Consider the following 280,637-nt stretch of genomic DNA (forward strand, 5'->3'; position numbering starts at 1 on the left):
TCCGTGGTAGACGGGACAGTCGCGGGTCCTCAGCTGCCTGAAGCACACTCCTCGCGCCCACCTCCTCTTTGCTGCCGGAAGGCCTCACATAAGAGGCCTGAGTTTACTGGTGACGGAAGCCGTCTGGGCGTACTCGTGTGAGGCCTGCTGCTCTCGGTTCCTTGCTGGGAGCTTCAGCAGGAGCGCTCTGGAGCTCGCCGGCAGAAGAATTGTGAGCCCCCCCGGCCTCCAGTAAAAGTCCAGATTTCCCCCGTCAGTAACACCTCGGAGTGCCATAGGAGCGAAGAAGCATGCGTTCACGGAATGCCTCAACAGTGCTAGGGATTCATTTCACCAGACACTGTGCACTCACGTTCGTTGTAACAGCTGTCAGAGGGCGCTGTATGCCTTCCAACTCCTCTGCTGCGTTTGAGCCACAGGAAGTAAATGCATTCGTTTGATTAAGCTCCGTGAACGTGCAACGACGATGGCCAAGCGCCGCCCTGTTCGCTCGAAAGCTCTCGTTTGTACGGCCTGCCAACGGCCTCAGGGCACGCACTTCTAAACAGCCTTACATTCCATGCTGGTGTGCCCCCAACTGGGAATTTGGGCTCTTCTGTGAGACACCAATGTGCGTCCCAAATGAAACCGGGGGGCTCCCCCGGGACGTCTGCGTACGGCAGTCGGTTGCCAGCTGTTTACTTCCAGCCGGAGAAAGAAAAAGAGGACAGCTTTCCCGGGGACAATTCTGGACCCTTGGGACCATCCAGAATCACCAAAGCCTCAACGTTGCACGGCCTGGGGAACGCCCTTCCTCACGTCCAGCAATCCCCGCGTCAAAACCTTTCTCAGCAGAGGCAGGCACTCTCTCCCTGGTACTAGATAGCTCGGCAGAGCCTTCCGAGAAACATGCTGCGTCATTCAGCTTGAACGTGGGACGCGGAGGGGAGAGTACGCTTTCTCCCCGTTTGGAGGCGCCTTGCGCTTGGCTTCAAAGCGGCCTTGAACAGCACTAGCGGCCCGACGTCTCTGCACGGCAGGATTGTCGTTGTGGGCCGGGGCTGCGTGTTCTCTCAACGCGAAAACCGTGCTGGCAATCCCTTTCTAGGAACTCCTCCCACGGCACCCCAGGTCCAGCTCCGGCCGAACGGAAGGTGACCTCAGGCCTCAAGGTAAGTTCCAGTGTTTCACGTCGGGGGAGTTGGGTGTGCAGCGGTTTCCATGAGGCCATACTCCACCACGGAGTGCCTTAACTCTGCGACGCTCCTGGGGGCACACAGGATAGGAGCTCGTTCGCCAGTTTCGCAGGATGACTTCTCTCCGTGCCGGAACGGCGGCTCCTGGCTTCTGAGGAACCTTAGCCGAAACAGGCCCCTGGAGAAAGCTCTTCACGTTCATAGCAAGGGCAACGTACTGCTCTCTGGCTTGCCTGGGTTGAGTGCCCCAGTCGTCAAAGAGCCTCGCGAAGGCAGTGCTGCGCAGACTCCCTTTGCCAGTCGCACGGCCTCCTTGACTGAAAGAGAACTGCAGTGCCCAAAGGCACCGTGCTGGCGACTGGCTCCAGGAGGAGACTCGGGACAGCACTCTCACAGAAGCGAAAGCTAGGCTGTGGGCCCAGCCTGAGGACCAGCACGTTTTCCACACTTAACACAGCTAAGGCATGAGCCAGACGACAGCCTTGGTCACTGAGGCCTATCTAAGGTACTGCCATACTTACCCACTAGATCCCACGCAGAGGTCCCTGTGCCCAAAAGGGCCTCCACGGAAGGGCCCTGTTCCTCCCGTGTGTTTCCTTGAGGTAATCAGAAACCACCGAGGATGACTACGTGAGCTCCGCTTTGAACCTGGGCGACCCTGGGCAAACCTTACTCCCCTCCGTGGTAGACGGGACAGTCGCGGGTCCTCAGCTGCCTGAAGCACACTCCTCGCGCCCACCTCCTCTTTGCTGCCGGAAGGCCTCACATAAGAGGCCTGAGTTTACTGGTGACGGAAGCCGTCTGGGCGTACTCGTGTGAGGCCTGCTGCTCTCGGTTCCTTGCTGGGAGCTTCAGCAGGAGCGCTCTGGAGCTCGCCGGCAGAAGAATTGTGAGCCCCCCCGGCCTCCAGTAAAAGTCCAGATTTCCCCCGTCAGTAACACCTCGGAGTGCCATAGGAGCGAAGAAGCATGCGTTCACGGAATGCCTCAACAGTGCTAGGGATTCATTTCACCAGACACTGTGCACTCACGTTCGTTGTAACAGCTGTCAGAGGGCGCTGTATGCCTTCCAACTCCTCTGCTGCGTTTGAGCCACAGGAAGTAAATGCATTCGTTTGATTAAGCTCCGTGAACGTGCAACGACGATGGCCAAGCGCCGCCCTGTTCGCTCGAAAGCTCTCGTTTGTACGGCCTGCCAATGGCCTCAGGGCACGCACTTCTAAACAGCCTTACATTCCATGCTGGTGTGCCCCCAACTGGGAATTTGGGCTCTTCTGTGAGACACCAATGTGCGTCCCAAATGAAACCGGGGGGCTCCCCCGGGACGTCTGCGTACGGCAGTCGGTTGCCAGCTGTTTACTTCCAGCCGGAGAAAGAAAAAGAGGACAGCTTTCCCGGGGACAATTCTGGACCCTTGGGACCATCCAGAATCACCAAAGCCTCAACGTTGCACGGCCTGGGGAACGCCCTTCCTCACGTCCAGCAATCCCCGCGTCAAAACCTTTCTCAGCAGAGGCAGGCACTCTCTCCCTGGTACTAGATAGCTCGGCAGAGCCTTCCGAGAAACATGCTGCGTCATTCAGCTTGAACGTGGGACGCGGAGGGGAGAGTACGCTTTCTCCCCGTTTGGAGGCGCCTTGCGCTTGGCTTCAAAGCGGCCTTGAACAGCACTAGCGGCCCGACGTCTCTGCACGGCAGGATTGTCGTTGTGGGCCGAGGCTGCGTGTTCTCTCAACGCGAAAACCGTGCTGGCAATCCCTTTCTAGGAACTCCTCCCACGGCACCCCAGGTCCAGCTCCGGCCGAACGGAAGGTGACCTCAGGCCTCAAGGTAAGTTCCAGTGTTTCACGTCGGGGGAGTTGGGTGTGCAGCGGTTTCCATGAGGCCATACTCCACCACGGAGTGCCTTAACTCTGCGACGCTCCTGGGGGCACACAGGATAGGAGCTCGTTCGCCAGTTTCGCAGGATGACTTCTCTCCGTGCCGGAACGGCGGCTCCTGGCTTCTGAGGAACCTTAGCCGAAACAGGCCCCTGGAGAAAGCTCTTCACGTTCATAGCAAGGGCAACGTACTGCTCTCTGGCTTGCCTGGGTTGAGTGCCCCAGTCGTCAAAGAGCCTCGCGAAGGCAGTGCTGCGCAGACTCCCTTTGCCAGTCGCACGGCCTCCTTGACTGAAAGAGAACTGCAGTGCCCAAAGGCACCGTGCTGGCGACTGGCTCCAGGAGGAGACTCGGGACAGCACTCTCACAGAAGCGAAAGCTAGGCTGTGGGCCCAGCCTGAGGACCAGCACGTTTTCCACACTTAACACAGCTAAGGCATGAGCCAGACGACAGCCTTGGTCACTGAGGCCTATCTAAGGTACTGCCATACTTACCCACTAGATCCCACGCAGAGGTCCCTGTGCCCAAAAGGGCCTCCACGGAAGGGCCCTGTTCCTCCCGTGTGTTTCCTTGAGGTAATCAGAAACCACCGAGGATGACTACGTGAGCTCCGCTTTGAACCTGGGCGACCCTGGGCAAACCTTACTCCCCTCCGTGGTAGACGGGACAGTCGCGGGTCCTCAGCTGCCTGAAGCACACTCCTCGCGCCCACCTCCTCTTTGCTGCCGGAAGGCCTCACATAAGAGGCCTGAGTTTACTGGTGACGGAAGCCGTCTGGGCGTACTCGTGTGAGGCCTGCTGCTCTCGGTTCCTTGCTGGGAGCTTCAGCAGGAGCGCTCTGGAGCTCGCCGGCAGAAGAATTGTGAGCCCCCCCGGCCTCCAGTAAAAGTCCAGATTTCCCCCGTCAGTAACACCTCGGAGTGCCATAGGAGCGAAGAAGCATGCGTTCACGGAATGCCTCAACAGTGCTAGGGATTCATTTCACCAGACACTGTGCACTCACGTTCGTTGTAACAGCTGTCAGAGGGCGCTGTATGCCTTCCAACTCCTCTGCTGCGTTTGAGCCACAGGAAGTAAATGCATTCGTTTGATTAAGCTCCGTGAACGTGCAACGACGATGGCCAAGCGCCGCCCTGTTCGCTCGAAAGCTCTCGTTTGTACGGCCTGCCAACGGCCTCAGGGCACGCACTTCTAAACAGCCTTACATTCCATGCTGGTGTGCCCCCAACTGGGAATTTGGGCTCTTCTGTGAGACACCAATGTGCGTCCCAAATGAAACCGGGGGGCTCCCCCGGGACGTCTGCGTACGGCAGTCGGTTGCCAGCTGTTTACTTCCAGCCGGAGAAAGAAAAAGAGGACAGCTTTCCCGGGGACAATTCTGGACCCTTGGGACCATCCAGAATCACCAAAGCCTCAACGTTGCACGGCCTGGGGAACGCCCTTCCCCACGTCCAGCAATCCCCGCGTCAAAACCTTTCTCAGCAGAGGCAGGCACTCTCTCCCTGGTACTAGATAGCTCGGCAGAGCCTTCCGAGAAACATGCTGCGTCATTCAGCTTGAACGTGGGACGCGGAGGGGAGAGTACGCTTTCTCCCCGTTTGGAGGCGCCTTGCGCTTGGCTTCAAAGCGGCCTTGAACAGCACTAGCGGCCCGACGTCTCTGCACGGCAGGATTGTCGTTGTGGGCCGGGGCTGCGTGTTCTCTCAACGCGAAAACCGTGCTGGCAATCCCTTTCTAGGAACTCCTCCCACGGCACCCCAGGTCCAGCTCCGGCCGAACGGAAGGTGACCTCAGGCCTCAAGGTAAGTTCCAGTGTTTCACGTCGGGGGAGTTGGGTGTGCAGCGGTTTCCATGAGGCCATACTCCACCACGGAGTGCCTTAACTCTGCGACGCTCCTGGGGGCACACAGGATAGGAGCTCGTTCGCCAGTTTCGCAGGATGACTTCTCTCCGTGCCGGAACGGCGGCTCCTGGCTTCTGAGGAACCTTAGCCGAAACAGGCCCCTGGAGAAAGCTCTTCACGTTCATAGCAAGGGCAACGTACTGCTCTCTGGCTTGCCTGGGTTGAGTGCCCCAGTCGTCAAAGAGCCTCGCGAAGGCAGTGCTGCGCAGACTCCCTTTGCCAGTCGCACGGCCTCCTTGACTGAAAGAGAACTGCAGTGCCCAAAGGCACCGTGCTGGCGACTGGCTCCAGGAGGAGACTCGGGACAGCACTCTCACAGAAGCGAAAGCTAGGCTGTGGGCCCAGCCTGAGGACCAGCACGTTTTCCACACTTAACACAGCTAAGGCATGAGCCAGACGACAGCCTTGGTCACTGAGGCCTATCTAAGGTACTGCCATACTTACCCACTAGATCCCACGCAGAGGTCCCTGTGCCCAAAAGGGCCTCCACGGAAGGGCCCTGTTCCTCCCGTGTGTTTCCTTGAGGTAATCAGAAACCACCGAGGATGACTACGTGAGCTCCGCTTTGAACCTGGGCGACCCTGGGCAAACCTTACTCCCCTCCGTGGTAGACGGGACAGTCGCGGGTCCTCAGCTGCCTGAAGCACACTCCTCGCGCCCACCTCCTCTTTGCTGCCGGAAGGCCTCACATAAGAGGCCTGAGTTTACTGGTGACGGAAGCCGTCTGGGCGTACTCGTGTGAGGCCTGCTGCTCTCGGTTCCTTGCTGGGAGCTTCAGCAGGAGCGCTCTGGAGCTCGCCGGCAGAAGAATTGTGAGCCCCCCCGGCCTCCAGTAAAAGTCCAGATTTCCCCCGTCAGTAACACCTCGGAGTGCCATAGGAGCGAAGAAGCATGCGTTCACGGAATGCCTCAACAGTGCTAGGGATTCATTTCACCAGACACTGTGCACTCACGTTCGTTGTAACAGCTGTCAGAGGGCGCTGTATGCCTTCCAACTCCTCTGCTGCGTTTGAGCCACAGGAAGTAAATGCATTCGTTTGATTAAGCTCCGTGAACGTGCAACGACGATGGCCAAGCGCCGCCCTGTTCGCTCGAAAGCTCTCGTTTGTACGGCCTGCCAACGGCCTCAGGGCACGCACTTCTAAACAGCCTTACATTCCATGCTGGTGTGCCCCCAACTGGGAATTTGGGCTCTTCTGTGAGACACCAATGTGCGTCCCAAATGAAACCGGGGGGCTCCCCCGGGACGTCTGCGTACGGCAGTCGGTTGCCAGCTGTTTACTTCCAGCCGGAGAAAGAAAAAGAGGACAGCTTTCCCGGGGACAATTCTGGACCCTTGGGACCATCCAGAATCACCAAAGCCTCAACGTTGCACGGCCTGGGGAACGCCCTTCCCCACGTCCAGCAATCCCCGCGTCAAAACCTTTCTCAGCAGAGGCAGGCACTCTCTCCCTGGTACTAGATAGCTCGGCAGAGCCTTCCGAGAAACATGCTGCGTCATTCAGCTTGAACGTGGGACGCGGAGGGGAGAGTACGCTTTCTCCCCGTTTGGAGGCGCCTTGCGCTTGGCTTCAAAGCGGCCTTGAACAGCACTAGCGGCCCGACGTCTCTGCACGGCAGGATTGTCGTTGTGGGCCGGGGCTGCGTGTTCTCTCAACGCGAAAACCGTGCTGGCAATCCCTTTCTAGGAACTCCTCCCACGGCACCCCAGGTCCAGCTCCGGCCGAACGGAAGGTGACCTCAGGCCTCAAGGTAAGTTCCAGTGTTTCACGTCGGGGGAGTTGGGTGTGCAGCGGTTTCCATGAGGCCATACTCCACCACGGAGTGCCTTAACTCTGCGACGCTCCTGGGGGCACACAGGATAGGAGCTCGTTCGCCAGTTTCGCAGGATGACTTCTCTCCGTGCCGGAACGGCGGCTCCTGGCTTCTGAGGAACCTTAGCCGAAACAGGCCCCTGGAGAAAGCTCTTCACGTTCATAGCAAGGGCAACGTACTGCTCTCTGGCTTGCCTGGGTTGAGTGCCCCAGTCGTCAAAGAGCCTCGCGAAGGCAGTGCTGCGCAGACTCCCTTTGCCAGTCGCACGGCCTCCTTGACTGAAAGAGAACTGCAGTGCCCAAAGGCACCGTGCTGGCGACTGGCTCCAGGAGGAGACTCGGGACAGCACTCTCACAGAAGCGAAAGCTAGGCTGTGGGCCCAGCCTGAGGACCAGCACGTTTTCCACACTTAACACAGCTAAGGCATGAGCCAGACGACAGCCTTGGTCACTGAGGCCTATCTAAGGTACTGCCATACTTACCCACTAGATCCCACGCAGAGGTCCCTGTGCCCAAAAGGGCCTCCACGGAAGGGCCCTGTTCCTCCCGTGTGTTTCCTTGAGGTAATCAGAAACCACCGAGGATGACTACGTGAGCTCCGCTTTGAACCTGGGCGACCCTGGGCAAACCTTACTCCCCTCCGTGGTAGACGGGACAGTCGCGGGTCCTCAGCTGCCTGAAGCACACTCCTCGCGCCCACCTCCTCTTTGCTGCCGGAAGGCCTCACATAAGAGGCCTGAGTTTACTCGTGACGGAAGCCGTCTGGGCGTACTCGTGTGAGGCCTGCTGCTCTCGGTTCCTTGCTGGGAGCTTCAGCAGGAGCGCTCTGGAGCTCGCCGGCAGAAGAATTGTGAGCCCCCCCGGCCTCCAGTAAAAGTCCAGATTTCCCCCGTCAGTAACACCTCGGAGTGCCATAGGAGCGAAGAAGCATGCGTTCACGGAATGCCTCAACAGTGCTAGGGATTCATTTCACCAGACACTGTGCACTCACGTTCGTTGTAACAGCTGTCAGAGGGCGCTGTATGCCTTCCAACTCCTCTGCTGCGTTTGAGCCACAGGAAGTAAATGCATTCGTTTGATTAAGCTCCGTGAACGTGCAACGACGATGGCCAAGCGCCGCCCTGTTCGCTCGAAAGCTCTCGTTTGTACGGCCTGCCAACGGCCTCAGGGCACGCACTTCTAAACAGCCTTACATTCCATGCTGGTGTGCCCCCAACTGGGAATTTGGGCTCTTCTGTGAGACACCAATGTGCGTCCCAAATGAAACCGGGGGGCTCCCCCGGGACGTCTGCGTACGGCAGTCGGTTGCCAGCTGTTTACTTCCAGCCGGAGAAAGAAAAAGAGGACAGCTTTCCCGGGGACAATTCTGGACCCTTGGGACCATCCAGAATCACCAAAGCCTCAACGTTGCACGGCCTGGGGAACGCCCTTCCCCACGTCCAGCAATCCCCGCGTCAAAACCTTTCTCAGCAGAGGCAGGCACTCTCTCCCTGGTACTAGATAGCTCGGCAGAGCCTTCCGAGAAACATGCTGCGTCATTCAGCTTGAACGTGGGACGCGGAGGGGAGAGTACGCTTTCTCCCCGTTTGGAGGCGCCTTGCGCTTGGCTTCAAAGCGGCCTTGAACAGCACTAGCGGCCCGACGTCTCTGCACGGCAGGATTGTCGTTGTGGGCCGGGGCTGCGTGTTCTCTCAACGCGAAAACCGTGCTGGCAATCCCTTTCTAGGAACTCCTCCCACGGCACCCCAGGTCCAGCTCCGGCCGAACGGAAGGTGACCTCAGGCCTCAAGGTAAGTTCCAGTGTTTCACGTCGGGGGAGTTGGGTGTGCAGCGGTTTCCATGAGGCCATACTCCACCACGGAGTGCCTTAACTCTGCGACGCTCCTGGGGGCACACAGGATAGGAGCTCGTTCGCCAGTTTCGCAGGATGACTTCTCTCCGTGCCGGAACGGCGGCTCCTGGCTTCTGAGGAACCTTAGCCGAAACAGGCCCCTGGAGAAAGCTCTTCACGTTCATAGCAAGGGCAACGTACTGCTCTCTGGCTTGCCTGGGTTGAGTGCCCCAGTCGTCAAAGAGCCTCGCGAAGGCAGTGCTGCGCAGACTCCCTTTGCCAGTCGCACGGCCTCCTTGACTGAAAGAGAACTGCAGTGCCCAAAGGCACCGTGCTGGCGACTGGCTCCAGGAGGAGACTCGGGACAGCACTCTCACAGAAGCGAAAGCTAGGCTGTGGGCCCAGCCTGAGGACCAGCACGTTTTCCACACTTAACACAGCTAAGGCATGAGCCAGACGACAGCCTTGGTCACTGAGGCCTATCTAAGGTACTGCCATACTTACCCACTAGATCCCACGCAGAGGTCCCTGTGCCCAAAAGGGCCTCCACGGAAGGGCCCTGTTCCTCCCGTGTGTTTCCTTGAGGTAATCAGAAACCACCGAGGATGACTACGTGAGCTCCGCTTTGAACCTGGGCGACCCTGGGCAAACCTTACTCCCCTCCGTGGTAGACGGGACAGTCGCGGGTCCTCAGCTGCCTGAAGCACACTCCTCGCGCCCACCTCCTCTTTGCTGCCGGAAGGCCTCACATAAGAGGCCTGAGTTTACTGGTGACGGAAGCCGTCTGGGCGTACTCGTGTGAGGCCTGCTGCTCTCGGTTCCTTGCTGGGAGCTTCAGCAGGAGCGCTCTGGAGCTCGCCGGCAGAAGAATTGTGAGCCCCCCCGGCCTCCAGTAAAAGTCCAGATTTCCCCCGTCAGTAACACCTCGGAGTGCCATAGGAGCGAAGAAGCATGCGTTCACGGAATGCCTCAACAGTGCTAGGGATTCATTTCACCAGACACTGTGCACTCACGTTCGTTGTAACAGCTGTCAGAGGGCGCTGTATGCCTTCCAACTCCTCTGCTGCGTTTGAGCCACAGGAAGTAAATGCATTCGTTTGATTAAGCTCCGTGAACGTGCAACGACGATGGCCAAGCGCCGCCCTGTTCGCTCGAAAGCTCTCGTTTGTACGGCCTGCCAACGGCCTCAGGGCACGCACTTCTAAACAGCCTTACATTCCATGCTGGTGTGCCCCCAACTGGGAATTTGGGCTCTTCTGTGAGACACCAATGTGCGTCCCAAATGAAACCGGGGGGCTCCCCCGGGACGTCTGCGTACGGCAGTCGGTTGCCAGCTGTTTACTTCCAGCCGGAGAAAGAAAAAGAGGACAGCTTTCCCGGGGACAATTCTGGACCCTTGGGACCATCCAGAATCACCAAAGCCTCAACGTTGCACGGCCTGGGGAACGCCCTTCCCCACGTCCAGCAATCCCCGCGTCAAAACCTTTCTCAGCAGAGGCAGGCACTCTCTCCCTGGTACTAGATAGCTCGGCAGAGCCTTCCGAGAAACATGCTGCGTCATTCAGCTTGAACGTGGGACGCGGAGGGGAGAGTACGCTTTCTCCCCGTTTGGAGGCGCCTTGCGCTTGGCTTCAAAGCGGCCTTGAACAGCACTAGCGGCCCGACGTCTCTGCACGGCAGGATTGTCGTTGTGGGCCGGGGCTGCGTGTTCTCTCAACGCGAAAACCGTGCTGGCAATCCCTTTCTAGGAACTCCTCCCACGGCACCCCAGGTCCAGCTCCGGCCGAACGGAAGGTGACCTCAGGCCTCAAGGTAAGTTCCAGTGTTTCACGTCGGGGGAGTTGGGTGTGCAGCGGTTTCCATGAGGCCATACTCCACCACGGAGTGCCTTAACTCTGCGACGCTCCTGGGGGCACACAGGATAGGAGCTCGTTCGCCAGTTTCGCAGGATGACTTCTCTCCGTGCCGGAACGGCGGCTCCTGGCTTCTGAGGAACCTTAGCCGAAACAGGCCCCTGGAGAAAGCTCTTCACGTTCATAGCAAGGGCAACGTACTGCTCTCTGGCTTGCCTGGGTTGAGTGCCCCAGTCGTCAAAGAGCCTCGCGAAGGCAGTGCTGCGCAGACTCCCTTTGCCAGTCGCACGGCCTCCTTGACTGAAAGAGAACTGCAGTGCCCAAAGGCACCGTGCTGGCGACTGGCTCCAGGAGGAGACTCGGGACAGCACTCTCACAGAAGCGAAAGCTAGGCTGTGGGCCCAGCCTGAGGACCAGCACGTTTTCCACACTTAACACAGCTAAGGCATGAGCCAGACGACAGCCTTGGTCACTGAGGCCTATCTAAGGTACTGCCATACTTACCCACTAGATCCCACGCAGAGGTCCCTGTGCCCAAAAGGGCCTCCACGGAAGGGCCCTGTTCCTCCCGTGTGTTTCCTTGAGGTAATCAGAAACCACCGAGGATGACTACGTGAGCTCCGCTTTGAACCTGGGCGACCCTGGGCAAACCTTACTCCCCTCCGTGGTAGACGGGACAGTCGCGGGTCCTCAGCTGCCTGAAGCACACTCCTCGCGCCCACCTCCTCTTTGCTGCCGGAAGGCCTCACATAAGAGGCCTGAGTTTACTGGTGACGGAAGCCGTCTGGGCGTACTCGTGTGAGGCCTGCTGCTCTCGGTTCCTTGCTGGGAGCTTCAGCAGGAGCGCTCTGGAGCTCGCCGGCAGAAGAATTGTGAGCCCCCCCGGCCTCCAGTAAAAGTCCAGATTTCCCCCGTCAGTAACACCTCGGAGTGCCATAGGAGCGAAGAAGCATGCGTTCACGGAATGCCTCAACAGTGCTAGGGATTCATTTCACCAGACACTGTGCACTCACGTTCGTTGTAACAGCTGTCAGAGGGCGCTGTATGCCTTCCAACTCCTCTGCTGCGTTTGAGCCACAGGAAGTAAATGCATTCGTTTGATTAAGCTCCGTGAACGTGCAACGACGATGGCCAAGCGCCGCCCTGTTCGCTCGAAAGCTCTCGTTTGTACGGCCTGCCAACGGCCTCAGGGCACGCACTTCTAAACAGCCTTACATTCCATGCTGGTGTGCCCCCAACTGGGAATTTGGGCTCTTCTGTGAGACACCAATGTGCGTCCCAAATGAAACCGGGGGGCTCCCCCGGGACGTCTGCGTACGGCAGTCGGTTGCCAGCTGTTTACTTCCAGCCGGAGAAAGAAAAAGAGGACAGCTTTCCCGGGGACAATTCTGGACCCTTGGGACCATCCAGAATCACCAAAGCCTCAACGTTGCACGGCCTGGGGAACGCCCTTCCCCACGTCCAGCAATCCCCGCGTCAAAACCTTTCTCAGCAGAGGCAGGCACTCTCTCCCTGGTACTAGATAGCTCGGCAGAGCCTTCCGAGAAACATGCTGCGTCATTCAGCTTGAACGTGGGACGCGGAGGGGAGAGTACGCTTTCTCCCCGTTTGGAGGCGCCTTGCGCTTGGCTTCAAAGCGGCCTTGAACAGCACTAGCGGCCCGACGTCTCTGCACGGCAGGATTGTCGTTGTGGGCCGGGGCTGCGTGTTCTCTCAACGCGAAAACCGTGCTGGCAATCCCTTTCTAGGAACTCCTCCCACGGCACCCCAGGTCCAGCTCCGGCCGAACGGAAGGTGACCTCAGGCCTCAAGGTAAGTTCCAGTGTTTCACGTCGGGGGAGTTGGGTGTGCAGCGGTTTCCATGAGGCCATACTCCACCACGGAGTGCCTTAACTCTGCGACGCTCCTGGGGGCACACAGGATAGGAGCTCGTTCGCCAGTTTCGCAGGATGACTTCTCTCCGTGCCGGAACGGCGGCTCCTGGCTTCTGAGGAACCTTAGCCGAAACAGGCCCCTGGAGAAAGCTCTTCACGTTCATAGCAAGGGCAACGTACTGCTCTCTGGCTTGCCTGGGTTGAGTGCCCCAGTCGTCAAAGAGCCTCGCGAAGGCAGTGCTGCGCAGACTCCCTTTGCCAGTCGCACGGCCTCCTTGACTGAAAGAGAACTGCAGTGCCCAAAGGCACCGTGCTGGCGACTGGCTCCAGGAGGAGACTCGGGACAGCACTCTCACAGAAGCGAAAGCTAGGCTGTGGGCCCAGCCTGAGGACCAGCACGTTGTCCACACTTAACACAGCTAAGGCATGAGCCAGACGACAGCCTTGGTCACTGAGGCCTATCTAAGGTACTGCCATACTTACCCACTAGATCCCACGCAGAGGTCCCTGTGCCCAAAAGGGCCTCCACGGAAGGGCCCTGTTCCTCCCGTGTGTTTCCTTGAGGTAATCAGAAACCACCGAGGATGACTACGTGAGCTCCGCTTTGAACCTGGGCGACCCTGGGCAAACCTTACTCCCCTCCGTGGTAGACGGGACAGTCGCGGGTCCTCAGCTGCCTGAAGCACACTCCTCGCGCCCACCTCCTCTTTGCTGCCGGAAGGCCTCACATAAGAGGCCTGAGTTTACTGGTGACGGAAGCCGTCTGGGCGTACTCGTGTGAGGCCTGCTGCTCTCGGTTCCTTGCTGGGAGCTTCAGCAGGAGCGCTCTGGAGCTCGCCGGCAGAAGAATTGTGAGCCCCCCCGGCCTCCAGTAAAAGTCCAGATTTCCCCCGTCAGTAACACCTCGGAGTGCCATAGGAGCGAAGAAGCATGCGTTCACGGAATGCCTCAACAGTGCTAGGGATTCATTTCACCAGACACTGTGCACTCACGTTCGTTGTAACAGCTGTCAGAGGGCGCTGTATGCCTTCCAACTCCTCTGCTGCGTTTGAGCCACAGGAAGTAAATGCATTCGTTTGATTAAGCTCCGTGAACGTGCAACGACGATGGCCAAGCGCCGCCCTGTTCGCTCGAAAGCTCTCGTTTGTACGGCCTGCCAACGGCCTCAGGGCACGCACTTCTAAACAGCCTTACATTCCATGCTGGTGTGCCCCCAACTGGGAATTTGGGCTCTTCTGTGAGACACCAATGTGCGTCCCAAATGAAACCGGGGGGCTCCCCCGGGACGTCTGCGTACGGCAGTCGGTTGCCAGCTGTTTACTTCCAGCCGGAGAAAGAAAAAGAGGACAGCTTTCCCGGGGACAATTCTGGACCCTTGGGACCATCCAGAATCACCAAAGCCTCAACGTTGCACGGCCTGGGGAACGCCCTTCCCCACGTCCAGCAATCCCCGCGTCAAAACCTTTCTCAGCAGAGGCAGGCACTCTCTCCCTGGTACTAGATAGCTCGGCAGAGCCTTCCGAGAAACATGCTGCGTCATTCAGCTTGAACGTGGGACGCGGAGGGGAGAGTACGCTTTCTCCCCGTTTGGAGGCGCCTTGCGCTTGGCTTCAAAGCGGCCTTGAACAGCACTAGCGGCCCGACGTCTCTGCACGGCAGGATTGTCGTTGTGGGCCGGGGCTGCGTGTTCTCTCAACGCGAAAACCGTGCTGGCAATCCCTTTCTAGGAACTCCTCCCACGGCACCCCAGGTCCAGCTCCGGCCGAACGGAAGGTGACCTCAGGCCTCAAGGTAAGTTCCAGTGTTTCACGTCGGGGGAGTTGGGTGTGCAGCGGTTTCCATGAGGCCATACTCCACCACGGAGTGCCTTAACTCTGCGACGCTCCTGGGGGCACACAGGATAGGAGCTCGTTCGCCAGTTTCGCAGGATGACTTCTCTCCGTGCCGGAACGGCGGCTCCTGGCTTCTGAGGAACCTTAGCCGAAACAGGCCCCTGGAGAAAGCTCTTCACGTTCATAGCAAGGGCAACGTACTGCTCTCTGGCTTGCCTGGGTTGAGTGCCCCAGTCGTCAAAGAGCCTCGCGAAGGCAGTGCTGCGCAGACTCCCTTTGCCAGTCGCACGGCCTCCTTGACTGAAAGAGAACTGCAGTGCCCAAAGGCACCGTGCTGGCGACTGGCTCCAGGAGGAGACTCGGGACAGCACTCTCACAGAAGCGAAAGCTAGGCTGTGGGCCCAGCCTGAGGACCAGCACGTTGTCCACACTTAACACAGCTAAGGCATGAGCCAGACGACAGCCTTGGTCACTGAGGCCTATCTAAGGTACTGCCATACTTACCCACTAGATCCCACGCAGAGGTCCCTGTGCCCAAAAGGGCCTCCACGGAAGGGCCCTGTTCCTCCCGTGTGTTTCCTTGAGGTAATCAGAAACCACCGAGGATGACTACGTGAGCTCCGCTTTGAACCTGGGCGACCCTGGGCAAACCTTACTCCCCTCCGTGGTAGACGGGACAGTCGCGGGTCCTCAGCTGCCTGAAGCACACTCCTCGCGCCCACCTCCTCTTTGCTGCCGGAAGGCCTCACATAAGAGGCCTGAGTTTACTGGTGACGGAAGCCGTCTGGGCGTACTCGTGTGAGGCCTGCTGCTCTCGGTTCCTTGCTGGGAGCTTCAGCAGGAGCGCTCTGGAGCTCGCCGGCAGAAGAATTGTGAGCCCCCCCGGCCTCCAGTAAAAGTCCAGATTTCCCCCGTCAGTAACACCTCGGAGTGCCATAGGAGCGAAGAAGCATGCGTTCACGGAATGCCTCAACAGTGCTAGGGATTCATTTCACCAGACACTGTGCACTCACGTTCGTTGTAACAGCTGTCAGAGGGCGCTGTATGCCTTCCAACTCCTCTGCTGCGTTTGAGCCACAGGAAGTAAATGCATTCGTTTGATTAAGCTCCGTGAACGTGCAACGACGATGGCCAAGCGCCGCCCTGTTCGCTCGAAAGCTCTCGTTTGTACGGCCTGCCAACGGCCTCAGGGCACGCACTTCTAAACAGCCTTACATTCCATGCTGGTGTGCCCCCAACTGGGAATTTGGGCTCTTCTGTGAGACACCAATGTGCGTCCCAAATGAAACCGGGGGGCTCCCCCGGGACGTCTGCGTACGGCAGTCGGTTGCCAGCTGTTTACTTCCAGCCGGAGAAAGAAAAAGAGGACAGCTTTCCCGGGGACAATTCTGGACCCTTGGGACCATCCAGAATCACCAAAGCCTCAACGTTGCACGGCCTGGGGAACGCCCTTCCCCACGTCCAGCAATCCCCGCGTCAAAACCTTTCTCAGCAGAGGCAGGCACTCTCTCCCTGGTACTAGATAGCTCGGCAGAGCCTTCCGAGAAACATGCTGCGTCATTCAGCTTGAACGTGGGACGCGGAGGGGAGAGTACGCTTTCTCCCCGTTTGGAGGCGCCTTGCGCTTGGCTTCAAAGCGGCCTTGAACAGCACTAGCGGCCCGACGTCTCTGCACGGCAGGATTGTCGTTGTGGGCCGGGGCTGCGTGTTCTCTCAACGCGAAAACCGTGCTGGCAATCCCTTTCTAGGAACTCCTCCCACGGCACCCCAGGTCCAGCTCCGGCCGAACGGAAGGTGACCTCAGGCCTCAAGGTAAGTTCCAGTGTTTCACGTCGGGGGAGTTGGGTGTGCAGCGGTTTCCATGAGGCCATACTCCACCACGGAGTGCCTTAACTCTGCGACGCTCCTGGGGGCACACAGGATAGGAGCTCGTTCGCCAGTTTCGCAGGATGACTTCTCTCCGTGCCGGAACGGCGGCTCCTGGCTTCTGAGGAACCCTAGCCGAAACAGGCCCCTGGAGAAAGCTCTTCACGTTCATAGCAAGGGCAACGTACTGCTCTCTGGCTTGCCTGGGTTGAGTGCCCCAGTCGTCAAAGAGCCTCGCGAAGGCAGTGCTGCGCAGACTCCCTTTGCCAGTCGCACGGCCTCCTTGACTGAAAGAGAACTGCAGTGCCCAAAGGCACCGTGCTGGCGACTGGCTCCAGGAGGAGACTCGGGACAGCACTCTCACAGAAGCGAAAGCTAGGCTGTGGGCCCAGCCTGAGGACCAGCACGTTTTCCACACTTAACACAGCTAAGGCATGAGCCAGACGACAGCCTTGGTCACTGAGGCCTATCTAAGGTACTGCCATACTTACCCACTAGATCCCACGCAGAGGTCCCTGTGCCCAAAAGGGCCTCCACGGAAGGGCCCTGTTCCTCCCGTGTGTTTCCTTGAGGTAATCAGAAACCACCGAGGATGACTACGTGAGCTCCGCTTTGAACCTGGGCGACCCTGGGCAAACCTTACTCCCCTCCGTGGTAGACGGGACAGTCGCGGGTCCTCAGCTGCCTGAAGCACACTCCTCGCGCCCACCTCCTCTTTGCTGCCGGAAGGCCTCACATAAGAGGCCTGAGTTTACTGGTGACGGAAGCCGTCTGGGCGTACTCGTGTGAGGCCTGCTGCTCTCGGTTCCTTGCTGGGAGCTTCAGCAGGAGCGCTCTGGAGCTCGCCGGCAGAAGAATTGTGAGCCCCCCCGGCCTCCAGTAAAAGTCCAGATTTCCCCCGTCAGTAACACCTCGGAGTGCCATAGGAGCGAAGAAGCATGCGTTCACGGAATGCCTCAACAGTGCTAGGGATTCATTTCACCAGACACTGTGCACTCACGTTCGTTGTAACAGCTGTCAGAGGGCGCTGTATGCCTTCCAACTCCTCTGCTGCGTTTGAGCCACAGGAAGTAAATGCATTCGTTTGATTAAGCTCCGTGAACGTGCAACGACGATGGCCAAGCGCCGCCCTGTTCGCTCGAAAGCTCTCGTTTGTACGGCCTGCCAACGGCCTCAGGGCACGCACTTCTAAACAGCCTTACATTCCATGCTGGTGTGCCCCCAACTGGGAATTTGGGCTCTTCTGTGAGACACCAATGTGCGTCCCAAATGAAACCGGGGGGCTCCCCCGGGACGTCTGCGTACGGCAGTCGGTTGCCAGCTGTTTACTTCCAGCCGGAGAAAGAAAAAGAGGACAGCTTTCCCGGGGACAATTCTGGACCCTTGGGACCATCCAGAATCACCAAAGCCTCAACGTTGCACGGCCTGGGGAACGCCCTTCCCCACGTCCAGCAATCCCCGCGTCAAAACCTTTCTCAGCAGAGGCAGGCACTCTCTCCCTGGTACTAGATAGCTCGGCAGAGCCTTCCGAGAAACATGCTGCGTCATTCAGCTTGAACGTGGGACGCGGAGGGGAGAGTACGCTTTCTCCCCGTTTGGAGGCGCCTTGCGCTTGGCTTCAAAGCGGCCTTGAACAGCACTAGCGGCCCGACGTCTCTGCACGGCAGGATTGTCGTTGTGGGCCGGGGCTGCGTGTTCTCTCAACGCGAAAACCGTGCTGGCAATCCCTTTCTAGGAACTCCTCCCACGGCACCCCAGGTCCAGCTCCGGCCGAACGGAAGGTGACCTCAGGCCTCAAGGTAAGTTCCAGTGTTTCACGTCGGGGGAGTTGGGTGTGCAGCGGTTTCCATGAGGCCATACTCCACCACGGAGTGCCTTAACTCTGCGACGCTCCTGGGGGCACACAGGATAGGAGCTCGTTCGCCAGTTTCGCAGGATGACTTCTCTCCGTGCCGGAACGGCGGCTCCTGGCTTCTGAGGAACCTTAGCCGAAACAGGCCCCTGGAGAAAGCTCTTCACGTTCATAGCAAGGGCAACGTACTGCTCTCTGGCTTGCCTGGGTTGAGTGCCCCAGTCGTCAAAGAGCCTCGCGAAGGCAGTGCTGCGCAGACTCCCTTTGCCAGTCGCACGGCCTCCTTGACTGAAAGAGAACTGCAGTGCCCAAAGGCACCGTGCTGGCGACTGGCTCCAGGAGGAGACTCGGGACAGCACTCTCACAGAAGCGAAAGCTAGGCTGTGGGCCCAGCCTGAGGACCAGCACGTTGTCCACACTTAACACAGCTAAGGCATGAGCCAGACGACAGCCTTGGTCACTGAGGCCTATCTAAGGTACTGCCATACTTACCCACTAGATCCCACGCAGAGGTCCCTGTGCCCAAAAGGGCCTCCACGGAAGGGCCCTGTTCCTCCCGTGTGTTTCCTTGAGGTAATCAGAAACCACCGAGGATGACTACGTGAGCTCCGCTTTGAACCTGGGCGACCCTGGGCAAACCTTACTCCCCTCCGTGGTAGACGGGACAGTCGCGGGTCCTCAGCTGCCTGAAGCACACTCCTCGCGCCCACCTCCTCTTTGCTGCCGGAAGGCCTCACATAAGAGGCCTGAGTTTACTGGTGACGGAAGCCGTCTGGGCGTACTCGTGTGAGGCCTGCTGCTCTCGGTTCCTTGCTGGGAGCTTCAGCAGGAGCGCTCTGGAGCTCGCCGGCAGAAGAATTGTGAGCCCCCCCGGCCTCCAGTAAAAGTCCAGATTTCCCCCGTCAGTAACACCTCGGAGTGCCATAGGAGCGAAGAAGCATGCGTTCACGGAATGCCTCAACAGTGCTAGGGATTCATTTCACCAGACACTGTGCACTCACGTTCGTTGTAACAGCTGTCAGAGGGCGCTGTATGCCTTCCAACTCCTCTGCTGCGTTTGAGCCACAGGAAGTAAATGCATTCGTTTGATTAAGCTCCGTGAACGTGCAACGACGATGGCCAAGCGCCGCCCTGTTCGCTCGAAAGCTCTCGTTTGTACGGCCTGCCAACGGCCTCAGGGCACGCACTTCTAAACAGCCTTACATTCCATGCTGGTGTGCCCCCAACTGGGAATTTGGGCTCTTCTGTGAGACACCAATGTGCGTCCCAAATGAAACCGGGGGGCTCCCCCGGGACGTCTGCGTACGGCAGTCGGTTGCCAGCTGTTTACTTCCAGCCGGAGAAAGAAAAAGAGGACAGCTTTCCCGGGGACAATTCTGGACCCTTGGGACCATCCAGAATCACCAAAGCCTCAACGTTGCACGGCCTGGGGAACGCCCTTCCCCACGTCCAGCAATCCCCGCGTCAAAACCTTTCTCAGCAGAGGCAGGCACTCTCTCCCTGGTACTAGATAGCTCGGCAGAGCCTTCCGAGAAACATGCTGCGTCATTCAGCTTGAACGTGGGACGCGGAGGGGAGAGTACGCTTTCTCCCCGTTTGGAGGCGCCTTGCGCTTGGCTTCAAAGCGGCCTTGAACAGCACTAGCGGCCCGACGTCTCTGCACGGCAGGATTGTCGTTGTGGGCCGGGGCTGCGTGTTCTCTCAACGCGAAAACCGTGCTGGCAATCCCTTTCTAGGAACTCCTCCCACGGCACCCCAGGTCCAGCTCCGGCCGAACGGAAGGTGACCTCAGGCCTCAAGGTAAGTTCCAGTGTTTCACGTCGGGGGAGTTGGGTGTGCAGCGGTTTCCATGAGGCCATACTCCACCACGGAGTGCCTTAACTCTGCGACGCTCCTGGGGGCACACAGGATAGGAGCTCGTTCGCCAGTTTCGCAGGATGACTTCTCTCCGTGCCGGAACGGCGGCTCCTGGCTTCTGAGGAACCCTAGCCGAAACAGGCCCCTGGAGAAAGCTCTTCACGTTCATAGCAAGGGCAACGTACTGCTCTCTGGCTTGCCTGGGTTGAGTGCCCCAGTCGTCAAAGAGCCTCGCGAAGGCAGTGCTGCGCAGACTCCCTTTGCCAGTCGCACGGCCTCCTTGACTGAAAGAGAACTGCAGTGCCCAAAGGCACCGTGCTGGCGACTGGCTCCAGGAGGAGACTCGGGACAGCACTCTCACAGAAGCGAAAGCTAGGCTGTGGGCCCAGCCTGAGGACCAGCACGTTGTCCACACTTAACACAGCTAAGGCATGAGCCAGACGACAGCCTTGGTCACTGAGGCCTATCTAAGGTACTGCCATACTTACCCACTAGATCCCACGCAGAGGTCCCTGTGCCCAAAAGGGCCTCCACGGAAGGGCCCTGTTCCTCCCGTGTGTTTCCTTGAGGTAATCAGAAACCACCGAGGATGACTACGTGAGCTCCGCTTTGAACCTGGGCGACCCTGGGCAAACCTTACTCCCCTCCGTGGTAGACGGGACAGTCGCGGGTCCTCAGCTGCCTGAAGCACACTCCTCGCGCCCACCTCCTCTTTGCTGCCGGAAGGCCTCACATAAGAGGCCTGAGTTTACTGGTGACGGAAGCCGTCTGGGCGTACTCGTGTGAGGCCTGCTGCTCTCGGTTCCTTGCTGGGAGCTTCAGCAGGAGCGCTCTGGAGCTCGCCGGCAGAAGAATTGTGAGCCCCCCCGGCCTCCAGTAAAAGTCCAGATTTCCCCCGTCAGTAACACCTCGGAGTGCCATAGGAGCGAAGAAGCATGCGTTCACGGAATGCCTCAACAGTGCTAGGGATTCATTTCACCAGACACTGTGCACTCACGTTCGTTGTAACAGCTGTCAGAGGGCGCTGTATGCCTTCCAACTCCTCTGCTGCGTTTGAGCCACAGGAAGTAAATGCATTCGTTTGATTAAGCTCCGTGAACGTGCAACGACGATGGCCAAGCGCCGCCCTGTTCGCTCGAAAGCTCTCGTTTGTACGGCCTGCCAACGGCCTCAGGGCACGCACTTCTAAACAGCCTTACATTCCATGCTGGTGTGCCCCCAACTGGGAATTTGGGCTCTTCTGTGAGACACCAATGTGCGTCCCAAATGAAACCGGGGGGCTCCCCCGGGACGTCTGCGTACGGCAGTCGGTTGCCAGCTGTTTACTTCCAGCCGGAGAAAGAAAAAGAGGACAGCTTTCCCGGGGACAATTCTGGACCCTTGGGACCATCCAGAATCACCAAAGCCTCAACGTTGCACGGCCTGGGGAACGCCCTTCCCCACGTCCAGCAATCCCCGCGTCAAAACCTTTCTCAGCAGAGGCAGGCACTCTCTCCCTGGTACTAGATAGCTCGGCAGAGCCTTCCGAGAAACATGCTGCGTCATTCAGCTTGAACGTGGGACGCGGAGGGGAGAGTACGCTTTCTCCCCGTTTGGAGGCGCCTTGCGCTTGGCTTCAAAGCGGCCTTGAACAGCACTAGCGGCCCGACGTCTCTGCACGGCAGGATTGTCGTTGTGGGCCGGGGCTGCGTGTTCTCTCAACGCGAAAACCGTGCTGGCAATCCCTTTCTAGGAACTCCTCCCACGGCACCCCAGGTCCAGCTCCGGCCGAACGGAAGGTGACCTCAGGCCTCAAGGTAAGTTCCAGTGTTTCACGTCGGGGGAGTTGGGTGTGCAGCGGTTTCCATGAGGCCATACTCCACCACGGAGTGCCTTAACTCTGCGACGCTCCTGGGGGCACACAGGATAGGAGCTCGTTCGCCAGTTTCGCAGGATGACTTCTCTCCGTGCCGGAACGGCGGCTCCTGGCTTCTGAGGAACCCTAGCCGAAACAGGCCCCTGGAGAAAGCTCTTCACGTTCATAGCAAGGGCAACGTACTGCTCTCTGGCTTGCCTGGGTTGAGTGCCCCAGTCGTCAAAGAGCCTCGCGAAGGCAGTGCTGCGCAGACTCCCTTTGCCAGTCGCACGGCCTCCTTGACTGAAAGAGAACTGCAGTGCCCAAAGGCACCGTGCTGGCGACTGGCTCCAGGAGGAGACTCGGGACAGCACTCTCACAGAAGCGAAAGCTAGGCTGTGGGCCCAGCCTGAGGACCAGCACGTTTTCCACACTTAACACAGCTAAGGCATGAGCCAGACGACAGCCTTGGTCACTGAGGCCTATCTAAGGTACTGCCATACTTACCCACTAGATCCCACGCAGAGGTCCCTGTGCCCAAAAGGGCCTCCACGGAAGGGCCCTGTTCCTCCCGTGTGTTTCCTTGAGGTAATCAGAAACCACCGAGGATGACTACGTGAGCTCCGCTTTGAACCTGGGCGACCCTGGGCAAACCTTACTCCCCTCCGTGGTAGACGGGACAGTCGCGGGTCCTCAGCTGCCTGAAGCACACTCCTCGCGCCCACCTCCTCTTTGCTGCCGGAAGGCCTCACATAAGAGGCCTGAGTTTACTGGTGACGGAAGCCGTCTGGGCGTACTCGTGTGAGGCCTGCTGCTCTCGGTTCCTTGCTGGGAGCTTCAGCAGGAGCGCTCTGGAGCTCGCCGGCAGAAGAATTGTGAGCCCCCCCGGCCTCCAGTAAAAGTCCAGATTTCCCCCGTCAGTAACACCTCGGAGTGCCATAGGAGCGAAGAAGCATGCGTTCACGGAATGCCTCAACAGTGCTAGGGATTCATTTCACCAGACACTGTGCACTCACGTTCGTTGTAACAGCTGTCAGAGGGCGCTGTATGCCTTCCAACTCCTCTGCTGCGTTTGAGCCACAGGAAGTAAATGCATTCGTTTGATTAAGCTCCGTGAACGTGCAACGACGATGGCCAAGCGCCGCCCTGTTCGCTCGAAAGCTCTCGTTTGTACGGCCTGCCAACGGCCTCAGGGCACGCACTTCTAAACAGCCTTACATTCCATGCTGGTGTGCCCCCAACTGGGAATTTGGGCTCTTCTGTGAGACACCAATGTGCGTCCCAAATGAAACCGGGGGGCTCCCCCGGGACGTCTGCGTACGGCAGTCGGTTGCCAGCTGTTTACTTCCAGCCGGAGAAAGAAAAAGAGGACAGCTTTCCCGGGGACAATTCTGGACCCTTGGGACCATCCAGAATCACCAAAGCCTCAACGTTGCACGGCCTGGGGAACGCCCTTCCCCACGTCCAGCAATCCCCGCGTCAAAACCTTTCTCAGCAGAGGCAGGCACTCTCTCCCTGGTACTAGATAGCTCGGCAGAGCCTTCCGAGAAACATGCTGCGTCATTCAGCTTGAACGTGGGACGCGGAGGGGAGAGTACGCTTTCTCCCCGTTTGGAGGCGCCTTGCGCTTGGCTTCAAAGCGGCCTTGAACAGCACTAGCGGCCCGACGTCTCTGCACGGCAGGATTGTCGTTGTGGGCCGGGGCTGCGTGTTCTCTCAACGCGAAAACCGTGCTGGCAATCCCTTTCTAGGAACTCCTCCCACGGCACCCCAGGTCCAGCTCCGGCCGAACGGAAGGTGACCTCAGGCCTCAAGGTAAGTTCCAGTGTTTCACGTCGGGGGAGTTGGGTGTGCAGCGGTTTCCATGAGGCCATACTCCACCACGGAGTGCCTTAACTCTGCGACGCTCCTGGGGGCACACAGGATAGGAGCTCGTTCGCCAGTTTCGCAGGATGACTTCTCTCCGTGCCGGAACGGCGGCTCCTGGCTTCTGAGGAACCCTAGCCGAAACAGGCCCCTGGAGAAAGCTCTTCACGTTCATAGCAAGGGCAACGTACTGCTCTCTGGCTTGCCTGGGTTGAGTGCCCCAGTCGTCAAAGAGCCTCGCGAAGGCAGTGCTGCGCAGACTCCCTTTGCCAGTCGCACGGCCTCCTTGACTGAAAGAGAACTGCAGTGCCCAAAGGCACCGTGCTGGCGACTGGCTCCAGGAGGAGACTCGGGACAGCACTCTCACAGAAGCGAAAGCTAGGCTGTGGGCCCAGCCTGAGGACCAGCACGTTGTCCACACTTAACACAGCTAAGGCATGAGCCAGACGACAGCCTTGGTCACTGAGGCCTATCTAAGGTACTGCCATACTTACCCACTAGATCCCACGCAGAGGTCCCTGTGCCCAAAAGGGCCTCCACGGAAGGGCCCTGTTCCTCCCGTGTGTTTCCTTGAGGTAATCAGAAACCACCGAGGATGACTACGTGAGCTCCGCTTTGAACCTGGGCGACCCTGGGCAAACCTTACTCCCCTCCGTGGTAGACGGGACAGTCGCGGGTCCTCAGCTGCCTGAAGCACACTCCTCGCGCCCACCTCCTCTTTGCTGCCGGAAGGCCTCACATAAGAGGCCTGAGTTTACTGGTGACGGAAGCCGTCTGGGCGTACTCGTGTGAGGCCTGCTGCTCTCGGTTCCTTGCTGGGAGCTTCAGCAGGAGCGCTCTGGAGCTCGCCGGCAGAAGAATTGTGAGCCCCCCCGGCCTCCAGTAAAAGTCCAGATTTCCCCCGTCAGTAACACCTCGGAGTGCCATAGGAGCGAAGAAGCATGCGTTCACGGAATGCCTCAACAGTGCTAGGGATTCATTTCACCAGACACTGTGCACTCACGTTCGTTGTAACAGCTGTCAGAGGGCGCTGTATGCCTTCCAACTCCTCTGCTGCGTTTGAGCCACAGGAAGTAAATGCATTCGTTTGATTAAGCTCCGTGAACGTGCAACGACGATGGCCAAGCGCCGCCCTGTTCGCTCGAAAGCTCTCGTTTGTACGGCCTGCCAACGGCCTCAGGGCACGCACTTCTAAACAGCCTTACATTCCATGCTGGTGTGCCCCCAACTGGGAATTTGGGCTCTTCTGTGAGACACCAATGTGCGTCCCAAATGAAACCGGGGGGCTCCCCCGGGACGTCTGCGTACGGCAGTCGGTTGCCAGCTGTTTACTTCCAGCCGGAGAAAGAAAAAGAGGACAGCTTTCCCGGGGACAATTCTGGACCCTTGGGACCATCCAGAATCACCAAAGCCTCAACGTTGCACGGCCTGGGGAACGCCCTTCCCCACGTCCAGCAATCCCCGCGTCAAAACCTTTCTCAGCAGAGGCAGGCACTCTCTCCCTGGTACTAGATAGCTCGGCAGAGCCTTCCGAGAAACATGCTGCGTCATTCAGCTTGAACGTGGGACGCGGAGGGGAGAGTACGCTTTCTCCCCGTTTGGAGGCGCCTTGCGCTTGGCTTCAAAGCGGCCTTGAACAGCACTAGCGGCCCGACGTCTCTGCACGGCAGGATTGTCGTTGTGGGCCGGGGCTGCGTGTTCTCTCAACGCGAAAACCGTGCTGGCAATCCCTTTCTAGGAACTCCTCCCACGGCACCCCAGGTCCAGCTCCGGCCGAACGGAAGGTGACCTCAGGCCTCAAGGTAAGTTCCAGTGTTTCACGTCGGGGGAGTTGGGTGTGCAGCGGTTTCCATGAGGCCATACTCCACCACGGAGTGCCTTAACTCTGCGACGCTCCTGGGGGCACACAGGATAGGAGCTCGTTCGCCAGTTTCGCAGGATGACTTCTCTCCGTGCCGGAACGGCGGCTCCTGGCTTCTGAGGAACCCTAGCCGAAACAGGCCCCTGGAGAAAGCTCTTCACGTTCATAGCAAGGGCAACGTACTGCTCTCTGGCTTGCCTGGGTTGAGTGCCCCAGTCGTCAAAGAGCCTCGCGAAGGCAGTGCTGCGCAGACTCCCTTTGCCAGTCGCACGGCCTCCTTGACTGAAAGAGAACTGCAGTGCCCAAAGGCACCGTGCTGGCGACTGGCTCCAGGAGGAGACTCGGGACAGCACTCTCACAGAAGCGAAAGCTAGGCTGTGGGCCCAGCCTGAGGACCAGCACGTTGTCCACACTTAACACAGCTAAGGCATGAGCCAGACGACAGCCTTGGTCACTGAGGCCTATCTAAGGTACTGCCATACTTACCCACTAGATCCCACGCAGAGGTCCCTGTGCCCAAAAGGGCCTCCACGGAAGGGCCCTGTTCCTCCCGTGTGTTTCCTTGAGGTAATCAGAAACCACCGAGGATGACTACGTGAGCTCCGCTTTGAACCTGGGCGACCCTGGGCAAACCTTACTCCCCTCCGTGGTAGACGGGACAGTCGCGGGTCCTCAGGTGCCTGAAGCACACTCCTCGCGCCCACCTCCTCTTTGCTGCCGGAAGGCCTCACATAAGAGGCCTGAGTTTACTGGTGACGGAAGCCGTCTGGGCGTACTCGTGTGAGGCCTGCTGCTCTCGGTTCCTTGCTGGGAGCTTCAGCAGGAGCGCTCTGGAGCTCGCCGGCAGAAGAATTGTGAGCCCCCCCGGCCTCCAGTAAAAGTCCAGATTTCCCCCGTCAGTAACACCTCGGAGTGCCATAGGAGCGAAGAAGCATGCGTTCACGGAATGCCTCAACAGTGCTAGGGATTCATTTCACCAGACACTGTGCACTCACGTTCGTTGTAACAGCTGTCAGAGGGCGCTGTATGCCTTCCAACTCCTCTGCTGCGTTTGAGCCACAGGAAGTAAATGCATTCGTTTGATTAAGCTCCGTGAACGTGCAACGACGATGGCCAAGCGCCGCCCTGTTCGCTCGAAAGCTCTCGTTTGTACGGCCTGCCAACGGCCTCAGGGCACGCACTTCTAAACAGCCTTACATTCCATGCTGGTGTGCCCCCAACTGGGAATTTGGGCTCTTCTGTGAGACACCAATGTGCGTCCCAAATGAAACCGGGGGGCTCCCCCGGGACGTCTGCGTACGGCAGTCGGTTGCCAGCTGTTTACTTCCAGCCGGAGAAAGAAAAAGAGGACAGCTTTCCCGGGGACAATTCTGGACCCTTGGGACCATCCAGAATCACCAAAGCCTCAACGTTGCACGGCCTGGGGAACGCCCTTCCCCACGTCCAGCAATCCCCGCGTCAAAACCTTTCTCAGCAGAGGCAGGCACTCTCTCCCTGGTACTAGATGGCTCGGCAGAGCCTTCCGAGAAACATGCTGCGTCATTCAGCTTGAACGTGGGACGCGGAGGGGAGAGTACGCTTTCTCCCCGTTTGGAGGCGCCTTGCGCTTGGCTTCAAAGCGGCCTTGAACAGCACTAGCGGCCCGACGTCTCTGCACGGCAGGATTGTCGTTGTGGGCCGGGGCTGCGTGTTCTCTCAACGCGAAAACCGTGCTGGCAATCCCTTTCTAGGAACTCCTCCCACGGCACCCCAGGTCCAGCTCCGGCCGAACGGAAGGTGACCTCAGGCCTCAAGGTAAGTTCCAGTGTTTCACGTCGGGGGAGTTGGGTGTGCAGCGGTTTCCATGAGGCCATACTCCACCACGGAGTGCCTTAACTCTGCGACGCTCCTGGGGGCACACAGGATAGGAGCTCGTTCGCCAGTTTCGCAGGATGACTTCTCTCCGTGCCGGAACGGCGGCTCCTGGCTTCTGAGGAACCCTAGCCGAAACAGGCCCCTGGAGAAAGCTCTTCACGTTCATAGCAAGGGCAACGTACTGCTCTCTGGCTTGCCTGGGTTGAGTGCCCCAGTCGTCAAAGAGCCTCGCGAAGGCAGTGCTGCGCAGACTCCCTTTGCCAGTCGCACGGCCTCCTTGACTGAAAGAGAACTGCAGTGCCCAAAGGCACCGTGCTGGCGACTGGCTCCAGGAGGAGACTCGGGACAGCACTCTCACAGAAGCGAAAGCTAGGCTGTGGGCCCAGCCTGAGGACCAGCACGTTGTCCACACTTAACACAGCTAAGGCATGAGCCAGACGACAGCCTTGGTCACTGAGGCCTATCTAAGGTACTGCCATACTTACCCACTAGATCCCACGCAGAGGTCCCTGTGCCCAAAAGGGCCTCCACGGAAGGGCCCTGTTCCTCCCGTGTGTTTCCTTGAGGTAATCAGAAACCACCGAGGATGACTACGTGAGCTCCGCTTTGAACCTGGGCGACCCTGGGCAAACCTTACTCCCCTCCGTGGTAGACGGGACAGTCGCGGGTCCTCAGCTGCCTGAAGCACACTCCTCGCGCCCACCTCCTCTTTGCTGCCGGAAGGCCTCACATAAGAGGCCTGAGTTTACTGGTGACGGAAGCCGTCTGGGCGTACTCGTGTGAGGCCTGCTGCTCTCGGTTCCTTGCTGGGAGCTTCAGCAGGAGCGCTCTGGAGCTCGCCGGCAGAAGAATTGTGAGCCCCCCCGGCCTCCAGTAAAAGTCCAGATTTCCCCCGTCAGTAACACCTCGGAGTGCCATAGGAGCGAAGAAGCATGCGTTCACGGAATGCCTCAACAGTGCTAGGGATTCATTTCACCAGACACTGTGCACTCACGTTCGTTGTAACAGCTGTCAGAGGGCGCTGTATGCCTTCCAACTCCTCTGCTGCGTTTGAGCCACAGGAAGTAAATGCATTCGTTTGATTAAGCTCCGTGAACGTGCAACGACGATGGCCAAGCGCCGCCCTGTTCGCTCGAAAGCTCTCGTTTGTACGGCCTGCCAACGGCCTCAGGGCACGCACTTCTAAACAGCCTTACATTCCATGCTGGTGTGCCCCCAACTGGGAATTTGGGCTCTTCTGTGAGACACCAATGTGCGTCCCAAATGAAACCGGGGGGCTCCCCCGGGACGTCTGCGTACGGCAGTCGGTTGCCAGCTGTTTACTTCCAGCCGGAGAAAGAAAAAGAGGACAGCTTTCCCGGGGACAATTCTGGACCCTTGGGACCATCCAGAATCACCAAAGCCTCAACGTTGCACGGCCTGGGGAACGCCCTTCCCCACGTCCAGCAATCCCCGCGTCAAAACCTTTCTCAGCAGAGGCAGGCACTCTCTCCCTGGTACTAGATGGCTCGGCAGAGCCTTCCGAGAAACATGCTGCGTCATTCAGCTTGAACGTGGGACGCGGAGGGGAGAGTACGCTTTCTCCCCGTTTGGAGGCGCCTTGCGCTTGGCTTCAAAGCGGCCTTGAACAGCACTAGCGGCCCGACGTCTCTGCACGGCAGGATTGTCGTTGTGGGCCGGGGCTGCGTGTTCTCTCAACGCGAAAACCGTGCTGGCAATCCCTTTCTAGGAACTCCTCCCACGGCACCCCAGGTCCAGCTCCGGCCGAACGGAAGGTGACCTCAGGCCTCAAGGTAAGTTCCAGTGTTTCACGTCGGGGGAGTTGGGTGTGCAGCGGTTTCCATGAGGCCATACTCCACCACGGAGTGCCTTAACTCTGCGACGCTCCTGGGGGCACACAGGATAGGAGCTCGTTCGCCAGTTTCGCAGGATGACTTCTCTCCGTGCCGGAACGGCGGCTCCTGGCTTCTGAGGAACCCTAGCCGAAACAGGCCCCTGGAGAAAGCTCTTCACGTTCATAGCAAGGGCAACGTACTGCTCTCTGGCTTGCCTGGGTTGAGTGCCCCAGTCGTCAAAGAGCCTCGCGAAGGCAGTGCTGCGCAGACTCCCTTTGCCAGTCGCACGGCCTCCTTGACTGAAAGAGAACTGCAGTGCCCAAAGGCACCGTGCTGGCGACTGGCTCCAGGAGGAGACTCGGGACAGCACTCTCACAGAAGCGAAAGCTAGGCTGTGGGCCCAGCCTGAGGACCAGCACGTTGTCCACACTTAACACAGCTAAGGCATGAGCCAGACGACAGCCTTGGTCACTGAGGCCTATCTAAGGTACTGCCATACTTACCCACTAGATCCCACGCAGAGGTCCCTGTGCCCAAAAGGGCCTCCACGGAAGGGCCCTGTTCCTCCCGTGTGTTTCCTTGAGGTAATCAGAAACCACCGAGGATGACTACGTGAGCTCCGCTTTGAACCTGGGCGACCCTGGGCAAACCTTACTCCCCTCCGTGGTAGACGGGACAGTCGCGGGTCCTCAGGTGCCTGAAGCACACTCCTCGCGCCCACCTCCTCTTTGCTGCCGGAAGGCCTCACATAAGAGGCCTGAGTTTACTGGTGACGGAAGCCGTCTGGGCGTACTCGTGTGAGGCCTGCTGCTCTCGGTTCCTTGCTGGGAGCTTCAGCAGGAGCGCTCTGGAGCTCGCCGGCAGAAGAATTGTGAGCCCCCCCGGCCTCCAGTAAAAGTCCAGATTTCCCCCGTCAGTAACACCTCGGAGTGCCATAGGAGCGAAGAAGCATGCGTTCACGGAATGCCTCAACAGTGCTAGGGATTCATTTCACCAGACACTGTGCACTCACGTTCGTTGTAACAGCTGTCAGAGGGCGCTGTATGCCTTCCAACTCCTCTGCTGCGTTTGAGCCACAGGAAGTAAATGCATTCGTTTGATTAAGCTCCGTGAACGTGCAACGACGATGGCCAAGCGCCGCCCTGTTCGCTCGAAAGCTCTCGTTTGTACGGCCTGCCAACGGCCTCAGGGCACGCACTTCTAAACAGCCTTACATTCCATGCTGGTGTGCCCCCAACTGGGAATTTGGGCTCTTCTGTGAGACACCAATGTGCGTCCCAAATGAAACCGGGGGGCTCCCCCGGGACGTCTGCGTACGGCAGTCGGTTGCCAGCTGTTTACTTCCAGCCGGAGAAAGAAAAAGAGGACAGCTTTCCCGGGGACAATTCTGGACCCTTGGGACCATCCAGAATCACCAAAGCCTCAACGTTGCACGGCCTGGGGAACGCCCTTCCCCACGTCCAGCAATCCCCGCGTCAAAACCTTTCTCAGCAGAGGCAGGCACTCTCTCCCTGGTACTAGATGGCTCGGCAGAGCCTTCCGAGAAACATGCTGCGTCATTCAGCTTGAACGTGGGACGCGGAGGGGAGAGTACGCTTTCTCCCCGTTTGGAGGCGCCTTGCGCTTGGCTTCAAAGCGGCCTTGAACAGCACTAGCGGCCCGACGTCTCTGCACGGCAGGATTGTCGTTGTGGGCCGGGGCTGCGTGTTCTCTCAACGCGAAAACCGTGCTGGCAATCCCTTTCTAGGAACTCCTCCCACGGCACCCCAGGTCCAGCTCCGGCCGAACGGAAGGTGACCTCAGGCCTCAAGGTAAGTTCCAGTGTTTCACGTCGGGGGAGTTGGGTGTGCAGCGGTTTCCATGAGGCCATACTCCACCACGGAGTGCCTTAACTCTGCGACGCTCCTGGGGGCACACAGGATAGGAGCTCGTTCGCCAGTTTCGCAGGATGACTTCTCTCCGTGCCGGAACGGCGGCTCCTGGCTTCTGAGGAACCTTAGCCGAAACAGGCCCCTGGAGAAAGCTCTTCACGTTCATAGCAAGGGCAACGTACTGCTCTCTGGCTTGCCTGGGTTGAGTGCCCCAGTCGTCAAAGAGCCTCGCGAAGGCAGTGCTGCGCAGACTCCCTTTGCCAGTCGCACGGCCTCCTTGACTGAAAGAGAACTGCAGTGCCCAAAGGCACCGTGCTGGCGACTGGCTCCAGGAGGAGACTCGGGACAGCACTCTCACAGAAGCGAAAGCTAGGCTGTGGGCCCAGCCTGAGGACCAGCACGTTGTCCACACTTAACACAGCTAAGGCATGAGCCAGACGACAGCCTTGGTCACTGAGGCCTATCTAAGGTACTGCCATACTTACCCACTAGATCCCACGCAGAGGTCCCTGTGCCCAAAAGGGCCTCCACGGAAGGGCCCTGTTCCTCCCGTGTGTTTCCTTGAGGTAATCAGAAACCACCGAGGATGACTACGTGAGCTCCGCTTTGAACCTGGGCGACCCTGGGCAAACCTTACTCCCCTCCGTGGTAGACGGGACAGTCGCGGGTCCTCAGCTGCCTGAAGCACACTCCTCGCGCCCACCTCCTCTTTGCTGCCGGAAGGCCTCACATAAGAGGCCTGAGTTTACTGGTGACGGAAGCCGTCTGGGCGTACTCGTGTGAGGCCTGCTGCTCTCGGTTCCTTGCTGGGAGCTTCAGCAGGAGCGCTCTGGAGCTCGCCGGCAGAAGAATTGTGAGCCCCCCCGGCCTCCAGTAAAAGTCCAGATTTCCCCCGTCAGTAACACCTCGGAGTGCCATAGGAGCGAAGAAGCATGCGTTCACGGAATGCCTCAACAGTGCTAGGGATTCATTTCACCAGACACTGTGCACTCACGTTCGTTGTAACAGCTGTCAGAGGGCGCTGTATGCCTTCCAACTCCTCTGCTGCGTTTGAGCCACAGGAAGTAAATGCATTCGTTTGATTAAGCTCCGTGAACGTGCAACGACGATGGCCAAGCGCCGCCCTGTTCGCTCGAAAGCTCTCGTTTGTACGGCCTGCCAACGGCCTCAGGGCACGCACTTCTAAACAGCCTTACATTCCATGCTGGTGTGCCCCCAACTGGGAATTTGGGCTCTTCTGTGAGACACCAATGTGCGTCCCAAATGAAACCGGGGGGCTCCCCCGGGACGTCTGCGTACGGCAGTCGGTTGCCAGCTGTTTACTTCCAGCCGGAGAAAGAAAAAGAGGACAGCTTTCCCGGGGACAATTCTGGACCCTTGGGACCATCCAGAATCACCAAAGCCTCAACGTTGCACGGCCTGGGGAACGCCCTTCCCCACGTCCAGCAATCCCCGCGTCAAAACCTTTCTCAGCAGAGGCAGGCACTCTCTCCCTGGTACTAGATGGCTCGGCAGAGCCTTCCGAGAAACATGCTGCGTCATTCAGCTTGAACGTGGGACGCGGAGGGGAGAGTACGCTTTCTCCCCGTTTGGAGGCGCCTTGCGCTTGGCTTCAAAGCGGCCTTGAACAGCACTAGCGGCCCGACGTCTCTGCACGGCAGGATTGTCGTTGTGGGCCGGGGCTGCGTGTTCTCTCAACGCGAAAACCGTGCTGGCAATCCCTTTCTAGGAACTCCTCCCACGGCACCCCAGGTCCAGCTCCGGCCGAACGGAAGGTGACCTCAGGCCTCAAGGTAAGTTCCAGTGTTTCACGTCGGGGGAGTTGGGTGTGCAGCGGTTTCCATGAGGCCATACTCCACCACGGAGTGCCTTAACTCTGCGACGCTCCTGGGGGCACACAGGATAGGAGCTCGTTCGCCAGTTTCGCAGGATGACTTCTCTCCGTGCCGGAACGGCGGCTCCTGGCTTCTGAGGAACCTTAGCCGAAACAGGCCCCTGGAGAAAGCTCTTCACGTTCATAGCAAGGGCAACGTACTGCTCTCTGGCTTGCCTGGGTTGAGTGCCCCAGTCGTCAAAGAGCCTCGCGAAGGCAGTGCTGCGCAGACTCCCTTTGCCAGTCGCACGGCCTCCTTGACTGAAAGAGAACTGCAGTGCCCAAAGGCACCGTGCTGGCGACTGGCTCCAGGAGGAGACTCGGGACAGCACTCTCACAGAAGCGAAAGCTAGGCTGTGGGCCCAGCCTGAGGACCAGCACGTTGTCCACACTTAACACAGCTAAGGCATGAGCCAGACGACAGCCTTGGTCACTGAGGCCTATCTAAGGTACTGCCATACTTACCCACTAGATCCCACGCAGAGGTCCCTGTGCCCAAAAGGGCCTCCACGGAAGGGCCCTGTTCCTCCCGTGTGTTTCCTTGAGGTAATCAGAAACCACCGAGGATGACTACGTGAGCTCCGCTTTGAACCTGGGCGACCCTGGGCAAACCTTACTCCCCTCCGTGGTAGACGGGACAGTCGCGGGTCCTCAGCTGCCTGAAGCACACTCCTCGCGCCCACCTCCTCTTTGCTGCCGGAAGGCCTCACATAAGAGGCCTGAGTTTACTGGTGACGGAAGCCGTCTGGGCGTACTCGTGTGAGGCCTGCTGCTCTCGGTTCCTTGCTGGGAGCTTCAGCAGGAGCGCTCTGGAGCTCGCCGGCAGAAGAATTGTGAGCCCCCCCGGCCTCCAGTAAAAGTCCAGATTTCCCCCGTCAGTAACACCTCGGAGTGCCATAGGAGCGAAGAAGCATGCGTTCACGGAATGCCTCAACAGTGCTAGGGATTCATTTCACCAGACACTGTGCACTCACGTTCGTTGTAACAGCTGTCAGAGGGCGCTGTATGCCTTCCAACTCCTCTGCTGCGTTTGAGCCACAGGAAGTAAATGCATTCGTTTGATTAAGCTCCGTGAACGTGCAACGACGATGGCCAAGCGCCGCCCTGTTCGCTCGAAAGCTCTCGTTTGTACGGCCTGCCAACGGCCTCAGGGCACGCACTTCTAAACAGCCTTACATTCCATGCTGGTGTGCCCCCAACTGGGAATTTGGGCTCTTCTGTGAGACACCAATGTGCGTCCCAAATGAAACCGGGGGGCTCCCCCGGGACGTCTGCGTACGGCAGTCGGTTGCCAGCTGTTTACTTCCAGCCGGAGAAAGAAAAAGAGGACAGCTTTCCCGGGGACAATTCTGGACCCTTGGGACCATCCAGAATCACCAAAGCCTCAACGTTGCACGGCCTGGGGAACGCCCTTCCCCACGTCCAGCAATCCCCGCGTCAAAACCTTTCTCAGCAGAGGCAGGCACTCTCTCCCTGGTACTAGATGGCTCGGCAGAGCCTTCCGAGAAACATGCTGCGTCATTCAGCTTGAACGTGGGACGCGGAGGGGAGAGTACGCTTTCTCCCCGTTTGGAGGCGCCTTGCGCTTGGCTTCAAAGCGGCCTTGAACAGCACTAGCGGCCCGACGTCTCTGCACGGCAGGATTGTCGTTGTGGGCCGGGGCTGCGTGTTCTCTCAACGCGAAAACCGTGCTGGCAATCCCTTTCTAGGAACTCCTCCCACGGCACCCCAGGTCCAGCTCCGGCCGAACGGAAGGTGACCTCAGGCCTCAAGGTAAGTTCCAGTGTTTCACGTCGGGGGAGTTGGGTGTGCAGCGGTTTCCATGAGGCCATACTCCACCACGGAGTGCCTTAACTCTGCGACGCTCCTGGGGGCACACAGGATAGGAGCTCGTTCGCCAGTTTCGCAGGATGACTTCTCTCCGTGCCGGAACGGCGGCTCCTGGCTTCTGAGGAACCTTAGCCGAAACAGGCCCCTGGAGAAAGCTCTTCACGTTCATAGCAAGGGCAACGTACTGCTCTCTGGCTTGCCTGGGTTGAGTGCCCCAGTCGTCAAAGAGCCTCGCGAAGGCAGTGCTGCGCAGACTCCCTTTGCCAGTCGCACGGCCTCCTTGACTGAAAGAGAACTGCAGTGCCCAAAGGCACCGTGCTGGCGACTGGCTCCAGGAGGAGACTCGGGACAGCACTCTCACAGAAGCGAAAGCTAGGCTGTGGGCCCAGCCTGAGGACCAGCACGTTGTCCACACTTAACACAGCTAAGGCATGAGCCAGACGACAGCCTTGGTCACTGAGGCCTATCTAAGGTACTGCCATACTTACCCACTAGATCCCACGCAGAGGTCCCTGTGCCCAAAAGGGCCTCCACGGAAGGGCCCTGTTCCTCCCGTGTGTTTCCTTGAGGTAATCAGAAACCACCGAGGATGACTACGTGAGCTCCGCTTTGAACCTGGGCGACCCTGGGCAAACCTTACTCCCCTCCGTGGTAGACGGGACAGTCGCGGGTCCTCAGCTGCCTGAAGCACACTCCTCGCGCCCACCTCCTCTTTGCTGCCGGAAGGCCTCACATAAGAGGCCTGAGTTTACTGGTGACGGAAGCCGTCTGGGCGTACTCGTGTGAGGCCTGCTGCTCTCGGTTCCTTGCTGGGAGCTTCAGCAGGAGCGCTCTGGAGCTCGCCGGCAGAAGAATTGTGAGCCCCCCCGGCCTCCAGTAAAAGTCCAGATTTCCCCCGTCAGTAACACCTCGGAGTGCCATAGGAGCGAAGAAGCATGCGTTCACGGAATGCCTCAACAGTGCTAGGGATTCATTTCACCAGACACTGTGCACTCACGTTCGTTGTAACAGCTGTCAGAGGGCGCTGTATGCCTTCCAACTCCTCTGCTGCGTTTGAGCCACAGGAAGTAAATGCATTCGTTTGATTAAGCTCCGTGAACGTGCAACGACGATGGCCAAGCGCCGCCCTGTTCGCTCGAAAGCTCTCGTTTGTACGGCCTGCCAACGGCCTCAGGGCACGCACTTCTAAACAGCCTTACATTCCATGCTGGTGTGCCCCCAACTGGGAATTTGGGCTCTTCTGTGAGACACCAATGTGCGTCCCAAATGAAACCGGGGGGCTCCCCCGGGACGTCTGCGTACGGCAGTCGGTTGCCAGCTGTTTACTTCCAGCCGGAGAAAGAAAAAGAGGACAGCTTTCCCGGGGACAATTCTGGACCCTTGGGACCATCCAGAATCACCAAAGCCTCAACGTTGCACGGCCTGGGGAACGCCCTTCCCCACGTCCAGCAATCCCCGCGTCAAAACCTTTCTCAGCAGAGGCAGGCACTCTCTCCCTGGTACTAGATGGCTCGGCAGAGCCTTCCGAGAAACATGCTGCGTCATTCAGCTTGAACGTGGGACGCGGAGGGGAGAGTACGCTTTCTCCCCGTTTGGAGGCGCCTTGCGCTTGGCTTCAAAGCGGCCTTGAACAGCACTAGCGGCCCGACGTCTCTGCACGGCAGGATTGTCGTTGTGGGCCGGGGCTGCGTGTTCTCTCAACGCGAAAACCGTGCTGGCAATCCCTTTCTAGGAACTCCTCCCACGGCACCCCAGGTCCAGCTCCGGCCGAACGGAAGGTGACCTCAGGCCTCAAGGTAAGTTCCAGTGTTTCACGTCGGGGGAGTTGGGTGTGCAGCGGTTTCCATGAGGCCATACTCCACCACGGAGTGCCTTAACTCTGCGACGCTCCTGGGGGCACACAGGATAGGAGCTCGTTCGCCAGTTTCGCAGGATGACTTCTCTCCGTGCCGGAACGGCGGCTCCTGGCTTCTGAGGAACCTTAGCCGAAACAGGCCCCTGGAGAAAGCTCTTCACGTTCATAGCAAGGGCAACGTACTGCTCTCTGGCTTGCCTGGGTTGAGTGCCCCAGTCGTCAAAGAGCCTCGCGAAGGCAGTGCTGCGCAGACTCCCTTTGCCAGTCGCACGGCCTCCTTGACTGAAAGAGAACTGCAGTGCCCAAAGGCACCGTGCTGGCGACTGGCTCCAGGAGGAGACTCGGGACAGCACTCTCACAGAAGCGAAAGCTAGGCTGTGGGCCCAGCCTGAGGACCAGCACGTTGTCCACACTTAACACAGCTAAGGCATGAGCCAGACGACAGCCTTGGTCACTGAGGCCTATCTAAGGTACTGCCATACTTACCCACTAGATCCCACGCAGAGGTCCCTGTGCCCAAAAGGGCCTCCACGGAAGGGCCCTGTTCCTCCCGTGTGTTTCCTTGAGGTAATCAGAAACCACCGAGGATGACTACGTGAGCTCCGCTTTGAACCTGGGCGACCCTGGGCAAACCTTACTCCCCTCCGTGGTAGACGGGACAGTCGCGGGTCCTCAGCTGCCTGAAGCACACTCCTCGCGCCCACCTCCTCTTTGCTGCCGGAAGGCCTCACATAAGAGGCCTGAGTTTACTGGTGACGGAAGCCGTCTGGGCGTACTCGTGTGAGGCCTGCTGCTCTCGGTTCCTTGCTGGGAGCTTCAGCAGGAGCGCTCTGGAGCTCGCCGGCAGAAGAATTGTGAGCCCCCCCGGCCTCCAGTAAAAGTCCAGATTTCCCCCGTCAGTAACACCTCGGAGTGCCATAGGAGCGAAGAAGCATGCGTTCACGGAATGCCTCAACAGTGCTAGGGATTCATTTCACCAGACACTGTGCACTCACGTTCGTTGTAACAGCTGTCAGAGGGCGCTGTATGCCTTCCAACTCCTCTGCTGCGTTTGAGCCACAGGAAGTAAATGCATTCGTTTGATTAAGCTCCGTGAACGTGCAACGACGATGGCCAAGCGCCGCCCTGTTCGCTCGAAAGCTCTCGTTTGTACGGCCTGCCAACGGCCTCAGGGCACGCACTTCTAAACAGCCTTACATTCCATGCTGGTGTGCCCCCAACTGGGAATTTGGGCTCTTCTGTGAGACACCAATGTGCGTCCCAAATGAAACCGGGGGGCTCCCCCGGGACGTCTGCGTACGGCAGTCGGTTGCCAGCTGTTTACTTCCAGCCGGAGAAAGAAAAAGAGGACAGCTTTCCCGGGGACAATTCTGGACCCTTGGGACCATCCAGAATCACCAAAGCCTCAACGTTGCACGGCCTGGGGAACGCCCTTCCCCACGTCCAGCAATCCCCGCGTCAAAACCTTTCTCAGCAGAGGCAGGCACTCTCTCCCTGGTACTAGATAGCTCGGCAGAGCCTTCCGAGAAACATGCTGCGTCATTCAGCTTGAACGTGGGACGCGGAGGGGAGAGTACGCTTTCTCCCCGTTTGGAGGCGCCTTGCGCTTGGCTTCAAAGCGGCCTTGAACAGCACTAGCGGCCCGACGTCTCTGCACGGCAGGATTGTCGTTGTGGGCCGGGGCTGCGTGTTCTCTCAACGCGAAAACCGTGCTGGCAATCCCTTTCTAGGAACTCCTCCCACGGCACCCCAGGTCCAGCTCCGGCCGAACGGAAGGTGACCTCAGGCCTCAAGGTAAGTTCCAGTGTTTCACGTCGGGGGAGTTGGGTGTGCAGCGGTTTCCATGAGGCCATACTCCACCACGGAGTGCCTTAACTCTGCGACGCTCCTGGGGGCACACAGGATAGGAGCTCGTTCGCCAGTTTCGCAGGATGACTTCTCTCCGTGCCGGAACGGCGGCTCCTGGCTTCTGAGGAACCTTAGCCGAAACAGGCCCCTGGAGAAAGCTCTTCACGTTCATAGCAAGGGCAACGTACTGCTCTCTGGCTTGCCTGGGTTGAGTGCCCCAGTCGTCAAAGAGCCTCGCGAAGGCAGTGCTGCGCAGACTCCCTTTGCCAGTCGCACGGCCTCCTTGACTGAAAGAGAACTGCAGTGCCCAAAGGCACCGTGCTGGCGACTGGCTCCAGGAGGAGACTCGGGACAGCACTCTCACAGAAGCGAAAGCTAGGCTGTGGGCCCAGCCTGAGGACCAGCACGTTGTCCACACTTAACACAGCTAAGGCATGAGCCAGACGACAGCCTTGGTCACTGAGGCCTATCTAAGGTACTGCCATACTTACCCACTAGATCCCACGCAGAGGTCCCTGTGCCCAAAAGGGCCTCCACGGAAGGGCCCTGTTCCTCCCGTGTGTTTCCTTGAGGTAATCAGAAACCACCGAGGATGACTACGTGAGCTCCGCTTTGAACCTGGGCGACCCTGGGCAAACCTTACTCCCCTCCGTGGTAGACGGGACAGTCGCGGGTCCTCAGCTGCCTGAAGCACACTCCTCGCGCCCACCTCCTCTTTGCTGCCGGAAGGCCTCACATAAGAGGCCTGAGTTTACTGGTGACGGAAGCCGTCTGGGCGTACTCGTGTGAGGCCTGCTGCTCTCGGTTCCTTGCTGGGAGCTTCAGCAGGAGCGCTCTGGAGCTCGCCGGCAGAAGAATTGTGAGCCCCCCCGGCCTCCAGTAAAAGTCCAGATTTCCCCCGTCAGTAACACCTCGGAGTGCCATAGGAGCGAAGAAGCATGCGTTCACGGAATGCCTCAACAGTGCTAGGGATTCATTTCACCAGACACTGTGCACTCACGTTCGTTGTAACAGCTGTCAGAGGGCGCTGTATGCCTTCCAACTCCTCTGCTGCGTTTGAGCCACAGGAAGTAAATGCATTCGTTTGATTAAGCTCCGTGAACGTGCAACGACGATGGCCAAGCGCCGCCCTGTTCGCTCGAAAGCTCTCGTTTGTACGGCCTGCCAACGGCCTCAGGGCACGCACTTCTAAACAGCCTTACATTCCATGCTGGTGTGCCCCCAACTGGGAATTTGGGCTCTTCTGTGAGACACCAATGTGCGTCCCAAATGAAACCGGGGGGCTCCCCCGGGACGTCTGCGTACGGCAGTCGGTTGCCAGCTGTTTACTTCCAGCCGGAGAAAGAAAAAGAGGACAGCTTTCCCGGGGACAATTCTGGACCCTTGGGACCATCCAGAATCACCAAAGCCTCAACGTTGCACGGCCTGGGGAACGCCCTTCCCCACGTCCAGCAATCCCCGCGTCAAAACCTTTCTCAGCAGAGGCAGGCACTCTCTCCCTGGTACTAGATGGCTCGGCAGAGCCTTCCGAGAAACATGCTGCGTCATTCAGCTTGAACGTGGGACGCGGAGGGGAGAGTACGCTTTCTCCCCGTTTGGAGGCGCCTTGCGCTTGGCTTCAAAGCGGCCTTGAACAGCACTAGCGGCCCGACGTCTCTGCACGGCAGGATTGTCGTTGTGGGCCGGGGCTGCGTGTTCTCTCAACGCGAAAACCGTGCTGGCAATCCCTTTCTAGGAACTCCTCCCACGGCACCCCAGGTCCAGCTCCGGCCGAACGGAAGGTGACCTCAGGCCTCAAGGTAAGTTCCAGTGTTTCACGTCGGGGGAGTTGGGTGTGCAGCGGTTTCCATGAGGCCATACTCCACCACGGAGTGCCTTAACTCTGCGACGCTCCTGGGGGCACACAGGATAGGAGCTCGTTCGCCAGTTTCGCAGGATGACTTCTCTCCGTGCCGGAACGGCGGCTCCTGGCTTCTGAGGAACCTTAGCCGAAACAGGCCCCTGGAGAAAGCTCTTCACGTTCATAGCAAGGGCAACGTACTGCTCTCTGGCTTGCCTGGGTTGAGTGCCCCAGTCGTCAAAGAGCCTCGCGAAGGCAGTGCTGCGCAGACTCCCTTTGCCAGTCGCACGGCCTCCTTGACTGAAAGAGAACTGCAGTGCCCAAAGGCACCGTGCTGGCGACTGGCTCCAGGAGGAGACTCGGGACAGCACTCTCACAGAAGCGAAAGCTAGGCTGTGGGCCCAGCCTGAGGACCAGCACGTTGTCCACACTTAACACAGCTAAGGCATGAGCCAGACGACAGCCTTGGTCACTGAGGCCTATCTAAGGTACTGCCATACTTACCCACTAGATCCCACGCAGAGGTCCCTGTGCCCAAAAGGGCCTCCACGGAAGGGCCCTGTTCCTCCCGTGTGTTTCCTTGAGGTAATCAGAAACCACCGAGGATGACTACGTGAGCTCCGCTTTGAACCTGGGCGACCCTGGGCAAACCTTACTCCCCTCCGTGGTAGACGGGACAGTCGCGGGTCCTCAGCTGCCTGAAGCACACTCCTCGCGCCCACCTCCTCTTTGCTGCCGGAAGGCCTCACATAAGAGGCCTGAGTTTACTGGTGACGGAAGCCGTCTGGGCGTACTCGTGTGAGGCCTGCTGCTCTCGGTTCCTTGCTGGGAGCTTCAGCAGGAGCGCTCTGGAGCTCGCCGGCAGAAGAATTGTGAGCCCCCCCGGCCTCCAGTAAAAGTCCAGATTTCCCCCGTCAGTAACACCTCGGAGTGCCATAGGAGCGAAGAAGCATGCGTTCACGGAATGCCTCAACAGTGCTAGGGATTCATTTCACCAGACACTGTGCACTCACGTTCGTTGTAACAGCTGTCAGAGGGCGCTGTATGCCTTCCAACTCCTCTGCTGCGTTTGAGCCACAGGAAGTAAATGCATTCGTTTGATTAAGCTCCGTGAACGTGCAACGACGATGGCCAAGCGCCGCCCTGTTCGCTCGAAAGCTCTCGTTTGTACGGCCTGCCAACGGCCTCAGGGCACGCACTTCTAAACAGCCTTACATTCCATGCTGGTGTGCCCCCAACTGGGAATTTGGGCTCTTCTGTGAGACACCAATGTGCGTCCCAAATGAAACCGGGGGGCTCCCCCGGGACGTCTGCGTACGGCAGTCGGTTGCCAGCTGTTTACTTCCAGCCGGAGAAAGAAAAAGAGGACAGCTTTCCCGGGGACAATTCTGGACCCTTGGGACCATCCAGAATCACCAAAGCCTCAACGTTGCACGGCCTGGGGAACGCCCTTCCCCACGTCCAGCAATCCCCGCGTCAAAACCTTTCTCAGCAGAGGCAGGCACTCTCTCCCTGGTACTAGATAGCTCGGCAGAGCCTTCCGAGAAACATGCTGCGTCATTCAGCTTGAACGTGGGACGCGGAGGGGAGAGTACGCTTTCTCCCCGTTTGGAGGCGCCTTGCGCTTGGCTTCAAAGCGGCCTTGAACAGCACTAGCGGCCCGACGTCTCTGCACGGCAGGATTGTCGTTGTGGGCCGGGGCTGCGTGTTCTCTCAACGCGAAAACCGTGCTGGCAATCCCTTTCTAGGAACTCCTCCCACGGCACCCCAGGTCCAGCTCCGGCCGAACGGAAGGTGACCTCAGGCCTCAAGGTAAGTTCCAGTGTTTCACGTCGGGGGAGTTGGGTGTGCAGCGGTTTCCATGAGGCCATACTCCACCACGGAGTGCCTTAACTCTGCGACGCTCCTGGGGGCACACAGGATAGGAGCTCGTTCGCCAGTTTCGCAGGATGACTTCTCTCCGTGCCGGAACGGCGGCTCCTGGCTTCTGAGGAACCTTAGCCGAAACAGGCCCCTGGAGAAAGCTCTTCACGTTCATAGCAAGGGCAACGTACTGCTCTCTGGCTTGCCTGGGTTGAGTGCCCCAGTCGTCAAAGAGCCTCGCGAAGGCAGTGCTGCGCAGACTCCCTTTGCCAGTCGCACGGCCTCCTTGACTGAAAGAGAACTGCAGTGCCCAAAGGCACCGTGCTGGCGACTGGCTCCAGGAGGAGACTCGGGACAGCACTCTCACAGAAGCGAAAGCTAGGCTGTGGGCCCAGCCTGAGGACCAGCACGTTGTCCACACTTAACACAGCTAAGGCATGAGCCAGACGACAGCCTTGGTCACTGAGGCCTATCTAAGGTACTGCCATACTTACCCACTAGATCCCACGCAGAGGTCCCTGTGCCCAAAAGGGCCTCCACGGAAGGGCCCTGTTCCTCCCGTGTGTTTCCTTGAGGTAATCAGAAACCACCGAGGATGACTACGTGAGCTCCGCTTTGAACCTGGGCGACCCTGGGCAAACCTTACTCCCCTCCGTGGTAGACGGGACAGTCGCGGGTCCTCAGCTGCCTGAAGCACACTCCTCGCGCCCACCTCCTCTTTGCTGCCGGAAGGCCTCACATAAGAGGCCTGAGTTTACTGGTGACGGAAGCCGTCTGGGCGTACTCGTGTGAGGCCTGCTGCTCTCGGTTCCTTGCTGGGAGCTTCAGCAGGAGCGCTCTGGAGCTCGCCGGCAGAAGAATTGTGAGCCCCCCCGGCCTCCAGTAAAAGTCCAGATTTCCCCCGTCAGTAACACCTCGGAGTGCCATAGGAGCGAAGAAGCATGCGTTCACGGAATGCCTCAACAGTGCTAGGGATTCATTTCACCAGACACTGTGCACTCACGTTCGTTGTAACAGCTGTCAGAGGGCGCTGTATGCCTTCCAACTCCTCTGCTGCGTTTGAGCCACAGGAAGTAAATGCATTCGTTTGATTAAGCTCCGTGAACGTGCAACGACGATGGCCAAGCGCCGCCCTGTTCGCTCGAAAGCTCTCGTTTGTACGGCCTGCCAACGGCCTCAGGGCACGCACTTCTAAACAGCCTTACATTCCATGCTGGTGTGCCCCCAACTGGGAATTTGGGCTCTTCTGTGAGACACCAATGTGCGTCCCAAATGAAACCGGGGGGCTCCCCCGGGACGTCTGCGTACGGCAGTCGGTTGCCAGCTGTTTACTTCCAGCCGGAGAAAGAAAAAGAGGACAGCTTTCCCGGGGACAATTCTGGACCCTTGGGACCATCCAGAATCACCAAAGCCTCAACGTTGCACGGCCTGGGGAACGCCCTTCCCCACGTCCAGCAATCCCCGCGTCAAAACCTTTCTCAGCAGAGGCAGGCACTCTCTCCCTGGTACTAGATGGCTCGGCAGAGCCTTCCGAGAAACATGCTGCGTCATTCAGCTTGAACGTGGGACGCGGAGGGGAGAGTACGCTTTCTCCCCGTTTGGAGGCGCCTTGCGCTTGGCTTCAAAGCGGCCTTGAACAGCACTAGCGGCCCGACGTCTCTGCACGGCAGGATTGTCGTTGTGGGCCGGGGCTGCGTGTTCTCTCAACGCGAAAACCGTGCTGGCAATCCCTTTCTAGGAACTCCTCCCACGGCACCCCAGGTCCAGCTCCGGCCGAACGGAAGGTGACCTCAGGCCTCAAGGTAAGTTCCAGTGTTTCACGTCGGGGGAGTTGGGTGTGCAGCGGTTTCCATGAGGCCATACTCCACCACGGAGTGCCTTAACTCTGCGACGCTCCTGGGGGCACACAGGATAGGAGCTCGTTCGCCAGTTTCGCAGGATGACTTCTCTCCGTGCCGGAACGGCGGCTCCTGGCTTCTGAGGAACCTTAGCCGAAACAGGCCCCTGGAGAAAGCTCTTCACGTTCATAGCAAGGGCAACGTACTGCTCTCTGGCTTGCCTGGGTTGAGTGCCCCAGTCGTCAAAGAGCCTCGCGAAGGCAGTGCTGCGCAGACTCCCTTTGCCAGTCGCACGGCCTCCTTGACTGAAAGAGAACTGCAGTGCCCAAAGGCACCGTGCTGGCGACTGGCTCCAGGAGGAGACTCGGGACAGCACTCTCACAGAAGCGAAAGCTAGGCTGTGGGCCCAGCCTGAGGACCAGCACGTTGTCCACACTTAACACAGCTAAGGCATGAGCCAGACGACAGCCTTGGTCACTGAGGCCTATCTAAGGTACTGCCATACTTACCCACTAGATCCCACGCAGAGGTCCCTGTGCCCAAAAGGGCCTCCACGGAAGGGCCCTGTTCCTCCCGTGTGTTTCCTTGAGGTAATCAGAAACCACCGAGGATGACTACGTGAGCTCCGCTTTGAACCTGGGCGACCCTGGGCAAACCTTACTCCCCTCCGTGGTAGACGGGACAGTCGCGGGTCCTCAGCTGCCTGAAGCACACTCCTCGCGCCCACCTCCTCTTTGCTGCCGGAAGGCCTCACATAAGAGGCCTGAGTTTACTGGTGACGGAAGCCGTCTGGGCGTACTCGTGTGAGGCCTGCTGCTCTCGGTTCCTTGCTGGGAGCTTCAGCAGGAGCGCTCTGGAGCTCGCCGGCAGAAGAATTGTGAGCCCCCCCGGCCTCCAGTAAAAGTCCAGATTTCCCCCGTCAGTAACACCTCGGAGTGCCATAGGAGCGAAGAAGCATGCGTTCACGGAATGCCTCAACAGTGCTAGGGATTCATTTCACCAGACACTGTGCACTCACGTTCGTTGTAACAGCTGTCAGAGGGCGCTGTATGCCTTCCAACTCCTCTGCTGCGTTTGAGCCACAGGAAGTAAATGCATTCGTTTGATTAAGCTCCGTGAACGTGCAACGACGATGGCCAAGCGCCGCCCTGTTCGCTCGAAAGCTCTCGTTTGTACGGCCTGCCAACGGCCTCAGGGCACGCACTTCTAAACAGCCTTACATTCCATGCTGGTGTGCCCCCAACTGGGAATTTGGGCTCTTCTGTGAGACACCAATGTGCGTCCCAAATGAAACCGGGGGGCTCCCCCGGGACGTCTGCGTACGGCAGTCGGTTGCCAGCTGTTTACTTCCAGCCGGAGAAAGAAAAAGAGGACAGCTTTCCCGGGGACAATTCTGGACCCTTGGGACCATCCAGAATCACCAAAGCCTCAACGTTGCACGGCCTGGGGAACGCCCTTCCCCACGTCCAGCAATCCCCGCGTCAAAACCTTTCTCAGCAGAGGCAGGCACTCTCTCCCTGGTACTAGATGGCTCGGCAGAGCCTTCCGAGAAACATGCTGCGTCATTCAGCTTGAACGTGGGACGCGGAGGGGAGAGTACGCTTTCTCCCCGTTTGGAGGCGCCTTGCGCTTGGCTTCAAAGCGGCCTTGAACAGCACTAGCGGCCCGACGTCTCTGCACGGCAGGATTGTCGTTGTGGGCCGGGGCTGCGTGTTCTCTCAACGCGAAAACCGTGCTGGCAATCCCTTTCTAGGAACTCCTCCCACGGCACCCCAGGTCCAGCTCCGGCCGAACGGAAGGTGACCTCAGGCCTCAAGGTAAGTTCCAGTGTTTCACGTCGGGGGAGTTGGGTGTGCAGCGGTTTCCATGAGGCCATACTCCACCACGGAGTGCCTTAACTCTGCGACGCTCCTGGGGGCACACAGGATAGGAGCTCGTTCGCCAGTTTCGCAGGATGACTTCTCTCCGTGCCGGAACGGCGGCTCCTGGCTTCTGAGGAACCTTAGCCGAAACAGGCCCCTGGAGAAAGCTCTTCACGTTCATAGCAAGGGCAACGTACTGCTCTCTGGCTTGCCTGGGTTGAGTGCCCCAGTCGTCAAAGAGCCTCGCGAAGGCAGTGCTGCGCAGACTCCCTTTGCCAGTCGCACGGCCTCCTTGACTGAAAGAGAACTGCAGTGCCCAAAGGCACCGTGCTGGCGACTGGCTCCAGGAGGAGACTCGGGACAGCACTCTCACAGAAGCGAAAGCTAGGCTGTGGGCCCAGCCTGAGGACCAGCACGTTTTCCACACTTAACACAGCTAAGGCATGAGCCAGACGACAGCCTTGGTCACTGAGGCCTACCTAAGGTACTGCCATACTTACCCACTAGATCCCACGCAGAGGTCCCTGTGCCCAAAAGGGCCTCCACGGAAGGGCCCTGTCCCTCCCGTGTGTTTCCTTGAGGTAATCGGAAACCACTGAGGATACCGGTAGGAGCTCAGGTATGAAGCTGGGCGACCCTGGCCAAACCTGATTCCCCTCCGTGGTAGACGAGACAGTGGCGGGTCCGAAGCTGCCTGAAGCACACTCCTCGCGCGCACCTTCGCTTTGCTGCCGGAAGGCCTCACATGAGGAGTCTGAGTTTACTCGTGACAGAAGAAGTCTGAGTTGACTCGTGTGAGGCCTGCTGCTCTCAGTTCCTTGCTGGGAGCTCCAGCAGGAGCGCTCTGGAGCTCGCCGGCAGAAGAATTGTGAGTCCCCCCGCCCCACCCCGGCCTCAAGCGAAAGTCCAGATTTCCCCCGTTAGTAACACCTCGGAGTGCCAGAGGGAGCGGAGGGGCATGCGTTCACGGAATGCTTTCAACCGTGCAAGGTATTTCACGAGACACTGTGCACTCACGTTCGTTGTAACAACTGTCAAAGGGCACTCACTCTATGCCTTCCAACTCCTCGGCTGTGTTTGAGCCCCAGGAAGTAAATGCGTTCGTTCGACGAAGCTCCGTGAAGGTGCAACGGTGACGGCGAAGCGCTGCCCTGTTCGCTCGAAAGCTCTCGTTCGTGCGGCCTTCACACGGCCTCAAGGTACGCAGTTCTAAACAGCCTTACATTCCATGCTGGTGTGCCAAGCCCCCCCACCCACCCGCAGGGAGGAACTTGGGCTCTTCTGAGAAACACCAGTGTGCGCCACAAGTGAAACCAGGGCGTCTCCCCCAGGACGTCGCCGAACGGCGGTCGGATGCCAGAGGTGTACTTCCAGCCGGAAAAAGAGGGAAAAGGACAGCTTCCCCAGGGACAATTCCGGACCCTTGGGACCATCCAGAATCACCAAGGCCTCAACTTTGCACGGCCTGGGGAACGCTCTTCCGCCTGCCCAGCAATCCCCACGTCAAAACCTGTCTCAGCAGAGGCAGGCACTCTCTCCCTTGTACCAGATAGCTCGGCAGAGCCTTCCGAGAAACATGCTGCGTCATTCAGCTTGAACGTGGGACGCGGAGGGGAGAGTTCGCTCTCTCCCCGTTTGGAGGCGCCTTGCGCTTGGCTTCAAAGCTGCCTTGAACAGCACTAGCGGCCCGACGTCTCTGCACGGCAGGACTGTCGTTGTGGGCCGAGGCTGCGTGTTCTCCCAAAGCGAAAACCGTGCTGGCAATGCCTTTCTAGGAACTCCTCCCACGGCACCCCAGGTTCAGCTCCGGCCGAACGAAAGGTGACCTCAGGCCTCAAGGTAAGTTCCAGTGTTTCACGTCGGGGGAGTTGGGTGTGCAGCGGTTTCCATGAGGCCATACTCCACCACGGAGTGCCTTAACTCTGCGACGCTCCTGGGGGCACACAGGATAGGAGCTCGTTCGCCAATTTCGCAGGATGACTTCTCTCCGTGCCGGAACGGCGGCTCCTGGCTTCTGAGGAACCTTAGCCTAAACAGGCCCCTGGAGAAAGCTCTTCACGTTCATAGCAAGGGCAACGTACTGCTCTCTGGCTTGCCTGGGTTGAGTGCCCCAGTCGTCACAGAGCCTCGCGAAGGCAGTGCTGCGCAGACTCCCTTTGCCAGTCGCACGGCCTCCTTGACTGAAAGAGAACTGCAGTGCCAAAAGGCACCGTGCTGACGACTGGCTCCAGGAGGAGACTCGGGACAGCACTCTCACAGAAGCGAAAGCTAGGCTGTGGGCCCAGCCTGAGGACCAGCACGTTTTCCACACTTAACACAGCTAAGGCATGAGCCAGACGACAGCCTTGGTCACTGAGGCCTACCTAAGGTACTGCCATACTTACCCACTAGATCCCACGCAGAGGTCCCTGTGCCCAAAAGGGCCTCCACGGAAGGGCCCTGTCCCTCCCGTGTGTTTCCTTGAGGTAATCGGAAACCACTGAGGATACCGGTAGGAGCTCAGGTATGAAGCTGGGCGACCCTGGCCAAACCTGATTCCCCTCCGTGGTAGACGAGACAGTGGCGGGTCCGAAGCTGCCTGAAGCACACTCCTCGCGCGCACCTTCGCTTTGCTGCCGGAAGGCCTCACATAAGGAGTCTGAGTTTACTCGTGACAGAAGAAGTCTGAGTTGACTCGTGTGAGGCCTGCTGCTCTCAGTTCCTTGCTGGGAGCTCCAGCAGGAGCGCTCTGGAGCTCGCCGGCAGAAGAATTGTGAGTCCCCCCGCCCCACCCCGGCCTCAAGCGAAAGTCCAGATTTCCCCCGTTAGTAACACCTCGGAGTGCCAGAGGGAGCGGAGGGGCATGCGTTCACGGAATGCTTTCAACCGTGCAAGGTATTTCACGAGACACTGTGCACTCACGTTCGTTGTAACAACTGTCAAAGGGCACTCACTCTATGCCTTCCAACTCCTCGGCTGTGTTTGAGCCCCAGGAAGTAAATGCGTTCGTTCGACGAAGCTCCGTGAAGGTGCAACGGTGACGGCGAAGCGCTGCCCTGTTCGCTCGAAAGCTCTCGTTCGTGCGGCCTTCACACGGCCTCAAGGTACGCAGTTCTAAACAGCCTTACATTCCATGCTGGTGTGCCAAGCCCCCCCACCCACCCGCAGGGAGGAACTTGGGCTCTTCTGAGAAACACCAGTGTGCGCCACAAGTGAAACCAGGGCGTCTCCCCCAGGACGTCGCCGAACGGCGGTCGGATGCCAGAGGTGTACTTCCAGCCGGAAAAAGAGGGAAAAGGACAGCTTCCCCAGGGACAATTCCGGACCCTTGGGACCATCCAGAATCACCAAGGCCTCAACTTTGCACGGCCTGGGGAACGCTCTTCCGCCTGCCCAGCAATCCCCACGTCAAAACCTGTCTCAGCAGAGGCAGGCACTCTCTCCCTTGTACCAGATAGCTCGGCAGAGCCTTCCGAGAAACATGCTGCGTCATTCAGCTTGAACGTGGGACGCGGAGGGGAGAGTTCGCTCTCTCCCCGTTTGGAGGCGCCTTGCGCTTGGCTTCAAAGCTGCCTTGAACAGCACTAGCGGCCCGACGTCTCTGCACGGCAGGACTGTCGTTGTGGGCCGAGGCTGCGTGTTCTCCCAAAGCGAAAACCGTGCTGGCAATGCCTTTCTAGGAACTCCTCCCACGGCACCCCAGGTTCAGCTCCGGCCGAACGAAAGGTGACCTCAGGCCTCAAGGTAAGTTCCAGTGTTTCACGTCGGGGGAGTTGGGTGTGCAGCGGTTTCCATGAGGCCATACTCCACCACGGAGTGCCTTAACTCTGCGACGCTCCTGGGGGCACACAGGATAGGAGCTCGTTCGCCAATTTCGCAGGATGACTTCTCTCCGTGCCGGAACGGCGGCTCCTGGCTTCTGAGGAACCTTAGCCTAAACAGGCCCCTGGAGAAAGCTCTTCACGTTCATAGCAAGGGCAACGTACTGCTCTCTGGCTTGCCTGGGTTGAGTGCCCCAGTCGTCACAGAGCCTCGCGAAGGCAGTGCTGCGCAGACTCCCTTTGCCAGTCGCACGGCCTCCTTGACTGAAAGAGAACTGCAGTGCCAAAAGGCACCGTGCTGACGACTGGCTCCAGGAGGAGACTCGGGACAGCACTCTCACAGAAGCGAAAGCTAGGCTGTGGGCCCAGCCTGAGGACCAGCACGTTTTCCACACTTAACACAGCTAAGGCATGAGCCAGACGACAGCCTTGGTCACTGAGGCCTACCTAAGGTACTGCCATACTTACCCACTAGATCCCACGCAGAGGTCCCTGTGCCCAAAAGGGCCTCCACGGAAGGGCCCTGTCCCTCCCGTTGTGTTTCCTTGAGGTAATCGGAAACCACTGAGGATACCGGTAGGAGCTCAGGTATGAAGCTGGGCGACCCTGGCCAAACCTGATTCCCCTCCGTGGTAGACGAGACAGTGGCGGGTCCGAAGCTGCCTGAAGCACACTCCTCGCGCGCACCTTCGCTTTGCTGCCGGAAGGCCTCACATAAGGAGTCTGAGTTTACTCGTGACAGAAGAAGTCTGAGTTGACTCGTGTGAGGCCTGCTGCTCTCAGTTCCTTGCTGGGAGCTCCAGCAGGAGCGCTCTGGAGCTCGCCGGCAGAAGAATTGTGAGTCCCCCCGCCCCACCCCGGCCTCAAGCGAAAGTCCAGATTTCCCCCGTTAGTAACACCTCGGAGTGCCAGAGGGAGCGGAGGGGCATGCGTTCACGGAATGCTTTCAACCGTGCAAGGTATTTCACGAGACACTGTGCACTCACGTTCGTTGTAACAACTGTCAAAGGGCACTCACTCTATGCCTTCCAACTCCTCGGCTGTGTTTGAGCCCCAGGAAGTAAATGCGTTCGTTCGACGAAGCTCCGTGAAGGTGCAACGGTGACGGCGAAGCGCTGCCCTGTTCGCTCGAAAGCTCTCGTTCGTGCGGCCTTCACACGGCCTCAAGGTACGCAGTTCTAAACAGCCTTACATTCCATGCTGGTGTGCCAAGCCCCCCCACCCACCCGCAGGGAGGAACTTGGGCTCTTCTGAGAAACACCAGTGTGCGCCACAAGTGAAACCAGGGCGTCTCCCCCAGGACGTCGCCGAACGGCGGTCGGATGCCAGAGGTGTACTTCCAGCCGGAAAAAGAGGGAAAAGGACAGCTTCCCCAGGGACAATTCCGGACCCTTGGGACCATCCAGAATCACCAAGGCCTCAACTTTGCACGGCCTGGGGAACGCTCTTCCGCCTGCCCAGCAATCCCCACGTCAAAACCTGTCTCAGCAGAGGCAGGCACTCTCTCCCTTGTACCAGATAGCTCGGCAGAGCCTTCCGAGAAACATGCTGCGTCATTCAGCTTGAACGTGGGACGCGGAGGGGAGAGTTCGCTCTCTCCCCGTTTGGAGGCGCCTTGCGCTTGGCTTCAAAGCTGCCTTGAACAGCACTAGCGGCCCGACGTCTCTGCACGGCAGGACAGTCGTTGTGGGCCGAGGCTGCGTGTTCTCCCAAAGCGAAAACCGTGCTGGCAATGCCTTTCTAGGAACTCCTCCCACGGCACCCCAGGTTCAGCTCCGGCCGAACGAAAGGTGACCTCAGGCCTCAAGGTAAGTTCCAGTGTTTCACGTCGGGGGAGTTGGGTGTGCAGCGGTTTCCATGAGGCCATACTCCACCACGGAGTGCCTTAACTCTGCGACGCTCCTGGGGGCACACAGGATAGGAGCTCGTTCGCCAATTTCGCAGGATGACTTCTCTCCGTGCCGGAACGGCGGCTCCTGGCTTCTGAGGAACCTTAGCCTAAACAGGCCCCTGGAGAAAGCTCTTCACGTTCATAGCAAGGGCAACGTACTGCTCTCTGGCTTGCCTGGGTTGAGTGCCCCAGTCGTCACAGAGCCTCGCGAAGGCAGTGCTGCGCAGACTCCCTTTGCCAGTCGCACGGCCTCCTTGACTGAAAGAGAACTGCAGTGCCAAAAGGCACCGTGCTGACGACTGGCTCCAGGAGGAGACTCGGGACAGCACTCTCACAGAAGCGAAAGCTAGGCTGTGGGCCCAGCCTGAGGACCAGCACGTTTTCCACACTTAACACAGCTAAGGCATGAGCCAGACGACAGCCTTGGTCACTGAGGCCTACCTAAGGTACTGCCATACTTACCCACTAGATCCCACGCAGAGGTCCCTGTGCCCAAAAGGGCCTCCACGGAAGGGCCCTGTCCCTCCCGTTGTGTTTCCTTGAGGTAATCGGAAACCACTGAGGATACCGGTAGGAGCTCAGGTATGAAGCTGGGCGACCCTGGCCAAACCTGATTCCCCTCCGTGGTAGACGAGACAGTGGCGGGTCCGAAGCTGCCTGAAGCACACTCCTCGCGCGCACCTTCGCTTTGCTGCCGGAAGGCCTCACATAAGGAGTCTGAGTTTACTCGTGACAGAAGAAGTCTGAGTTGACTCGTGTGAGGCCTGCTGCTCTCAGTTCCTTGCTGGGAGCTCCAGCAGGAGCGCTCTGGAGCTCGCCGGCAGAAGAATTGTGAGTCCCCCCGCCCCACCCCGGCCTCAAGCGAAAGTCCAGATTTCCCCCGTTAGTAACACCTCGGAGTGCCAGAGGGAGCGGAGGGGCATGCGTTCACGGAATGCTTTCAACCGTGCAAGGTATTTCACGAGACACTGTGCACTCACGTTCGTTGTAACAACTGTCAAAGGGCACTCACTCTATGCCTTCCAACTCCTCGGCTGTGTTTGAGCCCCAGGAAGTAAATGCGTTCGTTCGACGAAGCTCCGTGAAGGTGCAACGGTGACGGCGAAGCGCTGCCCTGTTCGCTCGAAAGCTCTCGTTCGTGCGGCCTTCACACGGCCTCAAGGTACGCAGTTCTAAACAGCCTTACATTCCATGCTGGTGTGCCAAGCCCCCCCACCCACCCGCAGGGAGGAACTTGGGCTCTTCTGAGAAACACCAGTGTGCGCCACAAGTGAAACCAGGGCGTCTCCCCCAGGACGTCGCCGAACGGCGGTCGGATGCCAGAGGTGTACTTCCAGCCGGAAAAAGAGGGAAAAGGACAGCTTCCCCAGGGACAATTCCGGACCCTTGGGACCATCCAGAATCACCAAGGCCTCAACTTTGCACGGCCTGGGGAACGCTCTTCCGCCTGCCCAGCAATCCCCACGTCAAAACCTGTCTCAGCAGAGGCAGGCACTCTCTCCCTTGTACCAGATAGCTCGGCAGAGCCTTCCGAGAAACATGCTGCGTCATTCAGCTTGAACGTGGGACGCGGAGGGGAGAGTTCGCTCTCTCCCCGTTTGGAGGCGCCTTGCGCTTGGCTTCAAAGCTGCCTTGAACAGCACTAGCGGCCCGACGTCTCTGCACGGCAGGACTGTCGTTGTGGGCCGAGGCTGCGTGTTCTCCCAAAGCGAAAACCGTGCTGGCAATGCCTTTCTAGGAACTCCTCCCACGGCACCCCAGGTTCAGCTCCGGCCGAACGAAAGGTGACCTCAGGCCTCAAGGTAAGTTCCAGTGTTTCACGTCGGGGGAGTTGGGTGTGCAGCGGTTTCCATGAGGCCATACTCCACCACGGAGTGCCTTAACTCTGCGACGCTCCTGGGGGCACACAGGATAGGAGCTCGTTCGCCAATTTCGCAGGATGACTTCTCTCCGTGCCGGAACGGCGGCTCCTGGCTTCTGAGGAACCTTAGCCTAAACAGGCCCCTGGAGAAAGCTCTTCACGTTCATAGCAAGGGCAACGTACTGCTCTCTGGCTTGCCTGGGTTGAGTGCCCCAGTCGTCACAGAGCCTCGCGAAGGCAGTGCTGCGCAGACTCCCTTTGCCAGTCGCACGGCCTCCTTGACTGAAAGAGAACTGCAGTGCCAAAAGGCACCGTGCTGACGACTGGCTCCAGGAGGAGACTCGGGACAGCACTCTCACAGAAGCGAAAGCTAGGCTGTGGGCCCAGCCTGAGGACCAGCACGTTTTCCACACTTAACACAGCTAAGGCATGAGCCAGACGACAGCCTTGGTCACTGAGGCCTACCTAAGGTACTGCCATACTTACCCACTAGATCCCACGCAGAGGTCCCTGTGCCCAAAAGGGCCTCCACGGAAGGGCCCTGTCCCTCCCGTTGTGTTTCCTTGAGGTAATCGGAAACCACTGAGGATACCGGTAGGAGCTCAGGTATGAAGCTGGGCGACCCTGGCCAAACCTGATTCCCCTCCGTGGTAGACGAGACAGTGGCGGGTCCGAAGCTGCCTGAAGCACACTCCTCGCGCGCACCTTCGCTTTGCTGCCGGAAGGCCTCACATGAGGAGTCTGAGTTTACTCGTGACAGAAGAAGTCTGAGTTGACTCGTGTGAGGCCTGCTGCTCTCAGTTCCTTGCTGGGAGCTCCAGCAGGAGCGCTCTGGAGCTCGCCGGCAGAAGAATTGTGAGTCCCCCCGCCCCACCCCGGCCTCAAGCGAAAGTCCAGATTTCCCCCGTTAGTAACACCTCGGAGTGCCAGAGGGAGCGGAGGGGCATGCGTTCACGGAATGCTTTCAACCGTGCAAGGTATTTCACGAGACACTGTGCACTCACGTTCGTTGTAACAACTGTCAAAGGGCACTCACTCTATGCCTTCCAACTCCTCGGCTGTGTTTGAGCCCCAGGAAGTAAATGCGTTCGTTCGACGAAGCTCCGTGAAGGTGCAACGGTGACGGCGAAGCGCTGCCCTGTTCGCTCGAAAGCTCTCGTTCGTGCGGCCTTCACACGGCCTCAAGGTACGCAGTTCTAAACAGCCTTACATTCCATGCTGGTGTGCCAAGCCCCCCCACCCACCCGCAGGGAGGAACTTGGGCTCTTCTGAGAAACACCAGTGTGCGCCACAAGTGAAACCAGGGCGTCTCCCCCAGGACGTCGCCGAACGGCGGTCGGATGCCAGAGGTGTACTTCCAGCCGGAAAAAGAGGGAAAAGGACAGCTTCCCCAGGGACAATTCCGGACCCTTGGGACCATCCAGAATCACCAAGGCCTCAACTTTGCACGGCCTGGGGAACGCTCTTCCGCCTGCCCAGCAATCCCCACGTCAAAACCTGTCTCAGCAGAGGCAGGCACTCTCTCCCTTGTACTAGATAGCTCGGCAGAGCCTTCCGAGAAACATGCTGCGTCATTCAGCTTGAACGTGGGACGCGGAGGGGAGAGTTCGCTCTCTCCCCGTTTGGAGGCGCCTTGCGCTTGGCTTCAAAGCTGCCTTGAACAGCACTAGCGGCCCGACGTCTCTGCACGGCAGGACTGTCGTTGTGGGCCGAGGCTGCGTGTTCTCCCAAAGCGAAAACCGTGCTGGCAATGCCTTTCTAGGAACTCCTCCCACGGCACCCCAGGTTCAGCTCCGGCCGAACGAAAGGTGACCTCAGGCCTCAAGGTAAGTTCCAGTGTTTCACGTCGGGGGAGTTGGGTGTGCAGCGGTTTCCATGAGGCCATACTCCACCACGGAGTGCCTTAACTCTGCGACGCTCCTGGGGGCACACAGGATAGGAGCTCGTTCGCCAATTTCGCAGGATGACTTCTCTCCGTGCCGGAACGGCGGCTCCTGGCTTCTGAGGAACCTTAGCCGAAACAGGCCCCTGGAGAAAGCTCTTCACGTTCATAGCAAGGGCAACGTACTGCTCTCTGGCTTGCCTGGGTTGAGTGCCCCAGTCGTCACAGAGCCTCGCGAAGGCAGTGCTGCGCAGACTCCCTTTGCCAGTCGCACGGCCTCCTTGACTGAAAGAGAACTGCAGTGCCAAAAGGCACCGTGCTGACGACTGGCTCCAGGAGGAGACTCGGGACAGCACTCTCACAGAAGCGAAAGCTAGGCTGTGGGCCCAGCCTGAGGACCAGCACGTTTTCCACACTTAACACAGCTAAGGCATGAGCCAGACGACAGCCTTGGTCACTGAGGCCTACCTAAGGTACTGCCATACTTACCCACTAGATCCCACGCAGAGGTCCCTGTGCCCAAAAGGGCCTCCACGGAAGGGCCCTGTCCCTCCCGTTGTGTTTCCTTGAGGTAATCGGAAACCACTGAGGATACCGGTAGGAGCTCAGGTATGAAGCTGGGCGACCCTGGCCAAACCTGATTCCCCTCCGTGGTAGACGAGACAGTGGCGGGTCCGAAGCTGCCTGAAGCACACTCCTCGCGCGCACCTTCGCTTTGCTGCCGGAAGGCCTCACATGAGGAGTCTGAGTTTACTCGTGACAGAAGAAGTCTGAGTTGACTCGTGTGAGGCCTGCTGCTCTCAGTTCCTTGCTGGGAGCTCCAGCAGGAGCGCTCTGGAGCTCGCCGGCAGAAGAATTGTGAGTCCCCCCGCCCCACCCCGGCCTCAAGCGAAAGTCCAGATTTCCCCCGTTAGTAACACCTCGGAGTGCCAGAGGGAGCGGAGGGGCATGCGTTCACGGAATGCTTTCAACCGTGCAAGGTATTTCACGAGACACTGTGCACTCACGTTCGTTGTAACAACTGTCAAAGGGCACTCACTCTATGCCTTCCAACTCCTCGGCTGTGTTTGAGCCCCAGGAAGTAAATGCGTTCGTTCGACGAAGCTCCGTGAAGGTGCAACGGTGACGGCGAAGCGCTGCCCTGTTCGCTCGAAAGCTCTCGTTCGTGCGGCCTTCACACGGCCTCAAGGTACGCAGTTCTAAACAGCCTTACATTCCATGCTGGTGTGCCAAGCCCCCCCACCCACCCGCAGGGAGGAACTTGGGCTCTTCTGAGAAACACCAGTGTGCGCCACAAGTGAAACCAGGGCGTCTCCCCCAGGACGTCGCCGAACGGCGGTCGGATGCCAGAGGTGTACTTCCAGCCGGAAAAAGAGGGAAAAGGACAGCTTCCCCAGGGACAATTCCGGACCCTTGGGACCATCCAGAATCACCAAGGCCTCAACTTTGCACGGCCTGGGGAACGCTCTTCCGCCTGCCCAGCAATCCCCACGTCAAAACCTGTCTCAGCAGAGGCAGGCACTCTCTCCCTTGTACCAGATAGCTCGGCAGAGCCTTCCGAGAAACATGCTGCGTCATTCAGCTTGAACGTGGGACGCGGAGGGGAGAGTTCGCTCTCTCCCCGTTTGGAGGCGCCTTGCGCTTGGCTTCAAAGCTGCCTTGAACAGCACTAGCGGCCCGACGTCTCTGCACGGCAGGACTGTCGTTGTGGGCCGAGGCTGCGTGTTCTCCCAAAGCGAAAACCGTGCTGGCAATGCCTTTCTAGGAACTCCTCCCACGGCACCCCAGGTTCAGCTCCGGCCGAACGAAAGGTGACCTCAGGCCTCAAGGTAAGTTCCAGTGTTTCACGTCGGGGGAGTTGGGTGTGCAGCGGTTTCCATGAGGCCATACTCCACCACGGAGTGCCTTAACTCTGCGACGCTCCTGGGGGCACACAGGATAGGAGCTCGTTCGCCAATTTCGCAGGATGACTTCTCTCCGTGCCGGAACGGCGGCTCCTGGCTTCTGAGGAACCTTAGCCTAAACAGGCCCCTGGAGAAAGCTCTTCACGTTCATAGCAAGGGCAACGTACTGCTCTCTGGCTTGCCTGGGTTGAGTGCCCCAGTCGTCACAGAGCCTCGCGAAGGCAGTGCTGCGCAGACTCCCTTTGCCAGTCGCACGGCCTCCTTGACTGAAAGAGAACTGCAGTGCCAAAAGGCACCGTGCTGACGACTGGCTCCAGGAGGAGACTCGGGACAGCACTCTCACAGAAGCGAAAGCTAGGCTGTGGGCCCAGCCTGAGGACCAGCACGTTTTCCACACTTAACACAGCTAAGGCATGAGCCAGACGACAGCCTTGGTCACTGAGGCCTACCTAAGGTACTGCCATACTTACCCACTAGATCCCACGCAGAGGTCCCTGTGCCCAAAAGGGCCTCCACGGAAGGGCCCTGTCCCTCCCGTTGTGTTTCCTTGAGGTAATCGGAAACCACTGAGGATACCGGTAGGAGCTCAGGTATGAAGCTGGGCGACCCTGGCCAAACCTGATTCCCCTCCGTGGTAGACGAGACAGTGGCGGGTCCGAAGCTGCCTGAAGCACACTCCTCGCGCGCACCTTCGCTTTGCTGCCGGAAGGCCTCACATGAGGAGTCTGAGTTTACTCGTGACAGAAGAAGTCTGAGTTGACTCGTGTGAGGCCTGCTGCTCTCAGTTCCTTGCTGGGAGCTCCAGCAGGAGCGCTCTGGAGCTCGCCGGCAGAAGAATTGTGAGTCCCCCCGCCCCACCCCGGCCTCAAGCGAAAGTCCAGATTTCCCCCGTTAGTAACACCTCGGAGTGCCAGAGGGAGCGGAGGGGCATGCGTTCACGGAATGCTTTCAACCGTGCAAGGTATTTCACGAGACACTGTGCACTCACGTTCGTTGTAACAACTGTCAAAGGGCACTCACTCTATGCCTTCCAACTCCTCGGCTGTGTTTGAGCCCCAGGAAGTAAATGCGTTCGTTCGACGAAGCTCCGTGAAGGTGCAACGGTGACGGCGAAGCGCTGCCCTGTTCGCTCGAAAGCTCTCGTTCGTGCGGCCTTCACACGGCCTCAAGGTACGCAGTTCTAAACAGCCTTACATTCCATGCTGGTGTGCCAAGCCCCCCCACCCACCCGCAGGGAGGAACTTGGGCTCTTCTGAGAAACACCAGTGTGCGCCACAAGTGAAACCAGGGCGTCTCCCCCAGGACGTCGCCGAACGGCGGTCGGATGCCAGAGGTGTACTTCCAGCCGGAAAAAGAGGGAAAAGGACAGCTTCCCCAGGGACAATTCCGGACCCTTGGGACCATCCAGAATCACCAAGGCCTCAACTTTGCACGGCCTGGGGAACGCTCTTCCGCCTGCCCAGCAATCCCCACGTCAAAACCTGTCTCAGCAGAGGCAGGCACTCTCTCCCTTGTACTAGATAGCTCGGCAGAGCCTTCCGAGAAACATGCTGCGTCATTCAGCTTGAACGTGGGACGCGGAGGGGAGAGTTCGCTCTCTCCCCGTTTGGAGGCGCCTTGCGCTTGGCTTCAAAGCTGCCTTGAACAGCACTAGCGGCCCGACGTCTCTGCACGGCAGGACTGTCGTTGTGGGCCGAGGCTGCGTGTTCTCCCAAAGCGAAAACCGTGCTGGCAATGCCTTTCTAGGAACTCCTCCCACGGCACCCCAGGTTCAGCTCCGGCCGAACGAAAGGTGACCTCAGGCCTCAAGGTAAGTTCCAGTGTTTCACGTCGGGGGAGTTGGGTGTGCAGCGGTTTCCATGAGGCCATACTCCACCACGGAGTGCCTTAACTCTGCGACGCTCCTGGGGGCACACAGGATAGGAGCTCGTTCGCCAATTTCGCAGGATGACTTCTCTCCGTGCCGGAACGGCGGCTCCTGGCTTCTGAGGAACCTTAGCCTAAACAGGCCCCTGGAGAAAGCTCTTCACGTTCATAGCAAGGGCAACGTACTGCTCTCTGGCTTGCCTGGGTTGAGTGCCCCAGTCGTCACAGAGCCTCGCGAAGGCAGTGCTGCGCAGACTCCCTTTGCCAGTCGCACGGCCTCCTTGACTGAAAGAGAACTGCAGTGCCAAAAGGCACCGTGCTGACGACTGGCTCCAGGAGGAGACTCGGGACAGCACTCTCACAGAAGCGAAAGCTAGGCTGTGGGCCCAGCCTGAGGACCAGCACGTTTTCCACACTTAACACAGCTAAGGCATGAGCCAGACGACAGCCTTGGTCACTGAGGCCTACCTAAGGTACTGCCATACTTACCCACTAGATCCCACGCAGAGGTCCCTGTGCCCAAAAGGGCCTCCACGGAAGGGCCCTGTCCCTCCCGTTGTGTTTCCTTGAGGTAATCGGAAACCACTGAGGATACCGGTAGGAGCTCAGGTATGAAGCTGGGCGACCCTGGCCAAACCTGATTCCCCTCCGTGGTAGACGAGACAGTGGCGGGTCCGAAGCTGCCTGAAGCACACTCCTCGCGCGCACCTTCGCTTTGCTGCCGGAAGGCCTCACATGAGGAGTCTGAGTTTACTCGTGACAGAAGAAGTCTGAGTTGACTCGTGTGAGGCCTGCTGCTCTCAGTTCCTTGCTGGGAGCTCCAGCAGGAGCGCTCTGGAGCTCGCCGGCAGAAGAATTGTGAGTCCCCCCGCCCCACCCCGGCCTCAAGCGAAAGTCCAGATTTCCCCCGTTAGTAACACCTCGGAGTGCCAGAGGGAGCGGAGGGGCATGCGTTCACGGAATGCTTTCAACCGTGCAAGGTATTTCACGAGACACTGTGCACTCACGTTCGTTGTAACAACTGTCAAAGGGCACTCACTCTATGCCTTCCAACTCCTCGGCTGTGTTTGAGCCCCAGGAAGTAAATGCGTTCGTTCGACGAAGCTCCGTGAAGGTGCAACGGTGACGGCGAAGCGCTGCCCTGTTCGCTCGAAAGCTCTCGTTCGTGCGGCCTTCACACGGCCTCAAGGTACGCAGTTCTAAACAGCCTTACATTCCATGCTGGTGTGCCAAGCCCCCCCACCCACCCGCAGGGAGGAACTTGGGCTCTTCTGAGAAACACCAGTGTGCGCCACAAGTGAAACCAGGGCGTCTCCCCCAGGACGTCGCCGAACGGCGGTCGGATGCCAGAGGTGTACTTCCAGCCGGAAAAAGAGGGAAAAGGACAGCTTCCCCAGGGACAATTCCGGACCCTTGGGACCATCCAGAATCACCAAGGCCTCAACTTTGCACGGCCTGGGGAACGCTCTTCCGCCTGCCCAGCAATCCCCACGTCAAAACCTGTCTCAGCAGAGGCAGGCACTCTCTCCCTTGTACTAGATAGCTCGGCAGAGCCTTCCGAGAAACATGCTGCGTCATTCAGCTTGAACGTGGGACGCGGAGGGGAGAGTTCGCTCTCTCCCCGTTTGGAGGCGCCTTGCGCTTGGCTTCAAAGCTGCCTTGAACAGCACTAGCGGCCCGACGTCTCTGCACGGCAGGACTGTCGTTGTGGGCCGAGGCTGCGTGTTCTCCCAAAGCGAAAACCGTGCTGGCAATGCCTTTCTAGGAACTCCTCCCACGGCACCCCAGGTTCAGCTCCGGCCGAACGAAAGGTGACCTCAGGCCTCAAGGTAAGTTCCAGTGTTTCACGTCGGGGGAGTTGGGTGTGCAGCGGTTTCCATGAGGCCATACTCCACCACGGAGTGCCTTAACTCTGCGACGCTCCTGGGGGCACACAGGATAGGAGCTCGTTCGCCAATTTCGCAGGATGACTTCTCTCCGTGCCGGAACGGCGGCTCCTGGCTTCTGAGGAACCTTAGCCGAAACAGGCCCCTGGAGAAAGCTCTTCACGTTCATAGCAAGGGCAACGTACTGCTCTCTGGCTTGCCTGGGTTGAGTGCCCCAGTCGTCACAGAGCCTCGCGAAGGCAGTGCTGCGCAGACTCCCTTTGCCAGTCGCACGGCCTCCTTGACTGAAAGAGAACTGCAGTGCCAAAAGGCACCGTGCTGACGACTGGCTCCAGGAGGAGACTCGGGACAGCACTCTCACAGAAGCGAAAGCTAGGCTGTGGGCCCAGCCTGAGGACCAGCACGTTTTCCACACTTAACACAGCTAAGGCATGAGCCAGACGACAGCCTTGGTCACTGAGGCCTACCTAAGGTACTGCCATACTTACCCACTAGATCCCACGCAGAGGTCCCTGTGCCCAAAAGGGCCTCCACGGAAGGGCCCTGTCCCTCCCGTTGTGTTTCCTTGAGGTAATCGGAAACCACTGAGGATACCGGTAGGAGCTCAGGTATGAAGCTGGGCGACCCTGGCCAAACCTGATTCCCCTCCGTGGTAGACGAGACAGTGGCGGGTCCGAAGCTGCCTGAAGCACACTCCTCGCGCGCACCTTCGCTTTGCTGCCGGAAGGCCTCACATAAGGAGTCTGAGTTTACTCGTGACAGAAGAAGTCTGAGTTGACTCGTGTGAGGCCTGCTGCTCTCAGTTCCTTGCTGGGAGCTCCAGCAGGAGCGCTCTGGAGCTCGCCGGCAGAAGAATTGTGAGTCCCCCCGCCCCACCCCGGCCTCAAGCGAAAGTCCAGATTTCCCCCGTTAGTAACACCTCGGAGTGCCAGAGGGAGCGGAGGGGCATGCGTTCACGGAATGCTTTCAACCGTGCAAGGTATTTCACGAGACACTGTGCACTCACGTTCGTTGTAACAACTGTCAAAGGGCACTCACTCTATGCCTTCCAACTCCTCGGCTGTGTTTGAGCCCCAGGAAGTAAATGCGTTCGTTCGACGAAGCTCCGTGAAGGTGCAACGGTGACGGCGAAGCGCTGCCCTGTTCGCTCGAAAGCTCTCGTTCGTGCGGCCTTCACACGGCCTCAAGGTACGCAGTTCTAAACAGCCTTACATTCCATGCTGGTGTGCCAAGCCCCCCCACCCACCCGCAGGGAGGAACTTGGGCTCTTCTGAGAAACACCAGTGTGCGCCACAAGTGAAACCAGGGCGTCTCCCCCAGGACGTCGCCGAACGGCGGTCGGATGCCAGAGGTGTACTTCCAGCCGGAAAAAGAGGGAAAAGGACAGCTTCCCCAGGGACAATTCCGGACCCTTGGGACCATCCAGAATCACCAAGGCCTCAACTTTGCACGGCCTGGGGAACGCTCTTCCGCCTGCCCAGCAATCCCCACGTCAAAACCTGTCTCAGCAGAGGCAGGCACTCTCTCCCTTGTACCAGATAGCTCGGCAGAGCCTTCCGAGAAACATGCTGCGTCATTCAGCTTGAACGTGGGACGCGGAGGGGAGAGTTCGCTCTCTCCCCGTTTGGAGGCGCCTTGCGCTTGGCTTCAAAGCTGCCTTGAACAGCACTAGCGGCCCGACGTCTCTGCACGGCAGGACAGTCGTTGTGGGCCGAGGCTGCGTGTTCTCCCAAAGCGAAAACCGTGCTGGCAATGCCTTTCTAGGAACTCCTCCCACGGCACCCCAGGTTCAGCTCCGGCCGAACGAAAGGTGACCTCAGGCCTCAAGGTAAGTTCCAGTGTTTCACGTCGGGGGAGTTGGGTGTGCAGCGGTTTCCATGAGGCCATACTCCACCACGGAGTGCCTTAACTCTGCGACGCTCCTGGGGGCACACAGGATAGGAGCTCGTTCGCCAATTTCGCAGGATGACTTCTCTCCGTGCCGGAACGGCGGCTCCTGGCTTCTGAGGAACCTTAGCCTAAACAGGCCCCTGGAGAAAGCTCTTCACGTTCATAGCAAGGGCAACGTACTGCTCTCTGGCTTGCCTGGGTTGAGTGCCCCAGTCGTCACAGAGCCTCGCGAAGGCAGTGCTGCGCAGACTCCCTTTGCCAGTCGCACGGCCTCCTTGACTGAAAGAGAACTGCAGTGCCAAAAGGCACCGTGCTGACGACTGGCTCCAGGAGGAGACTCGGGACAGCACTCTCACAGAAGCGAAAGCTAGGCTGTGGGCCCAGCCTGAGGACCAGCACGTTTTCCACACTTAACACAGCTAAGGCATGAGCCAGACGACAGCCTTGGTCACTGAGGCCTACCTAAGGTACTGCCATACTTACCCACTAGATCCCACGCAGAGGTCCCTGTGCCCAAAAGGGCCTCCACGGAAGGGCCCTGTCCCTCCCGTTGTGTTTCCTTGAGGTAATCGGAAACCACTGAGGATACCGGTAGGAGCTCAGGTATGAAGCTGGGCGACCCTGGCCAAACCTGATTCCCCTCCGTGGTAGACGAGACAGTGGCGGGTCCGAAGCTGCCTGAAGCACACTCCTCGCGCGCACCTTCGCTTTGCTGCCGGAAGGCCTCACATGAGGAGTCTGAGTTTACTCGTGACAGAAGAAGTCTGAGTTGACTCGTGTGAGGCCTGCTGCTCTCAGTTCCTTGCTGGGAGCTCCAGCAGGAGCGCTCTGGAGCTCGCCGGCAGAAGAATTGTGAGTCCCCCCGCCCCACCCCGGCCTCAAGCGAAAGTCCAGATTTCCCCCGTTAGTAACACCTCGGAGTGCCAGAGGGAGCGGAGGGGCATGCGTTCACGGAATGCTTTCAACCGTGCAAGGTATTTCACGAGACACTGTGCACTCACGTTCGTTGTAACAACTGTCAAAGGGCACTCACTCTATGCCTTCCAACTCCTCGGCTGTGTTTGAGCCCCAGGAAGTAAATGCGTTCGTTCGACGAAGCTCCGTGAAGGTGCAACGGTGACGGCGAAGCGCTGCCCTGTTCGCTCGAAAGCTCTCGTTCGTGCGGCCTTCACACGGCCTCAAGGTACGCAGTTCTAAACAGCCTTACATTCCATGCTGGTGTGCCAAGCCCCCCCACCCACCCGCAGGGAGGAACTTGGGCTCTTCTGAGAAACACCAGTGTGCGCCACAAGTGAAACCAGGGCGTCTCCCCCAGGACGTCGCCGAACGGCGGTCGGATGCCAGAGGTGTACTTCCAGCCGGAAAAAGAGGGAAAAGGACAGCTTCCCCAGGGACAATTCCGGACCCTTGGGACCATCCAGAATCACCAAGGCCTCAACTTTGCACGGCCTGGGGAACGCTCTTCCGCCTGCCCAGCAATCCCCACGTCAAAACCTGTCTCAGCAGAGGCAGGCACTCTCTCCCTTGTACCAGATAGCTCGGCAGAGCCTTCCGAGAAACATGCTGCGTCATTCAGCTTGAACGTGGGACGCGGAGGGGAGAGTTCGCTCTCTCCCCGTTTGGAGGCGCCTTGCGCTTGGCTTCAAAGCTGCCTTGAACAGCACTAGCGGCCCGACGTCTCTGCACGGCAGGACAGTCGTTGTGGGCCGAGGCTGCGTGTTCTCCCAAAGCGAAAACCGTGCTGGCAATGCCTTTCTAGGAACTCCTCCCACGGCACCCCAGGTTCAGCTCCGGCCGAACGAAAGGTGACCTCAGGCCTCAAGGTAAGTTCCAGTGTTTCACGTCGGGGGAGTTGGGTGTGCAGCGGTTTCCATGAGGCCATACTCCACCACGGAGTGCCTTAACTCTGCGACGCTCCTGGGGGCACACAGGATAGGAGCTCGTTCGCCAATTTCGCAGGATGACTTCTCTCCGTGCCGGAACGGCGGCTCCTGGCTTCTGAGGAACCTTAGCCTAAACAGGCCCCTGGAGAAAGCTCTTCACGTTCATAGCAAGGGCAACGTACTGCTCTCTGGCTTGCCTGGGTTGAGTGCCCCAGTCGTCACAGAGCCTCGCGAAGGCAGTGCTGCGCAGACTCCCTTTGCCAGTCGCACGGCCTCCTTGACTGAAAGAGAACTGCAGTGCCAAAAGGCACCGTGCTGACGACTGGCTCCAGGAGGAGACTCGGGACAGCACTCTCACAGAAGCGAAAGCTAGGCTGTGGGCCCAGCCTGAGGACCAGCACGTTTTCCACACTTAACACAGCTAAGGCATGAGCCAGACGACAGCCTTGGTCACTGAGGCCTACCTAAGGTACTGCCATACTTACCCACTAGATCCCACGCAGAGGTCCCTGTGCCCAAAAGGGCCTCCACGGAAGGGCCCTGTCCCTCCCGTTGTGTTTCCTTGAGGTAATCGGAAACCACTGAGGATACCGGTAGGAGCTCAGGTATGAAGCTGGGCGACCCTGGCCAAACCTGATTCCCCTCCGTGGTAGACGAGACAGTGGCGGGTCCGAAGCTGCCTGAAGCACACTCCTCGCGCGCACCTTCGCTTTGCTGCCGGAAGGCCTCACATGAGGAGTCTGAGTTTACTCGTGACAGAAGAAGTCTGAGTTGACTCGTGTGAGGCCTGCTGCTCTCAGTTCCTTGCTGGGAGCTCCAGCAGGAGCGCTCTGGAGCTCGCCGGCAGAAGAATTGTGAGTCCCCCCGCCCCACCCCGGCCTCAAGCGAAAGTCCAGATTTCCCCCGTTAGTAACACCTCGGAGTGCCAGAGGGAGCGGAGGGGCATGCGTTCACGGAATGCTTTCAACCGTGCAAGGTATTTCACGAGACACTGTGCACTCACGTTCGTTGTAACAACTGTCAAAGGGCACTCACTCTATGCCTTCCAACTCCTCGGCTGTGTTTGAGCCCCAGGAAGTAAATGCGTTCGTTCGACGAAGCTCCGTGAAGGTGCAACGGTGACGGCGAAGCGCTGCCCTGTTCGCTCGAAAGCTCTCGTTCGTGCGGCCTTCACACGGCCTCAAGGTACGCAGTTCTAAACAGCCTTACATTCCATGCTGGTGTGCCAAGCCCCCCCACCCACCCGCAGGGAGGAACTTGGGCTCTTCTGAGAAACACCAGTGTGCGCCACAAGTGAAACCAGGGCGTCTCCCCCAGGACGTCGCCGAACGGCGGTCGGATGCCAGAGGTGTACTTCCAGCCGGAAAAAGAGGGAAAAGGACAGCTTCCCCAGGGACAATTCCGGACCCTTGGGACCATCCAGAATCACCAAGGCCTCAACTTTGCACGGCCTGGGGAACGCTCTTCCGCCTGCCCAGCAATCCCCACGTCAAAACCTGTCTCAGCAGAGGCAGGCACTCTCTCCCTTGTACCAGATAGCTCGGCAGAGCCTTCCGAGAAACATGCTGCGTCATTCAGCTTGAACGTGGGACGCGGAGGGGAGAGTTCGCTCTCTCCCCGTTTGGAGGCGCCTTGCGCTTGGCTTCAAAGCTGCCTTGAACAGCACTAGCGGCCCGACGTCTCTGCACGGCAGGACTGTCGTTGTGGGCCGAGGCTGCGTGTTCTCCCAAAGCGAAAACCGTGCTGGCAATGCCTTTCTAGGAACTCCTCCCACGGCACCCCAGGTTCAGCTCCGGCCGAACGAAAGGTGACCTCAGGCCTCAAGGTAAGTTCCAGTGTTTCACGTCGGGGGAGTTGGGTGTGCAGCGGTTTCCATGAGGCCATACTCCACCACGGAGTGCCTTAACTCTGCGACGCTCCTGGGGGCACACAGGATAGGAGCTCGTTCGCCAATTTCGCAGGATGACTTCTCTCCGTGCCGGAACGGCGGCTCCTGGCTTCTGAGGAACCTTAGCCTAAACAGGCCCCTGGAGAAAGCTCTTCACGTTCATAGCAAGGGCAACGTACTGCTCTCTGGCTTGCCTGGGTTGAGTGCCCCAGTCGTCACAGAGCCTCGCGAAGGCAGTGCTGCGCAGACTCCCTTTGCCAGTCGCACGGCCTCCTTGACTGAAAGAGAACTGCAGTGCCAAAAGGCACCGTGCTGACGACTGGCTCCAGGAGGAGACTCGGGACAGCACTCTCACAGAAGCGAAAGCTAGGCTGTGGGCCCAGCCTGAGGACCAGCACGTTTTCCACACTTAACACAGCTAAGGCATGAGCCAGACGACAGCCTTGGTCACTGAGGCCTACCTAAGGTACTGCCATACTTACCCACTAGATCCCACGCAGAGGTCCCTGTGCCCAAAAGGGCCTCCACGGAAGGGCCCTGTCCCTCCCGTTGTGTTTCCTTGAGGTAATCGGAAACCACTGAGGATACCGGTAGGAGCTCAGGTATGAAGCTGGGCGACCCTGGCCAAACCTGATTCCCCTCCGTGGTAGACGAGACAGTGGCGGGTCCGAAGCTGCCTGAAGCACACTCCTCGCGCGCACCTTCGCTTTGCTGCCGGAAGGCCTCACATAAGGAGTCTGAGTTTACTCGTGACAGAAGAAGTCTGAGTTGACTCGTGTGAGGCCTGCTGCTCTCAGTTCCTTGCTGGGAGCTCCAGCAGGAGCGCTCTGGAGCTCGCCGGCAGAAGAATTGTGAGTCCCCCCGCCCCACCCCGGCCTCAAGCGAAAGTCCAGATTTCCCCCGTTAGTAACACCTCGGAGTGCCAGAGGGAGCGGAGGGGCATGCGTTCACGGAATGCTTTCAACCGTGCAAGGTATTTCACGAGACACTGTGCACTCACGTTCGTTGTAACAACTGTCAAAGGGCACTCACTCTATGCCTTCCAACTCCTCGGCTGTGTTTGAGCCCCAGGAAGTAAATGCGTTCGTTCGACGAAGCTCCGTGAAGGTGCAACGGTGACGGCGAAGCGCTGCCCTGTTCGCTCGAAAGCTCTCGTTCGTGCGGCCTTCACACGGCCTCAAGGTACGCAGTTCTAAACAGCCTTACATTCCATGCTGGTGTGCCAAGCCCCCCCACCCACCCGCAGGGAGGAACTTGGGCTCTTCTGAGAAACACCAGTGTGCGCCACAAGTGAAACCAGGGCGTCTCCCCCAGGACGTCGCCGAACGGCGGTCGGATGCCAGAGGTGTACTTCCAGCCGGAAAAAGAGGGAAAAGGACAGCTTCCCCAGGGACAATTCCGGACCCTTGGGACCATCCAGAATCACCAAGGCCTCAACTTTGCACGGCCTGGGGAACGCTCTTCCGCCTGCCCAGCAATCCCCACGTCAAAACCTGTCTCAGCAGAGGCAGGCACTCTCTCCCTTGTACCAGATAGCTCGGCAGAGCCTTCCGAGAAACATGCTGCGTCATTCAGCTTGAACGTGGGACGCGGAGGGGAGAGTTCGCTCTCTCCCCGTTTGGAGGCGCCTTGCGCTTGGCTTCAAAGCTGCCTTGAACAGCACTAGCGGCCCGACGTCTCTGCACGGCAGGACTGTCGTTGTGGGCCGAGGCTGCGTGTTCTCCCAAAGCGAAAACCGTGCTGGCAATGCCTTTCTAGGAACTCCTCCCACGGCACCCCAGGTTCAGCTCCGGCCGAACGAAAGGTGACCTCAGGCCTCAAGGTAAGTTCCAGTGTTTCACGTCGGGGGAGTTGGGTGTGCAGCGGTTTCCATGAGGCCATACTCCACCACGGAGTGCCTTAACTCTGCGACGCTCCTGGGGGCACACAGGATAGGAGCTCGTTCGCCAATTTCGCAGGATGACTTCTCTCCGTGCCGGAACGGCGGCTCCTGGCTTCTGAGGAACCTTAGCCTAAACAGGCCCCTGGAGAAAGCTCTTCACGTTCATAGCAAGGGCAACGTACTGCTCTCTGGCTTGCCTGGGTTGAGTGCCCCAGTCGTCACAGAGCCTCGCGAAGGCAGTGCTGCGCAGACTCCCTTTGCCAGTCGCACGGCCTCCTTGACTGAAAGAGAACTGCAGTGCCAAAAGGCACCGTGCTGACGACTGGCTCCAGGAGGAGACTCGGGACAGCACTCTCACAGAAGCGAAAGCTAGGCTGTGGGCCCAGCCTGAGGACCAGCACGTTTTCCACACTTAACACAGCTAAGGCATGAGCCAGACGACAGCCTTGGTCACTGAGGCCTACCTAAGGTACTGCCATACTTACCCACTAGATCCCACGCAGAGGTCCCTGTGCCCAAAAGGGCCTCCACGGAAGGGCCCTGTCCCTCCCGTTGTGTTTCCTTGAGGTAATCGGAAACCACTGAGGATACCGGTAGGAGCTCAGGTATGAAGCTGGGCGACCCTGGCCAAACCTGATTCCCCTCCGTGGTAGACGAGACAGTGGCGGGTCCGAAGCTGCCTGAAGCACACTCCTCGCGCGCACCTTCGCTTTGCTGCCGGAAGGCCTCACATGAGGAGTCTGAGTTTACTCGTGACAGAAGAAGTCTGAGTTGACTCGTGTGAGGCCTGCTGCTCTCAGTTCCTTGCTGGGAGCTCCAGCAGGAGCGCTCTGGAGCTCGCCGGCAGAAGAATTGTGAGTCCCCCCGCCCCACCCCGGCCTCAAGCGAAAGTCCAGATTTCCCCCGTTAGTAACACCTCGGAGTGCCAGAGGGAGCGGAGGGGCATGCGTTCACGGAATGCTTTCAACCGTGCAAGGTATTTCACGAGACACTGTGCACTCACGTTCGTTGTAACAACTGTCAAAGGGCACTCACTCTATGCCTTCCAACTCCTCGGCTGTGTTTGAGCCCCAGGAAGTAAATGCGTTCGTTCGACGAAGCTCCGTGAAGGTGCAACGGTGACGGCGAAGCGCTGCCCTGTTCGCTCGAAAGCTCTCGTTCGTGCGGCCTTCACACGGCCTCAAGGTACGCAGTTCTAAACAGCCTTACATTCCATGCTGGTGTGCCAAGCCCCCCCACCCACCCGCAGGGAGGAACTTGGGCTCTTCTGAGAAACACCAGTGTGCGCCACAAGTGAAACCAGGGCGTCTCCCCCAGGACGTCGCCGAACGGCGGTCGGATGCCAGAGGTGTACTTCCAGCCGGAAAAAGAGGGAAAAGGACAGCTTCCCCAGGGACAATTCCGGACCCTTGGGACCATCCAGAATCACCAAGGCCTCAACTTTGCACGGCCTGGGGAACGCTCTTCCGCCTGCCCAGCAATCCCCACGTCAAAACCTGTCTCAGCAGAGGCAGGCACTCTCTCCCTTGTACCAGATAGCTCGGCAGAGCCTTCCGAGAAACATGCTGCGTCATTCAGCTTGAACGTGGGACGCGGAGGGGAGAGTTCGCTCTCTCCCCGTTTGGAGGCGCCTTGCGCTTGGCTTCAAAGCTGCCTTGAACAGCACTAGCGGCCCGACGTCTCTGCACGGCAGGACAGTCGTTGTGGGCCGAGGCTGCGTGTTCTCCCAAAGCGAAAACCGTGCTGGCAATGCCTTTCTAGGAACTCCTCCCACGGCACCCCAGGTTCAGCTCCGGCCGAACGAAAGGTGACCTCAGGCCTCAAGGTAAGTTCCAGTGTTTCACGTCGGGGGAGTTGGGTGTGCAGCGGTTTCCATGAGGCCATACTCCACCACGGAGTGCCTTAACTCTGCGACGCTCCTGGGGGCACACAGGATAGGAGCTCGTTCGCCAATTTCGCAGGATGACTTCTCTCCGTGCCGGAACGGCGGCTCCTGGCTTCTGAGGAACCTTAGCCTAAACAGGCCCCTGGAGAAAGCTCTTCACGTTCATAGCAAGGGCAACGTACTGCTCTCTGGCTTGCCTGGGTTGAGTGCCCCAGTCGTCACAGAGCCTCGCGAAGGCAGTGCTGCGCAGACTCCCTTTGCCAGTCGCACGGCCTCCTTGACTGAAAGAGAACTGCAGTGCCAAAAGGCACCGTGCTGACGACTGGCTCCAGGAGGAGACTCGGGACAGCACTCTCACAGAAGCGAAAGCTAGGCTGTGGGCCCAGCCTGAGGACCAGCACGTTTTCCACACTTAACACAGCTAAGGCATGAGCCAGACGACAGCCTTGGTCACTGAGGCCTACCTAAGGTACTGCCATACTTACCCACTAGATCCCACGCAGAGGTCCCTGTGCCCAAAAGGGCCTCCACGGAAGGGCCCTGTCCCTCCCGTTGTGTTTCCTTGAGGTAATCGGAAACCACTGAGGATACCGGTAGGAGCTCAGGTATGAAGCTGGGCGACCCTGGCCAAACCTGATTCCCCTCCGTGGTAGACGAGACAGTGGCGGGTCCGAAGCTGCCTGAAGCACACTCCTCGCGCGCACCTTCGCTTTGCTGCCGGAAGGCCTCACATAAGGAGTCTGAGTTTACTCGTGACAGAAGAAGTCTGAGTTGACTCGTGTGAGGCCTGCTGCTCTCAGTTCCTTGCTGGGAGCTCCAGCAGGAGCGCTCTGGAGCTCGCCGGCAGAAGAATTGTGAGTCCCCCCGCCCCACCCCGGCCTCAAGCGAAAGTCCAGATTTCCCCCGTTAGTAACACCTCGGAGTGCCAGAGGGAGCGGAGGGGCATGCGTTCACGGAATGCTTTCAACCGTGCAAGGTATTTCACGAGACACTGTGCACTCACGTTCGTTGTAACAACTGTCAAAGGGCACTCACTCTATGCCTTCCAACTCCTCGGCTGTGTTTGAGCCCCAGGAAGTAAATGCGTTCGTTCGACGAAGCTCCGTGAAGGTGCAACGGTGACGGCGAAGCGCTGCCCTGTTCGCTCGAAAGCTCTCGTTCGTGCGGCCTTCACACGGCCTCAAGGTACGCAGTTCTAAACAGCCTTACATTCCATGCTGGTGTGCCAAGCCCCCCCACCCACCCGCAGGGAGGAACTTGGGCTCTTCTGAGAAACACCAGTGTGCGCCACAAGTGAAACCAGGGCGTCTCCCCCAGGACGTCGCCGAACGGCGGTCGGATGCCAGAGGTGTACTTCCAGCCGGAAAAAGAGGGAAAAGGACAGCTTCCCCAGGGACAATTCCGGACCCTTGGGACCATCCAGAATCACCAAGGCCTCAACTTTGCACGGCCTGGGGAACGCTCTTCCGCCTGCCCAGCAATCCCCACGTCAAAACCTGTCTCAGCAGAGGCAGGCACTCTCTCCCTTGTACCAGATAGCTCGGCAGAGCCTTCCGAGAAACATGCTGCGTCATTCAGCTTGAACGTGGGACGCGGAGGGGAGAGTTCGCTCTCTCCCCGTTTGGAGGCGCCTTGCGCTTGGCTTCAAAGCTGCCTTGAACAGCACTAGCGGCCCGACGTCTCTGCACGGCAGGACTGTCGTTGTGGGCCGAGGCTGCGTGTTCTCCCAAAGCGAAAACCGTGCTGGCAATGCCTTTCTAGGAACTCCTCCCACGGCACCCCAGGTTCAGCTCCGGCCGAACGAAAGGTGACCTCAGGCCTCAAGGTAAGTTCCAGTGTTTCACGTCGGGGGAGTTGGGTGTGCAGCGGTTTCCATGAGGCCATACTCCACCACGGAGTGCCTTAACTCTGCGACGCTCCTGGGGGCACACAGGATAGGAGCTCGTTCGCCAATTTCGCAGGATGACTTCTCTCCGTGCCGGAACGGCGGCTCCTGGCTTCTGAGGAACCTTAGCCTAAACAGGCCCCTGGAGAAAGCTCTTCACGTTCATAGCAAGGGCAACGTACTGCTCTCTGGCTTGCCTGGGTTGAGTGCCCCAGTCGTCACAGAGCCTCGCGAAGGCAGTGCTGCGCAGACTCCCTTTGCCAGTCGCACGGCCTCCTTGACTGAAAGAGAACTGCAGTGCCAAAAGGCACCGTGCTGACGACTGGCTCCAGGAGGAGACTCGGGACAGCACTCTCACAGAAGCGAAAGCTAGGCTGTGGGCCCAGCCTGAGGACCAGCACGTTTTCCACACTTAACACAGCTAAGGCATGAGCCAGACGACAGCCTTGGTCACTGAGGCCTACCTAAGGTACTGCCATACTTACCCACTAGATCCCACGCAGAGGTCCCTGTGCCCAAAAGGGCCTCCACGGAAGGGCCCTGTCCCTCCCGTTGTGTTTCCTTGAGGTAATCGGAAACCACTGAGGATACCGGTAGGAGCTCAGGTATGAAGCTGGGCGACCCTGGCCAAACCTGATTCCCCTCCGTGGTAGACGAGACAGTGGCGGGTCCGAAGCTGCCTGAAGCACACTCCTCGCGCGCACCTTCGCTTTGCTGCCGGAAGGCCTCACATGAGGAGTCTGAGTTTACTCGTGACAGAAGAAGTCTGAGTTGACTCGTGTGAGGCCTGCTGCTCTCAGTTCCTTGCTGGGAGCTCCAGCAGGAGCGCTCTGGAGCTCGCCGGCAGAAGAATTGTGAGTCCCCCCGCCCCACCCCGGCCTCAAGCGAAAGTCCAGATTTCCCCCGTTAGTAACACCTCGGAGTGCCAGAGGGAGCGGAGGGGCATGCGTTCACGGAATGCTTTCAACCGTGCAAGGTATTTCACGAGACACTGTGCACTCACGTTCGTTGTAACAACTGTCAAAGGGCACTCACTCTATGCCTTCCAACTCCTCGGCTGTGTTTGAGCCCCAGGAAGTAAATGCGTTCGTTCGACGAAGCTCCGTGAAGGTGCAACGGTGACGGCGAAGCGCTGCCCTGTTCGCTCGAAAGCTCTCGTTCGTGCGGCCTTCACACGGCCTCAAGGTACGCAGTTCTAAACAGCCTTACATTCCATGCTGGTGTGCCAAGCCCCCCCACCCACCCGCAGGGAGGAACTTGGGCTCTTCTGAGAAACACCAGTGTGCGCCACAAGTGAAACCAGGGCGTCTCCCCCAGGACGTCGCCGAACGGCGGTCGGATGCCAGAGGTGTACTTCCAGCCGGAAAAAGAGGGAAAAGGACAGCTTCCCCAGGGACAATTCCGGACCCTTGGGACCATCCAGAATCACCAAGGCCTCAACTTTGCACGGCCTGGGGAACGCTCTTCCGCCTGCCCAGCAATCCCCACGTCAAAACCTGTCTCAGCAGAGGCAGGCACTCTCTCCCTTGTACCAGATAGCTCGGCAGAGCCTTCCGAGAAACATGCTGCGTCATTCAGCTTGAACGTGGGACGCGGAGGGGAGAGTTCGCTCTCTCCCCGTTTGGAGGCGCCTTGCGCTTGGCTTCAAAGCTGCCTTGAACAGCACTAGCGGCCCGACGTCTCTGCACGGCAGGACAGTCGTTGTGGGCCGAGGCTGCGTGTTCTCCCAAAGCGAAAACCGTGCTGGCAATGCCTTTCTAGGAACTCCTCCCACGGCACCCCAGGTTCAGCTCCGGCCGAACGAAAGGTGACCTCAGGCCTCAAGGTAAGTTCCAGTGTTTCACGTCGGGGGAGTTGGGTGTGCAGCGGTTTCCATGAGGCCATACTCCACCACGGAGTGCCTTAACTCTGCGACGCTCCTGGGGGCACACAGGATAGGAGCTCGTTCGCCAATTTCGCAGGATGACTTCTCTCCGTGCCGGAACGGCGGCTCCTGGCTTCTGAGGAACCTTAGCCTAAACAGGCCCCTGGAGAAAGCTCTTCACGTTCATAGCAAGGGCAACGTACTGCTCTCTGGCTTGCCTGGGTTGAGTGCCCCAGTCGTCACAGAGCCTCGCGAAGGCAGTGCTGCGCAGACTCCCTTTGCCAGTCGCACGGCCTCCTTGACTGAAAGAGAACTGCAGTGCCAAAAGGCACCGTGCTGACGACTGGCTCCAGGAGGAGACTCGGGACAGCACTCTCACAGAAGCGAAAGCTAGGCTGTGGGCCCAGCCTGAGGACCAGCACGTTTTCCACACTTAACACAGCTAAGGCATGAGCCAGACGACAGCCTTGGTCACTGAGGCCTACCTAAGGTACTGCCATACTTACCCACTAGATCCCACGCAGAGGTCCCTGTGCCCAAAAGGGCCTCCACGGAAGGGCCCTGTCCCTCCCGTTGTGTTTCCTTGAGGTAATCGGAAACCACTGAGGATACCGGTAGGAGCTCAGGTATGAAGCTGGGCGACCCTGGCCAAACCTGATTCCCCTCCGTGGTAGACGAGACAGTGGCGGGTCCGAAGCTGCCTGAAGCACACTCCTCGCGCGCACCTTCGCTTTGCTGCCGGAAGGCCTCACATAAGGAGTCTGAGTTTACTCGTGACAGAAGAAGTCTGAGTTGACTCGTGTGAGGCCTGCTGCTCTCAGTTCCTTGCTGGGAGCTCCAGCAGGAGCGCTCTGGAGCTCGCCGGCAGAAGAATTGTGAGTCCCCCCGCCCCACCCCGGCCTCAAGCGAAAGTCCAGATTTCCCCCGTTAGTAACACCTCGGAGTGCCAGAGGGAGCGGAGGGGCATGCGTTCACGGAATGCTTTCAACCGTGCAAGGTATTTCACGAGACACTGTGCACTCACGTTCGTTGTAACAACTGTCAAAGGGCACTCACTCTATGCCTTCCAACTCCTCGGCTGTGTTTGAGCCCCAGGAAGTAAATGCGTTCGTTCGACGAAGCTCCGTGAAGGTGCAACGGTGACGGCGAAGCGCTGCCCTGTTCGCTCGAAAGCTCTCGTTCGTGCGGCCTTCACACGGCCTCAAGGTACGCAGTTCTAAACAGCCTTACATTCCATGCTGGTGTGCCAAGCCCCCCCACCCACCCGCAGGGAGGAACTTGGGCTCTTCTGAGAAACACCAGTGTGCGCCACAAGTGAAACCAGGGCGTCTCCCCCAGGACGTCGCCGAACGGCGGTCGGATGCCAGAGGTGTACTTCCAGCCGGAAAAAGAGGGAAAAGGACAGCTTCCCCAGGGACAATTCCGGACCCTTGGGACCATCCAGAATCACCAAGGCCTCAACTTTGCACGGCCTGGGGAACGCTCTTCCGCCTGCCCAGCAATCCCCACGTCAAAACCTGTCTCAGCAGAGGCAGGCACTCTCTCCCTTGTACCAGATAGCTCGGCAGAGCCTTCCGAGAAACATGCTGCGTCATTCAGCTTGAACGTGGGACGCGGAGGGGAGAGTTCGCTCTCTCCCCGTTTGGAGGCGCCTTGCGCTTGGCTTCAAAGCTGCCTTGAACAGCACTAGCGGCCCGACGTCTCTGCACGGCAGGACTGTCGTTGTGGGCCGAGGCTGCGTGTTCTCCCAAAGCGAAAACCGTGCTGGCAATGCCTTTCTAGGAACTCCTCCCACGGCACCCCAGGTTCAGCTCCGGCCGAACGAAAGGTGACCTCAGGCCTCAAGGTAAGTTCCAGTGTTTCACGTCGGGGGAGTTGGGTGTGCAGCGGTTTCCATGAGGCCATACTCCACCACGGAGTGCCTTAACTCTGCGACGCTCCTGGGGGCACACAGGATAGGAGCTCGTTCGCCAATTTCGCAGGATGACTTCTCTCCGTGCCGGAACGGCGGCTCCTGGCTTCTGAGGAACCTTAGCCTAAACAGGCCCCTGGAGAAAGCTCTTCACGTTCATAGCAAGGGCAACGTACTGCTCTCTGGCTTGCCTGGGTTGAGTGCCCCAGTCGTCACAGAGCCTCGCGAAGGCAGTGCTGCGCAGACTCCCTTTGCCAGTCGCACGGCCTCCTTGACTGAAAGAGAACTGCAGTGCCAAAAGGCACCGTGCTGACGACTGGCTCCAGGAGGAGACTCGGGACAGCACTCTCACAGAAGCGAAAGCTAGGCTGTGGGCCCAGCCTGAGGACCAGCACGTTTTCCACACTTAACACAGCTAAGGCATGAGCCAGACGACAGCCTTGGTCACTGAGGCCTACCTAAGGTACTGCCATACTTACCCACTAGATCCCACGCAGAGGTCCCTGTGCCCAAAAGGGCCTCCACGGAAGGGCCCTGTCCCTCCCGTTGTGTTTCCTTGAGGTAATCGGAAACCACTGAGGATACCGGTAGGAGCTCAGGTATGAAGCTGGGCGACCCTGGCCAAACCTGATTCCCCTCCGTGGTAGACGAGACAGCGGCGGGTCCGAAGCTGCCTGAAGCACACTCCTCGCGCGCACCTTCGCTTTGCTGCCGGAAGGCCTCACATAAGGAGTCTGAGTTTACTCGTGACAGAAGAAGTCTGAGTTGACTCGTGTGAGGCCTGCTGCTCTCAGTTCCTTGCTGGGAGCTCCAGCAGGAGCGCTCTGGAGCTCGCCGGCAGAAGAACTGTGAGTCCCCCCGCCCCACCCCGGCCTCAAGCGAAAGTCCAGATTTCCCCCGTTAGTAACACCTCGGAGTGCCAGAGGGAGCGGAGGGGCATGCGTTCACGGAATGCTTTCAACCGTGCAAGGTATTTCACGAGACACTGTGCACTCACGTTCGTTGTAACAACTGTCAAAGGGCACTCACTCTATGCCTTCCAACTCCTCGGCTGTGTTTGAGCCCCAGGAAGTAAATGCGTTCGTTCGACGAAGCTCCGTGAAGGTGCAACGGTGACGGCGAAGCGCTGCCCTGTTCGCTCGAAAGCTCTCGTTCGTGCGGCCTTCACACGGCCTCAAGGTACGCAGTTCTAAACAGCCTTACATTCCATGCTGGTGTGCCAAGCCCCCCCACCCACCCGCAGGGAGGAACTTGGGCTCTTCTGAGAAACACCAGTGTGCGCCACAAGTGAAACCAGGGCGTCTCCCCCAGGACGTCGCCGAACGGCGGTCGGATGCCAGAGGTGTACTTCCAGCCGGAAAAAGAGGGAAAAGGACAGCTTCCCCAGGGACAATTCCGGACCCTTGGGACCATCCAGAATCACCAAGGCCTCAACTTTGCACGGCCTGGGGAACGCTCTTCCGCCTGCCCAGCAATCCCCACGTCAAAACCTGTCTCAGCAGAGGCAGGCACTCTCTCCCTTGTACCAGATAGCTCGGCAGAGCCTTCCGAGAAACATGCTGCGTCATTCAGCTTGAACGTGGGACGCGGAGGGGAGAGTTCGCTCTCTCCCCGTTTGGAGGCGCCTTGCGCTTGGCTTCAAAGCTGCCTTGAACAGCACTAGCGGCCCGACGTCTCTGCACGGCAGGACTGTCGTTGTGGGCCGAGGCTGCGTGTTCTCCCAAAGCGAAAACCGTGCTGGCAATGCCTTTCTAGGAACTCCTCCCACGGCACCCCAGGTTCAGCTCCGGCCGAACGAAAGGTGACCTCAGGCCTCAAGGTAAGTTCCAGTGTTTCACGTCGGGGGAGTTGGGTGTGCAGCGGTTTCCATGAGGCCATACTCCACCACGGAGTGCCTTAACTCTGCGACGCTCCTGGGGGCACACAGGATAGGAGCTCGTTCGCCAATTTCGCAGGATGACTTCTCTCCGTGCCGGAACGGCGGCTCCTGGCTTCTGAGGAACCTTAGCCTAAACAGGCCCCTGGAGAAAGCTCTTCACGTTCATAGCAAGGGCAACGTACTGCTCTCTGGCTTGCCTGGGTTGAGTGCCCCAGTCGTCACAGAGCCTCGCGAAGGCAGTGCTGCGCAGACTCCCTTTGCCAGTCGCACGGCCTCCTTGACTGAAAGAGAACTGCAGTGCCAAAAGGCACCGTGCTGACGACTGGCTCCAGGAGGAGACTCGGGACAGCACTCTCACAGAAGCGAAAGCTAGGCTGTGGGCCCAGCCTGAGGACCAGCACGTTTTCCACACTTAACACAGCTAAGGCATGAGCCAGACGACAGCCTTGGTCACTGAGGCCTACCTAAGGTACTGCCATACTTACCCACTAGATCCCACGCAGAGGTCCCTGTGCCCAAAAGGGCCTCCACGGAAGGGCCCTGTCCCTCCCGTTGTGTTTCCTTGAGGTAATCGGAAACCACTGAGGATACCGGTAGGAGCTCAGGTATGAAGCTGGGCGACCCTGGCCAAACCTGATTCCCCTCCGTGGTAGACGAGACAGTGGCGGGTCCGAAGCTGCCTGAAGCACACTCCTCGCGCGCACCTTCGCTTTGCTGCCGGAAGGCCTCACATAAGGAGTCTGAGTTTACTCGTGACAGAAGAAGTCTGAGTTGACTCGTGTGAGGCCTGCTGCTCTCAGTTCCTTGCTGGGAGCTCCAGCAGGAGCGCTCTGGAGCTCGCCGGCAGAAGAATTGTGAGTCCCCCCGCCCCACCCCGGCCTCAAGCGAAAGTCCAGATTTCCCCCGTTAGTAACACCTCGGAGTGCCAGAGGGAGCGGAGGGGCATGCGTTCACGGAATGCTTTCAACCGTGCAAGGTATTTCACGAGACACTGTGCACTCACGTTCGTTGTAACAACTGTCAAAGGGCACTCACTCTATGCCTTCCAACTCCTCGGCTGTGTTTGAGCCCCAGGAAGTAAATGCGTTCGTTCGACGAAGCTCCGTGAAGGTGCAACGGTGACGGCGAAGCGCTGCCCTGTTCGCTCGAAAGCTCTCGTTCGTGCGGCCTTCACACGGCCTCAAGGTACGCAGTTCTAAACAGCCTTACATTCCATGCTGGTGTGCCAAGCCCCCCCACCCACCCGCAGGGAGGAACTTGGGCTCTTCTGAGAAACACCAGTGTGCGCCACAAGTGAAACCAGGGCGTCTCCCCCAGGACGTCGCCGAACGGCGGTCGGATGCCAGAGGTGTACTTCCAGCCGGAAAAAGAGGGAAAAGGACAGCTTCCCCAGGGACAATTCCGGACCCTTGGGACCATCCAGAATCACCAAGGCCTCAACTTTGCACGGCCTGGGGAACGCTCTTCCGCCTGCCCAGCAATCCCCACGTCAAAACCTGTCTCAGCAGAGGCAGGCACTCTCTCCCTTGTACCAGATAGCTCGGCAGAGCCTTCCGAGAAACATGCTGCGTCATTCAGCTTGAACGTGGGACGCGGAGGGGAGAGTTCGCTCTCTCCCCGTTTGGAGGCGCCTTGCGCTTGGCTTCAAAGCTGCCTTGAACAGCACTAGCGGCCCGACGTCTCTGCACGGCAGGACTGTCGTTGTGGGCCGAGGCTGCGTGTTCTCCCAAAGCGAAAACCGTGCTGGCAATGCCTTTCTAGGAACTCCTCCCACGGCACCCCAGGTTCAGCTCCGGCCGAACGAAAGGTGACCTCAGGCCTCAAGGTAAGTTCCAGTGTTTCACGTCGGGGGAGTTGGGTGTGCAGCGGTTTCCATGAGGCCATACTCCACCACGGAGTGCCTTAACTCTGCGACGCTCCTGGGGGCACACAGGATAGGAGCTCGTTCGCCAATTTCGCAGGATGACTTCTCTCCGTGCCGGAACGGCGGCTCCTGGCTTCTGAGGAACCTTAGCCTAAACAGGCCCCTGGAGAAAGCTCTTCACGTTCATAGCAAGGGCAACGTACTGCTCTCTGGCTTGCCTGGGTTGAGTGCCCCAGTCGTCAAAGAGTCTCGCGAAGGCAGTGCTGCGCAGACTCCCTTTGCCAGTCGCACGGCCTCCTTGACTGAAAGAGAACTGCAGTGCCAAAAGGCACCGTGCTGACGACTGGCTCCAGGAGGAGACTCGGGACAGCACTCTCACAGAAGCGAAAGCTAGGCTGTGGGCCCAGCCTGAGGACCAGCACGTTTTCCACACTTAACACAGCTAAGGCATGAGCCAGACGACAGCCTTGGTCACTGAGGCCTACCTAAGGTACTGCCATACTTACCCACTAGATCCCACGCAGAGGTCCCTGTGCCCAAAAGGGCCTCCACGGAAGGGCCCTGTCCCTCCCGTTGTGTTTCCTTGAGGTAATCGGAAACCACTGAGGATACCGGTAGGAGCTCAGGTATGAAGCTGGGCGACCCTGGCCAAACCTGATTCCCCTCCGTGGTAGACGAGACAGTGGCGGGTCCGAAGCTGCCTGAAGCACACTCCTCGCGCGCACCTTCGCTTTGCTGCCGGAAGGCCTCACATAAGGAGTCTGAGTTTACTCGTGACAGAAGAAGTCTGAGTTGACTCGTGTGAGGCCTGCTGCTCTCAGTTCCTTGCTGGGAGCTCCAGCAGGAGCGCTCTGGAGCTCGCCGGCAGAAGAATTGTGAGTCCCCCCGCCCCACCCCGGCCTCAAGCGAAAGTCCAGATTTCCCCCGTTAGTAACACCTCGGAGTGCCAGAGGGAGCGGAGGGGCATGCGTTCACGGAATGCTTTCAACCGTGCAAGGTATTTCACGAGACACTGTGCACTCACGTTCGTTGTAACAACTGTCAAAGGGCACTCACTCTATGCCTTCCAACTCCTCGGCTGTGTTTGAGCCCCAGGAAGTAAATGCGTTCGTTCGACGAAGCTCCGTGAAGGTGCAACGGTGACGGCGAAGCGCTGCCCTGTTCGCTCGAAAGCTCTCGTTCGTGCGGCCTTCACACGGCCTCAAGGTACGCAGTTCTAAACAGCCTTACATTCCATGCTGGTGTGCCAAGCCCCCCCACCCACCCGCAGGGAGGAACTTGGGCTCTTCTGAGAAACACCAGTGTGCGCCACAAGTGAAACCAGGGCGTCTCCCCCAGGACGTCGCCGAACGGCGGTCGGATGCCAGAGGTGTACTTCCAGCCGGAAAAAGAGGGAAAAGGACAGCTTCCCCAGGGACAATTCCGGACCCTTGGGACCATCCAGAATCACCAAGGCCTCAACTTTGCACGGCCTGGGGAACGCTCTTCCGCCTGCCCAGCAATCCCCACGTCAAAACCTGTCTCAGCAGAGGCAGGCACTCTCTCCCTTGTACCAGATAGCTCGGCAGAGCCTTCCGAGAAACATGCTGCGTCATTCAGCTTGAACGTGGGACGCGGAGGGGAGAGTTCGCTCTCTCCCCGTTTGGAGGCGCCTTGCGCTTGGCTTCAAAGCTGCCTTGAACAGCACTAGCGGCCCGACGTCTCTGCACGGCAGGACTGTCGTTGTGGGCCGAGGCTGCGTGTTCTCCCAAAGCGAAAACCGTGCTGGCAATGCCTTTCTAGGAACTCCTCCCACGGCACCCCAGGTTCAGCTCCGGCCGAACGAAAGGTGACCTCAGGCCTCAAGGTAAGTTCCAGTGTTTCACGTCGGGGGAGTTGGGTGTGCAGCGGTTTCCATGAGGCCATACTCCACCACGGAGTGCCTTAACTCTGCGACGCTCCTGGGGGCACACAGGATAGGAGCTCGTTCGCCAATTTCGCAGGATGACTTCTCTCCGTGCCGGAACGGCGGCTCCTGGCTTCTGAGGAACCTTAGCCTAAACAGGCCCCTGGAGAAAGCTCTTCACGTTCATAGCAAGGGCAACGTACTGCTCTCTGGCTTGCCTGGGTTGAGTGCCCCAGTCGTCACAGAGCCTCGCGAAGGCAGTGCTGCGCAGACTCCCTTTGCCAGTCGCACGGCCTCCTTGACTGAAAGAGAACTGCAGTGCCAAAAGGCACCGTGCTGACGACTGGCTCCAGGAGGAGACTCGGGACAGCACTCTCACAGAAGCGAAAGCTAGGCTGTGGGCCCAGCCTGAGGACCAGCACGTTTTCCACACTTAACACAGCTAAGGCATGAGCCAGACGACAGCCTTGGTCACTGAGGCCTACCTAAGGTACTGCCATACTTACCCACTAGATCCCACGCAGAGGTCCCTGTGCCCAAAAGGGCCTCCACGGAAGGGCCCTGTCCCTCCCGTTGTGTTTCCTTGAGGTAATCGGAAACCACTGAGGATACCGGTAGGAGCTCAGGTATGAAGCTGGGCGACCCTGGCCAAACCTGATTCCCCTCCGTGGTAGACGAGACAGTGGCGGGTCCGAAGCTGCCTGAAGCACACTCCTCGCGCGCACCTTCGCTTTGCTGCCGGAAGGCCTCACATGAGGAGTCTGAGTTTACTCGTGACAGAAGAAGTCTGAGTTGACTCGTGTGAGGCCTGCTGCTCTCAGTTCCTTGCTGGGAGCTCCAGCAGGAGCGCTCTGGAGCTCGCCGGCAGAAGAATTGTGAGTCCCCCCGCCCCACCCCGGCCTCAAGCGAAAGTCCAGATTTCCCCCGTTAGTAACACCTCGGAGTGCCAGAGGGAGCGGAGGGGCATGCGTTCACGGAATGCTTTCAACCGTGCAAGGTATTTCACGAGACACTGTGCACTCACGTTCGTTGTAACAACTGTCAAAGGGCACTCACTCTATGCCTTCCAACTCCTCGGCTGTGTTTGAGCCCCAGGAAGTAAATGCGTTCGTTCGACGAAGCTCCGTGAAGGTGCAACGGTGACGGCGAAGCGCTGCCCTGTTCGCTCGAAAGCTCTCGTTCGTGCGGCCTTCACACGGCCTCAAGGTACGCAGTTCTAAACAGCCTTACATTCCATGCTGGTGTGCCAAGCCCCCCCACCCACCCGCAGGGAGGAACTTGGGCTCTTCTGAGAAACACCAGTGTGCGCCACAAGTGAAACCAGGGCGTCTCCCCCAGGACGTCGCCGAACGGCGGTCGGATGCCAGAGGTGTACTTCCAGCCGGAAAAAGAGGGAAAAGGACAGCTTCCCCAGGGACAATTCCGGACCCTTGGGACCATCCAGAATCACCAAGGCCTCAACTTTGCACGGCCTGGGGAACGCTCTTCCGCCTGCCCAGCAATCCCCACGTCAAAACCTGTCTCAGCAGAGGCAGGCACTCTCTCCCTTGTACCAGATAGCTCGGCAGAGCCTTCCGAGAAACATGCTGCGTCATTCAGCTTGAACGTGGGACGCGGAGGGGAGAGTTCGCTCTCTCCCCGTTTGGAGGCGCCTTGCGCTTGGCTTCAAAGCTGCCTTGAACAGCACTAGCGGCCCGACGTCTCTGCACGGCAGGACAGTCGTTGTGGGCCGAGGCTGCGTGTTCTCCCAAAGCGAAAACCGTGCTGGCAATGCCTTTCTAGGAACTCCTCCCACGGCACCCCAGGTTCAGCTCCGGCCGAACGAAAGGTGACCTCAGGCCTCAAGGTAAGTTCCAGTGTTTCACGTCGGGGGAGTTGGGTGTGCAGCGGTTTCCATGAGGCCATACTCCACCACGGAGTGCCTTAACTCTGCGACGCTCCTGGGGGCACACAGGATAGGAGCTCGTTCGCCAATTTCGCAGGATGACTTCTCTCCGTGCCGGAACGGCGGCTCCTGGCTTCTGAGGAACCTTAGCCTAAACAGGCCCCTGGAGAAAGCTCTTCACGTTCATAGCAAGGGCAACGTACTGCTCTCTGGCTTGCCTGGGTTGAGTGCCCCAGTCGTCACAGAGCCTCGCGAAGGCAGTGCTGCGCAGACTCCCTTTGCCAGTCGCACGGCCTCCTTGACTGAAAGAGAACTGCAGTGCCAAAAGGCACCGTGCTGACGACTGGCTCCAGGAGGAGACTCGGGACAGCACTCTCACAGAAGCGAAAGCTAGGCTGTGGGCCCAGCCTGAGGACCAGCACGTTTTCCACACTTAACACAGCTAAGGCATGAGCCAGACGACAGCCTTGGTCACTGAGGCCTACCTAAGGTACTGCCATACTTACCCACTAGATCCCACGCAGAGGTCCCTGTGCCCAAAAGGGCCTCCACGGAAGGGCCCTGTCCCTCCCGTTGTGTTTCCTTGAGGTAATCGGAAACCACTGAGGATACCGGTAGGAGCTCAGGTATGAAGCTGGGCGACCCTGGCCAAACCTGATTCCCCTCCGTGGTAGACGAGACAGTGGCGGGTCCGAAGCTGCCTGAAGCACACTCCTCGCGCGCACCTTCGCTTTGCTGCCGGAAGGCCTCACATAAGGAGTCTGAGTTTACTCGTGACAGAAGAAGTCTGAGTTGACTCGTGTGAGGCCTGCTGCTCTCAGTTCCTTGCTGGGAGCTCCAGCAGGAGCGCTCTGGAGCTCGCCGGCAGAAGAATTGTGAGTCCCCCCGCCCCACCCCGGCCTCAAGCGAAAGTCCAGATTTCCCCCGTTAGTAACACCTCGGAGTGCCAGAGGGAGCGGAGGGGCATGCGTTCACGGAATGCTTTCAACCGTGCAAGGTATTTCACGAGACACTGTGCACTCACGTTCGTTGTAACAACTGTCAAAGGGCACTCACTCTATGCCTTCCAACTCCTCGGCTGTGTTTGAGCCCCAGGAAGTAAATGCGTTCGTTCGACGAAGCTCCGTGAAGGTGCAACGGTGACGGCGAAGCGCTGCCCTGTTCGCTCGAAAGCTCTCGTTCGTGCGGCCTTCACACGGCCTCAAGGTACGCAGTTCTAAACAGCCTTACATTCCATGCTGGTGTGCCAAGCCCCCCCACCCACCCGCAGGGAGGAACTTGGGCTCTTCTGAGAAACACCAGTGTGCGCCACAAGTGAAACCAGGGCGTCTCCCCCAGGACGTCGCCGAACGGCGGTCGGATGCCAGAGGTGTACTTCCAGCCGGAAAAAGAGGGAAAAGGACAGCTTCCCCAGGGACAATTCCGGACCCTTGGGACCATCCAGAATCACCAAGGCCTCAACTTTGCACGGCCTGGGGAACGCTCTTCCGCCTGCCCAGCAATCCCCACGTCAAAACCTGTCTCAGCAGAGGCAGGCACTCTCTCCCTTGTACCAGATAGCTCGGCAGAGCCTTCCGAGAAACATGCTGCGTCATTCAGCTTGAACGTGGGACGCGGAGGGGAGAGTTCGCTCTCTCCCCGTTTGGAGGCGCCTTGCGCTTGGCTTCAAAGCTGCCTTGAACAGCACTAGCGGCCCGACGTCTCTGCACGGCAGGACTGTCGTTGTGGGCCGAGGCTGCGTGTTCTCCCAAAGCGAAAACCGTGCTGGCAATGCCTTTCTAGGAACTCCTCCCACGGCACCCCAGGTTCAGCTCCGGCCGAACGAAAGGTGACCTCAGGCCTCAAGGTAAGTTCCAGTGTTTCACGTCGGGGGAGTTGGGTGTGCAGCGGTTTCCATGAGGCCATACTCCACCACGGAGTGCCTTAACTCTGCGACGCTCCTGGGGGCACACAGGATAGGAGCTCGTTCGCCAATTTCGCAGGATGACTTCTCTCCGTGCCGGAACGGCGGCTCCTGGCTTCTGAGGAACCTTAGCCTAAACAGGCCCCTGGAGAAAGCTCTTCACGTTCATAGCAAGGGCAACGTACTGCTCTCTGGCTTGCCTGGGTTGAGTGCCCCAGTCGTCACAGAGCCTCGCGAAGGCAGTGCTGCGCAGACTCCCTTTGCCAGTCGCACGGCCTCCTTGACTGAAAGAGAACTGCAGTGCCAAAAGGCACCGTGCTGACGACTGGCTCCAGGAGGAGACTCGGGACAGCACTCTCACAGAAGCGAAAGCTAGGCTGTGGGCCCAGCCTGAGGACCAGCACGTTTTCCACACTTAACACAGCTAAGGCATGAGCCAGACGACAGCCTTGGTCACTGAGGCCTACCTAAGGTACTGCCATACTTACCCACTAGATCCCACGCAGAGGTCCCTGTGCCCAAAAGGGCCTCCACGGAAGGGCCCTGTCCCTCCCGTTGTGTTTCCTTGAGGTAATCGGAAACCACTGAGGATACCGGTAGGAGCTCAGGTATGAAGCTGGGCGACCCTGGCCAAACCTGATTCCCCTCCGTGGTAGACGAGACAGTGGCGGGTCCGAAGCTGCCTGAAGCACACTCCTCGCGCGCACCTTCGCTTTGCTGCCGGAAGGCCTCACATAAGGAGTCTGAGTTTACTCGTGACAGAAGAAGTCTGAGTTGACTCGTGTGAGGCCTGCTGCTCTCAGTTCCTTGCTGGGAGCTCCAGCAGGAGCGCTCTGGAGCTCGCCGGCAGAAGAATTGTGAGTCCCCCCGCCCCACCCCGGCCTCAAGCGAAAGTCCAGATTTCCCCCGTTAGTAACACCTCGGAGTGCCAGAGGGAGCGGAGGGGCATGCGTTCACGGAATGCTTTCAACCGTGCAAGGTATTTCACGAGACACTGTGCACTCACGTTCGTTGTAACAACTGTCAAAGGGCACTCACTCTATGCCTTCCAACTCCTCGGCTGTGTTTGAGCCCCAGGAAGTAAATGCGTTCGTTCGACGAAGCTCCGTGAAGGTGCAACGGTGACGGCGAAGCGCTGCCCTGTTCGCTCGAAAGCTCTCGTTCGTGCGGCCTTCACACGGCCTCAAGGTACGCAGTTCTAAACAGCCTTACATTCCATGCTGGTGTGCCAAGCCCCCCCACCCACCCGCAGGGAGGAACTTGGGCTCTTCTGAGAAACACCAGTGTGCGCCACAAGTGAAACCAGGGCGTCTCCCCCAGGACGTCGCCGAACGGCGGTCGGATGCCAGAGGTGTACTTCCAGCCGGAAAAAGAGGGAAAAGGACAGCTTCCCCAGGGACAATTCCGGACCCTTGGGACCATCCAGAATCACCAAGGCCTCAACTTTGCACGGCCTGGGGAACGCTCTTCCGCCTGCCCAGCAATCCCCACGTCAAAACCTGTCTCAGCAGAGGCAGGCACTCTCTCCCTTGTACCAGATAGCTCGGCAGAGCCTTCCGAGAAACATGCTGCGTCATTCAGCTTGAACGTGGGACGCGGAGGGGAGAGTTCGCTCTCTCCCCGTTTGGAGGCGCCTTGCGCTTGGCTTCAAAGCTGCCTTGAACAGCACTAGCGGCCCGACGTCTCTGCACGGCAGGACTGTCGTTGTGGGCCGAGGCTGCGTGTTCTCCCAAAGCGAAAACCGTGCTGGCAATGCCTTTCTAGGAACTCCTCCCACGGCACCCCAGGTTCAGCTCCGGCCGAACGAAAGGTGACCTCAGGCCTCAAGGTAAGTTCCAGTGTTTCACGTCGGGGGAGTTGGGTGTGCAGCGGTTTCCATGAGGCCATACTCCACCACGGAGTGCCTTAACTCTGCGACGCTCCTGGGGGCACACAGGATAGGAGCTCGTTCGCCAATTTCGCAGGATGACTTCTCTCCGTGCCGGAACGGCGGCTCCTGGCTTCTGAGGAACCTTAGCCTAAACAGGCCCCTGGAGAAAGCTCTTCACGTTCATAGCAAGGGCAACGTACTGCTCTCTGGCTTGCCTGGGTTGAGTGCCCCAGTCGTCACAGAGCCTCGCGAAGGCAGTGCTGCGCAGACTCCCTTTGCCAGTCGCACGGCCTCCTTGACTGAAAGAGAACTGCAGTGCCAAAAGGCACCGTGCTGACGACTGGCTCCAGGAGGAGACTCGGGACAGCACTCTCACAGAAGCGAAAGCTAGGCTGTGGGCCCAGCCTGAGGACCAGCACGTTTTCCACACTTAACACAGCTAAGGCATGAGCCAGACGACAGCCTTGGTCACTGAGGCCTACCTAAGGTACTGCCATACTTACCCACTAGATCCCACGCAGAGGTCCCTGTGCCCAAAAGGGCCTCCACGGAAGGGCCCTGTCCCTCCCGTTGTGTTTCCTTGAGGTAATCGGAAACCACTGAGGATACCGGTAGGAGCTCAGGTATGAAGCTGGGCGACCCTGGCCAAACCTGATTCCCCTCCGTGGTAGACGAGACAGTGGCGGGTCCGAAGCTGCCTGAAGCACACTCCTCGCGCGCACCTTCGCTTTGCTGCCGGAAGGCCTCACATAAGGAGTCTGAGTTTACTCGTGACAGAAGAAGTCTGAGTTGACTCGTGTGAGGCCTGCTGCTCTCAGTTCCTTGCTGGGAGCTCCAGCAGGAGCGCTCTGGAGCTCGCCGGCAGAAGAATTGTGAGTCCCCCCGCCCCACCCCGGCCTCAAGCGAAAGTCCAGATTTCCCCCGTTAGTAACACCTCGGAGTGCCAGAGGGAGCGGAGGGGCATGCGTTCACGGAATGCTTTCAACCGTGCAAGGTATTTCACGAGACACTGTGCACTCACGTTCGTTGTAACAACTGTCAAAGGGCACTCACTCTATGCCTTCCAACTCCTCGGCTGTGTTTGAGCCCCAGGAAGTAAATGCGTTCGTTCGACGAAGCTCCGTGAAGGTGCAACGGTGACGGCGAAGCGCTGCCCTGTTCGCTCGAAAGCTCTCGTTCGTGCGGCCTTCACACGGCCTCAAGGTACGCAGTTCTAAACAGCCTTACATTCCATGCTGGTGTGCCAAGCCCCCCCACCCACCCGCAGGGAGGAACTTGGGCTCTTCTGAGAAACACCAGTGTGCGCCACAAGTGAAACCAGGGCGTCTCCCCCAGGACGTCGCCGAACGGCGGTCGGATGCCAGAGGTGTACTTCCAGCCGGAAAAAGAGGGAAAAGGACAGCTTCCCCAGGGACAATTCCGGACCCTTGGGACCATCCAGAATCACCAAGGCCTCAACTTTGCACGGCCTGGGGAACGCTCTTCCGCCTGCCCAGCAATCCCCACGTCAAAACCTGTCTCAGCAGAGGCAGGCACTCTCTCCCTTGTACCAGATAGCTCGGCAGAGCCTTCCGAGAAACATGCTGCGTCATTCAGCTTGAACGTGGGACGCGGAGGGGAGAGTTCGCTCTCTCCCCGTTTGGAGGCGCCTTGCGCTTGGCTTCAAAGCTGCCTTGAACAGCACTAGCGGCCCGACGTCTCTGCACGGCAGGACTGTCGTTGTGGGCCGAGGCTGCGTGTTCTCCCAAAGCGAAAACCGTGCTGGCAATGCCTTTCTAGGAACTCCTCCCACGGCACCCCAGGTTCAGCTCCGGCCGAACGAAAGGTGACCTCAGGCCTCAAGGTAAGTTCCAGTGTTTCACGTCGGGGGAGTTGGGTGTGCAGCGGTTTCCATGAGGCCATACTCCACCACGGAGTGCCTTAACTCTGCGACGCTCCTGGGGGCACGCAGGATAGGAGCTCGTTCGCCAATTTCGCAGGATGACTTCTCTCCGTGCCGGAACGGCGGCTCCTGGCTTCTGAGGAACCTTAGCCTAAACAGGCCCCTGGAGAAAGCTCTTCACGTTCATAGCAAGGGCAACGTACTGCTCTCTGGCTTGCCTGGGTTGAGTGCCCCAGTCGTCAAAGAGCCTCGCGAAGGCAGTGCTGCGCAGACTCCCTTTGCCAGTCGCACGGCCTCCTTGACTGAAAGAGAACTGCAGTGCCAAAAGGCACCGTGCTGACGACTGGCTCCAGGAGGAGACTCGGGACAGCACTCTCACAGAAGCGAAAGCTAGGCTGTGGGCCCAGCCTGAGGACCAGCACGTTTTCCACACTTAACACAGCTAAGGCATGAGCCAGACGACAGCCTTGGTCACTGAGGCCTACCTAAGGTACTGCCATACTTACCCACTAGATCCCACGCAGAGGTCCCTGTGCCCAAAAGGGCCTCCACGGAAGGGCCCTGTCCCTCCCGTTGTGTTTCCTTGAGGTAATCGGAAACCACTGAGGATACCGGTAGGAGCTCAGGTATGAAGCTGGGCGACCCTGGCCAAACCTGATTCCCCTCCGTGGTAGACGAGACAGTGGCGGGTCCGAAGCTGCCTGAAGCACACTCCTCGCGCGCACCTTCGCTTTGCTGCCGGAAGGCCTCACATAAGGAGTCTGAGTTTACTCGTGACAGAAGAAGTCTGAGTTGACTCGTGTGAGGCCTGCTGCTCTCAGTTCCTTGCTGGGAGCTCCAGCAGGAGCGCTCTGGAGCTCGCCGGCAGAAGAATTGTGAGTCCCCCCGCCCCACCCCGGCCTCAAGCGAAAGTCCAGATTTCCCCCGTTAGTAACACCTCGGAGTGCCAGAGGGAGCGGAGGGGCATGCGTTCACGGAATGCTTTCAACCGTGCAAGGTATTTCACGAGACACTGTGCACTCACGTTCGTTGTAACAACTGTCAAAGGGCACTCACTCTATGCCTTCCAACTCCTCGGCTGTGTTTGAGCCCCAGGAAGTAAATGCGTTCGTTCGACGAAGCTCCGTGAAGGTGCAACGGTGACGGCGAAGCGCTGCCCTGTTCGCTCGAAAGCTCTCGTTCGTGCGGCCTTCACACGGCCTCAAGGTACGCAGTTCTAAACAGCCTTACATTCCATGCTGGTGTGCCAAGCCCCCCCACCCACCCGCAGGGAGGAACTTGGGCTCTTCTGAGAAACACCAGTGTGCGCCACAAGTGAAACCAGGGCGTCTCCCCCAGGACGTCGCCGAACGGCGGTCGGATGCCAGAGGTGTACTTCCAGCCGGAAAAAGAGGGAAAAGGACAGCTTCCCCAGGGACAATTCCGGACCCTTGGGACCATCCAGAATCACCAAGGCCTCAACTTTGCACGGCCTGGGGAACGCTCTTCCGCCTGCCCAGCAATCCCCACGTCAAAACCTGTCTCAGCAGAGGCAGGCACTCTCTCCCTTGTACCAGATAGCTCGGCAGAGCCTTCCGAGAAACATGCTGCGTCATTCAGCTTGAACGTGGGACGCGGAGGGGAGAGTTCGCTCTCTCCCCGTTTGGAGGCGCCTTGCGCTTGGCTTCAAAGCTGCCTTGAACAGCACTAGCGGCCCGACGTCTCTGCACGGCAGGACTGTCGTTGTGGGCCGAGGCTGCGTGTTCTCCCAAAGCGAAAACCGTGCTGGCAATGCCTTTCTAGGAACTCCTCCCACGGCACCCCAGGTTCAGCTCCGGCCGAACGAAAGGTGACCTCAGGCCTCAAGGTAAGTTCCAGTGTTTCACGTCGGGGGAGTTGGGTGTGCAGCGGTTTCCATGAGGCCATACTCCACCACGGAGTGCCTTAACTCTGCGACGCTCCTGGGGGCACACAGGATAGGAGCTCGTTCGCCAATTTCGCAGGATGACTTCTCTCCGTGCCGGAACGGCGGCTCCTGGCTTCTGAGGAACCTTAGCCTAAACAGGCCCCTGGAGAAAGCTCTTCACGTTCATAGCAAGGGCAACGTACTGCTCTCTGGCTTGCCTGGGTTGAGTGCCCCAGTCGTCACAGAGCCTCGCGAAGGCAGTGCTGCGCAGACTCCCTTTGCCAGTCGCACGGCCTCCTTGACTGAAAGAGAACTGCAGTGCCAAAAGGCACCGTGCTGACGACTGGCTCCAGGAGGAGACTCGGGACAGCACTCTCACAGAAGCGAAAGCTAGGCTGTGGGCCCAGCCTGAGGACCAGCACGTTTTCCACACTTAACACAGCTAAGGCATGAGCCAGACGACAGCCTTGGTCACTGAGGCCTACCTAAGGTACTGCCATACTTACCCACTAGATCCCACGCAGAGGTCCCTGTGCCCAAAAGGGCCTCCACGGAAGGGCCCTGTCCCTCCCGTTGTGTTTCCTTGAGGTAATCGGAAACCACTGAGGATACCGGTAGGAGCTCAGGTATGAAGCTGGGCGACCCTGGCCAAACCTGATTCCCCTCCGTGGTAGACGAGACAGTGGCGGGTCCGAAGCTGCCTGAAGCACACTCCTCGCGCGCACCTTCGCTTTGCTGCCGGAAGGCCTCACATAAGGAGTCTGAGTTTACTCGTGACAGAAGAAGTCTGAGTTGACTCGTGTGAGGCCTGCTGCTCTCAGTTCCTTGCTGGGAGCTCCAGCAGGAGCGCTCTGGAGCTCGCCGGCAGAAGAATTGTGAGTCCCCCCGCCCCACCCCGGCCTCAAGCGAAAGTCCAGATTTCCCCCGTTAGTAACACCTCGGAGTGCCAGAGGGAGCGGAGGGGCATGCGTTCACGGAATGCTTTCAACCGTGCAAGGTATTTCACGAGACACTGTGCACTCACGTTCGTTGTAACAACTGTCAAAGGGCACTCACTCTATGCCTTCCAACTCCTCGGCTGTGTTTGAGCCCCAGGAAGTAAATGCGTTCGTTCGACGAAGCTCCGTGAAGGTGCAACGGTGACGGCGAAGCGCTGCCCTGTTCGCTCGAAAGCTCTCGTTCGTGCGGCCTTCACACGGCCTCAAGGTACGCAGTTCTAAACAGCCTTACATTCCATGCTGGTGTGCCAAGCCCCCCCACCCACCCGCAGGGAGGAACTTGGGCTCTTCTGAGAAACACCAGTGTGCGCCACAAGTGAAACCAGGGCGTCTCCCCCAGGACGTCGCCGAACGGCGGTCGGATGCCAGAGGTGTACTTCCAGCCGGAAAAAGAGGGAAAAGGACAGCTTCCCCAGGGACAATTCCGGACCCTTGGGACCATCCAGAATCACCAAGGCCTCAACTTTGCACGGCCTGGGGAACGCTCTTCCGCCTGCCCAGCAATCCCCACGTCAAAACCTGTCTCAGCAGAGGCAGGCACTCTCTCCCTTGTACCAGATAGCTCGGCAGAGCCTTCCGAGAAACATGCTGCGTCATTCAGCTTGAACGTGGGACGCGGAGGGGAGAGTTCGCTCTCTCCCCGTTTGGAGGCGCCTTGCGCTTGGCTTCAAAGCTGCCTTGAACAGCACTAGCGGCCCGACGTCTCTGCACGGCAGGACTGTCGTTGTGGGCCGAGGCTGCGTGTTCTCCCAAAGCGAAAACCGTGCTGGCAATGCCTTTCTAGGAACTCCTCCCACGGCACCCCAGGTTCAGCTCCGGCCGAACGAAAGGTGACCTCAGGCCTCAAGGTAAGTTCCAGTGTTTCACGTCGGGGGAGTTGGGTGTGCAGCGGTTTCCATGAGGCCATACTCCACCACGGAGTGCCTTAACTCTGCGACGCTCCTGGGGGCACGCAGGATAGGAGCTCGTTCGCCAATTTCGCAGGATGACTTCTCTCCGTGCCGGAACGGCGGCTCCTGGCTTCTGAGGAACCTTAGCCTAAACAGGCCCCTGGAGAAAGCTCTTCACGTTCATAGCAAGGGCAACGTACTGCTCTCTGGCTTGCCTGGGTTGAGTGCCCCAGTCGTCACAGAGCCTCGCGAAGGCAGTGCTGCGCAGACTCCCTTTGCCAGTCGCACGGCCTCCTTGACTGAAAGAGAACTGCAGTGCCAAAAGGCACCGTGCTGACGACTGGCTCCAGGAGGAGACTCGGGACAGCACTCTCACAGAAGCGAAAGCTAGGCTGTGGGCCCAGCCTGAGGACCAGCACGTTTTCCACACTTAACACAGCTAAGGCATGAGCCAGACGACAGCCTTGGTCACTGAGGCCTACCTAAGGTACTGCCATACTTACCCACTAGATCCCACGCAGAGGTCCCTGTGCCCAAAAGGGCCTCCACGGAAGGGCCCTGTCCCTCCCGTTGTGTTTCCTTGAGGTAATCGGAAACCACTGAGGATACCGGTAGGAGCTCAGGTATGAAGCTGGGCGACCCTGGCCAAACCTGATTCCCCTCCGTGGTAGACGAGACAGTGGCGGGTCCGAAGCTGCCTGAAGCACACTCCTCGCGCGCACCTTCGCTTTGCTGCCGGAAGGCCTCACATAAGGAGTCTGAGTTTACTCGTGACAGAAGAAGTCTGAGTTGACTCGTGTGAGGCCTGCTGCTCTCAGTTCCTTGCTGGGAGCTCCAGCAGGAGCGCTCTGGAGCTCGCCGGCAGAAGAATTGTGAGTCCCCCCGCCCCACCCCGGCCTCAAGCGAAAGTCCAGATTTCCCCCGTTAGTAACACCTCGGAGTGCCAGAGGGAGCGGAGGGGCATGCGTTCACGGAATGCTTTCAACCGTGCAAGGTATTTCACGAGACACTGTGCACTCACGTTCGTTGTAACAACTGTCAAAGGGCACTCACTGTATGCCTTCCAACTCCTCGGCTGTGTTTGAGCCCCAGGAAGTAAATGCGTTCGTTCGACGAAGCTCCGTGAAGGTGCAACGGTGACGGCGAAGCGCTGCCCTGTTCGCTCGAAAGCTCTCGTTCGTGCGGCCTTCACACGGCCTCAAGGTACGCAGTTCTAAACAGCCTTACATTCCATGCTGGTGTGCCAAGCCCCCCCACCCACCCGCAGGGAGGAACTTGGGCTCTTCTGAGAAACACCAGTGTGCGCCACAAGTGAAACCAGGGCGTCTCCCCCAGGACGTCGCCGAACGGCGGTCGGATGCCAGAGGTGTACTTCCAGCCGGAAAAAGAGGGAAAAGGACAGCTTCCCCAGGGACAATTCCGGACCCTTGGGACCATCCAGAATCACCAAGGCCTCAACTTTGCACGGCCTGGGGAACGCTCTTCCGCCTGCCCAGCAATCCCCACGTCAAAACCTGTCTCAGCAGAGGCAGGCACTCTCTCCCTTGTACTAGATAGCTCGGCAGAGCCTTCCGAGAAACATGCTGCGTCATTCAGCTTGAACGTGGGACGCGGAGGGGAGAGTTCGCTCTCTCCCCGTTTGGAGGCGCCTTGCGCTTGGCTTCAAAGCTGCCTTGAACAGCACTAGCGGCCCGACGTCTCTGCACGGCAGGACTGTCGTTGTGGGCCGAGGCTGCGTGTTCTCCCAAAGCGAAAACCGTGCTGGCAATGCCTTTCTAGGAACTCCTCCCACGGCACCCCAGGTTCAGCTCCGGCCGAACGAAAGGTGACCTCAGGCCTCAAGGTAAGTTCCAGTGTTTCACGTCGGGGGAGTTGGGTGTGCAGCGGTTTCCATGAGGCCATACTCCACCACGGAGTGCCTTAACTCTGCGACGCTCCTGGGGGCACGCAGGATAGGAGCTCGTTCGCCAATTTCGCAGGATGACTTCTCTCCGTGCCGGAACGGCGGCTCCTGGCTTCTGAGGAACCTTAGCCTAAACAGGCCCCTGGAGAAAGCTCTTCACGTTCATAGCAAGGGCAACGTACTGCTCTCTGGCTTGCCTGGGTTGAGTGCCCCAGTCGTCACAGAGCCTCGCGAAGGCAGTGCTGCGCAGACTCCCTTTGCCAGTCGCACGGCCTCCTTGACTGAAAGAGAACTGCAGTGCCAAAAGGCACCGTGCTGACGACTGGCTCCAGGAGGAGACTCGGGACAGCACTCTCACAGAAGCGAAAGCTAGGCTGTGGGCCCAGCCTGAGGACCAGCACGTTTTCCACACTTAACACAGCTAAGGCATGAGCCAGACGACAGCCTTGGTCACTGAGGCCTACCTAAGGTACTGCCATACTTACCCACTAGATCCCACGCAGAGGTCCCTGTGCCCAAAAGGGCCTCCACGGAAGGGCCCTGTCCCTCCCGTTGTGTTTCCTTGAGGTAATCGGAAACCACTGAGGATACCGGTAGGAGCTCAGGTATGAAGCTGGGCGACCCTGGCCAAACCTGATTCCCCTCCGTGGTAGACGAGACAGTGGCGGGTCCGAAGCTGCCTGAAGCACACTCCTCGCGCGCACCTTCGCTTTGCTGCCGGAAGGCCTCACATAAGGAGTCTGAGTTTACTCGTGACAGAAGAAGTCTGAGTTGACTCGTGTGAGGCCTGCTGCTCTCAGTTCCTTGCTGGGAGCTCCAGCAGGAGCGCTCTGGAGCTCGCCGGCAGAAGAATTGTGAGTCCCCCCGCCCCACCCCGGCCTCAAGCGAAAGTCCAGATTTCCCCCGTTAGTAACACCTCGGAGTGCCAGAGGGAGCGGAGGGGCATGCGTTCACGGAATGCTTTCAACCGTGCAAGGTATTTCACGAGACACTGTGCACTCACGTTCGTTGTAACAACTGTCAAAGGGCACTCACTCTATGCCTTCCAACTCCTCGGCTGTGTTTGAGCCCCAGGAAGTAAATGCGTTCGTTCGACGAAGCTCCGTGAAGGTGCAACGGTGACGGCGAAGCGCTGCCCTGTTCGCTCGAAAGCTCTCGTTCGTGCGGCCTTCACACGGCCTCAAGGTACGCAGTTCTAAACAGCCTTACATTCCATGCTGGTGTGCCAAGCCCCCCCACCCACCCGCAGGGAGGAACTTGGGCTCTTCTGAGAAACACCAGTGTGCGCCACAAGTGAAACCAGGGCGTCTCCCCCAGGACGTCGCCGAACGGCGGTCGGATGCCAGAGGTGTACTTCCAGCCGGAAAAAGAGGGAAAAGGACAGCTTCCCCAGGGACAATTCCGGACCCTTGGGACCATCCAGAATCACCAAGGCCTCAACTTTGCACGGCCTGGGGAACGCTCTTCCGCCTGCCCAGCAATCCCCACGTCAAAACCTGTCTCAGCAGAGGCAGGCACTCTCTCCCTTGTACTAGATAGCTCGGCAGAGCCTTCCGAGAAACATGCTGCGTCATTCAGCTTGAACGTGGGACGCGGAGGGGAGAGTTCGCTCTCTCCCCGTTTGGAGGCGCCTTGCGCTTGGCTTCAAAGCTGCCTTGAACAGCACTAGCGGCCCGACGTCTCTGCACGGCAGGACTGTCGTTGTGGGCCGAGGCTGCGTGTTCTCCCAAAGCGAAAACCGTGCTGGCAATGCCTTTCTAGGAACTCCTCCCACGGCACCCCAGGTTCAGCTCCGGCCGAACGAAAGGTGACCTCAGGCCTCAAGGTAAGTTCCAGTGTTTCACGTCGGGGGAGTTGGGTGTGCAGCGGTTTCCATGAGGCCATACTCCACCACGGAGTGCCTTAACTCTGCGACGCTCCTGGGGGCACGCAGGATAGGAGCTCGTTCGCCAATTTCGCAGGATGACTTCTCTCCGTGCCGGAACGGCGGCTCCTGGCTTCTGAGGAACCTTAGCCTAAACAGGCCCCTGGAGAAAGCTCTTCACGTTCATAGCAAGGGCAACGTACTGCTCTCTGGCTTGCCTGGGTTGAGTGCCCCAGTCGTCACAGAGCCTCGCGAAGGCAGTGCTGCGCAGACTCCCTTTGCCAGTCGCACGGCCTCCTTGACTGAAAGAGAACTGCAGTGCCAAAAGGCACCGTGCTGACGACTGGCTCCAGGAGGAGACTCGGGACAGCACTCTCACAGAAGCGAAAGCTAGGCTGTGGGCCCAGCCTGAGGACCAGCACGTTTTCCACACTTAACACAGCTAAGGCATGAGCCAGACGACAGCCTTGGTCACTGAGGCCTACCTAAGGTACTGCCATACTTACCCACTAGATCCCACGCAGAGGTCCCTGTGCCCAAAAGGGCCTCCACGGAAGGGCCCTGTCCCTCCCGTTGTGTTTCCTTGAGGTAATCGGAAACCACTGAGGATACCGGTAGGAGCTCAGGTATGAAGCTGGGCGACCCTGGCCAAACCTGATTCCCCTCCGTGGTAGACGAGACAGTGGCGGGTCCGAAGCTGCCTGAAGCACACTCCTCGCGCGCACCTTCGCTTTGCTGCCGGAAGGCCTCACATAAGGAGTCTGAGTTTACTCGTGACAGAAGAAGTCTGAGTTGACTCGTGTGAGGCCTGCTGCTCTCAGTTCCTTGCTGGGAGCTCCAGCAGGAGCGCTCTGGAGCTCGCCGGCAGAAGAATTGTGAGTCCCCCCGCCCCACCCCGGCCTCAAGCGAAAGTCCAGATTTCCCCCGTTAGTAACACCTCGGAGTGCCAGAGGGAGCGGAGGGGCATGCGTTCACGGAATGCTTTCAACCGTGCAAGGTATTTCACGAGACACTGTGCACTCACGTTCGTTGTAACAACTGTCAAAGGGCACTCACTCTATGCCTTCCAACTCCTCGGCTGTGTTTGAGCCCCAGGAAGTAAATGCGTTCGTTCGACGAAGCTCCGTGAAGGTGCAACGGTGACGGCGAAGCGCTGCCCTGTTCGCTCGAAAGCTCTCGTTCGTGCGGCCTTCACACGGCCTCAAGGTACGCAGTTCTAAACAGCCTTACATTCCATGCTGGTGTGCCAAGCCCCCCACCCACCCGCAGGGAGGAACTTGGGCTCTTCTGAGAAACACTACTGTGCGCCACAAGTGAAACCAGGGCGTCTCCCCCAGGACGTCGCCGAACGGCGGTCGGATGCCAGAGGTGTACTTCCAGCCGGAAAAAGAGGGAAAAGGACAGCTTCCCCAGGGACAATTCCGGACCCTTGGGACCATCCAGAATCACCAAGTCTTCAACTTTGCACGGCCTGGGGAACGCTCTTCCGCCTGCCCAGCAATCCCCACGTCAAAACCTGTCTCAGCAGAGGCAGGCACTCTCTCCCTTGTACCAGATAGCTCGGCAGAGCCTTCCGAGAAACATGCTGCGTCATTCAGCTTGAACGTGGGACGCGGAGGGGAGAGTTCGCTCTCTCCCCGTTTGGAGGCGCCTTGCGCTTGGCTTCAAAGCTGCCTTGAACAGCACTAGCGGCCCGACGTCTCTGCACGGCAGGACTGTCGTTGTGGGCCGAGGCTGCGTGTTCTCCCAAAGCGAAAACCGTGCTGGCAATGCCTTTCTAGGAACTCCTCCCACGGCACCCCAGGTTCAGCTCCGGCCGAACGAAAGGTGACCTCAGGCCTCAAGGTAAGTTCCAGTGTTTCACGTCGGGGGAGTTGGGTGTGCAGCGGTTTCCATGAGGCTATACTCCACCACGGAGTGCCTTAACTCTGCGACGCTCCTGGGGGCACACAGGATAGGAGCTCGTTCGCCAATTTCGCAGGATGACTTCTCTCCGTGCCGGAACGGCGGCTCCTGGCTTCTGAGGAACCTTAGCCTAAACAGGCCCCTGGAGAAAGCTCTTCACGTTCATAGCAAGGGCAACGTACTGCTCTCTGGCTTGCCTGGGTTGAGTGCCCCAGTCGTCAAAGAGCCTCGCGAAGGCAGTGCTGCGCAGACTCCCTTTGCCAGTCGCACGGCCTCCTTGACTGAAAGAGAACTGCAGTGCCAAAAGGCACCGTGCTGACGACTGGCTCCAGGAGGAGACTCGGGACAGCACTCTCACAGAAGCGAAAGCTAGGCTGTGGGCCCAGCCTGAGGACCAGCACGTTTTCCACACTTAACACAGCTAAGGCATGAGCCAGACGACAGCCTTGGTCACTGAGGCCTACCTAAGGTACTGCCATACTTACCCACTAGATCCCACGCAGAGGTCCCTGTGCCCAAAAGGGCCTCCACGGAAGGGCCCTGTCCCTCCCGTTGTGTTTCCTTGAGGTAATCGGAAACCACTGAGGATACCGGTAGGAGCTCAGGTATGAAGCTGGGCGACCCTGGCCAAACCTGATTCCCCTCCGTGGTAGACGAGACAGTGGCGGGTCCGAAGCTGCCTGAAGCACACTCCTCGCGCGCACCTTCGCTTTGCTGCCGGAAGGCCTCACATAAGGAGTCTGAGTTTACTCGTGACAGAAGAAGTCTGAGTTGACTCGTGTGAGGCCTGCTGCTCTCAGTTCCTTGCTGGGAGCTCCAGCAGGAGCGCTCTGGAGCTCGCCGGCAGAAGAATTGTGAGTCCCCCCGCCCCACCCCGGCCTCAAGCGAAAGTCCAGATTTCCCCCGTTAGTAACACCTCGGAGTGCCAGAGGGAGCGGAGGGGCATGCGTTCACGGAATGCTTTCAACCGTGCAAGGTATTTCACGAGACACTGTGCACTCACGTTCGTTGTAACAACTGTCAAAGGGCACTCACTCTATGCCTTCCAACTCCTCGGCTGTGTTTGAGCCCCAGGAAGTAAATGCGTTCGTTCGACGAAGCTCCGTGAAGGTGCAACTGTGACGGCGAAGCGCTGCCCTGTTCGCTCGAAAGCTCTCGTTCGTGCGGCCTTCACACGGCCTCAAGGTTCGCAGTTCTAAACAGCCTTACATTCCATGCTGGTGTGCCAAGCCCCCCCACCCACCCGCAGGGAGGAACTTGGGCTCTTCTGAGAAACACCAGTGTGCGCCACAAGTGAAACCAGGGCGTCTCCCCCAGGACGTCGCCGAACGGCGGTCGGATGCCAGAGGTGTACTTCCAGCCGGAAAAAGAGGGAAAAGGACAGCTTCCCCAGGGACAATTCCGGACCCTTGGGACCATCCAGAATCACCAAGGCCTCAACTTTGCACGGCCTGGGGAACGCTCTTCCGCCTGCCCAGCAATCCCCACGTCAAAACCTGTCTCAGCAGAGGCAGGCACTCTCTCCCTTGTACCAGATAGCTCGGCAGAGCCTTCCGAGAAACATGCTGCGTCATTCAGCTTGAACGTGGGACGCGGAGGGGAGAGTTCGCTCTCTCCCCGTTTGGAGGCGCCTTGCGCTTGGCTTCAAAGCTGCCTTGAACAGCACTAGCGGCCCGACGTCTCTGCACGGCAGGACTGTCGTTGTGGGCCGAGGCTGCGTGTTCTCCCAAAGCGAAAACCGTGCTGGCAATGCCTTTCTAGGAACTCCTCCCACGGCACCCCAGGTTCAGCTCCGGCCGAACGAAAGGTGACCTCAGGCCTCAAGGTAAGTTCCAGTGTTTCACGTCGGGGGAGTTGGGTGTGCAGCGGTTTCCATGAGGCCATACTCCACCACGGAGTGCCTTAACTCTGCGACGCTCCTGGGGGCACACAGGATAGGAGCTCGTTCGCCAATTTCGCAGGATGACTTCTCTCCGTGCCGGAACGGCGGCTCCTGGCTTCTGAGGAACCTTAGCCTAAACAGGCCCCTGGAGAAAGCTCTTCACGTTCATAGCAAGGGCAACGTACTGCTCTCTGGCTTGCCTGGGTTGAGTGCCCCAGTCGTCAAAGAGCCTCGCGAAGGCAGTGCTGCGCAGACTCCCTTTGCCAGTCGCACGGCCTCCTTGACTGAAAGAGAACTGCAGTGCCAAAAGGCACCGTGCTGACGACTGGCTCCAGGAGGAGACTCGGGACAGCACTCTCACAGAAGCGAAAGCTAGGCTGTGGGCCCAGCCTGAGGACCAGCACGTTTTCCACACTTAACACAGCTAAGGCATGAGCCAGACGACAGCCTTGGTCACTGAGGCCTACCTAAGGTACTGCCATACTTACCCACTAGATCCCACGCAGAGGTCCCTGTGCCCAAAAGGGCCTCCACGGAAGGGCCCTGTCCCTCCCGTTGTGTTTCCTTGAGGTAATCGGAAACCACTGAGGATACCGGTAGGAGCTCAGGTATGAAGCTGGGCGACCCTGGCCAAACCTGATTCCCCTCCGTGGTAGACGAGACAGTGGCGGGTCCGAAGCTGCCTGAAGCACACTCCTCGCGCGCACCTTCGCTTTGCTGCCGGAAGGCCTCACATAAGGAGTCTGAGTTTACTCGTGACAGAAGAAGTCTGAGTTGACTCGTGTGAGGCCTGCTGCTCTCAGTTCCTTGCTGGGAGCTCCAGCAGGAGCGCTCTGGAGCTCGCCGGCAGGAGAATTGTGAGTCCCCCCGCCCCACCCCGGCCTCAAGCGAAAGTCCAGATTTCCCCCGTTAGTAACACCTCGGAGTGCCAGAGGGAGCGGAGGGGCATGCGTTCACGGAATGCTTTCAACCGTGCAAGGTATTTCACGAGACACTGTGCACTCACGTTCGTTGTAACAACTGTCAAAGGGCACTCACTCTATGCCTTCCAACTCCTCGGCTGTGTTTGAGCCCCAGGAAGTAAATGCGTTCGTTCGACGAAGCTCCGTGAAGGTGCAACGGTGACGGCGAAGCGCTGCCCTGTTCGCTCGAAAGCTCTCGTTCGTGCGGCCTTCACACGGCCTCAAGGTACGCAGTTCTAAACAGCCTTACATTCCATGCTGGTGTGCCAAGCCCCCCACCCACCCGCAGGGAGGAACTTGGGCTCTTCTGAGAAACACCAGTGTGCGCCACAAGTGAAACCAGGGCGTCTCCCCCAGGACGTCGCCGAACGGCGGTCGGATGCCAGAGGTGTACTTCCAGCCGGAAAAAGAGGGAAAAGGACAGCTTCCCCAGGGACAATTCCGGACCCTTGGGACCATCCAGAATCACCAAGGCCTCAACTTTGCACGGCCTGGGGAACGCTCTTCCGCCTGCCCAGCAATCCCCACGTCAAAACCTGTCTCAGCAGAGGCAGGCACTCTCTCCCTTGTACCAGATAGCTCGGCAGAGCCTTCCGAGAAACATGCTGCGTCATTCAGCTTGAACGTGGGACGCGGAGGGGAGAGTTCGCTCTCTCCCCGTTTGGAGGCGCCTTGCGCTTGGCTTCAAAGCTGCCTTGAACAGCACTAGCGGCCCGACGTCTCTGCACGGCAGGACTGTCGTTGTGGGCCGAGGCTGCGTGTTCTCCCAAAGCGAAAACCGTGCTGGCAATGCCTTTCTAGGAACTCCTCCCACGGCACCCCAGGTTCAGCTCCGGCCGAACGAAAGGTGACCTCAGGCCTCAAGGTAAGTTCCAGTGTTTCACGTCGGGGGAGTTGGGTGTGCAGCGGTTTCCATGAGGCCATACTCCACCACGGAGTGCCTTAACTCTGCGACGCTCCTGGGGGCACACAGGATAGGAGCTCGTTCGCCAATTTCGCAGGATGACTTCTCTCCGTGCCGGAACGGCGGCTCCTGGCTTCTGAGGAACCTTAGCCTAAACAGGCCCCTGGAGAAAGCTCTTCACGTTCATAGCAAGGGCAACGTACTGCTCTCTGGCTTGCCTGGGTTGAGTGCCCCAGTCGTCAAAGAGCCTCGCGAAGGCAGTGCTGCGCAGACTCCCTTTGCCAGTCGCACGGCCTCCTTGACTGAAAGAGAACTGCAGTGCCAAAAGGCACCGTGCTGACGACTGGCTCCAGGAGGAGACTCGGGACAGCACTCTCACAGAAGCGAAAGCTAGGCTGTGGGCCCAGCCTGAGGACCAGCACGTTTTCCACACTTAACACAGCTAAGGCATGAGCCAGACGACAGCCTTGGTCACTGAGGCCTACCTAAGGTACTGTCATACTTACCCACTAGATCCCACGCAGAGGTCCCTGTGCCCAAAAGGGCCTCCACGGAAGGGCCCTGTCCCTCCCGTTGTGTTTCCTTGAGGTAATCGGAAACCACTGAGGATACCGGTAGGAGCTCAGGTATGAAGCTGGGCGACCCTGGCCAAACCTGATTCCCCTCCGTGGTAGACGAGACAGTGGCGGGTCCGAAGCTGCCTGAAGCACACTCCTCGCGCGCACCTTCGCTTTGTTGCCGGAAGGCCTCACATAAGGAGTCTGAGTTTACTCGTGACAGAAGAAGTCTGAGTTGACTCGTGTGAGGCCTGCTGCTCTCAGTTCCTTGCTGGGAGCTCCAGCAGGAGCGCTCTGGAGCTCGCCGGCAGAAGAATTGTGAGTCCCCCCGCCCCACCCCGGCCTCAAGCGAAAGTCCAGATTTCCCCCGTTAGTAACACCTCGGAGTGCCAGAGGGAGCGGAGGGGCATGCGTTCACGGAATGCTTTCAACCGTGCAAGGTATTTCACGAGACACTGTGCACTCACGTTCGTTGTAACAACTGTCAAAGGGCACTCACTCTATGCCTTCCAACTCCTCGGCTGTGTTTGAGCCCCAGGAAGTAAATGCGTTCGTTCGACGAAGCTCCGTGAAGGTGCAACGGTGACGGCGAAGCGCTGCCCTGTTCGCTCGAAAGCTCTCGTTCGTGCGGCCTTCACACGGCCTCAAGGTACGCAGTTCTAAACAGCCTTACATTCCATGCTGGTGTGCCAAGCCCCCCCACCCACCCGCAGGGAGGAACTTGGGCTCTTCTGAGAAACACCAGTGTGCGCCACAAGTGAAACCAGGGCGTCTCCCCCAGGACGTCGCCGAACGGCGGTCGGATGCCAGAGGTGTACTTCCAGCCGGAAAAAGAGGGAAAAGGACAGCTTCCCCAGGGACAATTCCGGACCCTTGGGACCATCCAGAATCACCAAGGCCTCAACTTTGCACGGCCTGGGGAACGCTCTTCCGCCTGCCCAGCAATCCCCACGTCAAAACCTGTCTCAGCAGAGGCAGGCACTCTCTCCCTTGTACCAGATAGCTCGGCAGAGCCTTCCGAGAAACATGCTGCGTCATTCAGCTTGAACGTGGGACGCGGAGGGGAGAGTTCGCTCTCTCCCCGTTTGGAGGCGCCTTGCGCTTGGCTTCAAAGCTGCCTTGAACAGCACTAGCGGCCCGACGTCTCTGCACGGCAGGACTGTCGTTGTGGGCCGAGGCTGCGTGTTCTCCCAAAGCGAAAACCGTGCTGGCAATGCCTTTCTAGGAACTCCTCCCACGGCACCCCAGGTTCAGCTCCGGCCGAACGAAAGGTGACCTCAGGCCTCAAGGTAAGTTCCAGTGTTTCACGTCGGGGGAGTTGGGTGTGCAGCGGTTTCCATGAGGCCATACTCCACCACGGAGTGCCTTAACTCTGCGACGCTCCTGGGGGCACACAGGATAGGAGCTCGTTCGCCAATTTCGCAGGATGACTTCTCTCCGTGCCGGAACGGCGGCTCCTGGCTTCTGAGGAACCTTAGCCTAAACAGGCCCCTGGAGAAAGCTCTTCACGTTCATAGCAAGGGCAACGTACTGCTCTCTGGCTTGCCTGGGTTGAGTGCCCCAGTCGTCAAAGAGCCTCGCGAAGGCAGTGCTGCGCAGACTCCCTTTGCCAGTCGCACGGCCTCCTTGACTGAAAGAGAACTGCAGTGCCAAAAGGCACCGTGCTGACGACTGGCTCCAGGAGGAGACTCGGGACAGCACTCTCACAGAAGCGAAAGCTAGGCTGTGGGCCCAGCCTGAGGACCAGCACGTTTTCCACACTTAACACAGCTAAGGCATGAGCCAGACGACAGCCTTGGTCACTGAGGCCTACCTAAGGTACTGCCATACTTACCCACTAGATCCCACGCAGAGGTCCCTGTGCCCAAAAGGGCCTCCACGGAAGGGCCCTGTCCCTCCCGTTGTGTTTCCTTGAGGTAATCGGAAACCACTGAGGATACCGGTAGGAGCTCAGGTATGAAGCTGGGCGACCCTGGCCAAACCTGATTCCCCTCCGTGGTAGACGAGACAGTGGCGGGTCCGAAGCTGCCTGAAGCACACTCCTCGCGCGCACCTTCGCTTTGCTGCCGGAAGGCCTCACATAAGGAGTCTGAGTTTACTCGTGACAGAAGAAGTCTGAGTTGACTCGTGTGAGGCCTGCTGCTCTCAGTTCCTTGCTGGGAGCTCCAGCAGGAGCGCTCTGGAGCTCGCCGGCAGAAGAATTGTGAGTCCCCCCGCCCCACCCCGGCCTCAAGCGAAAGTCCAGATTTCCCCCGTTAGTAACACCTCGGAGTGCCAGAGGGAGCGGAGGGGCATGCGTTCACGGAATGCTTTCAACCGTGCAAGGTATTTCACGAGACACTGTGCACTCACGTTCGTTGTAACAACTGTCAAAGGGCACTCACTCTATGCCTTCCAACTCCTCGGCTGTGTTTGAGCCCCAGGAAGTAAATGCGTTCGTTCGACGAAGCTCCGTGAAGGTGCAACGGTGACGGCGAAGCGCTGCCCTGTTCGCTCGAAAGCTCTCGTTCGTGCGGCCTTCACACGGCCTCAAGGTACGCAGTTCTAAACAGCCTTACATTCCATGCTGGTGTGCCAAGCCCCCCCACCCACCCGCAGGGAGGAACTTGGGCTCTTCTGAGAAACACCAGTGTGCGCCACAAGTGAAACCAGGGCGTCTCCCCCAGGACGTCGCCGAACGGCGGTCGGATGCCAGAGGTGTACTTCCAGCCGGAAAAAGAGGGAAAAGGACAGCTTCCCCAGGGACAATTCCGGACCCTTGGGACCATCCAGAATCACCAAGGCCTCAACTTTGCACGGCCTGGGGAACGCTCTTCCGCCTGCCCAGCAATCCCCACGTCAAAACCTGTCTCAGCAGAGGCAGGCACTCTCTCCCTTGTACCAGATAGCTCGGCAGAGCCTTCCGAGAAACATGCTGCGTCATTCAGCTTGAACGTGGGACGCGGAGGGGAGAGTTCGCTCTCTCCCCGTTTGGAGGCGCCTTGCGCTTGGCTTCAAAGCTGCCTTGAACAGCACTAGCGGCCCGACGTCTCTGCACGGCAGGACTGTCGTTGTGGGCCGAGGCTGCGTGTTCTCCCAAAGCGAAAACCGTGCTGGCAATGCCTTTCTAGGAACTCCTCCCACGGCACCCCAGGTTCAGCTCCGGCCGAACGAAAGGTGACCTCAGGCCTCAAGGTAAGTTCCAGTGTTTCACGTCGGGGGAGTTGGGTGTGCAGCGGTTTCCATGAGGCCATACTCCACCACGGAGTGCCTTAACTCTGCGACGCTCCTGGGGGCACACAGGATAGGAGCTCGTTCGCCAATTTCGCAGGATGACTTCTCTCCGTGCCGGAACGGCGGCTCCTGGCTTCTGAGGAACCTTAGCCTAAACAGGCCCCTGGAGAAAGCTCTTCACGTTCATAGCAAGGGCAACGTACTGCTCTCTGGCTTGCCTGGGTTGAGTGCCCCAGTCGTCAAAGAGCCTCACGAAGGCAGTGCTGCGCAGACTCCCTTTGCCAGTCGCACGGCCTCCTTGACTGAAAGAGAACTGCAGTGCCAAAAGGCACCGTGCTGACGACTGGCTCCAGGAGGAGACTCGGGACAGCACTCTCACAGAAGCGAAAGCTAGGCTGTGGGCCCAGCCTGAGGACCAGCACGTTTTCCACACTTAACACAGCTAAGGCATGAGCCAGACGACAGCCTTGGTCACTGAGGCCTACCTAAGGTACTGCCATACTTACCCACTAGATCCCACGCAGAGGTCCCTGTGCCCAAAAGGGCCTCCACGGAAGGGCCCTGTCCCTCCCGTTGTGTTTCCTTGAGGTAATCGGAAACCACTGAGGATACCGGTAGGAGCTCAGGTATGAAGCTGGGCGACCCTGGCCAAACCTGATTCCCCTCCGTGGTAGACGAGACAGTGGCGGGTCCGAAGCTGCCTGAAGCACACTCCTCGCGCGCACCTTCGCTTTGCTGCCGGAAGGCCTCACATAAGGAGTCTGAGTTTACTCGTGACAGAAGAAGTCTGAGTTGACTCGTGTGAGGCCTGCTGCTCTCAGTTCCTTGCTGGGAGCTCCAGCAGGAGCGCTCTGGAGCTCGCCGGCAGAAGAATTGTGAGTCCCCCCGCCCCACCCCGGCCTCAAGCGAAAGTCCAGATTTCCCCCGTTAGTAACACCTCGGAGTGCCAGAGGGAGCGGAGGGGCATGCGTTCACGGAATGCTTTCAACCGTGCAAGGTATTTCACGAGACACTGTGCACTCACGTTCGTTGTAACAACTGTCAAAGGGCACTCACTCTATGCCTTCCAACTCCTCGGCTGTGTTTGAGCCCCAGGAAGTAAATGCGTTCGTTCGACGAAGCTCCGTGAAGGTGCAACGGTGACGGCGAAGCGCTGCCCTGTTCGCTCGAAAGCTCTCGTTCGTGCGGCCTTCACACGGCCTCAAGGTACGCAGTTCTAAACAGCCTTACATTCCATGCTGGTGTGCCAAGCCCCCCCACCCACCCGCAGGGAGGAACTTGGGCTCTTCTGAGAAACACCAGTGTGCGCCACAAGTGAAACCAGGGCGTCTCCCCCAGGACGTCGCCGAACGGCGGTCGGATGCCAGAGGTGTACTTCCAGCCGGAAAAAGAGGGAAAAGGACAGCTTCCCCAGGGACAATTCCGGACCCTTGGGACCATCCAGAATCACCAAGGCCTCAACTTTGCACGGCCTGGGGAACGCTCTTCCGCCTGTCCAGCAATCCCCACGTCAAAACCTGTCTCAGCAGAGGCAGGCACTCTCTCCCTTGTACCAGATAGCTCGGCAGAGCCTTCCGAGAAACATGCTGCGTCATTCAGCTTGAACGTGGGACGCGGAGGGGAGAGTTCGCTCTCTCCCCGTTTGGAGGCGCCTTGCGCTTGGCTTCAAAGCTGCCTTGAACAGCACTAGCGGCCCGACGTCTCTGCACGGCAGGACTGTCGTTGTGGGCCGAGGCTGCGTGTTCTCCCAAAGCGAAAACCGTGCTGGCAATGCCTTTCTAGGAACTCCTCCCACGGCACCCCAGGTTCAGCTCCGGCCGAACGAAAGGTGACCTCAGGCCTCAAGGTAAGTTCCAGTGTTTCACGTCGGGGGAGTTGGGTGTGCAGCGGTTTCCATGAGGCCATACTCCACCACGGAGTGCCTTAACTCTGCGACGCTCCTGGGGGCACACAGGATAGGAGCTCGTTCGCCAATTTCGCAGGATGACTTCTCTCCGTGCCGGAACGGCGGCTCCTGGCTTCTGAGGAACCTTAGCTTAAACAGGCCCCTGGAGAAAGCTCTTCACGTTCATAGCAAGGGCAACGTACTGCTCTCTGGCTTGCCTGGGTTGAGTGCCCCAGTCGTCACAGAGCCTCGCGAAGGCAGTGCTGCGCAGACTCCCTTTGCCAGTCGCACGGCCTCCTTGACTGAAAGAGAACTGCAGTGCCAAAAGGCACCGTGCTGACGACTGGCTCCAGGAGGAGACTCGGGACAGCACTCTCACAGAAGCGAAAGCTAGGCTGTGGGCCCAGCCTGAGGACCAGCACGTTTTCCACACTTAACACAGCTAAGGCATGAGCCAGACGACAGCCTTGGTCACTGAGGCCTATCTAAGGTACTGCCATACTTACCCACTAGATCCCACGCAGAGGTCCCTGTGCCCAAAAGGGCCTCCACGGAAGGGTCCTGTCCCTCCCGTGTGTTTCCTTGAGGTAATCAGAAACCACTGAGGATACCGGTAGGAGCTCAGGTATGAAGCTGGGCGACCCTGGCCAAACCTGATTCCCCTCCGTGGTAGACGAGACAGTGGCGGGTCCGAAGCTGCCTGAAGCACACTCCTCGCGCGCACCTTCGCTTTGCTGCCGGAAGGCCTCACATAAGGAGTCTGAGTTTACTCGTGACAGAAGAAGTCTGAGTTGACTCGTGTGAGGCCTGCTGCTCTCAGTTCCTTGCTGGGAGCTCCAGCAGGAGCGCTCTGGAGCTCGCCGGCAGAAGAATTGTGAGTCCCCCCGCCCCACCCCGGTCTCAAGCGAAAGTCCAGATTTCCCCCGTTAGTAACACCTCGGAGTGCCAGAGGGAGCGGAGGGGCATGCGTTCACGGAATGCTTTCAACCGTGCAAGGTATTTCACGAGACACTGTGCACTCACGTTCGTTGTAACAACTGTCAAAGGGCACTCACTCTATGCCTTCCAACTCCTCGGCTGTGTTTGAGCCCCAGGAAGTAAATGCGTTCGTTCGACGAAGCTCCGTGAAGGTGCAACGGTGACGGCGAAGCGCTGCCCTGTTCGCTCGAAAGCTCTCGTTCGTGCGGCCTTCACACGGCCTCAAGGTTCGCAGTTCTAAACAGCCTTACATTCCATGCTGGTGTGCCAAGCCCCCCCACCCACCCGCAGGGAGGAACTTGGGCTCTTCTGAGAAACACCAGTGTGCGCCACAAGTGAAACCAGGGCGTCTCCCCCAGGACGTCGCCGAACGGCGGTCGGATGCCAGAGGTGTACTTCCAGCCGGAAAAAGAGGGAAAAGGACAGCTTCCCCAGGGACAATTCCGGACCCTTGGGACCATCCAGAATCACCAAGGCCTCAACTTTGCACGGCCTGGGGAACGCTCTTCCGCCTGCCCAGCAATCCCCACGTCAAAACCTGTCTCAGCAGAGGCAGGCACTCTCTCCCTTGTACCAGATAGCTCGGCAGAGCCTTCCGAGAAACATGCTGCGTCATTCAGCTTGAACGTGGGACGCGGAGGGGAGAGTTCGCTCTCTCCCCGTTTGGAGGCGCCTTGCGCTTGGCTTCAAAGCTGCCTTGAACAGCACTAGCGGCCCGACGTCTCTGCACGGCAGGACTGTCGTTGTGGGCCGAGGCTGCGTGTTCTCCCAAAGCGAAAACCGTGCTGGCAATGCCTTTCTAGGAACTCCTCCCACGGCACCCCAGGTTCAGCTCCGGCCGAACGAAAGGTGACCTCAGGCCTCAAGGTAAGTTCCAGTGTTTCACGTCGGGGGAGTTGGGTGTGCAGCGGTTTCCATGAGGCCATACTCCACCACGGAGTGCCTTAACTCTGCGACGCTCCTGGGGGCACACAGGATAGGAGCTCGTTCGCCAATTTCGCAGGATGACTTCTCTCCGTGCCGGAACGGCGGCTCCTGGCTTCTGAGGAACCTTAGCCTAAACAGGCCCCTGGAGAAAGCTCTTCACGTTCATAGCAAGGGCAACGTACTGCTCTCTGGCTTGCCTGGGTTGAGTGCCCCAGTCGTCAAAGAGCCTCGCGAAGGCAGTGCTGCGCAGACTCCCTTTGCCAGTCGCACGGCCTCCTTGACTGAAAGAGAACTGCAGTGCCAAAAGGCACCGTGCTGACGACTGGCTCCAGGAGGAGACTCGGGACAGCACTCTCACAGAAGCGAAAGCTAGGCTGTGGGCCCAGCCTGAGGACCAGCACGTTTTCCACACTTAACACAGCTAAGGCATGAGCCAGACGACAGCCTTGGTCACTGAGGCCTACCTAAGGTACTGCCATACTTACCCACTAGATCCCACGCAGAGGTCCCTGTGCCCAAAAGGGCCTCCACGGAAGGGCCCTGTCCCTCCCGTTGTGTTTCCTTGAGGTAATCGGAAACCACTGAGGATAACGGTAGGAGCTCAGGTATGAAGCTGGGCGACCCTGGCCAAACCTGATTCCCCTCCGTGGTAGACGAGACAGTGGCGGGTCCGACGCTGCCTGAAGCACACTCCTCGCGCGCACCTTCTCTTTGCCGCCGGAAGGCCTCACATAAGGAGTCTGAGTTTACTCGTGACAGAAGAAGTCTGAGTTGACTCGTGTGAGGCCTGCTGCTCTCAGTTCCTTGCTGGGAGCTCCAGCAGGAGCGCTCTGGAGCTCGCCGGCAGAAGAATTGTGAGTCCCCCCGCCCCACCCCGGCCTCAAGCGAAAGTCCAGATTTCCCCCGTTAGTAACACCTCGGAGTGCCAGAGGGAGCGGAGGGGCATGCGTTCACGGAATGCTTTCAACCGTGCAAGGTATTTCACGAGACACTGTGCACTCACGTTCGTTGTAACAACTGTCAAAGGGCACTCACTCTATGCCTTCCAACTCCTCGGCTGTGTTTGAGCCCCAGGAAGTAAATGCGTTCGTTCGACGAAGCTCCGTGAAGGTGCAACTGTGACGGCGAAGCGCTGCCCTGTTCGCTCGAAAGCTCTCGTTCGTGCGGCCTTCACACGGCCTCAAGGTACGCAGTTCTAAACAGCCTTACATTCCATGCTGGTGTGCCAAGCCCCCCCACCCACCCGCAGGGAGGAACTTGGGCTCTTCTGAGAAACACCAGTGTGCGCCACAAGTGAAACCAGGGCGTCTCCCCCAGGACGTCGCCGAACGGCGGTCGGATGCCAGAGGTGTACTTCCAGCCGGAAAAAGAGGGAAAAGGACAGCTTCCCCAGGGACAATTCCGGACCCTTGGGACCATCCAGAATCACCAAGGCCTCAACTTTGCACGGCCTGGGGAACGCTCTTCCGCCTGCCCAGCAATCCCCACGTCAAAACCTGTCTCAGCAGAGGCAGGCACTCTCTCCCTTGTACCAGATAGCTCGGCAGAGCCTTCCGAGAAACATGCTGCGTCATTCAGCTTGAACGTGGGACGCGGAGGGGAGAGTTCGCTCTCTCCCCGTTTGGAGGCGCCTTGCACTTGGCTTCAAAGCTGCCTTGAACAGCACTAGCGGCCCGACGTCTCTGCACGGCAGGACTGTCGTTGTGGGCCGAGGCTGCGTGTTCTCCCAAAGCGAAAACCGTGCTGGCAATGCCTTTCTAGGAACTCCTCCCACGGCACCCCAGGTTCAGCTCCGGCCGAACGAAAGGTGACCTCAGGCCTCAAGGTAAGTTCCAGTGTTTCACGTCGGGGGAGTTGGGTGTGCAGCGGTTTCCATGAGGCCATACTCCACCACGGAGTGCCTTAACTCTGCGACGCTCCTGGGGGCACACAGGATAGGAGCTCGTTCGCCAATTTCGCAGGATGACTTCTCTCCGTGCCGGAACGGCGGCTCCTGGCTTCTGAGGAACCTTAGCTTAAACAGGCCCCTGGAGAAAGCTCTTCACGTTCATAGCAAGGGCAACGTACTGCTCTCTGGCTTGCCTGGGTTGAGTGCCCCAGTCGTCAGAGAGACTGGCGAAAGCAGCGCTGGGCGGACTCCCTTTGCCAGTCAGTCGAACGGCCTCCTTGACTGAAAGAGAACTGCGGAGCCAAAAGACACCGCGCTGATGACTGGCTCCAGGAAGAGACTCGGGACAGCACTCTCACAGAAGCGAAAGCTAGGCTGTGGGCCCAGCCTGAGGAGCAGTACGTACGTTTGCCACACTTCTTTACACGGCTAGGCGTGAGCCAGAGAGCCTTGGTCACTGAGGCCTACCTAAGGTACTGCCATACTTACCCACTAGATCCCACGCAGAGGTCCCTGTGCCCAAAAGGGCCTCCACGGAAGGGCCCTGTCCCTCCCGTTGTGTTTCCTTGAGGTAATCGGAAACCACTGAGGATACCGGTAGGAGCTCAGGTATGAAGCTGGGCGACCCTGGCCAAACCTGATTCCCCTCCGTGGTAGACGAGACAGTGGCGGGTCCGAAGCTGCCTGAAGCACACTCCTCGCGCGCACCTTCGCTTTGCTGCCGGAAGGCCTCACATAAGGAGTCTGAGTTTACTCGTGACAGAAGAAGTCTGAGTTGACTCGTGTGAGGCCTGCTGCTCTCAGTTCCTTGCTGGGAGCTCCAGCAGGAGCGCTCTGGAGCTCGCCGGCAGAAGAATTGTGAGTCCCCCCGCCCCACCCCGGCCTCAAGCGAAAGTCCAGATTTCCCCCGTTAGTAACACCTCGGAGTGCCAGAGGGAGCGGAGGGGCATGCGTTCACGGAATGCTTTCAACCGTGCAAGGTATTTCACGAGACACTGTGCACTCACGTTCGTTGTAACAACTGTCAAAGGGCACTCACTCTATGCCTTCCAACTCCTCGGCTGTGTTTGAGCCCCAGGAAGTAAATGCGTTCGTTCGACGAAGCTCCGTGAAGGTGCAACGGTGACGGCGAAGCGCTGCCCTGTTCGCTCGAAAGCTCTCGTTCGTGCGGCCTTCACACGGCCTCAAGGTACGCAGTTCTAAACAGCCTTACATTCCATGCTGGTGTGCCAAGCCCCCCCACCCACCCGCAGGGAGGAACTTGGGCTCTTCTGAGAAACACCAGTGTGCGCCACAAGTGAAACCAGGGCGTCTCCCCCAGGACGTCGCCGAACGGCGGTCGGATGCCAGAGGTGTACTTCCAGCCGGAAAAAGAGGGAAAAGGACAGCTTCCCCAGGGACAATTCCGGACCCTTGGGACCATCCAGAATCACCAAGGCCTCAACTTTGCACGGCCTGGGGAACGCTCTTCCGCCTGCCCAGCAATCCCCACGTCAAAACCTGTCTCAGCAGAGGCAGGCACTCTCTCCCTTGTACTAGATAGCTCGGCAGAGCCTTCCGAGAAACATGCTGCGTCATTCAGCTTGAACGTGGGACGCGGAGGGGAGAGTTCGCTCTCTCCCCGTTTGGAGGCGCCTTGCGCTTGGCTTCAAAGCTGCCTTGAACAGCACTAGCGGCCCGACGTCTCTGCACGGCAGGACTGTCGTTGTGGGCCGAGGCTGCGTGTTCTCCCAAAGCGAAAACCGTGCTGGCAATGCCTTTCTAGGAACTCCTCCCACGGCACCCCAGGTTCAGCTCCGGCCGAACGAAAGGTGACCTCAGGCCTCAAGGTAAGTTCCAGTGTTTCACGTCGGGGGAGTTGGGTGTGCAGCGGTTTCCATGAGGCCATACTCCACCACGGAGTGCCTTAACTCTGCGACGCTCCTGGGGGCACACAGGATAGGAGCTCGTTCGCCAATTTCGCAGGATGACTTCTCTCCGTGCCGGAACGGCGGCTCCTGGCTTCTGAGGAACCTTAGCCTAAACAGGCCCCTGGAGAAAGCTCTTCACGTTCATAGCAAGGGCAACGTACTGCTCTCTGGCTTGCCTGGGTTGAGTGCCCCAGTCGTCAAAGAGCCTCGCGAAGGCAGTGCTGCGCAGACTCCCTTTGCCAGTCGCACGGCCTCCTTGACTGAAAGAGAACTGCAGTGCCAAAAGGCACCGTGCTGACGACTGGCTCCAGGAGGAGACTCGGGACAGCACTCTCACAGAAGCGAAAGCTAGGCTGTGGGCCCAGCCTGAGGACCAGCACGTTTTCCACACTTAACACAGCTAAGGCATGAGCCAGACGACAGCCTTGGTCACTGAGGCCTACCTAAGGTACTGCCATACTTACCCACTAGATCCCACGCAGAGGTCCCTGTGCCCAAAAGGGCCTCCACGGAAGGGCCCTGTCCCTCCCGTTGTGTTTCCTTGAGGTAATCGGAAACCACTGAGGATACCGGTAGGAGCTCAGGTATGAAGCTGGGCGACCCTGGCCAAACCTGATTCCCCTCCGTGGTAGACGAGACAGTGGCGGGTCCGAAGCTGCCTGAAGCACACTCCTCGCGCGCACCTTCGCTTTGCTGCCGGAAGGCCTCACATAAGGAGTCTGAGTTTACTCGTGACAGAAGAAGTCTGAGTTGACTCGTGTGAGGCCTGCTGCTCTCAGTTCCTTGCTGGGAGCTCCAGCAGGAGCGCTCTGGAGCTCGCCGGCAGAAGAATTGTGAGTCCCCCCGCCCCACCCCGGCCTCAAGCGAAAGTCCAGATTTCCCCCGTTAGTAACACCTCGGAGTGCCAGAGGGAGCGGAGGGGCATGCGTTCACGGAATGCTTTCAACCGTGCAAGGTATTTCACGAGACACTGTGCACTCACGTTCGTTGTAACAACTGTCAAAGGGCACTCACTCTATGCCTTCCAACTCCTCGGCTGTGTTTGAGCCCCAGGAAGTAAATGCGTTCGTTCGACGAAGCTCCGTGAAGGTGCAACGGTGACGGCGAAGCGCTGCCCTGTTCGCTCGAAAGCTCTCGTTCGTGCGGCCTTCACACGGCCTCAAGGTACGCAGTTCTAAACAGCCTTACATTCCATGCTGGTGTGCCAAGCCCCCCCACCCACCCGCAGGGAGGAACTTGGGCTCTTCTGAGAAACACCAGTGTGCGCCACAAGTGAAACCAGGGCGTCTCCCCCAGGACGTCGCCGAACGGCGGTCGGATGCCAGAGGTGTACTTCCAGCCGGAAAAAGAGGGAAAAGGACAGCTTCCCCAGGGACAATTCCGGACCCTTGGGACCATCCAGAATCACCAAGGCCTCAACTTTGCACGGCCTGGGGAACGCTCTTCCGCCTGCCCAGCAATCCCCACGTCAAAACCTGTCTCAGCAGAGGCAGGCACTCTCTCCCTTGTACCAGATAGCTCGGCAGAGCCTTCCGAGAAACATGCTGCGTCATTCAGCTTGAACGTGGGACGCGGAGGGGAGAGTTCGCTCTCTCCCCGTTTGGAGGCGCCTTGCGCTTGGCTTCAAAGCTGCCTTGAACAGCACTAGCGGCCCGACGTCTCTGCACGGCAGGACTGTCGTTGTGGGCCGAGGCTGCGTGTTCTCCCAAAGCGAAAACCGTGCTGGCAATCCCTTTCTAGGAACTCCTCCCACGGCACCCCAGGTTCAGCTCCGGCCGAACGAAAGGTGACCTCAGGCCTCAAGGTAAGTTCCAGTGTTTCACGTCGGGGGAGTTGGGTGTGCAGCGGTTTCCATGAGGCCATACTCCACCACGGAGTGCCTTAACTCTGCGACGCTCCTGGGGGCACACAGGATAGGAGCTCGTTCGCCAATTTCGCAGGATGACTTCTCTCCGTGCCGGAACGGCGGCTCCTGGCTTCTGAGGAACCTTAGCTTAAACAGGCCCCTGGAGAAAGCTCTTCACGTTCATAGCAAGGGCAACGTACTGCTCTCTGGCTTGCCTGGGTTGAGTGCCCCAGTCGTCAAAGAGCCTCGCGAAGGCAGTGCTGCGCAGACTCCCTTTGCCAGTCGCACGGCCTCCTTGACTGAAAGAGAACTGCAGTGCCAAAAGGCACCGTGCTGACGACTGGCTCCAGGAGGAGACTCGGGACAGCACTCTCACAGAAGCGAAAGCTAGGCTGTGGGCCCAGCCTGAGGACCAGCACGTTTTCCACACTTAACACAGCTAAGGCATGAGCCAGACGACAGCCTTGGTCACTGAGGCCTACCTAAGGTACTGCCATACTTACCCACTAGATCCCACGCAGAGGTTCCTGTGCCCAAAAGGGCCTCCACGGAAGGGTCCTGTCCCTCCCGTGTGTTTCCTTGAGGTAATCGGAAACCACTGAGGATACCGGTAGGAGCTCAGGTATGAAGCTGGACGACCCTGGCCAAACCTGATTCCCCTCCGTGGTAGACGAGACAGCGGCGGGTCCGAAGCTGCCTGAAGCACACTCCTCGCGCGCACCTTCGCTTTGCTGCCGGAAGGCCTCACATAAGGAGTCTGAGTTTACTCGTGACAGAAGAAGTCTGAGTTGACTCGTGTGAGGCCTGCTGCTCTCAGTTCCTTGCTGGGAGCTCCAGCAGGAGCGCTCTGGAGCTCGCCGGCAGAAGAATTGTGAGTCCCCCCGCCCCACCCCGGCCTCAAGCGAAAGTCCAGATTTCCCCCGTTAGTAACACCTCGGAGTGCCAGAGGGAGCGGAGGGGCATGCGTTCACGGAATGCTTTCAACCGTGCAAGGTATTTCACGAGACACTGTGCACTCACGTTCGTTGTAACAACTGTCAAAGGGCACTCACTCTATGCCTTCCAACTCCTCGGCTGTGTTTGAGCCCCAGGAAGTAAATGCGTTCGTTCGACGAAGCTCCGTGAAGGTGCAACGGTGACGGCGAAGCGCTGCCCTGTTCGCTCGAAAGCTCTCGTTCGTGCGGCCTTCCCACGGCCTCAAGGTACGCAGTTCTAAACAGCCTTACATTCCATGCTGGTGTGCCAAGCCCCCCCACCCACCCGCAGGGAAGAACTTGGGCTCTTCTGAGAAACACCAGTGTGCGCCACAAGTGAAACCAGGGCGTCTCCCCCAGGACGTCGCCGAACGGCGGTCGGATGCCAGAGGTGTACTTCCAGCCGGAAAAAGAGGGAAAAGGACAGCTTCCCCAGGGACAATTCCGGACCCTTGGGACCATCCAGAATCACCAAGGCCTCAACTTTGCACGGCCTGGGGAACGCTCTTCCGCCTGCCCAGCAATCCCCACGTCAAAACCTGTCTCAGCAGAGGCAGGCACTCTCTCCCTTGTACCAGATAGCTCGGCAGAGCCTTCCGAGAAACATGCTGCGTCATTCAGCTTGAACGTGGGACGCGGAGGGGAGAGTTCGCTCTCTCCCCGTTTGGAGGCGCCTTGCGCTTGGCTTCAAAGCTGCCTTGAACAGCACTAGCGGCCCGACGTCTCTGCACGGCAGGACTGTCGTTGTGGGCCGAGGCTGCGTGTTCTCCCAAAGCGAAAACCGTGCTGGCAATGCCTTTCTAGGAACTCCTCCCACGGCACCCCAGGTTCAGCTCCGGCCGAACGAAAGGTGACCTCAGGCCTCAAGGTAAGTTCCAGTGTTTCACGTCGGGGGAGTTGGGTGTGCAGCGGTTTCCATGAGGCCATACTCCACCACGGAGTGCCTTAACTCTGCGACGCTCCTGGGGGCACACAGGATAGGAGCTCGTTCGCCAATTTCGCAGGATGACTTCTCTCCGTGCCGGAACGGCGGCTCCTGGCTTCTGAGGAACCTTAGCTTAAACAGGCCCCTGGAGAAAGCTCTTCACGTTCATAGCAAGGGCAACGTACTGCTCTCTGGCTTGCCTGGGTTGAGTGCCCCAGTCGTCAGAGAGACTGGCGAAAGCAGCGCTGGGCGGACTCCCTTTGCCAGTCAGTCGAACGGCCTCCTTGACTGAAAGAGAACTGCGGAGCCAAAAGACACCGCGCTGATGACTGGCTCCAGGAAGAGACTCGGGACAGCACTCTCACAGAAGCGAAAGCTAGGCTGTGGGCCCAGCCTGAGGAGCAGTACGTACGTTTGCCACACTTCTTTACACGGCTAGGCGTGAGCCAGAGAGCCTTGGTCACTGAGGCCTACCTAAGGTACTGCCATACTTACCCACTAGATCCCACGCAGAGGTCCCTGTGCCCAAAAGGGCCTCCACGGAAGGGCCCTGTCTCTCCCGTGTGTTTCCTTGAGGTAATCGGAAACCACTGAGGATACCGGTAGGAGCTCAGGTATGAAGCTGGGCGACCCTGGCCAAACCTGATTCCCCTCCGTGGTAGACGAGACAGCGGCGGGTCCGAAGCTGCCTGAAGCACACTCCTCGCGCGCACCTTCGCTTTGCTGCCGGAAGGCCTCACATAAGAAGTCTGAGTTTACTCGTGACAGAAGAAGTCTGAGTTGACTCGTGTGAGGCCTGCTGCTCTCAGTTCCTTGCTGGGAGCTCCAGCAGGAGCGCTCTGGAGCTCGCCGGCAGAAGAATTGTGAGTCCCCCCGCCCCACCCCGGCCTCAAGCGAAAGTCCAGATTTCCCCCGTTAGTAACACCTCGGAGTGCCAGAGGGAGCGGAGGGGCATGCGTTCACGGAATGCTTTCAACCGTGCAAGGTATTTCACGAGACACTGTGCACTCACGTTCGTTGTAACAACTGTCAAAGGGCACTCACTCTATGCCTTCCAACTCCTCGGCTGTGTTTGAGCCCCAGGAAGTAAATGCGTTCGTTCGACGAAGCTCCGTGAAGGTGCAACGGTGACGGCGAAGCGCTGCCCTGTTCGCTCGAAAGCTCTCGTTCGTGCGGCCTTCACACGGCCTCAAGGTACGCAGTTCTAAACAGCCTTACATTCCATGCTGGTGTGCCAAGCCCCCCCACCCACCCGCAGGGAGGAACTTGGGCTCTTCTGAGAAACACCAGTGTGCGCCACAAGTGAAACCAGGGCGTCTCCCCCAGGACGTCGCCGAACGGCGGTCGGATGCCAGAGGTGTACTTCCAGCCGGAAAAAGAGGGAAAAGGACAGCTTCCCCAGGGACAATTCCGGACCCTTGGGACCATCCAGAATCACCAAGGCCTCAACTTTGCACGGCCTGGGGAACGCTCTTCCGCCTGCCCAGCAATCCCCACGTCAAAACCTGTCTCAGCAGAGGCAGGCACTCTCTCCCTTGTACCAGATAGCTCGGCAGAGCCTTCCGAGAAACATGCTGCGTCATTCAGCTTGAACGTGGGACGCGGAGGGGAGAGTTCGCTCTCTCCCCGTTTGGAGGCGCCTTGCGCTTGGCTTCAAAGCTGCCTTGAACAGCACTAGCGGCCCGACGTCTCTGCACGGCAGGACTGTCGTTGTGGGCCGAGGCTGCGTGTTCTCCCAAAGCGAAAACCGTGCTGGCAATCCCTTTCTAGGAACTCCTCCCACGGCACCCCAGGTTCAGCTCCGGCCGAACGAAAGGTGACCTCAGGCCTCAAGGTAAGTTCCAGTGTTTCACGTCGGGGGAGTTGGGTGTGCAGCGGTTTCCATGAGGCCATACTCCACCACGGAGTGCCTTAACTCTGCGACGCTCCTGGGGGCACACAGGATAGGAGCTCGTTCGCCAATTTCGCAGGATGACTTCTCTCCGTGCCGGAACGGCGGCTCCTGGCTTCTGAGGAACCTTAGCTTAAACAGGCCCCTGGAGAAAGCTCTTCACGTTCATAGCAAGGGCAACGTACTGCTCTCTGGCTTGCCTGGGTTGAGTGCCCCAGTCGTCAAAGAGCCTCGCGAAGGCAGTGCTGCGCAGACTCCCTTTGCCAGTCGCACGGCCTCCTTGACTGAAAGAGAACTGCAGTGCCAAAAGGCACCGTGCTGACGACTGGCTCCAGGAGGAGACTCGGGACAGCACTCTCACAGAAGCGAAAGCTAGGCTGTGGGCCCAGCCTGAGGACCAGCACGTTTTCCACACTTAACACAGCTAAGGCATGAGCCAGACGACAGCCTTGGTCACTGAGGCCTACCTAAGGTACTGCCATACTTACCCACTAGATCCCACGCAGAGGTTCCTGTGCCCAAAAGGGCCTCCACGGAAGGGTCCTGTCCCTCCCGTGTGTTTCCTTGAGGTAATCGGAAACCACTGAGGATACCGGTAGGAGCTCAGGTATGAAGCTGGACGACCCTGGCCAAACCTGATTCCCCTCCGTGGTAGACGAGACAGCGGCGGGTCCGAAGCTGCCTGAAGCACACTCCTCGCGCGCACCTTCGCTTTGCTGCCGGAAGGCCTCACATAAGGAGTCTGAGTTTACTCGTGACAGAAGAAGTCTGAGTTGACTCGTGTGAGGCCTGCTGCTCTCAGTTCCTTGCTGGGAGCTCCAGCAGGAGCGCTCTGGAGCTCGCCGGCAGGAGAATTGTGAGTCCCCCCGCCCCACCCCGGCCTCAAGCGAAAGTCCAGATTTCCCCCGTTAGTAACACCTCGGAGTGCCAGAGGGAGCGGAGGGGCATGCGTTCACGGAATGCTTTCAACCGTGCAAGGTATTTCACGAGACACTGTGCACTCACGTTCGTTGTAACAACTGTCAAAGGGCACTCACTCTATGCCTTCCAACTCCTCGGCTGTGTTTGAGCCCCAGGAAGTAAATGCGTTCGTTCGACGAAGCTCCGTGAAGGTGCAACGGTGACGGCGAAGCGCTGCCCTGTTCGCTCGAAAGCTCTCGTTCGTGCGGCCTTCCCACGGCCTCAAGGTACGCAGTTCTAAACAGCCTTACATTCCATGCTGGTGTGCCAAGCCCCCCCACCCACCCGCAGGGAAGAACTTGGGCTCTTCTGAGAAACACCAGTGTGCGCCACAAGTGAAACCAGGGCGTCTCCCCCAGGACGTCGCCGAACGGCGGTCGGATGCCAGAGGTGTACTTCCAGCCGGAAAAAGAGGGAAAAGGACAGCTTCCCCAGGGACAATTCCGGACCCTTGGGACCATCCAGAATCACCAAGGCCTCAACTTTGCACGGCCTGGGGAACGCTCTTCCGCCTGCCCAGCAATCCCCACGTCAAAACCTGTCTCAGCAGAGGCAGGCACTCTCTCCCTTGTACTAGATAGCTCGGCAGAGCCTTCCGAGAAACATGCTGCGTCATTCAGCTTGAACGTGGGACGCGGAGGGGAGAGTTCGCTCTCTCCCCGTTTGGAGGCGCCTTGCGCTTGGCTTCAAAGCTGCCTTGAACAGCACTAGCGGCCCGACGTCTCTGCACGGCAGGACTGTCGTTGTGGGCCGAGGCTGCGTGTTCTCCCAAAGCGAAAACCGTGCTGGCAATGCCTTTCTAGGAACTCCTCCCACGGCACCCCAGGTTCAGCTCCGGCCGAACGAAAGGTGACCTCAGGCCTCAAGGTAAGTTCCAGTGTTTCACGTCGGGGGAGTTGGGTGTGCAGCGGTTTCCATGAGGCCATACTCCACCACGGAGTGCCTTAACTCTGCGACGCTCCTGGGGGCACACAGGATAGGAGCTCGTTCGCCAATTTCGCAGGATGACTTCTCTCCGTGCCGGAACGGCGGCTCCTGGCTCCTGAGGAACCTTAGCCTAAACAGGCCCCTGGAGAAAGCTCTTCACGTTCATAGCAAGGGCAACGTACTGCTCTCTGGCTTGCCTGGGTTGAGTGCCCCAGTCGTCAAAGAGCCTCGCGAAGGCAGTGCTGCGCAGACTCCCTTTGCCAGTCGCACGGCCTCCTTGACTGAAAGAGAACTGCAGTGCCAAAAGGCACCGTGCTGACGACTGGCTCCAGGAGGAGACTCGGGACAGCACTCTCACAGAAGCGAAAGCTAGGCTGTGGGCCCAGCCTGAGGACCAGCACGTTTTCCACACTTAACACAGCTAAGGCATGAGCCAGACGACAGCCTTGGTCACTGAGGCCTACCTAAGGTACTGCCATACTTACCCACTAGATCCCACGCAGAGGTTCCTGTGCCCAAAAGGGCCTCCACGGAAGGGTCCTGTCCCTCCCGTGTGTTTCCTTGAGGTAATCGGAAACCACTGAGGATACCGGTAGGAGCTCAGGTATGAAGCTGGACGACCCTGGCCAAACCTGATTCCCCTCCGTGGTAGACGAGACAGCGGCGGGTCCGAAGCTGCCTGAAGCACACTCCTCGCGCGCACCTTCGCTTTGCTGCCGGAAGGCCTCACATAAGGAGTCTGAGTTTACTCGTGACAGAAGAAGTCTGAGTTGACTCGTGTGAGGCCTGCTGCTCTCAGTTCCTTGCTGGGAGCTCCAGCAGGAGCGCTCTGGAGCTCGCCGGCAGAAGAATTGTGAGTCCCCCCGCCCCACCCCGGCCTCAAGCGAAAGTCCAGATTTCCCCCGTTAGTAACACCTCGGAGTGCCAGAGGGAGCGGAGGGGCATGCGTTCACGGAATGCTTTCAACCGTGCAAGGTATTTCACGAGACACTGTGCACTCACGTTCGTTGTAACAACTGTCAAAGGGCACTCACTCTATGCCTTCCAACTCCTCGGCTGTGTTTGAGCCCCAGGAAGTAAATGCGTTCGTTCGACGAAGCTCCGTGAAGGTGCAACGGTGACGGCGAAGCGCTGCCCTGTTCGCTCGAAAGCTCTCGTTCGTGCGGCCTTCCCACGGCCTCAAGGTACGCAGTTCTAAACAGCCTTACATTCCATGCTGGTGTGCCAAGCCCCCCCACCCACCCGCAGGGAAGAACTTGGGCTCTTCTGAGAAACACCAGTGTGCGCCACAAGTGAAACCAGGGCGTCTCCCCCAGGACGTCGCCGAACGGCGGTCGGATGCCAGAGGTGTACTTCCAGCCGGAAAAAGAGGGAAAAGGACAGCTTCCCCAGGGACAATTCCGGACCCTTGGGACCATCCAGAATCACCAAGGCCTCAACTTTGCACGGCCTGGGGAACGCTCTTCCGCCTGCCCAGCAATCCCCACGTCAAAACCTGTCTCAGCAGAGGCAGGCACTCTCTCCCTTGTACCAGATAGCTCGGCAGAGCCTTCCGAGAAACATGCTGCGTCATTCAGCTTGAACGTGGGACGCGGAGGGGAGAGTTCGCTCTCTCCCCGTTTGGAGGCGCCTTGCGCTTGGCTTCAAAGCTGCCTTGAACAGCACTAGCGGCCCGACGTCTCTGCACGGCAGGACTGTCGTTGTGGGCCGAGGCTGCGTGTTCTCCCAAAGCGAAAACCGTGCTGGCAATGCCTTTCTAGGAACTCCTCCCACGGCACCCCAGGTTCAGCTCCGGCCGAACGAAAGGTGACCTCAGGCCTCAAGGTAAGTTCCAGTGTTTCACGTCGGGGGAGTTGGGTGTGCAGCGGTTTCCATGAGGCCATACTCCACCACGGAGTGCCTTAACTCTGCGACGCTCCTGGGGGCACACAGGATAGGAGCTCGTTCGCCAATTTCGCAGGATGACTTCTCTCCGTGCCGGAACGGCGGCTCCTGGCTTCTGAGGAACCTTAGCTTAAACAGGCCCCTGGAGAAAGCTCTTCACGTTCATAGCAAGGGCAACGTACTGCTCTCTGGCTTGCCTGGGTTGAGTGCCCCAGTCGTCAGAGAGACTGGCGAAAGCAGCGCTGGGCGGACTCCCTTTGCCAGTCAGTCGAACGGCCTCCTTGACTGAAAGAGAACTGCGGAGCCAAAAGACACCGCGCTGATGACTGGCTCCAGGAAGAGACTCGGGACAGCACTCTCACAGAAGCGAAAGCTAGGCTGTGGGCCCAGCCTGAGGAGCAGTACGTACGTTTGCCACACTTCTTTACACGGCTAGGCGTGAGCCAGAGAGCCTTGGTCACTGAGGCCTACCTAAGGTACTGCCATACTTACCCACTAGATCCCACGCAGAGGTCCCTGTGCCCAAAAGGGCCTCCACGGAAGGGCCCTGTCTCTCCCGTGTGTTTCCTTGAGGTAATCGGAAACCACTGAGGATACCGGTAGGAGCTCAGGTATGAAGCTGGGCGACCCTGGCCAAACCTGATTCCCCTCCGTGGTAGACGAGACAGCGGCGGGTCCGAAGCTGCCTGAAGCACACTCCTCGCGCGCACCTTCGCTTTGCTGCCGGAAGGCCTCACATAAGAAGTCTGAGTTTACTCGTGACAGAAGAAGTCTGAGTTGACTCGTGTGAGGCCTGCTGCTCTCAGTTCCTTGCTGGGAGCTCCAGCAGGAGCGCTCTGGAGCTCGCCGGCAGAAGAATTGTGAGTCCCCCCGCCCCACCCCGGCCTCAAGCGAAAGTCCAGATTTCCCCCGTTAGTAACACCTCGGAGTGCCAGAGGGAGCGGAGGGGCATGCGTTCACGGAATGCTTTCAACCGTGCAAGGTATTTCACGAGACACTGTGCACTCACGTTCGTTGTAACAACTGTCAAAGGGCACTCACTCTATGCCTTCCAACTCCTCGGCTGTGTTTGAGCCCCAGGAAGTAAATGCGTTCGTTCGACGAAGCTCCGTGAAGGTGCAACGGTGACGGCGAAGCGCTGCCCTGTTCGCTCGAAAGCTCTCGTTCGTGCGGCCTTCACACGGCCTCAAGGTACGCAGTTCTAAACAGCCTTACATTCCATGCTGGTGTGCCAAGCCCCCCCACCCACCCGCAGGGAGGAACTTGGGCTCTTCTGAGAAACACCAGTGTGCGCCACAAGTGAAACCAGGGCGTCTCCCCCAGGACGTCGCCGAACGGCGGTCGGATGCCAGAGGTGTACTTCCAGCCGGAAAAAGAGGGAAAAGGACAGCTTCCCCAGGGACAATTCCGGACCCTTGGGACCATCCAGAATCACCAAGGCCTCAACTTTGCACGGCCTGGGGAACGCTCTTCCGCCTGCCCAGCAATCCCCACGTCAAAACCTGTCTCAGCAGAGGCAGGCACTCTCTCCCTTGTACCAGATAGCTCGGCAGAGCCTTCCGAGAAACATGCTGCGTCATTCAGCTTGAACGTGGGACGCGGAGGGGAGAGTTCGCTCTCTCCCCGTTTGGAGGCGCCTTGCGCTTGGCTTCAAAGCTGCCTTGAACAGCACTAGCGGCCCGACGTCTCTGCACGGCAGGACTGTCGTTGTGGGCCGAGGCTGCGTGTTCTCCCAAAGCGAAAACCGTGCTGGCAATCCCTTTCTAGGAACTCCTCCCACGGCACCCCAGGTTCAGCTCCGGCCGAACGAAAGGTGACCTCAGGCCTCAAGGTAAGTTCCAGTGTTTCACGTCGGGGGAGTTGGGTGTGCAGCGGTTTCCATGAGGCCATACTCCACCACGGAGTGCCTTAACTCTGCGACGCTCCTGGGGGCACACAGGATAGGAGCTCGTTCGCCAATTTCGCAGGATGACTTCTCTCCGTGCCGGAACGGCGGCTCCTGGCTTCTGAGGAACCTTAGCTTAAACAGGCCCCTGGAGAAAGCTCTTCACGTTCATAGCAAGGGCAACGTACTGCTCTCTGGCTTGCCTGGGTTGAGTGCCCCAGTCGTCAAAGAGCCTCGCGAAGGCAGTGCTGCGCAGACTCCCTTTGCCAGTCGCACGGCCTCCTTGACTGAAAGAGAACTGCAGTGCCAAAAGGCACCGTGCTGACGACTGGCTCCAGGAGGAGACTCGGGACAGCACTCTCACAGAAGCGAAAGCTAGGCTGTGGGCCCAGCCTGAGGACCAGCACGTTTTCCACACTTAACACAGCTAAGGCATGAGCCAGACGACAGCCTTGGTCACTGAGGCCTACCTAAGGTACTGCCATACTTACCCACTAGATCCCACGCAGAGGTTCCTGTGCCCAAAAGGGCCTCCACGGAAGGGTCCTGTCCCTCCCGTGTGTTTCCTTGAGGTAATCGGAAACCACTGAGGATACCGGTAGGAGCTCAGGTATGAAGCTGGACGACCCTGGCCAAACCTGATTCCCCTCCGTGGTAGACGAGACAGCGGCGGGTCCGAAGCTGCCTGAAGCACACTCCTCGCGCGCACCTTCGCTTTGCTGCCGGAAGGCCTCACATAAGGAGTCTGAGTTTACTCGTGACAGAAGAAGTCTGAGTTGACTCGTGTGAGGCCTGCTGCTCTCAGTTCCTTGCTGGGAGCTCCAGCAGGAGCGCTCTGGAGCTCGCCGGCAGGAGAATTGTGAGTCCCCCCGCCCCACCCCGGCCTCAAGCGAAAGTCCAGATTTCCCCCGTTAGTAACACCTCGGAGTGCCAGAGGGAGCGGAGGGGCATGCGTTCACGGAATGCTTTCAACCGTGCAAGGTATTTCACGAGACACTGTGCACTCACGTTCGTTGTAACAACTGTCAAAGGGCACTCACTCTATGCCTTCCAACTCCTCGGCTGTGTTTGAGCCCCAGGAAGTAAATGCGTTCGTTCGACGAAGCTCCGTGAAGGTGCAACGGTGACGGCGAAGCGCTGCCCTGTTCGCTCGAAAGCTCTCGTTCGTGCGGCCTTCCCACGGCCTCAAGGTACGCAGTTCTAAACAGCCTTACATTCCATGCTGGTGTGCCAAGCCCCCCCACCCACCCGCAGGGAAGAACTTGGGCTCTTCTGAGAAACACCAGTGTGCGCCACAAGTGAAACCAGGGCGTCTCCCCCAGGACGTCGCCGAACGGCGGTCGGATGCCAGAGGTGTACTTCCAGCCGGAAAAAGAGGGAAAAGGACAGCTTCCCCAGGGACAATTCCGGACCCTTGGGACCATCCAGAATCACCAAGGCCTCAACTTTGCACGGCCTGGGGAACGCTCTTCCGCCTGCCCAGCAATCCCCACGTCAAAACCTGTCTCAGCAGAGGCAGGCACTCTCTCCCTTGTACTAGATAGCTCGGCAGAGCCTTCCGAGAAACATGCTGCGTCATTCAGCTTGAACGTGGGACGCGGAGGGGAGAGTTCGCTCTCTCCCCGTTTGGAGGCGCCTTGCGCTTGGCTTCAAAGCTGCCTTGAACAGCACTAGCGGCCCGACGTCTCTGCACGGCAGGACTGTCGTTGTGGGCCGAGGCTGCGTGTTCTCCCAAAGCGAAAACCGTGCTGGCAATGCCTTTCTAGGAACTCCTCCCACGGCACCCCAGGTTCAGCTCCGGCCGAACGAAAGGTGACCTCAGGCCTCAAGGTAAGTTCCAGTGTTTCACGTCGGGGGAGTTGGGTGTGCAGCGGTTTCCATGAGGCCATACTCCACCACGGAGTGCCTTAACTCTGCGACGCTCCTGGGGGCACACAGGATAGGAGCTCGTTCGCCAATTTCGCAGGATGACTTCTCTCCGTGCCGGAACGGCGGCTCCTGGCTCCTGAGGAACCTTAGCCTAAACAGGCCCCTGGAGAAAGCTCTTCACGTTCATAGCAAGGGCAACGTACTGCTCTCTGGCTTGCCTGGGTTGAGTGCCCCAGTCGTCAAAGAGCCTCGCGAAGGCAGTGCTGCGCAGACTCCCTTTGCCAGTCGCACGGCCTCCTTGACTGAAAGAGAACTGCAGTGCCAAAAGGCACCGTGCTGACGACTGGCTCCAGGAGGAGACTCGGGACAGCACTCTCACAGAAGCGAAAGCTAGGCTGTGGGCCCAGCCTGAGGACCAGCACGTTTTCCACACTTAACACAGCTAAGGCATGAGCCAGACGACAGCCTTGGTCACTGAGGCCTATCTAAGGTACTGCCATACTTACCCACTAGATCCCACGCAGAGGTCCCTGTGCCCAAAAGGGCCTCCACGGAAGGGCCCTGTCCCTCCCGTGTGTTTCCTTGAGGTAATCAGAAACCACTGAGGATACCGGTAGGAGCTCAGGTATGAAGCTGGGCGACCCTGGCCAAACCTGATTCCCCTCCGTGGTAGACGAGACAGCGGCGGGTCCGAAGCTGCCTGAAGCACACTCCTCGCGCGCACCTTCGCTTTGCTGCCGGAAGGCCTCACATAAGAAGTCTGAGTTTACTCGTGACAGAAGAAGTCTGAGTTGACTCGTGTGAGGCCTGCTGCTCTCAGTTCCTTGCTGGGAGCTCCAGCAGGAGCGCTCTGGAGCTCGCCGGCAGAAGAATTGTGAGTCCCCCCGCCCCACCCCGGCCTCAAGCAAAAGTCCAGATTTCCCCCGTTAGTAACACCTCGGAGTGCCAGAGGGAGCGGAGGGGCATGCGTTCACGGAATGCTTTCAACCGTGCAAGGTATTTCACGAGACACTGTGCACTCACGTTCGTTGTAACAACTGTCAAAGGGCACTCACTCTATGCCTTCCAACTCCTCGGCTGTGTTTGAGCCCCAGGAAGTAAATGCGTTCGTTCGACGAAGCTCCGTGAAGGTGCAACGGTGACGGCGAAGCGCTGCCCTGTTCGCTCGAAAGCTCTCGTTCGTGCGGCCTTCCCACGGCCTCAAGATACGCAGTTCTAAACAGCCTTACATTCCATGCTGGTGTGCCAAGCCCCCCCACCCACCCGCAGGGAAGAACTTGGGCTCTTCTGAGAAACACCAGTGTGCGCCACAAGTGAAACCAGGGCGTCTCCCCCAGGACGTCGCCGAACGGCGGTCGGATGCCAGAGGTGTACTTCCAGCCGGAAAAAGAGGGAAAAGGACAGCTTCCCCAGGGACAATTCCGGACCCTTGGGACCATCCAGAATCACCAAGGCCTCAACTTTGCACGGCCTGGGGAACGCTCTTCCGCCTGCCCAGCAATCCCCACGTCAAAACCTGTCTCAGCAGAGGCAGGCACTCTCTCCCTTGTACCAGATAGCTCGGCAGAGCCTTCCGAGAAACATGCTGCGTCATTCAGCTTGAACGTGGGACGCGGAGGGGAGAGTTCGCTCTCTCCCCGTTTGGAGGCGCCTTGCGCTTGGCTTCAAAGCTGCCTTGAACAGCACTAGCGGCCCGACGTCTCTGCACGGCAGGACTGTCGTTGTGGGCCGAGGCTGCGTGTTCTCCCAAAGCGAAAACCGTGCTGGCAATGCCTTTCTAGGAACTCCTCCCACGGCACCCCAGGTTCAGCTCCGGCCGAACGAAAGGTGACCTCAGGCCTCAAGGTAAGTTCCAGTGTTTCACGTCGGGGGAGTTGGGTGTGCAGCGGTTTCCATGAGGCCATACTCCACCACGGAGTGCCTTAACTCTGCGACGCTCCTGGGGGCACACAGGATAGGAGCTCGTTCGCCAATTTCGCAGGATGACTTCTCTCCGTGCCGGAACGGCGGCTCCTGGCTCCTGAGGAACCTTAGCCTAAACAGGCCCCTGGAGAAAGCTCTTCACGTTCATAGCAAGGGCAACGTACTGCTCTCTGGCTTGCCTGGGTTGAGTGCCCCAGTCGTCAAAGAGCCTCGCGAAGGCAGTGCTGCGCAGACTCCCTTTGCCAGTCGCACGGCCTCCTTGACTGAAAGAGAACTGCAGTGCCAAAAGGCACCGTGCTGACGACTGGCTCCAGGAGGAGACTCGGGACAGCACTCTCACAGAAGCGAAAGCTAGGCTGTGGGCCCAGCCTGAGGACCAGCACGTTTTCCACACTTAACACAGCTAAGGCATGAGCCAGACGACAGCCTTGGTCACTGAGGCCTATCTAAGGTACTGCCATACTTACCCACTAGATCCCACGCAGAGGTCCCTGTGCCCAAAAGGGCCTCCACGGAAGGGCCCTGTCCCTCCCGTGTGTTTCCTTGAGGTAATCAGAAACCACTGAGGATACCGGTAGGAGCTCAGGTATGAAGCTGGGCGACCCTGGCCAAACCTGATTCCCCTCCGTGGTAGACGAGACAGCGGCGGGTCCGAAGCTGCCTGAAGCACACTCCTCGCGCGCACCTTCGCTTTGCTGCCGGAAGGCCTCACATAAGAAGTCTGAGTTTACTCGTGACAGAAGAAGTCTGAGTTGACTCGTGTGAGGCCTGCTGCTCTCAGTTCCTTGCTGGGAGCTCCAGCAGGAGCGCTCTGGAGCTCGCCGGCAGAAGAATTGTGAGTCCCCCCGCCCCACCCCGGCCTCAAGCGAAAGTCCAGATTTCCCCCGTTAGTAACACCTCGGAGTGCCAGAGGGAGCGGAGGGGCATGCGTTCACGGAATGCTTTCAACCGTGGAAGGTATTTCACGAGACACTGTGCACTCACGTTCGTTGTAACAACTGTCAAAGGGCACTCACTCTATGCCTTCCAACTCCTCGGCTGTGTTTGAGCCCCAGGAAGTAAATGCGTTCGTTCGACGAAGCTCCGTGAAGGTGCAACGGTGACGGCGAAGCGCTGCCCTGTTCGCTCGAAAGCTCTCGTTCGTGCGGCCTTCACACGGCCTCAAGGTACGCAGTTCTAAACAGCCTTACATTCCATGCTGGTGTGCCAAGCCCCCCCACCCACCCGCAGGGAGGAACTTGGGCTCTTCTGAGAAACACCAGTGTGCGCCACAAGTGAAACCAGGGCGTCTCCCCCAGGACGTCGCCGAACGGCGGTCGGATGCCAGAGGTGTACTTCCAGCCGGAAAAAGAGGGAAAAGGACAGCTTCCCCAGGGACAATTCCGGACCCTTGGGACCATCCAGAATCACCAAGGCCTCAACTTTGCACGGCCTGGGGAACGCTCTTCCGCCTGCCCAGCAATCCCCACGTCAAAACCTGTCTCAGCAGAGGCAGGCACTCTCTCCCTTGTACCAGATAGCTCGGCAGAGCCTTCCGAGAAACATGCTGCGTCATTCAGCTTGAACGTGGGACGCGGAGGGGAGAGTTCGCTCTCTCCCCGTTTGGAGGCGCCTTGCGCTTGGCTTCAAAGCTGCCTTGAACAGCACTAGCGGCCCGACGTCTCTGCACGGCAGGACTGTCGTTGTGGGCCGAGGCTGCGTGTTCTCCCAAAGCGAAAACCGTGCTGGCAATGCCTTTCTAGGAACTCCTCCCACGGCACCCCAGGTTCAGCTCCGGCCGAACGAAAGGTGACCTCAGGCCTCAAGGTAAGTTCCAGTGTTTCACGTCGGGGGAGTTGGGTGTGCAGCGGTTTCCATGAGGCCATACTCCACCACGGAGTGCCTTAACTCTGCGACGCTCCTGGGGGCACACAGGATAGGAGCTCGTTCGCCAATTTCGCAGGATGACTTCTCTCCGTGCCGGAACGGCGGCTCCTGGCTTCTGAGGAACCTTAGCTTAAACAGGCCCCTGGAGAAAGCTCTTCACGTTCATAGCAAGGGCAACGTACTGCTCTCTGGCTTGCCTGGGTTGAGTGCCCCAGTCGTCAAAGAGCCTCGCGAAGGCAGTGCTGCGCAGACTCCCTTTGCCAGTCGCACGGCCTCCTTGACTGAAAGAGAACTGCAGTGCCAAAAGGCACCGTGCTGACGACTGGCTCCAGGAGGAGACTCGGGACAGCACTCTCACAGAAGCGAAAGCTAGGCTGTGGGCCCAGCCTGAGGACCAGCACGTTTTCCACACTTAACACAGCTAAGGCATGAGCCAGACGACAGCCTTGGTCACTGAGGCCTATCTAAGGTACTGCCATACTTACCCACTAGATCCCACGCAGAGGTCCCTGTGCCCAAAAGGGCCTCCACGGAAGGGCCCTGTCCCTCCCGTGTGTTTCCTTGAGGTAATCAGAAACCACTGAGGATACCGGTAGGAGCTCAGGTATGAAGCTGGGCGACCCTGGCCAAACCTGATTCCCCTCCGTGGTAGACGAGACAGCGGCGGGTCCGAAGCTGCCTGAAGCACACTCCTCGCGCGCACCTTCGCTTTGCTGCCGGAAGGCCTCACATAAGAAGTCTGAGTTTACTCGTGACAGAAGAAGTCTGAGTTGACTCGTGTGAGGCCTGCTGCTCTCAGTTCCTTGCTGGGAGCTCCAGCAGGAGCGCTCTGGAGCTCGCCGGCAGAAGAATTGTGAGTCCCCCCGCCCCACCCCGGCCTCAAGCGAAAGTCCAGATTTCCCCCGTTAGTAACACCTCGGAGTGCCAGAGGGAGCGGAGGGGCATGCGTTCACGGAATGCTTTCAACCGTGGAAGGTATTTCACGAGACACTGTGCACTCACGTTCGTTGTAACAACTGTCAAAGGGCACTCACTCTATGCCTTCCAACTCCTCGGCTGTGTTTGAGCCCCAGGAAGTAAATGCGTTCGTTCGACGAAGCTCCGTGAAGGTGCAACGGTGACGGCGAAGCGCTGCCCTGTTCGCTCGAAAGCTCTCGTTCGTGCGGCCTTCACACGGCCTCAAGGTACGCAGTTCTAAACAGCCTTACATTCCATGCTGGTGTGCCAAGCCCCCCCACCCACCCGCAGGGAGGAACTTGGGCTCTTCTGAGAAACACCAGTGTGCGCCACAAGTGAAACCAGGGCGTCTCCCCCAGGACGTCGCCGAACGGCGGTCGGATGCCAGAGGTGTACTTCCAGCCGGAAAAAGAGGGAAAAGGACAGCTTCCCCAGGGACAATTCCGGACCCTTGGGACCATCCAGAATCACCAAGGCCTCAACTTTGCACGGCCTGGGGAACGCTCTTCCGCCTGCCCAGCAATCCCCACGTCAAAACCTGTCTCAGCAGAGACAGGCACTCTCTCCCTTGTACCAGATAGCTCGGCAGAGCCTTCCGAGAAACATGCTGCGTCATTCAGCTTGAACGTGGGACGCGGAGGGGAGAGTTCGCTCTCTCCCCGTTTGGAGGCGCCTTGCGCTTGGCTTCAAAGCTGCCTTGAACAGCACTAGCGGCCCGACGTCTCTGCACGGCAGGACTGTCGTTGTGGGCCGAGGCTGCGTGTTCTCCCAAAGCGAAAACCGTGCTGGCAATGCCTTTCTAGGAACTCCTCCCACGGCACCCCAGGTTCAGCTCCGGCCGAACGAAAGGTGACCTCAGGCCTCAAGGTAAGTTCCAGTGTTTCACGTCGGGGGAGTTGGGTGTGCAGCGGTTTCCATGAGGCCATACTCCACCATGGAGTGCCTTAACTCTGCGACGCTCCTGGGGGCACACAGGATAGGAGCTCGTTCGCCAATTTCGCAGGATGACTTCTCTCCGTGCCGGAACGGCGGCTCCTGGCTTCTGAGGAACCTTAGCTTAAACAGGCCCCTGGAGAAAGCTCTTCACGTTCATAGCAAGGGCAACGTACTGCTCTCTGGCTTGCCTGGGTTGAGTGCCCCAGTCGTCAAAGAGCCTCGCGAAGGCAGTGCTGCGCAGACTCCCTTTGCCAGTCGCACGGCCTCCTTGACTGAAAGAGAACTGCAGTGCCAAAAGGCACCGTGCTGACGACTGGCTCCAGGAGGAGACTCGGGACAGCACTCTCACAGAAGCGAAAGCTAGGCTGTGGGCCCAGCCTGAGGACCAGCACGTTTTCCACACTTAACACAGCTAAGGCATGAGCCAGACGACAGCCTTGGTCACTGAGGCCTACCTAAGGTACTGCCATACTTACCCACTAGATCCCACGCAGAGGTTCCTGTGCCCAAAAGGGCCTCCACGGAAGGGTCCTGTCCCTCCCGTGTGTTTCCTTGAGGTAATCGGAAACCACTGAGGATACCGGTAGGAGCTCAGGTATGAAGCTGGACGACCCTGGCCAAACCTGATTCCCCTCCGTGGTAGACGAGACAGTGGCGGGTCCGAAGCTGCCTGAAGCACACTCCTCGCGCGCACCTTCGCTTTGCTGCCGGAAGGCCTCACATAAGGAGTCTGAGTTTACTCGTGACAGAAGAAGTCTGAGTTGACTCGTGTGAGGCCTGCTGCTCTCAGTTCCTTGCTGGGAGCTCCAGCAGGAGCGCTCTGGAGCTCGCCGGCAGGAGAATTGTGAGTCCCCCCGCCCCACCCCGGCCTCAAGCGAAAGTCCAGATTTCCCCCGTTAGTAACACCTCGGAGTGCCAGAGGGAGCGGAGGGGCATGCGTTCACGGAATGCTTTCAACCGTGCAAGGTATTTCACGAGACACTGTGCACTCACGTTCGTTGTAACAACTGTCAAAGGGCACTCACTCTATGCCTTCCAACTCCTCGGCTGTGTTTGAGCCCCAGGAAGTAAATGCGTTCGTTCGACGAAGCTCCGTGAAGGTGCAACGGTGACGGCGAAGCGCTGCCCTGTTCGCTCGAAAGCTCTCGTTCGTGCGGCCTTCCCACGGCCTCAAGGTACGCAGTTCTAAACAGCCTTACATTCCATGCTGGTGTGCCAAGCCCCCCCACCCACCCGCAGGGAAGAACTTGGGCTCTTCTGAGAAACACCAGTGTGCGCCACAAGTGAAACCAGGGCGTCTCCCCCAGGACGTCGCCGAACGGCGGTCGGATGCCAGAGGTGTACTTCCAGCCGGAAAAAGAGGGAAAAGGACAGCTTCCCCAGGGACAATTCCGGACCCTTGGGACCATCCAGAATCACCAAGACCTCAACTTTGCACGGCCTGGGGAACGCTCTTCCGCCTGCCCAGCAATCCCCACGTCAAAACCTGTCTCAGCAGAGGCAGGCACTCTCTCCCTTGTACTAGATAGCTCGGCAGAGCCTTCCGAGAAACATGCTGCGTCATTCAGCTTGAACGTGGGACGCGGAGGGGAGAGTTCGCTCTCTCCCCGTTTGGAGGCGCCTTGCGCTTGGCTTCAAAGCTGCCTTGAACAGCACTAGCGGCCCGACGTCTCTGCACGGCAGGACTGTCGTTGTGGGCCGAGGCTGCGTGTTCTCCCAAAGCGAAAACCGTGCTGGCAATGCCTTTCTAGGAACTCCTCCCACGGCACCCCAGGTTCAGCTCCGGCCGAACGAAAGGTGACCTCAGGCCTCAAGGTAAGTTCCAGTGTTTCACGTCGGGGGAGTTGGGTGTGCAGCGGTTTCCATGAGGCCATACTCCACCACGGAGTGCCTTAACTCTGCGACGCTCCTGGGGGCACACAGGATAGGAGCTCGTTCGCCAATTTCGCAGGATGACTTCTCTCCGTGCCGGAACGGCGGCTCCTGGCTCCTGAGGAACCTTAGCCTAAACAGGCCCCTGGAGAAAGCTCTTCACGTTCATAGCAAGGGCAACGTACTGCTCTCTGGCTTGCCTGGGTTGAGTGCCCCAGTCGTCACAGAGCCTCGCGAAGGCAGTGCTGCGCAGACTCCCTTTGCCAGTCGCACGGCCTCCTTGACTGAAAGAGAACTGCAGTGCCAAAAGGCACCGTGCTGACGACTGGCTCCAGGAGGAGACTCGGGACAGCACTCTCACAGAAGCGAAAGCTAGGCTGTGGGCCCAGCCTGAGGACCAGCACGTTTTCCACACTTAACACAGCTAAGGCATGAGCCAGACGACAGCCTTGGTCACTGAGGCCTATCTAAGGTACTGCCATACTTACCCACTAGATCCCACGCAGAGGTCCCTGTGCCCAAAAGGGCCTCCACGGAAGGGCCCTGTCCCTCCCGTGTGTTTCCTTGAGGTAATCAGAAACCACTGAGGATACCGGTAGGAGCTCAGGTATGAAGCTGGGCGACCCTGGCCAAACCTGATTCCCCTCCGTGGTAGACGAGACAGCGGCGGGTCCGAAGCTGCCTGAAGCACACTCCTCGCGCGCACCTTCGCTTTGCTGCCGGAAGGCCTCACATAAGAAGTCTGAGTTTACTCGTGACAGAAGAAGTCTGAGTTGACTCGTGTGAGGCCTGCTGCTCTCAGTTCCTTGCTGGGAGCTCCAGCAGGAGCGCTCTGGAGCTCGCCGGCAGAAGAATTGTGAGTCCCCCCGCCCCACCCCGGCCTCAAGCAAAAGTCCAGATTTCCCCCGTTAGTAACACCTCGGAGTGCCAGAGGGAGCGGAGGGGCATGCGTTCACGGAATGCTTTCAACCGTGCAAGGTATTTCACGAGACACTGTGCACTCACGTTCGTTGTAACAACTGTCAAAGGGCACTCACTGTATGCCTTCCAACTCCTCGGCTGTGTTTGAGCCCCAGGAAGTAAATGCGTTCGTTCGACGAAGCTCCGTGAAGGTGCAACGGTGACGGCGAAGCGCTGCCCTGTTCGCTCGAAAGCTCTCGTTCGTGCGGCCTTCCCACGGCCTCAAGATACGCAGTTCTAAACAGCCTTACATTCCATGCTGGTGTGCCAAGCCCCCCCACCCACCCGCAGGGAAGAACTTGGGCTCTTCTGAGAAACACCAGTGTGCGCCACAAGTGAAACCAGGGCGTCTCCCCCAGGACGTCGCCGAACGGCGGTCGGATGCCAGAGGTGTACTTCCAGCCGGAAAAAGAGGGAAAAGGACAGCTTCCCCAGGGACAATTCCGGACCCTTGGGACCATCCAGAATCACCAAGGCCTCAACTTTGCACGGCCTGGGGAACGCTCTTCCGCCTGCCCAGCAATCCCCACGTCAAAACCTGTCTCGGCAGAGGCAGGCACTCTCTCCCTTGTACTAGATAGCTCGGCAGAGCCTTCCGAGAAACATGCTGCGTCATTCAGCTTGAACGTGGGACGCGGAGGGGAGAGTTCGCTCTCTCCCCGTTTGGAGGCGCCTTGCGCTTGGCTTCAAAGCTGCCTTGAACAGCACTAGCGGCCCGACGTCTCTGCACGGCAGGACTGTCGTTGTGGGCCGAGGCTGCGTGTTCTCCCAAAGCGAAAACCGTGCTGGCAATGCCTTTCTAGGAACTCCTCCCACGGCACCCCAGGTTCAGCTCCGGCCGAACGAAAGGTGACCTCAGGCCTCAAGGTAAGTTCCAGTGTTTCACGTCGGGGGAGTTGGGTGTGCAGCGGTTTCCATGAGGCCATACTCCACCACGGAGTGCCTTAACTCTGCGACGCTCCTGGGGGCACACAGGATAGGAGCTCGTTCGCCAATTTCGCAGGATGACTTCTCTCCGTGCCGGAACGGCGGCTCCTGGCTCCTGAGGAACCTTAGCCTAAACAGGCCCCTGGAGAAAGCTCTTCACGTTCATAGCAAGGGCAACGTACTGCTCTCTGGCTTGCCTGGGTTGAGTGCCCCAGTCGTCAAAGAGCCTCGCGAAGGCAGTGCTGCGCAGACTCCCTTTGCCAGTCGCACGGCCTCCTTGACTGAAAGAGAACTGCAGTGCCAAAAGGCACCGTGCTGACGACTGGCTCCAGGAGGAGACTCGGGACAGCACTCTCACAGAAGCGAAAGCTAGGCTGTGGGCCCAGCCTGAGGACCAGCACGTTTTCCACACTTAACACAGCTAAGGCATGAGCCAGACGACAGCCTTGGTCACTGAGGCCTATCTAAGGTACTGCCATACTTACCCACTAGATCCCACGCAGAGGTCCCTGTGCCCAAAAGGGCCTCCACGGAAGGGCCCTGTCCCTCCCGTGTGTTTCCTTGAGGTAATCAGAAACCACTGAGGATACCGGTAGGAGCTCAGGTATGAAGCTGGGCGACCCTGGCCAAACCTGATTCCCCTCCGTGGTAGACGAGACAGTGGCGGGTCCGAAGCTGCCTGAAGCACACTCCTCGCGCGCACCTTCGCTTTGCTGCCGGAAGGCCTCACATAAGAAGTCTGAGTTTACTCGTGACAGAAGAAGTCTGAGTTGACTCGTGTGAGGCCTGCTGCTCTCAGTTCCTTGCTGGGAGCTCCAGCAGGAGCGCTCTGGAGCTCGCCGGCAGAAGAATTGTGAGTCCCCCCGCCCCACCCCGGCCTCAAGCAAAAGTCCAGATTTCCCCCGTTAGTAACACCTCGGAGTGCCAGAGGGAGCGGAGGGGCATGCGTTCACGGAATGCTTTCAACCGTGCAAGGTATTTCACGAGACACTGTGCACTCACGTTCGTTGTAACAACTGTCAAAGGGCACTCACTCTATGCCTTCCAACTCCTCGGCTGTGTTTGAGCCCCAGGAAGTAAATGCGTTCGTTCGACGAAGCTCCGTGAAGGTGCAACGGTGACGGCGAAGCGCTGCCCTGTTCGCTCGAAAGCTCTCGTTCGTGCGGCCTTCCCACGGCCTCAAGATACGCAGTTCTAAACAGCCTTACATTCCATGCTGGTGTGCCAAGCCCCCCCACCCACCCGCAGGGAAGAACTTGGGCTCTTCTGAGAAACACCAGTGTGCGCCACAAGTGAAACCAGGGCGTCTCCCCCAGGACGTCGCCGAACGGCGGTCGGATGCCAGAGGTGTACTTCCAGCCGGAAAAAGAGGGAAAAGGACAGCTTCCCCAGGGACAATTCCGGACCCTTGGGACCATCCAGAATCACCAAGGCCTCAACTTTGCACGGCCTGGGGAACGCTCTTCCGCCTGCCCAGCAATCCCCACGTCAAAACCTGTCTCAGCAGAGGCAGGCACTCTCTCCCTTGTACTAGATAGCTCGGCAGAGCCTTCCGAGAAACATGCTGCGTCATTCAGCTTGAACGTGGGACGCGGAGGGGAGAGTTCGCTCTCTCCCCGTTTGGAGGCGCCTTGCGCTTGGCTTCAAAGCTGCCTTGAACAGCACTAGCGGCCCGACGTCTCTGCACGGCAGGACTGTCGTTGTGGGCCGAGGCTGCGTGTTCTCCCAAAGCGAAAACCGTGCTGGCAATGCCTTTCTAGGAACTCCTCCCACGGCACCCCAGGTTCAGCTCCGGCCGAACGAAAGGTGACCTCAGGCCTCAAGGTAAGTTCCAGTGTTTCACGTCGGGGGAGTTGGGTGTGCAGCGGTTTCCATGAGGCCATACTCCACCACGGAGTGCCTTAACTCTGCGACGCTCCTGGGGGCACACAGGATAGGAGCTCGTTCGCCAATTTCGCAGGATGACTTCTCTCCGTGCCGGAACGGCGGCTCCTGGCTCCTGAGGAACCTTAGCCTAAACAGGCCCCTGGAGAAAGCTCTTCACGTTCATAGCAAGGGCAACGTACTGCTCTCTGGCTTGCCTGGGTTGAGTGCCCCAGTCGTCAAAGAGCCTCGCGAAGGCAGTGCTGCGCAGACTCCCTTTGCCAGTCGCACGGCCTCCTTGACTGAAAGAGAACTGCAGTGCCAAAAGGCACCGTGCTGACGACTGGCTCCAGGAGGAGACTCGGGACAGCACTCTCACAGAAGCGAAAGCTAGGCTGTGGGCCCAGCCTGAGGACCAGCACGTTTTCCACACTTAACACAGCTAAGGCATGAGCCAGACGACAGCCTTGGTCACTGAGGCCTATCTAAGGTACTGCCATACTTACCCACTAGATCCCACGCAGAGGTCCCTGTGCCCAAAAGGGCCTCCACGGAAGGGCCCTGTCCCTCCCGTGTGTTTCCTTGAGGTAATCGGAAACCACTGAGGATACCGGTAGGAGCTCAGGTATGAAGCTGGGCGACCCTGGCCAAACCTGATTCCCCTCCGTGGTAGACGAGACAGCGGCGGGTCCGAAGCTGCCTGAAGCACACTCCTCGCGCGCACCTTCGCTTTGCTGCCGGAAGGCCTCACATAAGAAGTCTGAGTTTACTCGTGACAGAAGAAGTCTGAGTTGACTCGTGTGAGGCCTGCTGCTCTCAGTTCCTTGCTGGGAGCTCCAGCAGGAGCGCTCTGGAGCTCGCCGGCAGAAGAATTGTGAGTCCCCCCGCCCCACCCCGGCCTCAAGCGAAAGTCCAGATTTCCCCCGTTAGTAACACCTCGGAGTGCCAGAGGGAGCGGAGGGGCATGCGTTCACGGAATGCTTTCAACCGTGCAAGGTATTTCACGAGACACTGTGCACTCACGTTCGTTGTAACAACTGTCAAAGGGCACTCACTCTATGCCTTCCAACTCCTCGGCTGTGTTTGAGCCCCAGGAAGTAAATGCGTTCGTTCGACGAAGCTCCGTGAAGGTGCAACGGTGACGGCGAAGCGCTGCCCTGTTCGCTCGAAAGCTCTCGTTCGTGCGGCCTTCCCACGGCCTCAAGATACGCAGTTCTAAACAGCCTTACATTCCATGCTGGTGTGCCAAGCCCCCCCACCCACCCGCAGGGAAGAACTTGGGCTCTTCTGAGAAACACCAGTGTGCGCCACAAGTGAAACCAGGGCGTCTCCCCCAGGACGTCGCCGAACGGCGGTCGGATGCCAGAGGTGTACTTCCAGCCGGAAAAAGAGGGAAAAGGACAGCTTCCCCAGGGACAATTCCGGACCCTTGGGACCATCCAGAATCACCAAGGCCTCAACTTTGCACGGCCTGGGGAACGCTCTTCCGCCTGCCCAGCAATCCCCACGTCAAAACCTGTCTCGGCAGAGGCAGGCACTCTCTCCCTTGTACTAGATAGCTCGGCAGAGCCTTCCGAGAAACATGCTGCGTCATTCAGCTTGAACGTGGGACGCGGAGGGGAGAGTTCGCTCTCTCCCCGTTTGGAGGCGCCTTGCGCTTGGCTTCAAAGCTGCCTTGAACAGCACTAGCGGCCCGACGTCTCTGCACGGCAGGACTGTCGTTGTGGGCCGAGGCTGCGTGTTCTCCCAAAGCGAAAACCGTGCTGGCAATGCCTTTCTAGGAACTCCTCCCACGGCACTCCAGGTTCAGCTCCGGCCGAACGAAAGGTGACCTCAGGCCTCAAGGTAAGTTCCAGTGTTTCACGTCGGGGGAGTTGGGTGTGCAGCGGTTTCCATGAGGCCATACTCCACCACGGAGTGCCTTAACTCTGCGACGCTCCTGGGGGCACACAGGATAGGAGCTCGTTCGCCAATTTCGCAGGATGACTTCTCTCCGTGCCGGAACGGCGGCTCCTGGCTCCTGAGGAACCTTAGCCTAAACAGGCCCCTGGAGAAAGCTCTTCACGTTCATAGCAAGGGCAACGTACTGCTCTCTGGCTTGCCTGGGTTGAGTGCCCCAGTCGTCAAAGAGCCTCGCGAAGGCAGTGCTGCGCAGACTCCCTTTGCCAGTCGCACGGCCTCCTTGACTGAAAGAGAACTGCAGTGCCAAAAGGCACCGTGCTGACGACTGGCTCCAGGAGGAGACTCGGGACAGCACTCTCACAGAAGCGAAAGCTAGGCTGTGGGCCCAGCCTGAGGACCAGCACGTTTTCCACACTTAACACAGCTAAGGCATGAGCCAGACGACAGCCTTGGTCACTGAGGCCTATCTAAGGTACTGCCATACTTACCCACTAGATCCCACGCAGAGGTCCCTGTGCCCAAAAGGGCCTCCACGGAAGGGCCCTGTCCCTCCCGTGTGTTTCCTTGAGGTAATCAGAAACCACTGAGGATACCGGTAGGAGCTCAGGTATGAAGCTGGGCGACCCTGGCCAAACCTGATTCCCCTCCGTGGTAGACGAGACAGCGGCGGGTCCGAAGCTGCCTGAAGCACACTCCTCGCGCGCACCTTCGCTTTGCTGCCGGAAGGCCTCACATAAGAAGTCTGAGTTTACTCGTGACAGAAGAAGTCTGAGTTGACTCGTGTGAGGCCTGCTGCTCTCAGTTCCTTGCTGGGAGCTCCAGCAGGAGCGCTCTGGAGCTCGCCGGCAGAAGAATTGTGAGTCCCCCCGCCCCACCCCGGCCTCAAGCAAAAGTCCAGATTTCCCCCGTTAGTAACACCTCGGAGTGCCAGAGGGAGCGGAGGGGCATGCGTTCACGGAATGCTTTCAACCGTGCAAGGTATTTCACGAGACACTGTGCACTCACGTTCGTTGTAACAACTGTCAAAGGGCACTCACTCTATGCCTTCCAACTCCTCGGCTGTGTTTGAGCCCCAGGAAGTAAATGCGTTCGTTCGACGAAGCTCCGTGAAGGTGCAACGGTGACGGCGAAGCGCTGCCCTGTTCGCTCGAAAGCTCTCGTTCGTGCGGCCTTCACACGGCCTCAAGGTACGCAGTTCTAAACAGCCTTACATTCCATGCTGGTGTGCCAAGCCCCCCCACCCACCCGCAGGGAGGAACTTGGGCTCTTCTGAGAAACACCAGTGTGCGCCACAAGTGAAACCAGGGCGTCTCCCCCAGGACGTCGCCGAACGGCGGTCGGATGCCAGAGGTGTACTTCCAGCCGGAAAAAGAGGGAAAAGGACAGCTTCCCCAGGGACAATTCCGGACCCTTGGGACCATCCAGAATCACCAAGGCCTCAACTTTGCACGGCCTGGGGAACGCTCTTCCGCCTGCCCAGCAATCCCCACGTCAAAACCTGTCTCGGCAGAGGCAGGCACTCTCTCCCTTGTACTAGATAGCTCGGCAGAGCCTTCCGAGAAACATGCTGCGTCATTCAGCTTGAACGTGGGACGCGGAGGGGAGAGTTCGCTCTCTCCCCGTTTGGAGGCGCCTTGCGCTTGGCTTCAAAGCTGCCTTGAACAGCACTAGCGGCCCGACGTCTCTGCACGGCAGGACTGTCGTTGTGGGCCGAGGCTGCCTGTTCTCCCAAAGCGAAAACCGTGCTGGCAATGCCTTTCTAGGAACTCCTCCCACGGCACCCCAGGTTCGGCTCCGGCCGAACGAAAGGTGACCTCAGGCCTCAAGGTAAGTTCCAGTGTTTCACGTCGGGGGAGTTGGGTGTGCAGCGGTTTCCATGAGGCCATACTCCACCACGGAGTGCCTTAACTCTGCGACGCTCCTGGGGGCACACAGGATAGGAGCTCGTTCGCCAATTTCGCAGGATGACTTCTCTCCGTGCCGGAACGGCGGCTCCTGGCTCCTGAGGAACCTTAGCCTAAACAGGCCCCTGGAGAAAGCTCTTCACGTTCATAGCAAGGGCAACGTACTGCTCTCTGGCTTGCCTGGGTTGAGTGCCCCAGTCGTCAAAGAGCCTCGCGAAGGCAGTGCTGCGCAGACTCCCTTTGCCAGTCGCACGGCCTCCTTGACTGAAAGAGAACTGCAGTGCCAAAAGGCACCGTGCTGACGACTGGCTCCAGGAGGAGACTCGGGACAGCACTCTCACAGAAGCGAAAGCTAGGCTGTGGGCCCAGCCTGAGGACCAGCACGTTTTCCACACTTAACACAGCTAAGGCATGAGCCAGACGACAGCCTTGGTCACTGAGGCCTATCTAAGGTACTGCCATACTTACCCACTAGATCCCACGCAGAGGTCCCTGTGCCCAAAAGGGCCTCCACGGAAGGGCCCTGTCCCTCCCGTGGGTTTCCTTGAGGTAATCGGAAACCACTGAGGATACCGGTAGGAGCTCAGGTATGAAGCTGGGCGACCCTGGCCAAACCTGATTCCCCTCCGTGGTAGACGAGACAGCGGCGGGTCCGAAGCTGCCTGAAGCACACTCCTCGCGCGCACCTTCGCTTTGCTGCCGGAAGGCCTCACATAAGAAGTCTGAGTTTACTCGTGACAGAAGAAGTCTGAGTTGACTCGTGTGAGGCCTGCTGCTCTCAGTTCCTTGCTGGGAGCTCCAGCAGGAGCGCTCTGGAGCTCGCCGGCAGAAGAATTGTGAGTCCCCCCGCCCCACCCCGGCCTCAAGCGAAAGTCCAGATTTCCCCCGTTAGTAACACCTCGGAGTGCCAGAGGGAGCGGAGGGGCATGCGTTCACGGAATGCTTTCAACCGTGCAAGGTATTTCACGAGACACTGTGCACTCACGTTCGTTGTAACAACTGTCAAAGGGCACTCACTCTATGCCTTCCAACTCCTCGGCTGTGTTTGAGCCCCAGGAAGTAAATGCGTTCGTTCGACGAAGCTCCGTGAAGGTGCAACGGTGACGGCGAAGCGCTGCCCTGTTCGCTCGAAAGCTCTCGTTCGTGCGGCCTTCCCACGGCCTCAAGATACGCAGTTCTAAACAGCCTTACATTCCATGCTGGTGTGCCAAGCCCCCCCACCCACCCGCAGGGAAGAACTTGGGCTCTTCTGAGAAACACCAGTGTGCGCCACAAGTGAAACCAGGGCGTCTCCCCCAGGACGTCGCCGAACGGCGGTCGGATGCCAGAGGTGTACTTCCAGCCGGAAAAAGAGGGAAAAGGACAGCTTCCCCAGGGACAATTCCGGACCCTTGGGACCATCCAGAATCACCAAGGCCTCAACTTTGCACGGCCTGGGGAACGCTCTTCCGCCTGCCCAGCAATCCCCACGTCAAAACCTGTCTCGGCAGAGGCAGGCACTCTCTCCCTTGTACTAGATAGCTCGGCAGAGCCTTCCGAGAAACATGCTGCGTCATTCAGCTTGAACGTGGGACGCGGAGGGGAGAGTTCGCTCTCTCCCCGTTTGGAGGCGCCTTGCGCTTGGCTTCAAAGCTGCCTTGAACAGCACTAGCGGCCCGACGTCTCTGCACGGCAGGACTGTCGTTGTGGGCCGAGGCTGCGTGTTCTCCCAAAGCGAAAACCGTGCTGGCAATGCCTTTCTAGGAACTCCTCCCACGGCACTCCAGGTTCAGCTCCGGCCGAACGAAAGGTGACCTCAGGCCTCAAGGTAAGTTCCAGTGTTTCACGTCGGGGGAGTTGGGTGTGCAGCGGTTTCCATGAGGCCATACTCCACCACGGAGTGCCTTAACTCTGCGACGCTCCTGGGGGCACACAGGATAGGAGCTCGTTCGCCAATTTCGCAGGATGACTTCTCTCCGTGCCGGAACGGCGGCTCCTGGCTCCTGAGGAACCTTAGCCTAAACAGGCCCCTGGAGAAAGCTCTTCACGTTCATAGCAAGGGCAACGTACTGCTCTCTGGCTTGCCTGGGTTGAGTGCCCCAGTCGTCAAAGAGCCTCGCGAAGGCAGTGCTGCGCAGACTCCCTTTGCCAGTCGCACGGCCTCCTTGACTGAAAGAGAACTGCAGTGCCAAAAGGCACCGTGCTGACGACTGGCTCCAGGAGGAGACTCGGGACAGCACTCTCACAGAAGCGAAAGCTAGGCTGTGGGCCCAGCCTGAGGACCAGCACGTTTTCCACACTTAACACAGCTAAGGCATGAGCCAGACGACAGCCTTGGTCACTGAGGCCTATCTAAGGTACTGCCATACTTACCCACTAGATCCCACGCAGAGGTCCCTGTGCCCAAAAGGGCCTCCACGGAAGGGCCCTGTCCCTCCCGTGTGTTTCCTTGAGGTAATCAGAAACCACTGAGGATACCGGTAGGAGCTCAGGTATGAAGCTGGGCGACCCTGGCCAAACCTGATTCCCCTCCGTGGTAGACGAGACAGCGGCGGGTCCGAAGCTGCCTGAAGCACACTCCTCGCGCGCACCTTCGCTTTGCTGCCGGAAGGCCTCACATAAGAAGTCTGAGTTTACTCGTGACAGAAGAAGTCTGAGTTGACTCGTGTGAGGCCTGCTGCTCTCAGTTCCTTGCTGGGAGCTCCAGCAGGAGCGCTCTGGAGCTCGCCGGCAGAAGAATTGTGAGTCCCCCCGCCCCACCCCGGCCTCAAGCAAAAGTCCAGATTTCCCCCGTTAGTAACACCTCGGAGTGCCAGAGGGAGCGGAGGGGCATGCGTTCACGGAATGCTTTCAACCGTGCAAGGTATTTCACGAGACACTGTGCACTCACGTTCGTTGTAACAACTGTCAAAGGGCACTCACTCTATGCCTTCCAACTCCTCGGCTGTGTTTGAGCCCCAGGAAGTAAATGCGTTCGTTCGACGAAGCTCCGTGAAGGTGCAACGGTGACGGCGAAGCGCTGCCCTGTTCGCTCGAAAGCTCTCGTTCGTGCGGCCTTCACACGGCCTCAAGGTACGCAGTTCTAAACAGCCTTACATTCCATGCTGGTGTGCCAAGCCCCCCCACCCACCCGCAGGGAGGAACTTGGGCTCTTCTGAGAAACACCAGTGTGCGCCACAAGTGAAACCAGGGCGTCTCCCCCAGGACGTCGCCGAACGGCGGTCGGATGCCAGAGGTGTACTTCCAGCCGGAAAAAGAGGGAAAAGGACAGCTTCCCCAGGGACAATTCCGGACCCTTGGGACCATCCAGAATCACCAAGGCCTCAACTTTGCACGGCCTGGGGAACGCTCTTCCGCCTGCCCAGCAATCCCCACGTCAAAACCTGTCTCGGCAGAGGCAGGCACTCTCTCCCTTGTACCAGATAGCTCGGCAGAGCCTTCCGAGAAACATGCTGCGTCATTCAGCTTGAACGTGGGACGCGGAGGGGAGAGTTCGCTCTCTCCCCGTTTGGAGGCGCCTTGCGCTTGGCTTCAAAGCTGCCTTGAACAGCACTAGCGGCCCGACGTCTCTGCACGGCAGGACTGTCGTTGTGGGCCGAGGCTGCGTGTTCTCCCAAAGCGAAAACCGTGCTGGCAATGCCTTTCTAGGAACTCCTCCCACGGCACCCCAGGTTCAGCTCCGGCCGAACGAAAGGTGACCTCAGGCCTCAAGGTAAGTTCCAGTGTTTCACGTCGGGGGAGTTGGGTGTGCAGCGGTTTCCATGAGGCCATACTCCACCACGGAGTGCCTTAACTCTGCGACGCTCCTGGGGGCACACAGGATAGGAGCTCGTTCGCCAATTTCGCAGGATGACTTCTCTCCGTGCCGGAACGGCGACTCCTGGCTTCTGAGGAACCTTAGCCTAAACAGGCCCCTGGAGAAAGCTCTTCACGTTCATAGCAAGGGCAACGTACTGCTCTCTGGCTTGCCTGGGTTGAGTGCCCCAGTCGTCAAAGAGCCTCGCGAAGGCAGTGCTGCGCAGACTCCCTTTGCCAGTCGCACGGCCTCCTTGACTGAAAGAGAACTGCAGTGCCAAAAGGCACCGTGCTGACGACTGGCTCCAGGAGGAGACTCGGGACAGCACTCTCACAGAAGCGAAAGCTAGGCTGTGGGCCCAGCCTGAGGACCAGCACGTTTTCCACACTTAACACAGCTAAGGCATGAGCCAGACGACAGCCTTGGTCACTGAGGCCTATCTAAGGTACTGCCATACTTACCCACTAGATCCCACGCAGAGGTCCCTGTGCCCAAAAGGGCCTCCACGGAAGGGCCCTGTCCCTCCCGTGTGTTTCCTTGAGGTAATCAGAAACCACTGAGGATACCGGTAGGAGCTCAGGTATGAAGCTGGGCGACCCTGGCCAAACCTGATTCCCCTCCGTGGTAGACGAGACAGTGGCGGGTCCGAAGCTGCCTGAAGCACACTCCTCGCGCGCACCTTCGCTTTGCTGCCGGAAGGCCTCACATAAGAAGTCTGAGTTTACTCGTGACAGAAGAAGTCTGAGTTGACTCGTGTGAGGCCTGCTGCTCTCAGTTCCTTGCTGGGAGCTCCAGCAGGAGCGCTCTGGAGCTCGCCGGCAGAAGAATTGTGAGTCCCCCCGCCCCACCCCGGCCTCAAGCAAAAGTCCAGATTTCCCCCGTTAGTAACACCTCGGAGTGCCAGAGGGAGCGGAGGGGCATGCGTTCACGGAATGCTTTCAACCGTGCAAGGTATTTCACGAGACACTGTGCACTCACGTTCGTTGTAACAACTGTCAAAGGGCACTCACTGTATGCCTTCCAACTCCTCGGCTGTGTTTGAGCCCCAGGAAGTAAATGCGTTCGTTCGACGAAGCTCCGTGAAGGTGCAACGGTGACGGCGAAGCGCTGCCCTGTTCGCTCGAAAGCTCTCGTTCGTGCGGCCTTCCCACGGCCTCAAGATACGCAGTTCTAAACAGCCTTACATTCCATGCTGGTGTGCCAAGCCCCCCCACCCACCCGCAGGGAAGAACTTGGGCTCTTCTGAGAAACACCAGTGTGCGCCACAAGTGAAACCAGGGCGTCTCCCCCAGGACGTCGCCGAACGGCGGTCGGATGCCAGAGGTGTACTTCCAGCCGGAAAAAGAGGGAAAAGGACAGCTTCCCCAGGGACAATTCCGGACCCTTGGGACCATCCAGAATCACCAAGGCCTCAACTTTGCACGGCCTGGGGAACGCTCTTCCGCCTGCCCAGCAATCCCCACGTCAAAACCTGTCTCGGCAGAGGCAGGCACTCTCTCCCTTGTACTAGATAGCTCGGCAGAGCCTTCCGAGAAACATGCTGCGTCATTCAGCTTGAACGTGGGACGCGGAGGGGAGAGTTCGCTCTCTCCCCGTTTGGAGGCGCCTTGCGCTTGGCTTCAAAGCTGCCTTGAACAGCACTAGCGGCCCGACGTCTCTGCACGGCAGGACTGTCGTTGTGGGCCGAGGCTGCGTGTTCTCCCAAAGCGAAAACCGTGCTGGCAATGCCTTTCTAGGAACTCCTCCCACGGCACCCCAGGTTCAGCTCCGGCCGAACGAAAGGTGACCTCAGGCCTCAAGGTAAGTTCCAGTGTTTCACGTCGGGGGAGTTGGGTGTGCAGCGGTTTCCATGAGGCCATACTCCACCACGGAGTGCCTTAACTCTGCGACGCTCCTGGGGGCACACAGGATAGGAGCTCGTTCGCCAATTTCGCAGGATGACTTCTCTCCGTGCCGGAACGGCGGCTCCTGGCTCCTGAGGAACCTTAGCCTAAACAGGCCCCTGGAGAAAGCTCTTCACGTTCATAGCAAGGGCAACGTACTGCTCTCTGGCTTGCCTGGGTTGAGTGCCCCAGTCGTCAAAGAGCCTCGCGAAGGCAGTGCTGCGCAGACTCCCTTTGCCAGTCGCACGGCCTCCTTGACTGAAAGAGAACTGCAGTGCCAAAAGGCACCGTGCTGACGACTGGCTCCAGGAGGAGACTCGGGACAGCACTCTCACAGAAGCGAAAGCTAGGCTGTGGGCCCAGCCTGAGGACCAGCACGTTTTCCACACTTAACACAGCTAAGGCATGAGCCAGACGACAGCCTTGGTCACTGAGGCCTATCTAAGGTACTGCCATACTTACCCACTAGATCCCACGCAGAGGTCCCTGTGCCCAAAAGGGCCTCCACGGAAGGGCCCTGTCCCTCCCGTGTGTTTCCTTGAGGTAATCAGAAACCACTGAGGATACCGGTAGGAGCTCAGGTATGAAGCTGGGCGACCCTGGCCAAACCTGATTCCCCTCCGTGGTAGACGAGACAGTGGCGGGTCCGAAGCTGCCTGAAGCACACTCCTCGCGCGCACCTTCGCTTTGCTGCCGGAAGGCCTCACATAAGAAGTCTGAGTTTACTCGTGACAGAAGAAGTCTGAGTTGACTCGTGTGAGGCCTGCTGCTCTCAGTTCCTTGCTGGGAGCTCCAGCAGGAGCGCTCTGGAGCTCGCCGGCAGAAGAATTGTGAGTCCCCCCGCCCCACCCCGGCCTCAAGCGAAAGTCCAGATTTCCCCCGTTAGTAACACCTCGGAGTGCCAGAGGGAGCGGAGGGGCATGCGTTCACGGAATGCTTTCAACCGTGCAAGGTATTTCACGAGACACTGTGCACTCACGTTCGTTGTAACAACTGTCAAAGGGCACTCACTCTATGCCTTCCAACTCCTCGGCTGTGTTTGAGCCCCAGGAAGTAAATGCGTTCGTTCGACGAAGCTCCGTGAAGGTGCAACGGTGACGGCGAAGCGCTGCCCTGTTCGCTCGAAAGCTCTCGTTCGTGCGGCCTTCCCACGGCCTCAAGATACGCAGTTCTAAACAGCCTTACATTCCATGCTGGTGTGCCAAGCCCCCCCACCCACCCGCAGGGAAGAACTTGGGCTCTTCTGAGAAACACCAGTGTGCGCCACAAGTGAAACCAGGGCGTCTCCCCCAGGACGTCGCCGAACGGCGGTCGGATGCCAGAGGTGTACTTCCAGCCGGAAAAAGAGGGAAAAGGACAGCTTCCCCAGGGACAATTCCGGACCCTTGGGACCATCCAGAATCACCAAGGCCTCAACTTTGCACGGCCTGGGGAACGCTCTTCCGCCTGCCCAGCAATCCCCACGTCAAAACCTGTCTCAGCAGAGGCAGGCACTCTCTCCCTTGTACTAGATAGCTCGGCAGAGCCTTCCGAGAAACATGCTGCGTCATTCAGCTTGAACGTGGGACGCGGAGGGGAGAGTTCGCTCTCTCCCCGTTTGGAGGCGCCTTGCGCTTGGCTTCAAAGCTGCCTTGAACAGCACTAGCGGCCCGACGTCTCTGCACGGCAGGACTGTCGTTGTGGGCCGAGGCTGCGTGTTCTCCCAAAGCGAAAACCGTGCTGGCAATGCCTTTCTAGGAACTCCTCCCACGGCACCCCAGGTTCAGCTCCGGCCGAACGAAAGGTGACCTCAGGCCTCAAGGTAAGTTCCAGTGTTTCACGTCGGGGGAGTTGGGTGTGCAGCGGTTTCCATGAGGCCATACTCCACCACGGAGTGCCTTAACTCTGCGACGCTCCTGGGGGCACACAGGATAGGAGCTCGTTCGCCAATTTCGCAGGATGACTTCTCTCCGTGCCGGAACGGCGGCTCCTGGCTCCTGAGGAACCTTAGCCTAAACAGGCCCCTGGAGAAAGCTCTTCACGTTCATAGCAAGGGCAACGTACTGCTCTCTGGCTTGCCTGGGTTGAGTGCCCCAGTCGTCAAAGAGCCTCGCGAAGGCAGTGCTGCGCAGACTCCCTTTGCCAGTCGCACGGCCTCCTTGACTGAAAGAGAACTGCAGTGCCAAAAGGCACCGTGCTGACGACTGGCTCCAGGAGGAGACTCGGGACAGCACTCTCACAGAAGCGAAAGCTAGGCTGTGGGCCCAGCCTGAGGACCAGCACGTTTTCCACACTTAACACAGCTAAGGCATGAGCCAGACGACAGCCTTGGTCACTGAGGCCTATCTAAGGTACTGCCATACTTACCCACTAGATCCCACGCAGAGGTCCCTGTGCCCAAAAGGGCCTCCACGGAAGGGCCCTGTCCCTCCCGTGTGTTTCCTTGAGGTAATCGGAAACCACTGAGGATACCGGTAGGAGCTCAGGTATGAAGCTGGGCGACCCTGGCCAAACCTGATTCCCCTCCGTGGTAGACGAGACAGCGGCGGGTCCGAAGCTGCCTGAAGCACACTCCTCGCGCGCACCTTCGCTTTGCTGCCGGAAGGCCTCACATAAGAAGTCTGAGTTTACTCGTGACAGAAGAAGTCTGAGTTGACTCGTGTGAGGCCTGCTGCTCTCAGTTCCTTGCTGGGAGCTCCAGCAGGAGCGCTCTGGAGCTCGCCGGCAGAAGAATTGTGAGTCCCCCCGCCCCACCCCGGCCTCAAGCGAAAGTCCAGATTTCCCCCGTTAGTAACACCTCGGAGTGCCAGAGGGAGCGGAGGGGCATGCGTTCACGGAATGCTTTCAACCGTGCAAGGTATTTCACGAGACACTGTGCACTCACGTTCGTTGTAACAACTGTCAAAGGGCACTCACTCTATGCCTTCCAACTCCTCGGCTGTGTTTGAGCCCCAGGAAGTAAATGCGTTCGTTCGACGAAGCTCCGTGAAGGTGCAACGGTGACGGCGAAGCGCTGCCCTGTTCGCTCGAAAGCTCTCGTTCGTGCGGCCTTCCCACGGCCTCAAGATACGCAGTTCTAAACAGCCTTACATTCCATGCTGGTGTGCCAAGCCCCCCCACCCACCCGCAGGGAAGAACTTGGGCTCTTCTGAGAAACACCAGTGTGCGCCACAAGTGAAACCAGGGCGTCTCCCCCAGGACGTCGCCGAACGGCGGTCGGATGCCAGAGGTGTACTTCCAGCCGGAAAAAGAGGGAAAAGGACAGCTTCCCCAGGGACAATTCCGGACCCTTGGGACCATCCAGAATCACCAAGGCCTCAACTTTGCACGGCCTGGGGAACGCTCTTCCGCCTGCCCAGCAATCCCCACGTCAAAACCTGTCTCGGCAGAGGCAGGCACTCTCTCCCTTGTACTAGATAGCTCGGCAGAGCCTTCCGAGAAACATGCTGCGTCATTCAGCTTGAACGTGGGACGCGGAGGGGAGAGTTCGCTCTCTCCCCGTTTGGAGGCGCCTTGCGCTTGGCTTCAAAGCTGCCTTGAACAGCACTAGCGGCCCGACGTCTCTGCACGGCAGGACTGTCGTTGTGGGCCGAGGCTGCGTGTTCTCCCAAAGCGAAAACCGTGCTGGCAATGCCTTTCTAGGAACTCCTCCCACGGCACTCCAGGTTCAGCTCCGGCCGAACGAAAGGTGACCTCAGGCCTCAAGGTAAGTTCCAGTGTTTCACGTCGGGGGAGTTGGGTGTGCAGCGGTTTCCATGAGGCCATACTCCACCACGGAGTGCCTTAACTCTGCGACGCTCCTGGGGGCACACAGGATAGGAGCTCGTTCGCCAATTTCGCAGGATGACTTCTCTCCGTGCCGGAACGGCGGCTCCTGGCTCCTGAGGAACCTTAGCCTAAACAGGCCCCTGGAGAAAGCTCTTCACGTTCATAGCAAGGGCAACGTACTGCTCTCTGGCTTGCCTGGGTTGAGTGCCCCAGTCGTCAAAGAGCCTCGCGAAGGCAGTGCTGCGCAGACTCCCTTTGCCAGTCGCACGGCCTCCTTGACTGAAAGAGAACTGCAGTGCCAAAAGGCACCGTGCTGACGACTGGCTCCAGGAGGAGACTCGGGACAGCACTCTCACAGAAGCGAAAGCTAGGCTGTGGGCCCAGCCTGAGGACCAGCACGTTTTCCACACTTAACACAGCTAAGGCATGAGCCAGACGACAGCCTTGGTCACTGAGGCCTATCTAAGGTACTGCCATACTTACCCACTAGATCCCACGCAGAGGTCCCTGTGCCCAAAAGGGCCTCCACGGAAGGGCCCTGTCCCTCCCGTGTGTTTCCTTGAGGTAATCAGAAACCACTGAGGATACCGGTAGGAGCTCAGGTATGAAGCTGGGCGACCCTGGCCAAACCTGATTCCCCTCCGTGGTAGACGAGACAGCGGCGGGTCCGAAGCTGCCTGAAGCACACTCCTCGCGCGCACCTTCGCTTTGCTGCCGGAAGGCCTCACATAAGAAGTCTGAGTTTACTCGTGACAGAAGAAGTCTGAGTTGACTCGTGTGAGGCCTGCTGCTCTCAGTTCCTTGCTGGGAGCTCCAGCAGGAGCGCTCTGGAGCTCGCCGGCAGAAGAATTGTGAGTCCCCCCGCCCCACCCCGGCCTCAAGCAAAAGTCCAGATTTCCCCCGTTAGTAACACCTCGGAGTGCCAGAGGGAGCGGAGGGGCATGCGTTCACGGAATGCTTTCAACCGTGCAAGGTATTTCACGAGACACTGTGCACTCACGTTCGTTGTAACAACTGTCAAAGGGCACTCACTCTATGCCTTCCAACTCCTCGGCTGTGTTTGAGCCCCAGGAAGTAAATGCGTTCGTTCGACGAAGCTCCGTGAAGGTGCAACGGTGACGGCGAAGCGCTGCCCTGTTCGCTCGAAAGCTCTCGTTCGTGCGGCCTTCACACGGCCTCAAGGTACGCAGTTCTAAACAGCCTTACATTCCATGCTGGTGTGCCAAGCCCCCCCACCCACCCGCAGGGAGGAACTTGGGCTCTTCTGAGAAACACCAGTGTGCGCCACAAGTGAAACCAGGGCGTCTCCCCCAGGACGTCGCCGAACGGCGGTCGGATGCCAGAGGTGTACTTCCAGCCGGAAAAAGAGGGAAAAGGACAGCTTCCCCAGGGACAATTCCGGACCCTTGGGACCATCCAGAATCACCAAGGCCTCAACTTTGCACGGCCTGGGGAACGCTCTTCCGCCTGCCCAGCAATCCCCACGTCAAAACCTGTCTCGGCAGAGGCAGGCACTCTCTCCCTTGTACCAGATAGCTCGGCAGAGCCTTCCGAGAAACATGCTGCGTCATTCAGCTTGAACGTGGGACGCGGAGGGGAGAGTTCGCTCTCTCCCCGTTTGGAGGCGCCTTGCGCTTGGCTTCAAAGCTGCCTTGAACAGCACTAGCGGCCCGACGTCTCTGCACGGCAGGACTGTCGTTGTGGGCCGAGGCTGCGTGTTCTCCCAAAGCGAAAACCGTGCTGGCAATGCCTTTCTAGGAACTCCTCCCACGGCACCCCAGGTTCAGCTCCGGCCGAACGAAAGGTGACCTCAGGCCTCAAGGTAAGTTCCAGTGTTTCACGTCGGGGGAGTTGGGTGTGCAGCGGTTTCCATGAGGCCATACTCCACCACGGAGTGCCTTAACTCTGCGACGCTCCTGGGGGCACACAGGATAGGAGCTCGTTCGCCAATTTCGCAGGATGACTTCTCTCCGTGCCGGAACGGCGACTCCTGGCTTCTGAGGAACCTTAGCCTAAACAGGCCCCTGGAGAAAGCTCTTCACGTTCATAGCAAGGGCAACGTACTGCTCTCTGGCTTGCCTGGGTTGAGTGCCCCAGTCGTCAAAGAGCCTCGCGAAGGCAGTGCTGCGCAGACTCCCTTTGCCAGTCGCACGGCCTCCTTGACTGAAAGAGAACTGCAGTGCCAAAAGGCACCGTGCTGACGACTGGCTCCAGGAGGAGACTCGGGACAGCACTCTCACAGAAGCGAAAGCTAGGCTGTGGGCCCAGCCTGAGGACCAGCACGTTTTCCACACTTAACACAGCTAAGGCATGAGCCAGACGACAGCCTTGGTCACTGAGGCCTATCTAAGGTACTGCCATACTTACCCACTAGATCCCACGCAGAGGTCCCTGTGCCCAAAAGGGCCTCCACGGAAGGGCCCTGTCCCTCCCGTGTGTTTCCTTGAGGTAATCAGAAACCACTGAGGATACCGGTAGGAGCTCAGGTATGAAGCTGGGCGACCCTGGCCAAACCTGATTCCCCTCCGTGGTAGACGAGACAGTGGCGGGTCCGAAGCTGCCTGAAGCACACTCCTCGCGCGCACCTTCGCTTTGCTGCCGGAAGGCCTCACATAAGAAGTCTGAGTTTACTCGTGACAGAAGAAGTCTGAGTTGACTCGTGTGAGGCCTGCTGCTCTCAGTTCCTTGCTGGGAGCTCCAGCAGGAGCGCTCTGGAGCTCGCCGGCAGAAGAATTGTGAGTCCCCCCGCCCCACCCCGGCCTCAAGCAAAAGTCCAGATTTCCCCCGTTAGTAACACCTCGGAGTGCCAGAGGGAGCGGAGGGGCATGCGTTCACGGAATGCTTTCAACCGTGCAAGGTATTTCACGAGACACTGTGCACTCACGTTCGTTGTAACAACTGTCAAAGGGCACTCACTGTATGCCTTCCAACTCCTCGGCTGTGTTTGAGCCCCAGGAAGTAAATGCGTTCGTTCGACGAAGCTCCGTGAAGGTGCAACGGTGACGGCGAAGCGCTGCCCTGTTCGCTCGAAAGCTCTCGTTCGTGCGGCCTTCCCACGGCCTCAAGATACGCAGTTCTAAACAGCCTTACATTCCATGCTGGTGTGCCAAGCCCCCCCACCCACCCGCAGGGAAGAACTTGGGCTCTTCTGAGAAACACCAGTGTGCGCCACAAGTGAAACCAGGGCGTCTCCCCCAGGACGTCGCCGAACGGCGGTCGGATGCCAGAGGTGTACTTCCAGCCGGAAAAAGAGGGAAAAGGACAGCTTCCCCAGGGACAATTCCGGACCCTTGGGACCATCCAGAATCACCAAGGCCTCAACTTTGCACGGCCTGGGGAACGCTCTTCCGCCTGCCCAGCAATCCCCACGTCAAAACCTGTCTCGGCAGAGGCAGGCACTCTCTCCCTTGTACTAGATAGCTCGGCAGAGCCTTCCGAGAAACATGCTGCGTCATTCAGCTTGAACGTGGGACGCGGAGGGGAGAGTTCGCTCTCTCCCCGTTTGGAGGCGCCTTGCGCTTGGCTTCAAAGCTGCCTTGAACAGCACTAGCGGCCCGACGTCTCTGCACGGCAGGACTGTCGTTGTGGGCCGAGGCTGCGTGTTCTCCCAAAGCGAAAACCGTGCTGGCAATGCCTTTCTAGGAACTCCTCCCACGGCACCCCAGGTTCAGCTCCGGCCGAACGAAAGGTGACCTCAGGCCTCAAGGTAAGTTCCAGTGTTTCACGTCGGGGGAGTTGGGTGTGCAGCGGTTTCCATGAGGCCATACTCCACCACGGAGTGCCTTAACTCTGCGACGCTCCTGGGGGCACACAGGATAGGAGCTCGTTCGCCAATTTCGCAGGATGACTTCTCTCCGTGCCGGAACGGCGGCTCCTGGCTCCTGAGGAACCTTAGCCTAAACAGGCCCCTGGAGAAAGCTCTTCACGTTCATAGCAAGGGCAACGTACTGCTCTCTGGCTTGCCTGGGTTGAGTGCCCCAGTCGTCAAAGAGCCTCGCGAAGGCAGTGCTGCGCAGACTCCCTTTGCCAGTCGCACGGCCTCCTTGACTGAAAGAGAACTGCAGTGCCAAAAGGCACCGTGCTGACGACTGGCTCCAGGAGGAGACTCGGGACAGCACTCTCACAGAAGCGAAAGCTAGGCTGTGGGCCCAGCCTGAGGACCAGCACGTTTTCCACACTTAACACAGCTAAGGCATGAGCCAGACGACAGCCTTGGTCACTGAGGCCTATCTAAGGTACTGCCATACTTACCCACTAGATCCCACGCAGAGGTCCCTGTGCCCAAAAGGGCCTCCACGGAAGGGCCCTGTCCCTCCCGTGTGTTTCCTTGAGGTAATCGGAAACCACTGAGGATACCGGTAGGAGCTCAGGTATGAAGCTGGGCGACCCTGGCCAAACCTGATTCCCCTCCGTGGTAGACGAGACAGCGGCGGGTCCGAAGCTGCCTGAAGCACACTCCTCGCGCGCACCTTCGCTTTGCTGCCGGAAGGCCTCACATAAGAAGTCTGAGTTTACTCGTGACAGAAGAAGTCTGAGTTGACTCGTGTGAGGCCTGCTGCTCTCAGTTCCTTGCTGGGAGCTCCAGCAGGAGCGCTCTGGAGCTCGCCGGCAGAAGAATTGTGAGTCCCCCCGCCCCACCCCGGCCTCAAGCGAAAGTCCAGATTTCCCCCGTTAGTAACACCTCGGAGTGCCAGAGGGAGCGGAGGGGCATGCGTTCACGGAATGCTTTCAACCGTGCAAGGTATTTCACGAGACACTGTGCACTCACGTTCGTTGTAACAACTGTCAAAGGGCACTCACTCTATGCCTTCCAACTCCTCGGCTGTGTTTGAGCCCCAGGAAGTAAATGCGTTCGTTCGACGAAGCTCCGTGAAGGTGCAACGGTGACGGCGAAGCGCTGCCCTGTTCGCTCGAAAGCTCTCGTTCGTGCGGCCTTCCCACGGCCTCAAGATACGCAGTTCTAAACAGCCTTACATTCCATGCTGGTGTGCCAAGCCCCCCCACCCACCCGCAGGGAAGAACTTGGGCTCTTCTGAGAAACACCAGTGTGCGCCACAAGTGAAACCAGGGCGTCTCCCCCAGGACGTCGCCGAACGGCGGTCGGATGCCAGAGGTGTACTTCCAGCCGGAAAAAGAGGGAAAAGGACAGCTTCCCCAGGGACAATTCCGGACCCTTGGGACCATCCAGAATCACCAAGGCCTCAACTTTGCACGGCCTGGGGAACGCTCTTCCGCCTGCCCAGCAATCCCCACGTCAAAACCTGTCTCGGCAGAGGCAGGCACTCTCTCCCTTGTACTAGATAGCTCGGCAGAGCCTTCCGAGAAACATGCTGCGTCATTCAGCTTGAACGTGGGACGCGGAGGGGAGAGTTCGCTCTCTCCCCGTTTGGAGGCGCCTTGCGCTTGGCTTCAAAGCTGCCTTGAACAGCACTAGCGGCCCGACGTCTCTGCACGGCAGGACTGTCGTTGTGGGCCGAGGCTGCGTGTTCTCCCAAAGCGAAAACCGTGCTGGCAATGCCTTTCTAGGAACTCCTCCCACGGCACTCCAGGTTCAGCTCCGGCCGAACGAAAGGTGACCTCAGGCCTCAAGGTAAGTTCCAGTGTTTCACGTCGGGGGAGTTGGGTGTGCAGCGGTTTCCATGAGGCCATACTCCACCACGGAGTGCCTTAACTCTGCGACGCTCCTGGGGGCACACAGGATAGGAGCTCGTTCGCCAATTTCGCAGGATGACTTCTCTCCGTGCCGGAACGGCGGCTCCTGGCTCCTGAGGAACCTTAGCCTAAACAGGCCCCTGGAGAAAGCTCTTCACGTTCATAGCAAGGGCAACGTACTGCTCTCTGGCTTGCCTGGGTTGAGTGCCCCAGTCGTCAAAGAGCCTCGCGAAGGCAGTGCTGCGCAGACTCCCTTTGCCAGTCGCACGGCCTCCTTGACTGAAAGAGAACTGCAGTGCCAAAAGGCACCGTGCTGACGACTGGCTCCAGGAGGAGACTCGGGACAGCACTCTCACAGAAGCGAAAGCTAGGCTGTGGGCCCAGCCTGAGGACCAGCACGTTTTCCACACTTAACACAGCTAAGGCATGAGCCAGACGACAGCCTTGGTCACTGAGGCCTATCTAAGGTACTGCCATACTTACCCACTAGATCCCACGCAGAGGTCCCTGTGCCCAAAAGGGCCTCCACGGAAGGGCCCTGTCCCTCCCGTGTGTTTCCTTGAGGTAATCAGAAACCACTGAGGATACCGGTAGGAGCTCAGGTATGAAGCTGGGCGACCCTGGCCAAACCTGATTCCCCTCCGTGGTAGACGAGACAGCGGCGGGTCCGAAGCTGCCTGAAGCACACTCCTCGCGCGCACCTTCGCTTTGCTGCCGGAAGGCCTCACATAAGAAGTCTGAGTTTACTCGTGACAGAAGAAGTCTGAGTTGACTCGTGTGAGGCCTGCTGCTCTCAGTTCCTTGCTGGGAGCTCCAGCAGGAGCGCTCTGGAGCTCGCCGGCAGAAGAATTGTGAGTCCCCCCGCCCCACCCCGGCCTCAAGCAAAAGTCCAGATTTCCCCCGTTAGTAACACCTCGGAGTGCCAGAGGGAGCGGAGGGGCATGCGTTCACGGAATGCTTTCAACCGTGCAAGGTATTTCACGAGACACTGTGCACTCACGTTCGTTGTAACAACTGTCAAAGGGCACTCACTCTATGCCTTCCAACTCCTCGGCTGTGTTTGAGCCCCAGGAAGTAAATGCGTTCGTTCGACGAAGCTCCGTGAAGGTGCAACGGTGACGGCGAAGCGCTGCCCTGTTCGCTCGAAAGCTCTCGTTCGTGCGGCCTTCACACGGCCTCAAGGTACGCAGTTCTAAACAGCCTTACATTCCATGCTGGTGTGCCAAGCCCCCCCACCCACCCGCAGGGAGGAACTTGGGCTCTTCTGAGAAACACCAGTGTGCGCCACAAGTGAAACCAGGGCGTCTCCCCCAGGACGTCGCCGAACGGCGGTCGGATGCCAGAGGTGTACTTCCAGCCGGAAAAAGAGGGAAAAGGACAGCTTCCCCAGGGACAATTCCGGACCCTTGGGACCATCCAGAATCACCAAGGCCTCAACTTTGCACGGCCTGGGGAACGCTCTTCCGCCTGCCCAGCAATCCCCACGTCAAAACCTGTCTCGGCAGAGGCAGGCACTCTCTCCCTTGTACCAGATAGCTCGGCAGAGCCTTCCGAGAAACATGCTGCGTCATTCAGCTTGAACGTGGGACGCGGAGGGGAGAGTTCGCTCTCTCCCCGTTTGGAGGCGCCTTGCGCTTGGCTTCAAAGCTGCCTTGAACAGCACTAGCGGCCCGACGTCTCTGCACGGCAGGACTGTCGTTGTGGGCCGAGGCTGCGTGTTCTCCCAAAGCGAAAACCGTGCTGGCAATGCCTTTCTAGGAACTCCTCCCACGGCACCCCAGGTTCAGCTCCGGCCGAACGAAAGGTGACCTCAGGCCTCAAGGTAAGTTCCAGTGTTTCACGTCGGGGGAGTTGGGTGTGCAGCGGTTTCCATGAGGCCATACTCCACCACGGAGTGCCTTAACTCTGCGACGCTCCTGGGGGCACACAGGATAGGAGCTCGTTCGCCAATTTCGCAGGATGACTTCTCTCCGTGCCGGAACGGCGACTCCTGGCTTCTGAGGAACCTTAGCCTAAACAGGCCCCTGGAGAAAGCTCTTCACGTTCATAGCAAGGGCAACGTACTGCTCTCTGGCTTGCCTGGGTTGAGTGCCCCAGTCGTCAAAGAGCCTCGCGAAGGCAGTGCTGCGCAGACTCCCTTTGCCAGTCGCACGGCCTCCTTGACTGAAAGAGAACTGCAGTGCCAAAAGGCACCGTGCTGACGACTGGCTCCAGGAGGAGACTCGGGACAGCACTCTCACAGAAGCGAAAGCTAGGCTGTGGGCCCAGCCTGAGGACCAGCACGTTTTCCACACTTAACACAGCTAAGGCATGAGCCAGACGACAGCCTTGGTCACTGAGGCCTATCTAAGGTACTGCCATACTTACCCACTAGATCCCACGCAGAGGTCCCTGTGCCCAAAAGGGCCTCCACGGAAGGGCCCTGTCCCTCCCGTGTGTTTCCTTGAGGTAATCAGAAACCACTGAGGATACCGGTAGGAGCTCAGGTATGAAGCTGGGCGACCCTGGCCAAACCTGATTGCCCTCCGTGGTAGACGAGACAGTGGCGGGTCCGAAGCTGCCTGAAGCACACTCCTCGCGCGCACCTTCGCTTTGCTGCCGGAAGGCCTCACATAAGGAGTCTGAGTTTACTCGTGACAGAAGAAGTCTGAGTTGACTCGTGTGAGGCCTGCTGCTCTCAGTTCCTTGCTGGGAGCTCCAGCAGGAGCGCTCTGGAGCTCGCCGGCAGGAGAATTGTGAGTCCCCCCGCCCCACCCCGGCCTCAAGCGAAAGTCCAGATTTCCCCCGTTAGTAACACCTCGGAGTGCCAGAGGGAGCGGAGGGGCATGCGTTCACGGAATGCTTTCAACCGTGCAAGGTATTTCACGAGACACTGTGCACTCACGTTCGTTGTAACAACTGTCAAAGGGCACTCACTCTATGCCTTCCAACTCCTCGGCTGTGTTTGAGCCCCAGGAAGTAAATGCGTTCGTTCGACGAAGCTCCGTGAAGGTGCAACGGTGACGGCGAAGCGCTGCCCTGTTCGCTCGAAAGCTCTCGTTCGTGCGGCCTTCCCACGGCCTCAAGGTACGCAGTTCTAAACAGCCTTACATTCCATGCTGGTGTGCCAAGCCCCCCCACCCACCCGCAGGGAAGAACTTGGGCTCTTCTGAGAAACACCAGTGTGCGCCACAAGTGAAACCAGGGCGTCTCCCCCAGGACGTCGCCGAACGGCGGTCGGATGCCAGAGGTGTACTTCCAGCCGGAAAAAGAGGGAAAAGGACAGCTTCCCCAGGGACAATTCCGGACCCTTGGGACCATCCAGAATCACCAAGGCCTCAACTTTGCACGGCCTGGGGAACGCTCTTCCGCCTGCCCAGCAATCCCCACGTCAAAACCTGTCTCAGCAGAGGCAGGCACTCTCTCCCTTGTACTAGATAGCTCGGCAGAGCCTTCCGAGAAACATGCTGCGTCATTCAGCTTGAACGTGGGACGCGGAGGGGAGAGTTCGCTCTCTCCCCGTTTGGAGGCGCCTTGCGCTTGGCTTCAAAGCTGCCTTGAACAGCACTAGCGGCCCGACGTCTCTGCACGGCAGGACTGTCGTTGTGGGCCGAGGCTGCGTGTTCTCCCAAAGCGAAAACCGTGCTGGCAATGCCTTTCTAGGAACTCCTCCCACGGCACCCCAGGTTCAGCTCCGGCCGAACGAAAGGTGACCTCAGGCCTCAAGGTAAGTTCCAGTGTTTCACGTCGGGGGAGTTGGGTGTGCAGCGGTTTCCATGAGGCCATACTCCACCACGGAGTGCCTTAACTCTGCGACGCTCCTGGGGGCACACAGGATAGGAGCTCGTTCGCCAATTTCGCAGGATGACTTCTCTCCGTGCCGGAACGGCGGCTCCTGGCTCCTGAGGAACCTTAGCCTAAACAGGCCCCTGGAGAAAGCTCTTCACGTTCATAGCAAGGGCAACGTACTGCTCTCTGGCTTGCCTGGGTTGAGTGCCCCAGTCGTCAAAGAGCCTCGCGAAGGCAGTGCTGCGCAGACTCCCTTTGCCAGTCGCACGGCCTCCTTGACTGAAAGAGAACTGCAGTGCCAAAAGGCACCGTGCTGACGACTGGCTCCAGGAGGAGACTCGGGACAGCACTCTCACAGAAGCGAAAGCTAGGCTGTGGGCCCAGCCTGAGGACCAGCACGTTTTCCACACTTAACACAGCTAAGGCATGAGCCAGACGACAGCCTTGGTCACTGAGGCCTATCTAAGGTACTGCCATACTTACCCACTAGATCCCACGCAGAGGTCCCTGTGCCCAAAAGGGCCTCCACGGAAGGGCCCTGTCCCTCCCGTGTGTTTCCTTGAGGTAATCGGAAACCACTGAGGATACCGGTAGGAGCTCAGGTATGAAGCTGGGCGACCCTGGCCAAACCTGATTCCCCTCCGTGGTAGACGAGACAGCGGCGGGTCCGAAGCTGCCTGAAGCACACTCCTCGCGCGCACCTTCGCTTTGCTGCCGGAAGGCCTCACATAAGAAGTCTGAGTTTACTCGTGACAGAAGAAGTCTGAGTTGACTCGTGTGAGGCCTGCTGCTCTCAGTTCCTTGCTGGGAGCTCCAGCAGGAGCGCTCTGGAGCTCGCCGGCAGAAGAATTGTGAGTCCCCCCGCCCCACCCCGGCCTCAAGCAAAAGTCCAGATTTCCCCCGTTAGTAACACCTCGGAGTGCCAGAGGGAGCGGAGGGGCATGCGTTCACGGAATGCTTTCAACCGTGCAAGGTATTTCACGAGACACTGTGCACTCACGTTCGTTGTAACAACTGTCAAAGGGCACTCACTCTATGCCTTCCAACTCCTCGGCTGTGTTTGAGCCCCAGGAAGTAAATGCGTTCGTTCGACGAAGCTCCGTGAAGGTGCAACGGTGACGGCGAAGCGCTGCCCTGTTCGCTCGAAAGCTCTCGTTCGTGCGGCCTTCCCACGGCCTCAAGATACGCAGTTCTAAACAGCCTTACATTCCATGCTGGTGTGCCAAGCCCCCCCACCCACCCGCAGGGAAGAACTTGGGCTCTTCTGAGAAACACCAGTGTGCGCCACAAGTGAAACCAGGGCGTCTCCCCCAGGACGTCGCCGAACGGCGGTCGGATGCCAGAGGTGTACTTCCAGCCGGAAAAAGAGGGAAAAGGACAGCTTCCCCAGGGACAATTCCGGACCCTTGGGACCATCCAGAATCACCAAGGCCTCAACTTTGCACGGCCTGGGGAACGCTCTTCCGCCTGCCCAGCAATCCCCACGTCAAAACCTGTCTCGGCAGAGGCAGGCACTCTCTCCCTTGTACTAGATAGCTCGGCAGAGCCTTCCGAGAAACATGCTGCGTCATTCAGCTTGAACGTGGGACGCGGAGGGGAGAGTTCGCTCTCTCCCCGTTTGGAGGCGCCTTGCGCTTGGCTTCAAAGCTGCCTTGAACAGCACTAGCGGCCCGACGTCTCTGCACGGCAGGACTGTCGTTGTGGGCCGAGGCTGCGTGTTCTCCCAAAGCGAAAACCGTGCTGGCAATGCCTTTCTAGGAACTCCTCCCACGGCACCCCAGGTTCAGCTCCGGCCGAACGAAAGGTGACCTCAGGCCTCAAGGTAAGTTCCAGTGTTTCACGTCGGGGGAGTTGGGTGTGCAGCGGTTTCCATGAGGCCATACTCCACCACGGAGTGCCTTAACTCTGCGACGCTCCTGGGGGCACACAGGATAGGAGCTCGTTCGCCAATTTCGCAGGATGACTTCTCTCCGTGCCGGAACGGCGGCTCCTGGCTCCTGAGGAACCTTAGCCTAAACAGGCCCCTGGAGAAAGCTCTTCACGTTCATAGCAAGGGCAACGTACTGCTCTCTGGCTTGCCTGGGTTGAGTGCCCCAGTCGTCAAAGAGCCTCGCGAAGGCAGTGCTGCGCAGACTCCCTTTGCCAGTCGCACGGCCTCCTTGACTGAAAGAGAACTGCAGTGCCAAAAGGCACCGTGCTGACGACTGGCTCCAGGAGGAGACTCGGGACAGCACTCTCACAGAAGCGAAAGCTAGGCTGTGGGCCCAGCCTGAGGACCAGCACGTTTTCCACACTTAACACAGCTAAGGCATGAGCCAGACGACAGCCTTGGTCACTGAGGCCTATCTAAGGTACTGCCATACTTACCCACTAGATCCCACGCAGAGGTCCCTGTGCCCAAAAGGGCCTCCACGGAAGGGCCCTGTCCCTCCCGTGTGTTTCCTTGAGGTAATCGGAAACCACTGAGGATACCGGTAGGAGCTCAGGTATGAAGCTGGGCGACCCTGGCCAAACCTGATTCCCCTCCGTGGTAGACGAGACAGCGGCGGGTCCGAAGCTGCCTGAAGCACACTCCTCGCGCGCACCTTCGCTTTGCTGCCGGAAGGCCTCACATAAGAAGTCTGAGTTTACTCGTGACAGAAGAAGTCTGAGTTGACTCGTGTGAGGCCTGCTGCTCTCAGTTCCTTGCTGGGAGCTCCAGCAGGAGCGCTCTGGAGCTCGCCGGCAGAAGAATTGTGAGTCCCCCCGCCCCACCCCGGCCTCAAGCGAAAGTCCAGATTTCCCCCGTTAGTAACACCTCGGAGTGCCAGAGGGAGCGGAGGGGCATGCGTTCACGGAATGCTTTCAACCGTGCAAGGTATTTCACGAGACACTGTGCACTCACGTTCGTTGTAACAACTGTCAAAGGGCACTCACTCTATGCCTTCCAACTCCTCGGCTGTGTTTGAGCCCCAGGAAGTAAATGCGTTCGTTCGACGAAGCTCCGTGAAGGTGCAACGGTGACGGCGAAGCGCTGCCCTGTTCGCTCGAAAGCTCTCGTTCGTGCGGCCTTCCCACGGCCTCAAGGTACGCAGTTCTAAACAGCCTTACATTCCATGCTGGTGTGCCAAGCCCCCCCACCCACCCGCAGGGAAGAACTTGGGCTCTTCTGAGAAACACCAGTGTGCGCCACAAGTGAAACCAGGGCGTCTCCCCCAGGACGTCGCCGAACGGCGGTCGGATGCCAGAGGTGTACTTCCAGCCGGAAAAAGAGGGAAAAGGACAGCTTCCCCAGGGACAATTCCGGACCCTTGGGACCATCCAGAATCACCAAGGCCTCAACTTTGCACGGCCTGGGGAACGCTCTTCCGCCTGCCCAGCAATCCCCACGTCAAAACCTGTCTCAGCAGAGGCAGGCACTCTCTCCCTTGTACCAGATAGCTCGGCAGAGCCTTCCGAGAAACATGCTGCGTCATTCAGCTTGAACGTGGGACGCGGAGGGGAGAGTTCGCTCTCTCCCCGTTTGGAGGCGCCTTGCGCTTGGCTTCAAAGCTGCCTTGAACAGCACTAGCGGCCCGACGTCTCTGCACGGCAGGACTGTCGTTGTGGGCCGAGGCTGCGTGTTCTCCCAAAGCGAAAACCGTGCTGGCAATGCCTTTCTAGGAACTCCTCCCACGGCACCCCAGGTTCAGCTCCGGCCGAACGAAAGGTGACCTCAGGCCTCAAGGTAAGTTCCAGTGTTTCACGTCGGGGGAGTTGGGTGTGCAGCGGTTTCCATGAGGCCATACTCCACCACGGAGTGCCTTAACTCTGCGACGCTCCTGGGGGCACACAGGATAGGAGCTCGTTCGCCAATTTCGCAGGATGACTTCTCTCCGTGCCGGAACGGCGGCTCCTGGCTCCTGAGGAACCTTAGCCTAAACAGGCCCCTGGAGAAAGCTCTTCACGTTCATAGCAAGGGCAACGTACTGCTCTCTGGCTTGCCTGGGTTGAGTGCCCCAGTCGTCAAAGAGCCTCGCGAAGGCAGTGCTGCGCAGACTCCCTTTGCCAGTCGCACGGCCTCCTTGACTGAAAGAGAACTGCAGTGCCAAAAGGCACCGTGCTGACGACTGGCTCCAGGAGGAGACTCGGGACAGCACTCTCACAGAAGCGAAAGCTAGGCTGTGGGCCCAGCCTGAGGACCAGCACGTTTTCCACACTTAACACAGCTAAGGCATGAGCCAGACGACAGCCTTGGTCACTGAGGCCTATCTAAGGTACTGCCATACTTACCCACTAGATCCCACGCAGAGGTCCCTGTGCCCAAAAGGGCCTCCACGGAAGGGCCCTGTCCCTCCCGTGTGTTTCCTTGAGGTAATCGGAAACCACTGAGGATACCGGTAGGAGCTCAGGTATGAAGCTGGGCGACCCTGGCCAAACCTGATTCCCCTCCGTGGTAGACGAGACAGCGGCGGGTCCGAAGCTGCCTGAAGCACACTCCTCGCGCGCACCTTCGCTTTGCTGCCGGAAGGCCTCACATAAGAAGTCTGAGTTTACTCGTGACAGAAGAAGTCTGAGTTGACTCGTGTGAGGCCTGCTGCTCTCAGTTCCTTGCTGGGAGCTCCAGCAGGAGCGCTCTGGAGCTCGCCGGCAGAAGAATTGTGAGTCCCCCCGCCCCACCCCGGCCTCAAGCGAAAGTCCAGATTTCCCCCGTTAGTAACACCTCGGAGTGCCAGAGGGAGCGGAGGGGCATGCGTTCACGGAATGCTTTCAACCGTGCAAGGTATTTCACGAGACACTGTGCACTCACGTTCGTTGTAACAACTGTCAAAGGGCACTCACTCTATGCCTTCCAACTCCTCGGCTGTGTTTGAGCCCCAGGAAGTAAATGCGTTCGTTCGACGAAGCTCCGTGAAGGTGCAACGGTGACGGCGAAGCGCTGCCCTGTTCGCTCGAAAGCTCTCGTTCGTGCGGCCTTCCCACGGCCTCAAGGTACGCAGTTCTAAACAGCCTTACATTCCATGCTGGTGTGCCAAGCCCCCCCACCCACCCGCAGGGAGGAACTTGGGCTCTTCTGAGAAACACCAGTGTGCGCCACAAGTGAAACCAGGGCGTCTCCCCCAGGACGTCGCCGAACGGCGGTCGGATGCCAGAGGTGTACTTCCAGCCGGAAAAAGAGGGAAAAGGACAGCTTCCCCAGGGACAATTCCGGACCCTTGGGACCATCCAGAATCACCAAGGCCTCAACTTTGCACGGCCTGGGGAACGCTCTTCCGCCTGCCCAGCAATCCCCACGTCAAAACCTGTCTCGGCAGAGGCAGGCACTCTCTCCCTTGTACTAGATAGCTCGGCAGAGCCTTCCGAGAAACATGCTGCGTCATTCAGCTTGAACGTGGGACGCGGAGGGGAGAGTTCGCTCTCTCCCCGTTTGGAGGCGCCTTGCGCTTGGCTTCAAAGCTGCCTTGAACAGCACTAGCGGCCCGACGTCTCTGCACGGCAGGACTGTCGTTGTGGGCCGAGGCTGCGTGTTCTCCCAAAGCGAAAACCGTGCTGGCAATGCCTTTCTAGGAACTCCTCCCACGGCACCCCAGGTTCAGCTCCGGCCGAACGAAAGGTGACCTCAGGCCTCAAGGTAAGTTCCAGTGTTTCACGTCGGGGGAGTTGGGTGTGCAGCGGTTTCCATGAGGCCATACTCCACCACGGAGTGCCTTAACTCTGCGACGCTCCTGGGGGCACACAGGATAGGAGCTCGTTCGCCAATTTCGCAGGATGACTTCTCTCCGTGCCGGAACGGCGGCTCCTGGCTCCTGAGGAACCTTAGCCTAAACAGGCCCCTGGAGAAAGCTCTTCACGTTCATAGCAAGGGCAACGTACTGCTCTCTGGCTTGCCTGGGTTGAGTGCCCCAGTCGTCAAAGAGCCTCGCGAAGGCAGTGCTGCGCAGACTCCCTTTGCCAGTCGCACGGCCTCCTTGACTGAAAGAGAACTGCAGTGCCAAAAGGCACCGTGCTGACGACTGGCTCCAGGAGGAGACTCGGGACAGCACTCTCACAGAAGCGAAAGCTAGGCTGTGGGCCCAGCCTGAGGACCAGCACGTTTTCCACACTTAACACAGCTAAGGCATGAGCCAGACGACAGCCTTGGTCACTGAGGCCTATCTAAGGTACTGCCATACTTACCCACTAGATCCCACGCAGAGGTCCCTGTGCCCAAAAGGGCCTCCACGGAAGGGCCCTGTCCCTCCCGTGTGTTTCCTTGAGGTAATCGGAAACCACTGAGGATACCGGTAGGAGCTCAGGTATGAAGCTGGGCGACCCTGGCCAAACCTGATTCCCCTCCGTGGTAGACGAGACAGCGGCGGGTCCGAAGCTGCCTGAAGCACACTCCTCGCGCGCACCTTCGCTTTGCTGCCGGAAGGCCTCACATAAGAAGTCTGAGTTTACTCGTGACAGAAGAAGTCTGAGTTGACTCGTGTGAGGCCTGCTGCTCTCAGTTCCTTGCTGGGAGCTCCAGCAGGAGCGCTCTGGAGCTCGCCGGCAGAAGAATTGTGAGTCCCCCCGCCCCACCCCGGCCTCAAGCGAAAGTCCAGATTTCCCCCGTTAGTAACACCTCGGAGTGCCAGAGGGAGCGGAGGGGCATGCGTTCACGGAATGCTTTCAACCGTGCAAGGTATTTCACGAGACACTGTGCACTCACGTTCGTTGTAACAACTGTCAAAGGGCACTCACTCTATGCCTTCCAACTCCTCGGCTGTGTTTGAGCCCCAGGAAGTAAATGCGTTCGTTCGACGAAGCTCCGTGAAGGTGCAACGGTGACGGCGAAGCGCTGCCCTGTTCGCTCGAAAGCTCTCGTTCGTGCGGCCTTCACACGGCCTCAAGGTACGCAGTTCTAAACAGCCTTACATTCCATGCTGGTGTGCCAAGCCCCCCCACCCACCCGCAGGGAGGAACTTGGGCTCTTCTGAGAAACACCAGTGTGCGCCACAAGTGAAACCAGGGCGTCTCCCCCAGGACGTCGCCGAACGGCGGTCGGATGCCAGAGGTGTACTTCCAGCCGGAAAAAGAGGGAAAAGGACAGCTTCCCCAGGGACAATTCCGGACCCTTGGGACCATCCAGAATCACCAAGGCCTCAACTTTGCACGGCCTGGGGAACGCTCTTCCGCCTGCCCAGCAATCCCCACGTCAAAACCTGTCTCAGCAGAGGCAGGCACTCTCTCCCTTGTACTAGATAGCTCGGCAGAGCCTTCCGAGAAACATGCTGCGTCATTCAGCTTGAACGTGGGACGCGGAGGGGAGAGTTCGCTCTCTCCCCGTTTGGAGGCGCCTTGCGCTTGGCTTCAAAGCTGCCTTGAACAGCACTAGCGGCCCGACGTCTCTGCACGGCAGGACTGTCGTTGTGGGCCGAGGCTGCGTGTTCTCCCAAAGCGAAAACCGTGCTGGCAATGCCTTTCTAGGAACTCCTCCCACGGCACCCCAGGTTCAGCTCCGGCCGAACGAAAGGTGACCTCAGGCCTCAAGGTAAGTTCCAGTGTTTCACGTCGGGGGAGTTGGGTGTGCAGCGGTTTCCATGAGGCCATACTCCACCACGGAGTGCCTTAACTCTGCGACGCTCCTGGGGGCACACAGGATAGGAGCTCGTTCGCCAATTTCGCAGGATGACTTCTCTCCGTGCCGGAACGGCGGCTCCTGGCTCCTGAGGAACCTTAGCCTAAACAGGCCCCTGGAGAAAGCTCTTCACGTTCATAGCAAGGGCAACGTACTGCTCTCTGGCTTGCCTGGGTTGAGTGCCCCAGTCGTCAAAGAGCCTCGCGAAGGCAGTGCTGCGCAGACTCCCTTTGCCAGTCGCACGGCCTCCTTGACTGAAAGAGAACTGCAGTGCCAAAAGGCACCGTGCTGACGACTGGCTCCAGGAGGAGACTCGGGACAGCACTCTCACAGAAGCGAAAGCTAGGCTGTGGGCCCAGCCTGAGGACCAGCACGTTTTCCACACTTAACACAGCTAAGGCATGAGCCAGACGACAGCCTTGGTCACTGAGGCCTATCTAAGGTACTGCCATACTTACCCACTAGATCCCACGCAGAGGTCCCTGTGCCCAAAAGGGCCTCCACGGAAGGGCCCTGTCCCTCCCGTGTGTTTCCTTGAGGTAATCAGAAACCACTGAGGATACCGGTAGGAGCTCAGGTATGAAGCTGGGCGACCCTGGCCAAACCTGATTCCCCTCCGTGGTAGACGAGACAGCGGCGGGTCCGAAGCTGCCTGAAGCACACTCCTCGCGCGCACCTTCGCTTTGCTGCCGGAAGGCCTCACATAAGAAGTCTGAGTTTACTCGTGACAGAAGAAGTCTGAGTTGACTCGTGTGAGGCCTGCTGCTCTCAGTTCCTTGCTGGGAGCTCCAGCAGGAGCGCTCTGGAGCTCGCCGGCAGAAGAATTGTGAGTCCCCCCGCCCCACCCCGGCCTCAAGCAAAAGTCCAGATTTCCCCCGTTAGTAACACCTCGGAGTGCCAGAGGGAGCGGAGGGGCATGCGTTCACGGAATGCTTTCAACCGTGCAAGGTATTTCACGAGACACTGTGCACTCACGTTCGTTGTAACAACTGTCAAAGGGCACTCACTCTATGCCTTCCAACTCCTCGGCTGTGTTTGAGCCCCAGGAAGTAAATGCGTTCGTTCGACGAAGCTCCGTGAAGGTGCAACGGTGACGGCGAAGCGCTGCCCTGTTCGCTCGAAAGCTCTCGTTCGTGCGGCCTTCCCACGGCCTCAAGATACGCAGTTCTAAACAGCCTTACATTCCATGCTGGTGTGCCAAGCCCCCCCACCCACCCGCAGGGAAGAACTTGGGCTCTTCTGAGAAACACCAGTGTGCGCCACAAGTGAAACCAGGGCGTCTCCCCCAGGACGTCGCCGAACGGCGGTCGGATGCCAGAGGTGTACTTCCAGCCGGAAAAAGAGGGAAAAGGACAGCTTCCCCAGGGACAATTCCGGACCCTTGGGACCATCCAGAATCACCAAGGCCTCAACTTTGCACGGCCTGGGGAACGCTCTTCCGCCTGCCCAGCAATCCCCACGTCAAAACCTGTCTCGGCAGAGGCAGGCACTCTCTCCCTTGTACTAGATAGCTCGGCAGAGCCTTCCGAGAAACATGCTGCGTCATTCAGCTTGAACGTGGGACGCGGAGGGGAGAGTTCGCTCTCTCCCCGTTTGGAGGCGCCTTGCGCTTGGCTTCAAAGCTGCCTTGAACAGCACTAGCGGCCCGACGTCTCTGCACGGCAGGACTGTCGTTGTGGGCCGAGGCTGCGTGTTCTCCCAAAGCGAAAACCGTGCTGGCAATGCCTTTCTAGGAACTCCTCCCACGGCACTCCAGGTTCAGCTCCGGCCGAACGAAAGGTGACCTCAGGCCTCAAGGTAAGTTCCAGTGTTTCACGTCGGGGGAGTTGGGTGTGCAGCGGTTTCCATGAGGCCATACTCCACCACGGAGTGCCTTAACTCTGCGACGCTCCTGGGGGCACACAGGATAGGAGCTCGTTCGCCAATTTCGCAGGATGACTTCTCTCCGTGCCGGAACGGCGGCTCCTGGCTCCTGAGGAACCTTAGCCTAAACAGGCCCCTGGAGAAAGCTCTTCACGTTCATAGCAAGGGCAACGTACTGCTCTCTGGCTTGCCTGGGTTGAGTGCCCCAGTCGTCAAAGAGCCTCGCGAAGGCAGTGCTGCGCAGACTCCCTTTGCCAGTCGCACGGCCTCCTTGACTGAAAGAGAACTGCAGTGCCAAAAGGCACCGTGCTGACGACTGGCTCCAGGAGGAGACTCGGGACAGCACTCTCACAGAAGCGAAAGCTAGGCTGTGGGCCCAGCCTGAGGACCAGCACGTTTTCCACACTTAACACAGCTAAGGCATGAGCCAGACGACAGCCTTGGTCACTGAGGCCTATCTAAGGTACTGCCATACTTACCCACTAGATCCCACGCAGAGGTCCCTGTGCCCAAAAGGGCCTCCACGGAAGGGCCCTGTCCCTCCCGTGTGTTTCCTTGAGGTAATCAGAAACCACTGAGGATACCGGTAGGAGCTCAGGTATGAAGCTGGGCGACCCTGGCCAAACCTGATTCCCCTCCGTGGTAGACGAGACAGCGGCGGGTCCGAAGCTGCCTGAAGCACACTCCTCGCGCGCACCTTCGCTTTGCTGCCGGAAGGCCTCACATAAGAAGTCTGAGTTTACTCGTGACAGAAGAAGTCTGAGTTGACTCGTGTGAGGCCTGCTGCTCTCAGTTCCTTGCTGGGAGCTCCAGCAGGAGCGCTCTGGAGCTCGCCGGCAGAAGAATTGTGAGTCCCCCCGCCCCACCCCGGCCTCAAGCGAAAGTCCAGATTTCCCCCGTTAGTAACACCTCGGAGTGCCAGAGGGAGCGGAGGGGCATGCGTTCACGGAATGCTTTCAACCGTGCAAGGTATTTCACGAGACACTGTGCACTCACGTTCGTTGTAACAACTGTCAAAGGGCACTCACTCTATGCCTTCCAACTCCTCGGCTGTGTTTGAGCCCCAGGAAGTAAATGCGTTCGTTCGACGAAGCTCCGTGAAGGTGCAACGGTGACGGCGAAGCGCTGCCCTGTTCGCTCGAAAGCTCTCGTTCGTGCGGCCTTCACACGGCCTCAAGGTACGCAGTTCTAAACAGCCTTACATTCCATGCTGGTGTGCCAAGCCCCCCCACCCACCCGCAGGGAGGAACTTGGGCTCTTCTGAGAAACACCAGTGTGCGCCACAAGTGAAACCAGGGCGTCTCCCCCAGGACGTCGCCGAACGGCGGTCGGATGCCAGAGGTGTACTTCCAGCCGGAAAAAGAGGGAAAAGGACAGCTTCCCCAGGGACAATTCCGGACCCTTGGGACCATCCAGAATCACCAAGGCCTCAACTTTGCACGGCCTGGGGAACGCTCTTCCGCCTGCCCAGCAATCCCCACGTCAAAACCTGTCTCAGCAGAGGCAGGCACTCTCTCCCTTGTACTAGATAGCTCGGCAGAGCCTTCCGAGAAACATGCTGCGTCATTCAGCTTGAACGTGGGACGCGGAGGGGAGAGTTCGCTCTCTCCCCGTTTGGAGGCGCCTTGCGCTTGGCTTCAAAGCTGCCTTGAACAGCACTAGCGGCCCGACGTCTCTGCACGGCAGGACTGTCGTTGTGGGCCGAGGCTGCGTGTTCTCCCAAAGCGAAAACCGTGCTGGCAATGCCTTTCTAGGAACTCCTCCCACGGCACCCCAGGTTCAGCTCCGGCCGAACGAAAGGTGACCTCAGGCCTCAAGGTAAGTTCCAGTGTTTCACGTCGGGGGAGTTGGGTGTGCAGCGGTTTCCATGAGGCCATACTCCACCACGGAGTGCCTTAACTCTGCGACGCTCCTGGGGGCACACAGGATAGGAGCTCGTTCGCCAATTTCGCAGGATGACTTCTCTCCGTGCCGGAACGGCGGCTCCTGGCTCCTGAGGAACCTTAGCCTAAACAGGCCCCTGGAGAAAGCTCTTCACGTTCATAGCAAGGGCAACGTACTGCTCTCTGGCTTGCCTGGGTTGAGTGCCCCAGTCGTCAAAGAGCCTCGCGAAGGCAGTGCTGCGCAGACTCCCTTTGCCAGTCGCACGGCCTCCTTGACTGAAAGAGAACTGCAGTGCCAAAAGGCACCGTGCTGACGACTGGCTCCAGGAGGAGACTCGGGACAGCACTCTCACAGAAGCGAAAGCTAGGCTGTGGGCCCAGCCTGAGGACCAGCACGTTTTCCACACTTAACACAGCTAAGGCATGAGCCAGACGACAGCCTTGGTCACTGAGGCCTATCTAAGGTACTGCCATACTTACCCACTAGATCCCACGCAGAGGTCCCTGTGCCCAAAAGGGCCTCCACGGAAGGGCCCTGTCCCTCCCGTGTGTTTCCTTGAGGTAATCGGAAACCACTGAGGATACCGGTAGGAGCTCAGGTATGAAGCTGGGCGACCCTGGCCAAACCTGATTCCCCTCCGTGGTAGACGAGACAGCGGCGGGTCCGAAGCTGCCTGAAGCACACTCCTCGCGCGCACCTTCGCTTTGCTGCCGGAAGGCCTCACATAAGAAGTCTGAGTTTACTCGTGACAGAAGAAGTCTGAGTTGACTCGTGTGAGGCCTGCTGCTCTCAGTTCCTTGCTGGGAGCTCCAGCAGGAGCGCTCTGGAGCTCGCCGGCAGAAGAATTGTGAGTCCCCCCGCCCCACCCCGGCCTCAAGCGAAAGTCCAGATTTCCCCCGTTAGTAACACCTCGGAGTGCCAGAGGGAGCGGAGGGGCATGCGTTCACGGAATGCTTTCAACCGTGCAAGGTATTTCACGAGACACTGTGCACTCACGTTCGTTGTAACAACTGTCAAAGGGCACTCACTCTATGCCTTCCAACTCCTCGGCTGTGTTTGAGCCCCAGGAAGTAAATGCGTTCGTTCGACGAAGCTCCGTGAAGGTGCAACGGTGACGGCGAAGCGCTGCCCTGTTCGCTCGAAAGCTCTCGTTCGTGCGGCCTTCCCACGGCCTCAAGGTACGCAGTTCTAAACAGCCTTACATTCCATGCTGGTGTGCCAAGCCCCCCCACCCACCCGCAGGGAGGAACTTGGGCTCTTCTGAGAAACACCAGTGTGCGCCACAAGTGAAACCAGGGCGTCTCCCCCAGGACGTCGCCGAACGGCGGTCGGATGCCAGAGGTGTACTTCCAGCCGGAAAAAGAGGGAAAAGGACAGCTTCCCCAGGGACAATTCCGGACCCTTGGGACCATCCAGAATCACCAAGGCCTCAACTTTGCACGGCCTGGGGAACGCTCTTCCGCCTGCCCAGCAATCCCCACGTCAAAACCTGTCTCGGCAGAGGCAGGCACTCTCTCCCTTGTACTAGATAGCTCGGCAGAGCCTTCCGAGAAACATGCTGCGTCATTCAGCTTGAACGTGGGACGCGGAGGGGAGAGTTCGCTCTCTCCCCGTTTGGAGGCGCCTTGCGCTTGGCTTCAAAGCTGCCTTGAACAGCACTAGCGGCCCGACGTCTCTGCACGGCAGGACTGTCGTTGTGGGCCGAGGCTGCGTGTTCTCCCAAAGCGAAAACCGTGCTGGCAATGCCTTTCTAGGAACTCCTCCCACGGCACCCCAGGTTCAGCTCCGGCCGAACGAAAGGTGACCTCAGGCCTCAAGGTAAGTTCCAGTGTTTCACGTCGGGGGAGTTGGGTGTGCAGCGGTTTCCATGAGGCCATACTCCACCACGGAGTGCCTTAACTCTGCGACGCTCCTGGGGGCACACAGGATAGGAGCTCGTTCGCCAATTTCGCAGGATGACTTCTCTCCGTGCCGGAACGGCGGCTCCTGGCTCCTGAGGAACCTTAGCCTAAACAGGCCCCTGGAGAAAGCTCTTCACGTTCATAGCAAGGGCAACGTACTGCTCTCTGGCTTGCCTGGGTTGAGTGCCCCAGTCGTCAAAGAGCCTCGCGAAGGCAGTGCTGCGCAGACTCCCTTTGCCAGTCGCACGGCCTCCTTGACTGAAAGAGAACTGCAGTGCCAAAAGGCACCGTGCTGACGACTGGCTCCAGGAGGAGACTCGGGACAGCACTCTCACAGAAGCGAAAGCTAGGCTGTGGGCCCAGCCTGAGGACCAGCACGTTTTCCACACTTAACACAGCTAAGGCATGAGCCAGACGACAGCCTTGGTCACTGAGGCCTATCTAAGGTACTGCCATACTTACCCACTAGATCCCACGCAGAGGTCCCTGTGCCCAAAAGGGCCTCCACGGAAGGGCCCTGTCCCTCCCGTGTGTTTCCTTGAGGTAATCGGAAACCACTGAGGATACCGGTAGGAGCTCAGGTATGAAGCTGGGCGACCCTGGCCAAACCTGATTCCCCTCCGTGGTAGACGAGACAGCGGCGGGTCCGAAGCTGCCTGAAGCACACTCCTCGCGCGCACCTTCGCTTTGCTGCCGGAAGGCCTCACATAAGAAGTCTGAGTTTACTCGTGACAGAAGAAGTCTGAGTTGACTCGTGTGAGGCCTGCTGCTCTCAGTTCCTTGCTGGGAGCTCCAGCAGGAGCGCTCTGGAGCTCGCCGGCAGAAGAATTGTGAGTCCCCCCGCCCCACCCCGGCCTCAAGCGAAAGTCCAGATTTCCCCCGTTAGTAACACCTCGGAGTGCCAGAGGGAGCGGAGGGGCATGCGTTCACGGAATGCTTTCAACCGTGCAAGGTATTTCACGAGACACTGTGCACTCACGTTCGTTGTAACAACTGTCAAAGGGCACTCACTCTATGCCTTCCAACTCCTCGGCTGTGTTTGAGCCCCAGGAAGTAAATGCGTTCGTTCGACGAAGCTCCGTGAAGGTGCAACGGTGACGGCGAAGCGCTGCCCTGTTCGCTCGAAAGCTCTCGTTCGTGCGGCCTTCCCACGGCCTCAAGGTACGCAGTTCTAAACAGCCTTACATTCCATGCTGGTGTGCCAAGCCCCCCCACCCACCCGCAGGGAGGAACTTGGGCTCTTCTGAGAAACACCAGTGTGCGCCACAAGTGAAACCAGGGCGTCTCCCCCAGGACGTCGCCGAACGGCGGTCGGATGCCAGAGGTGTACTTCCAGCCGGAAAAAGAGGGAAAAGGACAGCTTCCCCAGGGACAATTCCGGACCCTTGGGACCATCCAGAATCACCAAGGCCTCAACTTTGCACGGCCTGGGGAACGCTCTTCCGCCTGCCCAGCAATCCCCACGTCAAAACCTGTCTCGGCAGAGGCAGGCACTCTCTCCCTTGTACTAGATAGCTCGGCAGAGCCTTCCGAGAAACATGCTGCGTCATTCAGCTTGAACGTGGGACGCGGAGGGGAGAGTTCGCTCTCTCCCCGTTTGGAGGCGCCTTGCGCTTGGCTTCAAAGCTGCCTTGAACAGCACTAGCGGCCCGACGTCTCTGCACGGCAGGACTGTCGTTGTGGGCCGAGGCTGCGTGTTCTCCCAAAGCGAAAACCGTGCTGGCAATGCCTTTCTAGGAACTCCTCCCACGGCACCCCAGGTTCAGCTCCGGCCGAACGAAAGGTGACCTCAGGCCTCAAGGTAAGTTCCAGTGTTTCACGTCGGGGGAGTTGGGTGTGCAGCGGTTTCCATGAGGCCATACTCCACCACGGAGTGCCTTAACTCTGCGACGCTCCTGGGGGCACACAGGATAGGAGCTCGTTCGCCAATTTCGCAGGATGACTTCTCTCCGTGCCGGAACGGCGGCTCCTGGCTCCTGAGGAACCTTAGCCTAAACAGGCCCCTGGAGAAAGCTCTTCACGTTCATAGCAAGGGCAACGTACTGCTCTCTGGCTTGCCTGGGTTGAGTGCCCCAGTCGTCAAAGAGCCTCGCGAAGGCAGTGCTGCGCAGACTCCCTTTGCCAGTCGCACGGCCTCCTTGACTGAAAGAGAACTGCAGTGCCAAAAGGCACCGTGCTGACGACTGGCTCCAGGAGGAGACTCGGGACAGCACTCTCACAGAAGCGAAAGCTAGGCTGTGGGCCCAGCCTGAGGACCAGCACGTTTTCCACACTTAACACAGCTAAGGCATGAGCCAGACGACAGCCTTGGTCACTGAGGCCTATCTAAGGTACTGCCATACTTACCCACTAGATCCCACGCAGAGGTCCCTGTGCCCAAAAGGGCCTCCACGGAAGGGCCCTGTCCCTCCCGTGTGTTTCCTTGAGGTAATCGGAAACCACTGAGGATACCGGTAGGAGCTCAGGTATGAAGCTGGGCGACCCTGGCCAAACCTGATTCCCCTCCGTGGTAGACGAGACAGCGGCGGGTCCGAAGCTGCCTGAAGCACACTCCTCGCGCGCACCTTCGCTTTGCTGCCGGAAGGCCTCACATAAGAAGTCTGAGTTTACTCGTGACAGAAGAAGTCTGAGTTGACTCGTGTGAGGCCTGCTGCTCTCAGTTCCTTGCTGGGAGCTCCAGCAGGAGCGCTCTGGAGCTCGCCGGCAGAAGAATTGTGAGTCCCCCCGCCCCACCCCGGCCTCAAGCGAAAGTCCAGATTTCCCCCGTTAGTAACACCTCGGAGTGCCAGAGGGAGCGGAGGGGCATGCGTTCACGGAATGCTTTCAACCGTGCAAGGTATTTCACGAGACACTGTGCACTCACGTTCGTTGTAACAACTGTCAAAGGGCACTCACTCTATGCCTTCCAACTCCTCGGCTGTGTTTGAGCCCCAGGAAGTAAATGCGTTCGTTCGACGAAGCTCCGTGAAGGTGCAACGGTGACGGCGAAGCGCTGCCCTGTTCGCTCGAAAGCTCTCGTTCGTGCGGCCTTCACACGGCCTCAAGGTACGCAGTTCTAAACAGCCTTACATTCCATGCTGGTGTGCCAAGCCCCCCCACCCACCCGCAGGGAGGAACTTGGGCTCTTCTGAGAAACACCAGTGTGCGCCACAAGTGAAACCAGGGCGTCTCCCCCAGGACGTCGCCGAACGGCGGTCGGATGCCAGAGGTGTACTTCCAGCCGGAAAAAGAGGGAAAAGGACAGCTTCCCCAGGGACAATTCCGGACCCTTGGGACCATCCAGAATCACCAAGGCCTCAACTTTGCACGGCCTGGGGAACGCTCTTCCGCCTGCCCAGCAATCCCCACGTCAAAACCTGTCTCAGCAGAGGCAGGCACTCTCTCCCTTGTACTAGATAGCTCGGCAGAGCCTTCCGAGAAACATGCTGCGTCATTCAGCTTGAACGTGGGACGCGGAGGGGAGAGTTCGCTCTCTCCCCGTTTGGAGGCGCCTTGCGCTTGGCTTCAAAGCTGCCTTGAACAGCACTAGCGGCCCGACGTCTCTGCACGGCAGGACTGTCGTTGTGGGCCGAGGCTGCGTGTTCTCCCAAAGCGAAAACCGTGCTGGCAATGCCTTTCTAGGAACTCCTCCCACGGCACCCCAGGTTCAGCTCCGGCCGAACGAAAGGTGACCTCAGGCCTCAAGGTAAGTTCCAGTGTTTCACGTCGGGGGAGTTGGGTGTGCAGCGGTTTCCATGAGGCCATACTCCACCACGGAGTGCCTTAACTCTGCGACGCTCCTGGGGGCACACAGGATAGGAGCTCGTTCGCCAATTTCGCAGGATGACTTCTCTCCGTGCCGGAACGGCGGCTCCTGGCTCCTGAGGAACCTTAGCCTAAACAGGCCCCTGGAGAAAGCTCTTCACGTTCATAGCAAGGGCAACGTACTGCTCTCTGGCTTGCCTGGGTTGAGTGCCCCAGTCGTCAAAGAGCCTCGCGAAGGCAGTGCTGCGCAGACTCCCTTTGCCAGTCGCACGGCCTCCTTGACTGAAAGAGAACTGCAGTGCCAAAAGGCACCGTGCTGACGACTGGCTCCAGGAGGAGACTCGGGACAGCACTCTCACAGAAGCGAAAGCTAGGCTGTGGGCCCAGCCTGAGGACCAGCACGTTTTCCACACTTAACACAGCTAAGGCATGAGCCAGACGACAGCCTTGGTCACTGAGGCCTATCTAAGGTACTGCCATACTTACCCACTAGATCCCACGCAGAGGTCCCTGTGCCCAAAAGGGCCTCCACGGAAGGGCCCTGTCCCTCCCGTGTGTTTCCTTGAGGTAATCAGAAACCACTGAGGATACCGGTAGGAGCTCAGGTATGAAGCTGGGCGACCCTGGCCAAACCTGATTCCCCTCCGTGGTAGACGAGACAGCGGCGGGTCCGAAGCTGCCTGAAGCACACTCCTCGCGCGCACCTTCGCTTTGCTGCCGGAAGGCCTCACATAAGAAGTCTGAGTTTACTCGTGACAGAAGAAGTCTGAGTTGACTCGTGTGAGGCCTGCTGCTCTCAGTTCCTTGCTGGGAGCTCCAGCAGGAGCGCTCTGGAGCTCGCCGGCAGAAGAATTGTGAGTCCCCCCGCCCCACCCCGGCCTCAAGCAAAAGTCCAGATTTCCCCCGTTAGTAACACCTCGGAGTGCCAGAGGGAGCGGAGGGGCATGCGTTCACGGAATGCTTTCAACCGTGCAAGGTATTTCACGAGACACTGTGCACTCACGTTCGTTGTAACAACTGTCAAAGGGCACTCACTCTATGCCTTCCAACTCCTCGGCTGTGTTTGAGCCCCAGGAAGTAAATGCGTTCGTTCGACGAAGCTCCGTGAAGGTGCAACGGTGACGGCGAAGCGCTGCCCTGTTCGCTCGAAAGCTCTCGTTCGTGCGGCCTTCCCACGGCCTCAAGATACGCAGTTCTAAACAGCCTTACATTCCATGCTGGTGTGCCAAGCCCCCCCACCCACCCGCAGGGAAGAACTTGGGCTCTTCTGAGAAACACCAGTGTGCGCCACAAGTGAAACCAGGGCGTCTCCCCCAGGACGTCGCCGAACGGCGGTCGGATGCCAGAGGTGTACTTCCAGCCGGAAAAAGAGGGAAAAGGACAGCTTCCCCAGGGACAATTCCGGACCCTTGGGACCATCCAGAATCACCAAGGCCTCAACTTTGCACGGCCTGGGGAACGCTCTTCCGCCTGCCCAGCAATCCCCACGTCAAAACCTGTCTCGGCAGAGGCAGGCACTCTCTCCCTTGTACTAGATAGCTCGGCAGAGCCTTCCGAGAAACATGCTGCGTCATTCAGCTTGAACGTGGGACGCGGAGGGGAGAGTTCGCTCTCTCCCCGTTTGGAGGCGCCTTGCGCTTGGCTTCAAAGCTGCCTTGAACAGCACTAGCGGCCCGACGTCTCTGCACGGCAGGACTGTCGTTGTGGGCCGAGGCTGCGTGTTCTCCCAAAGCGAAAACCGTGCTGGCAATGCCTTTCTAGGAACTCCTCCCACGGCACCCCAGGTTCAGCTCCGGCCGAACGAAAGGTGACCTCAGGCCTCAAGGTAAGTTCCAGTGTTTCACGTCGGGGGAGTTGGGTGTGCAGCGGTTTCCATGAGGCCATACTCCACCACGGAGTGCCTTAACTCTGCGACGCTCCTGGGGGCACACAGGATAGGAGCTCGTTCGCCAATTTCGCAGGATGACTTCTCTCCGTGCCGGAACGGCGGCTCCTGGCTCCTGAGGAACCTTAGCCTAAACAGGCCCCTGGAGAAAGCTCTTCACGTTCATAGCAAGGGCAACGTACTGCTCTCTGGCTTGCCTGGGTTGAGTGCCCCAGTCGTCAAAGAGCCTCGCGAAGGCAGTGCTGCGCAGACTCCCTTTGCCAGTCGCACGGCCTCCTTGACTGAAAGAGAACTGCAGTGCCAAAAGGCACCGTGCTGACGACTGGCTCCAGGAGGAGACTCGGGACAGCACTCTCACAGAAGCGAAAGCTAGGCTGTGGGCCCAGCCTGAGGACCAGCACGTTTTCCACACTTAACACAGCTAAGGCATGAGCCAGACGACAGCCTTGGTCACTGAGGCCTATCTAAGGTACTGCCATACTTACCCACTAGATCCCACGCAGAGGTCCCTGTGCCCAAAAGGGCCTCCACGGAAGGGCCCTGTCCCTCCCGTGTGTTTCCTTGAGGTAATCGGAAACCACTGAGGATACCGGTAGGAGCTCAGGTATGAAGCTGGGCGACCCTGGCCAAACCTGATTCCCCTCTGTGGTAGACGAGACAGTGGCGGGTCCGAAGCTGCCTGAAGCACACTCCTCGCGCGCACCTTCGCTTTGCTGCCGGAAGGCCTCACATAAGAAGTCTGAGTTTACTCGTGACAGAAGAAGTCTGAGTTGACTCGTGTGAGGCCTGCTGCTCTCAGTTCCTTGCTGGGAGCTCCAGCAGGAGCGCTCTGGAGCTCGCCGGCAGAAGAATTGTGAGTCCCCCCGCCCCACCCCGGCCTCAAGCGAAAGTCCAGATTTCCCCCGTTAGTAACACCTCGGAGTGCCAGAGGGAGCGGAGGGGCATGCGTTCACGGAATGCTTTCAACCGTGCAAGGTATTTCACGAGACACTGTGCACTCACGTTCGTTGTAACAACTGTCAAAGGGCACTCACTCTATGCCTTCCAACTCCTCGGCTGTGTTTGAGCCCCAGGAAGTAAATGCGTTCGTTCGACGAAGCTCCGTGAAGGTGCAACGGTGACGGCGAAGCGCTGCCCTGTTCGCTCGAAAGCTCTCGTTCGTGCGGCCTTCACACGGCCTCAAGGTACGCAGTTCTAAACAGCCTTACATTCCATGCTGGTGTGCCAAGCCCCCCCACCCACCCGCAGGGAGGAACTTGGGCTCTTCTGAGAAACACCAGTGTGCGCCACAAGTGAAACCAGGGCGTCTCCCCCAGGACGTCGCCGAACGGCGGTCGGATGCCAGAGGTGTACTTCCAGCCGGAAAAAGAGGGAAAAGGACAGCTTCCCCAGGGACAATTCCGGACCCTTGGGACCATCCAGAATCACCAAGGCCTCAACTTTGCACGGCCTGGGGAACGCTCTTCCGCCTGCCCAGCAATCCCCACGTCAAAACCTGTCTCGGCAGAGGCAGGCACTCTCTCCCTTGTACCAGATAGCTCGGCAGAGCCTTCCGAGAAACATGCTGCGTCATTCAGCTTGAACGTGGGACGCGGAGGGGAGAGTTCGCTCTCTCCCCGTTTGGAGGCGCCTTGCGCTTGGCTTCAAAGCTGCCTTGAACAGCACTAGCGGCCCGACGTCTCTGCACGGCAGGACTGTCGTTGTGGGCCGAGGCTGCGTGTTCTCCCAAAGCGAAAACCGTGCTGGCAATGCCTTTCTAGGAACTCCTCCCACGGCACCCCAGGTTCAGCTCCGGCCGAACGAAAGGTGACCTCAGGCCTCAAGGTAAGTTCCAGTGTTTCACGTCGGGGGAGTTGGGTGTGCAGCGGTTTCCATGAGGCCATACTCCACCACGGAGTGCCTTAACTCTGCGACGCTCCTGGGGGCACACAGGATAGGAGCTCGTTCGCCAATTTCGCAGGATGACTTCTCTCCGTGCCGGAACGGCGGCTCCTGGCTCCTGAGGAACCTTAGCCTAAACAGGCCCCTGGAGAAAGCTCTTCACGTTCATAGCAAGGGCAACGTACTGCTCTCTGGCTTGCCTGGGTTGAGTGCCCCAGTCGTCAAAGAGCCTCGCGAAGGCAGTGCTGCGCAGACTCCCTTTGCCAGTCGCACGGCCTCCTTGACTGAAAGAGAACTGCAGTGCCAAAAGGCACCGTGCTGACGACTGGCTCCAGGAGGAGACTCGGGACAGCACTCTCACAGAAGCGAAAGCTAGGCTGTGGGCCCAGCCTGAGGACCAGCACGTTTTCCACACTTAACACAGCTAAGGCATGAGCCAGACGACAGCCTTGGTCACTGAGGCCTATCTAAGGTACTGCCATACTTACCCACTAGATCCCACGCAGAGGTCCCTGTGCCCAAAAGGGTCTCCACGGAAGGGCCCTGTCCCTCCCGTGTGTTTCCTTGAGGTAATCGGAAACCACTGAGGATACCGGTAGGAGCTCAGGTATGAAGCTGGGCGACCCTGGCCAAACCTGATTCCCCTCCGTGGTAGACGAGACAGCGGCGGGTCCGAAGCTGCCTGAAGCACACTCCTCGCGCGCACCTTCGCTTTGCTGCCGGAAGGCCTCACATAAGAAGTCTGAGTTTACTCGTGACAGAAGAAGTCTGAGTTGACTCGTGTGAGGCCTGCTGCTCTCAGTTCCTTGCTGGGAGCTCCAGCAGGAGCGCTCTGGAGCTCGCCGGCAGAAGAATTGTGAGTCCCCCCGCCCCACCCCGGCCTCAAGCGAAAGTCCAGATTTCCCCCGTTAGTAACACCTCGGAGTGCCAGAGGGAGCGGAGGGGCATGCGTTCACGGAATGCTTTCAACCGTGCAAGGTATTTCACGAGACACTGTGCACTCACGTTCGTTGTAACAACTGTCAAAGGGCACTCACTCTATGCCTTCCAACTCCTCGGCTGTGTTTGAGCCCCAGGAAGTAAATGCGTTCGTTCGACGAAGCTCCGTGAAGGTGCAACGGTGACGGCGAAGCGCTGCCCTGTTCGCTCGAAAGCTCTCGTTCGTGCGGCCTTCACACGGCCTCAAGGTACGCAGTTCTAAACAGCCTCACATTCCATGCTGGTGTGCCAAGCCCCCCCACCCACCCGCAGGGAGGAACTTGGGCTCTTCTGAGAAACACCAGTGTGCGCCACAAGTGAAACCAGGGCGTCTCCCCCAGGACGTCGCCGAACGGCGGTCGGATGCCAGAGGTGTACTTCCAGCCGGAAAAAGAGGGAAAAGGACAGCTTCCCCAGGGACAATTCCGGACCCTTGGGACCATCCAGAATCACCAAGGCCTCAACTTTGCACGGCCTGGGGAACGCTCTTCCGCCTGCCCAGCAATCCCCACGTCAAAACCTGTCTCGGCAGAGGCAGGCACTCTCTCCCTTGTACTAGATAGCTCGGCAGAGCCTTCCGAGAAACATGCTGCGTCATTCAGCTTGAACGTGGGACGCGGAGGGGAGAGTTCGCTCTCTCCCCGTTTGGAGGCGCCTTGCGCTTGGCTTCAAAGCTGCCTTGAACAGCACTAGCGGCCCGACGTCTCTGCACGGCAGGACTGTCGTTGTGGGCCGAGGCTGCGTGTTCTCCCAAAGCGAAAACCGTGCTGGCAATGCCTTTCTAGGAACTCCTCCCACGGCACCCCAGGTTCAGCTCCGGCCGAACGAAAGGTGACCTCAGGCCTCAAGGTAAGTTCCAGTGTTTCACGTCGGGGGAGTTGGGTGTGCAGCGGTTTCCATGAGGCCATACTCCACCACGGAGTGCCTTAACTCTGCGACGCTCCTGGGGGCACACAGGATAGGAGCTCGTTCGCCAATTTCGCAGGATGACTTCTCTCCGTGCCGGAACGGCGGCTCCTGGCTCCTGAGGAACCTTAGCCTAAACAGGCCCCTGGAGAAAGCTCTTCACGTTCATAGCAAGGGCAACGTACTGCTCTCTGGCTTGCCTGGGTTGAGTGCCCCAGTCGTCAAAGAGCCTCGCGAAGGCAGTGCTGCGCAGACTCCCTTTGCCAGTCGCACGGCCTCCTTGACTGAAAGAGAACTGCAGTGCCAAAAGGCACCGTGCTGACGACTGGCTCCAGGAGGAGACTCGGGACAGCACTCTCACAGAAGCGAAAGCTAGGCTGTGGGCCCAGCCTGAGGACCAGCACGTTTTCCACACTTAACACAGCTAAGGCATGAGCCAGACGACAGCCTTGGTCACTGAGGCCTATCTAAGGTACTGCCATACTTACCCACTAGATCCCACGCAGAGGTCCCTGTGCCCAAAAGGGCCTCCACGGAAGGGCCCTGTCCCTCCCGTGTGTTTCCTTGAGGTAATCGGAAACCACTGAGGATACCGGTAGGAGCTCAGGTATGAAGCTGGGCGACCCTGGCCAAACCTGATTCCCCTCTGTGGTAGACGAGACAGTGGCGGGTCCGAAGCTGCCTGAAGCACACTCCTCGCGCGCACCTTCGCTTTGCTGCCGGAAGGCCTCACATAAGAAGTCTGAGTTTACTCGTGACAGAAGAAGTCTGAGTTGACTCGTGTGAGGCCTGCTGCTCTCAGTTCCTTGCTGGGAGCTCCAGCAGGAGCGCTCTGGAGCTCGCCGGCAGAAGAATTGTGAGTCCCCCCGCCCCACCCCGGCCTCAAGCGAAAGTCCAGATTTCCCCCGTTAGTAACACCTCGGAGTGCCAGAGGGAGCGGAGGGGCATGCGTTCACGGAATGCTTTCAACCGTGCAAGGTATTTCACGAGACACTGTGCACTCACGTTCGTTGTAACAACTGTCAAAGGGCACTCACTCTATGCCTTCCAACTCCTCGGCTGTGTTTGAGCCCCAGGAAGTAAATGCGTTCGTTCGACGAAGCTCCGTGAAGGTGCAACGGTGACGGCGAAGCGCTGCCCTGTTCGCTCGAAAGCTCTCGTTCGTGCGGCCTTCACACGGCCTCAAGGTACGCAGTTCTAAACAGCCTTACATTCCATGCTGGTGTGCCAAGCCCCCCCACCCACCCGCAGGGAGGAACTTGGGCTCTTCTGAGAAACACCAGTGTGCGCCACAAGTGAAACCAGGGCGTCTCCCCCAGGACGTCGCCGAACGGCGGTCGGATGCCAGAGGTGTACTTCCAGCCGGAAAAAGAGGGAAAAGGACAGCTTCCCCAGGGACAATTCCGGACCCTTGGGACCATCCAGAATCACCAAGGCCTCAACTTTGCACGGCCTGGGGAACGCTCTTCCGCCTGCCCAGCAATCCCCACGTCAAAACCTGTCTCGGCAGAGGCAGGCACTCTCTCCCTTGTACCAGATAGCTCGGCAGAGCCTTCCGAGAAACATGCTGCGTCATTCAGCTTGAACGTGGGACGCGGAGGGGAGAGTTCGCTCTCTCCCCGTTTGGAGGCGCCTTGCGCTTGGCTTCAAAGCTGCCTTGAACAGCACTAGCGGCCCGACGTCTCTGCACGGCAGGACTGTCGTTGTGGGCCGAGGCTGCGTGTTCTCCCAAAGCGAAAACCGTGCTGGCAATGCCTTTCTAGGAACTCCTCCCACGGCACCCCAGGTTCAGCTCCGGCCGAACGAAAGGTGACCTCAGGCCTCAAGGTAAGTTCCAGTGTTTCACGTCGGGGGAGTTGGGTGTGCAGCGGTTTCCATGAGGCCATACTCCACCACGGAGTGCCTTAACTCTGCGACGCTCCTGGGGGCACACAGGATAGGAGCTCGTTCGCCAATTTCGCAGGATGACTTCTCTCCGTGCCGGAACGGCGGCTCCTGGCTCCTGAGGAACCTTAGCCTAAACAGGCCCCTGGAGAAAGCTCTTCACGTTCATAGCAAGGGCAACGTACTGCTCTCTGGCTTGCCTGGGTTGAGTGCCCCAGTCGTCAAAGAGCCTCGCGAAGGCAGTGCTGCGCAGACTCCCTTTGCCAGTCGCACGGCCTCCTTGACTGAAAGAGAACTGCAGTGCCAAAAGGCACCGTGCTGACGACTGGCTCCAGGAGGAGACTCGGGACAGCACTCTCACAGAAGCGAAAGCTAGGCTGTGGGCCCAGCCTGAGGACCAGCACGTTTTCCACACTTAACACAGCTAAGGCATGAGCCAGACGACAGCCTTGGTCACTGAGGCCTATCTAAGGTACTGCCATACTTACCCACTAGATCCCACGCAGAGGTCCCTGTGCCCAAAAGGGTCTCCACGGAAGGGCCCTGTCCCTCCCGTGTGTTTCCTTGAGGTAATCGGAAACCACTGAGGATACCGGTAGGAGCTCAGGTATGAAGCTGGGCGACCCTGGCCAAACCTGATTCCCCTCCGTGGTAGACGAGACAGCGGCGGGTCCGAAGCTGCCTGAAGCACACTCCTCGCGCGCACCTTCGCTTTGCTGCCGGAAGGCCTCACATAAGAAGTCTGAGTTTACTCGTGACAGAAGAAGTCTGAGTTGACTCGTGTGAGGCCTGCTGCTCTCAGTTCCTTGCTGGGAGCTCCAGCAGGAGCGCTCTGGAGCTCGCCGGCAGAAGAATTGTGAGTCCCCCCGCCCCACCCCGGCCTCAAGCGAAAGTCCAGATTTCCCCCGTTAGTAACACCTCGGAGTGCCAGAGGGAGCGGAGGGGCATGCGTTCACGGAATGCTTTCAACCGTGCAAGGTATTTCACGAGACACTGTGCACTCACGTTCGTTGTAACAACTGTCAAAGGGCACTCACTCTATGCCTTCCAACTCCTCGGCTGTGTTTGAGCCCCAGGAAGTAAATGCGTTCGTTCGACGAAGCTCCGTGAAGGTGCAACGGTGACGGCGAAGCGCTGCCCTGTTCGCTCGAAAGCTCTCGTTCGTGCGGCCTTCACACGGCCTCAAGGTACGCAGTTCTAAACAGCCTCACATTCCATGCTGGTGTGCCAAGCCCCCCCACCCACCCGCAGGGAGGAACTTGGGCTCTTCTGAGAAACACCAGTGTGCGCCACAAGTGAAACCAGGGCGTCTCCCCCAGGACGTCGCCGAACGGCGGTCGGATGCCAGAGGTGTACTTCCAGCCGGAAAAAGAGGGAAAAGGACAGCTTCCCCAGGGACAATTCCGGACCCTTGGGACCATCCAGAATCACCAAGGCCTCAACTTTGCACGGCCTGGGGAACGCTCTTCCGCCTGCCCAGCAATCCCCACGTCAAAACCTGTCTCGGCAGAGGCAGGCACTCTCTCCCTTGTACCAGATAGCTCGGCAGAGCCTTCCGAGAAACATGCTGCGTCATTCAGCTTGAACGTGGGACGCGGAGGGGAGAGTTCGCTCTCTCCCCGTTTGGAGGCGCCTTGCGCTTGGCTTCAAAGCTGCCTTGAACAGCACTAGCGGCCCGACGTCTCTGCACGGCAGGACTGTCGTTGTGGGCCGAGGCTGCGTGTTCTCCCAAAGCGAAAACCGTGCTGGCAATGCCTTTCTAGGAACTCCTCCCACGGCACCCCAGGTTCAGCTCCGGCCGAACGAAAGGTGACCTCAGGCCTCAAGGTAAGTTCCAGTGTTTCACGTCGGGGGAGTTGGGTGTGCAGCGGTTTCCATGAGGCCATACTCCACCACGGAGTGCCTTAACTCTGCGACGCTCCTGGGGGCACACAGGATAGGAGCTCGTTCGCCAATTTCGCAGGATGACTTCTCTCCGTGCCGGAACGGCGGCTCCTGGCTCCTGAGGAACCTTAGCCTAAACAGGCCCCTGGAGAAAGCTCTTCACGTTCATAGCAAGGGCAACGTACTGCTCTCTGGCTTGCCTGGGTTGAGTGCCCCAGTCGTCAAAGAGCCTCGCGAAGGCAGTGCTGCGCAGACTCCCTTTGCCAGTCGCACGGCCTCCTTGACTGAAAGAGAACTGCAGTGCCAAAAGGCACCGTGCTGACGACTGGCTCCAGGAGGAGACTCGGGACAGCACTCTCACAGAAGCGAAAGCTAGGCTGTGGGCCCAGCCTGAGGACCAGCACGTTTTCCACACTTAACACAGCTAAGGCATGAGCCAGACGACAGCCTTGGTCACTGAGGCCTATCTAAGGTACTGCCATACTTACCCACTAGATCCCACGCAGAGGTCCCTGTGCCCAAAAGGGTCTCCACGGAAGGGCCCTGTCCCTCCCGTGTGTTTCCTTGAGGTAATCGGAAACCACTGAGGATACCGGTAGGAGCTCAGGTATGAAGCTGGGCGACCCTGGCCAAACCTGATTCCCCTCCGTGGTAGACGAGACAGCGGCGGGTCCGAAGCTGCCTGAAGCACACTCCTCGCGCGCACCTTCGCTTTGCTGCCGGAAGGCCTCACATAAGGAGTCTGAGTTTACTCGTGACAGAAGAAGTCTGAGTTGACTCGTGTGAGGCCTGCTGCTCTCAGTTCCTTGCTGGGAGCTCCAGCAGGAGCGCTCTGGAGCTCGCCGGCAGGAGAATTGTGAGTCCCCCCGCCCCACCCCGGCCTCAAGCGAAAGTCCAGATTTCCCCCGTTAGTAACACCTCGGAGTGCCAGAGGGAGCGGAGGGGCATGCGTTCACGGAATGCTTTCAACCGTGCAAGGTATTTCACGAGACACTGTGCACTCACGTTCGTTGTAACAACTGTCAAAGGGCACTCACTCTATGCCTTCCAACTCCTCGGCTGTGTTTGAGCCCCAGGAAGTAAATGCGTTCGTTCGACGAAGCTCCGTGAAGGTGCAACGGTGACGGCGAAGCGCTGCCCTGTTCGCTCGAAAGCTCTCGTTCGTGCGGCCTTCACACGGCCTCAAGGTTCGCAGTTCTAAACAGCCTTACATTCCATGCTGGTGTGCCAAGCCCCCCACCCACCCGCAGGGAGGAACTTGGGCTCTTCTGAGAAACACCAGTGTGCGCCACAAGTGAAACCAGGGCGTCTCCCCCAGGACGTCGCCGAACGGCGGTCGGATGCCAGAGGTGTACTTCCAGCCGGAAAAAGAGGGAAAAGGACAGCTTCCCCAGGGACAATTCCGGACCCTTGGGACCATCCAGAATCACCAAGGCCTCAACTTTGCACGGCCTGGGGAACGCTCTTCCGCCTGCCCAGCAATCCCCACGTCAAAACCTGTCTCAGCAGAGGCAGGCACTCTCTCCCTTGTACCAGATAGCTCGGCAGAGCCTTCCGAGAAACATGCTGCGTCATTCAGCTTGAACGTGGGACGCGGAGGGGAGAGTTCGCTCTCTCCCCGTTTGGAGGCGCCTTGCGCTTGGCTTCAAAGCTGCCTTGAACAGCACTAGCGGCCCGACGTCTCTGCACGGCAGGACTGTCGTTGTGGGCCGAGGCTGCGTGTTCTCCCAAAGCGAAAACCGTGCTGGCAATGCCTTTCTAGGAACTCCTCCCACGGCACCCCAGGTTCAGCTCCGGCCGAACGAAAGGTGACCTCAGGCCTCAAGGTAAGTTCCAGTGTTTCACGTCGGGGGAGTTGGGTGTGCAGCGGTTTCCATGAGGCCATACTCCACCACGGAGTGCCTTAACTCTGCGACGCTCCTGGGGGCACACAGGATAGGAGCTCGTTCGCCAATTTCGCAGGATGACTTCTCTCCGTGCCGGAACGGCGGCTCCTGGCTCCTGAGGAACCTTAGCCTAAACAGGCCCCTGGAGAAAGCTCTTCACGTTCATAGCAAGGGCAACGTACTGCTCTCTGGCTTGCCTGGGTTGAGTGCCCCAGTCGTCAAAGAGCCTCGCGAAGGCAGTGCTGCGCAGACTCCCTTTGCCAGTCGCACGGCCTCCTTGACTGAAAGAGAACTGCAGTGCCAAAAGGCACCGTGCTGACGACTGGCTCCAGGAGGAGACTCGGGACAGCACTCTCACAGAAGCGAAAGCTAGGCTGTGGGCCCAGCCTGAGGACCAGCACGTTTTCCACACTTAACACAGCTAAGGCATGAGCCAGACGACAGCCTTGGTCACTGAGGCCTACCTAAGGTACTGCCATACTTACCCACTAGATCCCACGCAGAGGTCCCTGTGCCCAAAAGGGCCTCCACGGAAGGGCCCTGTCCCTCCCGTTGTGTTTCCTTGAGGTAATCGGAAACCACTGAGGATACCGGTAGGAGCTCAGGTATGAAGCTGGGCGACCCTGGCCAAACCTGATTCCCCTCCGTGGTAGACGAGACAGCGGCGGGTCCGAAGCTGCCTGAAGCACACTCCTCGCGCGCACCTTCGCTTTGCTGCCGGAAGGCCTCACATAAGGAGTCTGAGTTTACTCGTGACAGAAGAAGTCTGAGTTGACTCGTGTGAGGCCTGCTGCTCTCAGTTCCTTGCTGGGAGCTCCAGCAGGAGCGCTCTGGAGCTCGCCGGCAGGAGAATTGTGAGTCCCCCCGCCCCACCCCGGCCTCAAGCGAAAGTCCAGATTTCCCCCGTTAGTAACACCTCGGAGTGCCAGAGGGAGCGGAGGGGCATGCGTTCACGGAATGCTTTCAACCGTGCAAGGTATTTCACGAGACACTGTGCACTCACGTTCGTTGTAACAACTGTCAAAGGGCACTCACTCTATGCCTTCCAACTCCTCGGCTGTGTTTGAGCCCCAGGAAGTAAATGCGTTCGTTCGACGAAGCTCCGTGAAGGTGCAACGGTGACGGCGAAGCGCTGCCCTGTTCGCTCGAAAGCTCTCGTTCGTGCGGCCTTCACACGGCCTCAAGGTACGCAGTTCTAAACAGCCTTACATTCCATGCTGGTGTGCCAAGCCCCCCCACCCACCCGCAGGGAGGAACTTGGGCTCTTCTGAGAAACACCAGTGTGCGCCACAAGTGAAACCAGGGCGTCTCCCCCAGGACGTCGCCGAACGGCGGTCGGATGCCAGAGGTGTACTTCCAGCCGGAAAAAGAGGGAAAAGGACAGCTTCCCCAGGGACAATTCCGGACCCTTGGGACCATCCAGAATCACCAAGGCCTCAACTTTGCACGGCCTGGGGAACGCTCTTCCGCCTGCCCAGCAATCCCCACGTCAAAACCTGTCTCAGCAGAGGCAGGCACTCTCTCCCTTGTACCAGATAGCTCGGCAGAGCCTTCCGAGAAACATGCTGCGTCATTCAGCTTGAACGTGGGACGCGGAGGGGAGAGTTCGCTCTCTCCCCGTTTGGAGGCGCCTTGCGCTTGGCTTCAAAGCTGCCTTGAACAGCACTAGCGGCCCGACGTCTCTGCACGGCAGGACTGTCGTTGTGGGCCGAGGCTGCGTGTTCTCCCAAAGCGAAAACCGTGCTGGCAATGCCTTTCTAGGAACTCCTCCCACGGCACCCCAGGTTCAGCTCCGGCCGAACGAAAGGTGACCTCAGGCCTCAAGGTAAGTTCCAGTGTTTCACGTCGGGGGAGTTGGGTGTGCAGCGGTTTCCATGAGGCCATACTCCACCACGGAGTGCCTTAACTCTGCGACGCTCCTGGGGGCACACAGGATAGGAGCTCGTTCGCCAATTTCGCAGGATGACTTCTCTCCGTGCCGGAACGGCGGCTCCTGGCTCCTGAGGAACCTTAGCCTAAACAGGCCCCTGGAGAAAGCTCTTCACGTTCATAGCAAGGGCAACGTACTGCTCTCTGGCTTGCCTGGGTTGAGTGCCCCAGTCGTCAAAGAGCCTCGCGAAGGCAGTGCTGCGCAGACTCCCTTTGCCAGTCGCACGGCCTCCTTGACTGAAAGAGAACTGCAGTGCCAAAAGGCACCGTGCTGACGACTGGCTCCAGGAGGAGACTCGGGACAGCACTCTCACAGAAGCGAAAGCTAGGCTGTGGGCCCAGCCTGAGGACCAGCACGTTTTCCACACTTAACACAGCTAAGGCATGAGCCAGACGACAGCCTTGGTCACTGAGGCCTACCTAAGGTACTGCCATACTTACCCACTAGATCCCACGCAGAGGTCCCTGTGCCCAAAAGGGCCTCCACGGAAGGGCCCTGTCCCTCCCGTTGTGTTTCCTTGAGGTAATCGGAAACCACTGAGGATACCGGTAGGAGCTCAGGTATGAAGCTGGGCGACCCTGGCCAAACCTGATTCCCCTCCGTGGTAGACGAGACAGTGGCGGGTCCGAAGCTGCCTGAAGCACACTCCTCGCGCGCACCTTCGCTTTGCTGCCGGAAGGCCTCACATAAGGAGTCTGAGTTTACTCGTGACAGAAGAAGTCTGAGTTGACTCGTGTGAGGCCTGCTGCTCTCAGTTCCTTGCTGGGAGCTCCAGCAGGAGCGCTCTGGAGCTCGCCGGCAGGAGAATTGTGAGTCCCCCCGCCCCACCCCGGCCTCAAGCGAAAGTCCAGATTTCCCCCGTTAGTAACACCTCGGAGTGCCAGAGGGAGCGGAGGGGCATGCGTTCACGGAATGCTTTCAACCGTGCAAGGTATTTCACGAGACACTGTGCACTCACGTTCGTTGTAACAACTGTCAAAGGGCACTCACTCTATGCCTTCCAACTCCTCGGCTGTGTTTGAGCCCCAGGAAGTAAATGCGTTCGTTCGACGAAGCTCCGTGAAGGTGCAACGGTGACGGCGAAGCGCTGCCCTGTTCGCTCGAAAGCTCTCGTTCGTGCGGCCTTCACACGGCCTCAAGGTACGCAGTTCTAAACAGCCTTACATTCCATGCTGGTGTGCCAAGCCCCCCCACCCACCCGCAGGGAGGAACTTGGGCTCTTCTGAGAAACACCAGTGTGCGCCACAAGTGAAACCAGGGCGTCTCCCCCAGGACGTCGCCGAACGGCGGTCGGATGCCAGAGGTGTACTTCCAGCCGGAAAAAGAGGGAAAAGGACAGCTTCCCCAGGGACAATTCCGGACCCTTGGGACCATCCAGAATCACCAAGGCCTCAACTTTGCACGGCCTGGGGAACGCTCTTCCGCCTGCCCAGCAATCCCCACGTCAAAACCTGTCTCAGCAGAGGCAGGCACTCTCTCCCTTGTACCAGATAGCTCGGCAGAGCCTTCCGAGAAACATGCTGCGTCATTCAGCTTGAACGTGGGACGCGGAGGGGAGAGTTCGCTCTCTCCCCGTTTGGAGGCGCCTTGCGCTTGGCTTCAAAGCTGCCTTGAACAGCACTAGCGGCCCGACGTCTCTGCACGGCAGGACTGTCGTTGTGGGCCGAGGCTGCGTGTTCTCCCAAAGCGAAAACCGTGCTGGCAATGCCTTTCTAGGAACTCCTCCCACGGCACCCCAGGTTCAGCTCCGGCCGAACGAAAGGTGACCTCAGGCCTCAAGGTAAGTTCCAGTGTTTCACGTCGGGGGAGTTGGGTGTGCAGCGGTTTCCATGAGGCCATACTCCACCACGGAGTGCCTTAACTCTGCGACGCTCCTGGGGGCACACAGGATAGGAGCTCGTTCGCCAATTTCGCAGGATGACTTCTCTCCGTGCCGGAACGGCGGCTCCTGGCTTCTGAGGAACCTTAGCCTAAACAGGCCCCTGGAGAAAGCTCTTCACGTTCATAGCAAGGGCAACGTACTGCTCTCTGGCTTGCCTGGGTTGAGTGCCCCAGTCGTCAAAGAGCCTCGCGAAGGCAGTGCTGCGCAGACTCCCTTTGCCAGTCGCACGGCCTCCTTGACTGAAAGAGAACTGCAGTGCCAAAAGGCACCGTGCTGACGACTGGCTCCAGGAGGAGACTCGGGACAGCACTCTCACAGAAGCGAAAGCTAGGCTGTGGGCCCAGCCTGAGGACCAGCACGTTTTCCACACTTAACACAGCTAAGGCATGAGCCAGACGACAGCCTTGGTCACTGAGGCCTACCTAAGGTACTGCCATACTTACCCACTAGATCCCACGCAGAGGTCCCTGTGCCCAAAAGGGCCTCCACGGAAGGGCCCTGTCCCTCCCGTTGTGTTTCCTTGAGGTAATCGGAAACCACTGAGGATACCGGTAGGAGCTCAGGTATGAAGCTGGGCGACCCTGGCCAAACCTGATTCCCCTCCGTGGTAGACGAGACAGTGGCGGGTCCGAAGCTGCCTGAAGCACACTCCTCGCGCGCACCTTCGCTTTGCTGCCGGAAGGCCTCACATAAGGAGTCTGAGTTTACTCGTGACAGAAGAAGTCTGAGTTGACTCGTGTGAGGCCTGCTGCTCTCAGTTCCTTGCTGGGAGCTCCAGCAGGAGCGCTCTGGAGCTCGCCGGCAGGAGAATTGTGAGTCCCCCCGCCCCACCCCGGCCTCAAGCGAAAGTCCAGATTTCCCCCGTTAGTAACACCTCGGAGTGCCAGAGGGAGCGGAGGGGCATGCGTTCACGGAATGCTTTCAACCGTGGAAGGTATTTCACGAGACACTGTGCACTCACGTTCGTTGTAACAACTGTCAAAGGGCACTCACTCTATGCCTTCCAACTCCTCGGCTGTGTTTGAGCCCCAGGAAGTAAATGCGTTCGTTCGACGAAGCTCCGTGAAGGTGCAACGGTGACGGCGAAGCGCTGCCCTGTTCGCTCGAAAGCTCTCGTTCGTGCGGCCTTCACACGGCCTCAAGGTACGCAGTTCTAAACAGCCTTACATTCCATGCTGGTGTGCCAAGCCCCCCCACCCACCCGCAGGGAGGAACTTGGGCTCTTCTGAGAAACACCAGTGTGCGCCACAAGTGAAACCAGGGCGTCTCCCCCAGGACGTCGCCGAACGGCGGTCGGATGCCAGAGGTGTACTTCCAGCCGGAAAAAGAGGGAAAAGGACAGCTTCCCCAGGGACAATTCCGGACCCTTGGGACCATCCAGAATCACCAAGGCCTCAACTTTGCACGGCCTGGGGAACGCTCTTCCGCCTGCCCAGCAATCCCCACGTCAAAACCTGTCTCAGCAGAGGCAGGCACTCTCTCCCTTGTACCAGATAGCTCGGCAGAGCCTTCCGAGAAACATGCTGCGTCATTCAGCTTGAACGTGGGACGCGGAGGGGAGAGTTCGCTCTCTCCCCGTTTGGAGGCGCCTTGCGCTTGGCTTCAAAGCTGCCTTGAACAGCACTAGCGGCCCGACGTCTCTGCACGGCAGGACTGTCGTTGTGGGCCGAGGCTGCGTGTTCTCCCAAAGCGAAAACCGTGCTGGCAATGCCTTTCTAGGAACTCCTCCCACGGCACCCCAGGTTCAGCTCCGGCCGAACGAAAGGTGACCTCAGGCCTCAAGGTAAGTTCCAGTGTTTCACGTCGGGGGAGTTGGGTGTGCAGCGGTTTCCATGAGGCCATACTCCACCACGGAGTGCCTTAACTCTGCGACGCTCCTGGGGGCACACAGGATAGGAGCTCGTTCGCCAATTTCGCAGGATGACTTCTCTCCGTGCCGGAACGGCGGCTCCTGGCTTCTGAGGAACCTTAGCCTAAACAGGCCCCTGGAGAAAGCTCTTCACGTTCATAGCAAGGGCAACGTACTGCTCTCTGGCTTGCCTGGGTTGAGTGCCCCAGTCGTCAAAGAGCCTCGCGAAGGCAGTGCTGCGCAGACTCCCTTTGCCAGTCGCACGGCCTCCTTGACTGAAAGAGAACTGCAGTGCCAAAAGGCACCGTGCTGACGACTGGCTCCAGGAGGAGACTCGGGACAGCACTCTCACAGAAGCGAAAGCTAGGCTGTGGGCCCAGCCTGAGGACCAGCACGTTTTCCACACTTAACACAGCTAAGGCATGAGCCAGACGACAGCCTTGGTCACTGAGGCCTACCTAAGGTACTGCCATACTTACCCACTAGATCCCACGCAGAGGTCCCTGTGCCCAAAAGGGCCTCCACGGAAGGGCCCTGTCCCTCCCGTTGTGTTTCCTTGAGGTAATCGGAAACCACTGAGGATACCGGTAGGAGCTCAGGTATGAAGCTGGGCGACCCTGGCCAAACCTGATTCCCCTCCGTGGTAGACGAGACAGTGGCGGGTCCGAAGCTGCCTGAAGCACACTCCTCGCGCGCACCTTCGCTTTGCTGCCGGAAGGCCTCACATAAGGAGTCTGAGTTTACTCGTGACAGAAGAAGTCTGAGTTGACTCGTGTGAGGCCTGCTGCTCTCAGTTCCTTGCTGGGAGCTCCAGCAGGAGCGCTCTGGAGCTCGCCGGCAGGAGAATTGTGAGTCCCCCCGCCCCACCCCGGCCTCAAGCGAAAGTCCAGATTTCCCCCGTTAGTAACACCTCGGAGTGCCAGAGGGAGCGGAGGGGCATGCGTTCACGGAATGCTTTCAACCGTGCAAGGTATTTCACGAGACACTGTGCACTCACGTTCGTTGTAACAACTGTCAAAGGGCACTCACTCTATGCCTTCCAACTCCTCGGCTGTGTTTGAGCCCCAGGAAGTAAATGCGTTCGTTCGACGAAGCTCCGTGAAGGTGCAACGGTGACGGCGAAGCGCTGCCCTGTTCGCTCGAAAGCTCTCGTTCGTGCGGCCTTCACACGGCCTCAAGGTACGCAGTTCTAAACAGCCTTACATTCCATGCTGGTGTGCCAAGCCCCCCCACCCACCCGCAGGGAGGAACTTGGGCTCTTCTGAGAAACACCAGTGTGCGCCACAAGTGAAACCAGGGCGTCTCCCCCAGGACGTCGCCGAACGGCGGTCGGATGCCAGAGGTGTACTTCCAGCCGGAAAAAGAGGGAAAAGGACAGCTTCCCCAGGGACAATTCCGGACCCTTGGGACCATCCAGAATCACCAAGGCCTCAACTTTGCACGGCCTGGGGAACGCTCTTCCGCCTGCCCAGCAATCCCCACGTCAAAACCTGTCTCAGCAGAGGCAGGCACTCTCTCCCTTGTACCAGATAGCTCGGCAGAGCCTTCCGAGAAACATGCTGCGTCATTCAGCTTGAACGTGGGACGCGGAGGGGAGAGTTCGCTCTCTCCCCGTTTGGAGGCGCCTTGCGCTTGGCTTCAAAGCTGCCTTGAACAGCACTAGCGGCCCGACGTCTCTGCACGGCAGGACTGTCGTTGTGGGCCGAGGCTGCGTGTTCTCCCAAAGCGAAAACCGTGCTGGCAATGCCTTTCTAGGAACTCCTCCCACGGCACCCCAGGTTCAGCTCCGGCCGAACGAAAGGTGACCTCAGGCCTCAAGGTAAGTTCCAGTGTTTCACGTCGGGGGAGTTGGGTGTGCAGCGGTTTCCATGAGGCCATACTCCACCACGGAGTGCCTTAACTCTGCGACGCTCCTGGGGGCACGCAGGATAGGAGCTCGTTCGCCAATTTCGCAGGATGACTTCTCTCCGTGCCGGAACGGCGGCTCCTGGCTTCTGAGGAACCTTAGCCTAAACAGGCCCCTGGAGAAAGCTCTTCACGTTCATAGCAAGGGCAACGTACTGCTCTCTGGCTTGCCTGGGTTGAGTGCCCCAGTCGTCAAAGAGCCTCGCGAAGGCAGTGCTGCGCAGACTCCCTTTGCCAGTCGCACGGCCTCCTTGACTGAAAGAGAACTGCAGTGCCAAAAGGCACCGTGCTGACGACTGGCTCCAGGAGGAGACTCGGGACAGCACTCTCACAGAAGCGAAAGCTAGGCTGTGGGCCCAGCCTGAGGACCAGCACGTTTTCCACACTTAACACAGCTAAGGCATGAGCCAGACGACAGCCTTGGTCACTGAGGCCTACCTAAGGTACTGCCATACTTACCCACTAGATCCCACGCAGAGGTCCCTGTGCCCAAAAGGGCCTCCACGGAAGGGCCCTGTCCCTCCCGTTGTGTTTCCTTGAGGTAATCGGAAACCACTGAGGATACCGGTAGGAGCTCAGGTATGAAGCTGGGCGACCCTGGCCAAACCTGATTCCCCTCCGTGGTAGACGAGACAGTGGCGGGTCCGAAGCTGCCTGAAGCACACTCCTCGCGCGCACCTTCGCTTTGCTGCCGGAAGGCCTCACATAAGGAGTCTGAGTTTACTCGTGACAGAAGAAGTCTGAGTTGACTCGTGTGAGGCCTGCTGCTCTCAGTTCCTTGCTGGGAGCTCCAGCAGGAGCGCTCTGGAGCTCGCCGGCAGGAGAATTGTGAGTCCCCCCGCCCCACCCCGGCCTCAAGCGAAAGTCCAGATTTCCCCCGTTAGTAACACCTCGGAGTGCCAGAGGGAGCGGAGGGGCATGCGTTCACGGAATGCTTTCAACCGTGCAAGGTATTTCACGAGACACTGTGCACTCACGTTCGTTGTAACAACTGTCAAAGGGCACTCACTCTATGCCTTCCAACTCCTCGGCTGTGTTTGAGCCCCAGGAAGTAAATGCGTTCGTTCGACGAAGCTCCGTGAAGGTGCAACGGTGACGGCGAAGCGCTGCCCTGTTCGCTCGAAAGCTCTCGTTCGTGCGGCCTTCACACGGCCTCAAGGTACGCAGTTCTAAACAGCCTTACATTCCATGCTGGTGTGCCAAGCCCCCCCACCCACCCGCAGGGAGGAACTTGGGCTCTTCTGAGAAACACCAGTGTGCGCCACAAGTGAAACCAGGGCGTCTCCCCCAGGACGTCGCCGAACGGCGGTCGGATGCCAGAGGTGTACTTCCAGCCGGAAAAAGAGGGAAAAGGACAGCTTCCCCAGGGACAATTCCGGACCCTTGGGACCATCCAGAATCACCAAGGCCTCAACTTTGCACGGCCTGGGGAACGCTCTTCCGCCTGCCCAGCAATCCCCACGTCAAAACCTGTCTCAGCAGAGGCAGGCACTCTCTCCCTTGTACCAGATAGCTCGGCAGAGCCTTCCGAGAAACATGCTGCGTCATTCAGCTTGAACGTGGGACGCGGAGGGGAGAGTTCGCTCTCTCCCCGTTTGGAGGCGCCTTGCGCTTGGCTTCAAAGCTGCCTTGAACAGCACTAGCGGCCCGACGTCTCTGCACGGCAGGACTGTCGTTGTGGGCCGAGGCTGCGTGTTCTCCCAAAGCGAAAACCGTGCTGGCAATGCCTTTCTAGGAACTCCTCCCACGGCACCCCAGGTTCAGCTCCGGCCGAACGAAAGGTGACCTCAGGCCTCAAGGTAAGTTCCAGTGTTTCACGTCGGGGGAGTTGGGTGTGCAGCGGTTTCCATGAGGCCATACTCCACCACGGAGTGCCTTAACTCTGCGACGCTCCTGGGGGCACACAGGATAGGAGCTCGTTCGCCAATTTCGCAGGATGACTTCTCTCCGTGCCGGAACGGCGGCTCCTGGCTTCTGAGGAACCTTAGCCTAAACAGGCCCCTGGAGAAAGCTCTTCACGTTCATAGCAAGGGCAACGTACTGCTCTCTGGCTTGCCTGGGTTGAGTGCCCCAGTCGTCAAAGAGCCTCGCGAAGGCAGTGCTGCGCAGACTCCCTTTGCCAGTCGCACGGCCTCCTTGACTGAAAGAGAACTGCAGTGCCAAAAGGCACCGTGCTGACGACTGGCTCCAGGAGGAGACTCGGGACAGCACTCTCACAGAAGCGAAAGCTAGGCTGTGGGCCCAGCCTGAGGACCAGCACGTTTTCCACACTTAACACAGCTAAGGCATGAGCCAGACGACAGCCTTGGTCACTGAGGCCTACCTAAGGTACTGCCATACTTACCCACTAGATCCCACGCAGAGGTCCCTGTGCCCAAAAGGGCCTCCACGGAAGGGCCCTGTCCCTCCCGTTGTGTTTCCTTGAGGTAATCGGAAACCACTGAGGATACCGGTAGGAGCTCAGGTATGAAGCTGGGCGACCCTGGCCAAACCTGATTCCCCTCCGTGGTAGACGAGACAGTGGCGGGTCCGAAGCTGCCTGAAGCACACTCCTCGCGCGCACCTTCGCTTTGCTGCCGGAAGGCCTCACATAAGGAGTCTGAGTTTACTCGTGACAGAAGAAGTCTGAGTTGACTCGTGTGAGGCCTGCTGCTCTCAGTTCCTTGCTGGGAGCTCCAGCAGGAGCGCTCTGGAGCTCGCCGGCAGGAGAATTGTGAGTCCCCCCGCCCCACCCCGGCCTCAAGCGAAAGTCCAGATTTCCCCCGTTAGTAACACCTCGGAGTGCCAGAGGGAGCGGAGGGGCATGCGTTCACGGAATGCTTTCAACCGTGCAAGGTATTTCACGAGACACTGTGCACTCACGTTCGTTGTAACAACTGTCAAAGGGCACTCACTCTATGCCTTCCAACTCCTCGGCTGTGTTTGAGCCCCAGGAAGTAAATGCGTTCGTTCGACGAAGCTCCGTGAAGGTGCAACGGTGACGGCGAAGCGCTGCCCTGTTCGCTCGAAAGCTCTCGTTCGTGCGGCCTTCACACGGCCTCAAGGTACGCAGTTCTAAACAGCCTTACATTCCATGCTGGTGTGCCAAGCCCCCCCACCCACCCGCAGGGAGGAACTTGGGCTCTTCTGAGAAACACCAGTGTGCGCCACAAGTGAAACCAGGGCGTCTCCCCCAGGACGTCGCCGAACGGCGGTCGGATGCCAGAGGTGTACTTCCAGCCGGAAAAAGAGGGAAAAGGACAGCTTCCCCAGGGACAATTCCGGACCCTTGGGACCATCCAGAATCACCAAGGCCTCAACTTTGCACGGCCTGGGGAACGCTCTTCCGCCTGCCCAGCAATCCCCACGTCAAAACCTGTCTCAGCAGAGGCAGGCACTCTCTCCCTTGTACCAGATAGCTCGGCAGAGCCTTCCGAGAAACATGCTGCGTCATTCAGCTTGAACGTGGGACGCGGAGGGGAGAGTTCGCTCTCTCCCCGTTTGGAGGCGCCTTGCGCTTGGCTTCAAAGCTGCCTTGAACAGCACTAGCGGCCCGACGTCTCTGCACGGCAGGACTGTCGTTGTGGGCCGAGGCTGCGTGTTCTCCCAAAGCGAAAACCGTGCTGGCAATGCCTTTCTAGGAACTCCTCCCACGGCACCCCAGGTTCAGCTCCGGCCGAACGAAAGGTGACCTCAGGCCTCAAGGTAAGTTCCAGTGTTTCACGTCGGGGGAGTTGGGTGTGCAGCGGTTTCCATGAGGCCATACTCCACCACGGAGTGCCTTAACTCTGCGACGCTCCTGGGGGCACACAGGATAGGAGCTCGTTCGCCAATTTCGCAGGATGACTTCTCTCCGTGCCGGAACGGCGGCTCCTGGCTTCTGAGGAACCTTAGCCTAAACAGGCCCCTGGAGAAAGCTCTTCACGTTCATAGCAAGGGCAACGTACTGCTCTCTGGCTTGCCTGGGTTGAGTGCCCCAGTCGTCAAAGAGCCTCGCGAAGGCAGTGCTGCGCAGACTCCCTTTGCCAGTCGCACGGCCTCCTTGACTGAAAGAGAACTGCAGTGCCAAAAGGCACCGTGCTGACGACTGGCTCCAGGAGGAGACTCGGGACAGCACTCTCACAGAAGCGAAAGCTAGGCTGTGGGCCCAGCCTGAGGACCAGCACGTTTTCCACACTTAACACAGCTAAGGCATGAGCCAGACGACAGCCTTGGTCACTGAGGCCTACCTAAGGTACTGCCATACTTACCCACTAGATCCCACGCAGAGGTCCCTGTGCCCAAAAGGGCCTCCACGGAAGGGCCCTGTCCCTCCCGTTGTGTTTCCTTGAGGTAATCGGAAACCACTGAGGATACCGGTAGGAGCTCAGGTATGAAGCTGGGCGACCCTGGCCAAACCTGATTCCCCTCCGTGGTAGACGAGACAGTGGCGGGTCCGAAGCTGCCTGAAGCACACTCCTCGCGCGCACCTTCGCTTTGCTGCCGGAAGGCCTCACATAAGGAGTCTGAGTTTACTCGTGACAGAAGAAGTCTGAGTTGACTCGTGTGAGGCCTGCTGCTCTCAGTTCCTTGCTGGGAGCTCCAGCAGGAGCGCTCTGGAGCTCGCCGGCAGAAGAATTGTGAGTCCCCCCGCCCCACCCCGGCCTCAAGCGAAAGTCCAGATTTCCCCCGTTAGTAACACCTCGGAGTGCCAGAGGGAGCGGAGGGGCATGCGTTCACGGAATGCTTTCAACCGTGCAAGGTATTTCACGAGACACTGTGCACTCACGTTCGTTGTAACAACTGTCAAAGGGCACTCACTCTATGCCTTCCAACTCCTCGGCTGTGTTTGAGCCCCAGGAAGTAAATGCGTTCGTTCGACGAAGCTCCGTGAAGGTGCAACGGTGACGGCGAAGCGCTGCCCTGTTCGCTCGAAAGCTCTCGTTCGTGCGGCCTTCACACGGCCTCAAGGTACGCAGTTCTAAACAGCCTCACATTCCATGCTGGTGTGCCAAGCCCCCCCACCCACCCGCAGGGAGGAACTTGGGCTCTTCTGAGAAACACCAGTGTGCGCCACAAGTGAAACCAGGGCGTCTCCCCCAGGACGTCGCCGAACGGCGGTCGGATGCCAGAGGTGTACTTCCAGCCGGAAAAAGAGGGAAAAGGACAGCTTCCCCAGGGACAATTCCGGACCCTTGGGACCATCCAGAATCACCAAGGCCTCAACTTTGCACGGCCTGGGGAACGCTCTTCCGCCTGCCCAGCAATCCCCACGTCAAAACCTGTCTCAGCAGAGGCAGGCACTCTCTCCCTTGTACCAGATAGCTCGGCAGAGCCTTCCGAGAAACATGCTGCGTCATTCAGCTTGAACGTGGGACGCGGAGGGGAGAGTTCGCTCTCTCCCCGTTTGGAGGCGCCTTGCGCTTGGCTTCAAAGCTGCCTTGAACAGCACTAGCGGCCCGACGTCTCTGCACGGCAGGACTGTCGTTGTGGGCCGAGGCTGCGTGTTCTCCCAAAGCGAAAACCGTGCTGGCAATGCCTTTCTAGGAACTCCTCCCACGGCACCCCAGGTTCAGCTCCGGCCGAACGAAAGGTGACCTCAGGCCTCAAGGTAAGTTCCAGTGTTTCACGTCGGGGGAGTTGGGTGTGCAGCGGTTTCCATGAGGCCATACTCCACCACGGAGTGCCTTAACTCTGCGACGCTCCTGGGGGCACACAGGATAGGAGCTCGTTCGCCAATTTCGCAGGATGACTTCTCTCCGTGCCGGAACGGCGGCTCCTGGCTTCTGAGGAACCTTAGCCTAAACAGGCCCCTGGAGAAAGCTCTTCACGTTCATAGCAAGGGCAACGTACTGCTCTCTGGCTTGCCTGGGTTGAGTGCCCCAGTCGTCAAAGAGCCTCGCGAAGGCAGTGCTGCGCAGACTCCCTTTGCCAGTCGCACGGCCTCCTTGACTGAAAGAGAACTGCAGTGCCAAAAGGCACCGTGCTGACGACTGGCTCCAGGAGGAGACTCGGGACAGCACTCTCACAGAAGCGAAAGCTAGGCTGTGGGCCCAGCCTGAGGACCAGCACGTTTTCCACACTTAACACAGCTAAGGCATGAGCCAGACGACAGCCTTGGTCACTGAGGCCTACCTAAGGTACTGCCATACTTACCCACTAGATCCCACGCAGAGGTCCCTGTGCCCAAAAGGGCCTCCACGGAAGGGCCCTGTCCCTCCCGTTGTGTTTCCTTGAGGTAATCGGAAACCACTGAGGATACCGGTAGGAGCTCAGGTATGAAGCTGGGCGACCCTGGCCAAACCTGATTCCCCTCCGTGGTAGACGAGACAGTGGCGGGTCCGAAGCTGCCTGAAGCACACTCCTCGCGCGCACCTTCGCTTTGCTGCCGGAAGGCCTCACATAAGGAGTCTGAGTTTACTCGTGACAGAAGAAGTCTGAGTTGACTCGTGTGAGGCCTGCTGCTCTCAGTTCCTTGCTGGGAGCTCCAGCAGGAGCGCTCTGGAGCTCGCCGGCAGGAGAATTGTGAGTCCCCCCGCCCCACCCCGGCCTCAAGCGAAAGTCCAGATTTCCCCCGTTAGTAACACCTCGGAGTGCCAGAGGGAGCGGAGGGGCATGCGTTCACGGAATGCTTTCAACCGTGCAAGGTATTTCACGAGACACTGTGCACTCACGTTCGTTGTAACAACTGTCAAAGGGCACTCACTCTATGCCTTCCAACTCCTCGGCTGTGTTTGAGCCCCAGGAAGTAAATGCGTTCGTTCGACGAAGCTCCGTGAAGGTGCAACGGTGACGGCGAAGCGCTGCCCTGTTCGCTCGAAAGCTCTCGTTCGTGCGGCCTTCACACGGCCTCAAGGTACGCAGTTCTAAACAGCCTCACATTCCATGCTGGTGTGCCAAGCCCCCCCACCCACCCGCAGGGAGGAACTTGGGCTCTTCTGAGAAACACCAGTGTGCGCCACAAGTGAAACCAGGGCGTCTCCCCCAGGACGTCGCCGAACGGCGGTCGGATGCCAGAGGTGTACTTCCAGCCGGAAAAAGAGGGAAAAGGACAGCTTCCCCAGGGACAATTCCGGACCCTTGGGACCATCCAGAATCACCAAGGCCTCAACTTTGCACGGCCTGGGGAACGCTCTTCCGCCTGCCCAGCAATCCCCACGTCAAAACCTGTCTCAGCAGAGGCAGGCACTCTCTCCCTTGTACCAGATAGCTCGGCAGAGCCTTCCGAGAAACATGCTGCGTCATTCAGCTTGAACGTGGGACGCGGAGGGGAGAGTTCGCTCTCTCCCCGTTTGGAGGCGCCTTGCGCTTGGCTTCAAAGCTGCCTTGAACAGCACTAGCGGCCCGACGTCTCTGCACGGCAGGACTGTCGTTGTGGGCCGAGGCTGCGTGTTCTCCCAAAGCGAAAACCGTGCTGGCAATGCCTTTCTAGGAACTCCTCCCACGGCACCCCAGGTTCAGCTCCGGCCGAACGAAAGGTGACCTCAGGCCTCAAGGTAAGTTCCAGTGTTTCACGTCGGGGGAGTTGGGTGTGCAGCGGTTTCCATGAGGCCATACTCCACCACGGAGTGCCTTAACTCTGCGACGCTCCTGGGGGCACACAGGATAGGAGCTCGTTCGCCAATTTCGCAGGATGACTTCTCTCCGTGCCGGAACGGCGGCTCCTGGCTTCTGAGGAACCTTAGCCTAAACAGGCCCCTGGAGAAAGCTCTTCACGTTCATAGCAAGGGCAACGTACTGCTCTCTGGCTTGCCTGGGTTGAGTGCCCCAGTCGTCAAAGAGCCTCGCGAAGGCAGTGCTGCGCAGACTCCCTTTGCCAGTCGCACGGCCTCCTTGACTGAAAGAGAACTGCAGTGCCAAAAGGCACCGTGCTGACGACTGGCTCCAGGAGGAGACTCGGGACAGCACTCTCACAGAAGCGAAAGCTAGGCTGTGGGCCCAGCCTGAGGACCAGCACGTTTTCCACACTTAACACAGCTAAGGCATGAGCCAGACGACAGCCTTGGTCACTGAGGCCTACCTAAGGTACTGCCATACTTACCCACTAGATCCCACGCAGAGGTCCCTGTGCCCAAAAGGGCCTCCACGGAAGGGCCCTGTCCCTCCCGTTGTGTTTCCTTGAGGTAATCGGAAACCACTGAGGATACCGGTAGGAGCTCAGGTATGAAGCTGGGCGACCCTGGCCAAACCTGATTCCCCTCCGTGGTAGACGAGACAGTGGCGGGTCCGAAGCTGCCTGAAGCACACTCCTCGCGCGCACCTTCGCTTTGCTGCCGGAAGGCCTCACATAAGGAGTCTGAGTTTACTCGTGACAGAAGAAGTCTGAGTTGACTCGTGTGAGGCCTGCTGCTCTCAGTTCCTTGCTGGGAGCTCCAGCAGGAGCGCTCTGGAGCTCGCCGGCAGAAGAATTGTGAGTCCCCCCGCCCCACCCCGGCCTCAAGCGAAAGTCCAGATTTCCCCCGTTAGTAACACCTCGGAGTGCCAGAGGGAGCGGAGGGGCATGCGTTCACGGAATGCTTTCAACCGTGCAAGGTATTTCACGAGACACTGTGCACTCACGTTCGTTGTAACAACTGTCAAAGGGCACTCACTCTATGCCTTCCAACTCCTCGGCTGTGTTTGAGCCCCAGGAAGTAAATGCGTTCGTTCGACGAAGCTCCGTGAAGGTGCAACGGTGACGGCGAAGCGCTGCCCTGTTCGCTCGAAAGCTCTCGTTCGTGCGGCCTTCACACGGCCTCAAGGTACGCAGTTCTAAACAGCCTCACATTCCATGCTGGTGTGCCAAGCCCCCCCACCCACCCGCAGGGAGGAACTTGGGCTCTTCTGAGAAACACCAGTGTGCGCCACAAGTGAAACCAGGGCGTCTCCCCCAGGACGTCGCCGAACGGCGGTCGGATGCCAGAGGTGTACTTCCAGCCGGAAAAAGAGGGAAAAGGACAGCTTCCCCAGGGACAATTCCGGACCCTTGGGACCATCCAGAATCACCAAGGCCTCAACTTTGCACGGCCTGGGGAACGCTCTTCCGCCTGCCCAGCAATCCCCACGTCAAAACCTGTCTCAGCAGAGGCAGGCACTCTCTCCCTTGTACCAGATAGCTCGGCAGAGCCTTCCGAGAAACATGCTGCGTCATTCAGCTTGAACGTGGGACGCGGAGGGGAGAGTTCGCTCTCTCCCCGTTTGGAGGCGCCTTGCGCTTGGCTTCAAAGCTGCCTTGAACAGCACTAGCGGCCCGACGTCTCTGCACGGCAGGACTGTCGTTGTGGGCCGAGGCTGCGTGTTCTCCCAAAGCGAAAACCGTGCTGGCAATGCCTTTCTAGGAACTCCTCCCACGGCACCCCAGGTTCAGCTCCGGCCGAACGAAAGGTGACCTCAGGCCTCAAGGTAAGTTCCAGTGTTTCACGTCGGGGGAGTTGGGTGTGCAGCGGTTTCCATGAGGCCATACTCCACCACGGAGTGCCTTAACTCTGCGACGCTCCTGGGGGCACGCAGGATAGGAGCTCGTTCGCCAATTTCGCAGGATGACTTCTCTCCGTGCCGGAACGGCGGCTCCTGGCTCCTGAGGAACCTTAGCCTAAACAGGCCCCTGGAGAAAGCTCTTCACGTTCATAGCAAGGGCAACGTACTGCTCTCTGGCTTGCCTGGGTTGAGTGCCCCAGTCGTCATAGAGCCTCGCGAAGGCAGTGCTGCGCAGACTCCCTTTGCCAGTCGCACGGCCTCCTTGACTGAAAGAGAACTGCAGTGCCAAAAGGCACCGTGCTGACGACTGGCTCCAGGAGGAGACTCGGGACAGCACTCTCACAGAAGCGAAAGCTAGGCTGTGGGCCCAGCCTGAGGACCAGCACGTTTTCCACACTTAACACAGCTAAGGCATGAGCCAGACGACAGCCTTGGTCACTGAGGCCTACCTAAGGTACTGCCATACTTACCCACTAGATCCCACGCAGAGGTCCCTGTGCCCAAAAGGGCCTCCACGGAAGGGCCCTGTCCCTCCCGTTGTGTTTCCTTGAGGTAATCGGAAACCACTGAGGATACCGGTAGGAGCTCAGGTATGAAGCTGGGCGACCCTGGCCAAACCTGATTCCCCTCCGTGGTAGACGAGACAGTGGCGGGTCCGAAGCTGCCTGAAGCACACTCCTCGCGCGCACCTTCGCTTTGCTGCCGGAAGGCCTCACATAAGGAGTCTGAGTTTACTCGTGACAGAAGAAGTCTGAGTTGACTCGTGTGAGGCCTGCTGCTCTCAGTTCCTTGCTGGGAGCTCCAGCAGGAGCGCTCTGGAGCTCGCCGGCAGGAGAATTGTGAGTCCCCCCGCCCCACCCCGGCCTCAAGCGAAAGTCCAGATTTCCCCCGTTAGTAACACCTCGGAGTGCCAGAGGGAGCGGAGGGGCATGCGTTCACGGAATGCTTTCAACCGTGCAAGGTATTTCACGAGACACTGTGCACTCACGTTCGTTGTAACAACTGTCAAAGGGCACTCACTCTATGCCTTCCAACTCCTCGGCTGTGTTTGAGCCCCAGGAAGTAAATGCGTTCGTTCGACGAAGCTCCGTGAAGGTGCAACGGTGACGGCGAAGCGCTGCCCTGTTCGCTCGAAAGCTCTCGTTCGTGCGGCCTTCACACGGCCTCAAGGTACGCAGTTCTAAACAGCCTCACATTCCATGCTGGTGTGCCAAGCCCCCCCACCCACCCGCAGGGAGGAACTTGGGCTCTTCTGAGAAACACCAGTGTGCGCCACAAGTGAAACCAGGGCGTCTCCCCCAGGACGTCGCCGAACGGCGGTCGGATGCCAGAGGTGTACTTCCAGCCGGAAAAAGAGGGAAAAGGACAGCTTCCCCAGGGACAATTCCGGACCCTTGGGACCATCCAGAATCACCAAGGCCTCAACTTTGCACGGCCTGGGGAACGCTCTTCCGCCTGCCCAGCAATCCCCACGTCAAAACCTGTCTCAGCAGAGGCAGGCACTCTCTCCCTTGTACCAGATAGCTCGGCAGAGCCTTCCGAGAAACATGCTGCGTCATTCAGCTTGAACGTGGGACGCGGAGGGGAGAGTTCGCTCTCTCCCCGTTTGGAGGCGCCTTGCGCTTGGCTTCAAAGCTGCCTTGAACAGCACTAGCGGCCCGACGTCTCTGCACGGCAGGACTGTCGTTGTGGGCCGAGGCTGCGTGTTCTCCCAAAGCGAAAACCGTGCTGGCAATGCCTTTCTAGGAACTCCTCCCACGGCACCCCAGGTTCAGCTCCGGCCGAACGAAAGGTGACCTCAGGCCTCAAGGTAAGTTCCAGTGTTTCACGTCGGGGGAGTTGGGTGTGCAGCGGTTTCCATGAGGCCATACTCCACCACGGAGTGCCTTAACTCTGCGACGCTCCTGGGGGCACACAGGATAGGAGCTCGTTCGCCAATTTCGCAGGATGACTTCTCTCCGTGCCGGAACGGCGGCTCCTGGCTCCTGAGGAACCTTAGCCTAAACAGGCCCCTGGAGAAAGCTCTTCACGTTCATAGCAAGGGCAACGTACTGCTCTCTGGCTTGCCTGGGTTGAGTGCCCCAGTCGTCAAAGAGCCTCGCGAAGGCAGTGCTGCGCAGACTCCCTTTGCCAGTCGCACGGCCTCCTTGACTGAAAGAGAACTGCAGTGCCAAAAGGCACCGTGCTGACGACTGGCTCCAGGAGGAGACTCGGGACAGCACTCTCACAGAAGCGAAAGCTAGGCTGTGGGCCCAGCCTGAGGACCAGCACGTTTTCCACACTTAACACAGCTAAGGCATGAGCCAGACGACAGCCTTGGTCACTGAGGCCTACCTAAGGTACTGCCATACTTACCCACTAGATCCCACGCAGAGGTCCCTGTGCCCAAAAGGGCCTCCACGGAAGGGCCCTGTCCCTCCCGTTGTGTTTCCTTGAGGTAATCGGAAACCACTGAGGATACCGGTAGGAGCTCAGGTATGAAGCTGGGCGACCCTGGCCAAACCTGATTCCCCTCCGTGGTAGACGAGACAGTGGCGGGTCCGAAGCTGCCTGAAGCACACTCCTCGCGCGCACCTTCGCTTTGCTGCCGGAAGGCCTCACATAAGGAGTCTGAGTTTACTCGTGACAGAAGAAGTCTGAGTTGACTCGTGTGAGGCCTGCTGCTCTCAGTTCCTTGCTGGGAGCTCCAGCAGGAGCGCTCTGGAGCTCGCCGGCAGGAGAATTGTGAGTCCCCCCGCCCCACCCCGGCCTCAAGCGAAAGTCCAGATTTCCCCCGTTAGTAACACCTCGGAGTGCCAGAGGGAGCGGAGGGGCATGCGTTCACGGAATGCTTTCAACCGTGCAAGGTATTTCACGAGACACTGTGCACTCACGTTCGTTGTAACAACTGTCAAAGGGCACTCACTCTATGCCTTCCAACTCCTCGGCTGTGTTTGAGCCCCAGGAAGTAAATGCGTTCGTTCGACGAAGCTCCGTGAAGGTGCAACGGTGACGGCGAAGCGCTGCCCTGTTCGCTCGAAAGCTCTCGTTCGTGCGGCCTTCACACGGCCTCAAGGTTCGCAGTTCTAAACAGCCTTACATTCCATGCTGGTGTGCCAAGCCCCCCACCCACCCGCAGGGAGGAACTTGGGCTCTTCTGAGAAACACCAGTGTGCGCCACAAGTGAAACCAGGGCGTCTCCCCCAGGACGTCGCCGAACGGCGGTCGGATGCCAGAGGTGTACTTCCAGCCGGAAAAAGAGGGAAAAGGACAGCTTCCCCAGGGACAATTCCGGACCCTTGGGACCATCCAGAATCACCAAGGCCTCAACTTTGCACGGCCTGGGGAACGCTCTTCCGCCTGCCCAGCAATCCCCACGTCAAAACCTGTCTCAGCAGAGGCAGGCACTCTCTCCCTTGTACCAGATAGCTCGGCAGAGCCTTCCGAGAAACATGCTGCGTCATTCAGCTTGAACGTGGGACGCGGAGGGGAGAGTTCGCTCTCTCCCCGTTTGGAGGCGCCTTGCGCTTGGCTTCAAAGCTGCCTTGAACAGCACTAGCGGCCCGACGTCTCTGCACGGCAGGACTGTCGTTGTGGGCCGAGGCTGCGTGTTCTCCCAAAGCGAAAACCGTGCTGGCAATGCCTTTCTAGGAACTCCTCCCACGGCACCCCAGGTTCAGCTCCGGCCGAACGAAAGGTGACCTCAGGCCTCAAGGTAAGTTCCAGTGTTTCACGTCGGGGGAGTTGGGTGTGCAGCGGTTTCCATGAGGCCATACTCCACCACGGAGTGCCTTAACTCTGCGACGCTCCTGGGGGCACACAGGATAGGAGCTCGTTCGCCAATTTCGCAGGATGACTTCTCTCCGTGCCGGAACGGCGGCTCCTGGCTTCTGAGGAACCTTAGCCTAAACAGGCCCCTGGAGAAAGCTCTTCACGTTCATAGCAAGGGCAACGTACTGCTCTCTGGCTTGCCTGGGTTGAGTGCCCCAGTCGTCAAAGAGCCTCGCGAAGGCAGTGCTGCGCAGACTCCCTTTGCCAGTCGCACGGCCTCCTTGACTGAAAGAGAACTGCAGTGCCAAAAGGCACCGTGCTGACGACTGGCTCCAGGAGGAGACTCGGGACAGCACTCTCACAGAAGCGAAAGCTAGGCTGTGGGCCCAGCCTGAGGACCAGCACGTTTTCCACACTTAACACAGCTAAGGCATGAGCCAGACGACAGCCTTGGTCACTGAGGCCTACCTAAGGTACTGCCATACTTACCCACTAGATCCCACGCAGAGGTCCCTGTGCCCAAAAGGGCCTCCACGGAAGGGCCCTGTCCCTCCCGTTGTGTTTCCTTGAGGTAATCGGAAACCACTGAGGATACCGGTAGGAGCTCAGGTATGAAGCTGGGCGACCCTGGCCAAACCTGATTCCCCTCCGTGGTAGACGAGACAGTGGCGGGTCCGAAGCTGCCTGAAGCACACTCCTCGCGCGCACCTTCGCTTTGCTGCCGGAAGGCCTCACATAAGGAGTCTGAGTTTACTCGTGACAGAAGAAGTCTGAGTTGACTCGTGTGAGGCCTGCTGCTCTCAGTTCCTTGCTGGGAGCTCCAGCAGGAGCGCTCTGGAGCTCGCCGGCAGGAGAATTGTGAGTCCCCCCGCCCCACCCCGGCCTCAAGCGAAAGTCCAGATTTCCCCCGTTAGTAACACCTCGGAGTGCCAGAGGGAGCGGAGGGGCATGCGTTCACGGAATGCTTTCAACCGTGCAAGGTATTTCACGAGACACTGTGCACTCACGTTCGTTGTAACAACTGTCAAAGGGCACTCACTCTATGCCTTCCAACTCCTCGGCTGTGTTTGAGCCCCAGGAAGTAAATGCGTTCGTTCGACGAAGCTCCGTGAAGGTGCAACGGTGACGGCGAAGCGCTGCCCTGTTCGCTCGAAAGCTCTCGTTCGTGCGGCCTTCACACGGCCTCAAGGTACGCAGTTCTAAACAGCCTCACATTCCATGCTGGTGTGCCAAGCCCCCCCACCCACCCGCAGGGAGGAACTTGGGCTCTTCTGAGAAACACCAGTGTGCGCCACAAGTGAAACCAGGGCGTCTCCCCCAGGACGTCGCCGAACGGCGGTCGGATGCCAGAGGTGTACTTCCAGCCGGAAAAAGAGGGAAAAGGACAGCTTCCCCAGGGACAATTCCGGACCCTTGGGACCATCCAGAATCACCAAGGCCTCAACTTTGCACGGCCTGGGGAACGCTCTTCCGCCTGCCCAGCAATCCCCACGTCAAAACCTGTCTCAGCAGAGGCAGGCACTCTCTCCCTTGTACCAGATAGCTCGGCAGAGCCTTCCGAGAAACATGCTGCGTCATTCAGCTTGAACGTGGGACGCGGAGGGGAGAGTTCGCTCTCTCCCCGTTTGGAGGCGCCTTGCGCTTGGCTTCAAAGCTGCCTTGAACAGCACTAGCGGCCCGACGTCTCTGCACGGCAGGACTGTCGTTGTGGGCCGAGGCTGCGTGTTCTCCCAAAGCGAAAACCGTGCTGGCAATGCCTTTCTAGGAACTCCTCCCACGGCACCCCAGGTTCAGCTCCGGCCGAACGAAAGGTGACCTCAGGCCTCAAGGTAAGTTCCAGTGTTTCACGTCGGGGGAGTTGGGTGTGCAGCGGTTTCCATGAGGCCATACTCCACCACGGAGTGCCTTAACTCTGCGACGCTCCTGGGGGCACGCAGGATAGGAGCTCGTTCGCCAATTTCGCAGGATGACTTCTCTCCGTGCCGGAACGGCGGCTCCTGGCTTCTGAGGAACCTTAGCCTAAACAGGCCCCTGGAGAAAGCTCTTCACGTTCATAGCAAGGGCAACGTACTGCTCTCTGGCTTGCCTGGGTTGAGTGCCCCAGTCGTCAAAGAGCCTCGCGAAGGCAGTGCTGCGCAGACTCCCTTTGCCAGTCGCACGGCCTCCTTGACTGAAAGAGAACTGCAGTGCCAAAAGGCACCGTGCTGACGACTGGCTCCAGGAGGAGACTCGGGACAGCACTCTCACAGAAGCGAAAGCTAGGCTGTGGGCCCAGCCTGAGGACCAGCACGTTTTCCACACTTAACACAGCTAAGGCATGAGCCAGACGACAGCCTTGGTCACTGAGGCCTACCTAAGGTACTGCCATACTTACCCACTAGATCCCACGCAGAGGTCCCTGTGCCCAAAAGGGCCTCCACGGAAGGGCCCTGTCCCTCCCGTTGTGTTTCCTTGAGGTAATCGGAAACCACTGAGGATACCGGTAGGAGCTCAGGTATGAAGCTGGGCGACCCTGGCCAAACCTGATTCCCCTCCGTGGTAGACGAGACAGTGGCGGGTCCGAAGCTGCCTGAAGCACACTCCTCGCGCGCACCTTCGCTTTGCTGCCGGAAGGCCTCACATAAGGAGTCTGAGTTTACTCGTGACAGAAGAAGTCTGAGTTGACTCGTGTGAGGCCTGCTGCTCTCAGTTCCTTGCTGGGAGCTCCAGCAGGAGCGCTCTGGAGCTCGCCGGCAGGAGAATTGTGAGTCCCCCCGCCCCACCCCGGCCTCAAGCGAAAGTCCAGATTTCCCCCGTTAGTAACACCTCGGAGTGCCAGAGGGAGCGGAGGGGCATGCGTTCACGGAATGCTTTCAACCGTGGAAGGTATTTCACGAGACACTGTGCACTCACGTTCGTTGTAACAACTGTCAAAGGGCACTCACTCTATGCCTTCCAACTCCTCGGCTGTGTTTGAGCCCCAGGAAGTAAATGCGTTCGTTCGACGAAGCTCCGTGAAGGTGCAACGGTGACGGCGAAGCGCTGCCCTGTTCGCTCGAAAGCTCTCGTTCGTGCGGCCTTCACACGGCCTCAAGGTACGCAGTTCTAAACAGCCTTACATTCCATGCTGGTGTGCCAAGCCCCCCCACCCACCCGCAGGGAGGAACTTGGGCTCTTCTGAGAAACACCAGTGTGCGCCACAAGTGAAACCAGGGCGTCTCCCCCAGGACGTCGCCGAACGGCGGTCGGATGCCAGAGGTGTACTTCCAGCCGGAAAAAGAGGGAAAAGGACAGCTTCCCCAGGGACAATTCCGGACCCTTGGGACCATCCAGAATCACCAAGGCCTCAACTTTGCACGGCCTGGGGAACGCTCTTCCGCCTGCCCAGCAATCCCCACGTCAAAACCTGTCTCAGCAGAGGCAGGCACTCTCTCCCTTGTACCAGATAGCTCGGCAGAGCCTTCCGAGAAACATGCTGCGTCATTCAGCTTGAACGTGGGACGCGGAGGGGAGAGTTCGCTCTCTCCCCGTTTGGAGGCGCCTTGCGCTTGGCTTCAAAGCTGCCTTGAACAGCACTAGCGGCCCGACGTCTCTGCACGGCAGGACTGTCGTTGTGGGCCGAGGCTGCGTGTTCTCCCAAAGCGAAAACCGTGCTGGCAATGCCTTTCTAGGAACTCCTCCCACGGCACCCCAGGTTCAGCTCCGGCCGAACGAAAGGTGACCTCAGGCCTCAAGGTAAGTTCCAGTGTTTCACGTCGGGGGAGTTGGGTGTGCAGCGGTTTCCATGAGGCCATACTCCACCACGGAGTGCCTTAACTCTGCGACGCTCCTGGGGGCACACAGGATAGGAGCTCGTTCGCCAATTTCGCAGGATGACTTCTCTCCGTGCCGGAACGGCGGCTCCTGGCTTCTGAGGAACCTTAGCCTAAACAGGCCCCTGGAGAAAGCTCTTCACGTTCATAGCAAGGGCAACGTACTGCTCTCTGGCTTGCCTGGGTTGAGTGCCCCAGTCGTCAAAGAGCCTCGCGAAGGCAGTGCTGCGCAGACTCCCTTTGCCAGTCGCACGGCCTCCTTGACTGAAAGAGAACTGCAGTGCCAAAAGGCACCGTGCTGACGACTGGCTCCAGGAGGAGACTCGGGACAGCACTCTCACAGAAGCGAAAGCTAGGCTGTGGGCCCAGCCTGAGGACCAGCACGTTTTCCACACTTAACACAGCTAAGGCATGAGCCAGACGACAGCCTTGGTCACTGAGGCCTACCTAAGGTACTGCCATACTTACCCACTAGATCCCACGCAGAGGTCCCTGTGCCCAAAAGGGCCTCCACGGAAGGGCCCTGTCCCTCCCGTTGTGTTTCCTTGAGGTAATCGGAAACCACTGAGGATACCGGTAGGAGCTCAGGTATGAAGCTGGGCGACCCTGGCCAAACCTGATTCCCCTCCGTGGTAGACGAGACAGTGGCGGGTCCGAAGCTGCCTGAAGCACACTCCTCGCGCGCACCTTCGCTTTGCTGCCGGAAGGCCTCACATAAGGAGTCTGAGTTTACTCGTGACAGAAGAAGTCTGAGTTGACTCGTGTGAGGCCTGCTGCTCTCAGTTCCTTGCTGGGAGCTCCAGCAGGAGCGCTCTGGAGCTCGCCGGCAGAAGAATTGTGAGTCCCCCCGCCCCACCCCGGCCTCAAGCGAAAGTCCAGATTTCCCCCGTTAGTAACACCTCGGAGTGCCAGAGGGAGCGGAGGGGCATGCGTTCACGGAATGCTTTCAACCGTGCAAGGTATTTCACGAGACACTGTGCACTCACGTTCGTTGTAACAACTGTCAAAGGGCACTCACTCTATGCCTTCCAACTCCTCGGCTGTGTTTGAGCCCCAGGAAGTAAATGCGTTCGTTCGACGAAGCTCCGTGAAGGTGCAACGGTGACGGCGAAGCGCTGCCCTGTTCGCTCGAAAGCTCTCGTTCGTGCGGCCTTCACACGGCCTCAAGGTACGCAGTTCTAAACAGCCTCACATTCCATGCTGGTGTGCCAAGCCCCCCCACCCACCCGCAGGGAGGAACTTGGGCTCTTCTGAGAAACACCAGTGTGCGCCACAAGTGAAACCAGGGCGTCTCCCCCAGGACGTCGCCGAACGGCGGTCGGATGCCAGAGGTGTACTTCCAGCCGGAAAAAGAGGGAAAAGGACAGCTTCCCCAGGGACAATTCCGGACCCTTGGGACCATCCAGAATCACCAAGGCCTCAACTTTGCACGGCCTGGGGAACGCTCTTCCGCCTGCCCAGCAATCCCCACGTCAAAACCTGTCTCAGCAGAGGCAGGCACTCTCTCCCTTGTACCAGATAGCTCGGCAGAGCCTTCCGAGAAACATGCTGCGTCATTCAGCTTGAACGTGGGACGCGGAGGGGAGAGTTCGCTCTCTCCCCGTTTGGAGGCGCCTTGCGCTTGGCTTCAAAGCTGCCTTGAACAGCACTAGCGGCCCGACGTCTCTGCACGGCAGGACTGTCGTTGTGGGCCGAGGCTGCGTGTTCTCCCAAAGCGAAAACCGTGCTGGCAATGCCTTTCTAGGAACTCCTCCCACGGCACCCCAGGTTCAGCTCCGGCCGAACGAAAGGTGACCTCAGGCCTCAAGGTAAGTTCCAGTGTTTCACGTCGGGGGAGTTGGGTGTGCAGCGGTTTCCATGAGGCCATACTCCACCACGGAGTGCCTTAACTCTGCGACGCTCCTGGGGGCACGCAGGATAGGAGCTCGTTCGCCAATTTCGCAGGATGACTTCTCTCCGTGCCGGAACGGCGGCTCCTGGCTTCTGAGGAACCTTAGCCTAAACAGGCCCCTGGAGAAAGCTCTTCACGTTCATAGCAAGGGCAACGTACTGCTCTCTGGCTTGCCTGGGTTGAGTGCCCCAGTCGTCAAAGAGCCTCGCGAAGGCAGTGCTGCGCAGACTCCCTTTGCCAGTCGCACGGCCTCCTTGACTGAAAGAGAACTGCAGTGCCAAAAGGCACCGTGCTGACGACTGGCTCCAGGAGGAGACTCGGGACAGCACTCTCACAGAAGCGAAAGCTAGGCTGTGGGCCCAGCCTGAGGACCAGCACGTTTTCCACACTTAACACAGCTAAGGCATGAGCCAGACGACAGCCTTGGTCACTGAGGCCTACCTAAGGTACTGCCATACTTACCCACTAGATCCCACGCAGAGGTCCCTGTGCCCAAAAGGGCCTCCACGGAAGGGCCCTGTCCCTCCCGTTGTGTTTCCTTGAGGTAATCGGAAACCACTGAGGATACCGGTAGGAGCTCAGGTATGAAGCTGGGCGACCCTGGCCAAACCTGATTCCCCTCCGTGGTAGACAAGACAGTGGCGGGTCCGAAGCTGCCTGAAGCACACTCCTCGCGCGCACCTTCGCTTTGCTGCCGGAAGGCCTCACATAAGGAGTCTGAGTTTACTCGTGACAGAAGAAGTCTGAGTTGACTCGTGTGAGGCCTGCTGCTCTCAGTTCCTTGCTGGGAGCTCCAGCAGGAGCGCTCTGGAGCTCGCCGGCAGGAGAATTGTGAGTCCCCCCGCCCCACCCCGGCCTCAAGCGAAAGTCCAGATTTCCCCCGTTAGTAACACCTCGGAGTGCCAGAGGGAGCGGAGGGGCATGCGTTCACGGAATGCTTTCAACCGTGCAAGGTATTTCACGAGACACTGTGCACTCACGTTCGTTGTAACAACTGTCAAAGGGCACTCACTCTATGCCTTCCAACTCCTCGGCTGTGTTTGAGCCCCAGGAAGTAAATGCGTTCGTTCGACGAAGCTCCGTGAAGGTGCAACGGTGACGGCGAAGCGCTGCCCTGTTCGCTCGAAAGCTCTCGTTCGTGCGGCCTTCACACGGCCTCAAGGTACGCAGTTCTAAACAGCCTTACATTCCATGCTGGTGTGCCAAGCCCCCCCACCCACCCGCAGGGAGGAACTTGGGCTCTTCTGAGAAACACCAGTGTGCGCCACAAGTGAAACCAGGGCGTCTCCCCCAGGACGTCGCCGAACGGCGGTCGGATGCCAGAGGTGTACTTCCAGCCGGAAAAAGAGGGAAAAGGACAGCTTCCCCAGGGACAATTCCGGACCCTTGGGACCATCCAGAATCACCAAGGCCTCAACTTTGCACGGCCTGGGGAACGCTCTTCCGCCTGCCCAGCAATCCCCACGTCAAAACCTGTCTCAGCAGAGGCAGGCACTCTCTCCCTTGTACCAGATAGCTCGGCAGAGCCTTCCGAGAAACATGCTGCGTCATTCAGCTTGAACGTGGGACGCGGAGGGGAGAGTTCGCTCTCTCCCCGTTTGGAGGCGCCTTGCGCTTGGCTTCAAAGCTGCCTTGAACAGCACTAGCGGCCCGACGTCTCTGCACGGCAGGACTGTCGTTGTGGGCCGAGGCTGCGTGTTCTCCCAAAGCGAAAACCGTGCTGGCAATGCCTTTCTAGGAACTCCTCCCACGGCACCCCAGGTTCAGCTCCGGCCGAACGAAAGGTGACCTCAGGCCTCAAGGTAAGTTCCAGTGTTTCACGTCGGGGGAGTTGGGTGTGCAGCGGTTTCCATGAGGCCATACTCCACCACGGAGTGCCTTAACTCTGCGACGCTCCTGGGGGCACACAGGATAGGAGCTCGTTCGCCAATTTCGCAGGATGACTTCTCTCCGTGCCGGAACGGCGGCTCCTGGCTTCTGAGGAACCTTAGCCTAAACAGGCCCCTGGAGAAAGCTCTTCACGTTCATAGCAAGGGCAACGTACTGCTCTCTGGCTTGCCTGGGTTGAGTGCCCCAGTCGTCAAAGAGCCTCGCGAAGGCAGTGCTGCGCAGACTCCCTTTGCCAGTCGCACGGCCTCCTTGACTGAAAGAGAACTGCAGTGCCAAAAGGCACCGTGCTGACGACTGGCTCCAGGAGGAGACTCGGGACAGCACTCTCACAGAAGCGAAAGCTAGGCTGTGGGCCCAGCCTGAGGACCAGCACGTTTTCCACACTTAACACAGCTAAGGCATGAGCCAGACGACAGCCTTGGTCACTGAGGCCTACCTAAGGTACTGCCATACTTACCCACTAGATCCCACGCAGAGGTCCCTGTGCCCAAAAGGGCCTCCACGGAAGGGCCCTGTCCCTCCCGTTGTGTTTCCTTGAGGTAATCGGAAACCACTGAGGATACCGGTAGGAGCTCAGGTATGAAGCTGGGCGACCCTGGCCAAACCTGATTCCCCTCCGTGGTAGACGAGACAGTGGCGGGTCCGAAGCTGCCTGAAGCACACTCCTCGCGCGCACCTTCGCTTTGCTGCCGGAAGGCCTCACATAAGGAGTCTGAGTTTACTCGTGACAGAAGAAGTCTGAGTTGACTCGTGTGAGGCCTGCTGCTCTCAGTTCCTTGCTGGGAGCTCCAGCAGGAGCGCTCTGGAGCTCGCCGGCAGGAGAATTGTGAGTCCCCCCGCCCCACCCCGGCCTCAAGCGAAAGTCCAGATTTCCCCCGTTAGTAACACCTCGGAGTGCCAGAGGGAGCGGAGGGGCATGCGTTCACGGAATGCTTTCAACCGTGCAAGGTATTTCACGAGACACTGTGCACTCACGTTCGTTGTAACAACTGTCAAAGGGCACTCACTCTATGCCTTCCAACTCCTCGGCTGTGTTTGAGCCCCAGGAAGTAAATGCGTTCGTTCGACGAAGCTCCGTGAAGGTGCAACGGTGACGGCGAAGCGCTGCCCTGTTCGCTCGAAAGCTCTCGTTCGTGCGGCCTTCACACGGCCTCAAGGTACGCAGTTCTAAACAGCCTTACATTCCATGCTGGTGTGCCAAGCCCCCCCACCCACCCGCAGGGAGGAACTTGGGCTCTTCTGAGAAACACCAGTGTGCGCCACAAGTGAAACCAGGGCGTCTCCCCCAGGACGTCGCCGAACGGCGGTCGGATGCCAGAGGTGTACTTCCAGCCGGAAAAAGAGGGAAAAGGACAGCTTCCCCAGGGACAATTCCGGACCCTTGGGACCATCCAGAATCACCAAGGCCTCAACTTTGCACGGCCTGGGGAACGCTCTTCCGCCTGCCCAGCAATCCCCACGTCAAAACCTGTCTCAGCAGAGGCAGGCACTCTCTCCCTTGTACCAGATAGCTCGGCAGAGCCTTCCGAGAAACATGCTGCGTCATTCAGCTTGAACGTGGGACGCGGAGGGGAGAGTTCGCTCTCTCCCCGTTTGGAGGCGCCTTGCGCTTGGCTTCAAAGCTGCCTTGAACAGCACTAGCGGCCCGACGTCTCTGCACGGCAGGACTGTCGTTGTGGGCCGAGGCTGCGTGTTCTCCCAAAGCGAAAACCGTGCTGGCAATGCCTTTCTAGGAACTCCTCCCACGGCACCCCAGGTTCAGCTCCGGCCGAACGAAAGGTGACCTCAGGCCTCAAGGTAAGTTCCAGTGTTTCACGTCGGGGGAGTTGGGTGTGCAGCGGTTTCCATGAGGCCATACTCCACCACGGAGTGCCTTAACTCTGCGACGCTCCTGGGGGCACACAGGATAGGAGCTCGTTCGCCAATTTCGCAGGATGACTTCTCTCCGTGCCGGAACGGCGGCTCCTGGCTTCTGAGGAACCTTAGCCTAAACAGGCCCCTGGAGAAAGCTCTTCACGTTCATAGCAAGGGCAACGTACTGCTCTCTGGCTTGCCTGGGTTGAGTGCCCCAGTCGTCAAAGAGCCTCGCGAAGGCAGTGCTGCGCAGACTCCCTTTGCCAGTCGCACGGCCTCCTTGACTGAAAGAGAACTGCAGTGCCAAAAGGCACCGTGCTGACGACTGGCTCCAGGAGGAGACTCGGGACAGCACTCTCACAGAAGCGAAAGCTAGGCTGTGGGCCCAGCCTGAGGACCAGCACGTTTTCCACACTTAACACAGCTAAGGCATGAGCCAGACGACAGCCTTGGTCACTGAGGCCTACCTAAGGTACTGCCATACTTACCCACTAGATCCCACGCAGAGGTCCCTGTGCCCAAAAGGGCCTCCACGGAAGGGCCCTGTCCCTCCCGTTGTGTTTCCTTGAGGTAATCGGAAACCACTGAGGATACCGGTAGGAGCTCAGGTATGAAGCTGGGCGACCCTGGCCAAACCTGATTCCCCTCCGTGGTAGACGAGACAGTGGCGGGTCCGAAGCTGCCTGAAGCACACTCCTCGCGCGCACCTTCGCTTTGCTGCCGGAAGGCCTCACATAAGGAGTCTGAGTTTACTCGTGACAGAAGAAGTCTGAGTTGACTCGTGTGAGGCCTGCTGCTCTCAGTTCCTTGCTGGGAGCTCCAGCAGGAGCGCTCTGGAGCTCGCCGGCAGGAGAACTGTGAGTCCCCCCGCCCCACCCCGGCCTCAAGCGAAAGTCCAGATTTCCCCCGTTAGTAACACCTCGGAGTGCCAGAGGGAGCGGAGGGGCATGCGTTCACGGAATGCTTTCAACCGTGCAAGGTATTTCACGAGACACTGTGCACTCACGTTCGTTGTAACAACTGTCAAAGGGCACTCACTCTATGCCTTCCAACTCCTCGGCTGTGTTTGAGCCCCAGGAAGTAAATGCGTTCGTTCGACGAAGCTCCGTGAAGGTGCAACGGTGACGGCGAAGCGCTGCCCTGTTCGCTCGAAAGCTCTCGTTCGTGCGGCCTTCACACGGCCTCAAGGTACGCAGTTCTAAACAGCCTTACATTCCATGCTGGTGTGCCAAGCCCCCCCACCCACCCGCAGGGAGGAACTTGGGCTCTTCTGAGAAACACCAGTGTGCGCCACAAGTGAAACCAGGGCGTCTCCCCCAGGACGTCGCCGAACGGCGGTCGGATGCCAGAGGTGTACTTCCAGCCGGAAAAAGAGGGAAAAGGACAGCTTCCCCAGGGACAATTCCGGACCCTTGGGACCATCCAGAATCACCAAGGCCTCAACTTTGCACGGCCTGGGGAACGCTCTTCCGCCTGCCCAGCAATCCCCACGTCAAAACCTGTCTCAGCAGAGGCAGGCACTCTCTCCCTTGTACCAGATAGCTCGGCAGAGCCTTCCGAGAAACATGCTGCGTCATTCAGCTTGAACGTGGGACGCGGAGGGGAGAGTTCGCTCTCTCCCCGTTTGGAGGCGCCTTGCGCTTGGCTTCAAAGCTGCCTTGAACAGCACTAGCGGCCCGACGTCTCTGCACGGCAGGACTGTCGTTGTGGGCCGAGGCTGCGTGTTCTCCCAAAGCGAAAACCGTGCTGGCAATGCCTTTCTAGGAACTCCTCCCACGGCACCCCAGGTTCAGCTCCGGCCGAACGAAAGGTGACCTCAGGCCTCAAGGTAAGTTCCAGTGTTTCACGTCGGGGGAGTTGGGTGTGCAGCGGTTTCCATGAGGCCATACTCCACCACGGAGTGCCTTAACTCTGCGACGCTCCTGGGGGCACACAGGATAGGAGCTCGTTCGCCAATTTCGCAGGATGACTTCTCTCCGTGCCGGAACGGCGGCTCCTGGCTTCTGAGGAACCTTAGCCTAAACAGGCCCCTGGAGAAAGCTCTTCACGTTCATAGCAAGGGCAACGTACTGCTCTCTGGCTTGCCTGGGTTGAGTGCCCCAGTCGTCAAAGAGCCTCGCGAAGGCAGTGCTGCGCAGACTCCCTTTGCCAGTCGCACGGCCTCCTTGACTGAAAGAGAACTGCAGTGCCAAAAGGCACCGTGCTGACGACTGGCTCCAGGAGGAGACTCGGGACAGCACTCTCACAGAAGCGAAAGCTAGGCTGTGGGCCCAGCCTGAGGACCAGCACGTTTTCCACACTTAACACAGCTAAGGCATGAGCCAGACGACAGCCTTGGTCACTGAGGCCTACCTAAGGTACTGCCATACTTACCCACTAGATCCCACGCAGAGGTCCCTGTGCCCAAAAGGGCCTCCACGGAAGGGCCCTGTCCCTCCCGTTGTGTTTCCTTGAGGTAATCGGAAACCACTGAGGATACCGGTAGGAGCTCAGGTATGAAGCTGGGCGACCCTGGCCAAACCTGATTCCCCTCCGTGGTAGACGAGACAGTGGCGGGTCCGAAGCTGCCTGAAGCACACTCCTCGCGCGCACCTTCGCTTTGCTGCCGGAAGGCCTCACATAAGGAGTCTGAGTTTACTCGTGACAGAAGAAGTCTGAGTTGACTCGTGTGAGGCCTGCTGCTCTCAGTTCCTTGCTGGGAGCTCCAGCAGGAGCGCTCTGGAGCTCGCCGGCAGGAGAATTGTGAGTCCCCCCGCCCCACCCCGGCCTCAAGCGAAAGTCCAGATTTCCCCCGTTAGTAACACCTCGGAGTGCCAGAGGGAGCGGAGGGGCATGCGTTCACGGAATGCTTTCAACCGTGCAAGGTATTTCACGAGACACTGTGCACTCACGTTCGTTGTAACAACTGTCAAAGGGCACTCACTCTATGCCTTCCAACTCCTCGGCTGTGTTTGAGCCCCAGGAAGTAAATGCGTTCGTTCGACGAAGCTCCGTGAAGGTGCAACGGTGACGGCGAAGCGCTGCCCTGTTCGCTCGAAAGCTCTCGTTCGTGCGGCCTTCACACGGCCTCAAGGTACGCAGTTCTAAACAGCCTTACATTCCATGCTGGTGTGCCAAGCCCCCCCACCCACCCGCAGGGAGGAACTTGGGCTCTTCTGAGAAACACCAGTGTGCGCCACAAGTGAAACCAGGGCGTCTCCCCCAGGACGTCGCCGAACGGCGGTCGGATGCCAGAGGTGTACTTCCAGCCGGAAAAAGAGGGAAAAGGACAGCTTCCCCAGGGACAATTCCGGACCCTTGGGACCATCCAGAATCACCAAGGCCTCAACTTTGCACGGCCTGGGGAACGCTCTTCCGCCTGCCCAGCAATCCCCACGTCAAAACCTGTCTCAGCAGAGGCAGGCACTCTCTCCCTTGTACCAGATAGCTCGGCAGAGCCTTCCGAGAAACATGCTGCGTCATTCAGCTTGAACGTGGGACGCGGAGGGGAGAGTTCGCTCTCTCCCCGTTTGGAGGCGCCTTGCGCTTGGCTTCAAAGCTGCCTTGAACAGCACTAGCGGCCCGACGTCTCTGCACGGCAGGACTGTCGTTGTGGGCCGAGGCTGCGTGTTCTCCCAAAGCGAAAACCGTGCTGGCAATGCCTTTCTAGGAACTCCTCCCACGGCACCCCAGGTTCAGCTCCGGCCGAACGAAAGGTGACCTCAGGCCTCAAGGTAAGTTCCAGTGTTTCACGTCGGGGGAGTTGGGTGTGCAGCGGTTTCCATGAGGCCATACTCCACCACGGAGTGCCTTAACTCTGCGACGCTCCTGGGGGCACACAGGATAGGAGCTCGTTCGCCAATTTCGCAGGATGACTTCTCTCCGTGCCGGAACGGCGGCTCCTGGCTCCTGAGGAACCTTAGCCTAAACAGGCCCCTGGAGAAAGCTCTTCACGTTCATAGCAAGGGCAACGTACTGCTCTCTGGCTTGCCTGGGTTGAGTGCCCCAGTCGTCAAAGAGCCTCGCGAAGGCAGTGCTGCGCAGACTCCCTTTGCCAGTCGCACGGCCTCCTTGACTGAAAGAGAACTGCAGTGCCAAAAGGCACCGTGCTGACGACTGGCTCCAGGAGGAGACTCGGGACAGCACTCTCACAGAAGCGAAAGCTAGGCTGTGGGCCCAGCCTGAGGACCAGCACGTTTTCCACACTTAACACAGCTAAGGCATGAGCCAGACGACAGCCTTGGTCACTGAGGCCTACCTAAGGTACTGCCATACTTACCCACTAGATCCCACGCAGAGGTCCCTGTGCCCAAAAGGGCCTCCACGGAAGGGCCCTGTCCCTCCCGTTGTGTTTCCTTGAGGTAATCGGAAACCACTGAGGATACCGGTAGGAGCTCAGGTATGAAGCTGGGCGACCCTGGCCAAACCTGATTCCCCTCCGTGGTAGACGAGACAGTGGCGGGTCCGAAGCTGCCTGAAGCACACTCCTCGCGCGCACCTTCGCTTTGCTGCCGGAAGGCCTCACATAAGGAGTCTGAGTTTACTCGTGACAGAAGAAGTCTGAGTTGACTCGTGTGAGGCCTGCTGCTCTCAGTTCCTTGCTGGGAGCTCCAGCAGGAGCGCTCTGGAGCTCGCCGGCAGAAGAATTGTGAGTCCCCCCGCCCCACCCCGGCCTCAAGCGAAAGTCCAGATTTCCCCCGTTAGTAACACCTCGGAGTGCCAGAGGGAGCGGAGGGGCATGCGTTCACGGAATGCTTTCAACCGTGCAAGGTATTTCACGAGACACTGTGCACTCACGTTCGTTGTAACAACTGTCAAAGGGCACTCACTCTATGCCTTCCAACTCCTCGGCTGTGTTTGAGCCCCAGGAAGTAAATGCGTTCGTTCGACGAAGCTCCGTGAAGGTGCAACGGTGACGGCGAAGCGCTGCCCTGTTCGCTCGAAAGCTCTCGTTCGTGCGGCCTTCACACGGCCTCAAGGTACGCAGTTCTAAACAGCCTCACATTCCATGCTGGTGTGCCAAGCCCCCCCACCCACCCGCAGGGAGGAACTTGGGCTCTTCTGAGAAACACCAGTGTGCGCCACAAGTGAAACCAGGGCGTCTCCCCCAGGACGTCGCCGAACGGCGGTCGGATGCCAGAGGTGTACTTCCAGCCGGAAAAAGAGGGAAAAGGACAGCTTCCCCAGGGACAATTCCGGACCCTTGGGACCATCCAGAATCACCAAGGCCTCAACTTTGCACGGCCTGGGGAACGCTCTTCCGCCTGCCCAGCAATCCCCACGTCAAAACCTGTCTCAGCAGAGGCAGGCACTCTCTCCCTTGTACCAGATAGCTCGGCAGAGCCTTCCGAGAAACATGCTGCGTCATTCAGCTTGAACGTGGGACGCGGAGGGGAGAGTTCGCTCTCTCCCCGTTTGGAGGCGCCTTGCGCTTGGCTTCAAAGCTGCCTTGAACAGCACTAGCGGCCCGACGTCTCTGCACGGCAGGACTGTCGTTGTGGGCCGAGGCTGCGTGTTCTCCCAAAGCGAAAACCGTGCTGGCAATGCCTTTCTAGGAACTCCTCCCACGGCACCCCAGGTTCAGCTCCGGCCGAACGAAAGGTGACCTCAGGCCTCAAGGTAAGTTCCAGTGTTTCACGTCGGGGGAGTTGGGTGTGCAGCGGTTTCCATGAGGCCATACTCCACCACGGAGTGCCTTAACTCTGCGACGCTCCTGGGGGCACGCAGGATAGGAGCTCGTTCGCCAATTTCGCAGGATGACTTCTCTCCGTGCCGGAACGGCGGCTCCTGGCTCCTGAGGAACCTTAGCCTAAACAGGCCCCTGGAGAAAGCTCTTCACGTTCATAGCAAGGGCAACGTACTGCTCTCTGGCTTGCCTGGGTTGAGTGCCCCAGTCGTCATAGAGCCTCGCGAAGGCAGTGCTGCGCAGACTCCCTTTGCCAGTCGCACGGCCTCCTTGACTGAAAGAGAACTGCAGTGCCAAAAGGCACCGTGCTGACGACTGGCTCCAGGAGGAGACTCGGGACAGCACTCTCACAGAAGCGAAAGCTAGGCTGTGGGCCCAGCCTGAGGACCAGCACGTTTTCCACACTTAACACAGCTAAGGCATGAGCCAGACGACAGCCTTGGTCACTGAGGCCTACCTAAGGTACTGCCATACTTACCCACTAGATCCCACGCAGAGGTCCCTGTGCCCAAAAGGGCCTCCACGGAAGGGCCCTGTCCCTCCCGTTGTGTTTCCTTGAGGTAATCGGAAACCACTGAGGATACCGGTAGGAGCTCAGGTATGAAGCTGGGCGACCCTGGCCAAACCTGATTCCCCTCCGTGGTAGACGAGACAGTGGCGGGTCCGAAGCTGCCTGAAGCACACTCCTCGCGCGCACCTTCGCTTTGCTGCCGGAAGGCCTCACATAAGGAGTCTGAGTTTACTCGTGACAGAAGAAGTCTGAGTTGACTCGTGTGAGGCCTGCTGCTCTCAGTTCCTTGCTGGGAGCTCCAGCAGGAGCGCTCTGGAGCTCGCCGGCAGGAGAATTGTGAGTCCCCCCGCCCCACCCCGGCCTCAAGCGAAAGTCCAGATTTCCCCCGTTAGTAACACCTCGGAGTGCCAGAGGGAGCGGAGGGGCATGCGTTCACGGAATGCTTTCAACCGTGCAAGGTATTTCACGAGACACTGTGCACTCACGTTCGTTGTAACAACTGTCAAAGGGCACTCACTCTATGCCTTCCAACTCCTCGGCTGTGTTTGAGCCCCAGGAAGTAAATGCGTTCGTTCGACGAAGCTCCGTGAAGGTGCAACGGTGACGGCGAAGCGCTGCCCTGTTCGCTCGAAAGCTCTCGTTCGTGCGGCCTTCACACGGCCTCAAGGTACGCAGTTCTAAACAGCCTTACATTCCATGCTGGTGTGCCAAGCCCCCCCACCCACCCGCAGGGAGGAACTTGGGCTCTTCTGAGAAACACCAGTGTGCGCCACAAGTGAAACCAGGGCGTCTCCCCCAGGACGTCGCCGAACGGCGGTCGGATGCCAGAGGTGTACTTCCAGCCGGAAAAAGAGGGAAAAGGACAGCTTCCCCAGGGACAATTCCGGACCCTTGGGACCATCCAGAATCACCAAGGCCTCAACTTTGCACGGCCTGGGGAACGCTCTTCCGCCTGCCCAGCAATCCCCACGTCAAAACCTGTCTCAGCAGAGGCAGGCACTCTCTCCCTTGTACTAGATAGCTCGGCAGAGCCTTCCGAGAAACATGCTGCGTCATTCAGCTTGAACGTGGGACGCGGAGGGGAGAGTTCGCTCTCTCCCCGTTTGGAGGCGCCTTGCGCTTGGCTTCAAAGCTGCCTTGAACAGCACTAGCGGCCCGACGTCTCTGCACGGCAGGACTGTCGTTGTGGGCCGAGGCTGCGTGTTCTCCCAAAGCGAAAACCGTGCTGGCAATGCCTTTCTAGGAACTCCTCCCACGGCACCCCAGGTTCAGCTCCGGCCGAACGAAAGGTGACCTCAGGCCTCAAGGTAAGTTCCAGTGTTTCACGTCGGGGGAGTTGGGTGTGCAGCGGTTTCCATGAGGCCATACTCCACCACGGAGTGCCTTAACTCTGCGACGCTCCTGGGGGCACGCAGGATAGGAGCTCGTTCGCCAATTTCGCAGGATGACTTCTCTCCGTGCCGGAACGGCGGCTCCTGGCTCCTGAGGAACCTTAGCCTAAACAGGCCCCTGGAGAAAGCTCTTCACGTTCATAGCAAGGGCAACGTACTGCTCTCTGGCTTGCCTGGGTTGAGTGCCCCAGTCGTCAGAGAGACTGGCGAAAGCAGCGCTGGGCGGACTCCCTTTGCCAGTCAGTCGAACGGCCTCCTTGACTGAAAGAGAACTGCGGAGCCAAAAGACACCGCGCTGATGACTGGCTCCAGGAAGAGACTCGGGACAGCACTCTCACTGAAGCGAAAGCTAGGCTGTGGGCCCAGCCTGAGGACCAGCACGTTTTCCACACTTAACACAGCTAAGGCATGAGCCAGACGACAGCCTTGGTCACTGAGGCCTATCTAAGGTACTGCCATACTTACCCACTAGATCCCACGCAGAGGTCCCTGTGCCCAAAAGGGCCTCCACGGAAGGGCCCTGTCCCTCCCGTGTGTTTCCTTGAGGTAATCAGAAACCACTGAGGATACCGGTAGGAGCTCAGGTATGAAGCTGGGCGACCCTGGCCAAACCTGATTCCCCTCCGTGGTAGACGAGACAGTGGCGGGTCCGAAGCTGCCTGAAGCACACTCCTCGCGCGCACCTTCGCTTTGCTGCCGGAAGGCCTCACATAAGGAGTCTGAGTTTACTCGTGACAGAAGAAGTCTGAGTTGACTCGTGTGAGGCCTGCTGCTCTCAGTTCCTTGCTGGGAGCTCCAGCAGGAGCGCTCTGGAGCTCGCCGGCAGAAGAATTGTGAGTCCCCCCGCCCCACCCCGGCCTCAAGCGAAAGTCCAGATTTCCCCCGTTAGTAACACCTCGGAGTGCCAGAGGGAGCGGAGGGGCATGCGTTCACGGAATGCTTTCAACCGTGCAAGGTATTTCACGAGACACTGTGCACTCACGTTCGTTGTAACAACTGTCAAAGGGCACTCACTCTATGCCTTCCAACTCCTCGGCTGTGTTTGAGCCCCAGGAAGTAAATGCGTTCGTTCGACGAAGCTCCGTGAAGGTGCAACGGTGACGGCGAAGCGCTGCCCTGTTCGCTCGAAAGCTCTCGTTCGTGCGGCCTTCACACGGCCTCAAGGTTCGCAGTTCTAAACAGCCTTACATTCCATGCTGGTGTGCCAAGCCCCCCACCCACCCGCAGGGAGGAACTTGGGCTCTTCTGAGAAACACCAGTGTGCGCCACAAGTGAAACCAGGGCGTCTCCCCCAGGACGTCGCCGAACGGCGGTCGGATGCCAGAGGTGTACTTCCAGCCGGAAAAAGAGGGAAAAGGACAGCTTCCCCAGGGACAATTCCGGACCCTTGGGACCATCCAGAATCACCAAGGCCTCAACTTTGCACGGCCTGGGGAACGCTCTTCCGCCTGCCCAGCAATCCCCACGTCAAAACCTGTCTCAGCAGAGGCAGGCACTCTCTCCCTTGTACCAGATAGCTCGGCAGAGCCTTCCGAGAAACATGCTGCGTCATTCAGCTTGAACGTGGGACGCGGAGGGGAGAGTTCGCTCTCTCCCCGTTTGGAGGCGCCTTGCGCTTGGCTTCAAAGCTGCCTTGAACAGCACTAGCGGCCCGACGTCTCTGCACGGCAGGACTGTCGTTGTGGGCCGAGGCTGCGTGTTCTCCCAAAGCGAAAACCGTGCTGGCAATGCCTTTCTAGGAACTCCTCCCACGGCACCCCAGGTTCAGCTCCGGCCGAACGAAAGGTGACCTCAGGCCTCAAGGTAAGTTCCAGTGTTTCACGTCGGGGGAGTTGGGTGTGCAGCGGTTTCCATGAGGCCATACTCCACCACGGAGTGCCTTAACTCTGCGACGCTCCTGGGGGCACACAGGATAGGAGCTCGTTCGCCAATTTCGCAGGATGACTTCTCTCCGTGCCGGAACGGCGGCTCCTGGCTTCTGAGGAACCTTAGCCTAAACAGGCCCCTGGAGAAAGCTCTTCACGTTCATAGCAAGGGCAACGTACTGCTCTCTGGCTTGCCTGGGTTGAGTGCCCCAGTCGTCAAAGAGCCTCGCGAAGGCAGTGCTGCGCAGACTCCCTTTGCCAGTCGCACGGCCTCCTTGACTGAAAGAGAACTGCAGTGCCAAAAGGCACCGTGCTGACGACTGGCTCCAGGAGGAGACTCGGGACAGCACTCTCACAGAAGCGAAAGCTAGGCTGTGGGCCCAGCCTGAGGACCAGCACGTTTTCCACACTTAACACAGCTAAGGCATGAGCCAGACGACAGCCTTGGTCACTGAGGCCTACCTAAGGTACTGCCATACTTACCCACTAGATCCCACGCAGAGGTCCCTGTGCCCAAAAGGGCCTCCACGGAAGGGCCCTGTCCCTCCCGTTGTGTTTCCTTGAGGTAATCGGAAACCACTGAGGATACCGGTAGGAGCTCAGGTATGAAGCTGGGCGACCCTGGCCAAACCTGATTCCCCTCCGTGGTAGACGAGACAGTGGCGGGTCCGAAGCTGCCTGAAGCACACTCCTCGCGCGCACCTTCGCTTTGCTGCCGGAAGGCCTCACATAAGGAGTCTGAGTTTACTCGTGACAGAAGAAGTCTGAGTTGACTCGTGTGAGGCCTGCTGCTCTCAGTTCCTTGCTGGGAGCTCCAGCAGGAGCGCTCTGGAGCTCGCCGGCAGAAGAATTGTGAGTCCCCCCGCCCCACCCCGGCCTCAAGCGAAAGTCCAGATTTCCCCCGTTAGTAACACCTCGGAGTGCCAGAGGGAGCGGAGGGGCATGCGTTCACGGAATGCTTTCAACCGTGCAAGGTATTTCACGAGACACTGTGCACTCACGTTCGTTGTAACAACTGTCAAAGGGCACTCACTCTATGCCTTCCAACTCCTCGGCTGTGTTTGAGCCCCAGGAAGTAAATGCGTTCGTTCGACGAAGCTCCGTGAAGGTGCAACGGTGACGGCGAAGCGCTGCCCTGTTCGCTCGAAAGCTCTCGTTCGTGCGGCCTTCACACGGCCTCAAGGTACGCAGTTCTAAACAGCCTTACATTCCATGCTGGTGTGCCAAGCCCCCCCACCCACCCGCAGGGAGGAACTTGGGCTCTTCTGAGAAACACCAGTGTGCGCCACAAGTGAAACCAGGGCGTCTCCCCCAGGACGTCGCCGAACGGCGGTCGGATGCCAGAGGTGTACTTCCAGCCGGAAAAAGAGGGAAAAGGACAGCTTCCCCAGGGACAATTCCGGACCCTTGGGACCATCCAGAATCACCAAGGCCTCAACTTTGCACGGCCTGGGGAACGCTCTTCCGCCTGCCCAGCAATCCCCACGTCAAAACCTGTCTCAGCAGAGGCAGGCACTCTCTCCCTTGTACCAGATAGCTCGGCAGAGCCTTCCGAGAAACATGTTGCGTCATTCAGCTTGAACGTGGGACGCGGAGGGGAGAGTTCGCTCTCTCCCCGTTTGGAGGCGCCTTGCGCTTGGCTTCAAAGCTGCCTTGAACAGCACTAGCGGCCCGACGTCTCTGCACGGCAGGACTGTCGTTGTGGGCCGAGGCTGCGTGTTCTCCCAAAGCGAAAACCGTGCTGGCAATGCCTTTCTAGGAACTCCTCCCACGGCACCCCAGGTTCAGCTCCGGCCGAACGAAAGGTGACCTCAGGCCTCAAGGTAAGTTCCAGTGTTTCACGTCGGGGGAGTTGGGTGTGCAGCGGTTTCCATGAGGCCATACTCCACCACGGAGTGCCTTAACTCTGCGACGCTCCTGGGGGCACACAGGATAGGAGCTCGTTCGCCAATTTCGCAGGATGACTTCTCTCCGTGCCGGAACGGCGGCTCCTGGCTTCTGAGGAACCTTAGCCTAAACAGGCCCCTGGAGAAAGCTCTTCACGTTCATAGCAAGGGCAACGTACTGCTCTCTGGCTTGCCTGGGTTGAGTGCCCCAGTCGTCAAAGAGCCTCGCGAAGGCAGTGCTGCGCAGACTCCCTTTGCCAGTCGCACGGCCTCCTTGACTGAAAGAGAACTGCAGTGCCAAAAGGCACCGTGCTGACGACTGGCTCCAGGAGGAGACTCGGGACAGCACTCTCACAGAAGCGAAAGCTAGGCTGTGGGCCCAGCCTGAGGACCAGCACGTTTTCCACACTTAACACAGCTAAGGCATGAGCCAGACGACAGCCTTGGTCACTGAGGCCTATCTAAGGTACTGCCATACTTACCCACTAGATCCCACGCAGAGGTCCCTGTGCCCAAAAGGGCCCTCACGGAAGGGTCCTGTCCTTCCCGTGTGTTTCCTTGAGGTAATCGGAAACCACTGAGGATACCGGTAGGAGCTCAGGTATGAAGCTGGGCGACCCTGGCCAAACCTGATTCCCCTCCGTGGTAGACGAGACAGTGGCGGGTCCGAAGCTGCCTGAAGCACACTCCTCGCGCGCACCTTCGCTTTGCTGCCGGAAGGCCTCACATAAGAAGTCTGAGTTTACTCGTGACAGAAGAAGTCTGAGTTGACTCGTGTGAGGCCTGCTGCTCTCAGTTCCTTGCTGGGAGCTCCAGCAGGAGCGCTCTGGAGCTCGCCGGCAGAAGAATTGTGAGTCCCCCCGCCCCACCCCGGCCTCAAGCGAAAGTCCAGATTTCCCCCGTTAGTAACACCTCGGAGTGCCAGAGGGAGCGGAGGGGCATGCGTTCACGGAATGCTTTCAACCGTGCAAGGTATTTCACGAGACACTGTGCACTCACGTTCGTTGTAACAACTGTCAAAGGGCACTCACTCTATGCCTTCCAACTCCTCGGCTGTGTTTGAGCCCCAGGAAGTAAATGCGTTCGTTCGACGAAGCTCCGTGAAGGTGCAACGGTGACGGCGAAGCGCTGCCCTGTTCGCTCGAAAGCTCTCGTTCGTGCGGCCTTCACACGGCCTCAAGGTACGCAGTTCTAAACAGCCTTACATTCCATGCTGGTGTGCCAAGCCCCCCCACCCACCCGCAGGGAGGAACTTGGGCTCTTCTGAGAAACACCAGTGTGCGCCACAAGTGAAACCAGGGCGTCTCCCCCAGGACGTCGCCGAACGGCGGTCGGATGCCAGAGGTGTACTTCCAGCCGGAAAAAGAGGGAAAAGGACAGCTTCCCCAGGGACAATTCCGGACCCTTGGGACCATCCAGAATCACCAAGGCCTCAACTTTGCACGGCCTGGGGAACGCTCTTCCGCCTGCCCAGCAATCCCCACGTCAAAACCTGTCTCAGCAGAGGCAGGCACTCTCTCCCTTGTACTAGATAGCTCGGCAGAGCCTTCCGAGAAACATGCTGCGTCATTCAGCTTGAACGTGGGACGCGGAGGGGAGAGTTCGCTCTCTCCCCGTTTGGAGGCGCCTTGCGCTTGGCTTCAAAGCTGCCTTGAACAGCACTAGCGGCCCGACGTCTCTGCACGGCAGGACTGTCGTTGTGGGCCGAGGCTGCGTGTTCTCCCAAAGCGAAAACCGTGCTGGCAATGCCTTTCTAGGAACTCCTCCCACGGCACCCCAGGTTCAGCTCCGGCCGAACGAAAGGTGACCTCAGGCCTCAAGGTAAGTTCCAGTGTTTCACGTCGGGGGAGTTGGGTGTGCAGCGGTTTCCATGAGGCCATACTCCACCACGGAGTGCCTTAACTCTGCGACGCTCCTGGGGGCACGCAGGATAGGAGCTCGTTCGCCAATTTCGCAGGATGACTTCTCTCCGTGCCGGAACGGCGGCTCCTGGCTCCTGAGGAACCTTAGCCTAAACAGGCCCCTGGAGAAAGCTCTTCACGTTCATAGCAAGGGCAACGTACTGCTCTCTGGCTTGCCTGGGTTGAGTGCCCCAGTCGTCAGAGAGACTGGCGAAAGCAGCGCTGGGCGGACTCCCTTTGCCAGTCAGTCGAACGGCCTCCTTGACTGAAAGAGAACTGCGGAGCCAAAAGACACCGCGCTGATGACTGGCTCCAGGAAGAGACTCGGGACAGCACTCTCACTGAAGCGAAAGCTAGGCTGTGGGCCCAGCCTGAGGACCAGCACGTTTTCCACACTTAACACAGCTAAGGCATGAGCCAGACGACAGCCTTGGTCACTGAGGCCTATCTAAGGTACTGCCATACTTACCCACTAGATCCCACGCAGAGGTCCCTGTGCCCAAAAGGGCCTCCACGGAAGGGCCCTGTCCCTCCCGTGTGTTTCCTTGAGGTAATCAGAAACCACTGAGGATACCGGTAGGAGCTCAGGTATGAAGCTGGGCGACCCTGGCCAAACCTGATTCCCCTCCGTGGTAGACGAGACAGTGGCGGGTCCGAAGCTGCCTGAAGCACACTCCTCGCGCGCACCTTCGCTTTGCTGCCGGAAGGCCTCACATAAGAAGTCTGAGTTTACTCGTGACAGAAGAAGTCTGAGTTGACTCGTGTGAGGCCTGCTGCTCTCAGTTCCTTGCTGGGAGCTCCAGCAGGAGCGCTCTGGAGCTCGCCGGCAGAAGAATTGTGAGTCCCCCCGCCCCACCCCGGCCTCAAGCGAAAGTCCAGATTTCCCCCGTTAGTAACACCTCGGAGTGCCAGAGGGAGCGGAGGGGCATGCGTTCACGGAATGCTTTCAACCGTGCAAGGTATTTCACGAGACACTGTGCACTCACGTTCGTTGTAACAACTGTCAAAGGGCACTCACTCTATGCCTTCCAACTCCTCGGCTGTGTTTGAGCCCCAGGAAGTAAATGCGTTCGTTCGACGAAGCTCCGTGAAGGTGCAATGGTGACGGCGAAGCGCTGCCCTGTTCGCTCGAAAGCTCTCGTTCGTGCGGCCTTCACACGGCCTCAAGGTACGCAGTTCTAAACAGCCTTACATTCCATGCTGGTGTGCCAAGCCCCCCCACCCACCCGCAGGGAGGAACTTGGGCTCTTCTGAGAAACACCAGTGTGCGCCACAAGTGAAACCAGGGCGTCTCCCCCAGGACGTCGCCGAACGGCGGTCGGATGCCAGAGGTGTACTTCCAGCCGGAAAAAGAGGGAAAAGGACAGCTTCCCCAGGGACAATTCCGGACCCTTGGGACCATCCAGAATCACCAAGGCCTCAACTTTGCACGGCCTGGGGAACGCTCTTCCGCCTGCCCAGCGATCCCCACGTCAAAACCTGTCTCAGCAGAGGCAGGCACTCTCTCCCTTGTACTAGATAGCTCGGCAGAGCCTTCCGAGAAACATGCTGCGTCATTCAGCTTGAACGTGGGACGCGGAGGGGAGAGTTCGCTCTCTCCCCGTTTGGAGGCGCCTTGCGCTTGGCTTCAAAGCTGCCTTGAACAGCACTAGCGGCCCGACGTCTCTGCACGGCAGGACTGTCGTTGTGGGCCGAGGCTGCGTGTTCTCCCAAAGCGAAAACCGTGCTGGCAATGCCTTTCTAGGAACTCCTCCCACGGCACCCCAGGTTCAGCTCCGGCCGAACGAAAGGTGACCTCAGGCCTCAAGGTAAGTTCCAGTGTTTCACGTCGGGGGAGTTGGGTGTGCAGCGGTTTCCATGAGGCCATACTCCACCACGGAGTGCCTTAACTCTGCGACGCTCCTGGGGGCACGCAGGATAGGAGCTCGTTCGCCAATTTCGCAGGATGACTTCTCTCCGTGCCGGAACGGCGGCTCCTGGCTTCTGAGGAACCTTAGCCTAAACAGGCCCCTGGAGAAAGCTCTTCACGTTCATAGCAAGGGCAACGTACTGCTCTCTGGCTTGCCTGGGTTGAGTGCCCCAGTCGTCAAAGAGCCTCGCGAAGGCAGTGCTGCGCAGACTCCCTTTGCCAGTCGCACGGCCTCCTTGACTGAAAGAGAACTGCAGTGCCAAAAGGCACCGTGCTGACGACTGGCTCCAGGAGGAGACTCGGGACAGCACTCTCACAGAAGCGAAAGCTAGGCTGTGGGCCCAGCCTGAGGACCAGCACGTTTTCCACACTTAACACAGCTAAGGCATGAGCCAGACGACAGCCTTGGTCACTGAGGCCTATCTAAGGTACTGCCATACTTACCCACTAGATCCCACGCAGAGGTCCCTGTGCCCAAAAGGGCCTCCACGGAAGGGCCCTGTCCCTCCCGTGTGTTTCCTTGAGGTAATCAGAAACCACTGAGGATACCGGTAGGAGCTCAGGTATGAAGCTGGGCGACCCTGGCCAAACCTGATTCCCCTCCGTGGTAGACGAGACAGTGGCGGGTCCGAAGCTGCCTGAAGCACACTCCTCGCGCGCACCTTCGCTTTGCTGCCGGAAGGCCTCACATAAGAAGTCTGAGTTTACTCGTGACAGAAGAAGTCTGAGTTGACTCGTGTGAGGCCTGCTGCTCTCAGTTCCTTGCTGGGAGCTCCAGCAGGAGCGCTCTGGAGCTCGCCGGCAGAAGAATTGTGAGTCCCCCCGCCCCACCCCGGCCTCAAGCGAAAGTCCAGATTTCCCCCGTTAGTAACACCTCGGAGTGCCAGAGGGAGCGGAGGGGCATGCGTTCACGGAATGCTTTCAACCGTGCAAGGTATTTCACGAGACACTGTGCACTCACGTTCGTTGTAACAACTGTCAAAGGGCACTCACTGTATGCCTTCCAACTCCTCGGCTGTGTTTGAGCCCCAGGAAGTAAATGCGTTCGTTCGACGAAGCTCCGTGAAGGTGCAACGGTGACGGCGAAGCGCTGCCCTGTTCGCTCGAAAGCTCTCGTTCGTGCGGCCTTCACACGGCCTCAAGGTACGCAGTTCTAAACAGCCTTACATTCCATGCTGGTGTGCCAAGCCCCCCCACCCACCCGCAGGGAGGAACTTGGGCTCTTCTGAGAAACACCAGTGTGCGCCACAAGTGAAACCAGGGCGTCTCCCCCAGGACGTCGCCGAACGGCGGTCGGATGCCAGAGGTGTACTTCCAGCCGGAAAAAGAGGGAAAAGGACAGCTTCCCCAGGGACAATTCCGGACCCTTGGGACCATCCAGAATCACCAAGGCCTCAACTTTGCACGGCCTGGGGAACGCTCTTCCGCCTGCCCAGCGATCCCCACGTCAAAACCAGTCTCAGCCGAGGCAGGCACTCTCTCCCTTGTACTAGATAGCTCGGCAGAGCCTTCCGAGAAACATGCTGCGTCATTCAGCTTGAACGTGGGACGCGGAGGGGAGAGTTCGCTCTCTCCCCGTTTGGAGGCGCCTTGCGCTTGGCTTCAAAGCTGCCTTGAACAGCACTAGCGGCCCGACGTCTCTGCACGGCAGGACTGTCGTTGTGGGCCGAGGCTGCGTGTTCTCCCAAAGCGAAAACCGTGCTGGCAATGCCTTTCTAGGAACTCCTCCCACGGCACCCCAGGTTCAGCTCCGGCCGAACGAAAGGTGACCTCAGGCCTCAAGGTAAGTTCCAGTGTTTCACGTCGGGGGAGTTGGGTGTGCAGCGGTTTCCATGAGGCCATACTCCACCACGGAGTGCCTTAACTCTGCGACGCTCCTGGGGGCACACAGGATAGGAGCTCGTTCGCCAATTTCGCAGGATGACTTCTCTCCGTGCCGGAACGGCGGCTCCTGGCTTCTGAGGAACCTTAGCCTAAACAGGCCCCTGGAGAAAGCTCTTCACGTTCATAGCAAGGGCAACGTACTGCTCTCTGGCTTGCCTGGGTTGAGTGCCCCAGTCGTCAAAGAGCCTCGCGAAGGCAGTGCTGCGCAGACTCCCTTTGCCAGTCGCACGGCCTCCTTGACTGAAAGAGAACTGCAGTGCCAAAAGGCACCGTGCTGACGACTGGCTCCAGGAGGAGACTCGGGACAGCACTCTCACAGAAGCGAAAGCTAGGCTGTGGGCCCAGCCTGAGGACCAGCACGTTTTCCACACTTAACACAGCTAAGGCATGAGCCAGACGACAGCCTTGGTCACTGAGGCCTATCTAAGGTACTGCCATACTTACCCACTAGATCCCACGCAGAGGTCCCTGTGCCCAAAAGGGCCTCCACGGAAGGGCCCTGTCCCTCCCGTGGGTTTCCTTGAGGTAATCAGAAACCACTGAGGATACCGGTAGGAGCTCAGGTATGAAGCTGGGCGACCCTGGCCAAACCTGATTCCCCTCCGTGGTAGACGAGACAGTGGCGGGTCCGAAGCTGCCTGAAGCACACTCCTCGCGCGCACCTTCGCTTTGCTGCCGGAAGGCCTCACATAAGAAGTCTGAGTTTACTCGTGACAGAAGAAGTCTGAGTTGACTCGTGTGAGGCCTGCTGCTCTCAGTTCCTTGCTGGGAGCTCCAGCAGGAGCGCTCTGGAGCTCGCCGGCAGAAGAATTGTGAGTCCCCCCGCCCCACCCCGGCCTCAAGCGAAAGTCCAGATTTCCGCCGTTAGTAACACCTCGGAGTGCCAGAGGGAGCGGAGGGGCATGCGTTCACGGAATGCTTTCAACCGTGCAAGGTATTTCACGAGACACTGTGCACTCACGTTCGTTGTAACAACTGTCAAAGGGCACTCACTGTATGCCTTCCAACTCCTCGGCTGTGTTTGAGCCCCAGGAAGTAAATGCGTTCGTTCGACGAAGCTCCGTGAAGGTGCAACGGTGACGGCGAAGCGCTGCCCTGTTCGCTCGAAAGCTCTCGTTCGTGCGGCCTTCACACGGCCTCAAGGTACGCAGTTCTAAACAGCCTTACATTCCATGCTGGTGTGCCAAGCCCCCCCACCCACCCGCAGGGAGGAACTTGGGCTCTTCTGAGAAACACCAGTGTGCGCCACAAGTGAAACCAGGGCGTCTCCCCCAGGACGTCGCCGAACGGCGGTCGGATGCCAGAGGTGTACTTCCAGCCGGAAAAAGAGGGAAAAGGACAGCTTCCCCAGGGACAATTCCGGACCCTTGGGACCATCCAGAATCACCAAGGCCTCAACTTTGCACGGCCTGGGGAACGCTCTTCCGCCTGCCCAGCAATCCCCACGTCAAAACCAGTCTCAGCAGAGGCAGGCACTCTCTCCCTTGTACTAGATAGCTCGGCAGAGCCTTCCGAGAAACATGCTGCGTCATTCAGCTTGAACGTGGGACGCGGAGGGGAGAGTTCGCTCTCTCCCCGTTTGGAGGCGCCTTGCGCTTGGCTTCAAAGCTGCCTTGAACAGCACTAGCGGCCCGACGTCTCTGCACGGCAGGACTGTCGTTGTGGGCCGAGGCTGCGTGTTCTCCCAAAGCGAAAACCGTGCTGGCAATGCCTTTCTAGGAACTCCTCCCACGGCACCCCAGGTTCAGCTCCGGCCGAACGAAAGGTGACCTCAGGCCTCAAGGTAAGTTCCAGTGTTTCACGTCGGGGGAGTTGGGTGTGCAGCGGTTTCCATGAGGCCATACTCCACCACGGAGTGCCTTAACTCTGCGACGCTCCTGGGGGCACACAGGATAGGAGCTCGTTCGCCAATTTCGCAGGATGACTTCTCTCCGTGCCGGAACGGCGGCTCCTGGCTCCTGAGGAACCTTAGCCTAAACAGGCCCCTGGAGAAAGCTCTTCACGTTCATAGCAAGGGCAACGTACTGCTCTCTGGCTTGCCTGGGTTGAGTGCCCCAGTCGTCAAAGAGCCTCGCGAAGGCAGTGCTGCGCAGACTCCCTTTGCCAGTCGCACGGCCTCCTTGACTGAAAGAGAACTGCAGTGCCAAAAGGCACCGTGCTGACGACTGGCTCCAGGAGGAGACTCGGGACAGCACTCTCACAGAAGCGAAAGCTAGGCTGTGGGCCCAGCCTGAGGACCAGCACGTTTTCCACACTTAACACAGCTAAGGCATGAGCCAGACGACAGCCTTGGTCACTGAGGCCTATCTAAGGTACTGCCATACTTACCCACTAGATCCCACGCAGAGGTCCCTGTGCCCAAAAGGGCCTCCACGGAAGGGCCCTGTCCCTCCCGTGTGTTTCCTTGAGGTAATCGGAAACCACTGAGGATACCGGTAGGAGCTCAGGTATGAAGCTGGGCGACCCTGGCCAAACCTGATTCCCCTCCGTGGTAGACGAGACAGCGGCGGGTCCGAAGCTGCCTGAAGCACACTCCTCGCGCGCACCTTCGCTTTGCTGCCGGAAGGCCTCACATAAGAAGTCTGAGTTTACTCGTGACAGAAGAAGTCTGAGTTGACTCGTGTGAGGCCTGCTGCTCTCAGTTCCTTGCTGGGAGCTCCAGCAGGAGCGCTCTGGAGCTCGCCGGCAGAAGAATTGTGAGTCCCCCCGCCCCACCCCGGCCTCAAGCGAAAGTCCAGATTTCCCCCGTTAGTAACACCTCGGAGTGCCAGAGGGAGCGGAGGGGCATGCGTTCACGGAATGCTTTCAACCGTGCAAGGTATTTCACGAGACACTGTGCACTCACGTTCGTTGTAACAACTGTCAAAGGGCACTCACTCTATGCCTTCCAACTCCTCGGCTGTGTTTGAGCCCCAGGAAGTAAATGCGTTCGTTCGACGAAGCTCCGTGAAGGTGCAACGGTGACGGCGAAGCGCTGCCCTGTTCGCTCGAAAGCTCTCGTTCGTGCGGCCTTCACACGGCCTCAAGGTACGCAGTTCTAAACAGCCTTACATTCCATGCTGGTGTGCCAAGCCCCCCCACCCACCCGCAGGGAGGAACTTGGGCTCTTCTGAGAAACACCAGTGTGCGCCACAAGTGAAACCAGGGCGTCTCCCCCAGGACGTCGCCGAACGGCGGTCGGATGCCAGAGGTGTACTTCCAGCCGGAAAAAGAGGGAAAAGGACAGCTTCCCCAGGGACAATTCCGGACCCTTGGGACCATCCAGAATCACCAAGGCCTCAACTTTGCACGGCCTGGGGAACGCTCTTCCGCCTGCCCAGCAATCCCCACGTCAAAACCTGTCTCGGCAGAGGCAGGCACTCTCTCCCTTGTACCAGATAGCTCGGCAGAGACTTCCGAGAAACATGCTGCGTCATTCAGCTTGAACGTGGGACGCGGAGGGGAGAGTTCGCTCTCTCCCCGTTTGGAGGCGCCTTGCGCTTGGCTTCAAAGCTGCCTTGAACAGCACTAGCGGCCCGACGTCTCTGCACGGCAGGACTGTCGTTGTGGGCCGAGGCTGCGTGTTCTCCCAAAGCGAAAACCGTGCTGGCAATGCCTTTCTAGGAACTCCTCCCACGGCACCCCAGGTTCAGCTCCGGCCGAACGAAAGGTGACCTCAGGCCTCAAGGTAAGTTCCAGTGTTTCACGTCGGGGGAGTTGGGTGTGCAGCGGTTTCCATGAGGCCATACTCCACCACGGAGTGCCTTAACTCTGCGACGCTCCTGGGGGCACACAGGATAGGAGCTCGTTCGCCAATTTCGCAGGATGACTTCTCTCCGTGCCGGAACGGCGGCTCCTGGCTTCTGAGGAACCTTAGCCTAAACAGGCCCCTGGAGAAAGCTCTTCACGTTCATAGCAAGGGCAACGTACTGCTCTCTGGCTTGCCTGGGTTGAGTGCCCCAGTCGTCAAAGAGCCTCGCGAAGGCAGTGCTGCGCAGACTCCCTTTGCCAGTCGCACGGCCTCCTTGACTGAAAGAGAACTGCAGTGCCAAAAGGCACCGTGCTGACGACTGGCTCCAGGAGGAGACTCGGGACAGCACTCTCACAGAAGCGAAAGCTAGGCTGTGGGCCCAGCCTGAGGACCAGCACGTTTTCCACACTTAACACAGCTAAGGCATGAGCCAGACGACAGCCTTGGTCACTGAGGCCTACCTAAGGTACTGCCATACTTACCCACTAGATCCCACGCAGAGGTCCCTGTGCCCAAAAGGGCCTCCACGGAAGGGCCCTGTCCCTCCCGTTGTGTTTCCTTGAGGTAATCGGAAACCACTGAGGATACCGGTAGGAGCTCAGGTATGAAGCTGGGCGACCCTGGCCAAACCTGATTCCCCTCCGTGGTAGACGAGACAGTGGCGGGTCCGAAGCTGCCTGAAGCACACTCCTCGCGCGCACCTTCGCTTTGCTGCCGGAAGGCCTCACATAAGGAGTCTGAGTTTACTCGTGACAGAAGAAGTCTGAGTTGACTCGTGTGAGGCCTGCTGCTCTCAGTTCCTTGCTGGGAGCTCCAGCAGGAGCGCTCTGGAGCTCGCCGGCAGGAGAATTGTGAGTCCCCCCGCCCCACCCCGGCCTCAAGCGAAAGTCCAGATTTCCCCCGTTAGTAACACCTCGGAGTGCCAGAGGGAGCGGAGGGGCATGCGTTCACGGAATGCTTTCAACCGTGCAAGGTATTTCACGAGACACTGTGCACTCACGTTCGTTGTAACAACTGTCAAAGGGCACTCACTCTATGCCTTCCAACTCCTCGGCTGTGTTTGAGCCCCAGGAAGTAAATGCGTTCGTTCGACGAAGCTCCGTGAAGGTGCAACGGTGACGGCGAAGCGCTGCCCTGTTCGCTCGAAAGCTCTCGTTCGTGCGGCCTTCACACGGCCTCAAGGTTCGCAGTTCTAAACAGCCTTACATTCCATGCTGGTGTGCCAAGCCCCCCACCCACCCGCAGGGAGGAACTTGGGCTCTTCTGAGAAACACCAGTGTGCGCCACAAGTGAAACCAGGGCGTCTCCCCCAGGACGTCGCCGAACGGCGGTCGGATGCCAGAGGTGTACTTCCAGCCGGAAAAAGAGGGAAAAGGACAGCTTCCCCAGGGACAATTCCGGACCCTTGGGACCATCCAGAATCACCAAGGCCTCAACTTTGCACGGCCTGGGGAACGCTCTTCCGCCTGCCCAGCAATCCCCACGTCAAAACCTGTCTCAGCAGAGGCAGGCACTCTCTCCCTTGTACCAGATAGCTCGGCAGAGCCTTCCGAGAAACATGCTGCGTCATTCAGCTTGAACGTGGGACGCGGAGGGGAGAGTTCGCTCTCTCCCCGTTTGGAGGCGCCTTGCGCTTGGCTTCAAAGCTGCCTTGAACAGCACTAGCGGCCCGACGTCTCTGCACGGCAGGACTGTCGTTGTGGGCCGAGGCTGCGTGTTCTCCCAAAGCGAAAACCGTGCTGGCAATGCCTTTCTAGGAACTCCTCCCACGGCACCCCAGGTTCAGCTCCGGCCGAACGAAAGGTGACCTCAGGCCTCAAGGTAAGTTCCAGTGTTTCACGTCGGGGGAGTTGGGTGTGCAGCGGTTTCCATGAGGCCATACTCCACCACGGAGTGCCTTAACTCTGCGACGCTCCTGGGGGCACACAGGATAGGAGCTCGTTCGCCAATTTCGCAGGATGACTTCTCTCCGTGCCGGAACGGCGGCTCCTGGCTTCTGAGGAACCTTAGCCGAAACAGGCCCCTGGAGAAAGCTCTTCACGTTCATAGCAAGGGCAACGTACTGCTCTCTGGCTTGCCTGGGTTGAGTGCCCCAGTCGTCAAAGAGCCTCGCGAAGGCAGTGCTGCGCAGACTCCCTTTGCCAGTCGCACGGCCTCCTTGACTGAAAGAGAACTGCAGTGCCAAAAGGCACCGTGCTGACGACTGGCTCCAGGAGGAGACTCGGGACAGCACTCTCACAGAAGCGAAAGCTAGGCTGTGGGCCCAGCCTGAGGACCAGCACGTTTTCCACACTTAACACAGCTAAGGCATGAGCCAGACGACAGCCTTGGTCACTGAGGCCTACCTAAGGTACTGCCATACTTACCCACTAGATCCCACGCAGAGGTCCCTGTGCCCAAAAGGGCCTCCACGGAAGGGCCCTGTCCCTCCCGTTGTGTTTCCTTGAGGTAATCGGAAACCACTGAGGATACCGGTAGGAGCTCAGGTATGAAGCTGGGCGACCCTGGCCAAACCTGATTCCCCTCCGTGGTAGACGAGACAGTGGCGGGTCCGAAGCTGCCTGAAGCACACTCCTCGCGCGCACCTTCGCTTTGCTGCCGGAAGGCCTCACATAAGGAGTCTGAGTTTACTCGTGACAGAAGAAGTCTGAGTTGACTCGTGTGAGGCCTGCTGCTCTCAGTTCCTTGCTGGGAGCTCCAGCAGGAGCGCTCTGGAGCTCGCCGGCAGGAGAATTGTGAGTCCCCCCGCCCCACCCCGGCCTCAAGCGAAAGTCCAGATTTCCCCCGTTAGTAACACCTCGGAGTGCCAGAGGGAGCGGAGGGGCATGCGTTCACGGAATGCTTTCAACCGTGCAAGGTATTTCACGAGACACTGTGCACTCACGTTCGTTGTAACAACTGTCAAAGGGCACTCACTCTATGCCTTCCAACTCCTCGGCTGTGTTTGAGCCCCAGGAAGTAAATGCGTTCGTTCGACGAAGCTCCGTGAAGGTGCAACGGTGACGGCGAAGCGCTGCCCTGTTCGCTCGAAAGCTCTCGTTCGTGCGGCCTTCACACGGCCTCAAGGTACGCAGTTCTAAACAGCCTTACATTCCATGCTGGTGTGCCAAGCCCCCCCACCCACCCGCAGGGAGGAACTTGGGCTCTTCTGAGAAACACCAGTGTGCGCCACAAGTGAAACCAGGGCGTCTCCCCCAGGACGTCGCCGAACGGCGGTCGGATGCCAGAGGTGTACTTCCAGCCGGAAAAAGAGGGAAAAGGACAGCTTCCCCAGGGACAATTCCGGACCCTTGGGACCATCCAGAATCACCAAGGCCTCAACTTTGCACGGCCTGGGGAACGCTCTTCCGCCTGCCCAGCAATCCCCACGTCAAAACCTGTCTCAGCAGAGGCAGGCACTCTCTCCCTTGTACCAGATAGCTCGGCAGAGCCTTCCGAGAAACATGCTGCGTCATTCAGCTTGAACGTGGGACGCGGAGGGGAGAGTTCGCTCTCTCCCCGTTTGGAGGCGCCTTGCGCTTGGCTTCAAAGCTGCCTTGAACAGCACTAGCGGCCCGACGTCTCTGCACGGCAGGACTGTCGTTGTGGGCCGAGGCTGCGTGTTCTCCCAAAGCGAAAACCGTGCTGGCAATGCCTTTCTAGGAACTCCTCCCACGGCACCCCAGGTTCAGCTCCGGCCGAACGAAAGGTGACCTCAGGCCTCAAGGTAAGTTCCAGTGTTTCACGTCGGGGGAGTTGGGTGTGCAGCGGTTTCCATGAGGCCATACTCCACCACGGAGTGCCTTAACTCTGCGACGCTCCTGGGGGCACGCAGGATAGGAGCTCGTTCGCCAATTTCGCAGGATGACTTCTCTCCGTGCCGGAACGGCGGCTCCTGGCTTCTGAGGAACCTTAGCCTAAACAGGCCCCTGGAGAAAGCTCTTCACGTTCATAGCAAGGGCAACGTACTGCTCTCTGGCTTGCCTGGGTTGAGTGCCCCAGTCGTCACAGAGCCTCGCGAAGGCAGTGCTGCGCAGACTCCCTTTGCCAGTCGCACGGCCTCCTTGACTGAAAGAGAACTGCAGTGCCAAAAGGCACCGTGCTGACGACTGGCTCCAGGAGGAGACTCGGGACAGCACTCTCACAGAAGCGAAAGCTAGGCTGTGGGCCCAGCCTGAGGACCAGCACGTTTTCCACACTTAACACAGCTAAGGCATGAGCCAGACGACAGCCTTGGTCACTGAGGCCTACCTAAGGTACTGCCATACTTACCCACTAGATCCCACGCAGAGGTCCCTGTGCCCAAAAGGGCCTCCACGGAAGGGCCCTGTCCCTCCCGTTGTGTTTCCTTGAGGTAATCGGAAACCACTGAGGATACCGGTAGGAGCTCAGGTATGAAGCTGGGCGACCCTGGCCAAACCTGATTCCCCTCCGTGGTAGACGAGACAGTGGCGGGTCCGAAGCTGCCTGAAGCACACTCCTCGCGCGCACCTTCGCTTTGCTGCCGGAAGGCCTCACATAAGGAGTCTGAGTTTACTCGTGACAGAAGAAGTCTGAGTTGACTCGTGTGAGGCCTGCTGCTCTCAGTTCCTTGCTGGGAGCTCCAGCAGGAGCGCTCTGGAGCTCGCCGGCAGGAGAATTGTGAGTCCCCCCGCCCCACCCCGGCCTCAAGCGAAAGTCCAGATTTCCCCCGTTAGTAACACCTCGGAGTGCCAGAGGGAGCGGAGGGGCATGCGTTCACGGAATGCTTTCAACCGTGCAAGGTATTTCACGAGACACTGTGCACTCACGTTCGTTGTAACAACTGTCAAAGGGCACTCACTCTATGCCTTCCAACTCCTCGGCTGTGTTTGAGCCCCAGGAAGTAAATGCGTTCGTTCGACGAAGCTCCGTGAAGGTGCAACGGTGACGGCGAAGCGCTGCCCTGTTCGCTCGAAAGCTCTCGTTCGTGCGGCCTTCACACGGCCTCAAGGTACGCAGTTCTAAACAGCCTCACATTCCATGCTGGTGTGCCAAGCCCCCCCACCCACCCGCAGGGAGGAACTTGGGCTCTTCTGAGAAACACCAGTGTGCGCCACAAGTGAAACCAGGGCGTCTCCCCCAGGACGTCGCCGAACGGCGGTCGGATGCCAGAGGTGTACTTCCAGCCGGAAAAAGAGGGAAAAGGACAGCTTCCCCAGGGACAATTCCGGACCCTTGGGACCATCCAGAATCACCAAGGCCTCAACTTTGCACGGCCTGGGGAACGCTCTTCCGCCTGCCCAGCAATCCCCACGTCAAAACCTGTCTCGGCAGAGGCAGGCACTCTCTCCCTTGTACCAGATAGCTCGGCAGAGCCTTCCGAGAAACATGCTGCGTCATTCAGCTTGAACGTGGGACGCGGAGGGGAGAGTTCGCTCTCTCCCCGTTTGGAGGCGCCTTGCGCTTGGCTTCAAAGCTGCCTTGAACAGCACTAGCGGCCCGACGTCTCTGCACGGCAGGACTGTCGTTGTGGGCCGAGGCTGCGTGTTCTCCCAAAGCGAAAACCGTGCTGGCAATGCCTTTCTAGGAACTCCTCCCACGGCACCCCAGGTTCAGCTCCGGCCGAACGAAAGGTGACCTCAGGCCTCAAGGTAAGTTCCAGTGTTTCACGTCGGGGGAGTTGGGTGTGCAGCGGTTTCCATGAGGCCATACTCCACCACGGAGTGCCTTAACTCTGCGACGCTCCTGGGGGCACACAGGATAGGAGCTCGTTCGCCAATTTCGCAGGATGACTTCTCTCCGTGCCGGAACGGCGGCTCCTGGCTTCTGAGGAACCTTAGCCTAAACAGGCCCCTGGAGAAAGCTCTTCACGTTCATAGCAAGGGCAACGTACTGCTCTCTGGCTTGCCTGGGTTGAGTGCCCCAGTCGTCAAAGAGCCTCGCGAAGGCAGTGCTGCGCAGACTCCCTTTGCCAGTCGCACGGCCTCCTTGACTGAAAGAGAACTGCAGTGCCAAAAGGCACCGTGCTGACGACTGGCTCCAGGAGGAGACTCGGGACAGCACTCTCACAGAAGCGAAAGCTAGGCTGTGGGCCCAGCCTGAGGACCAGCACGTTTTCCACACTTAACACAGCTAAGGCATGAGCCAGACGACAGCCTTGGTCACTGAGGCCTACCTAAGGTACTGCCATACTTACCCACTAGATCCCACGCAGAGGTCCCTGTGCCCAAAAGGGCCTCCACGGAAGGGCCCTGTCCCTCCCGTTGTGTTTCCTTGAGGTAATCGGAAACCACTGAGGATACCGGTAGGAGCTCAGGTATGAAGCTGGGCGACCCTGGCCAAACCTGATTCCCCTCCGTGGTAGACGAGACAGTGGCGGGTCCGAAGCTGCCTGAAGCACACTCCTCGCGCGCACCTTCGCTTTGCTGCCGGAAGGCCTCACATAAGGAGTCTGAGTTTACTCGTGACAGAAGAAGTCTGAGTTGACTCGTGTGAGGCCTGCTGCTCTCAGTTCCTTGCTGGGAGCTCCAGCAGGAGCGCTCTGGAGCTCGCCGGCAGGAGAATTGTGAGTCCCCCCGCCCCACCCCGGCCTCAAGCGAAAGTCCAGATTTCCCCCGTTAGTAACACCTCGGAGTGCCAGAGGGAGCGGAGGGGCATGCGTTCACGGAATGCTTTCAACCGTGCAAGGTATTTCACGAGACACTGTGCACTCACGTTCGTTGTAACAACTGTCAAAGGGCACTCACTCTATGCCTTCCAACTCCTCGGCTGTGTTTGAGCCCCAGGAAGTAAATGCGTTCGTTCGACGAAGCTCCGTGAAGGTGCAACGGTGACGGCGAAGCGCTGCCCTGTTCGCTCGAAAGCTCTCGTTCGTGCGGCCTTCACACGGCCTCAAGGTACGCAGTTCTAAACAGCCTTACATTCCATGCTGGTGTGCCAAGCCCCCCCACCCACCCGCAGGGAGGAACTTGGGCTCTTCTGAGAAACACCAGTGTGCGCCACAAGTGAAACCAGGGCGTCTCCCCCAGGACGTCGCCGAACGGCGGTCGGATGCCAGAGGTGTACTTCCAGCCGGAAAAAGAGGGAAAAGGACAGCTTCCCCAGGGACAATTCCGGACCCTTGGGACCATCCAGAATCACCAAGGCCTCAACTTTGCACGGCCTGGGGAACGCTCTTCCGCCTGCCCAGCAATCCCCACGTCAAAACCTGTCTCAGCAGAGGCAGGCACTCTCTCCCTTGTACCAGATAGCTCGGCAGAGCCTTCCGAGAAACATGCTGCGTCATTCAGCTTGAACGTGGGACGCGGAGGGGAGAGTTCGCTCTCTCCCCGTTTGGAGGCGCCTTGCGCTTGGCTTCAAAGCTGCCTTGAACAGCACTAGCGGCCCGACGTCTCTGCACGGCAGGACTGTCGTTGTGGGCCGAGGCTGCGTGTTCTCCCAAAGCGAAAACCGTGCTGGCAATGCCTTTCTAGGAACTCCTCCCACGGCACCCCAGGTTCAGCTCCGGCCGAACGAAAGGTGACCTCAGGCCTCAAGGTAAGTTCCAGTGTTTCACGTCGGGGGAGTTGGGTGTGCAGCGGTTTCCATGAGGCCATACTCCACCACGGAGTGCCTTAACTCTGCGACGCTCCTGGGGGCACACAGGATAGGAGCTCGTTCGCCAATTTCGCAGGATGACTTCTCTCCGTGCCGGAACGGCGGCTCCTGGCTTCTGAGGAACCTTAGCCTAAACAGGCCCCTGGAGAAAGCTCTTCACGTTCATAGCAAGGGCAACGTACTGCTCTCTGGCTTGCCTGGGTTGAGTGCCCCAGTCGTCAAAGAGCCTCGCGAAGGCAGTGCTGCGCAGACTCCCTTTGCCAGTCGCACGGCCTCCTTGACTGAAAGAGAACTGCAGTGCCAAAAGGCACCGTGCTGACGACTGGCTCCAGGAGGAGACTCGGGACAGCACTCTCACAGAAGCGAAAGCTAGGCTGTGGGCCCAGCCTGAGGACCAGCACGTTTTCCACACTTAACACAGCTAAGGCATGAGCCAGACGACAGCCTTGGTCACTGAGGCCTACCTAAGGTACTGCCATACTTACCCACTAGATCCCACGCAGAGGTCCCTGTGCCCAAAAGGGCCTCCACGGAAGGGCCCTGTCCCTCCCGTTGTGTTTCCTTGAGGTAATCGGAAACCACTGAGGATACCGGTAGGAGCTCAGGTATGAAGCTGGGCGACCCTGGCCAAACCTGATTCCCCTCCGTGGTAGACGAGACAGTGGCGGGTCCGAAGCTGCCTGAAGCACACTCCTCGCGCGCACCTTCGCTTTGCTGCCGGAAGGCCTCACATAAGGAGTCTGAGTTTACTCGTGACAGAAGAAGTCTGAGTTGACTCGTGTGAGGCCTGCTGCTCTCAGTTCCTTGCTGGGAGCTCCAGCAGGAGCGCTCTGGAGCTCGCCGGCAGGAGAATTGTGAGTCCCCCCGCCCCACCCCGGCCTCAAGCGAAAGTCCAGATTTCCCCCGTTAGTAACACCTCGGAGTGCCAGAGGGAGCGGAGGGGCATGCGTTCACGGAATGCTTTCAACCGTGCAAGGTATTTCACGAGACACTGTGCACTCACGTTCGTTGTAACAACTGTCAAAGGGCACTCACTCTATGCCTTCCAACTCCTCGGCTGTGTTTGAGCCCCAGGAAGTAAATGCGTTCGTTCGACGAAGCTCCGTGAAGGTGCAACGGTGACGGCGAAGCGCTGCCCTGTTCGCTCGAAAGCTCTCGTTCGTGCGGCCTTCACACGGCCTCAAGGTTCGCAGTTCTAAACAGCCTTACATTCCATGCTGGTGTGCCAAGCCCCCCCACCCACCCGCAGGGAGGAACTTGGGCTCTTCTGAGAAACACCAGTGTGCGCCACAAGTGAAACCAGGGCGTCTCCCCCAGGACGTCGCCGAACGGCGGTCGGATGCCAGAGGTGTACTTCCAGCCGGAAAAAGAGGGAAAAGGACAGCTTCCCCAGGGACAATTCCGGACCCTTGGGACCATCCAGAATCACCAAGGCCTCAACTTTGCACGGCCTGGGGAACGCTCTTCCGCCTGCCCAGCAATCCCCACGTCAAAACCTGTCTCAGCAGAGGCAGGCACTCTCTCCCTTGTACCAGATAGCTCGGCAGAGCCTTCCGAGAAACATGCTGCGTCATTCAGCTTGAACGTGGGACGCGGAGGGGAGAGTTCGCTCTCTCCCCGTTTGGAGGCGCCTTGCGCTTGGCTTCAAAGCTGCCTTGAACAGCACTAGCGGCCCGACGTCTCTGCACGGCAGGACTGTCGTTGTGGGCCGAGGCTGCGTGTTCTCCCAAAGCGAAAACCGTGCTGGCAATGCCTTTCTAGGAACTCCTCCCACGGCACCCCAGGTTCAGCTCCGGCCGAACGAAAGGTGACCTCAGGCCTCAAGGTAAGTTCCAGTGTTTCACGTCGGGGGAGTTGGGTGTGCAGCGGTTTCCATGAGGCCATACTCCACCACGGAGTGCCTTAACTCTGCGACGCTCCTGGGGGCACACAGGATAGGAGCTCGTTCGCCAATTTCGCAGGATGACTTCTCTCCGTGCCGGAACGGCGGCTCCTGGCTTCTGAGGAACCTTAGCCTAAACAGGCCCCTGGAGAAAGCTCTTCACGTTCATAGCAAGGGCAACGTACTGCTCTCTGGCTTGCCTGGGTTGAGTGCCCCAGTCGTCAAAGAGCCTCGCGAAGGCAGTGCTGCGCAGACTCCCTTTGCCAGTCGCACGGCCTCCTTGACTGAAAGAGAACTGCAGTGCCAAAAGGCACCGTGCTGACGACTGGCTCCAGGAGGAGACTCGGGACAGCACTCTCACAGAAGCGAAAGCTAGGCTGTGGGCCCAGCCTGAGGACCAGCACGTTTTCCACACTTAACACAGCTAAGGCATGAGCCAGACGACAGCCTTGGTCACTGAGGCCTACCTAAGGTACTGCCATACTTACCCACTAGATCCCACGCAGAGGTCCCTGTGCCCAAAAGGGCCTCCACGGAAGGGCCCTGTCCCTCCCGTTGTGTTTCCTTGAGGTAATCGGAAACCACTGAGGATACCGGTAGGAGCTCAGGTATGAAGCTGGGCGACCCTGGCCAAACCTGATTCCCCTCCGTGGTAGACGAGACAGTGGCGGGTCCGAAGCTGCCTGAAGCACACTCCTCGCGCGCACCTTCGCTTTGCTGCCGGAAGGCCTCACATAAGGAGTCTGAGTTTACTCGTGACAGAAGAAGTCTGAGTTGACTCGTGTGAGGCCTGCTGCTCTCAGTTCCTTGCTGGGAGCTCCAGCAGGAGCGCTCTGGAGCTCGCCGGCAGGAGAATTGTGAGTCCCCCCGCCCCACCCCGGCCTCAAGCGAAAGTCCAGATTTCCCCCGTTAGTAACACCTCGGAGTGCCAGAGGGAGCGGAGGGGCATGCGTTCACGGAATGCTTTCAACCGTGCAAGGTATTTCACGAGACACTGTGCACTCACGTTCGTTGTAACAACTGTCAAAGGGCACTCACTCTATGCCTTCCAACTCCTCGGCTGTGTTTGAGCCCCAGGAAGTAAATGCGTTCGTTCGACGAAGCTCCGTGAAGGTGCAACGGTGACGGCGAAGCGCTGCCCTGTTCGCTCGAAAGCTCTCGTTCGTGCGGCCTTCACACGGCCTCAAGGTTCGCAGTTCTAAACAGCCTTACATTCCATGCTGGTGTGCCAAGCCCCCCACCCACCCGCAGGGAGGAACTTGGGCTCTTCTGAGAAACACCAGTGTGCGCCACAAGTGAAACCAGGGCGTCTCCCCCAGGACGTCGCCGAACGGCGGTCGGATGCCAGAGGTGTACTTCCAGCCGGAAAAAGAGGGAAAAGGACAGCTTCCCCAGGGACAATTCCGGACCCTTGGGACCATCCAGAATCACCAAGGCCTCAACTTTGCACGGCCTGGGGAACGCTCTTCCGCCTGCCCAGCAATCCCCACGTCAAAACCTGTCTCAGCAGAGGCAGGCACTCTCTCCCTTGTACCAGATAGCTCGGCAGAGCCTTCCGAGAAACATGCTGCGTCATTCAGCTTGAACGTGGGACGCGGAGGGGAGAGTTCGCTCTCTCCCCGTTTGGAGGCGCCTTGCGCTTGGCTTCAAAGCTGCCTTGAACAGCACTAGCGGCCCGACGTCTCTGCACGGCAGGACTGTCGTTGTGGGCCGAGGCTGCGTGTTCTCCCAAAGCGAAAACCGTGCTGGCAATGCCTTTCTAGGAACTCCTCCCACGGCACCCCAGGTTCAGCTCCGGCCGAACGAAAGGTGACCTCAGGCCTCAAGGTAAGTTCCAGTGTTTCACGTCGGGGGAGTTGGGTGTGCAGCGGTTTCCATGAGGCCATACTCCACCACGGAGTGCCTTAACTCTGCGACGCTCCTGGGGGCACGCAGGATAGGAGCTCGTTCGCCAATTTCGCAGGATGACTTCTCTCCGTGCCGGAACGGCGGCTCCTGGCTTCTGAGGAACCTTAGCCTAAACAGGCCCCTGGAGAAAGCTCTTCACGTTCATAGCAAGGGCAACGTACTGCTCTCTGGCTTGCCTGGGTTGAGTGCCCCAGTCGTCACAGAGCCTCGCGAAGGCAGTGCTGCGCAGACTCCCTTTGCCAGTCGCACGGCCTCCTTGACTGAAAGAGAACTGCAGTGCCAAAAGGCACCGTGCTGACGACTGGCTCCAGGAGGAGACTCGGGACAGCACTCTCACAGAAGCGAAAGCTAGGCTGTGGGCCCAGCCTGAGGACCAGCACGTTTTCCACACTTAACACAGCTAAGGCATGAGCCAGACGACAGCCTTGGTCACTGAGGCCTACCTAAGGTACTGCCATACTTACCCACTAGATCCCACGCAGAGGTCCCTGTGCCCAAAAGGGCCTCCACGGAAGGGCCCTGTCCCTCCCGTTGTGTTTCCTTGAGGTAATCGGAAACCACTGAGGATACCGGTAGGAGCTCAGGTATGAAGCTGGGCGACCCTGGCCAAACCTGATTCCCCTCCGTGGTAGACGAGACAGTGGCGGGTCCGAAGCTGCCTGAAGCACACTCCTCGCGCGCACCTTCGCTTTGCTGCCGGAAGGCCTCACATAAGGAGTCTGAGTTTACTCGTGACAGAAGAAGTCTGAGTTGACTCGTGTGAGGCCTGCTGCTCTCAGTTCCTTGCTGGGAGCTCCAGCAGGAGCGCTCTGGAGCTCGCCGGCAGGAGAATTGTGAGTCCCCCCGCCCCACCCCGGCCTCAAGCGAAAGTCCAGATTTCCCCCGTTAGTAACACCTCGGAGTGCCAGAGGGAGCGGAGGGGCATGCGTTCACGGAATGCTTTCAACCGTGCAAGGTATTTCACGAGACACTGTGCACTCACGTTCGTTGTAACAACTGTCAAAGGGCACTCACTCTATGCCTTCCAACTCCTCGGCTGTGTTTGAGCCCCAGGAAGTAAATGCGTTCGTTCGACGAAGCTCCGTGAAGGTGCAACGGTGACGGCGAAGCGCTGCCCTGTTCGCTCGAAAGCTCTCGTTCGTGCGGCCTTCACACGGCCTCAAGGTACGCAGTTCTAAACAGCCTTACATTCCATGCTGGTGTGCCAAGCCCCCCCACCCACCCGCAGGGAAGAACTTGGGCTCTTCTGAGAAACACCAGTGTGCGCCACAAGTGAAACCAGGGCGTCTCCCCCAGGACGTCGCCGAACGGCGGTCGGATGCCAGAGGTGTACTTCCAGCCGGAAAAAGAGGGAAAAGGACAGCTTCCCCAGGGACAATTCCGGACCCTTGGGACCATCCAGAATCACCAAGGCCTCAACTTTGCACGGCCTGGGGAACGCTCTTCCGCCTGCCCAGCAATCCCCACGTCAAAACCTGTCTCAGCAGAGGCAGGCACTCTCTCCCTTGTACCAGATAGCTCGGCAGAGCCTTCCGAGAAACATGCTGCGTCATTCAGCTTGAACGTGGGACGCGGAGGGGAGAGTTCGCTCTCTCCCCGTTTGGAGGCGCCTTGCGCTTGGCTTCAAAGCTGCCTTGAACAGCACTAGCGGCCCGACGTCTCTGCACGGCAGGACTGTCGTTGTGGGCCGAGGCTGCGTGTTCTCCCAAAGCGAAAACCGTGCTGGCAATGCCTTTCTAGGAACTCCTCCCACGGCACCCCAGGTTCAGCTCCGGCCGAACGAAAGGTGACCTCAGGCCTCAAGGTAAGTTCCAGTGTTTCACGTCGGGGGAGTTGGGTGTGCAGCGGTTTCCATGAGGCCATACTCCACCACGGAGTGCCTTAACTCTGCGACGCTCCTGGGGGCACACAGGATAGGAGCTCGTTCGCCAATTTCGCAGGATGACTTCTCTCCGTGCCGGAACGGCGGCTCCTGGCTCCTGAGGAACCTTAGCCTAAACAGGCCCCTGGAGAAAGCTCTTCACGTTCATAGCAAGGGCAACGTACTGCTCTCTGGCTTGCCTGGGTTGAGTGCCCCAGTCGTCAAAGAGCCTCGCGAAGGCAGTGCTGCGCAGACTCCCTTTGCCAGTCGCACGGCCTCCTTGACTGAAAGAGAACTGCAGTGCCAAAAGGCACCGTGCTGACGACTGGCTCCAGGAGGAGACTCGGGACAGCACTCTCACAGAAGCGAAAGCTAGGCTGTGGGCCCAGCCTGAGGACCAGCACGTTTTCCACACTTAACACAGCTAAGGCATGAGCCAGACGACAGCCTTGGTCACTGAGGCCTATCTAAGGTACTGCCATACTTACCCACTAGATCCCACGCAGAGGTCCCTGTGCCCAAAAGGGCCTCCACGGAAGGGCCCTGTCCCTCCCGTGTGTTTCCTTGAGGTAATCGGAAACCACTGAGGATACCGGTAGGAGCTCAGGTATGAAGCTGGGCGACCCTGGCCAAACCTGATTCCCCTCCGTGGTAGACGAGACAGCGGCGGGTCCGAAGCTGCCTGAAGCACACTCCTCGCGCGCACCTTCGCTTTGCTGCCGGAAGGCCTCACATAAGAAGTCTGAGTTTACTCGTGACAGAAGAAGTCTGAGTTGACTCGTGTGAGGCCTGCTGCTCTCAGTTCCTTGCTGGGAGCTCCAGCAGGAGCGCTCTGGAGCTCGCCGGCAGAAGAATTGTGAGTCCCCCCGCCCCACCCCGGCCTCAAGCGAAAGTCCAGATTTCCCCCGTTAGTAACACCTCGGAGTGCCAGAGGGAGCGGAGGGGCATGCGTTCACGGAATGCTTTCAACCGTGCAAGGTATTTCACGAGACACTGTGCACTCACGTTCGTTGTAACAACTGTCAAAGGGCACTCACTCTATGCCTTCCAACTCCTCGGCTGTGTTTGAGCCCCAGGAAGTAAATGCGTTCGTTCGACGAAGCTCCGTGAAGGTGCAACGGTGACGGCGAAGCGCTGCCCTGTTCGCTCGAAAGCTCTCGTTCGTGCGGCCTTCACACGGCCTCAAGGTACGCAGTTCTAAACAGCCTTACATTCCATGCTGGTGTGCCAAGCCCCCCCACCCACCCGCAGGGAGGAACTTGGGCTCTTCTGAGAAACACCAGTGTGCGCCACAAGTGAAACCAGGGCGTCTCCCCCAGGACGTCGCCGAACGGCGGTCGGATGCCAGAGGTGTACTTCCAGCCGGAAAAAGAGGGAAAAGGACAGCTTCCCCAGGGACAATTCCGGACCCTTGGGACCATCCAGAATCACCAAGGCCTCAACTTTGCACGGCCTGGGGAACGCTCTTCCGCCTGCCCAGCAATCCCCACGTCAAAACCTGTCTCGGCAGAGGCAGGCACTCTCTCCCTTGTACCAGATAGCTCGGCAGAGACTTCCGAGAAACATGCTGCGTCATTCAGCTTGAACGTGGGACGCGGAGGGGAGAGTTCGCTCTCTCCCCGTTTGGAGGCGCCTTGCGCTTGGCTTCAAAGCTGCCTTGAACAGCACTAGCGGCCCGACGTCTCTGCACGGCAGGACTGTCGTTGTGGGCCGAGGCTGCGTGTTCTCCCAAAGCGAAAACCGTGCTGGCAATGCCTTTCTAGGAACTCCTCCCACGGCACCCCAGGTTCAGCTCCGGCCGAACGAAAGGTGACCTCAGGCCTCAAGGTAAGTTCCAGTGTTTCACGTCGGGGGAGTTGGGTGTGCAGCGGTTTCCATGAGGCCATACTCCACCACGGAGTGCCTTAACTCTGCGACGCTCCTGGGGGCACACAGGATAGGAGCTCGTTCGCCAATTTCGCAGGATGACTTCTCTCCGTGCCGGAACGGCGGCTCCTGGCTTCTGAGGAACCTTAGCCTAAACAGGCCCCTGGAGAAAGCTCTTCACGTTCATAGCAAGGGCAACGTACTGCTCTCTGGCTTGCCTGGGTTGAGTGCCCCAGTCGTCAAAGAGCCTCGCGAAGGCAGTGCTGCGCAGACTCCCTTTGCCAGTCGCACGGCCTCCTTGACTGAAAGAGAACTGCAGTGCCAAAAGGCACCGTGCTGACGACTGGCTCCAGGAGGAGACTCGGGACAGCACTCTCACAGAAGCGAAAGCTAGGCTGTGGGCCCAGCCTGAGGACCAGCACGTTTTCCACACTTAACACAGCTAAGGCATGAGCCAGACGACAGCCTTGGTCACTGAGGCCTACCTAAGGTACTGCCATACTTACCCACTAGATCCCACGCAGAGGTCCCTGTGCCCAAAAGGGCCTCCACGGAAGGGCCCTGTCCCTCCCGTTGTGTTTCCTTGAGGTAATCGGAAACCACTGAGGATACCGGTAGGAGCTCAGGTATGAAGCTGGGCGACCCTGGCCAAACCTGATTCCCCTCCGTGGTAGACGAGACAGTGGCGGGTCCGAAGCTGCCTGAAGCACACTCCTCGCGCGCACCTTCGCTTTGCTGCCGGAAGGCCTCACATAAGGAGTCTGAGTTTACTCGTGACAGAAGAAGTCTGAGTTGACTCGTGTGAGGCCTGCTGCTCTCAGTTCCTTGCTGGGAGCTCCAGCAGGAGCGCTCTGGAGCTCGCCGGCAGGAGAATTGTGAGTCCCCCCGCCCCACCCCGGCCTCAAGCGAAAGTCCAGATTTCCCCCGTTAGTAACACCTCGGAGTGCCAGAGGGAGCGGAGGGGCATGCGTTCACGGAATGCTTTCAACCGTGCAAGGTATTTCACGAGACACTGTGCACTCACGTTCGTTGTAACAACTGTCAAAGGGCACTCACTCTATGCCTTCCAACTCCTCGGCTGTGTTTGAGCCCCAGGAAGTAAATGCGTTCGTTCGACGAAGCTCCGTGAAGGTGCAACGGTGACGGCGAAGCGCTGCCCTGTTCGCTCGAAAGCTCTCGTTCGTGCGGCCTTCACACGGCCTCAAGGTTCGCAGTTCTAAACAGCCTTACATTCCATGCTGGTGTGCCAAGCCCCCCACCCACCCGCAGGGAGGAACTTGGGCTCTTCTGAGAAACACCAGTGTGCGCCACAAGTGAAACCAGGGCGTCTCCCCCAGGACGTCGCCGAACGGCGGTCGGATGCCAGAGGTGTACTTCCAGCCGGAAAAAGAGGGAAAAGGACAGCTTCCCCAGGGACAATTCCGGACCCTTGGGACCATCCAGAATCACCAAGGCCTCAACTTTGCACGGCCTGGGGAACGCTCTTCCGCCTGCCCAGCAATCCCCACGTCAAAACCTGTCTCAGCAGAGGCAGGCACTCTCTCCCTTGTACCAGATAGCTCGGCAGAGCCTTCCGAGAAACATGCTGCGTCATTCAGCTTGAACGTGGGACGCGGAGGGGAGAGTTCGCTCTCTCCCCGTTTGGAGGCGCCTTGCGCTTGGCTTCAAAGCTGCCTTGAACAGCACTAGCGGCCCGACGTCTCTGCACGGCAGGACTGTCGTTGTGGGCCGAGGCTGCGTGTTCTCCCAAAGCGAAAACCGTGCTGGCAATGCCTTTCTAGGAACTCCTCCCACGGCACCCCAGGTTCAGCTCCGGCCGAACGAAAGGTGACCTCAGGCCTCAAGGTAAGTTCCAGTGTTTCACGTCGGGGGAGTTGGGTGTGCAGCGGTTTCCATGAGGCCATACTCCACCACGGAGTGCCTTAACTCTGCGACGCTCCTGGGGGCACACAGGATAGGAGCTCGTTCGCCAATTTCGCAGGATGACTTCTCTCCGTGCCGGAACGGCGGCTCCTGGCTTCTGAGGAACCTTAGCCGAAACAGGCCCCTGGAGAAAGCTCTTCACGTTCATAGCAAGGGCAACGTACTGCTCTCTGGCTTGCCTGGGTTGAGTGCCCCAGTCGTCAAAGAGCCTCGCGAAGGCAGTGCTGCGCAGACTCCCTTTGCCAGTCGCACGGCCTCCTTGACTGAAAGAGAACTGCAGTGCCAAAAGGCACCGTGCTGACGACTGGCTCCAGGAGGAGACTCGGGACAGCACTCTCACAGAAGCGAAAGCTAGGCTGTGGGCCCAGCCTGAGGACCAGCACGTTTTCCACACTTAACACAGCTAAGGCATGAGCCAGACGACAGCCTTGGTCACTGAGGCCTACCTAAGGTACTGCCATACTTACCCACTAGATCCCACGCAGAGGTCCCTGTGCCCAAAAGGGCCTCCACGGAAGGGCCCTGTCCCTCCCGTTGTGTTTCCTTGAGGTAATCGGAAACCACTGAGGATACCGGTAGGAGCTCAGGTATGAAGCTGGGCGACCCTGGCCAAACCTGATTCCCCTCCGTGGTAGACGAGACAGTGGCGGGTCCGAAGCTGCCTGAAGCACACTCCTCGCGCGCACCTTCGCTTTGCTGCCGGAAGGCCTCACATAAGGAGTCTGAGTTTACTCGTGACAGAAGAAGTCTGAGTTGACTCGTGTGAGGCCTGCTGCTCTCAGTTCCTTGCTGGGAGCTCCAGCAGGAGCGCTCTGGAGCTCGCCGGCAGAAGAATTGTGAGTCCCCCCGCCCCACCCCGGCCTCAAGCGAAAGTCCAGATTTCCCCCGTTAGTAACACCTCGGAGTGCCAGAGGGAGCGGAGGGGCATGCGTTCACGGAATGCTTTCAACCGTGCAAGGTATTTCACGAGACACTGTGCACTCACGTTCGTTGTAACAACTGTCAAAGGGCACTCACTCTATGCCTTCCAACTCCTCGGCTGTGTTTGAGCCCCAGGAAGTAAATGCGTTCGTTCGACGAAGCTCCGTGAAGGTGCAACGGTGACGGCGAAGCGCTGCCCTGTTCGCTCGAAAGCTCTCGTTCGTGCGGCCTTCACACGGCCTCAAGGTACGCAGTTCTAAACAGCCTTACATTCCATGCTGGTGTGCCAAGCCCCCCCACCCACCCGCAGGGAGGAACTTGGGCTCTTCTGAGAAACACCAGTGTGCGCCACAAGTGAAACCAGGGCGTCTCCCCCAGGACGTCGCCGAACGGCGGTCGGATGCCAGAGGTGTACTTCCAGCCGGAAAAAGAGGGAAAAGGACAGCTTCCCCAGGGACAATTCCGGACCCTTGGGACCATCCAGAATCACCAAGCCCTCAACTTTGCACGGCCTGGGGAACGCTCTTCCGCCTGCCCAGCAATCCCCACGTCAAAACCTGTCTCAGCAGAGGCAGGCACTCTCTCCCTTGTACCAGATAGCTCGGCAGAGCCTTCCGAGAAACATGCTGCGTCATTCAGCTTGAACGTGGGACGCGGAGGGGAGAGTTCGCTCTCTCCCCGTTTGGAGGCGCCTTGCGCTTGGCTTCAAAGCTGCCTTGAACAGCACTAGCGGCCCGACGTCTCTGCACGGCAGGACTGTCGTTGTGGGCCGAGGCTGCGTGTTCTCCCAAAGCGAAAACCGTGCTGGCAATGCCTTTCTAGGAACTCCTCCCACGGCACCCCAGGTTCAGCTCCGGCCGAACGAAAGGTGACCTCAGGCCTCAAGGTAAGTTCCAGTGTTTCACGTCGGGGGAGTTGGGTGTGCAGCGGTTTCCATGAGGCCATACTCCACCACGGAGTGCCTTAACTCTGCGACGCTCCTGGGGGCACGCAGGATAGGAGCTCGTTCGCCAATTTCGCAGGATGACTTCTCTCCGTGCCGGAACGGCGGCTCCTGGCTTCTGAGGAACCTTAGCCTAAACAGGCCCCTGGAGAAAGCTCTTCACGTTCATAGCAAGGGCAACGTACTGCTCTCTGGCTTGCCTGGGTTGAGTGCCCCAGTCGTCAAAGAGCCTCGCGAAGGCAGTGCTGCGCAGACTCCCTTTGCCAGTCGCACGGCCTCCTTGACTGAAAGAGAACTGCAGTGCCAAAAGGCACCGTGCTGACGACTGGCTCCAGGAGGAGACTCGGGACAGCACTCTCACAGAAGCGAAAGCTAGGCTGTGGGCCTAGCCTGAGGACCAGCACGTTTTCCACACTTAACACAGCTAAGGCATGAGCCAGACGACAGCCTTGGTCACTGAGGCCTACCTAAGGTACTGCCATACTTACCCACTAGATCCCACGCAGAGGTCCCTGTGCCCAAAAGGGCCTCCACGGAAGGGCCCTGTCCCTCCCGTTGTGTTTCCTTGAGGTAATCGGAAACCACTGAGGATACCGGTAGGAGCTCAGGTATGAAGCTGGGCGACCCTGGCCAAACCTGATTCCCCTCCGTGGTAGACGAGACAGTGGCGGGTCCGAAGCTGCCTGAAGCACACTCCTCGCGCGCACCTTCGCTTTGCTGCCGGAAGGCCTCACATAAGGAGTCTGAGTTTACTCGTGACAGAAGAAGTCTGAGTTGACTCGTGTGAGGCCTGCTGCTCTCAGTTCCTTGCTGGGAGCTCCAGCAGGAGCGCTCTGGAGCTCGCCGGCAGAAGAATTGTGAGTCCCCCCGCCCCACCCCGGCCTCAAGCGAAAGTCCAGATTTCCCCCGTTAGTAACACCTCGGAGTGCCAGAGGGAGCGGAGGGGCATGCGTTCACGGAATGCTTTCAACCGTGCAAGGTATTTCACGAGACACTGTGCACTCACGTTCGTTGTAACAACTGTCAAAGGGCACTCACTCTATGCCTTCCAACTCCTCGGCTGTGTTTGAGCCCCAGGAAGTAAATGCGTTCGTTCGACGAAGCTCCGTGAAGGTGCAACGGTGACGGCGAAGCGCTGCCCTGTTCGCTCGAAAGCTCTCGTTCGTGCGGCCTTCACACGGCCTCAAGGTACGCAGTTCTAAACAGCCTTACATTCCATGCTGGTGTGCCAAGCCCCCCCACCCACCCGCAGGGAGGAACTTGGGCTCTTCTGAGAAACACCAGTGTGCGCCACAAGTGAAACCAGGGCGTCTCCCCCAGGACGTCGCCGAACGGCGGTCGGATGCCAGAGGTGTACTTCCAGCCGGAAAAAGAGGGAAAAGGACAGCTTCCCCAGGGACAATTCCGGACCCTTGGGACCATCCAGAATCACCAAGGCCTCAACTTTGCACGGCCTGGGGAACGCTCTTCCGCCTGCCCAGCAATCCCCACGTCAAAACCTGTCTCAGCAGAGGCAGGCACTCTCTCCCTTGTACCAGATAGCTCGGCAGAGCCTTCCGAGAAACATGCTGCGTCATTCAGCTTGAACGTGGGACGCGGAGGGGAGAGTTCGCTCTCTCCCCGTTTGGAGGCGCCTTGCGCTTGGCTTCAAAGCTGCCTTGAACAGCACTAGCGGCCCGACGTCTCTGCACGGCAGGACTGTCGTTGTGGGCCGAGGCTGCGTGTTCTCCCAAAGCGAAAACCGTGCTGGCAATGCCTTTCTAGGAACTCCTCCCACGGCACCCCAGGTTCAGCTCCGGCCGAACGAAAGGTGACCTCAGGCCTCAAGGTAAGTTCCAGTGTTTCACGTCGGGGGAGTTGGGTGTGCAGCGGTTTCCATGAGGCCATACTCCACCACGGAGTGCCTTAACTCTGCGACGCTCCTGGGGGCACACAGGATAGGAGCTCGTTCGCCAATTTCGCAGGATGACTTCTCTCCGTGCCGGAACGGCGGCTCCTGGCTTCTGAGGAACCTTAGCCTAAACAGGCCCCTGGAGAAAGCTCTTCACGTTCATAGCAAGGGCAACGTACTGCTCTCTGGCTTGCCTGGGTTGAGTGCCCCAGTCGTCAAAGAGCCTCGCGAAGGCAGTGCTGCGCAGACTCCCTTTGCCAGTCGCACGGCCTCCTTGACTGAAAGAGAACTGCAGTGCCAAAAGGCACCGTGCTGACGACTGGCTCCAGGAGGAGACTCGGGACAGCACTCTCACAGAAGCGAAAGCTAGGCTGTGGGCCCAGCCTGAGGACCAGCACGTTTTCCACACTTAACACAGCTAAGGCATGAGCCAGACGACAGCCTTGGTCACTGAGGCCTACCTAAGGTACTGCCATACTTACCCACTAGATCCCACGCAGAGGTCCCTGTGCCCAAAAGGGCCTCCACGGAAGGGCCCTGTCCCTCCCGTTGTGTTTCCTTGAGGTAATCGGAAACCACTGAGGATACCGGTAGGAGCTCAGGTATGAAGCTGGGCGACCCTGGCCAAACCTGATTCCCCTCCGTGGTAGACGAGACAGTGGCGGGTCCGAAGCTGCCTGAAGCACACTCCTCGCGCGCACCTTCGCTTTGCTGCCGGAAGGCCTCACATAAGGAGTCTGAGTTTACTCGTGACAGAAGAAGTCTGAGTTGACTCGTGTGAGGCCTGCTGCTCTCAGTTCCTTGCTGGGAGCTCCAGCAGGAGCGCTCTGGAGCTCGCCGGCAGAAGAATTGTGAGTCCCCCCGCCCCACCCCGGCCTCAAGCGAAAGTCCAGATTTCCCCCGTTAGTAACACCTCGGAGTGCCAGAGGGAGCGGAGGGGCATGCGTTCACGGAATGCTTTCAACCGTGCAAGGTATTTCACGAGACACTGTGCACTCACGTTCGTTGTAACAACTGTCAAAGGGCACTCACTCTATGCCTTCCAACTCCTCGGCTGTGTTTGAGCCCCAGGAAGTAAATGCGTTCGTTCGACGAAGCTCCGTGAAGGTGCAACGGTGACGGCGAAGCGCTGCCCTGTTCGCTCGAAAGCTCTCGTTCGTGCGGCCTTCACACGGCCTCAAGGTACGCAGTTCTAAACAGCCTTACATTCCATGCTGGTGTGCCAAGCCCCCCACCCACCCGCAGGGAGGAACTTGGGCTCTTCTGAGAAACACCAGTGTGCGCCACAAGTGAAACCAGGGCGTCTCCCCCAGGACGTCGCCGAACGGCGGTCGGATGCCAGAGGTGTACTTCCAGCCGGAAAAAGAGGGAAAAGGACAGCTTCCCCAGGGACAATTCCGGACCCTTGGGACCATCCAGAATCACCAAGGCCTCAACTTTGCACGGCCTGGGGAACGCTCTTCCGCCTGCCCAGCAATCCCCACGTCAAAACCTGTCTCAGCAGAGGCAGGCACTCTCTCCCTTGTACTAGATAGCTCGGCAGAGCCTTCCGAGAAACATGCTGCGTCATTCAGCTTGAACGTGGGACGCGGAGGGGAGAGTTCGCTCTCTCCCCGTTTGGAGGCGCCTTGCGCTTGGCTTCAAAGCTGCCTTGAACAGCACTAGCGGCCCGACGTCTCTGCACGGCAGGACTGTCGTTGTGGGCTGAGGCTGCGTGTTCTCCCAAAGCGAAAACCGTGCTGGCAATGCCTTTCTAGAAACTCCTCCCACGGCACCCCAGGTTCAGCTCCGGCCGAACGAAAGGTGACCTCAGGCCTCAAGGTAAGTTCCAGTGTTTCACGTCGGGGGAGTTGGGTGTGCAGCGGTTTCCATGAGGCCATACTCCACCACGGAGTGCCTTAACTCTGCGACGCTCCTGGGGGCACACAGGATAGGAGCTCGTTCGCCAATTTCGCAGGATGACTTCTCTCTGTGCCGGAACGGCGGCTCCTGGCTCCTGAGGAACCTTAGCCTAAACAGGCCCCTGGAGAAAGCTCTTCACGTTCATAGCAAGGGCAACGTACTGCTCTCTGGCTTGCCTGGGTTGAGTGCCCCAGTCGTCAAAGAGCCTCGCGAAGGCAGTGCTGCGCAGACTCCCTTTGCCAGTCGCACGGCCTCCTTGACTGAAAGAGAACTGCAGTGCCAAAAGGCACCGTGCTGACGACTGGCTCCAGGAGGAGACTCGGGACAGCACTCTCACAGAAGCGAAAGCTAGGCTGTGGGCCCAGCCTGAGGACCAGCACGTTTTCCACACTTAACACAGCTAAGGCATGAGCCAGACGACAGCCTTGGTCACTGAGGCCTACCTAAGGTACTGCCATACTTACCCACTAGATCCCACGCAGAGGTCCCTGTGCCCAAAAGGGCCTCCACGGAAGGGCCCTGTCCCTCCCGTTGTGTTTCCTTGAGGTAATCGGAAACCACTGAGGATACCGGTAGGAGCTCAGGTATGAAGCTGGGCGACCCTGGCCAAACCTGATTCCCCTCCGTGGTAGACGAGACAGTGGCGGGTCCGAAGCTGCCTGAAGCACACTCCTCGCGCGCACCTTCGCTTTGCTGCCGGAAGGCCTCACATAAGGAGTCTGAGTTTACTCGTGACAGAAGAAGTCTGAGTTGACTCGTGTGAGGCCTGCTGCTCTCAGTTCCTTGCTGGGAGCTCCAGCAGGAGCGCTCTGGAGCTCGCCGGCAGAAGAATTGTGAGTCCCCCCGCCCCACCCCGGCCTCAAGCGAAAGTCCAGATTTCCCCCGTTAGTAACACCTCGGAGTGCCAGAGGGAGCGGAGGGGCATGCGTTCACGGAATGCTTTCAACCGTGCAAGGTATTTCACGAGACACTGTGCACTCACGTTCGTTGTAACAACTGTCAAAGGGCACTCACTCTATGCCTTCCAACTCCTCGGCTGTGTTTGAGCCCCAGGAAGTAAATGCGTTCGTTCGACGAAGCTCCGTGAAGGTGCAACGGTGACGGCGAAGCGCTGCCCTGTTCGCTCGAAAGCTCTCGTTCGTGCGGCCTTCACACGGCCTCAAGGTACGCAGTTCTAAACAGCCTTACATTCCATGCTGGTGTGCCAAGCCCCCCCACCCACCCGCAGGGAGGAACTTGGGCTCTTCTGAGAAACACCAGTGTGCGCCACAAGTGAAACCAGGGCGTCTCCCCCAGGACGTCGCCGAACGGCGGTCGGATGCCAGAGGTGTACTTCCAGCCGGAAAAAGAGGGAAAAGGACAGCTTCCCCAGGGACAATTCCGGACCCTTGGGACCATCCAGAATCACCAAGGCCTCAACTTTGCACGGCCTGGGGAACGCTCTTCCGCCTGCCCAGCAATCCCCACGTCAAAACCTGTCTCAGCAGAGGCAGGCACTCTCTCCCTTGTACCAGATAGCTCGGCAGAGCCTTCCGAGAAACATGTTGCGTCATTCAGCTTGAACGTGGGACGCGGAGGGGAGAGTTCGCTCTCTCCCCGTTTGGAGGCGCCTTGCGCTTGGCTTCAAAGCTGCCTTGAACAGCACTAGCGGCCCGACGTCTCTGCACGGCAGGACTGTCGTTGTGGGCCGAGGCTGCGTGTTCTCCCAAAGCGAAAACCGTGCTGGCAATGCCTTTCTAGGAACTCCTCCCACGGCACCCCAGGTTCAGCTCCGGCCGAACGAAAGGTGACCTCAGGCCTCAAGGTAAGTTCCAGTGTTTCACGTCGGGGGAGTTGGGTGTGCAGCGGTTTCCATGAGGCCATACTCCACCACGGAGTGCCTTAACTCTGCGACGCTCCTGGGGGCACACAGGATAGGAGCTCGTTCGCCAATTTCGCAGGATGACTTCTCTCCGTGCCGGAACGGCGGCTCCTGGCTTCTGAGGAACCTTAGCCTAAACAGGCCCCTGGAGAAAGCTCTTCACGTTCATAGCAAGGGCAACGTACTGCTCTCTGGCTTGCCTGGGTTGAGTGCCCCAGTCGTCAAAGAGCCTCGCGAAGGCAGTGCTGCGCAGACTCCCTTTGCCAGTCGCACGGCCTCCTTGACTGAAAGAGAACTGCAGTGCCAAAAGGCACCGTGCTGACGACTGGCTCCAGGAGGAGACTCGGGACAGCACTCTCACAGAAGCGAAAGCTAGGCTGTGGGCCCAGCCTGAGGACCAGCACGTTTTCCACACTTAACACAGCTAAGGCATGAGCCAGACGACAGCCTTGGTCACTGAGGCCTATCTAAGGTACTGCCATACTTACCCACTAGATCCCACGCAGAGGTCCCTGTGCCCAAAAGGGCCCTCACGGAAGGGTCCTGTCCTTCCCGTGTGTTTCCTTGAGGTAATCAGAAACCACTGAGGATACCGGTAGGAGCTCAGGTATGAAGCTGGGCGACCCTGGCCAAACCTGATTCCCCTCCGTGGTAGACGAGACAGTGGCGGGTCCGAAGCTGCCTGAAGCACACTCCTCGCGCGCACCTTCGCTTTGCTGCCGGAAGGCCTCACATAAGAAGTCTGAGTTTACTCGTGACAGAAGAAGTCTGAGTTGACTCGTGTGAGGCCTGCTGCTCTCAGTTCCTTGCTGGGAGCTCCAGCAGGAGCGCTCTGGAGCTCGCCGGCAGAAGAATTGTGAGTCCCCCCGCCCCACCCCGGCCTCAAGCGAAAGTCCAGATTTCCCCCGTTAGTAACACCTCGGAGTGCCAGAGGGAGCGGAGGGGCATGCGTTCACGGAATGCTTTCAACCGTGCAAGGTATTTCACGAGACACTGTGCACTCACGTTCGTTGTAACAACTGTCAAAGGGCACTCACTCTATGCCTTCCAACTCCTCGGCTGTGTTTGAGCCCCAGGAAGTAAATGCGTTCGTTCGACGAAGCTCCGTGAAGGTGCAACGGTGACGGCGAAGCGCTGCCCTGTTCGCTCGAAAGCTCTCGTTCGTGCGGCCTTCACACGGCCTCAAGGTACGCAGTTCTAAACAGCCTTACATTCCATGCTGGTGTGCCAAGCCCCCCCACCCACCCGCAGGGAGGAACTTGGGCTCTTCTGAGAAACACCAGTGTGCGCCACAAGTGAAACCAGGGCGTCTCCCCCAGGACGTCGCCGAACGGCGGTCGGATGCCAGAGGTGTACTTCCAGCCGGAAAAAGAGGGAAAAGGACAGCTTCCCCAGGGACAATTCCGGACCCTTGGGACCATCCAGAATCACCAAGGCCTCAACTTTGCACGGCCTGGGGAACGCTCTTCCGCCTGCCCAGCAATCCCCACGTCAAAACCTGTCTCAGCAGAGGCAGGCACTCTCTCCCTTGTACTAGATAGCTCGGCAGAGCCTTCCGAGAAACATGCTGCGTCATTCAGCTTGAACGTGGGACGCGGAGGGGAGAGTTCGCTCTCTCCCCGTTTGGAGGCGCCTTGCGCTTGGCTTCAAAGCTGCCTTGAACAGCACTAGCGGCCCGACGTCTCTGCACGGCAGGACTGTCGTTGTGGGCCGAGGCTGCGTGTTCTCCCAAAGCGAAAACCGTGCTGGCAATGCCTTTCTAGGAACTCCTCCCACGGCACCCCAGGTTCAGCTCCGGCCGAACGAAAGGTGACCTCAGGCCTCAAGGTAAGTTCCAGTGTTTCACGTCGGGGGAGTTGGGTGTGCAGCGGTTTCCATGAGGCCATACTCCACCACGGAGTGCCTTAACTCTGCGACGCTCCTGGGGGCACGCAGGATAGGAGCTCGTTCGCCAATTTCGCAGGATGACTTCTCTCCGTGCCGGAACGGCGGCTCCTGGCTCCTGAGGAACCTTAGCCTAAACAGGCCCCTGGAGAAAGCTCTTCACGTTCATAGCAAGGGCAACGTACTGCTCTCTGGCTTGCCTGGGTTGAGTGCCCCAGTCGTCAGAGAGACTGGCGAAAGCAGCGCTGGGCGGACTCCCTTTGCCAGTCAGTCGAACGGCCTCCTTGACTGAAAGAGAACTGCGGAGCCAAAAGACACCGCGCTGATGACTGGCTCCAGGAAGAGACTCGGGACAGCACTCTCACTGAAGCGAAAGCTAGGCTGTGGGCCCAGCCTGAGGACCAGCACGTTTTCCACACTTAACACAGCTAAGGCATGAGCCAGACGACAGCCTTGGTCACTGAGGCCTACCTAAGGTACTGCCATACTTACCCACTAGATCCCACGCAGAGGTCCCTGTGCCCAAAAGGGCCTCCACGGAAGGGCCCTGTCCCTCCCGTTGTGTTTCCTTGAGGTAATCGGAAACCACTGAGGATACCGGTAGGAGCTCAGGTATGAAGCTGGGCGACCCTGGCCAAACCTGATTCCCCTCCGTGGTAGACGAGACAGTGGCGGGTCCGAAGCTGCCTGAAGCACACTCCTCGCGCGCACCTTCGCTTTGCTGCCGGAAGGCCTCACATAAGGAGTCTGAGTTTACTCGTGACAGAAGAAGTCTGAGTTGACTCGTGTGAGGCCTGCTGCTCTCAGTTCCTTGCTGGGAGCTCCAGCAGGAGCGCTCTGGAGCTCGCCGGCAGAAGAATTGTGAGTCCCCCCGCCCCACCCCGGCCTCAAGCGAAAGTCCAGATTTCCCCCGTTAGTAACACCTCGGAGTGCCAGAGGGAGCGGAGGGGCATGCGTTCACGGAATGCTTTCAACCGTGCAAGGTATTTCACGAGACACTGTGCACTCACGTTCGTTGTAACAACTGTCAAAGGGCACTCACTCTATGCCTTCCAACTCCTCGGCTGTGTTTGAGCCCCAGGAAGTAAATGCGTTCGTTCGACGAAGCTCCGTGAAGGTGCAACGGTGACGGCGAAGCGCTGCCCTGTTCGCTCGAAAGCTCTCGTTCGTGCGGCCTTCACACGGCCTCAAGGTACGCAGTTCTAAACAGCCTTACATTCCATGCTGGTGTGCCAAGCCCCCCCACCCACCCGCAGGGAGGAACTTGGGCTCTTCTGAGAAACACCAGTGTGCGCCACAAGTGAAACCAGGGCGTCTCCCCCAGGACGTCGCCGAACGGCGGTCGGATGCCAGAGGTGTACTTCCAGCCGGAAAAAGAGGGAAAAGGACAGCTTCCCCAGGGACAATTCCGGACCCTTGGGACCATCCAGAATCACCAAGGCCTCAACTTTGCACGGCCTGGGGAACGCTCTTCCGCCTGCCCAGCAATCCCCACGTCAAAACCTGTCTCAGCAGAGGCAGGCACTCTCTCCCTTGTACCAGATAGCTCGGCAGAGCCTTCCGAGAAACATGTTGCGTCATTCAGCTTGAACGTGGGACGCGGAGGGGAGAGTTCGCTCTCTCCCCGTTTGGAGGCGCCTTGCGCTTGGCTTCAAAGCTGCCTTGAACAGCACTAGCGGCCCGACGTCTCTGCACGGCAGGACTGTCGTTGTGGGCCGAGGCTGCGTGTTCTCCCAAAGCGAAAACCGTGCTGGCAATGCCTTTCTAGGAACTCCTCCCACGGCACCCCAGGTTCAGCTCCGGCCGAACGAAAGGTGACCTCAGGCCTCAAGGTAAGTTCCAGTGTTTCACGTCGGGGGAGTTGGGTGTGCAGCGGTTTCCATGAGGCCATACTCCACCACGGAGTGCCTTAACTCTGCGACGCTCCTGGGGGCACACAGGATAGGAGCTCGTTCGCCAATTTCGCAGGATGACTTCTCTCCGTGCCGGAACGGCGGCTCCTGGCTTCTGAGGAACCTTAGCCTAAACAGGCCCCTGGAGAAAGCTCTTCACGTTCATAGCAAGGGCAACGTACTGCTCTCTGGCTTGCCTGGGTTGAGTGCCCCAGTCGTCAAAGAGCCTCGCGAAGGCAGTGCTGCGCAGACTCCCTTTGCCAGTCGCACGGCCTCCTTGACTGAAAGAGAACTGCAGTGCCAAAAGGCACCGTGCTGACGACTGGCTCCAGGAGGAGACTCGGGACAGCACTCTCACAGAAGCGAAAGCTAGGCTGTGGGCCCAGCCTGAGGACCAGCACGTTTTCCACACTTAACACAGCTAAGGCATGAGCCAGACGACAGCCTTGGTCACTGAGGCCTATCTAAGGTACTGCCATACTTACCCACTAGATCCCACGCAGAGGTCCCTGTGCCCAAAAGGGCCCTCACGGAAGGGTCCTGTCCTTCCCGTGTGTTTCCTTGAGGTAATCAGAAACCACTGAGGATACCGGTAGGAGCTCAGGTATGAAGCTGGGCGACCCTGGCCAAACCTGATTCCCCTCCGTGGTAGACGAGACAGTGGCGGGTCCGAAGCTGCCTGAAGCACACTCCTCGCGCGCACCTTCGCTTTGCTGCCGGAAGGCCTCACATAAGAAGTCTGAGTTTACTCGTGACAGAAGAAGTCTGAGTTGACTCGTGTGAGGCCTGCTGCTCTCAGTTCCTTGCTGGGAGCTCCAGCAGGAGCGCTCTGGAGCTCGCCGGCAGAAGAATTGTGAGTCCCCCCGCCCCACCCCGGCCTCAAGCGAAAGTCCAGATTTCCCCCGTTAGTAACACCTCGGAGTGCCAGAGGGAGCGGAGGGGCATGCGTTCACGGAATGCTTTCAACCGTGCAAGGTATTTCACGAGACACTGTGCACTCACGTTCGTTGTAACAACTGTCAAAGGGCACTCACTCTATGCCTTCCAACTCCTCGGCTGTGTTTGAGCCCCAGGAAGTAAATGCGTTCGTTCGACGAAGCTCCGTGAAGGTGCAACGGTGACGGCGAAGCGCTGCCCTGTTCGCTCGAAAGCTCTCGTTCGTGCGGCCTTCACACGGCCTCAAGGTACGCAGTTCTAAACAGCCTTACATTCCATGCTGGTGTGCCAAGCCCCCCCACCCACCCGCAGGGAGGAACTTGGGCTCTTCTGAGAAACACCAGTGTGCGCCACAAGTGAAACCAGGGCGTCTCCCCCAGGACGTCGCCGAACGGCGGTCGGATGCCAGAGGTGTACTTCCAGCCGGAAAAAGAGGGAAAAGGACAGCTTCCCCAGGGACAATTCCGGACCCTTGGGACCATCCAGAATCACCAAGGCCTCAACTTTGCACGGCCTGGGGAACGCTCTTCCGCCTGCCCAGCAATCCCCACGTCAAAACCTGTCTCAGCAGAGGCAGGCACTCTCTCCCTTGTACTAGATAGCTCGGCAGAGCCTTCCGAGAAACATGCTGCGTCATTCAGCTTGAACGTGGGACGCGGAGGGGAGAGTTCGCTCTCTCCCCGTTTGGAGGCGCCTTGCGCTTGGCTTCAAAGCTGCCTTGAACAGCACTAGCGGCCCGACGTCTCTGCACGGCAGGACTGTCGTTGTGGGCCGAGGCTGCGTGTTCTCCCAAAGCGAAAACCGTGCTGGCAATGCCTTTCTAGGAACTCCTCCCACGGCACCCCAGGTTCAGCTCCGGCCGAACGAAAGGTGACCTCAGGCCTCAAGGTAAGTTCCAGTGTTTCACGTCGGGGGAGTTGGGTGTGCAGCGGTTTCCATGAGGCCATACTCCACCACGGAGTGCCTTAACTCTGCGACGCTCCTGGGGGCACGCAGGATAGGAGCTCGTTCGCCAATTTCGCAGGATGACTTCTCTCCGTGCCGGAACGGCGGCTCCTGGCTCCTGAGGAACCTTAGCCTAAACAGGCCCCTGGAGAAAGCTCTTCACGTTCATAGCAAGGGCAACGTACTGCTCTCTGGCTTGCCTGGGTTGAGTGCCCCAGTCGTCAGAGAGACTGGCGAAAGCAGCGCTGGGCGGACTCCCTTTGCCAGTCAGTCGAACGGCCTCCTTGACTGAAAGAGAACTGCGGAGCCAAAAGACACCGCGCTGATGACTGGCTCCAGGAAGAGACTCGGGACAGCACTCTCACTGAAGCGAAAGCTAGGCTGTGGGCCCAGCCTGAGGACCAGCACGTTTTCCACACTTAACACAGCTAAGGCATGAGCCAGACGACAGCCTTGGTCACTGAGGCCTATCTAAGGTACTGCCATACTTACCCACTAGATCCCACGCAGAGGTCCCTGTGCCCAAAAGGGCCTCCACGGAAGGGCCCTGTCCCTCCCGTGTGTTTCCTTGAGGTAATCAGAAACCACTGAGGATACCGGTAGGAGCTCAGGTATGAAGCTGGGCGACCCTGGCCAAACCTGATTCCCCTCCGTGGTAGACGAGACAGTGGCGGGTCCGAAGCTGCCTGAAGCACACTCCTCGCGCGCACCTTCGCTTTGCTGCCGGAAGGCCTCACATAAGAAGTCTGAGTTTACTCGTGACAGAAGAAGTCTGAGTTGACTCGTGTGAGGCCTGCTGCTCTCAGTTCCTTGCTGGGAGCTCCAGCAGGAGCGCTCTGGAGCTCGCCGGCAGAAGAATTGTGAGTCCCCCCGCCCCACCCCGGCCTCAAGCAAAAGTCCAGATTTCCCCCGTTAGTAACACCTCGGAGTTCCAGAGGGAGCGGAGGGGCATGCGTTCACGGAATGCTTTCAACCGTGGAAGGTATTTCACGAGACACTGTGCACTCACGTTCGTTGTAACAACTGTCAAAGGGCACTCACTCTATGCCTTCCAACTCCTCGGCTGTGTTTGAGCCCCAGGAAGTAAATGCGTTCGTTCGACGAAGCTCCGTGAAGGTGCAACGGTGACGGCGAAGCGCTGCCCTGTTCGCTCGAAAGCTCTCGTTCGTGCGGCCTTCACACGGCCTCAAGGTACGCAGTTCTAAACAGCCTTACATTCCATGCTGGTGTGCCAAGCCCCCCCACCCACCCGCAGGGAGGAACTTGGGCTCTTCTGAGAAACACCAGTGTGCGCCACAAGTGAAACCAGGGCGTCTCCCCCAGGACGTCGCCGAACGGCGGTCGGATGCCAGAGGTGTACTTCCAGCCGGAAAAAGAGGGAAAAGGACAGCTTCCCCAGGGACAATTCCGGACCCTTGGGACCATCCAGAATCACCAAGGCCTCAACTTTGCACGGCCTGGGGAACGCTCTTCCGCCTGCCCAGCGATCCCCACGTCAAAACCTGTCTCAGCAGAGGCAGGCACTCTCTCCCTTGTACCAGATAGCTCGGCAGAGCCTTCCGAGAAACATGTTGCGTCATTCAGCTTGAACGTGGGACGCGGAGGGGAGAGTTCGCTCTCTCCCCGTTTGGAGGCGCCTTGCGCTTGGCTTCAAAGCTGCCTTGAACAGCACTAGCGGCCCGACGTCTCTGCACGGCAGGACTGTCGTTGTGGGCCGAGGCTGCGTGTTCTCCCAAAGCGAAAACCGTGCTGGCAATGCCTTTCTAGGAACTCCTCCCACGGCACCCCAGGTTCAGCTCCGGCCGAACGAAAGGTGACCTCAGGCCTCAAGGTAAGTTCCAGTGTTTCACGTCGGGGGAGTTGGGTGTGCAGCGGTTTCCATGAGGCCATACTCCACCACGGAGTGCCTTAACTCTGCGACGCTCCTGGGGGCACACAGGATAGGAGCTCGTTCGCCAATTTCGCAGGATGACTTCTCTCCGTGCCGGAACGGCGGCTCCTGGCTTCTGAGGAACCTTAGCCTAAACAGGCCCCTGGAGAAAGCTCTTCACGTTCATAGCAAGGGCAACGTACTGCTCTCTGGCTTGCCTGGGTTGAGTGCCCCAGTCGTCAAAGAGCCTCGCGAAGGCAGTGCTGCGCAGACTCCCTTTGCCAGTCGCACGGCCTCCTTGACTGAAAGAGAACTGCAGTGCCAAAAGGCACCGTGCTGACGACTGGCTCCAGGAGGAGACTCGGGACAGCACTCTCACAGAAGCGAAAGCTAGGCTGTGGGCCCAGCCTGAGGACCAGCACGTTTTCCACACTTAACACAGCTAAGGCATGAGCCAGACGACAGCCTTGGTCACTGAGGCCTATCTAAGGTACTGCCATACTTACCCACTAGATCCCACGCAGAGGTCCCTGTGCCCAAAAGGGCCCTCACGGAAGGGTCCTGTCCTTCCCGTGTGTTTCCTTGAGGTAATCAGAAACCACTGAGGATACCGGTAGGAGCTCAGGTATGAAGCTGGGCGACCCTGGCCAAACCTGATTCCCCTCCGTGGTAGACGAGACAGTGGCGGGTCCGAAGCTGCCTGAAGCACACTCCTCGCGCGCACCTTCGCTTTGCTGCCGGAAGGCCTCACATAAGAAGTCTGAGTTTACTCGTGACAGAAGAAGTCTGAGTTGACTCGTGTGAGGCCTGCTGCTCTCAGTTCCTTGCTGGGAGCTCCAGCAGGAGCGCTCTGGAGCTCGCCGGCAGAAGAATTGTGAGTCCCCCCGCCCCACCCCGGCCTCAAGCGAAAGTCCAGATTTCCCCCGTTAGTAACACCTCGGAGTGCCAGAGGGAGCGGAGGGGCATGCGTTCACGGAATGCTTTCAACCGTGCAAGGTATTTCACGAGACACTGTGCACTCACGTTCGTTGTAACAACTGTCAAAGGGCACTCACTCTATGCCTTCCAACTCCTCGGCTGTGTTTGAGCCCCAGGAAGTAAATGCGTTCGTTCGACGAAGCTCCGTGAAGGTGCAACGGTGACGGCGAAGCGCTGCCCTGTTCGCTCGAAAGCTCTCGTTCGTGCGGCCTTCACACGGCCTCAAGGTACGCAGTTCTAAACAGCCTTACATTCCATGCTGGTGTGCCAAGCCCCCCCACCCACCCGCAGGGAGGAACTTGGGCTCTTCTGAGAAACACCAGTGTGCGCCACAAGTGAAACCAGGGCGTCTCCCCCAGGACGTCGCCGAACGGCGGTCGGATGCCAGAGGTGTACTTCCAGCCGGAAAAAGAGGGAAAAGGACAGCTTCCCCAGGGACAATTCCGGACCCTTGGGACCATCCAGAATCACCAAGGCCTCAACTTTGCACGGCCTGGGGAACGCTCTTCCGCCTGCCCAGCAATCCCCACGTCAAAACCTGTCTCAGCAGAGGCAGGCACTCTCTCCCTTGTACTAGATAGCTCGGCAGAGCCTTCCGAGAAACATGCTGCGTCATTCAGCTTGAACGTGGGACGCGGAGGGGAGAGTTCGCTCTCTCCCCGTTTGGAGGCGCCTTGCGCTTGGCTTCAAAGCTGCCTTGAACAGCACTAGCGGCCCGACGTCTCTGCACGGCAGGACTGTCGTTGTGGGCCGAGGCTGCGTGTTCTCCCAAAGCGAAAACCGTGCTGGCAATGCCTTTCTAGGAACTCCTCCCACGGCACCCCAGGTTCAGCTCCGGCCGAACGAAAGGTGACCTCAGGCCTCAAGGTAAGTTCCAGTGTTTCACGTCGGGGGAGTTGGGTGTGCAGCGGTTTCCATGAGGCCATACTCCACCACGGAGTGCCTTAACTCTGCGACGCTCCTGGGGGCACGCAGGATAGGAGCTCGTTCGCCAATTTCGCAGGATGACTTCTCTCCGTGCCGGAACGGCGGCTCCTGGCTCCTGAGGAACCTTAGCCTAAACAGGCCCCTGGAGAAAGCTCTTCACGTTCATAGCAAGGGCAACGTACTGCTCTCTGGCTTGCCTGGGTTGAGTGCCCCAGTCGTCAGAGAGACTGGCGAAAGCAGCGCTGGGCGGACTCCCTTTGCCAGTCAGTCGAACGGCCTCCTTGACTGAAAGAGAACTGCGGAGCCAAAAGACACCGCGCTGATGACTGGCTCCAGGAAGAGACTCGGGACAGCACTCTCACTGAAGCGAAAGCTAGGCTGTGGGCCCAGCCTGAGGACCAGCACGTTTTCCACACTTAACACAGCTAAGGCATGAGCCAGACGACAGCCTTGGTCACTGAGGCCTATCTAAGGTACTGCCATACTTACCCACTAGATCCCACGCAGAGGTCCCTGTGCCCAAAAGGGCCTCCACGGAAGGGCCCTGTCCCTCCCGTGTGTTTCCTTGAGGTAATCAGAAACCACTGAGGATACCGGTAGGAGCTCAGGTATGAAGCTGGGCGACCCTGGCCAAACCTGATTCCCCTCCGTGGTAGACGAGACAGTGGCGGGTCCGAAGCTGCCTGAAGCACACTCCTCGCGCGCACCTTCGCTTTGCTGCCGGAAGGCCTCACATAAGAAGTCTGAGTTTACTCGTGACAGAAGAAGTCTGAGTTGACTCGTGTGAGGCCTGCTGCTCTCAGTTCCTTGCTGGGAGCTCCAGCAGGAGCGCTCTGGAGCTCGCCGGCAGAAGAATTGTGAGTCCCCCCGCCCCACCCCGGCCTCAAGCAAAAGTCCAGATTTCCCCCGTTAGTAACACCTCGGAGTTCCAGAGGGAGCGGAGGGGCATGCGTTCACGGAATGCTTTCAACCGTGGAAGGTATTTCACGAGACACTGTGCACTCACGTTCGTTGTAACAACTGTCAAAGGGCACTCACTCTATGCCTTCCAACTCCTCGGCTGTGTTTGAGCCCCAGGAAGTAAATGCGTTCGTTCGACGAAGCTCCGTGAAGGTGCAACGGTGACGGCGAAGCGCTGCCCTGTTCGCTCGAAAGCTCTCGTTCGTGCGGCCTTCACACGGCCTCAAGGTACGCAGTTCTAAACAGCCTTACATTCCATGCTGGTGTGCCAAGCCCCCCCACCCACCCGCAGGGAGGAACTTGGGCTCTTCTGAGAAGCACCAGTGTGCGCCACAAGTGAAACCAGGGCGTCTCCCCCAGGACGTCGCCGAACGGCGGTCGGATGCCAGAGGTGTACTTCCAGCCGGAAAAAGAGGGAAAAGGACAGCTTCCCCAGGGACAATTCCGGACCCTTGGGACCATCCAGAATCACCAAGGCCTCAACTTTGCACGGCCTGGGGAACGCTCTTCCGCCTGCCCAGCGATCCCCACGTCAAAACCTTTCTCAGCAGAGGCAGGCACTCTCTCCCTTGTACTAGATAGCTCGGCAGACCCTTCCGAGAAACATGCTGCGTCATTCAGCTTGAACGTGGGACGCGGAGGGGAGAGTTCGCTCTCTCCCCGTTTGGAGGCGCCTTGCGCTTGGCTTCAAAGCTGCCTTGAACAGCACTAGCGGCCCGACGTCTCTGCACGGCAGGACTGTCGTTGTGGGCCGAGGCTGCGTGTTCTCCCAAAGCGAAAACCGTGCTGGCAATGCCTTTCTAGGAACTCCTCCCACGGCACCCCAGGTTCAGCTCCGGCCGAACGAAAGGTGACCTCAGGCCTCAAGGTAAGTTCCAGTGTTTCACGTCGGGGGAGTTGGGTGTGCAGCGGTTTCCATGAGGCCATACTCCACCACGGAGTGCCTTAACTCTGCGACGCTCCTGGGGGCACGCAGGATAGGAGCTCGTTCGCCAATTTCGCAGGATGACTTCTCTCCGTGCCGGAACGGCGGCTCCTGGCTTCTGAGGAACCTTAGCCGAAACAGGCCCCTGGAGAAAGCTCTTCACGTTCATAGCAAGGGCAACGTACTGCTCTCTGGCTTGCCTGGGTTGAGTGCCCCAGTCGTCAGAGAGACTGGCGAAAGCAGCGCTGGGCGGACTCCCTTTGCCAGTCAGTCGAACGGCCTCCTTGACTGAAAGAGAACTGCGGAGCCAAAAGACACCGCGCTGATGACTGGCTCCAGGAAGAGACTCGGGACAGCACTCTCACAGAAGCGAAAGCTAGGCTGTGGGCCCAGCCTGAGGAGCAGTACGTACGTTTGCCACACTTCTTTACTCGGCTAGGCGTGAGCCAGAGAGCCTTGGTCACTGAGGCGTACCTAAGGTACTGCCATACTTACCCACTAGATCCCACGCAGAGGTCCCTGTGCCCAAAAGGGCCTCCACGGAAGGGCCCTGTCCCTCCCGTGTGTTTTCTTGAGGTAATCAGAAACCACTGAGGATACCGGTAGGAGCTCAGGTATGAAGCTGGGCGACCCTGGCCAAACCTGATTCCCCTCCGTGGTAGACGAGACAGCGGCGGGTCCGAAGCTGCCTGAAGCACACTCCTCGCGCGCACCTTCGCTTTGCTGCCGGAAGGCCTCACATAAGAAGTCTGAGTTTACTCGTGACAGAAGAAGTCTGAGTTGACTCGTGTGAGGCCTGCTGCTCTCAGTTCCTTGCTGGGAGCTCCAGCAGGAGCGCTCTGGAGCTCGCCGGCAGAAGAATTGTGAGTCCCCACGCCCCACCCCGGCCTCAAGCGAAAGTCCAGATTTCCCCCGTTAGTAACACCTCGGAGTGCCAGAGGGAGCGGAGGGGCATGCGTTCACGGAATGCTTTCAACCGTGCAAGGTATTTCACGAGACACTGTGCACTCACGTTCGTTGTAACAACTGTCAAAGGGCACTCACTCTATGCCTTCCAACTCCTCGGCTGTGTTTGAGCCCCAGGAAGTAAATGCGTTCGTTCGACGAAGCTCCGTGAAGGTGCAACGGTGACGGCGAAGCGCTGCCCTGTTCGCTCGAAAGCTCTCGTTCGTGCGGCCTTCACACGGCCTCAAGGTACGCAGTTCTAAACAGCCTTACATTCCATGCTGGTGTGCCAAGCCCCCCACCCACCCGCAGGGAGGAACTTGGGCTCTTCTGAGAAGCACCAGTGTGCGCCACAAGTGAAACCAGGGCGTCTCCCCCAGGACGTCGCCGAACGGCGGTCGGATGCCAGAGGTGTACTTCCAGCCGGAAAAAGAGGGAAAAGGACAGCTTCCCCAGGGACAATTCCGGACCCTTGGGACCATCCAGAATCACCAAGGCCTCAACTTTGCACGGCCTGGGGAACGCTCTTCCGCCTGTCCAGCAATCCCCACGTCAAAACCTTTCTCAGCAGAGGCAGGCACTCTCTCCCTTGTACTAGATAGCTGGGCAGAGCCTTCCGAGAAACATGCTGCGTCATTCAGCTTGAACGTGGGACGCGGAGGGGAGAGTTCGCTCTCTCCCCGTTTGGAGGCGCCTTGCGCTTGGCTTCAAAGCTGCCTTGAACAGCACTAGCGGCCCGACGTCTCTGCACGGCAGGACTGTCGTTGTGGGCCGAGGCTGCGTGTTCTCCCAAAGCGAAAACCGTGCTGGCAATGCCTTTCTAGGAACTCCTCCCACGGCACCCCAGGTTCAGCTCCGGCCGAACGAAAGGTGACCTCAGGCCTCAAGGTAAGTTCCAGTGTTTCACGTCGGGGGAGTTGGGTGTGCAGCGGTTTCCATGAGGCCATACTCCACCACGGAGTGCCTTAACTCTGCGACGCTCCTGGGGGCACACAGGATAGGAGCTCGTTCGCCAATTTCGCAGGATGACTTCTCTCCGTGCCGGAACGGCGGCTCCTGGCTTCTGAGGAACCTTAGCCTAAACAGGCCCCTGGAGAAAGCTCTTCACGTTCATAGCAAGGGCAACGTACTGCTCTCTGGCTTGCCTGGGTTGAGTGCCCCAGTCGTCAAAGAGCCTCGCGAAGGCAGTGCTGCGCAGACTCCCTTTGCCAGTCGCACGGCCTCCTTGACTGAAAGAGAACTGCAGTGCCCAAAGGCACCGTGCTGACGACTGGCTCCAGGAGGAGACTCGGGACAGCACTCTCACAGAAGCGAAAGCTAGGCTGTGGGCCCAGCCTGAGGACCAGCACGTTTTCCACACTTAACACAGCTAAGGCATGAGCCAGACGACAGCCTTGGTCACTGAGGCCTATCTAAGGTACTGCCATACTTACCCACTAGATCCCACGCAGAGGTCCCTGTGCCCAAAAGGGCCTCCACGGAAGGGTCCTGTCCCTCCCGTGTGTTTCCTTGAGGTAATCAGAAACCACTGAGGATACCGGTAGGAGCTCAGGTATGAAGCTGGGCGACCCTGGCCAAACCTGATTCCCCTCCGTGGTAGACGAGACAGTGGCGGGTCCGAAGCTGCCTGAAGCACACTCCTCGCGCGCACCTTCGCTTTGCTGCCGGAAGGCCTCACATAAGGAGTCTGAGTTTACTCGTGACAGAAGAAGTCTGAGTTGACTCGTGTGAGGCCTGCTGCTCTCAGTTCCTTGCTGGGAGCTCCAGCAGGAGCGCTCTGGAGCTCGCCGGCAGAAGAATTGTGAGTCCCCCCGCCCCACCCCGGCCTCAAGCGAAAGTCCAGATTTCCCCCGTTAGTAACACCTCGGAGTGCCAGAGGGAGCGAAGGGGCATGCGTTCACGGAATGCTTTCAACCGTGGAAGGTATTTCACGAGACACTGTGCACTCACGTTCGTTGTAACAACTGTCAAAGGGCACTCACTGTTTGCCTTCCAACTCCTCGGCTGTGTTTGAGCCCCAGGAAGTAAATGCGTTCGTTCGACGAAGCTCCGTGAAGGTGCAACGGTGACGGCGAAGCGCTGCCCTGTTCGCTCGAAAGCTCTCGTTCGTGCGGCCTTCACACGGCCTCAAGGTACGCAGTTCTAAACAGCCTTACATTCCATGCTGGTGTGCCAAGCCCCCCACCCACTCGCAGGGAGGAACTTGGGCTCTTCTGAGAAACACCAGTGTGCGCCACAAGTGAAACCAGGGCGTCTCCCCCAGGACGTCGCCGAACGGCGGTCGGATGCCAGAGGTGTACTTCCAGCCGGAAAAAGAGGGAAAAGGACAGCTTCCCCAGGGACAATTCCGGACCCTTGGGACCATCCAGAATCACCAAGGCCTCAACTTTGCACGGCCTGGGGAACGCTCTTCCGCCTGTCCAGCAATCCCCACGTCAAAACCTTTCTCAGCAGAGGCAGGCACTCTCTCCCTTGTACTAGATAGCTCGGCAGAGCCTTCCGAGAAACATGCTGCGTCATTCAGCTTGAACGTGGGACGCGGAGGGGAGAGTTCGCTCTCTCCCCGTTTGGAGGCGCCTTGCGCTTGGCTTCAAAGCTGCCTTGAACAGCACTAGCGGCCCGACGTCTCTGCACGGCAGGACTGTCGTTGTGGGCCGAGGCTGCGTGTTCTCCCAAAGCGAAAACCGTGCTGGCAATGCCTTTCTAGGAACTCCTCCCACGGCACCCCAGGTTCAGCTCCGGCCGAACGAAAGGTGACCTCAGGCCTCAAGGTAAGTTCCAGTGTTTCACGTCGGGGGAGTTGGGTGTGCAGCGGTTTCCATGAGGCCATACTCCACCACGGAGTGCCTTAACTCTGCGACGCTCCTGGGGGCACACAGGATAGGAGCTCGTTCGCCAATTTCGCAGGATGACTTCTCTCCGTGCCGGAACGGCGGCTCCTGGCTTCTGAGGAACCTTAGCCTAAACAGGCCCCTGGAGAAAGCTCTTCACGTTCATAGCAAGGGCAACGTACTGCTCTCTGGCTTGCCTGGGTTGAGTGCCCCAGTCGTCAAAGAGCCTCGCGAAGGCAGTGCTGCGCAGACTCCCTTTGCCAGTCGCACGGCCTCCTTGACTGAAAGAGAACTGCAGTGCCAAAAGGCACCGTGCTGACGACTGGCTCCAGGAGGAGACTCGGGACAGCACTCTCACAGAAGCGAAAGCTAGGCTGTGGGCCCAGCCTGAGGACCAGCACGTTTTCCACACTTAACACAGCTAAGGCATGAGCCAGACGACAGCCTTGGTCACTGAGGCCTATCTAAGGTACTGCCATACTTACCCACTAGATCCCACGCAGAGGTCCCTGTGCCCAAAAGGGCCTCCACGGAAGGGCCCTGTCCCTCCCGTGTGTTTCCTTGAGGTAATCAGAAACCACTGAGGATACCGGTAGGAGCTCAGGTATGAAGCTGGGCGACCCTGGCCAAACCTGATTCCCCTCCGTGGTAGACGAGACAGTGGCGGGTCCGAAGCTGCCTGAAGCACACTCCTCGCGCGCACCTTCGCTTTGCTGCCGGAAGGCCTCACATAAGAAGTCTGAGTTTACTCGTGACAGAAGAAGTCTGAGTTGACTCGTGTGAGGCCTGCTGCTCTCAGTTCCTTGCTGGGAGCTCCAGCAGGAGCGCTCTGGAGCTCGCCGGCAGAAGAATTGTGAGTCCCCCCGCCCCACCCCGGCCTCAAGCGAAAGTCCAGATTTCCCCCGTTAGTAACACCTCGGAGTGCCAGAGGGAGCGGAGGGGCATGCGTTCACGGAATGCTTTCAACCGTGGAAGGTATTTCACGAGACACTGTGCACTCACGTTCGTTGTAACAACTGTCAAAGGGCACTCACTCTATGCCTTCCAACTCCTCGGCTGTGTTTGAGCCCCAGGAAGTAAATGCGTTCGTTCGACGAAGCTCCGTGAAGGTGCAACGGTGACGGCGAAGCGCTGCCCTGTTCGCTCGAAAGCTCTCGTTCGTGCGGCCTTCACACGGCCTCAAGGTACGCAGTTCTAAACAGCCTTACATTCCATGCTGGTGTGCCAAGCCCC

The sequence above is a fragment of the Lagenorhynchus albirostris genome, unplaced genomic scaffold (assembly GCF_949774975.1).
Source record: "Lagenorhynchus albirostris unplaced genomic scaffold, mLagAlb1.1 scaffold_141, whole genome shotgun sequence".
NCBI classification, from domain to species: domain Eukaryota; kingdom Metazoa; phylum Chordata; class Mammalia; order Artiodactyla; family Delphinidae; genus Lagenorhynchus; species Lagenorhynchus albirostris.